Source organism: Leopardus geoffroyi, chromosome C2 (genome assembly GCF_018350155.1).
Source record: "Leopardus geoffroyi isolate Oge1 chromosome C2, O.geoffroyi_Oge1_pat1.0, whole genome shotgun sequence".
Lineage (NCBI taxonomy): Eukaryota > Metazoa > Chordata > Mammalia > Carnivora > Felidae > Leopardus > Leopardus geoffroyi.
The window spans coordinates 144,375,846-144,599,574 of NC_059333.1; the positions used below are offsets into that span (position 1 = coordinate 144,375,846).

General features: G+C 38.8%; 1 protein-coding gene across 1 annotated transcript; it reads left to right on the forward strand.

Annotated features, from left to right (window-relative positions):
* The first annotated feature begins 85,465 nt into the window (after positions 1 to 85,465).
* CMC1 (C-X9-C motif containing 1) lies at positions 85,466 to 223,074 on the forward strand. The gene is made up of 8 exons (XM_045501010.1): positions 85,466 to 85,622; positions 110,751 to 110,808; positions 134,758 to 134,886; positions 134,978 to 135,240; positions 161,974 to 162,063; positions 203,175 to 203,208; positions 219,861 to 219,951; positions 223,017 to 223,074. Exons 1-8 carry the CDS (start codon positions 85,466 to 85,468, stop codon positions 223,020 to 223,022), a joined length of 828 nt encoding a protein of 275 aa, XP_045356966.1. The 3' UTR covers positions 223,023 to 223,074.
* Positions 223,075 to 223,729: the final 655 nt, after the last annotated feature.

A 223,729-nucleotide genomic window follows, 5' to 3' on the forward strand; every position in this document is an offset into this window, starting at 1 on the left:
GGCTGGTAATAATGGACCTCCCAATATGCTGTATGAACCAGGTATTGCAAGGCACTCCAGCCTGAAGATGAGTTTCCTGTGAATGGGAAACAAACTGCATCCTTTCTTTCCCTAGGCTGTTCCCAACGAAAGGCCCCTCTTCACTGACTCTTCATTTAGTGTAATCCTGGTATTGAAGGCAGAAGGGAGTGTTAGGGTTGGGTAGAGCTTCTTCCCACCAGTCCACAGGGACTGGGAAGGCAATGTTGTGGCTCAGTGTTCTGCCCACTGGACACTATAGTGCCTCCTATCCTTGTGGAGTCAGACTTGTCAAACTTCAGAGGATCATTCCGTTCAAGGGCTGATGTAAATTAACCAGCTGTAGTGACAAATGCCGCCATCTAATAATGTTCTTCATTATTATATTCCAAGGCAAATATGTGCCTTTAGAAGGATTGGACTTTCCTCGAGAATTCACTCTTCCTGTATGTCAAGAACACCAGTAATGTAGAAGCATGATGGCAGCTACAATGGTGGGCTCACAAACGTTCTGTCGTGCTGCGTAATAAAATGGAATGCTTCAGCCTTGTTAATGCTGTTTGAATCTGTCACCTGTAAACTAGCAATGCATTGAGGTCAAAGAATTGGAAGAAATCAAAAACCAAAAGCCAAAAACAAACAAAGAAACAAACAAAACAACCAGTTAGTCAAATCTGAGACAAGTCCTTTGTCTCTGACCCAGAAGTCTTATATTGTCTCTCGGCGTGCATGAAATTGTGACAGGCTCATTAGCTTGAATAGGATAAAATCACAGACACTTCACAGTTCTTGGCAGAAATTTACTAGATACCTAGTTGTTGCCTGCTTAATATTAAAAAAATGAGCAAATTGAGCAGTTTTTTAATTTCACTAATTGTAAATTCTTTTTTTTTTTTTTTTTTTTTTTTACCTTCTCAAAGATCATATCCCCATTCCCAGCCAAGTATCTTGCCCAAGACTTAAGGAAACTCACTTTCTTGGTGATTGACTTGAATTTTCATAATTCTTGAACAGAAGTGTTAATGATGAACAAGTTTGACCTGCCAGAAATCCTCACTGAAAAACAGGAAATGATGGCAATGCTCAGATGTCTATTTCAGTGTTCACTGGTGGAGACTTCTTTTCTTTTCTAAAAGAACAAACCCCTGAGGGGTCTGAAGATGACTTAAAAAGTGCAAAAATAGCTTATTTTGAGATTAAGTGTACAATAGCTGCTATCTGAAATGAAATTCCTCTGAATTTCAGCTAACCTAAGTAGCTACTAAACATGAAAACCTGTTGGATTTCTCACCCATATTGTAGGTGTCACAGAGTGACGGCAGTGGGGACCGGACCCCACAAAAGTTTGAAATTCTAAATGAGTTGATTCTGCAAAATCTGTCATTTAAAAGTGCTGTCATTTATGAGGTAGAGACGAAAATTGACTTTTGAAGCTAATTGACCTCTTTTTTTGAGACTGTTCCAATGAACTTTTAGTTGTACACATGAGAGAAAGATTTCTGAAATCCAGGCATTAAGGAAGGGCAGATAACAAGGAGCTACACTTCTCTAGGAAATAATGTGAAACCCTACCCTTATGGTGGTCAGAATGCATCTCTGTAGATGGAATTTTAATAATTAATAAATCCATTATATTAATAAATATATTAGTTATTATTAATAAAAATCATTTTAGAGAAGTTTTAGATTTGTAGACAAATTAAGTATAAAGGGCAGTTTCCATATACCCTGCTCACTCCTCCCTGCAGTTCACCCTGTTACTAACATCTTGCATTACTGTGGTACCTTTGTCACAATTGATGAGCCAACATTAATACATTATTATTAACTAAAGTTGGTTCACATTAGGTTCACTCTTTCCATTGTACATTCTATGGATTTTGGCAAATGTAAAATGACATGTTTCTACCATCATTGTATCATAGGGAAGAGTTTTACTGTCCCCCACATTCCCTGTGCCTCACCTGTTCAGTTCGTCTCTCACTCTCTCCCTCCAAACTCTTGGTAACCACCCATCTTCTTACCATCTCCATATCTTTGCCTTTTAAAGAATGTCATCCAGTCAGTATCATTCAATAATATGTAACCTTTTCAGCTTGGCTTCTAATTTATCATTTTAATTTTTTGTTAGCTCATTTCTTTTATCACTAAATAATAATACTCCATTGTCTAGATGTACCACAGTTTGTTTACCCTCTTCTCATTGCTTTCATGTTGTGGCAATTATGAAGAATTTATGTGTGTTGTTGTAAGTTTTCAGTTCATTTGGGTAAGTACTAAGGAGCCGCGATTGCTGGAGCATCTGGTAAGAGCATACTTAATTTTTTAAGAAGCTGCCACACTATCTTCCAAGGTAGTTATACATTTTGCAACCTCACCAAATAGGTTGGGTTTTTTTGTTTTTTGTTTTTTTTTTAGGTATTGATTTAGACTTCCTTGTATCTATACTTTATCTCTGTGTGTGTGTGTGTGTGTGTGTGTGTGTGTGTTAAAATAGTTGTTTCCTGGGGTGCCTGGGTGGCTCAGTCAGTTAAGTGTCTGACTTTGGCTCAGGTCATGATCTCACGGTTTGTGAGTTCCAACCCCACCTCAGGCTCTGTGCTGACAGCTCAGAGCCTGGAGCCTGCTTCGGATTCTGTGACTCCTTCTGCCCCTCCCCCACTTGTGCTCTGTCTCTCTCTCAAAAAAATAAATAAATGTAAAAAAAATTGTTTTTAAATAAATAAAATAGTTGTTTCCAAAGGACTGCTAGCAGAGACCTCAAGATAGCTCAAAAGATACTGTGGTAGGCAGAATAATGCCCCTGGAAAGTGGCAAGATGTGTCAATATCTGTGCATACGCTATGTTACATGGTAAGGAGGAATCAAGGTTACATTTGGAATTAAGGTCGCTAATCAGCTGATCTTAAAATAAGGAGATTACCTGAATTATCCAGGTGGGCCTGGTGTAACCAGGGGCATCCTTTAAACATGGGTGAAGGAGGCAGAAGAAAGAGCTATAATGAGTGATGCATTGTGACAAAGACAGATGGCTTTGAAGATGAAACTGATCATCCCCTCTAGAACCTAGAACACCTTGACTTTAGCCCAGGGAGATCTGTTTTAGATTTCTAACCTCCAGAACTTTAAGATGATAATTTGTGTTGTTTTGAGCCCAGTGTGGTTATTTGCTACAACAATTATGGAAAACTATTACAGGTGTGTAACCTCATTGCCCCAAACTTGAGGAAAGATCTTGGAAAGGGACTAGGCTCGACTATTCATGGTCCACATGTAGTTCTAAGACTGAATGACTCGGAATTGAAAACCTATGTCTACACAAAATTTTGTACACAAGGTTCACAGTGGCATTTATTCATAATAATCAAAAATGTCTATTAACAAATGTCCGCTGATGAACAGATAAAGCGTACATGGTATATGGGTACAGTAGGATATTCTTCATCCACAAAAGGAATGAAGTACACATGCTTTTGCTACAACACAGATGAGCCTTAAAGACATTATGCTAAAGAGTCCAGGCACAAAACACCACATAGCGTGTGATTTCATTTATATGAAATGTGCAGAGCAGGCAAATCCATAGATATAGAAAGTAGATTAGTTATTGCCAGACGCTGAAGTCGAAGGAAAGAAATAGGGAGTATCTGCTAATGGGTACAGGATTTCTTTTGGGTGTGGCAAAACGTTCTAAAATTAGTGGCAATAATTGCCAAACTCTGAATATACTAGAAAACAGTAAAATATATATGTTAAATTAGTGAATTTTATGGTGTATGAAGTACATCCAATTATATCTCAATAAAGCTGTTAATAATAAAAAGATGGAGGGGGGCAGCGCCTGGGTGGCTCAGTCGGTTGAGCATTCAACTTCGGCTCAGGTCATGATCTCGCGGTTGGTGGGTTTGAGCCCCACGTCGGGCTCTGGGCTGACAGCTCAGAGGCTGGAGCCTGCTTCGGATTCTGTGTCTCCCTCTCTCTCTGCCCCTTCCCCGCTCATGCTCTGTCTCTCTCTCTCTGTCTCTCAATGAATAATTGTTAAAAAAAAAAAAATTTTTAAAAAGAAAGAAAAGGGCCTTTGCAGATGTAATTAAGCTAAGGCTCTTGAGATGTGGACATTATCCTGTATTTTCCAGGTGGACCCTAAATGACACAATGTGTGTCTGTATAGGAGAGGCTGTGACATTGTGATTTATAATAAGATATTTATATTTGGTTTTCATCTCATTCCTGACAGGGAGCTCCAAAACCCTAGTAATTCCCTGTGAAGAGAGCAATAAAGGTGTCTTTTGTTATGTTAACAAGTTGACTACCGGAAGGCCCTTAGGTAACCTGAGGATTGGGGGCTGGTGATCCGAGGGATGGGATCGAAAGTTCCCAATTTCCAGGGAGGGCAGAGGAGCTGGAGATTGACTTCGATCAAAAGAAGCCAATGAGTTATACCGATCATGTGTTTGTAATGAAGCTTCCCTAATAACCTAAAAGGACACTGTTTGAAGAGCTTCTGGGTTGGTGAACACTCGGAGACTCTGGGAATGTGCTCAGAACATGGAAGTCACGTGCCTCTTCACACATGCCTTGCCCTAGGTGTCTCTTCCGTCTGATTCTTCCTGTGTTCTAGCCTTTTACAATACACAGGTGATCTGGTGAGTAAAATATTTCTCTGCGTTCGGTGAGCTGCTGTAGCAAATTAATCAATTTGAGTCAGTCAGAAGCACAGGTGACAACCGGCCTTAAAATCAGCATCTGAAGTGGGAGGCGGGGGCAGGGATGGAAGTTTTGTAGGACTGAATCCTTAACCTGTGGGATCTGATGCTCCCTCCAGGTAGACAGTATCAGAATTGAGTTGAACTGGACAGCACTCTAGTATCAGAGAATCGCTTGGCGGCATGGAAAAGGAATACATACATCAAAACTGGGCTCAAAATCATCGAGGCTGGGAGATACCTGATGGAGGTCAGGAGGTTTTAATGTGACCATGGAGGCAGAGATCAGAGTAATACAATCTCAAGTCCAGGAATGCAGGCAGCAACCAGAAGCTGAAGAGGCAAGAAACAACCTTTCCCAGAGCCTCTGGAGGGAGTGATGCCCTGCTGACACCTTGCTTTCTGCTCAGTGATACTGATTTTGGACTTCTGGCCTCCAGAACTGTAAGAGAATACATTTCTGTTGTTTTAAATTACCAAGTTTGTAGTAATTTGTTACAGCAGCCACGGGAAACAAATATAACTACCATACTGGGTATGGTAAATGTGTTTCAGATCCTCACTTTGGGATAACTAAACTTGTCCCTTTAACACGGTCATGTGACCATGACTACTGGATTCAAGCGAAGCAAAGACATAAACAAAGAGGAACCTAATTGGGGCACCTGGGTGGTTCGGTCGGTTGGTTGAGCATCTGACTGCGGCTCAGGTCATGATCTTGCAGTTTGTGAGTTCAAGCCCCGTGTTGGGCTCTGTGCTGATAGCCTGCTCAGAGCCTGAAGCCTGCTTCAGATTCTGTGTCTCCCCCTCTCTCTGCCCCTCCTATGATCATGCTCTCTTTCTCTCTATAATAAATAAATGTTTTTTTTAAAAAAAAAAGAGGAACCTAATAGAGAAACAAAGTAGGAAAGTTTGGACCTGAAGACTCTGAGGACTGATAGAATCAAATAGCCATTCTTCACTGGATTCTCACAACATTATCCTCAAGACCTCAGAAAATTCTCATTAAAAGTGATGGTGATGTCTTTGCTAAAAATACAGTAGTCCTGGGGCTCCTGGGTGGCTCAGTAGGTTAAGCGTCCGACTTCAGCTCAGGTCATGATCTCCCAGCTTGTGAATTCAAGCCCTGTGTCAGGCTCTGTATTAACAACTCAGAACCTGGAGCCTGCTTCTGATTCTGTCTCCCTCTCTCTCTGTGTGTCTCCCTCTTTCTCTGCCCCTCCCCTGCTCATGCTCTGTCTTTACTGTCTCAAAAATAACCATTAAAAAAAAATGAATTAAATAAAAATGCAGTGGTCCGGGGGAGCACAGATGCCTGCAAGAAGCTGGCCTAAAATTGGCAAGAAGAGAACAGCGATAGGGTGGACCTTGGCTTGTGGTCCAGAGCAAGCCAGTTAGTTGATATGACAAATGACCACCATTTGGAATATATGGACATTTCTCAGGTATTCCTTGGGGGAAGGAAATACAATCAGCATCTGCATTTCCTGAGCTCAAGCAAACTGGAACTCAAACTAATGTGATCTGGTATTTAAAAAAAATTTTTTTAACGTTTATTTAGTTTTGAGACAGAGAGAGACAGAGCATGAATGGGGGAGGCTCAGAGAGAGAGGGAGACACAGAATCTGAAACAGGCTCCAGGCTCTGAGCGGTCAGCACAAAGCCCGATGCGGGGCTCGAACTCAGTGTGAGATCATGACTTGAGCCGAAATCGGAAGCTCAACCGACTGAGCCACCCAGGCGCCCCCTTTTTTTTGTTGTTGTTTTTTTAATCCGGTGGATTATCCTGCCTGGATTACTCCAAGATCCTCTTAAATGGTTCTCTGTTTCCATCCCTACCCCAAACAGTGGATCCTTTTAAAATATGTCCCATTAAGTCACTCTTCCGCTTAAACCTCCCTTCACCCCAATGGCTTCCCATCTTATGCAGGGTGGAGCCAAAGTCCTTGCTATCACCTATCAGGATCTTCTAACCAGGCAGCCCACTACTTCTCTGAGCTTCCTTCCTACTAAGCTCCTCTGTCATTCTGGTCGAATCACACAGGTCTACTTGCTATTCTTAAAACACAAGCATGATCTCACCTCCAGGCCTCTGCATTTCTCTTTCCTCTGAACAGAATGCTCCTCCAACTCCAGAGAATGGCAGGACTCCCTTCCTCATTTCGTCCATTCCTGCTTAAATGTCACTTTTCCAGTAAGGTCTTCCCTGAACATCCTAGGTAAAGGAGCAATAAAAACTCCTCCCAGCTCAGCATTCCCCATCCCTCCTAATGTGGCTTTATTTTTCTCCACACTGCTAATTACCATACGAAATGCATTTACTTGTGAATTTGTTCACTGGCTGACTCTCTCCACTAAAATGAAGATAAAGGCTTTGTTTTATCCACTGCTGTCTCCCCAGAGCTTAGAATGAAGTCTAGCACAGATTGGGCACTCAGGAAATATTTACTGAATGAATTAACCAATGAAAAGTAGTTTTAAAAATAGAGGATTTTGTTGAATATTAAAAGAAATTCAGCGGTAACTTGCCACAAGACTGTCTTTGTAGCTCAGTGATACCAAGGTACTTCCGTGGTGAGATCCTTAGGGTGTCGGCTATTTTCATAAAGGTTGTTGCTTCAAGGTTACAAAATGGTTGCTGTAGTTCTAAACATCACATTCTCTAACAAATATTTGCATTTATTCCCTCGTTCAGTCAGGAAGTAAATATGGTGAGGGACTAAGGACCAGGCATTGTTGTGAGCATAGGAACATAGCCATAAGCAAAACAGACGAAGTCCCTATTCTCATGAAGCTTCATTCTAATGTCAAAAGATTAAAAAAGAAAAGGGCTTTTTTATCCTTATCATTTTTAAACCATTTTTTAACGTTTATTTTTGAGAGAAAGAGAGAGAGTGAGCATGTGCATGAGGGAGGGAGGGGCGGGCAGAGAGAGAGGGAGAGAGAGAATCCCAAACAAGCTCCACACTGTCAGCACAGAGCCTAATACAGGGCTGGAACCCACACACTGTGAGATCATGACCTATTCTGAAATCAAGGATTGGATGCTTAACAACTGAGCCACCCAGATAGCCATATCCTTATCATTTGCAATCATGGAAAAAATCTTTCTTGAAAGTCACAAGATTTCTTATAACTCATGGGTCACAATATGTCACTAACTGCTTACAAGGGAGGCTAGGAAGGCAAGTTCCCAAAACTTCAGCCTCTACCATGACAGGAGGGTGTTGCTATAGGAAAGAAGAGGTGGGGGGGGATGGCTCCCGGGAGGAAGTGAAGGGTTCTGCCACAAACAGTTCTGAGCAAATGCAGTCATTCAATATCTGCTTTTCGATAAAGCGTTAAGGTTGAGAATGATTGCCCCATAGCTAAAATTTAATATTTATTTCCGAGGTATTGTTCCCTATGTTTCTGTCACTTCTTCTAACAGCTTTGAACATACGACAGCCCCAACATTCTAACAAACACGCTCTGGATATTTACCAAGAAATGCTGGATCGCTCCCAGGGCTAAGTGATGGCATTTAATTTTCTCACCCGGAAAGATCTGCAACTTGAGAAAAGACCATTTCTCCTCTTATTACCTATTGGTCGACCAGCAACCTTTAGGTCAAAACCGTGAATATATATTTTCTGTCAGCCTTCTTTGTGTGTACTTCGGGCACCAGGCCTGAGCTCAAAACTTCTTTTGTCCAGAGGAACCGCAAGATCAGCTCCAGACTCCCCACTTGGCTTCTCCGTGGGCAATAAGGCAGAGGTTTCATCACCGTTGTCCAAACGGCAAATGAGAAGTGATGGTTTGAGTCTAAGGTACCGTCTGGAAAACAAAAGAAAGAGGCAAAGCTTCTGACAGAGCTGTTCACACCTCCTCTGCACAGCTGGGAGACATTAGCTGGCTTTCCCCAGACTGGTCTGCTTTCTGGCACGGTGAGTGAAAAACCCTGAGAGCCTCCAAGGTAAGCTGGGTTTCTATCATACACATTTAGCAGCTAAATCACCAAAAGTCACTTTCAAATATTCATGCCAAGCTGCATCTTTGCCCAAGGTCAAGAGTTCAGCAGAACTTAACAGAAAGAGAATTGTGGGCAGGAGGCAAGTAATGGAAGAGAAAATATCGACGGATTCTTTTTGGTTTGGTTTTGTTTACGAGGGAATCTGTGCTCAGGGAAGAATCAAAGTTCTGTGATAAATACTGTGGGATATCTAGTAGAAGGATAGATATAAATAGTATTTCTATGTGGGTCACTTTTTACTCTTACTGCCCTAAGAGTGGATGGGAGAGAAGTTAGGAAGGCCAGAGGAGTGATGAGATTTGTGGGAACATTTGAAATGTATTAAGCAAATAACCCACATTTTACGATGCGTTTTTCACCACACTTGTAGTATTTAGTAGTCTGGTCTGCCTCTCCCAAAGGCTGTCAACTGATTTCATACAAAAGTTATACAGGAAATCTGTTTAAAACAAAATCTGCTTAGGGGAGCCTGGGTGGCTCAGTCGATTAAGCATCAGCTCAGGTCACGATCTCACAGTTCATGGGATCGAGCCCTGAGTCAGGCTGACAGCACAGAGCCTACTTAGGATTCTTGCTCTCCCTCTCTTTGCCCCTCCCCCTCACTCTCTCTCTCAAAATAAAGAAATAAACTTTAAAAAATCTGTTTAGAAGCAAGTATCTAGTCTCATTACAGCTTTTGTCAAAGCCATTTTGAATCAGATGCCTGAAACGTTTTTTTTATGGAGATTTTAAAATCTTGTGTTATTTGGATGGAGGCTGTGTAGAAAACCCACGATAGAGGAACCTCAGAATAGAAAAAGCTGGATTGTAGGCCCCGCAATGAGATTTAAAACGTGTCTTTTAATCATGGGCTCAAAGTTATGAAAAGTCCTATTTTTCCAGTCCTAAGTGATCTAATAACAGCTTTGGATTCCATAGACGTAGACCTGTTATCTATACTCTGCTTAAACCCAGAAGGAATTCTAGGTTGTTCTATGGGCTAGCTTATATGATTTTGACTTAGATATCAAATTTTAAATGCTTTTCTGAGTCTACATGGTGGTATCAGAATGGATTTTCATAGTGTCGATTCTAATTTAAAATAGCTTACAACTGGGCACCTGGGTGGCTCAGTTGATTGAGTGTCTGACTTCAGCTCAGGTCATCATCTCACGGTTTGTGAGTTCGAGCCCCACGTTGGGCTCTGTGCAGACAGCTCAAAGCCTGGACCTGTTTGAATTCTGTGTCTCCCTCTCTCTCTGTGCCTCCCCCACTCACGCTCTGTTTCTCTCTCAAAAATAAGTAAACGTTAAAAAAAAATTTTTTTAATGGCTTACAACAGGATTGTGTCTAGATATCTTCATTTATCACTTGTACCTAAGTAATTGAATTCTGCTCACAGAAACAATCTATATTGTTTCCTCCAACCCCAACACATATAAAAATTTTAAATGACCTGCACCCCACCCCCACCCTAGTTGATGATGTAATCTTACTATTACATTATAAGGATGGCTTTAAGAAGCACTAAAAATGGCTGGCAAATTGCCAATGTGAATAAAAAGAAAAAAAGAATTCTAGCTCAAAGAGCCATAGGTTTCTCATTTGGATCTGTGTTATCTGTATTTTCTAGAACTGGCAGGTCATACGTAGAACGGGGCTAGAAAGACTAAGGCAGTAGAGGCCAGCTTCACCCCACCCCCAACCATTGGTGGTGGTGGTGGTGGTTTTATTTATTGGACTTCCATATAAATTTCATTTAAAGAAAAGGATTTGATAAAATAAAATAAAATAAAATAAAATAAAATAAAATAAAATAAAATAAAATAAAATGTTAAAAGTCTGATCTAAAAGAAAAGAAGCAAACCAGGAACCATTGGAGATCTAACCTATGGAATTTGGAGGCTGTAATACATCCTTCAATTTTTTAAAGAATGTTGCCTATATTTAAAAATATGTCCTTTTACATAAAATCCAGATTTCTGGGTCCCTTGACAACTGGGGAGGACTGAAAACACTGGGGTCACATTTCTTTTTATTTTATTTTTTTAAGTGTATTTACTTATTTTGAGAGAGAGTGTGTGCACACAAGCACAAGCAGGGAGGGGCAGAGAAAGTGAGACAGAGAGAATTCCAAGCAGGTTCCACGCTGTCAGTGCAGAGCACAACACCAGGCTCGATCTCACGAACTGTGAGACCACGACCTGAGCTGAAATTAAGAGTTGGAGGCTTTACTGACTGAGCCACCCAGGAGCCCCTGGGGTCACATTCCCCTAGACAATAATTACTGCGGCTAAGGACTGGCTGCCTCCTTTAGAACATTACACATTTTCCAACTCACCATGTCCCCACGACTCTCTATTTTTTCTTTTATCCACCTGTATGTAGTCACACATTTATTTTACTTGCCTCACACCCGAGGGCAGTTTGGGTGGTGATCTCTGATGTACCTGTTTAACACCTGTGATATTGTGCTATAATAAGAAATATATATTTTGGTCTTTGTCAAGATTCCTGGCATCTAGTTCCTATAACCCTCATCATTTCCCAAGTGAGGGTATCTTTTGTTGTAATATTTAGTCTTTGTTCCCCATTTCTGAAATAGGTCCAGGGTGATAAAGGTGAAATGGAGGTCTTTTTTATTCGGAATAACCCTCCCCCCTTCAACTACACCTGAGTTTATGTTAATGGGGTGATTTTCTGAAAGCCCTCAGATGATGGCGTTGGGGGGGGGCGAGGGGGGGTTTGCAGGGGTGCTGGTCGTCAGGGAAACCAACCTGCTTTTAGAAGATGAGTAGTCCTACCTTCCCCAACCTGCCCTGGTCCTGGAAGGGAGGAGGGGGTGGGGGTTCAGTTAATCACCAATAGCCAAAGATTTAATCAGTCAAGCCTATGTAATGAAGCCTCCATTACAGCCCAAAAGGACAGTGTGTGGAGAGTTTCTAGGTGGTCGGACATGTGGGGGTGCTGGGAGAGTGGTGACTCAAGGAGGGCATGGAAGCTCTGGGCTGCTTCTCCCATGGCTGGCCCTGTGCATATCTTCTGTCTGGCTGTTCCTAAATTGTGTCATTTTGTAACAAGCTGGTAGTAGTAGGTAAACTGTTTTCCTGAGTTCTGTGAGCCACTCTGGCAAATGATTGAACCTGAGGACAGGGTTGTGGGAACCAACGATTTATAGCCAATCAGTCAAAAGCATAGGTAGCCTCGTGGACTTGTGATTGGCATCTGAAGTCCGAGCCGGCTTGAGGGTCTGAGCACTTAACCCGTGGGGTGCAGGTACCTAGTGTCATGATCGGAGTTAAACTGTAAGACACCCAGCTGGCATCTAAGAATTGCTTGGTGTGGGAAGAAAGCCCATACACTTCTTGACCGGAAGTGAAGTATTCTGCGAGTGTTCCGAGAGTACAGAGGACGGAGAAGCAGCGAATTTTTCCTTACAACACCAAACAACAGAAATCTCATAACTGTTACATTCTGGCAGGTTGCCCAAGATGTGCTCCTACTCAAAAGGAAGCTTCCTGAGTTAGCAGCCTTGACTTTTAAGGGACCGAAGTCTGTAGCTCCAAGCTAGGGTTCGTTTCAGCAGGTGGACAATTGGGCCAGCCTTACATCCTTTGTAGCAATTTGTGAGGAGGAGCTGGGTCTATCTGGGTGTAACCTCGCGTGGAACCAAGAGGACGTCACTTGGCTTATCACATACCTACGGATGAATGACTGCAAATCGGCATTTAAACAGCATCCCAGAGATATTCCCTTCCTCTACGGCACCCTTGGTCAGAATCATAGCTGAGATGAGGAATACAGGAGGGTTGTCTACAGAAGAGCTTTTCAAACTTGTTTTGACCATGACCCGCAGTAAGAAATGTACTGGGCCACATGTACATACAAACTCACACCCAAGTTTTATGTTATATCACTTGCCCTTACTAAATACAGATATCCTATTTTTTTATTTCATTTTATTATTTTTTTTAGTCATGATAAGTGTATTCTTTAATCCCCATCGCCTACTTTACCCATCCCTGCACCCTTCTCCCCTCTGGTAGCCATCAGTTTGTTCTCTATAGTTCAGAGTCTGTTTCCTTGTTTATCTCTCTCACGCTCTCCCTTTTTATTTTGTCCTTTGCTCATTTGTTTTGTTGCTTTTTTTTTTTAATATAACTTATTGTCTAATTGGCTAACACACAGTGTGTAAAGTGTGCTCTTGGTTTTGGGGTAGATTCCCATGGTTCATTGCTTACATATAACACCCAGCGCTCATCCCAACAAGTACCCTCCTCAATGCCCATCACCCACTTTCCCCTCTCCCCACCTTCCATCAACCCTCAGTTTGTTCTCTGTATTTAAGACTCTTTTATGGTTTGCCTCCCGCCGTCTCTGTTCGTAACTATTTTTTTCCCCTTCCCTTCCCCCCATGGTCTTCTGTTAAGTTTCTCAAGATCCACATATGAGTGAAAACATAGGTATCTGTCTTTCTCTGACTGACTTGTTTCACTTAGCATAATACCTTCCAGTTCCATCCACGTTGCTGCAAATGGCATGATTTCATTCTTTCTCATTGCCAAGTATTCCATTGTCTATATAAACCACATTGTCTTTATCCATTCATCAGTTGATTTAGGCTCTTTCCATCATTTGGCTATTATTGAAAGTGCTGCTATAAACATTGCAGTACATGTGCCCCTATGCATCAGCATGCCTGTATCCTTTGGATAAATTCTTAGTAGTGCTATTGCTGGGTCATAGGGTAGTTCTATTTTTAATTTTTTGAGGAAACTCCACACTGTTTTCCAGAGTGGCTGCGCCAGTTTGCATTCCCACCAACAGTGCAAAAGGGTTCCCATTTTTCCACATCCTTGCCAGCATCTGTCGTTTCCTGAGTTGTTAATTTCAGCCACTCTGACTGGTGTGAGGTGGTATCTCAGTGTGGTTTTGATTTGTATTTACCTGATGATGAGTGATGAGCATCTTTTCATGTGTCTGTTGGCCATCTGGATATCTTCTTTGGAAAAGTGCCTATTCATGTCTTCTCACCATTTCTTCACTGGATTATTTGTTTTTCAGGTGTTGAGTTTGGTGAGTTCTTTATAGATTTTTGATACTAACCCTTTATCTGATATGTCATTTGCAAATATCTTCTCCCATTCCGTTGGTTGCCTTTTAGTTTTGTTGATTGTTTCCTTTGCAGTGCAGAAGCTTTCTAGCTTCATGAGGTCCCATAGTTCATTTTTGCTTTTAATTCCCTAGCCTTTGGAGATGTGTCAAGCAAGAAATTGCTGCCACTGAGGTCAAAGAGGTTGTTGCCTCCTTTCTCCTCTAGGGTTTTGATGGTTTCCTGTCTCACATTCAGGTCCTTGATCCATTTTGAGTCTATTTTTGTGAATGGTGTAAGAAAGTGGTCTGGTTTCATCCTTCTGCATTTTGCTGTCCAGTTCTCCCAGCACCATTTGCTAAAGAGACTCTCTTTTTTCCATTAGATTCTCTTTCCTGCTTTGTCAAAGATTAGTTGGCCATATATTTGTGGGTCCAATTCTGGGTTATCTATTCTATTCCAATTGTCTATGTGTCTGTTTTTGTGCCAATCCTATACTGTCTTGATGGTTACAGCTTTGTAGTAGAGGCTAAAGTTTGGGATTGTGATGCCTCCCACTTTGTTTTTCTTTTTCAATATTACTTTGGCTACTTGGGGTCTTATCTGGCTCCATACAAATTTTAGAATTGTTTGTTCTAGCTCTGAGAAGAATGCCGGTGCAATTTTGATTGGGATTCCATTGAAAGTGTAGATTGTTTTGTGTAGTATTGACATTTTAACAATATTTATTCTTCCAATCCCTGAGCATGGAATATTTTTCCATTTCTTTGTGTCTTCTTCAATTTCCTTCATGAGTTTTTTTTTTTTTTTTTTATAGTTTTTAGCATGATCTTTTACATCTTTGGTTAAGTTTATTCCTAGGTATTTTATGGTTCTTGGTGCAATTGTAAATGGGATCAATTCCTTGATATCTCATTCTGTTGCTTCATTATTGGTGTGCAGAAATGCAACTGATTTCTGTACATTGATTTTGTACCCTGTGACTTTGCTGAATTCATGTATCAGTTCTAGCAGCCTTTTGGTGGAGTCTTTTGTGTTTTCCATGTAGAGTATCATGTTGTCTGCAAAAAGTGAAAGTTTGACTTCTTTGTCAACTTGGATGCGTTTATTTCATTCTGTTGTCTGATTGCTGATGCTAAGACTTCCAACACTATATTAAACACCAGTGGTGAGAGTGGACATCACCGTCGTGTTCCTTATCTCAGGGGGGGAAAGCTCTCAGTTTTTCCCCATGGAGGATGATATTAGCTGTGGGCTTTTCATATATGTCTTTTGTGATGTTTAGGTATGTTCCTTCTGTCCTGACTTTATTGAGGGTTCTTATTAAGAGAGGATGCTGTATTTTGTCAAATGCTTTCTCTACATCTATTGACAGTATCATATGGTTTTTATCCTTTTTTCTATTAATATGATGTATCACATTGATTGATTTGCGAATATTGAACCAGCCCTGCAGCCCAGGAATGAATGCCACTTGATCATGATGAATAGTTCTTTTAGTATACTGTGGAATTCGATTTGCTAGTACCTTGTTGAGAATTTTTATATCCATATTCATCAGGGAGATTGGCCTATAATTCTCCTTTTTAGTGGGGTGTCTGTCTGGTGTGGGACTCAAGGTAATGTTGGCTTCATTGAATGGGTCTGGAAGCTTTCCTTCCCTTTATATTTCTTGGAACAGGTTACGAAGGATAGGTATTAACTCTGTTTTAAATGTCTGATAGAATTCCCCTGGGAAGCCATCTGACCCAAAACTCTCATTTGTTGGGAGATTTTTGATAACTGATTCAATTTCTTCACTAGTTATGGGTCTGGTCAAATTTTCTATTTCTTCCCATTTGAGTTTTGGTAGTGTGTAGATGTCCAGGAATTTGTCCATTTCTTCCAGGTTGTCCAGATTTTTGGCATATAATTTTTCATAGTATTCTCTGATAATTTTCTATAATTCTGAGGGATTGGATGTGATAAGGCCATTTTCATTTGTGATTTTATCTATTTCAGTCCTCTCTTCTTTTTTGAGAAGTCTGGCTAGGGAGACATCAATTTTGTTTATTTTTTCAAAAAAAAAGCTCTTAGTTTCATTGATCTGTTCTACTGTTTGTTGTTGTTGATGTTGTTGTTGTTTGGATTCTATATTGTTTATTTCTGCTCTCATCTTATTTGTCTTCTTCTGCTGGCCTTGGGATTTCTTTGCTGTTCTGTTTCTAGTTCCTTTAGGTATGCTGCTGGATTTTGTATTGGGGATTTTTCTTGTCTATTGAGATAGGCCTGGATTGCAATGTATTTTCCTCTTAGGACTGCCTTTGCTGCATCCCAAAGGGTTTGGACTGTCATGTTTTCATTTTCATTTGTTTTCATAAATTTTTTAATTTCTTCTTTAATTGCCTGGTTGACCTATTTATTCTTTAGTAGGATGTTCTTTAACCTCCATGCATTTGGAAGTTTTCCAAACTTTTTCCTGTGGTTGATTTCTAGTTTCATAGCATTGTGATCTAAAAATGTGCATGGTATGAAATCAATTTTTTTACATTTATTGAGGGCTATTTTCTGACCCAGTATGTGATCTATCTTGGAGAATATTCCATGTGCACTTGAGAAGAATGTGTATTCTGCTGCTTTAGGATGAAAAGTTCTGAATATGTCTGTCAAGTCCATCTGGTCCAGTGTATCATTCAGGGGCATTGTTTCTTTATTGATTTTCTGCCTGGGTGATCTGTCTATTGTTGTAAGTGGAGTATTAAAGCCCCCTGCAATTACCATATCGTCAATAAGATTGCTTAAGTTTGTGATTAATTGTTTTATATATTTAGGTTCTTTCAAATTGGGTGCATAAACATTTATAATTGTTAACTCTTCTTCATGGATAGACCCTGTAATTATGATATAATGCCCTTCTTCATTTCTAGTTACAGACTTTAGTTTAAAATCTAGTTTGTCTGAAATAAGTATGGCTACCCCAGCTTTCTTTTGACCTCCAGTAACATGATAGATGGTTCTTCATCCCCTCATTTTATCTGAAGGTGTCCTCACGTCTAAAATGGGTCTCTTGTAGATAGCAAATAGATGGGTCTTGTTTCTTTTATGCATTCTGATACCCTATGTCTTTTGATTGGAGCATTTAGTCCATTTACATTCAGTGTTATTGAAAGGTATGGATTTAGAGTTATTGTGTTATCTGTAGGTTTCATGCTTGTAGTGGTGTCTCTGGTACTTTGTGGTCTTTGCAACATTCCATTCACGGAGTCCCCCTTAGGATTTCTTGTAGGGTTTATTTAGTGGTGATGAACTCCTTCAGTTTTTGTTTAGGAAAAACTTTATCTTTCCCTCTATTCTGAATGACAGCCTAGCTGGATAAAGGGTTCTTGGCTGTATATTTTTTCTATTGAGCACATTGAATATTTCCTGCCACTCCCTTCTGGCCTGCCAAGTTTCAGTAAATGGGTCTGCTACTACCCTTGTGTATCTACTCTTGTAGGTTAAGGCCCATTTGTCCCTAGCTGCTTTCAGAATTCTCTATTTTTGTATTTTGCCAGTTTCACTATAAGTTGTGCAAAAGATCAATTCCTGTTATGTCTTAAGGGAGTTCTATGTGCCTCCTGGATTTCAATGTCTGTTTCCTTCCCCAGATTGTGGAAGTTCTCAGCTATGATTTGTTCAAATACACCTTCCACCCCTTTCTCTCTCTCTTCTTCTTCTGGAACTCCTGAAGATATGGAACGATATGGATATTATTATGTTGCATTGAATCACTTTATTCTCTAATTCTCCCCTTGTGGTCTAGAATTTTTTTTATCTCTCTTTCTCTCAGCTTTATCTTTTCCCAAAATTTTATCTTCTATTTCACTTATTCTCCCCTCTGCCTCTTCAATCCTTGCTGTCACCACCTCTAGTTTATTTTGCACCTCATTTACAACATTTTTTAATTCATCATGACTATTTTTTAGTTCCTCGATCTCTGCAGCAATAGATTCTCTGCTGTCATCTATGCTTTTTTCAAGCCCAGCGATTAATTTTATGACTATTATTCTAAATTCTTGTTCAGTTATATTGTTTATATCTGTTTTGATCAATTCTTTAGCTGTCATTTCTTCCTGGAATTTCTTTTGAGGAGAATTCTTCTGTTTCAGCATTTTGGCTAGTTTTCTGTCCCTTATGGGTTTTAAAAGCTTGTTATGTGTCCTATGAGCACTATTAAAGAGGGGTCATACACCATCCAGGGCCTGGACCTTCAGGAGGTGCTACTTGCTCTCTGTTACTAGGACTCTGGTTGCTTTATCTCCCTATTCATAGTGATGTGTTGGACCTTATGCCAGTTGTGCTTTGATTCGTTCATTGAAGTCGCCCTGGGAAAGAAAACAAACAAATAACAAACAACAAAAAACAAAAACACCAGCACCAAGAAAACAATGGGGTGGGAGCAGGGCTGATGGAAAAGGGGTTTTATCCCATAGAAAGAGAGAAATGACAGGGACAGGAGAAAGAAAAGAAAAGAAAATTGACCAGGCAGAGAAACTATACAGTTTAATCCAGAGAGAGGAAAATAAAGAAGGGGATATAAAACAGGCATAAAGAGAATAGATCAAATATGTCTGCTTAAACAAACGAACAACCAGAATAACCAGACTAGAAGGAGGGAAGAAAGAAGAAGGAAAAAAGGAAGGAAAAAAGAAAAAATATATATGTATATACACACATACATATAATAAGAATCGTCCAAAAATTAAATCAGGAAATGCAAAAACGCTGGGTGCCTTGGAAATGGTGGCAGTGCTGGTCTGGAGGAGGGGCTGTCTGGTTGGAGGGCATCAATCCTGCTCCAATAGATATGCAGTTGCCAGGCATGGAGGGGCGTGGTTTGGTGTAGGCGGGTCTTGCCTCCACTGTGGGCCTGCTGTCCATTCCCTGAAGCCCCACCTTGTTGGTGATGTGGAAAATAAAGGCGACACCCCAGTCTCTCCTCCATGGACCAGGTATCCCAAACCACTCCATTCAGTTCATCCTCACAGTGCTGTGGGAATGAACGTGGCAGTTTGTCCCGCTCTGCCGACTCCTGTGCCTCCCTGGTGCTCGGCTGGGATTTAAACCCTGATTTCTTAAAGGGTCCTGCTCTGTGTGCCCCAGTTCCGGGGAAGTGCCACTCCACACCACCGGTATATGGCCTCTGGCTGAGGGGCGCAGGCAGTCTTTGTCCTTTGAACGGTTATATACCTTCTTACCATAGCACTCCAGGGAGGGGATCGCTTTCTCTCATGCAGACTGCGCCTCTGAACTAGTTATCAAACCCGGGGCTGGCTCCCCTCCTCCCCAGGTGTGCGACCAGGGTAGCTGGCCCAAGTCCAGAGAAAGCCTTGCAGTTAGAGATTGGATCTTTCTCTGTCCTGGTCCATGGTTTTTGTCTTGTCCAGATACAGTCTTCCACTTCCACAGTCTCTTTTTCTTTTCCCTTTATCTCTCCACAGAAGAGAATTCTTCCCCTCTATGCCTATGCTGCCTTTTTATCTCTCCTAGTTCTCAATCATGCACCTATGGCTAGCCAGGTTGTCCCCGTGGGCCCCTGGAGAGTCTCTGTCACTCTGCAGCCCAGACCCTTGGAATTCAAAGTCTTTTGGCCTCAACACTGCTGTGTTTGAGGGACGAGAGAACTTTGGGTCCCCCAACTTCTCCACCATGTTGAACCTCTCCCGTTCCTTAAATTTTACATATGAGTGAGATCATATGGAATTTGTCTTGGGCTGGCTTGTTTTGCTCAACATAATACTCTCTAGCTGTATCCATGTTGTTGCATAATACTCTCTAGCTCTAGCCATGTTGCACATGGCAAGATTTCATTCTTTTTAATGGCTGAGTAATATTCTATTGTATATATATATACACATATAGAAAATATATATATATACATACAAATATATATATATATATATATATATATATATATATATATATACACATATATATATATACACACACACATATACCACATCTTCTTTATCCATTCATCTATTGATAGATGCTTGGGCTGTTTCCACAGTTTGGCTCTTGTAAATAATGTGCAATAAACGTAGGAGTGTATGTATCCCTTTGAATTAGTGTTCTTATATTTTTGGAGTTGCTCTATTTTTAATTTTGGGGGGAACCTCTGTACTGTTTTCCACAATAGCTGCACCAGTTTGCATTCTCACCAGCAGTGCAAGAAGGTTCTTTTTTTTTTTTTTCCATATCTACACCAACACTTGCTGTTTCTTGTATTGTTGATTTTAGCTATTCTGACAGGTGTCAGATGATATCTCATTGTAGTTTTGATTTGCATTTCCCTGGTGAAAAGTGATGATGAGTATCTTTTCATGTGCCTGTTGTCCATCCATATATATTCTTTGGAGAAATATCTGTTCATGTCTTCTGTCTATTTTTAAATTTGATTACTTGGTTTTTTTGGTGTTGAGTTGTATCAGTTATTTATATATTTTGGATACTAACCCTTTATCAAATATATTATTTGCAATTATCTTCTCCCATTCTGTGGGTTGTCTTGTAGTTTTGTTGATTGTCTCCTTCGCTGTGCAGAAACTTTTTGTTTTGATGTAGTCCCAGTAGTTAATTTTTGCTTTTATTTACCTTGCCTCTGGAGAAATATCTAGAAAATATTGCCACAGCTAATATCAGAGAAATTACTGCCTGTGCTCTCTTCATGGATTTTTATGGTTTCATGTCTCACATTTAAGTCTTTAATCCATTTATTTTTGTGTATGATGTAAGAAAGTGGTCCAGTTTCGTTCTTTTGCATGCAGCTGTCCAGTTTTTCCAACACCATTTGTTGTAGAGACTTTTTCCCATTGGATATTCATTCCTGTTTTGTTGAAGATTAATTGACCATGTAATTAAGAGTTTCTTTCTGGGTTTTCTATCCCATTCCATTGATCTATGTGTCTATTTTTATGTCAGTACCATACTGTTTTAATTACTATTGCTTTGTAATATAACTTGAAGTGCAGAAATGTGATACCTTCAGTTTTTTGTTTTTTGTTTTCTTTCTCAAGGTTGTTTTGGCTATTCAGGGTCTTCTGTGGTTCCATACAAATTTTAAGATTGTTTGTTCTTGTTCTGTGAAAAATGTTGTCGGTATTTTGATAGAGATTGAGTTAAATGTGTAGACTGCTTTGGGTAGTATAGACATTTTAATAATATTTGTTCTTCTAATCCATGAGCATGTAATGTCTGTCCATTGCTTTGTGTTGTCTTGAATTTCTTACATCAGTGTTTTATAGTTTTAGAGTACAGGTCTTTCACCTCTTTGGGTAGGTTTATTATTATTATTTGGGGTACAATTGTAAATGGGATTGTTTTCCTAATTTTTCTTTCTGCTGCTTCATTTTTGGTGCATGGAAATGCAACCAATTTCTATACATTGATTTCTGTGTCCTACAACTTTAGTGAATTCATTTATCAGTTTTAGTAGTTTTTTGGTGGAGTCTTTAGGGTTTTCCATATATAGTATCATGTCATCTACAAATAGAGTTTTACCTCTTCCTTACCAATTTGTATGCCTTTTATTTCTTTATGTTGTCTGATTGCTGTGGGCTGGCTCCCCCAGTACTATGATGAATAAGAGTTGTGAGAGTGGACATCCTTGTCTTGTTCCTACAGTCTATTTTCTATTCAAAGCTATTGTTTTGTTTTTTTTAAGAGCTGATCATAACCTACAATATTGATTTCACAACTCTTAACAGCTCATCAACTGTGATTTGAAAACCATGGCTTTAAGAGACATGCAGTTAAATTATCTCCTAGATTTCAAAAGTTTTCTTTCCATAATAGTTAAATCATAAGAAAATAACATGTTGTTTTAGCTCCTTATAGACCTGATTCAATAAATTGTGAACTACTATTTTTCCCTTGCCCTTCATCAAAGGCTGACATAAGGCCAAATGCATACATAGTGTCCTTTGAAGGTCAGTATTCCATATGTGTTCCTCTTGGAGTTCAAGACATAGTTTGGTACTGACTGGTATACAGTAATTATTATTATTATTTTTTAACGTTTATTTATTTTTGAGACAGAGAGAGACAAAGCATGAACGGGGGAGGGTCAGAGAGAGGGAGACACAGAATCTGAAACAGGCTCCAGGCTCTGAGCTGTCAGCACAGAGCCTGACGTGGGGCTCGAACTCACGGACCGCGAGATCATGACCTGAGCTGAAGTCGGCCGCTCAACCGACTGAGCCACCCAGACGCCCCCAGTAATTATTATTGAATAGCATTTTTTATTTCCCATTTTTCCACAACTGTTATGAAATTTAAAACTTTCGTATACGTGTTTTGTAGCTTTTCTTAACCTGGATTTTCTAGATTGATTATGTCTTCTTCCATCTCCGCAAGCTCACTGTCTTTGTCTTCACCAGTTCTCTAAATTACAGTAGTTACTAATCACTCTGCCACCTGCCTCTCATTTTCATTCTTATTTCACACTGCTGTGGACTGATTTTTTCCAAAGATGATGTTCTAAAATACAATGACAGTCATTCGCATGCTTCAAATCTTTCCACAATCCCCTTTAGGGTCACCTCTAAGAGATTTGGCCAGCACACAAAGATTTTTCTGGAAACCAGGTTAGGTAAATATGCCTATGTAATATTAAAATTTAATTAAATGGCTCCAAGTTAATTTGGAATTTTGCTCCAAATTGCTCCATTAAAATGCTCCAAAAAACATTCATATAAAAAGGAAAATATCTAAAGAGCTAATAAAGAGTAAATAGCTCTAGACTACTGACTGTGATTATTTAGTATTTTTTAGTCTCCACATATGGAAGCATAAAAAATGATATTTATATACCTAGGAATTCTCTGACTTATTAAATAAAAGAAAAAGGGCCAAATTTGACCCTCTGCCACAGGCTTACCTGCTCATGGACAGCATTTTAAAATTTCTGTCTCGAATACCTTTACATGGACATGTGCTGACTAGTTCACTACTCCCTGCTGTCCTAAACATAAGCCATCACATTCATTTCAGCCACCTGAAAGACCCCTCTAGCTTTAGAATGTATAAGTCTTGTCAAAAGTTAAAATGTCCAGGAGAAGTGGTCAAATGGGGTCCTTCTCATCATAATCTATTTTGTCTTCCAAGTACTAGTTTTGTTTCGGCTTTTTGTATCCTTTCCAGGTTTGATTCTAAAAGTGCCTCAAATCCCAAGGAGAAAAGAACTATCTTCCTACCAGTCTAAACAAACAAATAGACAATAAACAAACAAACAAACAAACCTTAGGTAAAATATTGAGAATGACATCCCCGATTAGGTGGCATTTAAGCTGAGACTTGACAGATAAGGAGGAGCAAGCTATACAAAGAGCCATACATAGAATATTCTAAGAGAAGTGACAAGTGCAAAGAGCCTGAGGCAGGAAAACACTTGGTGTGTGAGGCCAATATGACTGAGGCTTATAAGAAAGAGCAAGAACTGTTATGACATTGAAAACTTTGCCAGGGTTTGGAACATGAAGTACCCGAAGACTGTAGTAAGGAGTCTGGATTTTATTTAACTTGCAGTAGGAACTCTTGAAGCTATTTGAGTAGGGGAGTGATGTTGTATGATTCCAGTTTGACCTACTCTGCCAAGAATGAATTATAGGGGAGCTAATAAAGGAAGATGGGAGAACTACCTGTAAGCTACTGCAGCATTACAAGGTGAGAGATGATGGTGGCTTAAACCAGGTCAGTGGTGGAGGTGGAAAAAGTGGATGCACCTGACGTAAGTTTGGGAGGATACATTGACAGGAATTGCTGATTAACTGGGTGTGAAGGTTCTGTAAAAGGAGAACTCATGGATGACTCTTGGGTTGCAGGTATTATTAACTGGTGGATGATAGTACCATTTACTGTGGAAAGAATGAGGTCATGTGGCATTGAATGGGAGAAGGAAGAGCCATGACTCATTCTGGGCACATGCAGTTTGAAATCTGGAATAGGATTCAGAGAAGTTCTAGGCTGGACACATAGATTAGCATTGGCTAAAAATTCAAGCCTTAGAGAGTGTGGAAGAAAAGGAGGAATCCAATCTAAGATCAATCCTAGAGAATCCAATCCAAGGAGGAATCCAATCCAAGATCAATCCTAGAGAAGTTCTAGGCTGGACACAGAGATTAGCATTGGCTAAAAATTCAAGCCTTAGAGAGTGTGGATAGAGAAGAAAGGGAGGAATCCAATCCGAGATCAGTGATACTCCAAGAATAGAAGCTGGAATATAGCAGAAAGAGCTGGCAAAATAAAGTACTGAGAAGGAGCAGCTCGAAAGGAAGTATGAACACAAGGATGTGATATCACCAAAGCCATCTAGGAAGGAACTGTCAATCTTGTTGAATGATACTGAAAAGACAAATAAGGTGAGATTAGAAAATCAGCCATCAGGTTGTGCAACCCTCAGGTCATTGGTGACCTGAACAGAACAGTTTTAGTGAATGGTGGAATGGAAGCCAAATGGAGAGAAATTGAAGAACACATGTGAGGGGGAAAAATGTTGATGGCATGTGTGAGCCTCTCAATAAGAAGCTTTGCATATCAGCTTTGAGTTCCTTGGATAGCTTAAAGCATCCTGAAAATACAAATTTGGGGTACACGGTTTCACTGTTTACCTTACCTTTAGAATCCCTTTCAATTTGAAGACGTCAGCCTTTCCCTTGGTGCAGTCACTGTTAATGTTTTTCATCCAGCTATTCTTTTCAAAAGACAGTTTCGCGACTTGGCTGTGATCATTCTGCTTGTCAGTGTGCTTCAGGGCCTGAGGTTATCTCAAGATGGTGTGTTGGAGTCAGTACAAGTTTCATTTATTTAAAATTTGGACTTGGTAAAAGAGTCTCTTGAGATCTAACACCTCCCTCCCCTGCCAGGCTTGGGGAGAGGAAACAAATCCTACATGGAAAATATCATTTACACCATTCTAACACATTCAGAACACTCTTACCAAATCCTAACGAAGGGAGAGAGAGTATGCACACTCAATAGAGAAGTTCATAAAATGAGAAACGTACGGTCATTTTAAGAATACATAATTTAATAAGGAAGTTGTGAGAGAGCTGCTGACCCAACGTTCATTTTTCACTTGAAGAGATATCAATATTTAGAATTTTAAGATCTAAAAATAAGATGAATTTTGTACCTCTGAACAAGAAAAAAGTGCTATTATTTTGAACCCTTCAGTATCTAAGCAACTAGTTTCTTCTTTGATAATAATGGATTGCATCTCATTACAATCAGAGTTGGAATGGTTAGACTTTTACTATCCTCATTTTAGAAATTCTGAATATAGCCAGAACATTGCAATTTAGCTCAATCAGAAATTAAATCCATTTTAAACCAAGAGAAGGACCTTGTATCTTGAGCTTCTAATTGTTGTACTATAGAATCACAGAAGCTTCAATGAAGAGTAATCCTAGATTTATCTGATGTAAGTTCCTACCTAAAAAACGGGGATCGTACAAATTCTGCTTTTATTAATGGTGGATTCACTACGCACAGAGCCAGTACCATTTTGAAGCAGATCTAATAGAAAGTTACTATGATTTGGGGGCATGTCGGTGGCTCAGTGAGTTAAGCCACTGACCCTTGATCTCAGCTCGGGTCATGATCTCAGGGTCATGAGATCAAGCCCCAAGTTGGGCTCCTTGCTGAGGGTGGAGCTATTTAAAACAAAAATGTTTTCTCTTCAAGGCAAATAATAGTAACAAATAGTTGTTACCATTTTTGAATATTTACAATATGTGCCTGTGAAAATTATTTTATGTGTTTCATCTCCTGGTATGTTTACATTTATGCTCTGAGGTGGTCATGGCCAACTCTGTGAGCACCATCTCTCTTGCGTGCTCTCCTGCCATAGATGATGGCAAAGCAAATGCTTTCTGTCTTCATCTCTCTTGCAGCCAAGAGTTGCTGTAGAATTCAGTTTTGGCCAAGGAAACATGGAAGAAAATCTGCTAGGGGGTTTCTGGGAAAAACTTTTCCTCCCTTTTAAAGGGAGGGGCATGTTTGGACGGTTTTGCTTTCTCCCATTTCCCTGCTCGCTCTCACTGCTGCCAGATTTTGAACTTGAAATTGTGAGGGTAACGTGTCTGGAACCACTGCTGCCATTTTTCAACAATAGAGGGAAGGTCAAGAAAACCACAGAGAACCTGGAACCCTCACCCCACAGAGCCATTAAACTAACCCTAGAACCACCCACCTCTAGACATCTCAATAAGTAAATAAGTGATGTCTTTACGGACTGAGCCAAGATTAGCTGGCTTTTCAGTCACCAGAAGCTCCCATCATCCTGACGGAGTGGGCAATGTTATTATTCTCCTCTCACGTAGGAGGAACAGACGTAGAAAAAGTAAAATAATAACCTAAGGTTGCACAGAGGACAAAGGGCAGAACTGGGACTCAAACTTGTATCCCCAGAACAAAAATGAAATGCCCACCAGTTTCCTGAATTGGGTTTCATGTTATGAAACGTGTTTTTTCAGATTCTTTGTTATGCTGACTAGTCACATGTTGTCATAACTTGTTTTTTCATTGTTTTTCCTATGAGACCCTCACAGCCAAGTGCTGTCACTCCAAACTCTGACTAAAGCAGAGGGTGAAAGAACATTAACTATCTCATTCTGTGCACACACGTGAACACAGGCAGAAGTTCCAGGAGCTTTTTACCAGTCTTATGACCCTCATGTTGACTCATGGTAAGATTTATTGTTTCCCTAATTTCCCTCTAACTTTAAGAACTAGAATATTGAAAAGAGTTGTTGGAGAAGCATGTCCTTTAGACGGTTGCCTTCATACATACCTATGTGATGATGCATAATGCTTTTATCCCCAGCTTTACTGAGATATAATTGACATTCGATGTAAAAGTTTAAGGTGATGATTTGATATGTGTATGTATTGCAGAATGATTGCCATAATAAGATTAGTTAACATCGCCATCATGTCACATAATTACCGCTTCTTTATTGTGGTGACAATAATACATTTTGCATATGTATATATATATATAATATTCATATATGTTTTATATGTAATGGACATATACAGTGGATATTTATATATATTTAATATACATATATAAAATGGATATATATATATATCACATTTCCATTATCCATTCATCTCCCCATGCAAATTAGAATCTCTCATATACTTGAAGACATTCAGATATAAGGATTCCTAAATCTCACTTTACTGTTCAAGTGTTTCAGATCATTATGATTATCATTAACTGTACCAATAAACTATAAGTTGCACAAGAACAGAGACTTTTTGTTCCAATGCATCTTAGTATAGTTCCTGGCACATATTAGGTACTCAGCAAGTATCGGTTGAATGTGAATGAGTATTAAGAAATTCTTCCTTCCATTTAAAGTTCGTAGTGTTATTTTCCCGTGCTCATTGCACAGTGGAGACCCCAAAAGCAATGGCCTAAGGTACAGATGCCTTGCAAATCCCAGGTTGGAGGATGCGTCTGTCTATACATTTAATTAACTCTCTCTTTAATCAATTACCTGAATAAGGTTTAATATTAGTCTGTACACAACTGATGACACTATTTACCATGACACTCGGTCCAACCACTTATTTTGGACTCTCTAACTGATGATCTGCCCAGAGTGCATGGTTGGTTGTCATATAGAGGATAGAATTGAGAGCTATGTTGAGAGCCAGGGACCAGGCTGAATGAATAAATGAACGAATGAATTAAATCAACATTTATTGCAGTTACAATTTCTCCTTGATCACTCAGTCTTATCTCCTTTCACAGGAGAGGATAGGAGGATTGTTTCTAACCAAACTTTTGATGTTTCCCCAATACTCAATTCTCTTTTACATGTTCTCATATCAATTCCCACTGTTTTCAAAGGTATTAAAATTAATCTTTAAGGTCTAGATTTTCTTTGTTTCCTGTACCAACACATATGACCACTCTTCCTTATCTAATCTTAAAGAATTTCAATATGTCTCCATGAGTGCCTAACTGGCCTGAGATTAACCAAGGATCAATTCTTTATATCAGATTTCAGAACAGTCGGTGAATGTGAACCCACTTATTCATTATTATTTTAATGAACTCTCACCACTTTTGTTTAATAATCCTCCTTCTTCTCTCATGGGGAGCCTACCTAGTTTGGGGCTCACTGACTGCAATGATTAGAAATCCTTTAGCCTAAACGTCTAAAGAAGGCTAAAATTAGCATGTCTACAAATCATAGAGTTACCAAAAGAACTTGTCAAAACTAAAACCAGGAGGAGATCCAGGAAATAATGATTTTATAAAGAGTGTTAGTAGTATTTGAATTATGTTCTCTTCACTGGTAAAGATGATGTCAAATAAGAAGAGCTATGAGTGTCTCTGAGAACACACTTAGATATATTTTATTGCTCTGAATTTAATGTAATAGAACATTGTAGCATTTGGGAGTTATCTTCATGAATGACATTTAAAACCTGGTTTGCCTCCCCAGTGGAAGGAAAAATGTGTTCTACTAACCTACTAGAATTACCCAGAGTTTGAAGCTACATAAGTGAAGTCTTAAGTTAATAAAAACACAGGTTAACTATGGAAACGGAATGATACCGCATCATTGTTAGACTATTACTGGCATTATTTATCTTTAATACATTTTAGGAATTAAACATCTAAAAAGAAGACAACTATTGCATGCTTTGAAGTTGGTGTTAAACTTCCAGTGTGACATAGGTGAAGAGGTTTGTCATCAAATCCACCACTCCCTGACAGGCAATACATCTAATGAAGTATCTGCAGAACATTATTTATTAGAATGATTTCTAACACTCTACCTAGGTTGCCAGAAGTACCTAGGCTAATAGAAGATCCTATGTCACTCCCAAAGATAAAAACCAAAATCAGGCATTGCCACAGGAGTGAAATTAATTGCCAGTGAGGTAGGAAAATGACGATATTCTATTAAGCTTGAGCATGAGACATTAGAGACAAGTAAAACGTGAGGAATGAATTGGTAATAGTACAGTTGAACAACATGGAGTCTGACCAGCATGGATCCACTTATATGTAGATTCTTTTCAACAAATATACAGTATTTTAAATGTATTTCCTCTTCCTCATGATTTTCTTAATAATATTTTCTTTGATCTAACTTAATTTTTGAGTATATAATACATATAACATACAAAATATGTGTTAATCAACACATATTTACTCATGATTTTCTTAATAGTTTCTTTGATCTAACTTTATTTTTATGTATATAATACATATAACATACAAAATATGCTAATCAACTGTTTATATTATTAATAATGCTTCAGGTCAACAGTAACCTTCTAATAGTTAAGTTGTTGAAGAGTCAAAAGTTATACACCTATTTTTGTCTGTGTGTGGGGGGCCAAAACCTGTTATCCCCACATTATTCAAGCATCAACTATACTGTGAATTTATTCCCAGTATCTTAAATAGTGCCAAGTTCCAGGGACAACGTGTCCATTTCTCAAATACAGTTCTTAAATATTCTTGGTGGGAGTAGAAATTGATGTACCTTCTTTGGAGGACAGTTCAGCCAAATTCTCCTCAATTAAAAATGTATATTCCTTTTGACTGAGCAATTTCATTTTTAGTGGTCTGTGAAACATACATAATCCACATGTTTCTACAATTGCATATGCCTAATTTATAAAAACTAAAGGTTGAAAACACCATAAATGCCTATCAAAAAAGGATGAGTTAAATAAATTATGATACATTCACACAGTAGAATGCTACACGTTTTTAAAAAGTCTTAGTTGAAATAAAACAGTCTTTAAAATGTATTAAGTGAATTAAGTAAAATACATAACTTTCCCCCCCTCTCTTTTATATGTACTGAATTTCCCTGGAAGGAGACATACAAACAAGTAACTGCAGCTGCTTCTAGAAAGGGTAACTAAAGGACCAGGGAACAGAGGAGGAAAGAAGAACTGTATTTCACTACACAAGAGTTTAGAATTGTAACACATCTATGTATTGCTAATTTTTAGAACTAATTTAAAAAATTTTTAAATTGCCATATTCACCATATCTATGACTTGTATCAATGAAAATCATGTATTTCATATTATAGTTGTCTCAGCTATCTGGGAATTATGAAGCTCAGCATCATCAGAAAGCATAGTTATTAAATGAGATACTAGATCTTGTTATTTATTCATGAATAAATAAGCATACATATAACTATCGTAAATTGGCTTTGTTAACTATATTTTAATATAATTATTTCCTTTGTAATGCTATACCTTTCGTTGTATTCATTTAGAAGTATTATTCTGAGAGAGGTCCATAGGCATGTGTAGAGTTCCAAAAGGGCCAGCGGAACAAAAAAGATGAAGAATCCCTGAACAGATACCACATTTGCTGAAAGGAGGGTAACTAAGCTTCACCCCTCCGCCCCAGAAAACCCTGGAGAAGCTGAATAGCTAGAGGAAAGCTTGGAACCTAAAGAACAAAGGATAGGGAGCAGGGTAGAGGGTGGCCAGCCATGCAGCCATGGGCGAGCTATTTTACCTTCTGGTCTTGCTTCCCCCCCCCATACTGCACAAGAAGAGTCACCACAAGCCTGGTAGGCATTTGGAGATCAACATCCACAAAAGAAGCCCAAGTGTCTGGTTTGGGCATATCGAGGCATCAAAACTTGCTGGAGTATGGACAGATTCAGAGCTAGGGTATCCACTTCTTCTCCTCCTCTAAACCACCAGAGTCAGTGGATTATAATCCTAGGCCCATCCATGGTCAACTGTCATTCTCTGATGCCTGGAGTGCTGTGCCCTGGGACCCATTTCTCCCCTCTGCCTACTCTCACCAGTAGGGGCACCAACCATGACCTGGCCTACACACCCACATGATGCTAGTAGATGTTGCCAAAACCCTCCGGGGAACAAACCCTCACAGGCCAAAATATCTAGGCTCTTGAGGAACACAATCACTATAGGAAATAGATACACTGAGCGTATGAAGCAAATTCATGTGATCAATGGATCTATAATTTAAAGAAAGCATAATATACATAAAGAGATAAAGGAAGGTTTTATTAATTTTATATAGGCTACTATAGAGTTGAAATCCCAGTAGGTAGCGAAGGCATGGCTACTATCAAGGGAAACAAGTTGGTCAGTAATTTGCTGTAAGTTCATGATGAAAACTAAAATATTAGTAAAGTTACTACTAGTTCTCAGAAGGGCTTGGCGTAGCAACAAACACATAAAGTTAGAATCAATCCTGAAGGGCCTTGAGAAAAATAAGGTTTGGTAAAGGGGGAAATTAAGACATTCAAGGCAAACAGAAATATAGATGAAAACATAAAGGCAGAACTGAAACAAACGCAGACTTGAAAAAAGCAAATAGATTCATCCGGCTTGAGCTAATGAAGTATTAAGAAGAGTAAGGAGAAAAGAGAAAATCGACGTAGGCTGTTGAATAAAATATTAAGAAATTCACATTTTATATGCTAGACAGAAGGAAGCCACCAGGCTTCCAGTCTTACACAGGTAATTGAAAGATTTCCATTTTACTTTGATTTGGAGGAGGAAAAATACCTTAAAATCACACTCTCAGTCTTTCTTTTTAAATTTGCCCTCATTAATAACTTGACATCTTCTATAATATTCAAGTCTTGAGACATTACCAATTCTCCAATGAAAGACCTGGTAGGAAATACAGGTGTTTCAAGATTTCTGTGATAACATATTTGGATTTTTGTTATTCTTCTTAATAAATGTCAGTTTCCAGAAAAATCATCCTGAAAAAGAGTGCTTTTAGAATTTTTACATAATCATTGACATACTAAAATGTCATGGTCAAGATGTTAGGCTTGACTAGTATTAATGCATTTTTGAAACTGAACATGAAAAATGTATTCTTTGTCAGCCATTTAGATTATTTTCTCTGCTTGCTGAATAATTTCAGGAGTCTTCATTGTGAATTCTGAGGGTAAGATTAAAAATGTGGTTATGGTTGCCTTTTTTCTTATGGTTGCTTTTTAAAAGGCACAGTTGTATTATATCAATGAAAACTACATATTTTATGATATCTTCTAATCACCACACAATAAAAAGACCCAAATACTTACTCATTACTTTCCTTCATTCATTTTGTAGCATAACCTATAGCCATACATTTTATACTGTGGTATTTCTGAGATTTGAGTCCTAAAGTTTCAGTTATCTGTTTGTTTGCTTGCTTATTTTCTAAACTGGGAATTTGATAAGAATTGGATGTTAAATAACTCAAGATCATTTTCTTGGAATAGGTTTTGTTTCATATAGGCCAGACAAATAACTTAGATATCAAGGAGTGCTGAAAGGCTTCCAACAAAAATATGGCAGTCTCTTCTTAATGCCCCTCTCCCCAGTTCCTCACTCCTGTGCCCAGAGTAAATCATTTTCAGCTTGTTGTCGTTGTCTCCTCTGGAATTTATATCAATATTTTAAAATAATGTATACAGCCTTTTTCTCTTGATTCTGTGTAGCAACCAGAGTCTCCGTTGACAAGATCAATGTCCTTCTAATTTCTGTTCCTTGCAATGTGACGTATCTCCAAGATCTTTTTCTGTCCCTAATGTTTTGACATTTCACAATCACATAGGTTCTCCTCATGCATCATTCTGGACTCATTTCCTCCGGTTTGGGGGAAAATATTCTTGTATTTCTCTCTCACCATTTTCTCTATTCTTCTCCCCCCCCCACCCCCCAGAATTCCTATTCATCACATATTGTCCCTCTATTTTTTTTTCTTCCTGATGTCATCTCTTTATTTTTGCTCAGTTTTGGGGGAGATTTCCTCATCTCTATCTTCCCAGTGCTTCCACTGAGTTTATCATATTTACTCTCATATTTTAAATCTCCCTCTCCATTTCTTTTAATGGTATGCTGTTCTTGTTTTATTTGTGCAATATTTCTCTTATCTCTCTCCTGTTTTCTTTGAGATTCTGTGTTTTGTATTTTCCTTTTTTTTCCCTGCCTATGTTTTCCCCTTGTTGCTTATTTCATTCTCTTTCTTTTATGTTGAAGTTCGTCCTCAAATCCCCAATTATCACTGGCTATTCTTCTGGGTTTAAGAATGAGGCACTAAGAAATCACCTTGCATCTGTCTGTGCAAGGATGAGGTTGTGTGCTAGTGGCTGTAATGCAGAGAAATGGAGACACCCACTGACTTTTTATTTGTAGACCCCCCCATGTCCATATCAGCATGTCTTTCCTCTGGACTTGTTTCTTTTCTCCAAGGAAGGAGTTTCTAGTCTCCTGTTTTAGAGATGAGGTAATGACAGGGGAGGATAAATAACCTGCTGCTCATCGTTCAGGATGTTCCTATTCTCTTGGTGACACTGTTTTCAGTATGCCACCTTCTTCCACTGTCTGCCCTCTATGCTTGGGGTCCCCAGTCCAGAATCTCTGGTTTGGTTAATCTGGAAAATAAACATCCAGCTTCCCACTTCAATAGAATAAGGGAAGTACTCTGGCCCTATAGGATAAAAGTGAAACTTTTTAGAAACTACCTCTGATTTCTAAGCCTCTCTCAGGTTCTGCAAAGCTCATCTGCTTGCTTATGGTTAGCACTGTTCACATGTGAACACACAGTCACTTGACCTTCCTCTCACCTGCTATGTCATCTATGATTTCTCTGTATTTTTCTATCTTCATATTCCATTTGACTTAAACATCTCCTAGTTTCATTAGTAATGGAATTTGTCTTTTGTTTCTTGTTCCTGTTATTGTTTGAGGATGATCTTTGAAGACACAAGGTCAAAATATACCTTTGTTAGGCAGCCTTGAGGTAAAAATCTCCTGGGCAGTGATCATTTTTGTGATATTAAGGACGCATAAGTTTTAGATCGGCACTGTCCAATAAAAACGTTGAGATGATGAGAATATTTTATTCTGGCATTGTTTGATATGGTGACTACTAGCCACAGGTGGATATTAAATACTGAAATGTGGCTAAGGAACTGAATTTTTTATTTTATTTAGTTTTAATTAATTTCAACCTTTAACATCTAACTGTGGCTAGTGGTTACTATATTGGACAGTGCATTTGTAGATAGTAAATAAGTTGAGAAGCCAAACAAAGGCTCCAAACCAGATAGATGGCCATTTCCAATCTGGCTACAGATTTAGTCTTTTCTCACTCATAAATAATTAATGCAATTCCCAAAGTACTATAGTCTATACTTCTATAGTATTGTGGAAATTATTTTGTGCTGGAAGTTATATGTGTCACCTATCGTATCTACAGAAAATGTCAAGAGTGCTCCAGTGAATATTCAATTATTTTTAAGAGATTTCAGGAGAAAAACTACCAGAAATGATTGACCACAAATGGTCCCCACCGCACTAAAGTATGAATGAACTCTCCTACTCTATGAATGTATTGGCTATGTGTTAATTAATTTTAAGTGAAGATTTGCTAAAAAATTAGTAGTTTGAGAATAGTTAATATTAAGTCCTTTTACAGCAATTATTCAAGAATCGTTTGTCCTCAGAGGTTCCTCTACATTCAATATCATAAGCATATCTAATTTATATACAGAAGGAATATTGTTTGTCATATATGTTTTAGCCAAGAGGCATATACCTAGAGCATCCTAGTTATCAGAATATAAAATTTGAAAAAGAAAAAAACAACACAGCTCCATATTAAGCCCAAATGAACAGACTATTTCTGTGGGTTCTAATTCTCAACTTAGTGAGTAGTGAGTTAGTTTCAGAAAATCATAAGCCATTAGAGTCCATATCCAGTCTGCTGAGTAACCCATGGTAGTTCCTGTGTCTGGAACCGAACTCCAAGGAAACATAAGTAAAAATTGAAAACCAGATTCTATTATTTCTATCAGATTTCTCCATGGGATAACAAAGGGTGACCAGTGGTGAGAGAGCTAACCCAGAAAAGCCTGCTTCCCCTGGGAAACCCAGACTTGCAGTTTGTTGACGAGTAAACTAGAATAATGTTAATCTGGGATTTCTATCAGATTGATAGTCCCACCCTTGGAAGAGCATGAACAATTACTTTTTTATTTATAGGAAAAACTGATCCTCTGATGAGATTGTATCCATGGAATATATTGTTCCTCAGTAAAAATTTCTAGTCACAGTTGAGTTATTTACAATGATTGTTTTGTTGTAAAGGTAAACAAAAACACCTAGAATCCTCTTCCACCATCAGTACCGGTAGTGTTTTGATATGAGCCTATGTAATGTTTGTATCAAAGATGAGAGGCTGAGTTTTTGTGAGTTTCTACAATTGGGAATATTACTGAATACCTGAAAATTTTAACGACTATTCAGTTGTGAAGAATAATAATTGGTTGGTCTAAATAAAGGTTTATGTCTAAATCCCAGCAAAATATGCCCTAAGCCTGGGTCCCTGTGCAGTGTATGTGATGTATAAATCAAACACACTTGTGAAACCCAAGTGTTCTCCGTGTACTGAAGGATACTAATGACTTTAATAAGAGTGAAACATTGTGCTTAAAGCAAACTGATTAACCTTGACAACAGAAGTGTAAACAAGAGTCTAATGAATATTAATTTTTTTTCTTTCCTGCATTAGCTGTAGCTGTTGACTGATTAGCTCTGACACCTACATGGTCAAATTAACAAGCACATTCGAAAGACATTTTCCATTGTTTCTAACATCAACAATACTTCTGAACTTTGGTAGGTTGTTAGTAGCAAATTGTCATCATTTTTGATAGAAATCTACTAGATTACCTTTAAAACAATCATATATATTAGCTGTAGAAGGTACATATTTTAGAATGGATGAATATGGTTCCAATAATTTATAATGGGATTTCAGAAGCTAAGCCAAAATCGAGTAGTGATTCCATTATTAGACTTACACATGAGCAGGATTACTTATCAGCAGCATTGATACAAGGTCAGGCTTGATGCATCCAGAGCTACCATATTGAACTAAGTGCCACTTCCCATTGTGCCCTTGCCATCTGTATGTAATGACATCAAAGGAGACAAGGCAGGAGCAGATGGCACCAATGGCATACAAGAGCAAAAGTCACACCCACAGCATGCTGCTGAGTAATGAAAGTGAGGTGACGCACAGGCAGAGAGCAGAAGGAAATTAAGAAAGGGTCATGGTGGTGCTATGGACTGCTTAGCTCCCACCATCATTACAAGAGCAGCATGCCCCACCCACTCCTGCCTCCTCCTAATGGAAAACGCTCTCCCACCACTCCCAGCATGTGCTTCTGGCAGGGGCTGTCATGTTTTTACAGGTTCCCAGTCTCCCTCACTGTAGTTGATTATCTCAGGAGGTCAGCACTTGACCTAGTCTAGACCCATTCTGCCCAGAATTTGAGCTAAGTCAAAAGAGGCATTCCTTCTCCAATGGTGGTGAGAAACAAGATGAAAATCTGAGAGCTGTCAGTAGTGATGTCTCCAGCTAAGAGGAGAAAAATAGTCTACAGTTAGAAAAAATGACAAAAACACCAACATGAAGTGGGGAGCAAAGACAGGAGATAGTTGTAGTTGGGTTTCAGAGGAGAAAAATCTCTGAAATGAAAGACAGATGGAACTCAGACATAACTACTTCTGTCTCTCCCTACTTATGCAGGTAACGGTGTAGACTTTTAAAGGCCACGGTAAAAACTGTAGTATCCGACGTTGGCAGCTACAGTCAAGACTGGCCAGAGCAGGACCTAGATCATTTGTTCCCCCTTTCCACACCTGTAAAAGAAGCCGGGCTGTTTTATCCTTGTAGCAAGTTAGGCACTTTTTCTACAATAAAGGAAACCATTTAGCTTATTTCTGACAATTTCTGCCCCTCCCCAAATTTCACTCCATTCAGAAAGCTTTATTCGGGACGCCTGAAGTATGTCCTTAATCCTTTTAAATCTAGCATAAACCAGCACACTATCATAAATTTATCCTTGGAGATCACAACTTTGGAATGTTTGGGTTGTCATGTGTATAATTGGGTGATTTCTGTAGAGGGAATTGGAATGGGGGAGAGAGACAATAGGCCAAGGGGACATTCATGCTGATTAAGTCGCTTTGTAGTGATGATACTATAATAATAATCTGTTAGATTCTTTTCTAAATACTTCACACATATTCATTTAATTCTGACAGCAACCCTAGGAAGTAACCACTATAATTAAACTATTTTATAGATGAGAAAACTGAGGCATGGGCAAATTAACTTACTCAAGGTCACCTGACTAACAATGAGCAGAATCCAGATGCTAACCAAGTAATCTAGGGTTTGTCTTTTTAATCAACATACTCTCTTATGTCTAATAAGAAGGACACGTTACTCATGTATTGATTGTGTTATTAAAACTGAACCTATAAAAATTTGGAATATTTTTATAAGTTGAGGAATGTATACACCAAAATATTAACAGTAGAAAGCAATTTTTAAATATTGGGGATAATTTTATTTTATTCATTTATTGTTTTATTATTGTTATTATTTAGTTTTTCCAAATGGGAAAAATACTTTACTTTTACATTAAAAAACCACTGGTTTTGAAGGTCATATATTTCCAACTATCCTGTGGGACTTCCCACACTATCACAGGAAACATTCTATAAAGCATACAGCAGCTCCCTTTCCAACTGGTGACGGTGTGGCTCTGTATTATAGTAATTGACTGCAAGAGTTAGATTTTACAGATATGTTGTGCATGTGTTTTCCCCCCACTCTGGCACAACATGCTGTTTGAGAAGGCATATGTTATACCAAGTAAATATGAGCCCGAGTATAATAATTGTGACTTGCAACTAATATCTACATGATACCAAAAGTGTAGGCCATGAGAATTTTCTCTTAGCATGATGAATACAGTATCTATAAATTTTGTCTGGGAAAACTCATGCCTAAGGAAGAGTAATATGTTTGGGGCACCTGAGTGGCTCAGTTGGTTGAACATCCGACTTCAGTTCAGGTCATGATTTCATGTTTGTAGGTTCAAGCCCCACATCGGATTCTGTGTTGACAGCTCAGAGCCTGGAGCCTGCTTTGGATTCTGTGTCTCCCTCTCTCTCTGCCCCTCCCCTGCTTGCACTCTGTCTCTCAAAAAATAAAATAAAACATGTTTAAAAATTTTAAAAAATATATGAAATGACAGCATGATACCATGAAAAGAACATGAAATTAAGACAGCAGGCTGAGAGTTGGGGAGATGTACTAGATCCCTTGACTGAGGACTTTAATCTCAGTTGTATCTTAAATGATGTGACCTTGTGCAACCCATTTAAGCTTTTTGGTCTTTGCTTTTCTTATAAATAGATGCCAAAGTTAAAATTATAATACTCCATGATTGCATGCTAATATAGTTGGTCATGTCTGTAGAACTCACTTGCGTATTCTTGATTCAAAGTGAAATTTCCTAATCATCCAAAAACTGAACTTTCCCATCTTTTGGACAGATGTATAACACTCCCTTGGGGAAACAGGCTGTGATAGCTATTTGGGTGTTTTCCTCTCTCTAAATAAAAGTTAAATATACACGTCTAACAAAAGCAGGGCTGGCTGGTGGGAGTAACCCAGGAGATGTGAGAGTCGCTGTCTTGTTATGAACAGCACAGTGGATGTCAGCTCTCAGCTCACATAGTGGAAGCAGCAGTTAATATTGATAGCTTCAAGTCAATGCTTTCTGACGTGGATTCTAGCAGAAAGGAAAACAGACGAGTATGAAAAGTTATTTCTGCCTGGAGATGGTTCATTTGGGAATGAGATGGCCTATATCTAAAAAAGTCTGTTTATCCCTCTAAACAGACCCCAAGTAAAAGGAATCCATCCTCAAAACTTATGGCAAGAGCAAATGGACACAAGGGAACTTTTGGGGGTGTTGGAAATGTTCTATTTCTTGATTGCAGCGGGGATTACGTGGCTGTATATATTTGTGAAGACATCAAGTCATACAAATTAAATTGAATGCATCTATCATATGCAAATTATACCTCATGGAGTTGAATCGAAGAAAAAAAATGTACACAGAGAGATTGTCCACACACTCAGAAAGATTTCTTCTCACTTCTTTGAGCTAAAGTTAAAAAATTCCAAAATACTTACTTTAAAATATGTTTGTCTTTCAACTCAGAAATCCCACTTAGATAAGTCATCATTGTAGAGAAGTACTAATTGATGAGAACTAAAATTTGTCTTCAAGGATGCCCACTGTTCACTGCAATTCATGCAGTTTATTATAGCAAACAAAAGGATACAAGGTAAATGTTTGACCTTGGGGGATGGCAGCCTGGTGATCCAGTTAAGTGTCTGAACTCTGACGCCAGGATGTTGGGTTCAAATCCTAACTCTGTGGCTTACTAGATGGAAATTTCTAGCAACTGTCTAAATCTCTCTTGCTTAGTTTTCCTATTTCTAAATTGAGGTTAATAATAATATTTACCTCATGGGGTTGTTATGAGGATTAAATAAGCTAATATTTGGAAAGTGCTTAAAACAGTGCCTGGCATAGAGTAAATGCTGAATATATAATCATGAGATGAGCAAAGTGTTTTGGTTCATATATTACAAAGGTGTAGCCAAACAAAATTCATTTTGATGCAACTTTTTCTACTAGATCTATGTTAACATAGTGATTTTATACTAAATAGATCTGAATTTTAATGATACAGATAACAAATTACTTCTGTAAGAGTAGTAACTTCAGATTTGTAGAACTTTGTTCCATAGCTTCTAAACACTGTCCTCTTGAGAACAGTATGTATAACATACTGTCTATTTTTAAGAAAGAATGAATATGAAAGCATGTGCTTTTTTTTAAGAAAAAAAGGAATATAAAGGTACATCTTTTTTTAAGAAAGAAGGAGTATAAAAGTACATAAAAGAAGGGATTAAACAGTTGCACTTTTAGCGGAAGAACAAGCCAAAAATAAATATAAATGGTTATCTATAATGATCAGGAGGGAACAAGGTGAAGAGGAAAGAAATGGAAGCTACACTTTTCTGGATCAATTAGTTATATAGTTTTACCTTTGGGCCCATGTAAATGTTTTATGTAACAGAAAACCAAATTAACCCAAATGTGACAGTTAATTTTAACTAACTACCTGGGTTAAGGGATGCCCAGATAGCTGGTAAACATTTCTGGGTGTATCTGTGAGGATATTTTTCGGAAGAGATTAGCATTTGAATTAGTGAACCCAGTAAAGCAGATGGCCTTCCCCAGTGTGGGCGGGCAGCATCCAATCCATTGAAGGCTTGCATAGAGCAGCAAATTTGGAGAAAGGTGCCTTTGCCCACTCTCCCAGCATCTGCTAAGACATCCATCCCCTCCTGCCCTCAGATTGCGGCACTCCTGGTTCACAGGTGTGTGCACTCACATCAGGATTCTCGGGAGCAGCTCTTAGTTCCCGGGCCTGTGGATTCAGACTGGATCATACCACTGGCTTTCCCAGTTCTCTTAGAGATGGCAGACTGTGGAGCTTCTCAGCCTCTATAACTGTGCAAGCCAATTCCTATAATAAATCTCTCATGGGATGCCAGGGTGGCTCAGTCGGTTGGGCATAGGACCCTTAGTTCCAGCTCAGGTCGTAAACTCATGGTTGATGGGATCAAGCCCTGCATTGGGTGGAGACTTCTTGGGTTTCTCTCTCTCCCTCTCTCTCTGCTCCGCCCTAGCTTGCCGGCTCCTGAGTATGCCTGCTCTCTCTCTCTCTCAAAATAAACAGATAAACTTAAAACAGATAAATCCCCTGGGGCACCTGGGTGGCTCATCGGTTAAGTCTCCAACTTTGGCTCAGGTCATGATCTCACGGTTCGTGGGTTCGAGCCCTGCGTCGGGCTCTGTGCTGACAGCTCAGAGCCTGGAGCCTGCTTCCGATTCTGTGTCTCCCTCTCTCTCTCTGCCCCTCCCCTGCTCACACTCTGTCTCTCTCTCTCTCTCAAAAATAAATAAATGTTAAAATTTTTTAAATAAATAATAAAAAATAAATCTCCTTTTATATACACCTCTCTATATCTGAATGGTTCTGCTTCTCTGGAGCACCTTGATTAATTTACCAAAATTTTAAAAATCCCTAAAAAATAAAAACAAAATGAAAGAAATGAACATAGTTGTAGGCTTATCCACCCAGATAAAAATCATTTTGATGACTTTAATTTTATACATATGACTTTATTAATGTATCAATTATATGTTGTATATTTAATTATATGGCTTAGTGTGATATACCCTAAAGAAAAGAAAAAAAAAAAACCTACAAGGAAATGAAGCTATTTGTTTTTTTGGGTTTTTTTCAAGCTATGTTTAATAATCATATTGATAGTAATAATAGTGGTATGGTTACTTTGAAATTATATGTTATAAGAATCAAAGAATTACATTTCATTAGAAACTAAGATTTGTAGCACATGAGAAAGGAGTTATCCCTATAAAATCAAATAAATAAAAATTATACATTTATGTTGGAAATATTAGTATGAAATCATGATTTATATTTTTCTTGAAAATAAATTTCTTAGTTCTGTCTTTTGAAAAGGCCTAGAAACAATAACCAGTCCTGCATCAATAAACACCCTTATTGCCCAGGTTGTGGTTTCTAAATACCATCTCACTAAAAGGAAACAGGGCTTGGGATACCATGGTGGCTCAGTTGGTTAAGTGTCCAACTGTTGATTTGGGCTCAGGTCATGATCTCATGGTTCATGAGTTCAAGTCCCACACTGGGCTCCACACTGACAGTGTGGAGCCTGCTTGGGATTCTCTCTCTCTGTCTGTCTCTCTCTCTCTCTCTCTCTCTCTCTCTGCCCCACCCAACTCATGCTGTCTCTCTCTCAAAAAATAAATACATAAACATTCAAAAAAAAAAAAAAAGGAAACAGGGTTTGTTGGAAAAGTGGCTGATTCCAGAAAGTGCAAAATGAGCCTTTTGTCATACCAGAAAGCAAGGAAGCTACCAAAGATATCAAAGAAAAGCCAAAAGTAAGGAGGAGCCAACTTGAAGTATTCCCTCCTTTGGGCAAAGATAAAATAATTTGTGCATTCAAAAAATATTATATTATTGTATTGAAGAAATAATACATTTTTTCAAAAAGTGTATTTTCAAAAATCCACAAATTTCCTAATAAATACACAAGATATTTTAAAAAATCAACCATTTATTCTATTTCTCTTTCATAAACTTTTGCTCTAAAATAACTAATGGAGAACTTTAAAACAATTGGACTAGGTTGACAACACATGAACCCATTCATCTCTCTTAACACCACCAAAAGAGAGACAACCAAACGTTCAATGCCTCCTAATTTAGTACAATCGAACTCAAGACCACCCATAATATTCTTGCAAAGATGATAAAACCAAATCTTATCAAGCCTCTAGGTCTAATTATCAGTTTATTGAAAAGCCATGGTCTAGAATAACATGTTACTCATGACTAACCAATAAATCCAAGAAGTGGGAAATTCTACATGACAAATGACCCAGTTTCTTTAATAAATAAATAGCAACCAAAAAAAAAAAAAAGGTGAAACAATCTATAAATAAATGAAACTTAAGAGATATATCAACCTACTCCACATGTGGCTCTGGTTCCTCCTTCGTTTGAACAACAAAGGAAAACCACTATCAAATAAAGATGACAAGATAACTGGAGATATTTAAAGCATTACTAGATATTTAATGATATTGAAAAGTCATTGTTATTTTAGGCATTATAATAGTAATTAAGCCTGTGCTTTTAGAAAGTTTTTATCAATTTATTTATTTATTTGGAAAGAGAGAGCACCTGTGCAATTAGGGGGGAGCAGAGGGAGAGGGACAGCGACAATCTTAAGCTGGCTCCACACCTGACATGGACCCTGACGTGGGGCTCAATCTCACGACTGTGAGATCATGACCTGAGCCAAAATCAAGAGTTAGATGTTTAACCGACAGAGCTACCCAGGTGACCCAAAAGTTCTCTTTCAAAGATACAGTTTGAAGTAGGTATGGGTGAAATTAAAGGATGCTGGAAATTTGGTTCAAAATAATCCAATTTGTGGGCAAAGGGTAAAAAGTACGTGGGGTTAAAAATGAAACCAGTTAGGCCATGTGATGATGACTGTAGAAGCTGAATGATGTGTTCAGGGAGATTATTATACTGGTCTCTATTTTCATAGGTGTCTGAAATATCTGTAATGAAAAGTACCGCCTTCTCCTGATTCCTGATGTCATTTTTGGATTCCTTGTTCAGGATATTTGTAATTAAATTGTGGGCTGAGGCTTCTTACAGTTGAATCAAAGTGAGATATGGGAGTGGGGTGGTAGTTGGGAAGCCACAGGTACATTAAACCTAAAACTCTCCTGGCTTCCGAGGAATAATATATTACTATAGAATTACATGTGTCCTCGCTTTTGTTTGACTTCAAATGAAGCTGTACGTCTTCACTTTGCTTCCACTGGATGATAGTACGGGATGAATATCAAACGTAATTAAAACATAGCAGAGCACAAGGAGAGACACTGTCAGCAGCCACTGAATACGGTGCTGCTCTTCCTCCAGAAAAAACTGTGCCACAGGCAGCTGCACAGATGCGGCGTTTAAGTCAAAGGAGTTTTTACAGGAGGGAAGCAATTTCACAAGACGGAGTAACTCTATTCGTCTCCCAGCCCTTTATTACCTGGACTATTCATAGAGTCTCTTACCTGTTTTCCTTGCCTCCAGATCGTCCCTCTCTAATACTTATCTTCCCAAAACTTGCCTGGCGCAGACCCCGTTCTTGGCTACTCAGGTCTGGCACAGTCTGTTCGAGTGGATCTAATTCTTTATCCCGGCGTTCAAAGCCTCCCACCGTCTGGCTCCAACCTTTGTTTCCCACCCTAACTCCAGCTACTTTCTTTCCTTCATTCAGAGCCCCAGGCAAATAAGTTACTTATTGTTTCCTTAACACAACCAAACCCCTCATTGAGAGTTGCCACCTAGTTATGTAGCTGCTGCTTTCCATTTGCTTCCCCCCACCTCTGCCTCCAGTTAATCTGAAAGGTCATTAGAAATACATTTAAAAACAAAAAAAACAAAAATCTCCCAATCCTTTGTCGCTCCCTATTTTGACGTCTGTCATTGGCCTTTCAAAGTCTTGTAGATACATATTCAACTCTCCTCAAATTCCAACACCATTTGTCCGTCTCTTTCTACTAATATCAGTTTCTTCCTGTCTTCTTCCCCTGCTAATTCCTTTTTTTCTAGCCAAGTGACAGTCTCATCTGTACTTGCCAGATCCATACATTCTTTACCTTTTGTGATAATTATTTGTCAAATGCATGTCTCCCCCCAATTAAACCATGAACTCTGTATGACAGGGACCACATTTGTCTTTTTCACATTTTAATTCCAGGGCCTGGAGCAAAGAGACAAAGCAAACATTTCTAATTAATAAATAAATACAGCAAATCTCTCCTACCTTCACTGTATGCAGTAGTAATTACCCAATATTAGGTATCCAACATTAATCTTGTGTTCTCTCATATTAGTGCGCCCTCCGCTCTTGGCCAGAAATCATTTCTTTCTTTCCTTTTCTCATTAGAAAATATTTCTTAAGTCCAAAGTTCCCTTACACAAATTTTTCTTCAGAGTACGCATGAACTCTAACAATCCTAAAAAACCCGAGGGGGTATCAGCTTTTGTTTAGACAGTCACATCAAGGCTCCAAGATAGGAAAATTGTAAAACAGAGAAATGTTGGGGGAAACATGAAATTTGATCCTAGAAATGATATGTGTATCAAGTAGGTATTGGCAAACCGCCGCCCAGGGTCCAAGTCTAACCTACAGACTATTTTTGTAAAGTTTTTTGGAATGCAGCCACACCCATTCACTTACAAATTGTTTGTGGCTGCTTTTGCACCACAAGGAGACAATTAAGTAGCCATTAAGTGACACACTGTGGGGCCCACTCAGCCTAAAATGTTTACTACCTGTCCCTTTATGGAAGCGGGTTTGATGAGCCCTGTTATGAAAGATTGGTTTTTTGGAGGATAGAGCGCCAAGGGATTGTAATGGGACCCCACCGGGAAGACAGACATCTCTAGGAAACACAGCTAGAGCTAGACAGTGAACACTTTGCAACATGTAGTGAATCTCCAGGTAAGAAGGGGGGGGGGAAACCCCCCAAGCTGAAGGTGCCATGGCACAAGGTGAAGCTTGCACGCCTAGAGGAAAACAGTTGATTACTAGAACACAGCAACCACAACAGAGATGCTCTGTTTGCAGTTTGAGTGAACTTGTGAAGCCAGTATCCAAAGGAAATGATTCCAAACCCCGGTGTGCTGTACCTGAATTAATTGTCTGAGTTTGTCTTTGATGTTAAACTAGGGTTTTGTGGTGATACGGTGGTGGATGCTTCGAGCCACAATGGAAGTGTGAGACCCGGGGATATTAGGAAGTGGTGAGTAGAGAATGAGATGTCTGGCAGGGCACACAGCTGGGTGCCTTTGGGCAAATTACATCACCAACAACTTTGGGCCTCCATTCCCTTCCCCTTCATGGGAGGTGGGGGATAATAATGTATGAAGGCTTAAATAAGAAAATGTGTGTGCAAGTGTTTGGCATAATCAACGAAACCCATCTCTGATCAGGCTGAATGGAATACTATAGAATCTACCATGAAGGGTTTTGTCACAATCGTGGATATTGGCGGAGTGCGCTCTCCACAAATAATGGTGATTATTCTTACAGTAAAAGCACATTGAGGGGAGCCTGGGTGGCTCAGTGGGTTAAGCATCCAGCTTCGGCTCAGGTCACCATCTCATGACTCACGAGTTCGAGTTCCGAATTGGGCTCTGTGCTGACAGCTCGGAGCCTGGAGCCTGCTTCAGATTCCGTGTCTCCCTCCCTCTCTGTCCCTCCCCCACTTGTGCTGTCTCTCTCTCTCTCTCTCTCTCTCTCTCTCACTCTCTCTCTCTCTCTCTCTCTCAAAAATAAATAAACATTTAAAACAATTGTTTTTAAAAAGCACATTTAAATGGTCATATGGGGTTGCTTTTCCTCAACTAGCTGTAGGGACAAAGGCAGGTGGTTACCCAGAGTTATGTCACAGAGACGACACCACGTTTTTTTTGTGTTTTTTTGGTTTTTAGTACTAATTTCCATGGTAGCTTTTCTGTGAAACTGCACTAGTGTCTCTGATGCAACTATCATTTGTATGGCTCCTCAATGACCTGGAATTACTGTCAGATTCTCTCCTGATCCCCAAAGTCCCATAAGAAAATACTGTCCCGTGGAATTAGACAGCAGGTAGCATTACCTGCTCCACTGTCTTTCCTACTCTTCCTTTAAGATAGTTTACGATCTGGTCTGTTTGACCAAGGTCTTCCCTAGAAGACCCAGGAATTGTGCTTATATGGCATTTTTCTTTGCCCGTCAATAGGGAGCGTGCTTTCATTTGCTCATTGAGGGCCTACTATGTGCCCGATGTTCTTCCAGGATTTGTGTGCACAGTAGTGAATGTTAGTACTTCTTAAGGTAACATTAGATGCCGTAATGAATAAAACTCCAAGTTCCATCGGTTTAAAGTTACGAATGTGTATTTCTGGCTTGTGTAAAATCCAATATGTGGATTGCTCCACCTAGTGATTCAGGAACCGCGTGGTGGAGTATCTGCCGTCGTTTAGACACGGCTGCCACAAAAGTACGGAGTTAGCAGATGAGGCGTAAGAGGGCATAGACGATGGTCCAGGGACTTGATGGGCCAGGGCGGGAAGAGGTAGACCTCCCTTCCATCCACATTCCATTGGCTAGTACTCTGTCACGTGACCTCGCCTGGATGCAGGGATGCTGAGCAATGGTGTCTGACTAGAAACCTGTTCGTAATGACAATTCTGTGCTATTAAAGCATACAATTTAGCCAGAAGGCTGGCCATCCTGCCACACTTCCTTGTAAAGGTGAGACACCAGGAACAATTATGTGCCTAAATAGTTGGGTGAGATCCGAGTTCTGCAAAAGCATTTCGTCCAAGGGGACACGTAAAGTTCACATTTTCTATCATGTAAGAGCTCACTGGGAAATTTTATTAAGCTACGTTGAACCCTCTGAACATAACCCACAGATGCTTTCACACCAAAAGTAGAAAAGGGCAGGTATGCGCAAAAGAAAGATTAATATGGCACAGTTTTTTGTTTGTTTGTTTGGCTTTTCAGCATAACTATTTTACCCCCTTTATTAGATCAGTCATTTTCTCAAACTTTTCCTTCTTAAATTTGCTACTATAATCTTAAAGAATGAATAAATAAACAATCTCTGTTGGAGACTTGCTTGGTGAACATCTGTCATGGTGTTTAATTATATGTTAACAGCAACCATTAAAAACTGCATTAATAACATTTGCAGTCTTGAACTGTTCATCGTGCGATTGTGTGGATCATGAAGTTTTTGCCAGGGAAAATACCCCCAGAAGTTTCCAACTATCACAGGAACTCTGGGTCCTAATTAAGCAATCAGACTCGACAAAGTGTGTATTAATGTAAGATCACATACCTCGGGGCATTGAAAAGCTGAAGTCTGTTCTCTGAAAGTCAGTTACAATTGGTAGTGTATCATAGTTTCACTTCAAGTGTCCTAAATTGTATCTGAAAGTATCTCCAGATTTAAGGAGAGAGAGAAAGTTTTAATCCCTCCACTGTGGGTCCCTCAGTCTGAAAGGCATTTACTTTTAAGTTTAGGCATAACTATATTGTGTAATGGTTCTGTCTGTTTTTACCTAAAATTACAAGTGTGGTAATTATTTCTTGGATGGTCCCTCTTACATCATATTACATAGGTTATGTTACTTCTCAGCTACAATGATGAACAACAAAAAGGCATCATATTTAGAAGAGAACCCTGCATTCAATGAGGGCAATGTGTCTCAGCAGGAGCCACAGTCAGTTTGCCTTAAGGGTCTTTTGCAAATTTATGGGGCATGTTCGGTTGTCCCAATTGTTGGAAGGCATTACCACTGGCACTTAGTGGGCAATAGCCAGAAGGATGCTAGAACAACCCATGATGTGCAGAAAAGTCCCGTGTGATGAAGAATTGTCCAGCAGTCAGCACAGGTTAGCATCATGCCAGATATTCATGAAGATGATATATCCTCATTACCCGAGCCCAGAACCCAACTCTCTTTTATGTATTAACATATATTATACTTTGCACAATTTTTAGGTTCACGGACAGGTCTAGAAATGTAACTGTCATGTAAATCAATGGAAGTTTGTCCTTTGTTTTTTTCACAATTTGACAAAAAGATATGAACCATTTTTTAAAAATCATGTTCCTAATTATAGTCCTGGTTATGATATTTGAAACACCAGTTTTTAGACAGTCAGCATTTTGTCTCTCCCATTTGTGTGGACTCTATTAAAGTAATCATGTGACTACTTTTTATGTTTTCTTGTATAGTTATGTCTGAACTTTCTTAATTGTTTCATTATAAACTACTTTCCTTTTCCCTCTCTTTTACTTCTAGGTAGGGATTTCTTTAAATCTATGAATATCAGAATACTCACAAAATCTTTGCAACATTGAGTTTAAGAGGATTGAGAAGCACTGTTTGGGACAGATAAGGTTTTTTCTGGATTGCAATGAGATCATAATTATAATGATGGCTACCATTGTTTGATGCTTACCATATACCAGACAGTGTATAATCACTCATGATGAACCTCTTAGGTGCTATTTTTGTCTCTATTTTGCAAGTGAGACAATTGAGCATGGAGAGGTTAAGTGATTTGGCCAATACATTTAGTAAATAATAGAGCATCTGGGGCACCTGGGTGGCTCAGTCAATTAAGCGTTGGACTTTGGTTCAGATCATGATCTCACAGTTTGTGAGTTTGAGTCCCACATCAGGCTCTCTGCTGTTGGCATGGAGCCCACTTTGGATCCTCTGTCCCCTTCTCTCTCTGCCCCTCCCCTGCTTGCTCTCTCTCTCTCTCAATAAACTTTTTAAAAATGGGAAAAAAATAATAGAGCATCATTTGAACTCAAGTCTGTCTGACGTCAAAGCCAGGGTGCTTGATTGCCCAGTTAATCTAGAAAATTCTAGATTATTCTAGATAATTCTAGAAAACTCTAGTTTGCCCACCAATCTAGAGAAGATTGCTGCCTTGTCTGGAGAGGAACAACCAAAAGTAGATAATAGCTGTGTGTCTGATCTATCATTGTTTCCAATACAGCAAAACTAGTCTGTTAATGTCAGGATATGAGAGAGAGTACCTAAAACAGTGCTTCCCAAACTTTAATGTGCACGCTCATCTAAGGATCTTATGAAAAAGCAGATTCCTATTCAATAGGTCGCTATTGGTCTATAGACCACTTTTTATGAAACAAAGACCTGAAAATAAGTTTCAAATATCAATACACTATAAGTATAGAAAATTGTTAATTTCTGTACAATTGGAATAGTAGAAAAGTGCAAATAGCAAAAAATAGGTAACATCTTCAACTTTTCCATAGTACAAAAAATCTGCATTACTATTATGTAAAAGGAAAATATAAGACAATAGTAGAACAATAAACAGGTTAGTGAATATAACATAGAACTGGTAATGACAACTAGGAAAATCACCAAAACTCCAAAATATAATAAACCCCAGAAATGAGTAGATATTTTACAAAGAAAAATATAAGTGATCTAATATTAAACTTAGATAATATAATAGCATATATATTGACATTATAAATTATATCAACTGATTATATATAAAGATATTAGGGGTGCCTGGGTGGCTGAGTCGGTTAGGCGTCCAACTTCGTCTCAGGTCATGACCTCAGTTAGGGTTCGTGAGTTCGGGTCCCATGCTGGGCTCTGTGCTGACAGCTTGGAGCCTGGATCCTGCTTTAATTCTGTGTGTGTGTGTCTCTTTCTCTGCCCCTCTCCCACTCACACACACACACATTCTCTCTCTCTCTCAAGAATAAAAAATCAAGGGGCGCCTGGGTGGCACAGTCGGTTAAGCGTCCGACTTCAGCCAGGTCATGATCTCGCGGTCCGTGAGTTCGAGCCCCGCGTCGGGCTCTGGGTTGATGGCTCAGAGCCTGGAGCCTGTTTCCGATTCTGTGTCTCCCAATCTCTCTCTGCCCCTCCCCCGTTCATGCTCTGTCTCTCTCTGTCCCAAAAATAAATAAACGTTGAAAAAAAAAATTAAATAAAAAGAATAAAAAATCATTGGGGCGCCTGGGTGGCGCAGTCGGTTAAGCGTCCGACTTCAGCCAGGTCACGATCTCGCGGTCCGTGAGTTCGAGCCCCGGGTCGGGCTCTGGGCTGATGGCTCAGAGCCTGGAGCCTGTTTCTGATTCTGTGTCTCCCTCCCTCCTTCATGCTCTGTCTCTCTCTGTCCCAAAAATAAATAAACGTTGAAAAAAAAAAATTAAAAAAAAAATAATAAAAATAAAAAATCATTAAAAAAATTCTTAAAAGTAAAGATATTAAACAAAATTTATTGGAAAAATCATATTAAAACCAGTAATTTGCTATATGTTTGCTCCCAGTATAGTAGCTAAAACATTTATATTTTAATTAGAATGTGGAAAAACGTACATTGATATACTTCTGGTTACAGTATAAACAAAGGTGATTATTTTATAGGATAATCAGGCAACTTTTATTAAAAACCATGAAAATGTTCATACTCTGGAACCAAAACTCATCTTAGGCTAGGCTCTTTAGAGTACCAAAGGATTTACCCTGAAAAAACAATACAACAAAGAAAAAGGTTTAGAGCTTTTCTGGTCTAGAGCTCAATTCAGTTTAGCAGATGCTAACAGAGAGCCTGCTGTGGGAGACAGTGTTGTAGGTGCCCAGGGTACATAGGGGAGTGAAAAGATAAGGATCTATCTATGCCTACCAGGGGTGACCAGACAATAAATAACAATTTCAACAATTTCAAACAATTTCATTCAACAATTTATAGTGTGTTAGAATGCTATTGGTGCTACAGGAAAAAAAATGCAGAGGAGGGCAACGAGGATCAGCATTTAGGGTACTAGAACAGGCGGGAATCATGTTGGGTTTCTATCAAGTGCAACATGGAACCATGGTAGAGTCCTGAGCAAAGGAGTAGTAATAGTGATAATATTGAGAAAATAAAGACAGCCTCTCACATTCAACAGCAGGAGAAGAGTGGAAGACTTTGAATTTAATAAACTCCATGGAAGAATATAAAGTCTTTACTTACAGCAAGGTATAAAATAAAAGATAAAAAGCATCATTTTTGTATTAAACTCATGGGACATGGAAAAGATAAAGCCAAAGTGATTATAATTTTCATCCCCATATTACAGTGAGAGATGATTGATGAGCAAAAAAGAAGAAAGTAAACTTTCAAATATATAGAATGTGTGTATTTACCTGACCAAGTGGCAAAAAAAGGGGGGGGGGGAATCTTTAGACCAACCAATTAAGTCCTCCATATATAATACAGCACTATATTTATGTGGCAGCATAATATCAAGGTTACCATGACATACATTCCTATATTCTTCTTTACATAAACTGAAGGTAGATACATTCAGGTCAAATACACAACAAAATTAAATCCTTTTTAAGGTCATAAGAGTTCCTTCCAGCTTGGACTTTTTTTCACCCTTATATTTTATAGAGGTAGGTAATTTAAGGTCCTTCTAACTCTAAAAATCTATGACTCTTTGGTATTTTTGTAATTAATTTAGGCTGAAGCCTCTGACCTCTATTGCGTCAGTGCCCAGGGTAAGGCTCAGATGTATCGGGGAGGACAGAAAGAAGAGCTACATAGAATTAACAAACTTCAAACATGTCTGCTTATTCTCCTTCCTATTGTAAAAATAAAAATGCAACAGAAGTCTCCAAGGTCAAAATCTCCTGTATTCAGCTCTTCTCCGTGAACGACTTCTTCATATCCTCATGCAAGACCTTTGACCCCTAAGAAGCCAGCAGCATTGGTAATTATGTCTCAAAAACAACTCTTTATATGGTATCCACTCTATAATGGATTCAGAGACATGAATAAAACATCTTAATTCTCAAGTATTTCTTTTTAAATTAATTTTTGAAAGAAAAATATCCTGTAAAGAAAGGAGGTGTTTTTTTTTGAGGCTCTTGCATAGAAGGATATAGTTTTCATGGCCTATCTTGTTAAAAATGTTCTAGTACCCATCTGATGCACACTTATTTATGGATTTTAGACTAAAAGCTCTTTTTTGCCAGTTTTCTTCACAAGCACTTATCTCGACATCCTCATTAGGTGATTTTTCTCTTTTCTTTTTTGTGGAGGCCTAGCCATGGCCTTGCTACTCTCTTTTGTTCCATGCTGCAAAAGGAATGGTTTTAAAGCCTCCCTCTCCACCAGTCCCACCTTTTTTTTTTCTTTGTAATTAGCCTTATTTGAGGACCAGGGAAGCAAAAGACTGGAAAGAAATACAAAAACTGTTGAACAAAAGATACGATGTGCTTTACCCCAACCATATGCTGTATAGCTCATGTACAACCTGGGTCAGATGACTCGTATATATGCCTTTAAAATGAAAAGAGAAAGAAGAAAGAAAGAAGAAGAAAAAGCAGTGACTTACACAGCAGCTGCATTGGTATAAACAGGCTGGGAGTAAATGTCACAGAGGAAGGAGAATAATACATTTTACCTTTGTTGCAAAAGTAATTCGCTTCAAAACCAAGCAACACGATGAAGCTTCTTACCTGATAACAGTGCTGACGGACAGTCATTTGAAATATCTTAATATTAATTTGCTTTAATTGGGACGAGAGAAACACTTCTTTTTTGCAAACTCTAAGTGTGCTTTGTCATTTGAGTCACAGGCAAGTGGAATTGCTCGGCTACTTCCTTTGGTTTTGATGCAGTAATGATTAATGAAATATTTTTTTTTCTGCCTTCTGTTTTCTTAAATCATTCGTTAAAAACTTATGTCTAAATAAAGGGCCAATGGATTTATGTTAGCCGTGTCTCTAGAAGTCAAATTCTATCTTTCGGAAGACTAAAATTCATTGGACCTGTTAATCCTCAAACACAAACAAACAAAAACGACTCCTCAGCAACCACCCAACCAACCAACAGAAAGGGTGTTCGTAGCAATAAAATTCCATGAGAATGACCACCAAGGGCAGGCTGAATGGGACATGTGTTACAAAGTATGAAGACTGAGGGTTCCAAAGTGTGGTTGTCAAGAACCAACCTGTCTTCCTCCCCTCTACCCCGTAGAGTAAACATTTTAAGGTTAGCAGATTGTAGGTAGGCTCTGTTTGTTGTTTGTGTTTTGTTTGTTTGTATTGTTTCCATTAGGCAGGTATCAATGATCCAACAGGAAACATAGAGCATACTCTAACCGGCTAATTTAAGGAGAGTTCAGTAAATAGTGTATTTATAAAGGTGTGAAAGGGGGTTAGAAAAACCAGCAAGGTGCAATATTGGTAGCCATTACCACCCCTCAGCCTCAAGGGGCAAAAAGAAGGAATCATTATCAAACTCTACAGAGGAGGCTATACAAAATGAACTATGGCGTTTTGAAGAGACTTGTAGCCAACCCACAATGACCTGGCCGTGCAGAAGTTAGAGGAACAAATACTCAACCCTTCCCACTTCCTGCCCTCTGATTTTCTGCAGATGCTTCCCATTAGCTAAACCCAGCAAAGGGCAAGGGAAGCTGGTGATGCCATCCTACAGATCAGCCTCCCCAGACACAGGACAGGTGAACGGGGAATCAGCAGGGGCAAATAGAAGCTATCTGTTTAAGTCCCAAGTAAGTACCTCTTTCTCTCCCCACTTTTTACTGTAGATACAAGCATCTGTTCCCCTTAAGTTTTCTTTTCCTTTTATGTAAAATCAGTTTAATGGAGTTCCTTGAGGAAACAATTCTAAACAGCAAAGTTAGTCTTCTTAATTATGTTAGCAGATCTCAAAGAGCTGAAAATATCTTTAAAAAATGTTGATGCCCCCCTATTTACCCACCACCAAATAGAAATTAATGATACGGTCATTTCATTCAAAAAATATTTATTGAATACTTACCAAGTACATGCTAAGGCACCGTCTAAGAAGCATGGAGTGCCCAAAGGTAAATCAAATAAGGATCCCATCATTAGCACATATCTCTGGATTCCTTGCTTCCCTTTCTGATTTCTTCTATTGTGACTACTCAGCCACAAGATGGAGCATATGGCCCAGGCCTGCCAATCAACATGTTCCTTTCTTCTGGCTAGTGTGATAGGTTCAGGACGGATAAATTCTCTAAGATAGATATGTGGGACTTTTTTTGCCACATGTATTAAGAAAGAATTGCTCTTTCAAAATGAATTGCTCAGTAAATAGATGTAAAATATGTCTGTGAGAAGGATAAGGCCAGAGTGAAATAAACAAAGCTGAGGAGGGAAAGGAACGGAGCCTCTGGATCCAGCCGTGCCTGACGCCTATCAGATTTGTCAGGGTTCAGAGACAATAAATTATCTGATTTTGCTTACATTGTGACTTTATCTCTTACAAGGAGATGAATCTCGACTAACGCAGTATCCTCAAGAATGTTACATGTAATAGGGGAGATAGGTACACAATTAAAACGCAAAACACCAAGTTACAAATGGCATTTCAAAAGATAAAGAGCTTGCAGAAGCTAGGTTTACTTATGGAAGTAATTATTTGAATAATCAATGAAATTAAGATGCCATTTGAACTGGGCCCTAAATCATAGGTAAAATACGAATGTACTGATCTTTGGGGGGTGCGGGCATAGAGGAGGCAGATGTGGTATTTGTGTTTTTGCATTTCACAAAGAGAGGCGAATAATAAAATGAAAACCATGTTACAATTTATTCCTAGTGAGCACACAAACATTTTTGAAAAATGTATGTGACTCCAAGAACATAGAGAAAATTATTTAATACCTCTTAACTTTTGATAGTAGGACTATGAATCATTTGTTTTTGTTTTTGTTTTTTTCACATTTCTATTTTTCAAGTTGTATTTTGGTACTAAGGAAAAAATACAATTTTGAAACAACGAAGAGAAAATGCCAAATCTATTAAAAAGGGAGAGGGCAGTCACAGTTAATGTCAAGTTTTTAAAATGTTAATACTCAGGGGCACCTGGGTGGCTCAGTTGGTTAAGCATCCAGCTTCCACTCAGGTCATGATCTCATGGCTCCTGAGTTTGAGCCCCGCCTTGGGCTCTGTTCTGACAGCTCAGAGCCTGGAGCCTGCTTCAGATTCTGTGTCTCCCTCTCTCTCTGCCCCTCCCCTGCTCTCTCTCTCTCTCTCTCAAAAACAAATACACATTAAAAAAAATTAAACGTTAATACTCAAGTCCATTTAGTTTTGAATTGTTCTAAGGTTAAAGATGCATTTATTGGTCAGCTGTTCTTAAAAGCATGCCCACAAATTCAAGGGTAGAATTAGCTGAGGACATTACAACTCCAGACTTCAAACCACTTACTGTTTTTACAGGTTACCCAAGATCAATATCTGTGTCAAAGAACTTGTTATAACACTTTTCTGTCACTCTAGGAAACCGGATTTTAGTATATCATTTTATGAAAGAGAGTAAAAAACTTAACCAAGATAATTACATGAACCTAATCAAACCATCAAAACCTTGAAAATTCAAGCAGATTATTTAAGTGGTAGAGCTGCATCAAAACCTAAAGAGAGTTTGAGCATTTCCTTTAAATGAGGGACAAGATTTTACTTGTTTAAAACCGAACACTGCTGGGACGCCTGGGTGGTTCAGTTGGTTGAGCAACCGACTTTTGATTTTGGCTCAGGTCATGATCCTAGGGTTGTGGGATCAAACCCCATGTCAGTCCCTGTGCTGAACGTGGAGTCTGTTTGAGATTCTCTCTCTCTCTCTCTCTCTCTCTCTCTCTCTCTCTCTCCCCCCCTCTCCCCCTCTCCCTCTCTATTTCTCTCTCTCTTTCCCCCTCTGCTCACCTCCCCCTCCCCCCCCCCCGCCCCGTCTCTCAAATTAAAAAAAAAAACAAAACCTGAACACTGCTAACTGTGAACATGCTAGTCTCCATCCTCTGGAATCTATCCACTCCTCTGGAATTCTCCATCTGTCCGGCTGGGCCCCATATTAAAATTTGAGTAATTCCCTAATGTGAAGTCACCAGGTTTTAAAAATAATGCAGGCAGGCTTGTGTTTGCCAGTATTTTCTCACCTTCAAATGTTGGCCTCAAGCGCTCTGTCCCCATAGAACATTCTCCACACCCCTGCCTATCGCAATTCCCCTGCAGTCCTAATTCAACCCATTCGTTTATATGTCCACTGTTTATCACCCCCTTTTCTGTGCTGGATATGGGTAGGTCGTGGGGTCAGTGGTGAGCAAAACACCTGCCGCTGTCATGAAACACAGTCTGTGGAGAGGAAGGCCAATTAAAATCGGGTTCTTGGGGATGGTTTCTATGTAGCGGTGCATCTCTACTGTCTGTGAGCCAAGACCTGTTATTTTTCATTCCCCATCAACCATTGATTGATACATGGTCCTACTGTGCATGATTTGTGTGTAGTTTGTATTGTGAGTTGGGTAATACTTGAGCCTCATGTTCCATGAGATGAGTCTACCCATCCCCTGCTTGGATGCCCTACAATAAAAAAGTTTCTATACCCTCAAAAAAAAAAAAAAAAAAAAAAAAGCAAAAAGCAATCTAACAAAGTAAAATCAAAAAGTTTTATGAAATTAATTAACATATTATAAAGACTACACCCAGTTTGGACTCAGGAGAAGTCTCTTGTGTTGCTCCTGAAAAATATAGAAAAGGTCTCCACTCTCTCTCAAATGCATTAGATATCATTATTTTATCATTATCCCAAATGGATTAAGATCAGAATTTCAATTACCAATCTTGGCATCCTTCCTCCCCAACCAGCTTTAATCTTCTCAGCGGATTTTCCCCCCTCTAGTTCTACGTAGTATTCATTAGTTTTTACATGGCTGGGAGGTATGGGAAAGAAGGCAGATAAGGAACTGGGATTGTCATCATATAAAATTTAAGACAATTTTATGTGACATCACACAAATGCTCTCTCAGGTTAACTTTCATATTTACTGTTAACTTCAGATTTTAATTATCCATGAATCTAAATGAAATATATGGTGCGTGTTGTCCTCTTTAAAAAATTCTAAGTATGCACTATTAACTTAGGTGTATATAAACCAACTCTTTAACGAATAGAATTTCTCATCTCAAAATTTTGGCGTGAGCTAAACAGTTTGTTAACTTCAGTATACCGTTAAGAAAAACTCATGACGTAGGGGCGCCTGGGTGGCGCAGTCGGTTAAGCGTCCGACTTCAGCCAGGTCGCGATCTTGCGGTCCGTGAGTTCGAGCCCCGCGTCGGGCTCTGGGCTGATGGCTCAGAGCCTGGAGCCTGTTTCCAATTCTGTGTCTCCCTCTCTCTCTGCCCCTCCCCCGTTCATGCTCTGTCTCTCTCTGTCCCAAAAATAAATAAACGTTGAAGAAAAAAAAAAAAAAAATTAAAAAAAAAAAAAAAGAAAAACTCATGACGTTAAGAAACGTGATACTGTATAAGTAAAAAAATAAAGGGAAAAAAAGGGTTTGTCCAGAAACAAACCCAGGTTACATACAGGAAATTAATAATATTTGATTTTTTTTATTTTTGTTTTTTAATGTAATTAATTAATTTATTGATTTTTAAGTGGGCTCCACGCCCAGTGTGGAGCCCAACATGGGGCTCAAACTCACAACCCTGAGATCAAGACCTGAGCTGAGATCACAAGTCAGATACTCAACCAACTGAGCCACCCCAGTGCTGCGTCGTTTTATTTTTTATTTTTATTTTTCCACATCTATTTTCACATTTGTAAAATTTTAATTCCAATATAACTAACATACAATGTTATATTAGTTTCAGATGTACAATATAGCAATTCAACAATTCTATACATTACTCAGTGCTCATCGTGTTAGGTGTACTCTTAGTTTCCTTCACCTATTTTAACCACCTACCGACCCACCTCCCGTCTGGTAACCAAAACGTGTTCTGTATAGTTAAGAGGCTGTTTTTTGGTTCGTCGGTTTTTTTCCTCGTTCATTGATTGTGTATCTTAAGTTCCACAGATGAGTGATATCATATGGTCTTTGTCTTTCTCTGACTGACTTAGCATTTCACTTAGCATTATGCCCTCGAGATCCATCCATGTTGTTGCAAATGGCAAGATTGTATTCTTTTCGATGGTTGAGTAATATTCCATTATATATGTTAATATGTTAATAATATATAATATATATATATACACCACTTCTTTATCCATTCATCTATCCTTGGGCACTTGGGTTGCTTCCATATTGGGGCTATTGTAAATAGTGCTGCAATAAACATATGGGGTGAATATATCCTTTCATATTAGTGTTTTCATATTCTTTGTGTAAATACTCAGTGGTAGACTTACTGGATCATATGGTAGTTCGATTTTTAACTTTTTGAGAAACTTTCATACTGTGTTTCAAAGTGGCTGCACCAGTTTCCATTCCCACCAACAGTGCATGAGGGTTCCTTTTTTTCCACATCTGCACCAACACTTGTTGTTTCTTGTCTTTTTTATTTTAGTCATTCTGACAGGTGTGCTTTTGATTTGTATTTGCCTGTTTATAAGTGATGCTGAGCATCTTTTCATATCTATTGGCCACCTGTGTCTTATTTGAAGAAATATCTGTTCATGTCTAGTGCCCATTTTTAATTGGGTTTTGATATTTTGGTGTTGGGTTGTATTAACTTCTTTATATATTTTGGATACGAATTCTTTATTGGATATGTCATTTGCAAATATCTTTTAGTTTTGTTGGTTGTTTCCTTTGTTGTCCAGAAGCTTTTTATTTTGATGTAGTCCCAATAGTTTTGTTTTTTTTTTCAATATATGAAGTTTATTGTCAAATTGGTTTCCATACAACACCCAGTGCTCATCCCAAAAGGTGCCCTCCTCGATACCCATCACCCACCCTTCCCACCCTCCCACCCCCCATCAACCCTCAGTTTGTTCTCAGTTTTTAAGAGTCTCTTATGCTTTGGCTCTCTCTCACTCTCACCTCTCTTTTTTCTTTCCTTCCCCTCCCCCATGGGTTTCTGTTAAGTTTCTCAGGATCCGCATGAGAGTGAAAACATGGTATCTGTCTTTCTCTGTATGGCTTATTTCACTTAGCATCACACTCTCCAGTTCCATCCACGTTGCTACAAAAGGCCATATTTCATTCTTTCTCATTGCCACGTAGTACTCCATTGTGTATATAAACCACAATTTCTTTATCCATTCATCAGTTGATGGACATTTAGGCTCTTTCCATAATTTGGCTATTGATGAGAGTGCTGCTATGAACATTGGGGTACAAGTGCCCCTATGCATCAGTACTCCTGTATCCCTTGGGTAAATTCCTAGCAGTGCTATTGCTGGGTCATAGGGTAGGTCTATTTTTAATCTTTTGAGGAACCTCCACACTGTTTTCCAGAATGGCTGCACCAATTTGCATTCCCACCAACAGTGCAAGAGGGTTCCCGTTTCTCCACATCCTCTCCAGCATCTATAGTCTCCTGATTTGTTCATTGTGGCCACTCTGACTGGCTTGAGGTGATATCTGAGTGTGGTTTTGATTTGTATTTCCCTGATGAGGAGCGACGTTGAGCATCTTTTCATGTGCCTGTTGGCCATCCGGATGTCTTCTTTAGAGAAGTGTCTATTCATGTTATCTGCCCATTTCTTCACTGGGTTATTTGTTTTTCGGGGGTGGAGTTTGGTGAGCTCTTTATAGATTTTGCATACTAGCCCTTTGTCCGATATGTCATTTGCAAATATCTTTTCCCATTCCGTTGGTTGCCTTTTAGTTTTGTTGGTTGTTTCCTTTGCTGTGCAGAAGCTTTTTATCTTCATAAGGTCCCAGTAATTCACTTTTGCTTTTAGTTCACTTGCCTTTGGGGATGTGTCGAGTAAGAGATTGCTACGGCTGAGGTCAGAGAGGTCTTTTCCTGCTTTCTCCTCTAAGGTTTTGATGGTTTCCTGTCTCACATTCAGGTCCTTTATCCATTTTGAGTTTATTTTTGTGAATGGTGTGAGAAAGTGGTCTAGTTTCAACCTTCTGCATGTTGCTGTCCAGTTCTCCCAGCACCATTTGTTAAAGAGACTGTCTTTTTTCCATTGGATGTTCTTTCCTGCTTTGTCAAAGATGAGTTGGCCATACGTTTGTGGGTCTAGTTCTGGGGTTTCTGTTCTATTCCATTGGTCTATGTGTCTGTTTTTGTGCCAATACCATGCTGTCTTGATGATGACAGCTTTGTAGTAGAGGCTAAAGTCTGGGATTGTGATGCCTCCTGCTTTGGTCTTCTTCCTCAAAATTACTTTGGCTATTCGGGGCCTTTTGTGGTTCCATATGAATTTTAGGATTGCTTGTTCTAGTTTCGAGAAGAATGCTGGTGCAATTTTGATTGGGATTGCATTGAATGTGTAGATAGCTTTGGGTAGTATTGACATTTTGACAATATTTATTCTTCCAATCCATGAGCACGGAATGTTTTTCCATTTCTTTATATCTTCTTCAATTTCCTTCATAAGCTTTCTATGGTTTTCAGCATTCAGATCTTTTACATCTTTGGTTAGATTTATTCCTAGGTATTTTATGCTTCTTGGTGCAATTGTGAATGGGATCAGTTTCTTTATTTGTCTTTCTGTTGCTTCATTATTAGTGTATAAGAATGTAACTGATTTCTGTACATTGATTTTGTATCCTGCGACTTTGCTAAATTCATGTATCAGTTCTAGCAGACTTTTGGTGGAGTCTATCGGATTTTCCATGTATAATATCATGTCATCTGCAAAAAGTGAAAGCTTAACTTCATCTTTGCCAATTTTGATGCCTTTGATTTCCTTTTGTTGTCTGATTGCTGATGCTAGAACTTCCAACACTATGTTAAACAACAGTAGTGAGAGTGGACATCCCTGTCGTGTTCCTGATCTCAGGGAAAAAGCGCTCAGTTTTTCCCCATTGAGGATATGTTAGCTGTGGGCTTATCATAAATGGCTTTTATGATCTTTAAGTATGTTCCTTCTATCCCGACTTTCTCGAGGGTTTTTATTAAGAAACGTTGCTGAATTCTGTCAAAGGCCTTTTCCGCATCGATTGACAGGATCATATGGTTCTTATCTTTTCTTTTATTAATGTGATGTATCACGTTGATTGATTTGCGAATGTTGAACCAGGCCTGCATCCCAGGAATGAATCCCCCTTGATCATGGTGAATAATTCTTTCTATATGCTGTTGAATTTGATTTGCTAGTGTCTTACTGAGAATTTTTGCATCCATATTCATCAGGGATATTGGCCTGTAGTTCTCTTTTTTTACTGGGTCTCTGTCTGGTTTAGGAATCAAAGTAATACTGGCTTCATAGAATGAGTCTGGAAGTTTTCCTTCCCTTTCTATTTTTTGGAATAGCTTGAGAAGGATAGGTATTATCTCTGCTTTAAACATCTGGTAGAACTCCCCTGGGAAGCCATCTAGTCCTGGACTCTTATTTGTTGGGAGATTTTTGATGACTGATTCAATTTCTTCGCTGGTTATGGGTCTGTTCAAGCTTTCTGTTTCCTCCTGATTGAGTTTTGGAAGTGTGTGGGTGTTTAGGAATTTGTCCATTTCTTCCAGGTTGTCCAGTTTGTTGGCATATAATTGTTCATAGTATTCCCTGATAATTGCTTGTATCTCTGAGGGATTGGTTGTAATAATTTCATTTTCATTCATGATTTTATCTGTTTGGGTCATCTCCCTTTTCTTTTTGAGAAGCCTGGCTAGAGGTTTATCAATTTTGTTTATTTTTTCAAAAAACCAACTCTTGGTTTCGTTGATCTGCTCTACAGTTTTTTTAGATTATATATTGTTTATTTCTGCTCTGATCTTTATTATTTCTCTTCTTCTGCTGGGTTTAGGCTGCCTTTGCTGTTCTTCTTCTAGTTCCTTTAGGTGTGCTGTTAGATTTTGTATTTGGGATTTTTCTTGTTTCTTGAGATAGGCCTGGATTGCAATGTATTTTCCTCTCAGGACTGCCTTCGCTGCATCCCAAAGTGTTTGGATTGTTGTATTTTCATTTTTGTTTGTTTCCATATATTTTTAAATTTCTTCTGTAATTGCCTGGTTGACCCACTCATTCTTTAGTAGGGTGTTCTTTAACCTCCATGCTTTTGGAGGTTTTCCAGACTTTTTCCTGTGGTTGATTTCAAGCTTCATAGCATTGTGGTCTGAAAGTATGCATGGTATGATTTCAATTCTTGTATACTTATGAAGAGCTGTTTTGTGACCCAGTATGTGATATATCTTGGAGAATGTTCCATGTGCACTCGAGAAGAAAGTATATTCTGTTGCTTTGGGATGCAGAGTTCTAAATATATCTGTCAAGTCCATCTGATCCAATGTATCATTCAGGGCCCTTGTTTCTTTATTGACCGCGTGTCTAGATGATCTATCCATTTCTGTAAGTGGAGTGTTAAAGTCCCCTGCAATTACCACATTCTTATCAATAAGGTTGCTTATGTTTATGAGTAATTGTTTTATATATTTGGGGCTCTGGTATTCGGCACATAGACATTTATAATTGTTAGCTCTTCCTGATGGGTAGACCCTGTGATTATTATATAATGCCCTTCTTCATCTCTTGTTACAGTCTTTAATTTAAAGTCTAGTTTGTCTGATATAAGTATGGCTACTCCAGCTTTCTTTGGACTTCCAGTGGCATGATAAATAGTTCCCCATCCCCTCACTCTCAATCTGAAGGTGTCCTCAGGTCTAAAATGAGTCTCTTGTAGACAGCAAATAGATGGGTCTTGTTTTTTTATCCATTCTGATACCCTATGTCTTTTGGTTGGCGCATTTAGTCCATTTACATTCAGTGTTATTATAGAAAGTTATGGGTTTAGAGTCATTGTGATGTCCGTAGGTTTCATGCTTGTAGCGAGGTCTCTGGTACTTTGTCTCACAGGATCCCCCTTAGGATCTCTTGTAGGGCTGGTTTAGTGGTGACGAATTCCTTCAGTTTTCATTTGTTTGGGAAGACCTTTATCTCTTCTTCTATTCTAAATGACAGACTTGCTGGATAAAGGATTCTCGGCTGCATATTTTTTCTGTTCATCACATTGAAGATCTCCTGCCATTCCTTTCTGGCCTGCCAAGTTTCAGTAGAGAGATCGGTCACGAGTCTTATAGGTCTCCCTTTATACGTTAGAGCACGTTTATCTCTAGCTGCTTTCAGAATTTTCTCTTTATCCTTGTATTTTGCCAGTTACACTATGATATGTCGTGCAGAAGATTGATTCAAGTTATGTCTAAAGGGAGTTCTCTGTGCCTCTTGGATTTCAATGCCTTTTTCCTTCCCCAGATCTGGGAAGTTCTCAGCTATTATTTCTTCAAGTACACCTTCAGCCCCTTTCCCTCTCTCTTCCTCCTCTGGAATACCAATTACACGTATATTATTTCTCTTTAGTGCATCACTTAGTTCTCTAAATTTCCCCTCATACTCCTGGATTTTTTTTATCTCTCTTTTTCTCAGCTTCTTCTTTTTCCATAATTTTATCTTCTAGTTCACCTATTCTCTCCTCTCTCTTCAATCCGAGCCGTGGTTGTCTCCATTTTATTTTGCAGCTCATTAATAGCATGTTTTAGCTCCTCCTGGCTGTTCCTTAGTCCCTTGATCTCTGTAGCAATAGATTCTCTGCTGTCCTTTATACTGTTTTCAAGCCCAGCAATTAATTTTATGACTATTATTCTAAATTCACTTTCTGTTGTGTTGTTTAAATCATTTTTGATCAGTTCATTAGCTGTTGTTATTTCCTGGATGTTTTTCTGAGGGGAATTCTTCCGTTTCGTCATTTTGGATAGTCCCTGGAGTGGTGCGGGACTGCGGGGCACTTCCCCTGTGCTGTCTTGAATAACTTGTGTTGGTGGGTGGGCCGCAGTCCGACCTGATGTCTGCCCCCAGCCCACCGCTGGGGCCACAGTCAGACTGGTGTGTGCCTTCTCTTCTCCTCTCCTAGGGGCGGGATTCACTGTGGGGTGGCATAGCCCATCTGGGCTACTTGCACACTGCCAGGCTTGTGGTGCTGGGGATCTGGTGTATTAGCTGGGGTGGATCGGCAAGGTGCACAGGGGCAGGAGGGGCAGGCTCAGCTCGCTTTTCCTTCGGAGGTCCGCTTCGGGAGGGGTCCTGCGGCACCGGGAGGGAGTCAGACCCGCCGGAGGGATGGATCCGCAGAAGCACAGCGTTGGGTGTTTGCATGGTGCCAGCAAGTTCCCTGGTGGGAACCGGTTCCCTTTGGGATTTTGGCTGGGGGATGGGCAGGGGAGATGGCGCTGGCGAGTGCCTTTGTTCCCCACCAAACTGAGCTCTGTCGTCCGGGGCTCAGCAACTCTTCCTCCTGTCGTCCTCCAGCCCTCCCATTCTCCAAGCAGAGCTGTTAGCTTATAACCTTCCAGATGTCAAGTCCCGCTTGCTGTCCGAACACACTCCGTCCGGCCCCTCCGCTTTTGCAAGCCAGACTCGGGGCCTCTGCTTGGCCAGCAGGCTGCCCCTCCCCCCGGCTCCCTCCCGCCAGTCCGTGGAGCGCGCACTGCCTTGCTGCCCTTCCTACCCTCTTCCGTGGGCCTCTCGTCTGCACTTGGCTCCGGAGACTCCGTTCTGCTAATCCTCTGCCGGTTTTCTGGGTTATTTAGGCAGCTGTAGGTGGAATCTAAGTGATCAGCAGGACGCACGGTGAGCCCAGCGTCCTCATACGCCACCATCTTCCTGACAGGACTCTAGTCCCAATAGTTTAATTTTGTTTGTTTCCTTGCCTCAGGAGGCATATCTATTAAAATTTTGCTCTGGCTAATGTCAGAGAAATTATTACCTGTGCTTTCTTCTAGAACTTTTATGGTTTCAGGTCTCGCATTTAGTTCTTTAACCCATTTGGAGTCTCTATTTGTGTGTGGTGTAAGGAAGTGATTCCAGTTTCATTCTTTTACATGTTGCTGTCCAGTTTTCCCAACACCATTTGTTGAAGAGACTCTCTTTTTTCACATTGCCTCTTTGTGCTCTTTTACCAAAGATTAATTGACCATATAACTGTGGGTTCATTTATGCACTCTGTGTTCTGTTCTATTGCTCAATGTCTATTTTATGCCAGTACCATACTGTTTTGGGCACTATAGCTTTGTAGCATATCTTGAAATCTGGGATTGTGATACTTCCAGTTTTCTTTTTATTTTTCAGGATTTCTATGTCTATTCAGGATCTTTTGTGGTTCCATACCAATTTTAGTATTGTTTGATCTGTTCTGTGAAAAATGCTATTGGTATTATGATAGAAATTTCATCAAATCTGTAGATTGCTTTTGGTAGTATAGACATTTTAACAATATTTGTTCTTCTAATCCATTAACATGGAATATCTTTCTGTTTGTTTGTGTCATCTCCAATTTGATTCATCAATGTTTGTAGTTTTCAAAGTACAAGTCTTTTACCTACTTAAGATTATCCCTAGGAATTTTATTATTTTGGTGCAATTATAAATGGGACTGTTTTCTTAATGTCTTTCTGCTACTTCATTATTAGTGTATAGAAATGCAACAAATTTCTGTATAATGATTTTGTATCCTGCAACCTTACTGAATTCATTTATTGGTTCTCATAGTTGTGTGTGTGTGTGTAGTATTTAGGGTTTTCTGTATATAGTAACATGTCATCTACAAATACTGAAAGTTTTACTTCTTCCTTACTGACTTGGATGCCTGTAATTCTTTTTTCTTGTTGATTTGCTGCAGCTGGAACTTCCAGTACTATGTTAAATAAAAGTGGTAAGAGTAGACATCCTTATCTTGTTCCTCATCTTAGGGGAAAAGTTCAGTTTGTCCCCATTGCATATGAGGTTCACCATCGGTTTTGCATATATGGCCTTTATTATGTTGAGGTGTGTTCCCTCTAAGCCTACTTTGTTGAGAGTTGTTATCACAATGGATGTTGTACTTTGTGAAATGCCTTTATTGCATCTATTGAAATGATTATATGGTTTTTATCCTTTCTCTTGTTGATGTGATGTACCCTATTGATTGATTTGCAAATACTGAACCACTCCTGCATCCCAGGAATAAATCTCACTTGATCCTGGTGAATGATTTTTTTTAAATGTATTGTTGGATTTGGTTTGCTAATATTTTGCTGAGCACTTTGGCACCTACAGTCATCAGATATAATGGCTTGTATTTCTCTTTGTTAGTGGTGTCTTTGTCTGGTTTGTTTGAGTCCTTTCCCTTGTTTTTTTTTATGACTCTGGCTAAAAGTTTTTCAATTTTGTTGATCTTTTCAACAACATGGATGGATTTCAAGTGTATAATGCTAAGTGAAATAAGTCATTCAGAGAAAAACAAATACCATGTTTTCACTTACACGTGGAACTTAAGATACAAAACGAATGAATAAAGAAAAAAAGACAAAAAAATGTCTGTAAAACTATAGAGAGCAAATGGTGTTTACTAGGGGCAAGGTGGGTGGGGATGGTTGAAACAGGTGAAGGGTATTAAGAGTATACTTACTACAATGAACATCAAGTGATGTATACAATTGTTGAACACTATATTGTACACATGAAATTAATACAGCACTGTATGTTAACTATACTGGAATTAAGAAAAAAAAAGAAGCCATTCCTCATTTCATTGATCTTTTTTATTGCTCTTTTTAGTTTTGATTTCATTTATTACTGCTCTAATCTTTATTATTTCCTTCCTTTCCTTGTTTTAGGTTTTCTTTGTTTTCTAGCTCCTTTACATGTAAGGTTAGTTTTTTCTTTTGTCTTGTCTTGTTTTTTGGTGTGGGTTTTTGTTTTTTTTGTTTTTTTTTTTTTGTTTATTGGTTTTGGGGTAGGTTTTTGTGGTTTTTTTTTTTTTTGCATTTTTTCTTCTTTAGGTAAGACTATATTACTATAAACTTGCCTCCTAGAACAGCTTTTGTTGCATCTCAACGATTTTGGAAGCTGTTTTTCATTTTCATTTGTCTCAATGTATTTTTTTATTTCCTCTTTGATTTATTGGTAGACCCATTCATTATTTCATAGCATTTTATTTAACCTCTATGTATTTGTGGTCTTTCCATATATTTTCTTGTAGTTGATTTCTAGCTTCATAGCATTGTTGTTGGAAAAGATGTGTGGTATGACTTAAATAATTTTAAATTTGTTGAGACTTGTTTTATGGCCTAATATATAATCTTTTCTGAAGAACATTCCATATGCACTTGACAAGAATGTGTATTCTACTGTTTGAGGATAGAAAATTCTGAATATATCTGTTAAATCCATCTGTTCCAATGTGTCATTCAAAGCTATTGTTTCCGTGTTGATGTTCTGTTTAAATAATCTATCCATCAATACAAGGGGGACATTAAAATCCCCTACTGTTATTGTATTATTATCAATTACTTCCTTTATGTTTGCTATTAGCTGCCTTCTGTATTCGGATACTCCCATGTTGAGTGCATAAATATTTACAGTTGCTATCTTCTTGTTGGATTGTCCCTTTTATGATTATATAGTGTCCTTATTTATCTCTTTTTACAGTCTTGGTTTTAAAGTCTATTTTGTCCCATAGAAATATTGCTACCCTGGCTTTCTTTTCACTTCCATTTGCATGATAAATGCTTTTCCATCACTTAATTTTCAATCTGTATATGTCTAAGTCTAAAATGAAACTTGAAGGCAGCATATAGATTGCCTTTTTTTTTTATCCATCCCATCACCCTATGTTTTGATTGAGCATTTAGTCCATTTACATTCAAAGTAATTATTTATAAGTATGTACTTATTGCCATTTTGTTACTTGTTTTATAGTTGTTTTTGCAGTTCTTCTCTTTCCTTTCTTCTCCTGCTCTCTTGTCTCATTTCTATAGTGATATACATGGATTCCTTTCTTTATATTGTTTGCATATCTAATACTGGGTTTTGATTTGTGGTTACCATTAGGTTTATAAATAACATCTTATGCACATAGCAGTCCATATTAAGGTGATTGTCTCTTAAATTTGAACCTATTCTAAAAGCACTAAATTTTTACTTCTCTCTCGCCTCCCATGTTTTAAGTGTATGGTGTCATACTTTACATCCTTTTATTTTGTGAATCTCTTGACTAATATATATAATGCATGGTATGACTTCAACCATTTTAAATTTGTTGAGACTTGTTCTGTGGCCTGATATGCAATTTGATATATATATACACACACATATATATATGTGTGTATATATATGTATATATATGTATATATATACTCCACTGTTACTGTATATATATATATATATATATATATATATATATATATATATATGTGTGTGTGTGTGTGTGTGTATGTGTGTGTGTGTATATATGTATATATACAAACAGATTTATAAAAACATAAAATATGGTCATGCTTATGGTCCTCACTTTCCATTCAGAGTCCCCTTTAACATTCCTTATAGAGCTGATTTAGCAGTCATGAATGATAGCCTTTCTGAATATAGTATGCTTGCAGGGTGTTGTGTTTTGTTTTGTTTTTTCAGTGCTTTGAATATATCCTGCCACTCCTTTCTGGCCTGCAAAGTTTCTGCTGAAAATAAGTTGCTAGACTTATGGGGTCTATTTTTTCTTGCTGCTTTTAACATTCTCTTTATTATTACTTTTTGCCATTTTAGTTACTATGTGTCTTGGTGTGGACCTCCTTGGGTTGATTTTGTTGGGGGCTCTCTGTGCCTCCTGGATCTGGATTTCTGTTTCCTTCCCCAGATTTGACAAGTTTTCAGCTATTATTTCTTCAAATGCATTTTCTACCCCCCTTCCCTTCCTCTTCTCCTTCTGGGATATCTATAATGCAAATATTATTATGCTTGATGGAGTCACTGAGTTCCCTTATTCCATTTTTATTTTTATTATTTCTTTCTCTCTTCTTTTTAGGTTGATTGCTTCCCATTACTCTGTCCTCGAGGTTGCTGATCCAGTCTTCTGTTTCCTCTAATCTATTTATTCCCTCTGGTGTATTTTTAATTTCAGTTATTGAATTCATCATCTCTGATTGGCTCTTTTTTATATTTTCTCTTTATTGAGAGTGTCACTGAGGTCTTCCATTCTTCTCTCATGTGTGAATATCCTTATGACAATTACTTTCAATTCTCTATCAGGCATATTACTTATCTCCATCTGATTAGCTCTCTTTTTATGATATTGTCCTGTTCTTTCATTTGACACATATTCCTTTATCTCCTCATTTTGTCTAACTCTCTGTTTCTGTGTGTTAGGAAAGTCAACTACATCTGTTCTTGAATGAGTGGCCTTATGAAGAAGAGGTTCTGTAGTGCCCTGCAGTTCACCGTTCCCTGTTCACCAGAACCTGGTGCTTCAGGGGTGTCTTCTATGTTTATTAAGTGTCCTAGTGTTGTGACCAATCCATGTTTGCTTTCCGTCTAGTCATCTGCATTGGCTCTCTCTGCCTGTTGTGGGCAGGGTTTGGTCCCTGTGTTGTTAGTGGGCCAGTCTGGGGCCCCTTGGGCTTGAGTTAAGTCAGACCAGGTACTTGCAGTAGCATCGGACTGCAGGGTGATTTTCCTGTGTTGTAGCCTAAAAAGTTTTTGTCCGTGGGCAGGATGCAGTCAGACCAGACCAGATATCTGACCCCTGCCCACTGCTGGGACCACAGTCAAATTGGTGTGGGTGGTTATCTTCCCTTCTTATCAGGGCAAGAGTTAATTGGAGTGATACTGGTGCCTGTTGGGGCTGCTTGCACACCGCCATATTTGTGACACCACTTTGGATGTACTCCTGGCAAGGGCTTGTTGGAGGGGGAAGGTCTGCGGAAAATATGGGGGCAGGACACATGGTGCTAGCAAGGTCCTTGCGAGTCTGCTGTGGGATGGGACCTGCAGCTGCCTGAGAAAATTCCTGCCCAGTCCAGGCTGTGAGGGGCAAGTCTGCAGAAAGGCACAGGGTCAGGGCATGCTATTAGCAAGCCAGGTGGGCAGTATTAGTCTCCACTGTTACTGGCAGATGTCTGTGTATCTTGACTTGGGATCATGGGAAGGAAATGGTGCCAACCAGTTCTTTTGTTTTTGGAGAAGTCTCCCAAATATCCCCACCCCTCCAGCACATGCTCTGAGATTAGTAAACAAATCTCCCTCCCATATACTCCATTTTTCAAATTGTGTTTCTATGCTATATCTCAGTGGGGTTGTTTGTTATGCTGGCTCTTTAAAAGCAGTGACTCAGTTTCCTATTGCCCTCAGGCTCTCCCAGAGCTGAGCCTGCTAATTTTTAAATTTCCAGGTATTAAGCCCCTCTGATTATAAGAACTCATGAAATTTGGCCCCTCTGGTTTTCAAAACCAAATGTTATGGGAATTTATCTTCCCAGTGCAGATCCCCTTGCCTGGGGTACCTGGTGTGGGACCTGCTCCTCTTCCCCCTTTGTACCCCCTGCTTCTCCTCCTTCCCACAGACAGTCTCATGGTCAGTTTGGCTCCTGACCATGTCTCTGGCCTTCCTTCCCTCTTTATTGTGGCCTCTTCTTGTCATTTTCTGGATTGTTTACACTGATACAGGTGTTATCTATGTGTTATCTGTGGGAAGAGGTAAGCCTAGGATCATCCTGCTCCACCTTCTTCCGGTAAACTTAATGGCATTTAAAATCGTCAAGGAAAGGGAAAACTATTCAATAACTAGTTTTTGTGTTTTTTTTTTTTAACGTTTATTTATTTTTGAGAGAGAGAGAGATAGAGCATGAATGGGGGAGGGTCAGAGAGAGAGGGAGACACAGAATCCGAAACTAGGCTCCAGGTTCTGAGCGGTCAGCACAGAGCCTGATGCGGGGCTCGAACTCATGACCGCGAGATCATGACCTGAGCTGAAGTCGGCCGCTTAACCGACTGAGCCACCCAGGCGCCCCTCAATAACTAGTTTTAAGACAATTGGCTATCTACCTGGAAAAAATATTATGTCATTTCACACCACCCACAAGAAAAAATTCTAGGTAAATTAATCTATTTGTCAACTTAAATCTATTTTATCTGTGTTTGTTATAGAAGACAATGTAGTAAATAGTTTTGTAATCTCACTATAAGGAAGATAATTGTAAAGTTTGCCAAGAAATATAGAAAACATGAAGAAAAATTTGTAAGACCGGACAACATGCAATTTCATTACCTTTGTAAACTGAAAATTATCATAAACAAAGGTATGTAGTTTGAATAAATAGATTAGAAGAAAATATTCTGAACACTTAGCTCAGATGAAGGGCTAACATGTTTAATACCTAAATGGTTCTTACAAATCAAGAATGAGAAAAGCAAACAATCCACTTAAAAATTGTCCCAGAAGAGGTAAAAGTAGATGTTAAAATCATAGTCAGACACTAATAAAGAAATACTCAGTAAATAACAATGAAATATAGTGGCAAATTAGAAGATTGATTGCAAAGTGTTAACAAGAATGTAAAGAAATAGGCAATGTAATTCATGTTGGTGAAAACGTAAACTGATATAGCCTTTATGAAAGGATATTACAACAGTATCAATATGCTAAATCCTTGTATTCTATGACCCAACAATCTTACCAAGGGAAAGCCTATCCTATAGAAATACTGACATGAGTGTACACACGTATATATAAAAGAATGATTATTAAACTTTGTTTAAAATAGCAAAAAGTCAGGGGCATCTGGGTGGCTCAGTTGGTTAAGCATCAGACTTGGGCTCAGGTCATGATCTTGTGGTTGGTGCATTCGAATCTTGCATTGGGCTCTGTGCTGACCGTGCAGAGCCTGCTTGGGGTTCTCTCTCTTGGCCCCTCCCCCACTCACTCTCACTTTCTCTCAAAATAAATAAATTGGTTAATTAACAAAAAGGTTAGGGGCACCTGGGTGGCTCAGTCGGTTAAGCATTCAACTTGGGTTCATTCAACTCATGTGGTTTGTGAGTTTGAGGCCTGCATCGGTCTCTGGGCTGACAGCTCAGAGCCTGGAGCCTGCTTCAAAACTCTCTCTCTCTCTCTCTCTGTCCCTCCCCTGCTCGTTCTCTCTTTCTCTCTCTGTTTCTCTCTCAAAAATAAATAAAAATATTTTTAAATTAAAAAATTTTTTTAAATAGCAAAAAGTTTGGGGCACCTGGGTGACTCGGTCAGTTAAGTGTCTGACTTTGGCTCAGGTCATGATCTCACGGTTTGTGAGTTCAAGCCCCGCGTCGGGCTCTGTGCTGACACCTCAGAGCCTGGAGCCTGCTTCAATTCTGCCTCCATCTCTCTCTCTCTTCCCCTTCCCTCTCTCGCTCTCTCGCTCTCTCTCTCTCTCTCTCAAAAGTAAATAAACATTAAGAAAAGAAAAAAATTTTAAATAGCAAAAAGTTTATACTAATCCATAGTTATTTAAAGAGTACTAGAAAAATAAATTCTAGTATTTCAGTTGTCTAATACTGTATAACAAACCACTCCAAAACATATAGTTTAACAGAAACATAATTTATTATTTCTCATGATTCTGTGGGGTGGGAATACAGGTATGGTATTGACTAGTGGTCAATCATGTGCTACAACAGCTGGTTACTTGTCTAGGTTGGAAGTTCCAAAAGGCATCACTCATGTCAAGTGCCTCGGTGCGCCTCACATGGCCTCTCTCTCTTCACATGGCTAGTTTGGTTCTCCACACAGGATGGTGCTGTCATCATAGTCAGACTTCTTACATGGCAGATGGTTTTCAGGAGACAGCATCCCAAGAGGACAAGCCCCCTTGTGGTAGCACCTATCAAGCTTTTGCTACCCATTTGTTCAAATCAAGTCATACAGCCAAGCTCAGTGTCAGTGTGGGAGGGAACTGCCCAAAGTCGTGGGCACCAGAAAATGGGCTCCTTTAGGTACCACCAATGCATCAGTCTCCAAAACATGCAATAGAAAATAACACAGCCATTTTAAAAAAGAAATGAGTCATTTTTACATTTCTTGGTGGACAGAAAAATGTCAAGTTTGTATTTTAAGAGAAAAGAGTGAGTTATAGAACAGTATTGTTTTCTTTCATGTGATAAATATGTGTGCAGACATATATGTATTTATGTATGTATATATATGTACACACACACACACACACACACTGATAGATAAGTAAAGAGAAGACACATTTGAAGGGATATACTCATATACACTCTAAGCTATTATCAATGGCGATTACTGGGAATTAGGATTAGAATGGAAAAGTTTTGGAGTTTTTTTTTTAATTATTGTTTGGTTTGGAATATAATTTTTATTTTCTCTTTTATATTCTTTAAATGTTTTACAACTAATATGTGTTACTTCTATAGATTTTCAAATAGAAAAATATCCAGAAATGTCCTTTAGTTCACTGTGCAGACCTAGAAGTAGTTAAACTAAACCACTTGTAGCCTGCTAAAAGCAGTGTGCTAAGGAAGGGTGACAGGTAAGAAAAATAGCACAAGGACATGAATTGTGGCAGGGCAACTTATAATAACTTTTTAAACAGCTTTAAAGCATGAAGAATTGCTTTCATAATTCCTTCCTTCTCTAAATGTGACTTGTCCTAGGCAAAATGCAAGTGCGATTTGGGTAGTAATTAAAATTTAATATGCTTGGGGGCACCTGGGTGGTTCAGTTGGTTAGGTGTCCGACTCTTGATTTCGGCTCAGGTCATGATCTCATGGTTCGTGAGTTTGAGCCCCACATCAGACTCTGTGCTGATGTCGTGGAGCGTGCTTGGGATTCTCTCTCTCCTTCTCTCTGCCCCTCTCCTGCTCACATGCTCTCTTTCTCTCTCAAAATAAATAAATAAAACTTAAAAATATAAAATTAAATTAAATTAAATTAAAATAAATAAAATAAAATAAAATTTAATATGTTTTGCCAAAAAATAATCTACCTAATGGGTTTTTATTTTTTTATTTTTTTGAGAGAGAGAGTGCACACATGTGTGTGCATGAGGGAGTGAGGCGGGGGGTGGGAGTAAGAGAGGAAGGGAGAGAATCCTAAACTGGCCCCATACCCAGCATGGAGCCTGATGTGGGATGATGAGATCCTGTCCTGAGCTGAAATCAAGAGTCTGACGCTTAACTGAATGAGCCACCCACATGCCCCATTAATGGATTTCTTTTTTGAGAGAGAGAGAGAGAGAGAGAGAGAGAGAGAGAGAGGGCACGCACTCATGAGCAAGTGAGGGAGGGACAGAGAGAGAGGGAGAGAGAGAGAGAGAGAGAATCCCAAGCAAGCTCCACACTGTCAGTGCAGAGCCGGGTGCGGGGCTCAAACACACAAACCATGAGATCATGACCTGAGCTGAAGTTAGATGCTTAACCGACTAAACCACCCAGGTGCGCCCCCCACCAGCTAAAGGATTTTTAATTTCTCCGTTTCTATTGACTGAAGAGTTAGCAGAATGGGATAACGATAACTGATGATCATAATAACAGCGCATAATACATGTCAAACCCTGTTATTTGTATTAAGTACATGACCTACACAAGTCTATAAATTGTCTACTACTGTAATCTGCATTTTGCAATCAAGCAAACTGACACTTAGTCTAGGTCATATAACAAGGAGAGGCTGAGATTTAATCTCAGGGAGTCCTGATCCAGAGCTTTTGGTATACTGCACCTCCATGGGAATGATGATGGATGGTCTCTGTGTATGCACAAACATCCTCAAAGAATTAGCAGCTCTATCCCTAATACAAATAAGTAAAAGCAATAACTAAAATTTTTCACCATTTAAAACCTATTCCCCATTATCATTTGGGGTACAGAGTGCTGAGGTTAAGTGTACATTTATGCCAGTGATCTTGATTTTGGCATCACACCAATTCAGAGGTAGTTAGGGCACGTAGCTTACTTCTAGCACCACACATCAGTCTCTCTGTGCCATAAGAATTCTCTGTGGCAGGCAGAATCTGATCTCCCAGTACTCTAATGCTGAAATTAGAGAGCTCAAACAACAGCTGATTGCACACCATGAGATCCACTAAAATCTGACAGCAGGTGTATTCACCAATTTTGACCATAATGATGGCAATAAGGAGACTTTCTGTTAAAGGGACAAGAGAGCGGATATCTGGCACCAAGCACTGGAAAAAGGCAAGACAATTTTAAACAAGTACCACATGTGGTGACTCATTAGATGTTGAAAGCTAATAAGAGCCTGAAGATTTTTAGCTTAGCACTGATGCTGTGGACAGCAGGATATCCTAACATCTAGAAATTGAGAATGAATCAGGAGGTGGTGATAAATCCTGTGCTGATGCCTGGTGTGTGGAACTGTTATATTTTTAGGATAAAGGCAAGGATGTAAAAATCGAAGAGAGTGCCAGAGTGAAGCAAATATATTGAGAGACCTGCACGTTTGTGCGTTCATTCATTCATGGGCCAAGTATGACAACATGTGGGTAGCATCTTAGGTTTCAGAATACAGAAATCAACAAGAGAGACATGGCATCTTCCTGATGGAGGTGATGATCTAACAGAAGGAAAATAACTAACCAGATAAAGGTTATAAAGTGTGAGCGGTGTCGGAATACTAGAGATCCATGATACGATGAGGACCACATTCTAGACAAGTGAAGAAATTCCAGTGGACGTGCAGGTCTGGGACAAGGAGAAGGAAGAATGCACAGGGAGGAGAGTCCCATAAGTTGAGACCTGAGCACAGAAGGTCAGAGGTGGTGGGAGCTGGGGGTGACTAGTGAGCGTGGAGAGGTAGAGAGGGGACAGATGTGCCCCTATTCTTACAGTGTGGCTATTCTTACAGACATGAAAGTTATTCTAATAGCCATATTTTTTAAAAAGAGCCAGCTAACCAAAATTTATATTTTGAGAAACTGCTATGTACCACACAGTGAGCAAGATAAAGTCCTTGCCCTCAAAGAGCTTATCTAATAGCAGAGAGATTCAGACACTAAACCCATAAAAGAATAAATAGAAATAAATATCCACCAAATGCTAGGAAAAAGATAAAATAGGGTGCTGTGGGAGGGAATGAGTGAAGAGGCAGGGGACACTTTAATTCTAGTGGACAAGAATGACCACTTTTAAAGAGGGGAAATATTTGAATTGAGGTTTGAACCATGAGAAAGGAAGAGGCATGTGAAGGTCTGGGGAAAGCATTTCAGTCAGAAGGACAGCAAACACCTACAGGCAGAAACTAGCAGGTATGTGTTCAAGGCTCAGAAACTAGGCCAGTGTGGCTAAAGAGAGGAAGTGAAGGGAGGTTTAAAATATACTGTGTCAGAGAGATAAGCAGAGGACAGATCAGGGAGAACCTTGAAGGAAGAGTTTGACCCTAGATAACCCCAGTTACGCCCTTTAACCCAATTATCAATAATTAACTAATGATTCTCTCTTTTACCCTCTAAAGTTTATCGGGTATGGCAAATTGCTTAGATTTGGTTCAGGTGAAAGCCACTGGGAACTTTCAAGCAAGGGAATGACATGATCTTTTTTTTTTTTACTTTATATATTTATTTTGAGAGAGAGAGAGAGCAAGCATTGGAGGGGCAGAGAGAGAGGACAAGAGAGAATCCCAAGCAGACTCTGTTCTGTCAGCACGAGCCCAATGTGGGCTTGATCCTGCAACTGCGAGATCATTACCTGAGCTGAAACCAAGAGTTGGTCGGTCACCTAACCGACTGAGCCACTGAGGCGCCCTGGGAATGACATGACCTTATTCATGCCTTTTCAAAGTTGCTTGGCTGCAATTTAAACAAATTCTGTAAGGGGGAACAGATAAGGGTGAGAGCCCGATCAGGAGACCTCACATTTCCATTCATTCTGTTTAAGGCCCTGATAGGCAAAAAAACTGGGGTTTCTCACAGTTCTCCAGAATCATGGAATTTGGTAAGAATCTTAGAGTTTACTTTGTCTATAGGTCTTATACTATGTAACAATGCAATCTTACAATAGTAGATGCTTACAACTGGCTTTAACAAAACTTTTAAAGTTTTAGAAAGAAGGGTTTTAAAGAGAAGACTACCATTGAACAAAGAGGCAAAGGACTTAGAATAAAAACAGTCTTTGGAGCAAGACAGAATCATATAGGAGTCCTCACTCTTTTTTTTTTTAATTTTTTTAATATTTATTTATTTATTATTTTTTTTTATGTTTATTTATTTTTTTTGAGACAGAGAGAGACTGAGCATGAACAGGGGAGGGTCAGAGAGAGAGGGAGACACAGAATCTGAAGCAGGCTCCAGGCTCTGAGCTGTCAGCACAGAGCCCGAGGCGGGGCTCGAACTCACGAACCGTGAGATCATGACCTGAGCCAAAGTCGGACGCTTAACCAACTGAGACACCCAGGCACCCCTTAATTTATTTATTTTTGAGAGAAAGAGACAGAGCATGAACAGGAGAGGGTCAGAGAGAGAGGGAGACACAGAATCGGAAGCAAGCTCCAGGCTCCAAGCTGTCAGCACAGAGCCCGACGTGGGGTTCAAACTCAAGTGATGAGACCAAGACCTGAGCTGAAATCCAACGCTTAACTGACTGAGCCTCCTAGGTGCCCCTAGGAGTCCTCACTTTTTATGAGCTTTGTGATCTTTGGCAAATTACTTAACTTCTCTGAGCCTTTCATTTGCCATTTGCAAAATAGAAATAATAATGACCAGGGCTCCTGGGTGGCTCAACTGACTGAGTCTCCAACTTTTAATTTCAGCTCAGGTCATGATCTCCATGGCGCTCCACATGGGGCTCCCTGCTGACTGCAGAGCCTGCTTGGGATTCTCTTTCTCTTCCTCTGTCTCTCTTCCCTTCCTCAACTCATGCTGTCTCTCTCTCAAAATAAATAACATAACATAACATAACATAACATAACATAACATAACATAACACAACATAACAAAAAAATGACCACCTGGCTGCCTTTAAGAATTAAAAATAAGATATGTAAAGCACTGACTGATGCAGAGTATTTCAATATTATAAAAAGAAAGTATGCAATAAAGCTTCTTTAATGTCATTTCAAAAATGCCAATCCTGCCTCACAAAGTGATTTTCAAATTATTGTTGACATCACTTTTTCCAGTTCACGTTGAAACTGGAACAACACATTCTCTCCCCAAGGTAATGCACACATGACATTTTGCAAACACTTATTGGATGGGCACTCTAAAACAATTTTTGCAAAACTGTTGAAGGGCTCCTTATAAAATAAACTGAGCTGGCAATTTTAGAACTATAATTCCATCTAAACCTCACCCTCGGTATCCCAACTTTCTTGGCAAGGTAACTTGAATCTTTCTCTGCTTCTCACATCCCTTCTCTACCTCTAGTCTAACTGACCAGTAAGCAAATGTATAGGTTATAAGTGACTATCAGACACATAAGAGGCAAGTAGTATACAGTTTCATAATAAAAAAGAAAAAAATTATTGAAAGTCTCCAGTAATCATGGCAGCAATGTTTTTCCTAGAGTGATTTTTGTCCTGATAAATCTGGGCAGGTCTAACTGTTCCTGAAATATATATTCACATTGTCTCCTCCACTCCTGCAGCCAGGATAAGATGACCCAAATCTTTGTGATTTACTACTGGTGCTAAGAGACCAGAACCACAAACACTCATCCACATCTAAAGGGACAACCTTTCTCAGAAATCTTGACTAGTAATTATACTAAAAGGAAGTCTTCATAAAAATATCGCAACATGATATTAGTTTTTTAGAGCTGACATAACAAAGTGCCGCAAACTGAGTGGCTTAAAGAACAAAAAGTTACTGTCTCACAGTTCTGGAGACTATAAGTCCAAGATCAAGGTGTGGGCAGTGTTGTTTCCTTCTGAAGGCTGTGAGAGAGAACTTGTTCCATGCATCTCACCTACCTCCTGGCAGTTTCCTGGCATTCTTTGGCTTCTGGATGCATCTCCCCGATCTTTGTCTTCATGTTTATGTGGCATTCTCATGGTATGCATATCTGTCCCTTCACAAGATACTCTTTTTGCAAGCATATCAGTCCTACTAGAAAAGAGGTTCACCCTACTCTAGTATGACATCACCTTAACTTAAGAAATCATATCAAAAACGACCCTATTTCCAAGTAAGTTTACATTTTGAGGTACTGGGGATTAAGACTTAAATATATAAATTTTGGGGACACAAAATTCAACCCATCACAACACAGAAGTGTATCCTCTTTATTTTATAATTATTTATAATCCACCCAGAAAAATATTTTATTTGAACTTTTAATTTAAAAAAAAAAGGTGAAAAGGGAACTTCCTTAGCTAAAGAGTATCTACAAAAGAATCTATTGCTAATATCATACCTAGTGGTAAAAAACTTGAAGTTTTCTCACTAAGATCAACTACAAGACAAGGACTTCCCCTCTCACCACTCCTTTTCAACACTGTACTAGAAGTTCTAGCCAATGCAATAAGACAATAAAATAAAATGAGAGATATACAGATTGGGAAGGAAGAAATATAACTATCTTTGTTTGCACATGACATGATTGTCTATATAGAAAATCCAAAGGAGCTGAGAAACTCTTGGAACTAATAAGTGAATACAGCAAGATTGCAGGATACAAAGTTAATATGCAAAAGTGAAACACTTTCCTATATACCAGCAATGAACAAGTGGGATTTGAAATTAAAAACACAATACCATTTACATTAGCACTCCTCAAAATGAAATACTCAGGTATAATTTTAACAAAATACATAGAAGACCTATACGAAGAAAATGATAAAACTCTGATGAATGAATCTAAAGAAAAATAAATGGAGGAATATTTCATGTTCATGAATAGGAAAACTAAATATGTTAAGATATCAGTTGCTAACCAAATTGATCTACAGACTCAATGCAATACCAGCCAAAATCCCAGCCATTTATTTTGTGGATATCAACAAATGGATTTTAAAGTTTACATGGAGAGGCAAAAAATCCAACAGAGCCGACATGATATTAAAGGGGAAAAAGTTGGAGGACGAACCCTACTCAACTTCAAGACCTACTGTAAATCTGTAGTAACCAAGACAGTGTGGTATTGATAGAAGAGTAAACAAATAGAACAATGGAACAGAATAGAGAGCCCAGAAATAGACCTATATAAATATAGTCAATTGATCTTTGACAAAGGGACAAAGACAATATCATGGGGCAAAGATAAGTCTTTTCACCAAATGGTTTTGGGACAACTGGACACCCACATGCAAAAAGAGAAAGAGAAAGAGAAAGAGAAAGAGAAAGAGAAAGAGAAAGAGAAAGAAAGAAAGAAAGAAAGAAAGAAAGAAAGAAAGAAAGAAAGGAAAGAAGGAAGGAAGAAGAAAGAGGAAGAGAGAGGAAGGAAGCAAGGGAGGGAGGGAGGAAGAGAATCTAGATAGAGACCTTACACTTGTCACAAAAATTAACTCAACATAGATAAAGTAAAATGCAAAAGTATAAAACTCCTGAAAGATAACATAAGGGAAAACCTAGATGACCTTGTGTATCACAATGACTTTTGAGATACAACACCAAAGACAAAATTTAAAAAAATTGATAAGGTGGACTTCATTAAAATTAAAACGTGCTACTTGGTAAAAGATACTGGCAATAGAATGAGAAGGCAAGAAGACAGACTGGAAGAAAATATTTGCAAAAGACATATCCAAAATACAAAGAACTGTTAAAACTCAACAGTAAAACAACAACAACAACAACAACAACAACAACAACAACAACAACAAAATTTTTTTTAATGGCACAAAGACCTTAACAGATACCTCACCAAAGAAGATATAGAGATAACAAATAAGTATATGAAAAGATGTTATATGTCATCAGCTAGATGCAAATGAAAATAATGAGATACTACCACACACATATTAGACTGGGAAAAATCCAGAACACTGGCAACACCAAATGCTGGTGAGGATGTGAAGCAACAGGAACTCCCATTCATTGCTGGTAGAAATGCAAAATGGTATATAGCCACTTTGGAAGACATTTTGGTGAGTTTCTTACAAAACCAAGCGTGCTCTTGCCGTACAATCAAGTAGTCATACTCCTTGGTAGTTACCCAAAATAGTTGAAAACTTAGATACACACAAAAACCAGTGAATGGATATTTATAGCAGCATAATTCATAATCACCAAAATGTGGAAGCAACCAAAATGTCTTTTAATAAATGAACTGTGATACATCTAGATATTGGAATATTATTCAGCAATTTAAAAAAATGATCTACCAGATTATGAAAAGATATGGAAAAACCATAAATGTTTATTACTATGTGAAAAAATATGACAGGGGCGCCTGGGTGGCGCAGTCGGTTAAGTGTCCGACTTCAGCCAGGTCACGATCTCGCGGTCCGTGAGTTCGAGCCCCGCGTCGGGCTCTGGGCTGATGGCTCGGAGCCTGGAGCCTGTTTCCGATTCTGTGTCTCCCTCTCTCTCTGCCCCTCCCCCGTTCATGCTCTGTCTCTCTCTGTCCCCAAAATAAACGTTGAAAAAAAAAAATTAAAAAAAAAAAAATATATGACAAAGGTATAGTGTGATTCCAACTATATGACATTCTGGAAAAGACAAAATTATGGAGACAGTAAAAATATCAGATTGCCAAGGGCTAAGTTGGGGGTAGGAGATGAATAGAGGATTTTTTTTTTGGCAAGTGAAAGTACTCTGTTACTATAATAATGGATACATGTTATTATATATTTGTCCAAACCCATAGAATGTACAACAGAAATAATGAACCATAATGTGAACCATAATGTATATTATGGAACTTGGGTGGTTATGACGTATCAATGTGGGTCATCAATTGTAACAAATTTACCACTCTGAGAGGGATTCTGATCCCAGGAGAGTCTATGCATACATGGGTCTGGTGTATCTGGGAAATCTCTGCATCTTCCCCTAAATGTTTTTGCAAACATTAAGCTGCTCTAAAAGAAGGTGGGTTGTTTTTTTAAGTGACTTTTTAAAAGATCTTAGAGCTACATAATTCATTCCTATTTAAAAAGATATTTCCTCTGAAAATATTATGCCTTGTTAAAAAAATATACGGCATTATAAAAAGTAACTTAACATAGAAAAAAAAATCTGAAGCAGACTTCCCCACAGGCCTACCCCTGCCACTGCTGGTTTCCAAGTTGACATTTGAGTCTCAAGGGTAATCAAGAACATGGAATTCATTCTGAAAATCTCTTCTGCTCGGTTGGAACAACTGTGCTTATAAGGCACATGGTATGATGAAGATTACATTTATTTTAAATTAGTCTGGGGACGGCATTGTTGTTCTAAAAGTCTGAAGGTGGACTCACAAATTTAAATAGTTCGTGTTAGTAGCACAGCCTGCTGTTTGCTGTAGCAGATGCTGTCAGTGCTCCGCCCATATCCTGTAGGATTTGTCTTACCAAAAGCACCTGTGACTCTGTGCCAGAGGAGAGTTGGGTAGCAGGCTGGAAGTGCTGCGGGGGTTAATACAACTGGGAGGAACCCTAAGCCAATGGCAGATGGCAGTTGTCAGACAAATGGGACAACTTGGTTGGGATAACTCTGAGAAGTGTCTACACTGACTCCCAGGATTCCCCTGCTGAATTAATCTTTAGTTGCCCATTCTTGTAACTTGATTTATAGTGTACCCTTTATTAGCTAGCTTCCTTCCTTCTCTTACTTTCCTACTTCCCTTATGTTTCCTAGTTTCGTCTCCTAAACACACAACTTACACATTGTTTTAGGATCTGCTTCTAGGGTAACCCAAACTAAGACCATTATCTTCTCAATAGCTATTGCCTTCTTCCTTGTTAACATGACTTCAGTTTTCCTGAAGTTCCCACCCCCCTCCCTGGCATCATGGGCTGGCTCATATCACCCCAAGAAAGGGATCCTAACTAGTCTAGATCAATTATGGCATTCTTGTTCTAGCGTGAGCAGTTAGCTCAGATATGACCAATAAGACATGATAGAGAGTCAGCTAGAGGACTTTAGAGACAAAGGAAAAGCCAGCTTATTTTCAGCCCCTGAATTTTTTCATGTCTAGGTGAGATGCTGGAACTGGTATAGTCATCTTACAACAATGAGAGGAAATATTGGAAGGAAGAGTCAACACAAAGAGGGCAGAGCCACAAGAACTCCCAAGAAGCAGAGTCAGAGTCCTAATTATATTCTATCTGGAGTTGCTTTGTCTTTGGAATTCATGCTATGTGAAATAATTCCTTTTGTTTAAAGCAGTTGAGTCAGGATTTTTGTTACTATAGGTAGAAATCATCTAATTAATAAATTTTCTTGACGGCAGAAAAAACAAAACATAGTCCCTAGAATGCTAAGAGAATACATATGGCCACTGAAACAGGAATCAAATACCAAAAGGAGTCAAACGGACATCAGCAGAAACAATTCAGGGGCAGGCAAAGGGGATGTGGAATCATATTCACCAAGCAATGATGGCACACAAAGCTAGAATGTACAAACCAGATAAGTAGGGCACCAAGAGTAGATAATCATCCAAGCTGTCTCCTTCCTTCCTTCCTCCCTTCCTTCCTTCCCTCCTTCCTTCCCTCATTCTTTCCCTCCTTCCCTCCTTCCCTCCTTCCTTCCTTCCTTCCCTCCTTCCTTCCCTCATTCTTTCCCTCCTTCCCTCCTTCCCTCCTTCCTTCCTTCCTTCTTTCCTTCCATTGTCATCATTGAGCACATACTCTATTCCAGACACTTCTAGGAATTGAGCATTTAGTGGTGAACAGGACGGACGTGGCCATAGCCCTTGGGAAGCTTGCATCCTAGAGAATCACTGGCAAGTTAGAGGATAGGAATACATTTTGGAGAAAAAGGAAGGAAAGTGGGCACATGTGTGGGCCCAGGTAAAACTCTGTCAAGGCAGCTGGATGCTCCATATGCTGCTTTCCCACCATATGTAGCTATTTCCACTCCAGGCCTCAAAGGAGCCAAGAATGACTTCAGACTTGAGACATCATCAGTGACTAAGGCACCCCCAAACAAAGGAAACTCTTCATAAGCCCCAATGGAAGTCCTGTAAACTGGGAAACATTGTTAAAATGGCCCTCTGGGAGATAAAAGTCCCCTTTATCATAAATATGCCATGAGATGGAGACTGGTACTTGGCAAATGATTTTTTTCCTCACGTAAGGAATGACCTAAGTTTGGGGATACCAGGTAAGATCAACCAAAAAGTTACCTGGAAATCTGTGTTGATTGGTCCTTGCTCAGCAGGGAGAAATGCTGTGATATCTTCATGGGCACAAAAAGGATGATAGCCACTCAGACACACATTTGTGATAGCGTAATTGCAGGAAAACATGGAAGAAGGGAAGTCTTAACTCCTTTTTATCCCCATGGGATAAATTATTCTAGAACTAAAAGAAAAACAGGGCCAAAAATTAAAACTGTACTTGTTTCTCTTCTTGGAATTTCTGCCATAAAAAATGTGAATCTTGGGGGCGCCTAGATGGCTCAGTTGGTTAAGCACCTGACTCTTGGTTTCGTCTCAGGCCATGATCTCAGGACTCGTGGGTTTGAGCCTCGCATTGGGCTCTGCACTGGCAGCACCGAGCCTGCTTAGGATTCTCTCCCTCCCTCTACCTCTCTGCCCCTCCCCCACTCTCTCTCTCTCAAAAAAAAACTTTATAAAAAAACCTGAATCTTGAAGATGGCAGGTACCCATTCCTTGGCGTAGAGTTATAAACTGACCTCAAAATCTTAAATGTTAAGTGCAACATTATTTACACAATTTGAATGTAGATTATGCTTTCTTAGTTATGAGTCTCTGAGATTTACTAAAATGTTTTACTGAATGTTTACCATTTGTACATTAAATCTGATAACACCTTTTTTTTTTGCACTGTCTTGCAGATGGCTCTGTTACCTATTCTGCTTTGTATGTGCTATGCTTTGTTTTCAAACATACCAAAAATATCCACACGTACACATTTGTTCTCTCTTTTCAAGGTAAAATGGCTGGTAATTATGTTATAAAAATATATGATTGTTGCCAAAAATGTGTGGTTTTTGTGCATTTTATGGAAGCATAAAGACTACCTTTGATTCATTTATTTATTTATTCATTCAACTAATATTCGTAGACCCCAATTGCATGCTTGATGCTAGAATACTGGACTAGAAGTTAGATTTGTCATTGTAAGTCTGTTTGTAGAAACTGTTTCCACCGTTGCCTTAGAACTAGTTATCCATGAATTATTAGTATCAAAGTCTAAATAATAAATCACTATCAGATGGCAAACAGGAAGAAGTCAAAAAAACAGAAGAGCTTTGGTAAGATGTGAGAAAAGCAGAGTCAGAGCAAGGCCAGATTCAGATACTAAAATTCACAGAACTGAAGATACAAGATTTTAAAAAATGATCGGGAGAGACTCTGAAGACCATGGGAAAACCTGAGAGGCCAATAGGCACAGAAGCTTTCAAAAAAGAAGGAAAGCGTACTTTAGTCAGTGTTTGGTTGGTATGAGCAAATTTAATTGACAGAAAACCATATCGAAAACTATGAGTCTCATTCTTTGGTCCCAACTGGCACTTGGAAGGCGCATCTGGTACCACCAACAGAGCACTATTTTCGACTACCTGAGACTTCATCACTTCCTCACAGAAAACCAATCCCTCTATAATCACTCCTTATGTTTTTTTCCTCCCAAGTTTCAGTTGATGTCTAATTATGAAGGCAGAATTCCAATACTGTATCGTAAGTGGTGCAATACGGATTTATCCTGCCGTACCAACCTGTAGAGCATCCTCTTCGATCATGACTAGTAAGTCATTTACGCTACCTAAACATCCCTATCTTCTAAGCTGCAAAGAACACATCATCAAAGTCAACAAGTTGGAAGAAGGCAGACTGGAGGACAGCAAGTTACAAACTAGGAGAAGCCCCCATACATGCAGAAATCTTGATGGGAGAGGTAAGACGGTTGGCAGGCTAATGCTCAAAAAGCACTGGAATCTAAAGAGCAAACTCTGATCAGTGGTATACATTCAGAAATTTAGCTTTATCATTTTTCTCAGAATTAATCAGTCCCTAGAAACTGAATAAATTAACTACATCCAAACAGATGGAAATATATATGAGTGGGCCAGTTAGTTGTTTGTGATCAAAATCCTTATGTCAGCTTTCCCAAGCACAAGGGACTTACAAAACTCATCTGGAATTTTCTTGGAGATCATAGACCTAGAATAACAAAAGTTGGGGTGCCTGGGTGACTCAGTCACTTAAGCGTCCAACTTCAGCTCAGGTCATGATCTCATAGTTGCTGAGTTTGAGCCCCACATCGGGCTCTGTGCTGACAGCTCAGAGCCTGGAGCCTGCTTCGGATTCTGTGTCTCCTCTCTCTGTCCCTTCCCCATTTGCACTCTGTCTCTCTCTCTCTCTCTCCTCTCTCTCTCTCTCAAAAATAAATAAACATTTTAAAAGTTTGTAAAAAGAATAACAAGAGTTGAAGAACCTTAAATGGTCTTTTATCCACGAAGTAGTGGACTTACTCTTCTAAATGTCTTCTAAATGCTCATGCCAGGCAGGTGGGCTGTGGGGCTCTGAACACGGCATCATTTCCAGAACGTAAGCTCTGAGAATCAGGAATGAGCACTGGAACGTAGCAGAGTTGACCCAGAGTCTATTGTATAAAGCAAGTAGAGAGAGAAGGATGTGAGTTATTCAGGATCCCAAGAGTCCAAAGGAAAATCATGGCTGAAGCAAAGGGGGAAGTTAAGGTTCAAGCAGAAAGGAGGTGAGGTCCAGAGAGAGTCTTGGGATGTGGAGTTATAGTCAAAGACCTTTATCTGGGGCACTTACGGGCCTCAACAATAAATGGAGACAGGTCTGTCAAGGGCTGATCTCTCTGAACCAAGTGGTTCAGATTCATGACAGAATTCACTGGAGTGCCACTGACTGGAAACTTTTGTGCTCCTACAGTCTACTGGATAAACACTGACAGAGTTACCTCTTGCTTTTCTGAACTTGAAAATGACCACCTTTCTCTATGCAAACTATGAATCTTTAACTAAACTACTAATCTTTGATTAATCTTTAATTAAATGTTAATGGCAAGACTGAACTACCAAAAGCAAGGTCTGACAAGTCATTTGGTCGCTCTTCCTATGCATTCCATATATAGGAGAAAACAAATCGTATAATTGTTTAGTATTATATTTCCTTAGGAATTTTGAAGATAGTGGATTAAACCCAATACAGCAAGCACAATGATCATCTCTGTTTGATACTCTCTGCTCGCCCCTCAACATCCATTCTAACATAATCTGCCCTGCTCTGAGCTACAGAAAGCCATCTTTTTTGGATACATCAACCAGTTTGATGGCTTCTTTTTTTTTAGTTTTTATTTTAATTCTAGTTAGTTAACAGTGTTATATTAATTTCAGGTGTACAATATAGTGATTCAACACTTCCATACATCACCCATTGCTCATCTGACAAGTCCACTCCTTAATCCCCATCACCTGTTTCACCCATCCTGCCACCACCTCCCTACAGGTACCCGTCAGATTGTTCTCTATAGCTAAAGAGTCTGTTTATTGGTCTCTCTCTATTTTTTTCCTTTGTTTGTTTTGTTTCTTAACATAAGTTTCTTTACATATGATAAAATATTACGGCATTTGCCTTTCCCTGACTGACTTATTTTGCCTAGCATTATACTCTCTAGCTCCATTCATGTCATTGCAAATGGCAAGATTTCATTCTTTATCCATTCATCAGTCCATGGACACTTGGGTTGCTTCCGTGTCTTGTCTGTTGTGAATAATGCTGCTATAAACACCGGGATGCATGTATCCCTTTGAATTAGTATTCTTGAATTTTTTACATAAATCCCCAGTAGTGCCACTATTGGATCATAAGATAGTTCTATTTTTAACTTTTTGGGGAACCTCCATCCTGCTTTCCACAGTGGCTGCACCAGTTTGCATTCCTACCAAGAGTGCACAAATGTTCCTTTTTCTCAACATCCTCACCAACACCTACTGTTTCTTGTGTTGTTGATTTTAGCCATTCTGACAGGTGTAAGGTGATATCTCGTTGTAGTTTTGATTTGCATTTCCCTGATGATAACTGATGATGAGCATCTCTTCATGTATATGTCAGCCATCTGGATATCTTCTTTTGAGAAATACCTGTTCATGTCTTCTGGCATTTTTTAATTGGATTATTTGGGTTTTGGGTGTTGGGTTGTATCAGTTCTTTATATGTTTTGGATACTAGCCCTTTATCAGATATGTCATTTACAAATATCTTCTCCCATTTCACAGGTTGTCGTCGTTAAGCTTTGTTAATTATTTCCATTTCTGTGCATAAGCTTTTTATTTTGATGTACTCCCAACAGTTTATTTTTGCTTTTGTTTCCCTTGCTTCTGGAGATATATCTGGAAAACTCTTGCAATGGCGAGCATCAGAGAGGTTACTGCCTATGTTCTCTTCCAGGATTTTTATAGTTTTATGTCTCACATTTTGGTCTTTAATCCATTTTGAGTTTATTTTTGTGTATGGTATTAGAAAGTGGTCCAGTTTCATTCTTTTGCATACTGTCCAGTTTTCCCAACACCATTTTTTGAAGACACTGTCTTTTTCCCATTGGATATTCTTTCTTGCTCTGTCAAAGATTAATTCACCATACAGTTGTAGGTTTATTTCTGGGCTCTCTATTCTGTTCTATTGATCTGTGTCTATTTTTTGTGCCAATACCATATCGTTTTGATTACTACCACTTGAAGCCCAGAATTGTAATACCTCCAGCTTTTCTTCCCTTTATCAAGATTGCTTTGGCTATTCGGGTCTGTGGTGGTTCCATATAAATTTTAGAATTCTTAGGGGACCTGGGTGGCTCAGTCAGTTAAGTATCCAACTCTTGATTTGGGCTCAGGTCTATTGGTTTTTTGTTTTTTGTTTTTTTGTTTTTTTTTTTAGTTTCTATATCATTTTTTCCTGCTCTAATCTTTATTATTTTCTTCCTTCTCCTGGTTTTAGGTTTTGTTTACTGTTCTTACACCTAAAGGAGCTAGAAAAAGAACTTCTAGCTCCTTTAGGTGTAAGGTTAGATTATTTGGGATTTCTCTTGCTTCTTGAGGTAGACCTGTATTGCTCTAAAATTCCCTCTTAGAACCACTTTTACTGTACCCCAGATGTTTGGAGAGTTGTGTTTTCATTTTCATTTGCTTCCGTGTACTTTTTAGTTTCTTTTTTTATTTCCTGGTTGACACATTAATTGTCTAGTAGCATGTTATTTAACATCCATGTATTTGTGGTCTTTCCATATTGTTTGTTTGGTTGACTTCTAATTTCATAGCATTGCACTCAGAAAAGATGCATGGTTTGATTTTGAATTTCTTGAATTTGTTGAGACTTGTTTTGTGGGCTAAAAGTAATCTGTTCTGGAGAATGCCCTGTGTGCACTTGAAAAGAATGTGTATTCTGCTATTTTAGGATGAAATGCTCTGAATGTATGTGTTAAATCCATCTGGTACAGGGTGTCATACAAAGCCATTGTTTCCTTGTTGATTTTCTGTTTAGATGGCCTGTCCATTGATGTCAGCGGGATGTTAATGTCCCCTACTATTATTGTATTATCAATTAGTTCCTTTGTGTTTATTATTAACTGTTTTATGTATTTGGGTGTTCTTGTGTTGGTTGTATAAATATTTACAACTGTTATGTCTTCTTGTTGGATTATCCCCTTTATTATTACATAGTGTCCATCTTTGTCTCTTGTTACAGTCTTTATTTTAAAGCCTATTTTGTCTGATAAAAGTATTGCTGTTTCAGCTTTTTTTTTTTTTTTTTTTTTTTTTTTTTTGACATCCAGTTGCATGATAGATGTTTCTCCATCCTCTCACTTTCAACCAGCAGGTGTCTTTAGGTCTAAAATGGGACTCTTGTAAGCAACACATAGATGGGTCTTATTTCTTTATCTATTCTATCACCCTATGTGTTTTGCTTAGTCCATTTACATTCAAAATAATTATTGATAGATATGTATGTATTGTCATTTTATTACTTGTGTTGTGGTTGTTTCTGAAGATTTTCTCTGATCTTTTCTTGTCTTTCATGTTTTGCTGATTTTCTTTAGTGATATATTTGGATTTCTTTCTCTTTATTCTTTGCATATTTGTTGGTGGATTTTGATATATGGTTAGTTACCATTAGCTTTGTATATAAGCTTTTCTGCATAGCAGTCTATATGAAGTTGATGGTCATTCAAGTTCAAATCCTTTGTTTTCTCCTGTCCTTGCCACATTTTAGGTATATGTTATTATAATTTACATCTTGTTTTTGTAAGTTGCTTGACAGATTTTTTTGCAGAAACATTCATTTATACTGTTTTTTGTGTTTCCTACTTCCGTACTGTCACTTTTGTCTCTCCTTTTCTCTGCAAGTGTCCCCTTTAATATTTCCTGTAGAGTTGGTTTAGTGGTCACAAATTCCTTTAGCTTTTGTTTGCCTGAGAAACTCTATACCTCTTCTGTTCTGAGTGACAGCCTTGCCGTATAGAGTATTCTTGTCTACAGATTTTTCTCATTCAGCACTTTGAATATATCATGCAACTCTCTTCTGGCTTGCAAAGTTTCTGTTGAAAAATCTCCTGCTAGCCTTATGGGTTTTCCTCTGTAAGTTAATGACTTCTTTTGTCTTGCTGCTTTAAAAAACATTTTTTTTTTCCATCTCAGTATATTTTGCAAATTTAATTACAATATGTCTTGGTGTTGGTCTGCTTTTGTTGATTCTGTTCAGACTTTTCTGTGCCTCCTGGAGCTGGATATCTGTTTCCTTCCTCAGATTTGGGGAGTTTTCAGCTATTATTTCTTCAAATGCATTTTCTACCCCCTTTCTCTCTCTTCTTTTTCTGGGACTCCTCCAATATGAATGTTATTACATTAGATGGAGTCACTGAGTTTCCTAAGTCTATTTTATTTTGCATAATTTTTTTTCTTTCTTTTTATTCAGCTTGATACTTTTCAGGTCACTAATTTGTTCCTGTGCTTCTTCCATCCCGCTGTTTACTCCATCAGGTGTGTATCTCATTTCATTTATGGTGCCCTTTATCTCTGCTATGCTATTCCTTATCTCTATGATAAGGGTGTCATCATGCCTCCCAGTTTTTCTCAAGTCCAGTGAGTATCCTTAAGATCATTGCTTTAAATTCTCTATCAGGCATGTTACTTACATCTATTTTGATTTGATCTCTGACTGTGGCCTTGTCCTGCTCTTTCATTTGAGATAAACTTATCTCCTTTTTTCTCTGCCTCTCTGTACCTGTTCTGTGTCTTAAGAAAGTCATCTGTGTCTTCTGCTCTTAAAAGTACTGACTTTGTGCAGAAGAGGTCACGGAGTGCCCTGCAGTTCAGGGTCTCCTGTTCACCAGAACCTGGCACTTCAGGAGAGTATCTTATTGTGTTGTTTATGCCTTGCTGTTGTGTCTCAGTCACTTTTCCTTTCAGTTCAGTCATCTGCACTGATTCTCTGCCTGTTGTGGTTTTTGCTTGCTCTCTGTGGTGTTATCAGGACACAATCAGGGCAGCCCTGGGGGGGGGGTGGTATGCCCACTGGAGACATTGGGAACAGGGTGATGATGATAGCCAAATTTGAACTGGGCCTTTAGTCCTATGTGTGATCCCCTGAAGCACTGCGGTAGCTGGAGGATGGATGCCAGGGTGGCCATGGGCGTGCAGCTGTGCACAGTGCAATGAATCAGCATGTGGTGGAAGCTGTGCACCCTCCCCTCAGGACTTTAACAAAATTGCCCCGAGCCCAGGCCTGAGGCTAGCAGGCTTGGAGTGGGTGAGTCCTTAGGAGAGCTCGCGGGCATGGTGCATTGCTAGCGGGTTAGCAAGTGTCCGTGCAGCCCTACCTCCTGCAGGTGTCTCTGTGCTTATGCTTGAGGATAGGGGAGTAAAATGGCACCTGCCAGCTCGCTCATTTTCAGAGAAGTCCTCCCAACAAACTCTGAAATCAGTATGAACGATTTGCTGTTGTTTCTCAATATTATTTTGAGATTCATTCACATTGCTGTATGTAGCTATAATTCATTCATGTTTTATTACACCTGAAGTTAGTTATCCACTCTCCTGTCTGTGTCTGTTTAGATTATCTTTGGGGTTTGTTATGAAAAAATTTGCTTCACACAGGGACAAGAATTTCTCAACTCTAGAGTATATAGCTAGGAGTGGAATTGCTGGATTGTAGGATATGTTAATCTTTGCCTTTTATCAGATAATACCTAGCTCTTTCCTAAAATGTTTTTGCCAAATTGTGCTCTCATAAGGAATGTATAAGACGTCTTGTTATTCTATGTCTTGCCCATAAGACTGACTTAACATATTTACGTTATTCTTTATTTTCCCTGCCGTGACTGAGAATAGGAGCAAAAAGTAAATTACATCAGTTATAGAAAACAAAGACAGCTGTATGTTTTTGTTCACTAATTCACTTATTCAACAAATACTGAAAACTTGCTTCATATTAGACACTATTCTAGGCACTGTGGATACATCAGTATACAAAACAAATTTCCTGACCTCATGGAACTGATATCATATAAGAAGGAGACAGACAATAAATGAGAAAAATAAGTAAAATATGTAACATGCTGGAAACTGATATATATAGTGATGGAAAAAAACTACACAATGAGGGAAGACAGGGTATGTTGGAGTGAAAAGGGGGTACAATTTTAAATTGGATGTTGGAAGAAGTCCTTTCTGAGAAGAGGACATCTGTGTAGAGCCTACAAGGAGGTAAAGGAGGAGCAATGAATAGTCTGGGAAAACAGCAAGTGCAACAGCCCAGAAGTGGGAGCACATCTGTTATGCTCACAGAAGAGCAAAGTGGGAAGTATGTGTGGCTGAGTGAGGACAAGAGTAATGGGGTTAAAATCAGTAAAAGAAAGATGAATCAAGTAAGGCATTTAGGTCATTTAAAGGACATTGACTTTTATTCTATGTGATACAGAAAGTCCTTGGATAGTTTTGAGCAGAGTGTGACATGACATGTATTTTAAGTGGATCATTGGCTTCTGGGTTGTGGATAGACTATAGGAGACTTGGAAACAGGGGAACACATTGGAAATGAAAGCAATAATTCAGTAGATTGATAACATAATATAACAGATGTTATTGGTTAGAACCTGGATAATAATGCTAAGGTGAGGAGATTTCAAAATTGAGCACAGTTTGCTGATGGACTGGATGTCAGAGGTGGAGAAAGTTGTCAAGGATGATTCCAACACTGTTGGCTTAAGCAACCATAAGGGCAGAGATGCCATTAATTAAACCATAAAAGGATGCAAATAGGACAGGTTTGGGGGTGTTGGTCAGAACTGACTTCTGAAGATGTTAAGTTTGAGATGTCCATTAGACATTCATGCAGATATGTTAAATGTACAGTTGTTTATATGAAAATGGAATAGGGTTTCTCCATATCAGCACCATTGACATTTGGGACTGGATAATTCTTTGTTGTGGGGAGATGTTCTGTGCATTGTTAGATGTTTAGCAGCATCCCTGGTTGCTACACACTAGATGCAAGTAGCACCCATTCCCCCAGTTGTGACAATCAAAATATAGCTAGTCATTGCTAAATATCCCTTAGGGTCGGAGTAGGGGTCATAATTGTCCTGGGGTAAGAACCACTAGAATGGAAAAGTCTGGGCTGAAAATATAAATTGGGAATCATGAGTACCCAGATTGAGGTCATTCGACCAGTTGATATCATCAAAGGGCAGATAAAAAGAGAAGAGGTCCAAGGGCTGAGATTGGGGTGAGGGCTTTCAAAATATGGAAGTCAAGGAGATAAGGAGGAACTGGAAAAGGTTCAGCAAAAGAAACACATAAGGAACATCAATTAGATGGGCAGAAAACTAAGAGAATGTGATGTTCCAGTGGGAAAAAAAGTTTATCATAAAAGGAGGGAGTATACAACTGTGTCAGATACTGTTGATAAATAAAATAAGGGCTGAGAATTGATAATTGAGTTTATTATCATGAAAGTTATTGATGGCCTTGTCATTATCTATTTTTTGTAAAGACTAGGGCAAAAATACATTTCTAATTGATTCCAGAAATAATGGAAGAAAAAGAATTATAAGCATTGAGTACCAAATGATATTTTTCAATGAGCCTGCTATAAAAGGAAAGAGAGACATCAGGAATCAAGTAGAAGAAGAAGTGGACACAGTGGGGAGGAAGGCAGAGGATGTTTTTATAATGATGCAAAAATAAATCCAGTTCAGAGGGAAACTTTGATGATGCATAAGACAGGGGAAAAAAAACCTTAGAGTGGTATCCTTGGGTAAGCAAGAGGGAATTGATCACAACATTTGAGTCATGATATGTACATTTCAATACATTTCATTGATGCCAAGATTTTGTTAAGTTTGAGATACACACAGTAGACACCCATATCCTCTTGACACTTTCTGTCCTGTGCTTGCCTACAGTTTCCACTGAGAGCACACCATGAGGGCTTTCTCTGACTGGAAGAGCAGATTTGGTTCTCAGATACTGACGCTTCCTCCTCCAAGCAGTCGTTAGCCAATGACAGATGCGAGTTGGAGTATAAGTACCCCAGGGTCTTCACCCTTGGTGAGCAGGCAGCTCTAAGTACGTTGCTATGCCATCTCCTCCAGGTCTCTGGGAGAACTGGATCCCAGTTGCCCTTGGCATTAACCTGCTTCTTAGCTCACCCCATACTGTCTGCTTTCTTTCTCTGTCTCGCTTGTCCACACTCCTACAGTGCTCGTGCCTCCTGGAGTCACATCCTAAATAAGCTATTATACTCAAATCCTTATCTCAGTGTCCACTCTGGGGAAACCCAACTCAAGATGGTGTAAATTCAAATAACTTTGAGTAAGCTGTACCACCTAGTTACTAGAATACAACACTCCTTACAGGTTGCGTGGAAAAGTTGTCATTCCAGACCAACTTCAAACAATGTCTATATGCCTTAGCAGACTCAACCCATTATATTAAATTACTGAGTGGAGTATTTATCCTGACAAAAATGGCCCCATATCTGTGCCCGAGTGTCATTCTTGGTCACATCAGCATGACAGCACTAAGTGTTTAGCTTGAATAAGTGGCTCCCTGTCCTTTGATAATACACCACACTTCCGGCATTCTGCTTGCTATGATTTTCAGCTCCATCAGGGGAAGCCTAAGACATCTCAGAATTCCCAGAGATTTTCAAACTGTGCTTCATTTGTTCTTTTATGCACTCAATCTGCCTTGTCCATTTGAACTAGATTCACCAGGGAATACAACTAGGTAGCCACTTTGTTTGTCTTTTCTTTTTGTACTCTCTAGCCTGCCATTTCATTTTTAATCTGAATTGTTGTGTAGCTTCCTCATCCCCCATTCACCTCGTCTCACTCATCTTTCATTCGAAACCTCATGGGGTTGGGAAACCATAACATTGCTCTTTCTCTTAACACCAGAAGATTTGATTTTGCACAGTTAGGTATAGTAGCTAATATTTATGTAGTGCTTTATATGTTTCCGAGAGACTATTGTAAGTGATTCCATGAATTTTTTTATACCAACTCTGTGTAGCAGGTACGATTATTATCTCCATTTTGTGAGATTAAGTTATTGTGAATTTCTATTGGCACATTTTGAATTCCACAACACTTCAGGGTTAGAAACAACGATGAAAGTCCCTGTAGGTGATCTTTTCTTGATAGATAGATTTTTTTCTTGATAAATAAAGATGGTTGCCAGTACTCCCATGATAATTATATACCCAAACCTTTGAAATAGTCTACAGGTTCTATGCACTGAATTATGTCCTCCCCAAATTCATATGTCGAAGTGCTAATCCCCAATGTTAGGGGATTGGGAATTATTTAGGTTTAGGTGACATCATGAGGGTAGAGCTCTCATGATGGGGTTAGTTCCCCTATAAGAAGATACCAGATAGCTTGTTCTTGCCATCTCTCTGCATGTGAGAACACAGCAAGAAGACGGCTGTCTGCAAACCAGGGAGACCATTCTCACCAGGAGCCAAATTGGCCAGCACCTTGATCTCAGCTCCCCAGTCTCCAGTGCTATGAGAAATAAACGTGTTATTTAAGGCACCCAGTCAATGGTTTTTGTTCGGATAGCCTGGGCCGACTAAAACAACAGGTTTCTGCAGGGCCCAGCCCTGGCCTCTCTCTTTAGGCCAATGTCACATTATTGTGCTCCCTTTACTCTGACACTAGTCACAGAAGCTTCATCCTGTATTTCCAATGCAACATGTCCCTCTATTTCAGCACTTTAATAAATCCTGTTTCCAATGTCTTGTACTATGTGGTAGACAAAATAACGGCCCCCCAAAGATGTCCATGTCCTAATGCCCCAAACCTGTGAGTATGCTACTCTACATGACAAGGCCACATTGCAAATGTGATTAAGTTAAGGATCATGAGAAGGGAAGATTATCTTGGATTACCCATGTGGGTCGATGTAATCAAATGGGAGGGAAGAAATTTGGAATCAGAGGGAAGGAGATATGACCACAGAAACAGAGCTCAGAGAGATGCCATCACTAAAAGAGGGCCATGAGTCAAGGCATGTGGCAGTCTCTAGAATCAACAAAAGGCAATCTTTTCCTTAAGCAGATTTTGTCCTAGAAAGCGAAGGAATTCCTTCAGAAGGAATGAAGCCGTGCTGACCCATTCTAGACTTCTGGACTCCAGAATTATGAGATAATAAATTATGTTTATTTATTCCTGCAATTGTTCGTGGTAATGCGTTAAAGCAGCAAGAAGAAACTTCCCTCTTCATTTTAACTCATTTATCCTTCAGATTTTGATTCAAATATCACTTTGTCAGGGGAAAGAATATCACTTCCCTTCCACTTTGACTGCAAACACATCCAAATAAGATGCCCCTGTCCCATTTTTACAGCATGCTATACTTTTACTCTGAGACCCTTAACATTGTTAGGTAATTTGATTAATAACTGTGTAAACCCCAGCATTAGAACTTCCATGAGGGCAGGGCCTGTGCTGTCTTTTCTTACCATTATATTTCTAGCGTCTCATACTGTAATATCACAAGCACTCATTAAATGGTTGCTTAATGAACAAATAAATAAATGAAGTAATTAATATAGGGTATGAAAATGATTTGCTAGCTCTAAAAGGGACGTAGAAATATTGTTGTTATAATTTCAACTGAGATGAAAATCAATGAAAATCAATGCTCTCTATTAGAGGTATCCTAATAGTCTAGGGAGCATTACTCCTATATTAAAAGGGCATCAGAAATTTATAATCAGAAATAGTTGCTGCTTAATGAGAAGCTGGAAACTCTCTCCTACTTTCTGTCCTATTTCCATTCTCCTCTAAGTTATAGCTCTTCATTGTTTCCGTCAGTTCAAATATATGAAATTGCTTTTATAACTCTATTAGTCAAGATAATTCTTGCTGTGGTGTGGTAACAAACCTCCAAATCTCAGTGGTTTCGTATACAGATAAACTGACTTCTTATTCCAGGGGCGCCTGGGTGGCTCAGTTGGTTAAGTGTCCGACTTCAGCTCAGGTCATGATCTTGGTTTGTGAGTTCAAGCCCTGCGTTGGGCTCTGTGCTGACAGCTTGGAGCCTGGAGCCTGCTTCGGATTCGGTGTCTCCCTCTCTCTCTGCCTCTCCCATGCTCATGCTCTGTCTCTCTCTGTCTCTCAATAATAAATAAACGTTAAAAAAGATTTTTTTTAATGACTTCTTGCTCTTGCAAAGTCTGCAGATGGTCGGCAGAGTTGACTTCCATCTGGCGATTCAAGAATTCAGGCTCCCTTCATCTCGTGATGTCACCATTTCAACCTGTAGCTTCCAAGGCTTTTGTGTCATGACAAAGCATGAAGAACTCATAGTCTTTAACTACCTGTGTCCTTGGTATCACTTCCACTCATGAGCCATTGATCTCAACTTGTTGCCTGGGTCCAACGCAACTACAAGAATGTCTTGAAAATGTAAGGGGCATGGGCAATATTTGGTGTATTGTCCACAATGGCTATAAATGTTGTTCGGGGCAATGTTTCACTGCTTATTAGTTATATAAATAAATTGAAATGTTGCTTCCCAAATAATATTTTAATGCATTTAAAAGTTCCAGCTCTTCAAAGTATTGTCCATAATGGCTATAAATGTTGTTTGGGGCAACGTTTCATTGCTTATAAGTTATAAGTAAATTGAAATATTTCTTCCCAAATAATATTTTAATGCACTTAAAAGTTCCAGCTCTTTAAAGAAGTGGTGCAGTGATGTATTTTGTAAAGAATCTTTTGTGATGAATCACTTCAAATAGGTCTCTTTTTATGTTGGCTTTCCTTAAAGTGGTATAATCATTAATGTGCTACAGCTGGCTCATACTGGCTCAGAAAGCTGATTTGGCAGATCTCTTCTAATTCCCAAGTTCATGTTAGGTAGCTTGAATTTTGCCACAGTGGGATTATCTACACTACAGAATCAGCAAATACTACAAATTAGGACTTTTCTTCATTTTTCAAAGAGCCGGTTGTTAAACATTTACAAGTACACCATTGTATATGCTGGTAGTTAAAATGATTATTTGGTTCTAGGGGTGCCTGGCTGCCTCAGTCGGTTAAGCATTCAACTTTAGCCCGGGTCATGATCTCATGGTCTGTGGGTTTGAGCCCCGCGTAGGGCTCTATGCTGACAGCTCGTAGCCTGGAGCCTGCTTCCGATTTTGTGTGTCTCTCTCTTTCGGTCCCTCCCCTGCTTGTGCTCTCTCTCTGTCTCTCAAAAGTAAATAAATAAACATTAAAAAAACATTTAACAATTATTTGGTCCTAGAAATCGGATTGTTGCATAGTACTAAAATGATTGAGTTCTCAAATTTTAAAGCCCAGTTATGTTTTTGTGCCTATGTGTCTGTGCGCACACACATTTGCATGGGCTGATGGTTTGCAGTGTAGTGTAGTAATAGGCTCCAGAAGAAGGGTTAGGAAGCCAAAGGTCTATTCCAGATTCTGACACAATCATTCATGAGTCCTTAGCCAAAATGCTCAATCTCTCTCAGACACAGTTTTTTAAATATAAAGTAAGGAAATTGTACCAGCTGATCTCCTGTCTTGTCCTAATATTTAGGATGCAAGTCCCAGGCTGAGTTAAGCTGTAATCATCATACTCTGCATTAAGATTGAAGCTATCTAAAAACACCTAATTGTTTCAGGGGCCGAATATTGTCATTTATTCCTAGATGATTCTGTTAGGGTTTGTGTTTGCTCTGTAACAAGTGTGTGGGTATAGCACAAAAATATGTAGGAAAGAATGGCTCTCTGTTACTGTAAATTAAGCGAAAGATTTGCATCACAAGGGATTCACATTATAAGCTCTGTCCTCCCTGTGGACTAATCTATACAACTGAAGCATTTTCTTTCCTTTTAGATCACACTTTTACATCGGCTTCTATTCCAATTATCTACTGCTACTCCAATCACTGTTAAACTCATGACTTAAAACATAAACTACTTTACTACATTTCACAAATTTCTGGGTCAGGAATTCAGATACACATGGGATCCACTAGGGTTGCCAGAAAGTATTCAGCTGGCAGCTAGGCTCATCTAGAAAATGCAAGGAATCTTTTTTTAATAGACTGGTGCCTTCACAGGAATAGCTGGAGGGCTAGGCTCACTTTGGCTCCCCTCTTACTCTCTAGCAAGATAGTCAGACTGCCACGTGGTGACTCAGGGTTCACAGAAACCAAAGCTGAAACTGCCAGTCCTCTAAAACTCTAGGTCAAAACTGCCCTGGTTATCACTGGTGGCATACTCTACTCATCAAAGCAGTCACAGACCTGTCCAGATTCAGTAGGAACAGGGTCAAATAATTTGTGGCCACTTTTCATCTATAAAATCAAGACATGTCTTAAATGCCACCAGAACTTCTTGAAGACCCTCTGTAATCTTCTTCTTCCCTAAATACACAACTGCCACGACTAACAGCAGAGAGATCGACTACCACTATGCTATGCCTTGCTTCTCTAGATAAACCTTGCAATGTATAACACAGTCTTGATATCTAATAGCTGTACAAAAATATGTTAATTGTAACAGGACAATTAAAAATGTTCTCTGAGCGCCTGGATGGCTCAGTCAGTTGAGTGTCCAACTCTTGATTTCGGCTCAGGTCATGATCCCAGGGTTATGGGATGGAGCCCACATTGGGCTTTGTGCTGAGCATGGAGACTGCTTGAGATTCTCTCTCTCTCTCTCTCTCTCTCTCTCTCTCTCTCTCTGCCTCTCACCCCTGTCATGATCTCTCTCTCCCAAAAATAAAATAAAATAATTTAAATTAAGAAAATAAGATAAAATAAAAATAAAAATGTTCGCTGTCTACAAAATTACGTAGGTTATGGTTAGAATATTAGTCAAGGTTCTCCAGAGAAACAGGACTAATAGGATGTGTGTATATGTGTACAGATGTAAGATATATATGTATATGTATGTGTATAACTGTGAGATATATATATGTGCATATATGTATAAAGATATATATATATAAGACTATATTATATATATACATATAGGATATATATTATATATGTGTGTATATATATGTATAAGATATATAGATATATATACATACATACACATATAAAATATACATATACATATACATATGTCCTATTGGTTCTGTTTCTCTGGAGAACTTTGACTAATATACTAGTCATAAGATCTATCTTAGGGCTATCTTATGTATCTCATATATATGTATATAAATAAATATATGTGTATATGAAGACATTTATTATAAGATATTGGCTCATGAAATTATGGAGGCTGAGAAGTCCCACTGTCTGCCATCTTTAAGCTGGACACCCAGGAATGCTGATGGCATGGTTTGAAGGCTTGCAAATTATAATAAATTCTATAGCGTTCTTCACCTGTCAGATTGATAAAAAATTTCAAAACTGGACAATGTTATTAGCAATAATGTGAAGGAATAAGCATTGCTGGTATAACTGAAGTTGGTACAGTTTGCAGGCCAATTCAGTGGCATTTATTATTTATTAAATATTTATTTATTAAACAAAAATTAATGTTTATTATTTATTAAACAAAAATCTACATACCATCTATGACCCAGTAATTTCACTTCTCACTAACTTCCCTTGTTCTGAACAAAATGAAACATTTTGATATTGTCAGAATTATTGATAAAGTCACACATTTTACTATATTTTTATTATCAGTTAAATAAAATGCTCAGGTTACTACCCATGACTTACAAATTTTGGCACGCAGGTATCATTTTTTTTTCATGTTTATTTTGTGGGGAGAGAGTGCATGAGCAGGGGAGAGGAAGAGAGACGGTCAGGGGATCCAAAGCAGGCTCTGTGTTGACAACAGGGAACCCGATGTAGAGCTTGAACTCGACCGCTGTGAGATCATAACCTGAGCCGAAGATGAATGCTCAACCAACTGAGCCACTCAGGGGCCCCAGGCAGGTATCATTTTTAATGTATTCATAAATTGACATGTTTTGTACAATTACATAAGGAACCACATTTAAAGTTACAAAGATTAGGTAGCATTATGTTTAAGCATGAAAAAAACCAGAAACAACCTAAATGGCCTCCAATAGTGGAGGTGCTAAACAAAATGTACAAGAGGCTTAGTTAAAAGAGTGGGATAGATTTACATGTATTAACATGGGATGATCACCAGGACAAATTGTTGAGTAAAGAAGAACACGGTGGAACCTTACATACAATAGAAAACTACTTAAGTTAAACAAATACACACAAAAACAGTACTGTACAATGTTATGATTCTGTAAATAATGTTATATAAATGCACAGAATAAGGTCTGGAAGGACATTTGCAAAGCTGCTAACAGTGGTGATGGGTGGGAGAGGTATTGAGTGTGGGGGCAGAAATCAAAGCAAAGATCAAAGGGATTTTAGCCTCTCTGTAATATTTTAATCTCTATGAATACAATATATTATTTGTAAAAACATAAATAATTGTTACAATCCGTCACAAAATTTTTTGTTTCAAAATTTTGAAGCTGGTAGATTACTGCCAGTAACAAGATGAGGTATGTGTTTCAGGGGACAAAATAAACTTTAGACCATTGCTTGTAGTATCACTTCATTTGCGTAAAAAGAGAAAGATCGTTATCTAGATATATGTTGCATTTAAGTGGCAAATAGATGAAATAGAAAGATTCCCACCAACTGTTAAGAAGGTAACTGTGTAGGAAGGGAGTTAAGGGGAGAGGCAGAGGAGGCAGGGGGGAAACTCACTTTTTATATGCTTCTGTGTGGGGCGCCTGGGTGGCTCAGTCGGTTAAGTGTCTGACTTCAGCTCAGGTCATGATCTCATGGTTTGTGAGTTGAGCCCCGTATCGGGCTCTGTGCTGACAGCTCACAGCCTGGAGCCTGCTTCAGATTCTGGGTCTCCTTCTCTCTCTGCCCCTCCCCCACTAGGGCTGCGTCTCTCTCTGTCTCTCAAAAATAAATAAATGTATATAAAAAAAATATGCTTCTGTCTGGTTTTAATTTTTATAATGGGCATGTACTACTCTTTTGTTTAAAAACTCTAATTAAAACAGTTAATTCAGGGGTGACCAACATGGCTAGTTATAAAACATCCAGAATTTCACACCTAAACAATAGATTATTTCCAGGCCTCATTTTGTTTAAAAGATGGAAGCGTTTGTATCTAAGGCACTGACTTGAAGTTCATGGGTTCAGTCAATAGATAACAGCCTCCATGGGTTACATGCACACTGATTGGCCTTCTTCATTAGGAATATAGGAAATAGGCATATGGCATGATTCATCTCTAAGGGTTGGGGGAAATGCTATAAGAGGGACACATTGCACTTCATTCTCATTATTGGTTTGTAACTCTCTAGGCAAGGATGTGAAAGCTGAATACTCTAATCCCAACCAAATTATAAAGCATATACCAGAAGAGACCGCACTAACCATTCAATCAGTTTTTTATTAACATAGGCACAAAGGGATAAATGTATAAACTGACACTGTTACTGTCCCACCCCTTTGTGCCCCAAAAAAAAAGAAAAGAGAAAGGTTTTACAAAAAGCGTCTGTTTTGATGGTATCAAACATGGTAGGAAGAACCTCTTCCTTTTAGTCGTTTCCTGTTTGTCAGTTTTCTATCTAGGTGTCAGGTTTAAATTTGGAACATGCAATATGCAGTGAATTTTTCTCAAGCAAAGGAAGAAAAAAAAGAGAAGAAACAAAACTTCAGATAGCCCATCTGAAAACAAAATATATTTAACATATAAAGTAATGTTACTTTATGACATTAAAAAGCCACTGTGCTATAAATGGAGTTAATTTGCATAATGCCAATCAGTGCCATAAATAAATATGGCTCTAATTGCTTATGAATTGTTCGACTGTGATTTGAAGCTTGGCGTGGGAAATGTTGACGTTAAAAGATTTTGAAATAAAATTGATGATGAAAAGTGTTAGCTTCCAAAATCGGGATAAGTCAAAAGTGAAACATCAAGAGCAAAATGAATGTGAGACTCTGCAAAGGGGATGATGCAAACTGAGAGACTCTTCTAATATAAAACAAGGAATACAGAGTGCTGATTAAATCATATCATTGTTATGAGGATTCCTTGACACAAAAACCAAGTTCCCGCTTAGCTAATACACGGAGAAGGAGGAGAGGAAATCACTGTTAAGCCCCTTAATGATTGACCCGAGGAATAGTGAAAGAGAATTCAGTGCAAGTGTGTATCTACCTAAACAGTAGGTGGACAGCCACACGTGGATTTTCCAATACAGTGCCTATTGATTTAGTTTTAATTGTGATCGAAGTGACACCATAAAAATGCACAAACCTTAAGTGCATAGCACAATTAATTTTTACATATGTATGTATCCATATACCATCACCCAGACCAAGATAAAAAATATTCCATTACCTTAGATTTTCTCAAGCCTTTTTCCAGTCAATTCCTCTTCTCTTTAGAGATAGCCAACCGCTCCTTTAACCCTTATGATTGTAGCTTAGTTGGCATGTTCTTGAACTTAATATAAATGGAATCATACAGTATGTAGTCTTTTGTGTCTGGCTTCTTTTTATTGTTGAATGACATTGCATTGTTCCCATTTTGAGATTGTAATGAATGCAGCTACTGTGATCATTCTTTAAAAGTCTTATGGCACACCATAGGTGGTCGAGTACAGTTCCCATTGATTATAGGACCTGTGAATTAATGAGAAAGGTTTCTCGGCCTGTAACAGTGAAACAGAGATTGGATGGCCATAATAGACAGTCCCATCCAAAAAGGCAAGGAACAGGAAGTACATAGCAATCATAGGCCCATAGCAATTCTGAAATCCACTCAGGCACATGGCACCACTTTAATCCATTGATTAGGGTCCAGTTCTGCTCCCTGTGAATGGATTATTCTTGGCTCCTGGCTTGGACCTGTGGGTGCTTGACTCCTTCCTCCAAACCATCACTTCTCATCTATAGAAAAAGTGCCTGTGTTTGCAGCAAGATAGCTCTCATAGCCTGCTTCCTGCTCAAGTTAATTTTGTACTATCGCTGTGTCTTGGGTTGCAAGCTGTTTTGATTCCTTCAACAGCTTTCTGAGTTTCATATCAATTTATAATAAACTCCAATAAACAAACCTGCACCCACGTTTCCTTCTTTCTTTTTTTTTTTATTTTTGAGAGAGAGAGAGAGAAAGCGAGTGAGCACGAGTGGGGGAGGGGCAGAGAGAGGGGGAGACATAGAATCTGAAGCAGGCTCCAAGCTCTGAGCTGTCTGCAGAGAGCCCGATGCGAGGCTTGAACTCAAGACCCAAGCCAAAGTTGACATTTAACTGACTGAGCCACCCAGGCGTCCCTTAAATTTCTTTCTGAGATAAGTTCTTCTATACATGAGCCATGTTTAAGGCTGCTGTAGAATAACACCCTCAAAATTCTTGAAAGCTTTATCATTTAACTGAGACAATCTATAAAAGTCTACCCTTAAATGTTCTGAAATCCTAATAAAGGGTCTTAAAGCTATATAGATGAGAGGATATGCTCTACTAATGACTCTGGACTTGATCTTGCCATTTATTACTTTGAAAATCTTTTCCTGGGGCACACTGGACTGGGGATAGAAAACAGTTTTATTTTCAAGCCCAGCAAGTTCTGGGTTTATAATTCTTCTGTATTTGCCTCAAAACCTGATAGTTTCTTCTTCATTTCCTCTCTCTTTCTTCTTCTAAGTTATCATAATCAGTAGATAGAAGTCAGCTGGCACTTTCTGCACTCTGCCTGGAAATCTCCACAGCCAAGCCCATGAATTCCTTAAGTAGTACCCTTTTTGATTTTCCACGTCTCTAGAGACAGCAGTTTTGGCAAACTGTGCCACTACATGGCAAGCTCCCTTTCTTCCTCATCTCCAAATAACACTTTCCTCAATGTCATAGGAGCCCTCAGCAGCGGCCTCTTGAAGCTCTTTGAGATTATACTTACAGTATTATTGAGGTCCTGCCAGCATCCACCCAATCCCAAAGCCAATGTCACATACTTAAGATTTTGGTGGTGAAGCACCTCCTTTCCAAGTACCATTTGCTGCACAAGAACTCGCACCAAAATGTAATGGCTTCAAACAATAATGACTCTTTTTAAGGTTGTTGTTTTTTTTTTAATGTTTCTTTATTTTTGAGACAGAGAGACAGTGCGAGTAGGGGAGAGGCAGAGAGAGAGAAGGAGAGACACACAGAATCCGAAGCAGGCTCCAGGCTCCTAGCTGTCAGCACAGAGGCCAATGCAGGGCTCGAACTCATGAAATGTGAGATCATGACCTGAGTCAAAGTCGGATGCTCAACCGACTGAGTCACCCAGGTGCCCCCTTACAATAGCAATTTAATGATACTTCATTATTTTGTGGGTCTGGAATTTGGGCAAGGCTCAATGGAGTGATTTTTCTGCCCCATGTGACATTGATTGAGGCCACTCAGTGGTTTTCAGCTGTGGCAAAAGAGTTGGTGTGGAGAATCCAAGACAGCCTCCCCACATGTCTGAAGAACTTTGGTGTGGATGGCTGGAAATCTGGGCTTAACTGGATGGCCTGTACATGGTTCAAGTCTCTAGATGGCTCTGGGATGTGTCAGAATTATTCAGAGAACATACTCAAAGACAGGGATGAAGAGGGGATGTACGTCACCCACAGGGCCTTCTCTGGCTTAGACTACTCCAAAGAATGGGAGAAGTCATCTATTTCATGCCCCAGAGAAACGTTGTTTCAGATCCAGCTGTTAATTTAAAAGGAACTTCACAGTTATTGTATTTTTGCCCCAGATCAAATGGCCTATAGATAATGAGGCCAGCCAATGTATGGTTCCAAGGAGCACATTTTTAAATGTGTGTGGTGCTCTTATGGAAATATGCTCTCTTTTTGAAGCTGGTCAAAGCATTCAAAATCTTAAACTTCAGATTTGAGGTTTCCAGGGAAAGATGTCTTAGTTTCTTAGACTCCAAGCTCCCCTCCTCTTTCTTTTAAAAAAAAAAAAAAAATTTTTTTAACGTTTATTCACCTTTGAGAGACAGAGAGAGACAGAGCATGAGCGGGGAAGGGGCAGAGAGAGGGAGACACAGAATCTGAAGCAGGCTCCGGGCTCTGAGCTGTCAGCACAGAGCCCAACATGGGGCTTGAACCAACGAACTGCGAGATCATGACCTGAGCCTAAGTCGGACGCTCAGCCGACCGAGCCACCCAGGCACCTCTACTCCCCTTCTCTTTCAATCCATTTGTGTTTGTTCTCTTTTAGGTCAGCAGTTGGGCAAAGCTGAAGGGTTAAAATATACACATGAGGACATGGCATTCTTCTTCAGGAGGCATGCCCAATGAAGGTGAAGTTTACTTTTCTGGAATCTTTTGTAAGAACAAGTCTCTGTCCTGATGACATTTCACCATCTTCTTTTCAACTCCTTTTCTCTTAACTGTTGCTGTTCCAAGATTGAAAAGTCACCAGTGAAGCTGCTAAGCCTAAATTTTCTCAGGAAGTTTCTGGTTAACCCAGGCCTTCGAGGAAAATAAAACATAAGCTTGAGAACTAAAGTGTCCTCGATCTAAGTGGGACTATGGTGATAAGTGATGCCCATTCTCATTCATTAAACGGAGAGTGTATTAGCATGGGGTTGGGAATGTAGATTACAGAAGAGTAACTAAATATGAATTGACAGGACTGGTAAGAAATATTGGAATGTTATGCCAGTTTGTCTAACAAGCCAATGGCATTTGGTTTTTATCTCATTTTCTTGCTACCAAAACCCTTGGCCTTTGCCTCTCTGGTGTCATACCCAGACCAAGAAAGAAGAAGCAATTTGGGGCCATATATGTATAATAGGAGGCACTTTAAAAACAAGGTTGTGGGGGCGCCTGGGTGGCGCAGTCGGTTGAACGTCCGACTTCAGCCAGGTCACGATCTCGCGGTCCGTGAGTTCGAGTCCCGCGTCAGGCTCTGGGCTGATGGCTCGGAGCCTGGAGCCTGTTTCCGATTCTGTGTCTCCCTCTCTCTCTGCCTCTCCCCTGTTCATGCTCTGTCTCTCTCTGTCCCAAAAATAAATAAACGTTGAAAAAATAAATAAATAAATAAATAAATAAACAAGGTTGTGGCTCAGAGGTCTGCAAGTTTGTCTGAGTCCATACAGAACCACACCTGGGAGAATACCTTCACCCACGTATCTGAAGAAAGAAGAAAGCAGAAAGCTTATGAGTTGGAACATTTTTGTTCCTTTTCGGTCCTGGGTTTACATCATAGAGAAGATTTTTAGGATATTAATGATCAATTGCATCACATTAGCATAAGATCAAAGCTAATACAGATCTAGGACTGAGGAATTATTACCTTTCATGATGGATCAAAATTTGAGCATATCTTTACCTCAAAACAGAATGCAGTTACAGATAAACTTCTATCCCTTACTCTCTCTTTTCAGTCACAATACCCTACCCATCAAAGCTCAACTCACTGCGAGAGAAAAATCGGTCTCCAAAGAAGTGGTAAACCAGGTTCGAGATGAACAGACTTCATTAGGCTCAGGGAGCAGCAAACCAAAAGCCAGATGGAGACTTTATTGCTATTATAACTATAATAATAGTTACTATTATTATTACCATTATTATTTGGGCTTCCTAGAGTGCTCAGAAGGCTCAATGTATTTACTTAACCTTTCAGAAGACCAAGTCTAAAATGTCTGTCTTTGTCCTAATGGAATGACAGCTGTTAAAATCTGATAGAGTTCTGTTCCCTTTCTAATTTCATGAGAGACTGATTCATTTGTAAAATGCCTTCACTCATTCATTTATAACTGAAGACAGGCACTAATCCACTCAGGAAATAAATCTGGTTATGCGTGGGAGATCAATTGTTTTATGAAGTAAAATTAAAAGTGTAAAGACAGTGAACATTTTAAAGGTATGTCAATTGAAAGTACTCCTTGAACTCATTTGACCAAGTATTTTTTTTCCCCGTTTCTGAAATCACACCTGTGTTAAGACATACACTCTCTTCCTCTATCTGGTAAGCACAAGGTGTGGGAACTTGTGCAATAGATAATTAATCTCTATTGCTATCTATAGTTTCATAGTTAACACTGTCTTAGCAGAAGTGTGAAAACACATTCACACCTTTGAAAATGGATGATTAACTAATCAAATGACAATATGAATGTTAGACAGAATTACAGAAATGACTGCAAGGCAGAGCTATTTATGATTATAACATTCTATTTAATTTTTAAGGGTGGATTGTTCAGTGTAATCTGTGCTCCTCAAACATCCAAGCAGATTCTCAACTTTTTAATTGCATGAGTCCTCAAAAAAGAGAGAAGAAAATTTCATATTTTCCCCTAATTAAGCAATTTTTAATATGAGAAGTTAAGAAGGAAAAGAGAGATATACTTCAAGACCGTCCGCAAAGAAGAGCCAAGAAAGGAGAATCACATTTGAGTGAAGAGTTATTTTTTTACTCTGGATACTGTCATTTCCATTTAAAATGCAGACTAATCTGAATAATTAAATAGCTGGTCTATCGCAGCACATTCTCTTTTGATAGTCTGATACATAAAAACCCAAAGTGGGAGGTAGGCCCCATCTTCATTATTTTGTTAATTTTCTGAGCTTACTTGTGTGTTCTTTTCAAGAAATGACAATTGGGAAAAGGCAGAGACACTGTGGAAGAATGCAGATCTAATTACTAGAACTTTAAAACCAGTATTCTGTGTACATTGTATTTAAAGCCTTTAGATAAAAATATTTACTCGTATTGGGGCACCTGGGTGGCTCAGTTGGCTAAGTGTCCAACTCTTGATTTTGGCTTAGGTCATAATCTCACAGTTCATTACTTCGAACCCCACATCAGGCTTCGCGCTGACAGCATGAGTCTTGCTGGGGATTCTGTCTCCCTCTTTCTCTGCCCCTCCCCTGCTTGCTCCCTATCTCTCTCAGAATAAATAAAAATAAACTTTAAACAGTGTGTGTAAAAATATTTACCCATATTTATATTTTCAAAATCAAACTGTATATTTGTATATCATATATATATATATATATATATATATATATATATATATATTTGCATATCACTTACTGCTTTATAGTGTGGTGTTTTTCAAGACATGTTAACTCCTCTGGCATCTTGTGAGATCTGGCTATATGCTTGATTCATTATCCCACCCCAGATTAGGCCAGTGCTTTATACTGAATAGACATCCCTGTCTATTGAATCAAGGCTAAATAGTAAAGGATGAGGCAAAAGTTGTTATAAAGTTGCATTTTCCAGGAAAAACTTAATTATTTAAAGCATAAAGCACATGATTTTTCAATTCATAAATTGGCCACACATTTTTTCATTACATATAAAAATGTTTTCTACTAACTAGCAATTTTACTTATCACCACCAAATGAATACACTGTCAGCTGTTCAACCTTGTAGTTGTATTGCCCCACCTTGAATGTGGGTGTGGGTATAGGTGTATGCATACATCTGTTCTCCCCCTCCATATTGGCTTCTGTCTCCATTTCTTTACTGAAACCATTCTGGAAAAGGTCTTTCCCATCTTCCTTTACCTTGCCTTTCTGTAACATTTGCTAGCACTGAATAATCCTTTCTTTCTGAAACATTGCCTTCTCTTGTTTTCCATGCCATCACATGGTCCCAATTTTCCTCCTACATCTCTTCTTAGGAGGTCTCATTTACTCTTGCAGATTCAGTTACTATGTATATATTCTTATGCTCATGGAGTTTAAACCTGTAGCCCAAGTATCTCTCCTCACCTTCAATTCCATATTAGTGTATGAAAGTACACATACAAACACACCACACACATCTGTGCATGCACACACACACACACACACACACACACACACACACAGGGCATCACTTTCTGTCCCACACCTGCTCCTTTACTATGCTTCCCTCTCTCAGTAACATCAGTTACCCAGGTAGGAACCTGGGTGTCATCCTTCCCCCTTCCTCTCATACCTCCACATCTAATCTCTCAGCATATCCTACTCATTCTACCTCCCAAATGTTTCTCAGATTCATCTACTTCTATTGATCACCATTGCCCTACCCAGTCCGGGCAACCATTATCCTGCCTTATGTACTGCAACATCACACTAGCTAGACTTCTTATCTCCAGTTTTGCCCCACTTCTGTTCCTTTTCATACGTACTCAAACAGATTTTCTACAATGATTGTTAAACTGTTTTGCTTACAAACCTCCTATGGAAAATTTGAAAAATATGTGTACTTTCTTACACATTTTTAAGTTCACATAAAATCATTTTACTATAAGGTTAGCTGATTACAAAGGATGGGATATCCAGTATGATGTAACACTGATACAAAAAACAAATAAGTAAAACAGCTGTGTTCTCTTTCAAATAGATCCAAATGTATCTAAATGATAAGATTTGATATCTATCATCCTTTTAGAAAATATATGAACAAGTACTTCTCTAACAACTAGAAATGTCAAGGCTTTATTTTTTTCTTGTAAACTTGTATTTCCATTACATTTTTTCCCACAGGTTTCATCCTAAAGAATATTGTTCAGTCCTGGTTGATTGTCCTATCACACTGCAAAAAGTATGCGTATACATAAATGTTTAGAAATTTCCTGTGACCATAAGGCTGTATTATTATGTTCTTACAGATGATTGAGTTACTGTTATAATTATGTTACAAAATAACTGATGAAAACAACAGAAATATATTACATGTCTAGAAAAATACTTATTACATATGAAAGTAAAATTTTATAAGAAAACCATCTCTTAATGAGATAAATCTTTTTTCTATTAGTTTATGTGTATATGAATAAACATTACATATTTCTGGAATGATAAAGCATTCAGAATAAATTCTATGCCCATTTTTTCACCTTATAGATAAAATTTTTGATAAGCTTTGATTCCATATGTGGGCCAGGGAGAAATGTTATAGCAATGACAGTCATGTGTTTAAATTCTTTTCAAGTAATATGCCAAAAAACACATGATATATTATTAAAGTTTTTTACATTGATATATCAGTTGATAACATTGTTAGGTCCTCTTTATCCTATAAAAATCACACAATTGGATACCGCTTAACTTGTGAAAGAATGTTTTACCAGTTGTTAGAGATATTTTCTTGGCCAATGTCTGAGAAGTATACCAAAAAAGCTTTAACAAAACTTATCAGGAGTTCTCCTGAGGACTCACATACTCCAAGCCCATCAGCCTCAGCCATGGGCTTAGGGAAAATTTTGTCAAATCTGCATACATGCAGGATGCACCCAGTTTCCAGGTACCCCGTAGCCACCATGTGCCTGGCCAAGCCACCACATCACACCCAGGCAGTTACTTCCAGCCACCGTCACATGCTATGCTCAGCCTTGTGCCCCCGGCTACCTTGAACCACTTTGGAAGATCAAGCATAGGACTATTAGCCCAGTGCAAATTTTGCTAACACCGCTGCCCTGTTCCCAGGTTCTCATGACCCTTCAAAGCTGGCCTGACTGGGTCTCACTAACACCACAGAGTAAGCAAAGGCCACAATAGGCAGAGAGTCAGTGCAGATAAGTGAACCAAAAGGAAAGGTGATTCAGTCACAACAGCAAGACATAAACAACACATATGGGGTACTCTCCTCAAGTGCCAGGTCTTGGTGAACAGGGGATACTGTACTGCAGGGCACTCCAGGACATCCTCTTCAGAACGTCGCTACTTTCAAGAGCAGAAGACACAGATGACTTTATTAACATACAGAAACAGACACAGAGAAGCTGACAGAATGAGGAGACAGAGAAATTTATCCCAAATGAAAGAATAGGACAAGGCCACAGCCAGAGATCAAAGCAAAATAGATTTTAATAGAGCATTTAAAGCAATGATCATAAGGATATTCACAGGACTTGAGAAAAGATTGGAAGACATAGTGACACCCTTAACAGAAAGAAAAGAATAATATAGAAGAGATAAAGGGCACAATAAATGAAATGAGAAACACACTTGATGGAATGAAAAACAGGATGGAAGAAGCACAGGAACACATTAGTGACCTGGAAGACAGAGTAGTGAAAAGTAATCTAGCTGAATTAGAAAGAGAGAAAAAAATTATACAGAATGAAAATAAACTTAGGGAAGTCAGTGACTCCATCAAATGTAATAACATTCATATTGTAGTATCCCAGAATAATAAGAGAAGTCGGGGGTCAGAAAACTTATTTGAAGAAATGATAGTTTAAAACTTCCCTAATCCAGGGAATGAAACAGATATTCAGATCCAGGATACACAGAGAATCCCAAGCAGAATGAACGAAAGCACACCAAATAGAACTACCCTATGACCCAGCAATTGTACTACTAGGTATTTATTCAAAAGGATATAAAAATACAGATTTGAAGGGGCACATGCACCCCAATGTTTATAGCAATACTACCAATAACAGTCAAATTATGGAAAGAGCCCAGATGCACACACACACACACACACACACACACACACACACACACACACAGTGGAATATTACTCAGCCATAAAAAAACAATGAAATCTTGCCATTTGCAATGACATGGATGGAACCAGAATACGTTCCGCTAAGTGAAATAAGTCAGTCAGAGAAAGACAAATACCATATGATTTCATTTGTATGTGGAATTTAAGAAAAAAAACAGATGATCATAGGGGAAGGGAGGGAAAAGTAAAATAAGATAAAAACAGAGAGGGAGGCAAACCATAAGAGACTCTTAACTATAGAACACAAACTGAAGGTAGCTAGAGGGAAGGTAGGTGGGGGGGATGGGCATTAAAGAGGGCACTTGCTGCCATGAGCACTGGGTGTTACATGTAAGTGATGAATCACTAAATTCTACTCCTGAAACCAATTTTTTAAAAAAGAGAACCAACACTAAGACATAATGTAATTAAACTTGCAAAATATAGTGACACACAAAAAAAGTGTAAAAACAGAAAAAGAAAAGAAATCATTAACCTACAAGGGAAAACCCACAAGGCTAATAGATTTTTCAACAGAAACTTTCCAAGACAGAAGGGAGTGCCGTGATATATTCATGATATATTCAAAGTGCTGAATGAGAAAAATCTGCAGGCAACTCTAGTGGAGTTCATGACTACTGAACCATCTCTGCAAGAAATATTAAAAGGGACTCTGAGGGGCAAGGAGGAACAAAAATTAATAGTTTAGAATAGGACACTCAAAAGCAGTATGAATGAATATTTCTGTAAAAAAATCAGTCATGCACCTCTCAAAAACAAGATATAAAATATGATGACATATAACTAAAATGTGGGAAGGACAGGAGAAAAGAATGAGTTCAAATTGAATGACCATCAATTTATTTTTTATTTTTAAAATATTAATACTTATGTTCTTTTATTTTATTTTTTCATATGAAATTTATTGTCAAATTGATTTCCATAAAACACCCAACAAGTGCTCATCCCAACAAGTGCCCTCCTCAATGCCCGTCACCCACTTTCCCCTCTCCCCACCCTCCATCAACCCTCAGTTTATTCTCAGTTTTTAAGAGTCTCTTGTGGTTTGCCTCCCTCCCTAACTTTTTTTTCCCTTCCCCTCCCCCATGGTCTTCTGTTAAGTTTCTCAGGATCCACATAAGAGTGAAAACATATGGTATCTGTTTCTTTTCTGTATGATTTATTTCATTTAACATAACACTCTTCAGTTCCATCCACATTGCTACAAAAGGCCATATTTCATTCTTTCTCATTGCCGAGTAGTATTCCATTGTATATATAAACCACAACTTCTTTACCCATTCATCAGTTGATGGATATTTAGGCTCTTTCCATAACTTTGGCAATTGTTGAAAGCGCTGCTATAAACATTGGGGTACAAGTGCCCCTATGCATCAGCACTGCTGTATCCCTTGGGTAAATTCCTAGCAGTGCTATTGCTGGGTCATAGGGTAGGTCTATTTTTAATTTTTTTTTTTAACGTTTATTTATTTTTGAGACAGAGAGAGACAGAGCATGAATGGGGGAGGGTCAGAGAGAGAGGGAGACACAGAATCTGAAACAGGCTCCAGGCTCTGAGCGGTCAGCACAGAGCCTGACGCGGGACTTGAACTCACGGACCGCGAGATCATGACCTGAGCCGAAGTCGGACGCTTAACCGACTGAGCCACCCAGGCGCCCCTATTTTTAATTTTTTGAGGAACTTCCACACTGTTTTCCAGAGCGGCTACACCAGTTTGCATTCCCACCAATAGTGCGAGAGGGTTCCTATTTCTCCACATCCTCTCCAGCATCTATAGTCTCCTGATTTGTTCATTTTAGCCACTCTGACGGCATGAGGTGGTATCTCAGTGTGGTTTTGATTTGTATTTCCCTGATAAGGAGTGACCTTGAGCATCTTTTCGTGTGCCTATTGGCCATCTGAGTGTCTTCTTTAAAGAAGTGTCTATTCATGTCTTCTGCCCATTTCTTCACTGGATTATTTGTTTTTTGGGTGTGGAGGTTGGTGAGTTCTTTATAGATTTTGGATACTAGCCCTTTGTCTGATATGTCATTTGCAAATATCTTTTTCCATTCTGTCGGTTGCCTTTTAGTTTTGTGATTGTTTCCTTTGCAGTGCAGAAGCTTTTTATCTTCATGAGGTCCCAATAGTTCATTTTTGCTTTTAATTCCCTTGCCTTTGGAGACGGGTCAAGTAAGAAATGCTGCGGCTGAGGAAATGACCATCAATTTAATATAGACTGCTATATGCAGAAGATGTTATATACAGACCTAATGGTAATCATATTTCAAAACCACTAATAAATATGCAAAGAATAAAGAGAAAGAAATCCAAATGTATCAGAAAAGAAAATTAGCACAACACAAAAGAAAGACAAGAAAGGATCAGAGAAAATCTTCAGAAACAATCACAAAACAAGTAATAAAATGACAATACATGCATATCTGTCAATAATTACTTTGGATGTAGATGGACTAATCAAAAGACATAGGGTGACAAAATGGATAAAGAAATAGGAACCATCTGTATGTTAACTACAGGAGACCCATTTGACACCTAAAGACACCTGCAGATTGATGTCAAAAGAAAGCCAGAGTAACAATACTTCTATCAGACTAAATAGACTTTATAACAAAGACTGTAACAAGAGGCAAAGAAGGACACTATATAATAATAAAGGAGATAATCCAGCAAGCTATAACAACTATAATTATGCACTCAACATAAGACCTGTAGTAATCAAAACAGTATGGTGCTGGCACAAAAATAAACACATAGGTCAATGGAACAGAATAGAAAACCCAGAAATGAACCCACCTGTATATGATCAGTTAATCTTCAACAAAGCAGGAAAGAAGGTTAAGAAAACTGGACAGCATCATACAAAAGAAAGAAACCAGACCACTTTATTTTTTTTTAATTTTTTAATGTTTGTTACTTTTTGAGAGAGAGCCAGAAAGACAGAGTGTGAACAGGGGAGGGGCAGAGAGAGAGGGAGACACAGAATCCAAAGCTGGCTCCGGGCTCTGAGCTGTCAGCACAGACCCCGACTTGAGCCTCAAATTCGTGAATTGTGAGATCATGACCTGAGCCGAAGCTGGACGCTTCACCGACTGAGCCACCCAGACACCCCAAAAGGGACAAAATTATTAAGTAAGAGCTAGCATTATTCCTGCATCTCCACTCTGCTCTATGCCTAACTTCAAAACATTCTAACAATCTGTCTCTGGTTTCATGTTTTGCACTTAAAACTATTTTTAAACAAGGGGAAATCTCAAATCTACAAGCAGATTTACTATGTCTTGAGAAATGAAGACTTCACCAATAGCAGTATTGTGATTTGTCTACATTTTTGGAGCTCCTGAATAACCCACCAGAGCGAGATTCAGAATGGGTGAGGGGAAGGTCTCTTTTTTTGTAAAGAGGAAGGCCAGGTGTAAGATACATGAAGGAAAAGAACGCTGCGTGATGCCTTCACTGCAAGTGTGTGCTTTCTTAAGGAGATCCTCTTTCAGAAAGAGTATAAAAGGAAGTGGAGGAACGGAACATTGATTATTTAAAACTGTTCATGCCTGTGACCCCTTGAGCCACAGTGAATGAGCCTACCCTGTTTGAAGTCTTTTGTTCTAAAATGTAATCTCGTATCACTTCACTGTTTAACCTTTAAATGTCCTCTCCTTGCTCTTTAAGTGTCCTCTCCTTGCTCCTTGACCAATGCTAACCCCGTTAACATTACCTGTAAGGTGAAGGGGCCTGTATCTACAACCTCACGTCTTACAGTTTTTCTTAGGCCTCAGTCAGACTGAACTTCCTTAGGTTTTTAAAACCTATCAAGATTTCTTTCCTTCAGAGTTTTTGCATATGCTTTCCTCAATCTGGAACATTGTTCTCTTCCCACTCCTGTTTTTTAGTCTGAATACTCCTATCGATCTCACATTCTAAATTTTTTCTTTAATGTTTATTTAATTTTGAGAGAGAGAGTGAGACAGAGCATAAGCAGGGGAGGGGCAAGGAGAGAGGGAGTCACAGAATCCGAAGCGGGCTCCAGGTTCAGAGTTGTCAGCACAGAATCCAACATGGGGCTCGAACTCACGAACTGCGAGATCATGACCTGAGGTGAAGTCAAACGCTTAACCGACTGAGCCACCCAGGTGCCCCTGATCTCACATTCTAAATGTCGGTCCCTCTAAGAAGACTTTCTGGACTTCTGACCTTCAGCTCCACTCCAACCACGGCTAGATTAGGTATCCCTCTTATGCCCAATCTCCATAAAGCTCAACCCACTTCTCAACATTATTATAATAATTAATAACTACTTTGTAGACATAGCGTCTTGAGGTCCAATGCATGATCAACACCTATGTCAAATGCCTAGCCTGTAGTAATTCAAGAGTGGGAATAGATTTTCAACGGACATGAGAGAATGCACAAATTCAAATAAATCTTGTCCTTCAAAGTGGTTACTTTAGCCAACTCTCAGGTTATGCTATTACTCAAAAACAATGAAAACTTTCTCTATTTCAGCTGTAATGTTCCTGGAAAAGCCTCTCAAGAAATCTGGGCTCTAGGTTGGACTTAGGCATGGATTCATTTTCCATCAAGCAAGTCAGTGAAGACCTACTTATTCTTCTACTTGGAAGTCCTGTCACTTCTTGCCACTGTTCTCCTTTAGTGAATTCAGGGGCCAAACTTACGAATGGGCTATGAACAGAGACTGAGATGCCTCGTTTGTACAATGAGATAGTTTAGTGGGCAACATAGTTCTCCATTTGTAAATTAATCAGGTATCTTATTTCTTTTTCTTTTTTTTTTCAATCATTTGAATTTGAATCCTTGATAATCTTATCAAAATGATAAGAAAAGTTGACAAACCTTTATCAGCTCTTTGTTTATTATCTAACTGGTCTGGTAAGAAGTCTGATGTTAAAGAGAAGGTAAACACTAAAATGAAATTGAAGCATTTATTTATTTATTTATTTATTTAATTTATTTGTTTAATTTGAGAGCAAGCATGCACACAAGCAGAGGAAAGGGTAGAGGAGGAGAGTGGGAGAGAGAGAAGGAGAGAGAGAATCTTAAGCATGCTCGAGGCTCAGCGGGGCTTGATTCCATGACCTTGGGATCATGACTTGAGCCAAAATCAACAGTCTGACACTCAGCCAACTGAGCCACCCAGGCGCCCCTTAGATTACTGTGGATTTCATATACATATAAAAAAATTAGGTTTAATTGTTCCCATTTAAAACAAGTAACTAGTGATGTCATATCTTAAGAAATTTGACTAATTTGCCATGGAAAACTGATCTTGGAATTATCTGATGCTTTTCATCAATATGTCACATTAGTGTGTTTCTGTATTTTTTAAACCCCCCACATGTTCAATAAATGATTATAGTCATCTTTTAAGACATGTAAGAAAGACAGGTAAGAATTAAAAGTACAAAACCTGCTAAAAAGAAGGAGAATAACAGATGTACAGGGACCTGGGATGAGATAATTTATGAAGCTTAGCAATTAAATACTGCAAGTTTCTTGGCAGCTAAGATATGATGGGAAATTCACTGGCTAACTCAGTTCTGGGTCTAATAAAAGAATGTTTCCTAGATAGACTGTTTCCATTCCCATCAAGTAGCAGACAAAATAAAACACAAATGTTACACAGCTATCAATATTTTTTAATATTTTCTGAGTCATTGGCACAGTATTAATATATAGAGCTTCAGGTGAATAGGAAGTTTGGGTCATAGGATTCATTGTATCCTGTTATTCTCTTAGACACAGCCAAATAAATGAATGCAAGTTTATTTGCTTCTTAATCAATAGATTAAAATCATAGTATCTAATTATTAATAGTTCTCAGTGAGCAAATCATTAATTAATAGAATGAACTAAAATAAAGAACATCTTTTAAAATGACATTCAGTAAATATGACCTTTCTTTTACCTTTCTCATCTATTAAATCTGATGATAGGTATAGAGGGTACCTAATATATTGTCTATTTAAAATACTTAATAATAAAAAAATTTTAATTTCTAAAGTGATGAAAAATCCAAACATTGAAGGATCTATTTCCTTTTATGATCTTTATATTAATTAAGAGAACACTTGGGTAATTTGCTAGTTCTCAGCGTATAGATTATAGCAGGGTGACAAAAAATGCTTTTTAGAAGCAACTTCTAGAATCCTAGTGCCACTTTATATTTGTGGAATCAGTTGTGTCTCTAAAGTAGGGGTCTGTAATCATGAGGAGGTGTTCTGGACAGAAAATAAAGTATCTCAGGAAGGTTTTAGGTCCCTTTTACCCTCCCTTTAAAGAGTTACACCTATCTGAAATCTCCTATAAATGGAATGAAATGGGGCCCCAGAGGAGTTGTGATAACTGGGAAGGAGCGGGATTATAAAGTCAGGGTAGGCCAGACGTGGGCCCAGGAGGCCTGGAAGTTTGGAAATTAGCCTGTGAAAAATCTGGTGTCATTGAAGAATTTTCAGTAAGCAATGCCATGATGAGTTAGTAAGGGCTGTTAAAAGGCGTAATCTACCTGAAGTGCACAGAATGAATTGTCGAGAAGAAAGTCTGCAGGTCGGAAGTAGCTGGCGGCCTACAAAAATAGTCCAGGAGGGAAAGGATGTGGGTCTGAAGAAAGATGTTTACTGTCAGGAAGGAAAGATCTATGGTATTACGGAAGGTTACACAACATGATTTAGGTTTACAGAGTGAAATGCAGAACTGATTCAAACATGATTGAAATGATAAGCATGGACTGAGTTCTGAGAATATCGAGACGTATGGATGACAGAATGTAAGTCTTTTCTAATATGCTTAGTTTGAGGTATGGATATGATGTCAGCATTATTCAGCAGAGAGCTGAAGATGCAAACCTGAAAGCTGAGAAATTGGAACTCAAGTACTATTTGGGAAACTTCCATATAAACTGCAACAGTTGCCTCTCCAAAAATGGATTAATTCTCAAGAGAAAGGCCACAGAGAAGGCCATAGATCTCAAGATCAAGCATAATGGAAAAGGCAAGGATTTAAAAATGGAAGAGGGTTGGGGGCACCTGGGTGGCTCAGTCAGGTCAGCGTCCAACTTCGGCTTAGGTCATGATCTCACGGTTCATGAGTTTGAGCCCCGCGTCAGACTCTGTGCTGACAGCTCAGAGCCTGGACCCTGCTTCGGATTCTGTGTCTCCTTCCCTCTCCGCCCCTCCCCAGCTTGCACTCTGTCTCTCTCTCTTTCTCAAAAAATAAACATTAAAAAAATATTTTTTAATAAATAAATAAAAATGGAAGAGGGTTAATCAGAGAGCAAAAAAAAGGCGAGAAGGCATGGGGAGAAGTAGGTGAATAGAGTTTCAATCTGGTTCAGAGAAAAGGGCATTCGAAAAGGACAGATGGAGGTGGGGGTTGGGGGTGGAGGTCACAGAAAATCAGAAAAATGAGGGCTGTGGTTGGATCCCAATACATCCAGCTTCCAAATCCATTTGCAGAAGCAGCAATTTTAATGATTTCCTATTTGTCTCAACTCTTGACAATAAATCTCTTGGTGAATGTGATCCTGTTTTGCATAGTGGAAAATGCATATTCCCCAGGGCACTGAGATTTTCCACCTCCAATAGCTTTCTAGAATACCAGATGTGTCTGACTGGGTACTTCATGTGCTCCAACAATTCTTCTCAAGAACATTCCAAGGAGTAGTAAACTCTACTTGACCAGAAAATATAACTGTTTATGACCATTTGTATTTCCTGTAAGTAAGCCCGTGGATGCCTAAGTTATTTCTGGGAATCACAGATTGTGGTGCTCTTATGGGACATCTAACATTTATTGACCACCAACTGTGTGCCATGTATTGGCTAGCATTTCCATAATTATTCCTTTATTTAACATTGACAATAATACTGCAAGTTGGGCATTATTAAGAATTATTGTTCCTCATTTTTTTTTTACTATTATGCCAAGATTGTTTTATTCCCCTTGTAGTAGAAAGAAATATCTCTATACCTTTAAAACTGAGAAAAGGATCCATTCTTGGAAATAAGAGATCAAAGAATCAAAATTAGAAACATTTTAACCCTAGAGAATAATATTTATCAGGCTATATATCACCTATTCTTCTTGTTTGATATGAGTAATTATTTGAAATTACCTATTATTGGGAATTTCATCTAGTAAAGATAAAATCAAACTTCTTATATAAATGAGAAATGCCATAATTTCTAAGACTAAAGAGTTTTTTACAAAGTCAATTTATTTTGCTCAAGTACAATTAAAACTATTAATTTGAAATTCGACATAGTAGCTTAGCTATTATCTCTTGCATCTGGTTTACCAGAAGTTGACAGTGGCTTCTTTTTTGTTTTTAACCTATTAGCTTATCTGAGAAATGTATTATCATTTATACTTAAGCCCAACCTATAAAGTAGAAATAATCTACAAATCTGAGGTGTATTTCACCCTGAAAGTAAACAGGGTATGAAATTTTTCATGGCTGTTAATTTGTATAATTGGAATACTATGTACTTCCAGTATAATTAATGAAGAGTTAGGTTATTCGTATCTTCTGAAAATCCAGCTTATTTTGCCCTCGTAATGATAAATTGAAGAGGCTGTCATTAGCAATATTTCACAGGTGGGTTGTGATTGAAAAAAAATGTTTTATTATTTATTTATTTTGGGGAGAGTGCAAGGTGGGGAGGGGCTGAGAGAAAGGGACAGAGGATCTGAAGTAGGCTGTGCACTGGCAGGCTGACAGCAGTGAGCCTGATGTTGGGCTCAAAATCACGAACCACGAGATCGTGACCTGAGCTGAAGTCGGATGCTTACCCGACTGAGCCACCCAGGAATTTTTTTTCTTTCTTTTCCAGTTCAGCATTTTCCCCCTTTTATGATTTCAGAGTGAATCATAAGTAGTTTGAAGCAGAAATATAGTAGATGATGCAATACCCTTTGTCACCTGCGAGCCCTGAGTCAAAGAATGAATAGAAGAATGAATTGAAGGATGGTTGAATAATGAATCATGGGCAGTGGAAAAGGGTTGACAGGTGGGCACTAGGGAAAAGGGAAGGCAAGGAGGGAGGTTCAACCAGGAGTCTTTCTCCAGATCCTAGTGACTGCAGGTGTATGGGCCATTAGTCTAGTGATTACAGACAGTTTCAAATTCAGGAACCAGTGAGCCAAATCACATGAAGCAAAATATACTATCCTGGCAGGAGGTAGAGGCCGGGGAGGCTAGTGAGCAGAGAGCTAGAGAACCCAGTCTGAACCTCAAGAAGTAAATGTGTAAGCCCAAGAGAATGCCAGAGGGTGCCAGACAAGAATGTGATCAGCAAAGCCTGGATTGGAGGTCAGCTACATAGACAAATTGAAGGTAAGATCTAATGAATAAGGAAAGCCATGCACAGTGGCTGAGAGAAGTTGAAATGCTCCCCTGTAGGGTGTCGGATCCTAATAGAATGAAAGGGAACTTACAGGATGTCAGAGTTACTATATATCTCATAAATGGCTTAAGCCTTTTATGAATAATTAAACTGAACTACCTTAAACACAAACTCAACATATACCAAGCAGCTATTCTTGGCAGACACTGTGTGAATCATCAGGAATATAAAAGTGAGACACGTCCCCTGTACCGCCCAAACCCATAGCGAAGGAGAAAGTCTTGAAAAACAATAAAAATAAAGCAGTAATATAAAACAGAGATATGAACACAGTGTGGAATCATCATTAAAATACTCTGAGAGAGTAAGGGAAGGCTGCCCAGAAAAGGAGCATGTGAGCTGGGTAAGAAATAGGCTTTGCCAGCCACGAAGGCACGAAGTATGACAGTGCTTGGTGTTCCAGACATGGTGAAAATGTATGGGTAGAATGTAAGATCTATGGGAGTCAGAAGGAGGGGATGCAGAAGGATAAGAAGGAGAGGGATAAGCAAACGGGGGCCAGATAGAGGCAAAAGTGGTGGTTAGCCTTATCTGTAGGACAGAGGTTCTCCAAAGGTAGTCCCGGATTCAGTTTCATTGGCATCACCTGTGAACAGGTTAGACATGCAAATTCTCAGGTCTATCCCCAATCATACAGCATCAGAAGCTGGGGAAGCAGGGTTTGAAGGGACAGAAATCTGTGTTTTAACGACTTTTCCAGGTGATTCTGACGTACAATGAAGTTTTAGAACCTTTCTGCCTCAGGAAGAAATGAGACTAAGCAAGGGAATGATAAGGTCCTATTTTCTTCTCAGGGTGAAAACTAGCCCAAATATGGAGGACGAACCAGATTAATGGCTGAAGACCATAACTATTGCAGAATACAAGGAAGAGAAGCTGAAAGCCAAATATTTTTAATGAGAAAATATGGGGCAGATTTGATACAGTGGTTAAGTTTCTTCATGGTCTGGCAGCAATTTGGAATGGCTTATTAGGGGAGGACCCAATAACCCTAATGTTGAAGTACTACATCTATTTTTTTTTAAGTGTGTTTATTTTGAGAGAGAGACAGTGGGGGAGGGGCAGAGAAAGGGAGCGAGAGAATCCCAAGCAGGCTCCACACCATCTGTGCGAACCCCCGTGCAAGGCTCAAACTCGTGAACCATGAGATCACGACCTGAGCCAAAGTCTGACACTTAACCAACAGAGCCACCCGGGAGCCCTACTGGTGTCTATTTTTTAAGTTTCTCATATTGTTCATTCAACATTTTTCAGGTTTTTTCTTATTTCTTACATAATTGGACACAAATGGCAGCATTATTTCCATAACAGGAGCAGAGAAGGCAGAAGGAGAGAGCCACAGTACTGCCTAGGGTAGGCTCCCCTAAACCTGTGTGTCTTTATAATAAACCCTGGAAATCTTTCCATTATGGACTGAATCATGTCTCCCCCCAAATTCATATTAAGCCCTAATCCCCACTGTGATTGGAGGTAGTAAAGGTTAAACGAGGTCATAAAGGTGGGCCTTAATCTGATAGGACTGGTGCCCTTAGATGTGGAAGAGACACCAGAGATGTGTGTGTGTGTGTGTGTGTGTGTGTGTGCGTGCGTGCACATGTGTGAACCCAGAGAAAAGGCCATGTGAGGACACAGCGAGAAGGTGTCCCTACAAGCCAGGAAGAGAGATTTCACCAGTAACCAATCCTAATACCCCCTTGATCTTGGACTTCCAGTCTCCAGAACTGTGAGAATATAAATTTCTTTTGTCTAAGCCACTCAGGCTGTGGTATTTTGTTTTGGCAGCCTGAGCTAAGACACTTTCATAGTGGAAAGAGTATGGCCTCTGGAACCAAACAGATGTGGACTTATATCCCAGCCCTAGCATTTATTAGCTAAATTTTGTGCCTCACTTTCTTCACTGTAAAATATAGACAAAGAAGATAATATCCCCTCCTCTAGTCATTTATTTCTTCAGTCAATTTATTTATTGAGTGCTTAACTCTAAGTATATACTCAACAAAAAATTGCTATGCTCTAAGGCTGCAATAGTGATTAAAAAACAGACACGGTCCTTTACTTCCTGGAGCTTATGATATAGAGAGAGACATATAATAATGAATGCATCTCACAAATTCATGTTAATTTGTAATTATAATTATGGCCATTATAATTATGATTAGTGCTACATGCTAAAGAGACATGCCTCACTCAAGGCCATGCCCCTTTCTAGGATGGCCATCTACCAGTGCTTGGTCAATGCGGGGCTATGAAGCCTAGCCCCCTTGCCTCAACTCAGGACAAGTTCAGAAAGGTCATCCAGCTTCAGAACTTGGCCAAGTCCTTGTTAGGACTACACCACAGCTCATCTCATTCTTCTACCTAATCCTGTTTCCTTCTCTTCTCTCCCAAAAGTCTTGACCACCAAAGCACTTTCTAGCAAAAATTCTGTGTGCTAATGTCCACCTCAGCATCCGCTTCCCTCGGATCTAACATACGATGCAGGATAGTGTGGAATAAATATAAACATGCTCTGCAACCAAGGATGGGAAGTCAAGAATCATTCTTTAGTTGAACCTGGGGAGTGGGATATGGGCCCCCATAGCCCATCCCTCATCTGTCCGCTCCCAAACTAGGAGCCAGCAGGCACAGAACCGGGATGGACAGGGCAAGCGACACTGCTCATTGTCCTGACACACACCAATCAGAGACGTTGTCTTGAGCCTTCTGTGAGGTCAGTGCTCGAGTATGCTGAGACATGGCCTCATACAGGAAGAAATGAAACATTAGTTGTACTTTCATGTTACTTATCCAAAGTTTAAGAGTCAGTTGAAAATGAAAAGACTATGTCACAATCACAGAATTAGGCAGGGAGATGGACAGGACAAACAGCCTGGAAATAGATCCAAGATCAGAAAAAAACTTAAAAGGAAAAGGTAGGTTATTCAGTAAATACTTCTCGGAAAACAGTGTCCGAAGAATTGGTTAGTTATTTGGAGAAAAAGATAGATATTTATGTCTCATCATAATAAAATGAAATAAAGAGGAAGAAAAGAAAATAACTGTAAAATAGCAATCTATTTATTTAAAGAAATAGAAAATAAAAAATATAGAAAATAGAATGGGTTATCTCTCACCAAGAATTAAATAATGGGATAAATAACCAAAAAAAAAAAAATACTGCATATGTATGTGAGTCTGTCAAATTATGATTCATAAAAATAAAAGGAAAACAACAATGACAATAAATAAATAATAAGTGCCACAAGGCTTCATATAAAAAAAGCAATAGACAAATCAGTAAGAAAAATGGTAGTGGTTTAGTTTAAAATGGGAAAGAATATGGATAAACAATTCATAGAAGGAAAATAAGGCTATTAAAAATACATGCAAAATATTTATCACTACTAATAAAAATTAGTGAGTTGTAACAAAATGCCTGTTTGCATCAATTTAGCAAATATCTTTAAAGTGACTTTACTTGGTGATCTGTCCACAGCAATTAGCACAATAATTCCACCTCTAGGAATTCTCCTTCAGACATAAACAGAGCTAGAGATGAAAACTTTATTTTTAGAATATTCACTTCAGTGTTAACCTTAAAAGAAAAACTAGAAGCAGCCTAAAACTTCAACAATAGATAAACAGTGAAATAAAGTGTGGTAGCTAGACACAGGTGACAATAGGAAAAGAACAAATAGCGAGCTGGGGTAATCCTGGAGACAGTAGGATTTTGTGTGTGTATGTGCCTGGATTTTTATGTATTCTCAAAGGCACGTGGCATACTTAGGCAGAAATTGATTAGCTATCGACTGGGAGAGGGTAATAAACATTTACAAGGCACCCGATATGTTAAGGATGTAAATTCTGGATCAGATTGCCATATGCTCCCATCCAGTTCTGTTGCTTGTATGATTGTATTCTATGGGCAATGAGGGAACCATTATTAGGGCTTTGAATGAATTTGGACCATGTCTTTGAGTAGCAAAGAGCAGGAACCAATTTGAAACAGTTTAAACAAAAAGTCAGAAGCAATGAATAAGTGCTCTTTTCGCCTAGGTAACGTGCAAGTGGATGGTCTTTGAATATTATCCCAAGGAACAGGAGGGAGGGTCAGGGAAGAGTGAAGCAGGGGAGGAAGGAAAGGTAATACGTGCATGTTTTAATGAGTGTCCCATTTCACAGGTGACTGGTTAGATCCCATGAGGCTGTTGGAGGGGTCTGATAAAATGTGCTGCAGGGGGCACCTGGGTGGCTCAGTCAGTTGAGCGTCCGACTTCGGCTCAGGTCATGATCTCACAGTCTGTGAGTTTGAGCCCCGCGTCGAGCTCTGTGCTGACAGCTCAGGGCCTGGAGCCTGCTTCAGATTCTGGGTCTCCTTCTGTCTCTGCCCCTCCCCAGCTTGCACTCTGGCTCACTTTCTCTCAAAAATAAATAAACATTGTTTTTAAATGTGCTTCAGAACTGAAGCAGGAATAAAAAGTGGGACACATTTATCCGTTGGATTCCATTCACTATTGATCAAGATGACCGCACAGGCATTAACTTCCCCTACACTTCTGAGTTGTAGACGTGTGACGGCTCAGAGGATCCTCATGGGTGTTTCATGCAGTAGTGTCAAAAAAGCAAGTGAGAGGTACAAGGTAATACCAGCTTATGTTCAGGTATTTGAAGGCTTACAGAGAACTAGTGGCCACATGCAAGAATTGGGGCTGAGAAGATTTGCAGTCATGTATAAGACATGTCCTACATATAAGTCTTTGGTAGCTCAAAGATCCAAGACCCAGAAAGGCAGACACAGAAATGAATCTCAGAGCAGCTACAACCTGAGTTTCAAACCCTGTATGGATGTTGTCAATCTTGAATCTCTGTACCTTTTTGGTTAGGCATCACCTTTCCTTTTTCCTTAGCGATAACTTTCTCTACATGGCAGAAAACTAGTCTCTTAGTGGCTTCTACATTTTGCATTTTAAAATTCCACCCTCAGGAGACGAACTGGTATCCTTAGATCCACAGCTAATATTTTCTAGGCAAAACTCTACTGGTCTGTTCTAGGTCATGTATTCATTCTTGGACAAATGAATACGGTTAAAGAGAGATGTCATGTAAGAACATGAAGACATTGGCAGAAACCAATCTAATAAAATGAATTAGGGGAGGAACAGTGTCCAAAAGAAGAACAGGATGCCAAGCTGACAATGCCATAAATGTGCGTCTTGTGTTCTAAGTGAGGGGGGTGTCTTGACCAGAAAATATATCTTAAAGCATGTAAAACCTGAAAGTTATCTTTAGCCAAAGATCAGAAATGGCAAAATGGAGGCTGAATTAAGGTAGAGGTTAGGGACAGGGAAGAGATGGAAGTGATGTTAAGGAGTAATAATCAGTGGGTCATGTAACCCATATTAGTTTCACATGGTGCCCCTATATTCTCCAGTAACAGGAGCTTACTACCTTGCCAGATGCCAAGTCCTCTGAGAGGTGCTACAGTGATGCAGAAGATACAGTCCCTCCCCTCAAAGGGCAGTCACGTGGCTTAGCAACAGCAATACCTCATTTCTATAGGAAGCCTTTCATCCATACCTTGGGATCCCTGGCTCCATGACGGAGAACTTAGTTAATGAAATAGATCTGTATAAGCACTCTTCTTTACTGAAGGTCAAGGCCTTAACTTTTGGGAGCTCTTCATTTGGACTTACTGCTTCATGTCCTATTGATCAATATACCAGGATCAATGATATAGGATTGTTTTGTCTGAGCGCACCACTAGGGAGAAAGCATCGAAACTTGATAGCAATTCTCAACACTTGATTTTTATGTCCTTGGATGTTGTCTGTGTGGTCCCAACTAATAGTGGCCAATCTAGCTATTTCAACCATATTTGTGGTACATGATGATTAACCTATGCCTATTCTATACAGCAAAATGCTATCGACTAAGACTCCATTTGTCTTTCTCTTATTGAATAATTTTTAAGAAGTTACTTCAAATATAAGCATTAATGTTCATGTTTATGTTTGTCTTCTGAAAGTCAAATTAATTTCACCCTCTGGGTTCCCGCATCATCTTCTAACATGTTGGACTGTAATTATTTGTTCGTGTGTTTGTCTTACACCTCCTGTACTCTGAGTTCCTTAAGGGCAAGGACTTCATCTTACTTGTTCATTCCAGGACGCAGCACAGTGCCTGGCGCATGGAAGGTTCTCCGTCTTGGGGGAGGAGTGGGTAATAAATTCAGGAAGTTTGTCCTCTGACAGATCAATAGTGCAGAAACATCTGGAATGAGTTGTTAGTTTTCACTAACTTTATTTTCTCTAAATAAGCAAAAGATCCTTGAGATGTTTTCAGTGCAGCTGGCCATCTAACCAGAATGTCATTGTCATTTCAGACACACTGTACAATGAAAAGCACTTCTGTTTTTGTTTGTCAACTTTGCCAGCTCCTGTGAGAAATTCTACAAAGGATCATGGTACCTGCACAAGACAAGGTAAGAGAAATCCAATATAACTCATGTCATAGTCTTATCATTATCTTTATTATCATTTTTTTTTTTAGCATTTTTTAGGAATAGAAGTCTGCAACCCTAGAAAAAATTGTGGTCTGCTTAAAGGAGGCCACCCAGAAAATAATTCACAGTAAAAACAAAACATAAAACATAAAAAAACCTTCCACAGAGGTGAGAGGTGATTTTTTTTTCACACTTTTTTTTTCTCACCTGATAAGTGATAGGGCACACTGTTAAATCTCCTTTGTTCATTTGAAGGGTGTTCACATAATACTGATTTAAACATATTGTTACCCAGATTTCAGCCTTGAAGGCAGAGTAGCTCTGAAGTACTACATCAAAAAACCCCTGAATATAGTGCAATAGTTCAAAAGAACTGAATTCTAAAAATAAAAGATAATCATCACAGCGACAATAGCTAGAATCTAGCAATGGCCTACTGTGTGCTAGAAACCGCTATCACTGTTTGTTACAGGTTTTCTTTAATGCTCAAATAAATTAGGCGGGGATGGTGTGACTGAGGACACTGAGGCTCAGAGGGAGAAACGATTTACCAAATCTAAATTAGAAGTGGGAAAGCAGATATGTAGATACATTCAACCATGTGAATGAGTCTCACAGCTATTGAGTTGAGCAAAAGACACCAGATATGGTAGATTACACTGCCCTGTTACTTTCATATAAGTTCAAAAACAGACAAAACTAATCAATTCTCATAGAAGTCAGGAGGTAGTTATTTTTTTTTTTTTTCAACGTTTATTTATTTTTGGGACAGAGAGAGGCAGAGCATTAACGGGGGAGGGGCAGAGAGAGAGGGAGACACAGAATCGGAAACAGGCTCCAGGCTCTGAGCCATCAGCCCAGAGCCCAACGCGGGGCTCGAACTCACAGACCGCGAGATCGTGACCTGGCTGAAGTCGGACGCTTAACTGACTGCGCCACCCAGGCGCCCCAGAGGAGGTAGTTATTTTTATGCGGGGCTTCACTAGGAGGAGGTATCAAGGAACCTTCTGGATGACTAGAAATGCTCTAGGTCTTGACACAGGTGTGGTACAAAAGTGTATCCATACATGAAAATTTTTTCAGCTGCACAAAGATTTGTTTCCTTTTCTGTATATAAATTATATCTCAATAAAAAAGTTATGAACTATAGAAACGATCCCTGAAAGTATAACTTTTTTCAATAAAAAAGTTAAAAAGTAAAAGAAGGCAAGAGGAATTAGAATTTAGCTCTGTTTGGTTCCAAAGTCCCTCTCTTTCCACTACACACTCTTTTTTTTTTTTTTTTTTTTTAAGTTTATGTATTTATTGAGAGAGAGAGAGAGAAAGAGAGAACAAGCAGAGGAGGAGCAGAGAGAGAAAATCCCAAGCAGGCTCTGCACTGGGAGTGCAGAGCCCTATGTGGGGCTCCAATTCACAAACTGTGAGATCATGACTTGAGCTGAAATCAACAGTCAGACGCTTGACCGACTGAGCCACCCAGGCGCCCCAACTATACATTCTTTCTGAAATCAGTTTTAAGTTTCTATGTTCAATACAGAATCTTATCTGTTTTACTGGGATAGTGCATCGAAAATTCTCCACAGATACTTTATAAACTATTGCTATAGGTTCATACAGTGGAAAATGCACAGTACAAGCAGAAACCTTTTGGTTGTGAAAAGATGATGTATTAAACGGGGAGACTAGTCCGTCAAAGGCTTCATGAACTTTATTAAAGGAAAGGGTTTGGATTTTATGTATATGAGGAACCACTGAGGGATTTTACATAAGAAATTTTATGATCATATTTGCTGTTGTGGATGAAATGAGTTAGAAAGAATGGATAGCAGGAGAATCAGCCTAGGACCAGAGACAAGTTAGGAGACTGTTGGAAACATCCCTGCAAAACGGGTAGATCTTAGACTAAGAGTTACAACAGTACTGTTGGCAGATGAAATAAAGATATGTTAAAGAGCCAGGTGGAGTTAGTGGAATGAGCCATAGCAAAGCAGAACCTATTCAGCCACCAGGAAGTCAGGGACAAAGTATATTGTTCTGGGGAGAGGCTAAAGTTAGGCAAGTTGTCAGGGCTCTAGCCAAGTGATTTGGGATTCCAGGAAATGTTCTGGTCCTTGTAAAGAACTAGACTGTGTCCCCCCAAAATTTATATGCTGAAGTCCTGAGCCAAGTACCTGAGAATATGACTGTATTTGGAGATAGGGTCTTTATAAAGGCAATTAATTAAAAATGATGTCATCAAGGTAGGCCCTAATCCAATATGATTGGTCTCCTTATTTTATTTTTTTTCAACGTTTATTTTTTATTTTTGGGACAGAGAGAGACAGAGCATGAACGGGGGAGGGGCAGAGAGAGAGGGAGACACAGAATCGGAAACAGGCTCCAGGCTCTGAGCCATCAGCCCAGAGCCTGATGCGGGGCTCGAACTCACGGACCGCGAGATCGTGACCTGGCTGAAGTCGGACGCTTAACCGACTGCGCCACCCAGGCGCCCCGGTCTCCTTATTTTATAAAAAGGAAATTTGGACACAGAAACGCACATCCAGAAGACTACGCGAAGTGACAAAGAGAAAATGGCCACCTGTAAGCCAAGAAAAGTAGCCTCAGAAGAAACCAAACCTACAGATAACTTGATCTTGGACTTCCAGACTCCAATCGTGAGAAAATCCGTGGTTTAAGCCAACCATTCTGTGGTACTTTGTAATGGCGGCCCTACCAAACGAATAGAAGTACCAATCTGGACCTGTGCCTATTGAAAAAGGAGAAGGCACAGGCCCTGGGGGCTGGGAGCTAAATCATGCAGCTCAGTAAGCAGACAAGGCCACCAGGAACCCTCGGATAGTGATCTTCCAGCCAAGAAGTTGGCTAGCCATTTCAAACTTCTGGTACTGGTAGGGATGGGGCTTCTAACATTCCTCCAAATGTAATTCTCATTGGCTCAAAGACAGGGCAGAAGAAAGCAATAGGTGAAATCTTTAATTCTGATTTGGGGCAGAGTTGGAAGCAAGCAGGGGTTATCTCAACCTTTATTGTAACTAATAGGTATCCACATAGAGCTAAAAATTATGCTAGATCTAGTTAGAATTGAGGCCATAAACAATTAAGATATTTGTTTGTACCTGTGAGTTCCTTAGATGTTAGACTAAGAGATATGTATGTGTGTGTGTGTGTGTGCTTATGTCTAGTCTACATACTAAGCCCCTCACTTCTCTGCTTTCACATGCTCTGCCATGGATCAAATATTCCCTCGGGTCATTGAAGTTTCCTCCTAACTGGTCTCTCCGTCTCAGTATTGGCTCCCCAGTAATGAGGATCAAGAGCAGATCATTTGAGGCATGAATGGGTGCATGGCCATGATTTTCTCATTTGTCTGTGTACATTTTCCAAGGAACGGAATCGCCTAGCAGTCCTTCTTGACTCCTTGTTCTATTCTTCCAGGTCGATTATGAAGAATGGATTTTTCCTTCCCAGTTACATTCATTCACATCCATTCTGTCTTTTACATAGCCACATAGACTAGTTCACGCTCTTTTCAGATCCTGCCTGAACTATTACAAAAGCTCCTTACTGTTCTGCTTACCCCCTGCGTCTCTCGTCACCACTTGTATCTATCTATCCTATGCAAAATCGACTTTAAAACACATCACTTTGACAAAAGGCCATTTTTCTACTTGTCAACCTTCAACAGCCCCTGACCGGTTACAGCTTCAAACACGCCTCAGCCTAATGTTTAAGGCTTTGAGCATCTGGCTTTTCTAACATTTTCAGTCGCATTCGTAAGTATCCTAGCTTCCCAAATCCTCAACGAATGGCGTCAGACATTGCCCTCCAACATGACTGTCACACAGCCCTGGGCTTCCTACCCCTATGCTTTTGCTTTTGCATGTATGTTTTATATCTTGCCTTCTGTCTTTTCCATGCTTCATTTGTCCCTCAAGAACACCTCAAATCTCAGACATTTTTGCTTATTTTTCTCCTAGTGTGACATACATTCTTCTCTGCTGACTCATGCTAGCCATCTTTCAAGGCCAACCATAATTTCTACTTCATCTTTTAAGTCCTTCCTAGCCACTCTGGCATTCAGTCCTTTGTGAAAAGCTACTGTGCGGCCATTAGGTAAGAGATACTGTCTGAGCCCTAGAGATCATGCTTGGCTGATACAGATTTCCTCATTTCTAGGACAGTGTGCTCTCCTCCCCTTTATGTTCTTATTTCAGCTATTGTTCAAAGAACTATCCATATCTTAGGGGTCCCTGGGTGGCTCAGTTAGTTGAGTGTCCAACTTCGGCTCAGGTCACGATCTGGCAGTTTGTGAGTTTGAGCCCCACGTTGGGCTCTGTGCTGACAACTCAGAGTCTGGAGCCTGCTTCAGATTCTGTGTCTCCCTCTCTCTCTGCTCCTCTCTCACTTCTACTTGGTCTCTCTCTTTCCCTCTCAGAAAGAAAGAAACATTAAAAAAATTTTTTTTTAAATAATGTGCTATCTTAGGAAATTTGTTTTGAATTACCAATTACAGTTCTATGATTTAGTTTTTAATACATGAGTTATCTTTCCCAGGTACTTTATAGAGACTTTGCCCCCCAATGATCTAATTTCATAGATCAAGGAGATCTATGAGACAGGAGAGGGGCACGCTGTTATGTACCAGGCAATGAGATGCTAGTGCTTCTCATAGTGTGAGATGTCTAACAGTCCATTTTATGGGACACACAAAACCCACGATTTTACAGATATTATTGCATAGGATAAAGCTGAAGTAGATAGTGCCCATCTGAGTTTGTTTTTTCAGTGAGTTACTTTAAATAAAAATATTAAATAATAAAGCTTCAAGCAATACTCAGTTATGGCAAAGGCCATCAAGTGGGTTTTCAGCGACTGAAACAGTGTGAAATGATAACACATTTATTCCTCACAACGTCTATACAAATTAGAAACTAAAGTCCAAAGAAACGCTGGAATTCATTCAAGTCACAGATCTACTAGGTGGTGATGCAGGATTCCGGTAGAGGTACTTAGGTCTCTGACTAAAGCTCTCCCTGACATCCTCTTGCATATATAGGACAATTGAGTGTAATTACCCAAGTATGAAGGTCTGGCTTGTGTCTTCATACCCCACCTCATCTCCTTAAAAAGATTTATTTTCTAAACTAAATCTTCCATCTCCAGAAAAAGAAAAGGGGCATCAGAATGAATTTGGTATGCTTCAAAACCCATTTATAAAACACACAAGAAAACAGACCTGCTTTCCTGCCTGGCTGAGTGAAACATTAATTCTTCACCTTGGCACCTCAACCTACAGCTGTAATAAGGGCCGTTATGCCCAAATAGGCCCTTAAACGGAAGACCTGCTGGGCAGAGACCCACTTTCCCAACCCGGCTCGACTGTGGCTGCTTTTTCTGCCAACTGACCAGGCTGAAGCAGCAGCAGGGGAGGAGGGACTGCAGGTAGGTGGGGAGGGGATCATTTTGAAAGCTCTAAATCCCTCCCAGGGAAGAAGCAGCTGCTCCTTGTTTTTCTAACATCTGTCCCATCTGTCCCCGGCCGCACCTCACCCTTTGGAGGCTCGAACTAGCTGACCATGGATGTGACAAGGAAGCATTTCTGAAGGCCGGTTGGTGAGCGGAAATGAGCATAACCGCCACCAGAAAGTTTCTTTTATCGAGAAGAGGGCAGTTGGGGCTCTTCTGGAGTATAGCTGTCACCTTCCTTCATTTTTCTGAAAAACATACGGCTTTAACTGGCAGAATCGGGATTTGTAACATCACCCAAGTCAGGCTGTACGCCCTAAGGACAATATGTCCTAGAGCCCAATTTTTTATTTTCCCCTCCAGGGAAGCCACAGGCTGCTGATTTGTGGGACAAATAATGATACTGTACGAACTATACCACCTCTATAGAACAAGCTGTTCATATCTTGCACGTGTGGAGTTTATGACGTTTAACAGCGTGTTGCTTGTATTTGACTCCCCTGCCAACACGATTCTTCTCGAGAATAGGGCCCTTATTTTTATTTAGGTATTTACCCCTCGTATTCAGAACCGTGGCTGGAACCTGGCAGGCATGAAATAGAAATTTATGAATGAACGAACGTTAACGAAGATAAAATAAACAGGGTGATTCATTCCGTCTTCCGAAGACGGGAGCGGAGGGAAGGGTTTGGCCGTGAACTTAGTCGCCACGGGAGGCGCAGTCCCAAAGGCCAGCAGCTTCGGCTCGGGTCTCCGCAGACCCGGGTCTGCAAGCGGGCGCTAGCACTCCGCCCCAAGCGAGGCCCCGAGCCTCTGAGACAGCCCGCCCCCAAGGCACACAAGGCCACGCCCCCTTCCCAGTCATTCCCTGGGCAAAGTCCGTTCCAGGCTTCGGGGTGGGGCCAGAAGGGCGCAGGCGCAATGCGCAGCGGAAGTAGCGACTCGGGAAATTAGAAGGAAGGAAAGGGGCCTGCCGGCCGGGCTCCGCAAAGGGCACTGCGCTCCTCCTCCGAGGCTTCCTCCACCTCAGGGAAGCTCCGGGCGGCCGCACGTGCCTCCCTGCCCAGGCTCCTCCCCTTCCCTCCCCCTGCCCGGGAGCGGCCGCGGGCTGCTTTCCTCTCCTCCAGCCGAGATGGCGCTCGACCCCGCAGGTACGGGGGCGGGACGCGGGGGTTGCTGAGGAGTCCGGGCTCGGGTCCCTAACTGTGGTCCTGCGGCTGGGGGCCGGTCTGGGAAAGGTGCCGAGCGCTGAGGTTGCACCGCTTCCGCAGACGGCTGCTCACGCCCGCCCGGCTGGCCGCTTTAGGGTTTCTGGCGGCCCCAGCGTCTTTCCTGCAGTCTTGGGTCATCGGCTCGCTCCTTGGGGTTAGGGTTAGGTGAAAGGCATTGGGTTTGTTGTCCAAGCGGTCGTCCATTTATGTCTTACAAACATTTCCTTCTTAACGCGGCTGGTCTCATCTTTTTCGTCCCTCTGGGGGGTGGGGGGGGTACTGACTCCTTTAAGTATCTGTAAGATAACTTAAAAACAACAATCCAAAGGACCCATCATTGTGGCAGGGGTCAGTTTCTTTAGAAAGGATCCCCAGGGTCTCGATCAGTTAGTGCTTCCAGCCCCCTTCTATAAGAGGCAGTAGTTTCCCTCGAATTCCCGTCCTTAAAGAAGCTCACCTGCGCTGCCTTTGCTTTAAGCTGTTTGTGTTACAGAAGCTCACGTACGGTATCTTTGTAGGCTATTCATGTAAGTATAGAGGACTTCGTTTTTGAAGGGGTGGTGATTGGTCTAGTCCACGCCCTTCGTTTTATGAATAGGAAAACTATTCATAAGGCGTTGGGAGGAGTAATGGCTTCAAACGTTTGGAGATTCAGAAATGGAAAACTCATTTGGTGGCTCTCAAGAAGAGCGGAAAATATCTGTAGCCAACAAATAATACATTTTTTGAACGCTTTATTATCAAGCTAAGTATTCTCAATTATCCAGCAATAGTATGTGATATTGTAGACCATTTTATGGATTATAAAACTGAGGCGGAGAGAGATTAGGGACTAATCTAATTTAAAGCATAAAAATTTCTGGAACACTTCACAAGCACACCAATTTTGGGCCAGGTGATTGGAACAAACTTTATGAGGCCGTTAATAATTGATCTAGCCTTTAAATATATTTTTTTCCCAATGATTATTTATTTTTGGGACAGAGAGAGACAGAGCATGAACGGGGGAGGGGCAGAGAGAGAGGGAGACACAGAATCGGAAACAGGCTCCAGGCTCTGAGCCATCAGCCCAGAGCCTGACGCGGGGCTCGAGCTCACGGACCGCGAGATCGTGACCTGGCTGAAGTCGGTCGCTTAACCGACTGCGCCACCCAGGCGCCCCTGATCTAGCCTTTAAAGGATAATTTCCAGCGGTTGGACTTGGAGAGGAGGCGGCAGAATGAACAAATGTATAGGTGGTAAAATATCACTGTGTGATATTTAGTTGCAGAGTGTAAATGAGGGGTAAGAAAAATTAGGTTGGAAAGTAGATTGACGCCTATTACAGTGCTAGTGCATCTGAGCTGAAAGTGACATTCAAAGTAATCTACAAATGAGGAAACAGACTCAGAGAGGTCAAAGGCTTTCATATGTCTATATTCTGAGTTTAGATACATGAAATTTAGAAAAAAGTCTCACTTGCTGTTTCCACTTTCTTACTGTCCAGTTACTCTTAACCCACTCAATCTTGTGGTGTGCCCACGTCCACACTGCTAATTGCTGGTAGAGCCCAAGCTGGAGTAGAGTCCTGGTAATTTCATTTCCGGGTCCATGCTATAGACCGTGCCTCTGATGAAAACAAAAACGGGAGTGCCCATTATATGTCACAAGCATACAATGGTAGAAGAAAGAAGACAGCCCACCCCTGAACCCCCATATATACTTTGCCAGATTATGATCAACATGAAGAAAATAAGCAGTATCACGTGGTAGGTGGTGAAAAGAGGACTGACCTCAGAGTAGGCAGTGAAGAGCTCTATGAGGAAGTGTCCTTTGAATTGGAATCTGAAGGACAAGAGGAGGTAGTTATGTGAAGAGGTAGGGAAAGAGTATGCTGGGCAGTCAGAAGCAGCAAATGCTTAAAATGTTTGGAATGAGGGCCAGAGCGTGGAGGAGGTTCACAAGGAAGGATGTTGGGGAAGTAGGCTGGAGCTAGATGCTGCAGGACCTGGAAGGCCCTGATAAGAAAGCGTTTGGACTTTTCCTGATGTTATCAAAAGTCTTTGGAGGCTTGCATTCATTCATTCATTTAATGTTTGTTTATTTTGAAAGCGAGATTGCACGTGAGTGGGGGAGGGGCAGAGAGACGGAGAGAGAGAATCCCAAGCAGGCTCTACTCTGTGAACATGGAGCCCATCGTGGGGCTCAACTGACTGAGCCACCCAGGCACCCCTCGGAAGCCTCTGGAGGCTTTTACAGAGCACAGTGACAGGGCTGGCTCCCCTGCTCCCTCAGTGGAGTGTGCAACGCTTGATCTCAGGATTGTGAGTTTGAGCCCCATGTTGGGTATAGAGATTACTTTAAATTAAAAAAAGAAATGAGGGCAGTGGCACAATAGAAATGATGTCTTTACTATTCTGGCTGCAGTGGTAGCATGCAGTGTGGAGGAGTCCTGAGTGGAAGCAGGGAGACAGGTTAAGAGATGGTGGCAGTGGTCCAGGCTAGGTATGTTAGTGTCTTGGTCTGGAGTGGGATTAGAAAAGCTGGAAAGAGATAGAAAGCTTCAGTAGATGTTTTGGAGGACTAATTGACAGGACCTGCTGTTGCGTTGAATGAAGGCGGTGAGGCAAAGGGAGGCATTAGGGATAATTAGCAGGTTTTTTACTTTAGCAACTGGGTGGCTGGTTGTGGTCAAAGCTAACAGTATGATCATTGGAAACTTGTTAAGCAGAGATGGAAGCAAGATTGGAATGGGAAACAAGAAAGTGGAGTCAGCAAGTAGGAAGTTTTGAAATATTCTTGTCGGTGTAAATTCCAGAATACAAATGTACTGAAGCCAGCTTTTTGTTTAAGTTCATTTGTGTTTGGTTCCTGGATTGAAGCATAGATTTACATTTTGCTATTTCTCTTGCTTTTTATACAGTGGCATGTGCCCACACTGAGGAGATGTGTTTCTGAGTAGATGAGGTGATAGGTCAATTGAGGTGAATATGGCCAAGTCTGTTTTCCCACTGATTTATGTTAGGTTTTAAAATTTTTTATGTTTGTTTATTTTTGAGAGAGAGAGACGGAGAGGCAGAGAGAGGGGGAGACCCAGAATCTGAAGCAGGCTCCAGATCTGAGCTGTCAGCACAGAGCCCAACGCGGGGCTCGAACTCACCGCGAGATCATGACCTGAGCTGAAGTTGGCCGCTTAACTGCCTGAGCCACTCAGGTGCCCCTGTGTTAGATTTTTAAAAATATTTTTTTAAGTTTTAAATTTGAATTACAGTATAGCTGACATAGTGGTATTTAGTTTCAGGTGCACAATATAGTGATTCAACAATTCTATGCACCACTCAGTGTTCACCGTGACAGGTGTACTTGTGATCCCCTTCACCTATTTCACCCACCCCCCACCCACCTCCACTGTGGTAGCCACCAGTTTCTCTGTAGTTAAGAGTCTGTTTCTTGGTTTGTCTCTCTCTTTTATTTTTATTTTTTCATTTGTTTGTTTTTTTAGTCTTAAATTCCACATATGAGTGAAAACATATGGTATTTGTCTTTCCCTGACGGACATATTTGCTTAGCATTATACTTTCTGGCTCCATGCCTGTTGTTCCAAAGGGCAAGATGTCATTCTTTTTTATGGCTGAATAAGATTCACACATCATATATACACACACATGGGAATATTATATGTGTGTGTGTGTGTGTGTGTGTGTATGTGTTTATGTATATACACACACACCCCACATCATCTTCATCCTCTCATCTATTGATGAACACTAGGCTACTTCCATAATTTGGCTGTTGTAAATAATGCTGCTATAAGCACAGGGGTTCATGTATCCCTTGAATTAATGTTTGTGAATTTTTTAGCTAACTACCCAATATGATTGTTGGATCATAGGGTAGTTCTGTTTTTAACTTTTTGAGGAAACTCCATACTGTTTCCCACAGTGGCCACAGTTTGCATTCCCCAGCGTTCCTTTTTGTCCGCGTCTTCACCAACACTTGTGGTTTCTTGTGTTTTTGATTTTAGCCATTCTGACAGCATGAGGTGGTATCTCATTGTAGTTTTGATTTGCATTTCCCTGATGATGAATGATGTTGGGCATCTTTTCATGTGTCTGTTGGCTATCTGGATGTCTTCTTTGGAAAAATGTTCCTCGTCCCTTTTTTAAATTGGAATATTTGTTTTTTGGGTGTTGAGTTGTATCAGTTCCTTATATATTTTGGATACTAACTCTTTATCAAATGTGTCATTTGCAAATATCTTCTGCCATTCTGTAGGTTGCCTTCACTGGTTTATGTTAGATTTTTCAAGATCTTCATACAGGTTTGATCTTCATTTGGCAACAGCCTTTAACTAACTTCGTAGGGTCCACTTTTCTCAAGAAACTCTGAACCCAGCAGTGAAATGCAGGCTACATACTTATATGTAGTTTTATTTATATTATTTTCCTTATTGTTAATGTAGAGGTAATAAAGGCATGCTTTGTAAGTCTCTCAGCCGTACTTCGTTAGATTCATTATTTTCTCTTACTATTTGGATGCAGAGAGAAAAAGCTGGAGGGGGTCCACAACACCCAAGAAAAGTGGCTGAGGAGGTTAAATTTTTAAAAACTACTAGTGTGTGGGTTGCGCTCCCAGATGTTCAGATTTAATTTGCTAAGCCTCTGACATTTTAAAATAGTCCATAGGCAGTTCTAATATGCAAACAGTAGAGGAGAAATCGCTGTTCTGAACTCTTCCACTTTATTGACTTAGTCTTTAGCTTTGTTTTCTTATCAGTCTGATCTTCCTGTTTCCAGAGGAAATTATCCCTACTCTTTAGCCGTGAATGGTATCGATGGCTTGGTAATGGTGGTTAGTTTACGACAGGCCATACGCTGTCATCTTTGGGGTTATCTTTTCCACCGGTCAGAAACTATTTCCGTTTTTATTCAGCAAAATTCTAGACATTAACCTCCTCTCATAACAAGTTTTAAAAGGGCCTGGTAATGGAAAGTCAAGCCTAGGGCTGTACTAAAGAACACCCAGTTGTTTCTTTGCTGTTCCCAGATTCCAGATACATTTTCCCACATGACTGTATTCCCAGATCACAAACTCCAGAAACCTGGGCCTAATACTTTTGATTATTTTCTCTAATAACTATAAGGGCTTCCTTTCTTTTTTTGTTGTTGTTCTTGTATGGTTCCCTCTTTTAGGGGGTAGGTAGTTTCCCTTCCCTTGTCCGTTAGTGTGGATTCATTCTCTACTTTTGCATGATGGAGCGATAGCAGCAGAGAGAAGTTTCCTTAATCGTGTGTGTGCCACTTTATTGGTGTTTTCCAGAAATCTAATAAGGGGAGGAAGATGGGACAGTTGTAGGGCTCAGGGAGTAGAAAGTGGGATCAGCAATTTCATGATATTCCATGAGTAGAATTTGAAGGTGTATCTTGGGAGGATGTCAGGGCAGCTCTTAGAGTGTTTGGATTGCAGGGGTTCTTTTAGTGGTTCCTATGGGGATGTAGGTAGATTAGCTTTAGGAAATTCTTACTTTTTAAGTGAGACACCTAAACAGATTTAAAGAATCTTTTCTGAGAACACTGTGATTCATACGTAAAAGGTTATGTAGTTGATTAGAAAATTTTTGATTTGATTATTGCTTCTGTGTCTGGATAGTATCAATTATGTTGGTATTTCAGAGATAAAAGTATGTTTAACTTAAAAATTTTATGTGTTTCTTTTTTTTTTTAGTTGATTTACTTTGAGAAAGACAGAGACAGCCTGAGTGGGGGAGGGACAGAGAGCGAGGGAGAGAGAATCTCAAGCAGGGTCAGTGCTGCCAGTGCCGAGCCTGACACAGGCTCAAACCCACCAAACTGCAAGCTCATGACCTGAGCCAAAACCAAGAGTCAGATGCTTAACCGACTGAGCCACCCAGGCTCCCCTCACTTGTAAATTCTGTATATTTCTAAACTCAGAGTATACTTGTGATGAGAGTTGTACATCATGAATCAGGAAATGTTTTGTAAACGAGTTCAAGGAATTTGAATTTTATCCTGAGAACAGTGGGAAGATACTCCAAATTTTTAGGCAAGTAGAACATGCTTTCATTTTTTGTTTACCTGACTTTTCATTAGATCCAGGTTATGTGTTCTCAGCAGAATACTGTAGAAGTGGTATCGTGTCTTTCTCGTGATATCACATCTGGAGGTATATGACATCTTTCTGTCTCTCTCATAGATTATACTAAGTTTGATCAGTCGGGGGCTTGTCCCATTGCTTTGCTTTGTTTTTCCTCTCTTGTAATTAATAAGTAATTTGTGGAGAGTACAATCTAATTTAAGACTATGCAGATATCTATTCCTCATGGAAATGTCCCTTTTGATATAGTATCCATTGATGATTTTTGCTTGTTTCAGTCTTTCCTTAACGGTTGCAGAATGGTGATTTTCTGCCTCCAGCATTTTCTCCACATTGTTTGATCAGTTGGTTGTTGCTCTTTTGCTGTAAGCAAGAGACCACTTTGTTTCTTGTTCATTTATTTATAGATTCATTATAGGTGTGGACTCATGAATTCCTATTTTTCCAGGGGTTTATAATTTACTGTATGTAATTATTGTGGTGCTTACATTTTCCCAGATTTGGCCAGTGAGAGAGTTCCTTTAAACTAGCTTCTGGGCCCTTGTGATATGTTCCCATCCTGTTTTTGAGCATTTTCTCTTTTTCTCACACAAAGTATTTCTGGTTCATCTCTTACCTATTCTGGCCCATCCATAGAATTAGTCATTTCTTTGACAAACCCTGGTTCCTTTGTTTGGTCATGACATCAGAGAACAAGGTCTGGGTACCATTGGATGTTTTACATGCAAATGATTTGTTAATGGAGTGCTGTTAGAAAAAAACCTGTAAGGGACCAAGGGAACAGGACAGGGAAGAGGAGGAAGCTCAGCAAGGATGTGGTTTCAGGGAAGGCCTGTCGCAACCTGATCAGTTCTGGTGTACCACAAAGCGCAGGGCCTGTCCCACTTTGGAGGCCAGGGTGCTGGGCTTTTGTGCCATGTGGCAGTCCTTGCCCATGGGAGGAGACTGGGAGAGGGGCCACAGGAGGGAAAGCTGCCATGCCCGAGGGCCATCCTGAGAAGGTTGCAGGTGTGAAGGCTTCAACATTCTCTGTCCTAAAAACCATTTATCTGAAGCCACTAGGAACCTTTGTTCAGGTAGTGAGAGTTCAGATAGTGGTAGGTCAGGTAGGAAGGGGTACTTGCACAAATATGTAAGTACACACAAGTGTGTGCTCTGAGTCCAGGTGTGAAGTATCATGGGGCTGTGGTAATGACATTGGCCTGAGCTATACCTAACATACGCCAAACTGTGCTTTGTGTTTTTCCCTCCAGGCCATTTGACATGCTGTTCCTTCTTAGAATTTTCCCTCTCTTACATCCCCAAATCTGTCTAGTTTTTGTTCATTTTTCACACGTCACTTTATTTATTAAACAAAATTGTTTTAAGTTGTACTTACTTTAAGAGGGAGAGAAAGTGCATGAGCACGCAGGAATGGGGGAGGGACAGAAAGAGGAGGAGGAGGAGGAGGAGAATCCCAGGCAGGCTCTGCACAGTCAGTGTGGAACTCAATGTGAGGCTGGAACTTAGGAACTTTGAGATCATGACCTGAGCCAAAATCAAGAGTTGGCCGCTTAACCAACTGAGCCACCCAGGTGCCCCCACACCTTATTGTAGAATCATTTGCATGATTCCACAGTCTTTCAAGAAACAATTTTAAAAATATTTGAAATTTCTAAAAACTACCAAACTATCAAATAATCTGGGTATAGAGTTTCCATTCTAGGTCCAGAGGTTTTTCCTTGAGAAGTAAAGTGAAACCTACAGGTATGATTTGTCTGTATGTATCAAATAATTTGAGAGATGAAGAAAAATGTCAGGTGGAGAATGACAGTATTTAACTGTAGTAAACAGTAAATGTTTTTCATATGATTTCACGTCTTTAGGTTTACTGGAGACTAGATGATTAGAAAAGATAAACTAGTTAATTACATCTAGACAGCGAGAGATTGCCCACCAATCCTGGGAGAAGCACCCAGTTGAATTTGGGAATGAGTAAGGATGCCTTCTTGTTTTAGACTTTGTCATTAACCTCAGGCCCTATTCTGAGTGGCATAATCTCAGGTTTGAGGATGCTGGGGTAAGGAGAGAAGGGTTTCTCAGATAACTGCTAAAGCTTCTTAAGCCTCAAACCTGTATGATTGTAAATACTTGGCAGTTGGTCTCAAGGGGTTCTTTCACCACAGGAGAATAACTTTCAAGTTTATGTTCCCAGTGACTGGATTAGTATCCTTATTGTAGAATCCTCTAAGTTTATGGACGTCAAAAAAATGCAAGAAATATTACCTTCTGCTTGATATAAGTGGATCAATCTGTGCCAAATAAGAACATTGATTCCCAAATTAACCTTCTCCCCCCACCAGCCCTGATTATATTTTAGCATTTTTATTTATATTTCCAAGATTTTATTTACATTCAATACTACACATAGGATAGTATTGGTTTCAGGAGTAGAATGTAGTGATTTATCACTTATATCCAACAACCAGTGCTCACCCCAAGTGCCTTCCTTAATGCCCAGCCCCCATGTAGCCCACCTCTCACCCACCTCCCCTCCAGTAGTTCTGTTTGTTCTCTGTAGTTGAGAGTCTCTTATGGTTTGCCTCCCACTATTTATCTTATTTTACTTTTCCTTCCCTTCCCTTATGTTCACCTGTTCTTATTTTAATATTTTTAAGTAAAGAGATTGAGGGAAAAACAATTTAAGAACATGGTATTTAATATCCTGCATTGTATTTTTGCTGAGAAACTTAGTTTTTTTTACGGATCAAAGGATATATTAATTAAGCATGTTGAAATGTAGAGTTTTGAATGTTTATGTTGGCTGCTGCATAAGGAACCTAGCCTGTTTTACTCATCTCTGTGTATACAGCCCCTAGCATGGTGACTGATGCCTAGTAGGTGCCTAATAAATATTTGTTAACAGAATGAATATTAATTATCAGATATTGAAACTCTCATAATCGTGTCATTTTTTAAACAGTTTGCATGTTTACCATGTGCCAGCCATTAGAGGGAATTATAGAGGTGAGTTAGATATGGTCTCGAACCCCATCAAATTTAAGTTTCATGCAGCTTTCTTGCTCTAGCTACATATTGGAATCATTTGTGGAGCTTTTAAAAATACCAATGCCTGGGTTTATCCCAGCATTTCTGATTTAACTGGTCTGGGTGGTACCCAGGCATCAGAATTTTTAAAGCACTCTCAGGTGGTTTGTTAGATGCAGCTAAAATTGAGAACTTCTGGTACCAAAATCTGTCTTAAATCTGTTCGGCCTAGTATAACAGCATACATAGCACAGACTGAGCGACTTAAACAACAGAAATTTATTTTAACACAGTTCCGGAGGCCGGGAAGTCCGAGCTCAAGGTGCTGGCCGATTTGCTTGCTGGTTCTTCTTCCTACAAGGCCACCTGTCGGATTAGGGCCTTGTGCATATGATCTCTTTTGACACTTAATTGCCTCTTGAAATACAGTCACATTAGGGTTTAGAGCTTCAGTATGATTGGGGTGGGGAAAGTGGGACAGAATTCAGTCCATGGCGACCACCAATCTGTCGGGAGAAGAAGGTTGCACAGATGGTGTGACGTTGTATGTTAAATCCGGATGTGATGAGAGCCAGAGCATTGGTGCACACAAAATCTTGGGCTTACAGAAGGAGAGAGCACTTTCAGGTGCTGGGGTCAGGCAGAACTTTGGGAGGGAATAAGTATTGAGTTTGGTTTTTTTTTTTTTTTTTAATTTTTTTTTTCAACGTTTATTTATTTTTGGGACAGAGAGAGACAGAGCATGAACGGGGGAGGGGCAGAGAGAGAGGGAGACACAGAATCGGAAACAGGCTCCAGGCTCTGAGCCATCAGCCCAGAGCCCGACGCGGGGCTCGAACGCACGGACCGCGAGATCGTGACCTGGCTGAAGTCGGACGCTTAACCGACTGCGCCACCCAGGCGCCCCTGAGTTTGGTTTTAAATAGGAAGACCTTGCTAAGAAAATAAGAGGTAGAAGATGGAAAATAAAGGCAGAAGACTGAGCTGGAGTTTGATTTGCTGTGTAATGTTGCAAGGTGGCTTTGAGCTTTCTGAGCCTCTGCTCAGAAGTACCTTCTCCTGCCTGTGGTGACATTTGTAAAACAACTCCTACCGCTTCTTCCTTCCTTCTGCAAATATTTATTGTGCCTCTTCTGGGCACCCTATACACATAAGCTGCTTTTTTTTTTTTTAGGCAAGGAGGATAATGTAACCATCAGGATGGCAGAATGAAGATTTAAATTGTTGAAATTTTAAGTTGAAATTGTGATGGCTGCTAAGACTTGGAAATTGCCGGTAGCTGCTTGAAAAGGTGGGCAGAGTAGGTTTGGATATGGAAATAAGCACTGGGAACATGGCATGAACAACGGCATCTTTAAAGGTAGAACCTTGTGGGATAGCTGCAAGAGGAGTGGGAGCAGATCTTACCTTGGAAGCGTTCATCCTTTTCCTAGGATTATTGCCATTTTTCAGAATATTTTTGAGACTCCTTTAGGGTTTGCTTTCAGCCTGTACAGTCCCTTCATCTCAGCATCGTCATTTAGGGGAAATTTATTGTTTAGAAGAGACCTGGTATTTCAGCCAAGGTTGTTAGCCAGAGGAAATCATCCTGGGAAATGCTCCTCCCCAAAAGAAGTTGTACTGTGGGACTTGTTTTCCCGTTAACGCACACTGGCTCTGAAGGCCACGCCAAGAAGTATGAGTGGCATGAGCAAAATTTGAATCTTTGAAGTAAGTGAATAACCTGTGGATGTAAAACTAATCCCCCCACTCTGTTACAAAGTGGCACAGGGTTTTTGTTCTGTTTTGTTTTTGTAGAAATGTTATGAAGTATTATAAGATGAAAAAGAAATGGTGGAGTAGAGTGGCCAGAGGCACTGAGGAGCGGTCATAGATTTGAGGATAGTCTACCATGTTCTAGATGTCCATCAGAAAAATCGGGTGTGAATTGCTGAGAAAGCACAGGCGTCCTGACATTTCTTCATTTCTCAAATACCGACTCCTGTCTCCCACAACACTGCTGGTTTTCTACTAGGAAATCAGGAAAAGATAGTCTTGGAGTTTTACCGAAGTTTTACCGTAAATGTGAAACCTTCTCATTCACGAAATTATGGCCACCATGGACATTGCAGCATGCTGCTAAAATTGGCATGTCTTCCTGCGTAAGTTGATTTCCTGCTTTGGTATACTTTTAATTGGTTGTCCCCTTTTGGCCTCGTCATGGGTTAAAGTAATGTGGGTGGAAGAGGAAGTTTTCACACCTAGCAATCTGCAGAATCTGAGGTCCAAGAAATAGGTGCTTTTGGGAAGTGGGCACATCTAGTGTGAACTAGGTGGTTGTTACCAGTGAAAGCTGATAGGACAAAGTAGTTCAAATGAAGCATACTGTTGTGAGGGATAGGTGGTATTTGACCCAGAAGCCAGACAGAAACAGGCACATCTCTCTCGTTGATATGCTTTCCATGTTTTGTTTAAGGGTGAGCTTATAGGACGTTAGATTGTTACCGATTGAGCTAATACATGATGTTTACTTTCTTTGAAGACATTTTTTTTTTTCCAGCCAACTGACAAATGGCTCCGTGTGTGTGTGTGTGTGTGTGTGTGTGTGTGTGTTTTCTAAATAATTTTCTACATGGTAGGAAGCAGAGGATCACCATTCCGTTTACCTTTTTGATCAGTAAATCTAAAGAGTGAATTTTTTATTTTTGCTTGTGCTTCTGAAGTTCCTGAAACGCCCTTACTGTGTAAGGGTTGTTTCACCCTTAACTTCAGAAACTCAGACAACCTTGTTTGTTGGAATCCCCTTAAAAAGGCCATCACCCCATGTGTGTGGTGCGTCGAGGAAGGGAATTCAGGACCTGGGCTACGTGATCTTGGCATTGCCAGTTTATCACACTTGGGCCGTTTCACCTCTGGGAGCCTCCACTCCTTTATCTGCAAACTGGAATAAAGCACTTCACCTGGGAGGGCTGTTAAGTAGGCTGCAGAGCATTGATCACCCTCACCTGGAGGTTTCATAGCCGGAGGCAGGCGGGAATATTGTGGGGAAGGAAATCTCTCCCATCACTGACTTTCCTTTTCCAGTTTCGTTTTGTCTGTTCACGTTTGGCTTGGAGGAAAGAATGTGAAAGGAACACTGATCTTGGCTGTCTTAATTTTCTCTGAGTACCTCTGCCCCTCACCCCCCTTCCTCATTTTATTATAGCAAGAAGGAACCAACAAGCTGGCAAGACCATGGAAATCTGATCCCTATTTTTGGGCTGGCGAGGAGAACTGGAGTCCCCCTGTCTTCCTGGTGGGAAGCCCTTCTTGGAAATGTAGCAGTTGAGAACTCTGGTCTTTGTGTAGTGTTCATGTTAGTATCTGCCCTGGGGCACTTGGATTTCAAGCTCTTGGTAGCTAGTAAAGAAGAGGAATCTAAAGATAGAAACTGTTGCTAATGAGAACACTGTTGCTTATTTACTGCAAGCATTTTTCTTGTTTTTCCTCCAGAGTAACAGTAGTGTGGAAAGGTCTTCAGGAGCAAATAAATAGAACTGGAAAGTTAGAAAAAAAAAAAAGTGGCATTATCTAAACAAGAATCAAATTAGTTAAATTAGAACATTTTCACTATTGAAAAGTCATACCTTGCCCTTCAGGTGTCACTTCTTTCCAGTCAAAGATTCTGTAATATTCTGATTTGCCTCACTGTTATCTTTGTGGATTCATAGCAAGTGTTGTTGTCAGTAGACTTCTAATCTACTACTGCCATACTGCAAGAACACGTGAGCCCCAAAGCAAAATCTGAGCTAACAAATTCAGCCAGTGAAAAAGGTGAAAATTGACTTTCAGGTGATGATAGAATGTTGAGAAGTTAGAGCTTTGGAAATTTTCCCTGGTGGTATTATCCTGATTCTTTATCTCAGTATAAATTCATATGACTATATATAGTAGCAAACTCTTAAAATTTGATTTTTTTTCAGACTCTTCTACAAATGTATAACATATATGCATCATCACATTGACTTTGAGAGAATTGCTCTGTAATTTTATGAATAAAAAGTACCATCTTTACAGTGTTTGTGGTGTTGAAGATAGCTTTGTAATACGTATAAAACCATAATTAATATACTCAGTGGTTGATATGCTACCAAGTGGGAAAATCTTTAGCAGAATTTATAGATTTTTAAGCCTGTTATTTCTGATTTAACACCAGGAGTTTGGAAAATCTAAATCAGTTCTCATGTGATTCTAGAATTGTTTTTTTGCCCTAGGAGGTTTTAGAGGAATGAGAGAAGTTTTTGAGAGGAATCAGAAGTTTTTGCAAGCCATTTAAAAACCATGTTTAAATAGGAATTGTAACCTAGAATTCATTATATAGGCAAATTTCTATTGTAATTTCTTATGGAAAAATGGTTTAATATTACACAGCTGTGTCTGTATTTAAGGAAGTGATTAAAAAATTGGTGCTTTTGTTATCTAAGACCACTGCAAAATTTACAGAGCGAAAGGTAGATTCATTAAGACACATTATTAGTAAGTTGTATAGATTAAAGCTATGTGAGCGAAAGGAAGAGGTAACATTTCAAAATTGATTTTATAAAATTGGTCAGTATATCACAATATTTCTTCTACTTCATTCAGTAATTATCGTGTTAATCACTGATGCCTCATATGATGTATGCTGCAGACCAGGAGAAAAGAAGTATGTGGAGATAGCCCCCAGTTTTATTATTTCCCTTCAAGGAGAGATCAGCTTTCCACTCTGCGGGATGTCTCACAGGCATCTGAAATTCACCATGTCCACAGCTGAATTCCTCTCCCCCCTGGTGTTTCCTTTTGTGTTCCCTGTGTCAGTGAGTGGTCACAGCGATTTCACCAGGAGCCAGAAAACTGGGAACCTTCTCTGAATCCTCTTTATTTAGTCCCTATAAGCCCTGGGCATCTTGTAGGATCTCCCTCGAAACTGTCCTTTTTCGCTCCATCCATACTTACAGTGCCTTTTATAAGCTCACTGTTCTTTTTCTCATCTTAAACAGTAGCTCTGGCAAAGCTAAGGAGAAAGAGAAGGCTTAAATAGGCCAGATTTCAGCAAAGCATGATCTGGGCAAAATCTGGTAAGGCCTGTAAACTGAGTGGTTAGTAACATTTTCAAAGGGTTGTTTAAAAAAAAAAAAAAAAAAAAGAACATACGTGGTAAAGATGGTCTGTAGCCTGCAAAGCTTGAAGTATTCACGGTCTGGTCCTTAACTAGAAATAGTTTGTTGAGCTCTGGCGTAAGCAGTGAAAACTGGGAAACAAGTATAGGTATGGTAAAGAGGGAAAGTATCATGTGAATATCTTCCTATCATTATTTTGAGTATTTAGATGAAATGGATAGTTTCCTTGAGAAATAGAAATTTATTAAAACTGCAACTGACTTAAATAAAAAGCTCTTAGGACATGGAATCAGTAGTTAAAGCTCTCTTTGTGTCTGTCTCTCTCCCACGTACTCCAAGACCTAGGCCCTAATAGTTGGTGTACCACCAGAGACCATAGGGCTATTGTGTGTATGTTCACATACACACATACACATATGTATATGGCCACATACTGGCTCATGTAACTGGGGGGGCTAGTTGGGCAAGTCTGAAACGCGTAGGGCACACCAGGCTATCAGAACAGCGTTGGAAGTCTTGGTTCTGAGCTGAAGCTATAGTTCCCAGATGGAATTCTGTTCTTAAGGCTTTTCAACTGATTGTATCAGGCCCACCCACGTTATCTAGGATAATCTCCTTTGCTTAAAGTCAACTGATTATAGACTTTAATCACATCTGCAAAGTACCTTCCCAGCAATGCCTGGATTAGTTTGAATAACTGGAGACTGTAGCCTTGCCAAGTGGAATCATAAAACTGACTGTCACAGGTGGTTTCTATCAGACTTAAAAGAAACTGATAATGGGGTGCCTGGGTGGCTCAGTTGGTTAAGCCTCTGGCTCTTGATTTCTTTGGCTCAGGTCATGATCTCACGGGTCATGAGATTGAGCCCCACATTGTGTGGGACTCTGCTCTGACAGCAGAGAGCCTGCTTGGAACTCTCTCCCTTTCTCTCTGCCATCCCCTGCTTGTGCTTGCTTGCTCTCAAAAGAAAGAAAGAACGAACGAATTGATAATAGTCTTTATTTTATACGGTGTTCCAGAGAAAATGAAGGAAAGGAAAGGTCCCTAGTTTATTGTTTAAATAATGTAACTGAGATACCAGAGCAATACAGAGGAAAATCATAGGCAAATCTCAACACGAAGATGATTATATAATTCTAAATAAAATTTGAACATCCAAGACAGATGTGCTGTTAATTTCTGCTTACCATTTTTCTAAAGGACAGAGCCAGAAAAGAAGAGCTGCAGAGCTGTCCCTGTGATTGTGTACATAGAAATTGGAAGAGACAATTGACAAGTTATTAGAACTAATGAGAGTTAAGTAAGACTGTGTTGGGTTGTAAGAACAATATAAAAAATTCAGGTGAACCTATATAACAGCAGTAAATAATTACATGTTGCTTATGAAAAGGTTACCTTTACCAGTATAAGTAAATCTAATAAAAGATCAACAGTGTCTTTAAGGAGAGAACTATAAAACTTTTTGTCTACTTAATTTCTGATAGTTGTGTGTTAAAATCACACAAAGTTGTGATAGTTGTGTGTTAAAATCATGAGAACAGATTTTTAAAAATGTTTTACAGCTAATCTATTCTAGATTGAGGTAAAATGTACAGTGAAATTTATAGATTGTGAGTTTTGTTAAATGTATACAACCCAATCAGGACATCCGCAAAATAATATCCTTCTCAACTCCCATAGATAACCAGTGTTCTGTTTATCACCATAGATTTTTTTCATGTTCTTGAATCATGTGGTAGGTACTTTTGCACCTGGCTTCTTGTTCTCAACAGAGTTTTTGAGATTCACCCACATTGAGTATATCAGTAGTTAATTCTTTTGCATTGATAAATAATATTCAGTTGGGCACTTAGGTTGTTTCCAATTTTGGGCTATTATGAATGCTTCCATAAACAGACTTGCACAAGTCATTTTCTGGAAACATGTTGTCATTTGGGTTGGGTGAATGAATACCTAAGAGTGGAAAGTAGGAAAGTAGGTTGGGTGTATGTTTCACTATAACTTACGCGGTTTTCCAAAGAATTTATCTTTTCACACTCTTACCAGCAATATATGAAAGTTCCAGTAGCTCCACATTCTAATATTTGGTGTTGTATTTTTAATTTTAGTCATCCTCGTGGGTATGAAATAGTATTATGGGGTTCCTTTGTATTTTCTCCATGACTAATGATTTTAAACAAACACCTGTTCATTTACTTATTTACTGTTTGTCTATATTGTTTTCAAAGAGTCCATTCAAACCTTTTGTCCCTTTTGTACTGGGTGGTTTGTATTTTTGTAATTGATATGTAGGAGTTATTTATATATGCTAAATTCAAGTCCTTGTCAAATCTCTCTCTATAGATCTGTGTCTCTGTCTGTCTATATACTGTGAACATTTTCTTCTGGTTTGTGGCTTGTCTTTTAATTTTCTTCACGGTGTTTTTTTTGATGAACAGCAGATTTTATATTTGATGAAATCAAATTTATCCTTTTTCCCTTTGTGTCTTTAAAATATTTTTGTCTGCTCCGAGGAGTTGAAGTTTTTTGTTTTTGAGTTTTTGTTTGTTTGTTTGGTTGGCTTAATAGTTTTAGTTTTTATATTTAGGTTTGTGATCTGTGGCAAATCAACTTTTTTTGGGTATTGTGAAGTAGGAGGTCAGATGGTTCAGACTGATCCTCTCCCCTCAATGTTTCTCTAGGTGTCTTTGTCACCATTTGTTGAAAATGCTTTTATTTTTTCATTAAGTAGCCTTGGTGAATTTGTCAAAATAAAGTGACTGTATAAATGTGGAAGCATTTCTGGACTCTATTACATTAATCTATTTGTTTATCCAAATTCTCTCCAGTACTACACCACTTTGATTGCCCTAGCTTTGTAGTAAGACTTGAAATCAGGGAGTGGAAGTCATCCAAATTTGTTCTTCTGTTTTAATATTGTTTTGGTTATTCTCACTCCTTTTGCCTTATACATTTTTAAGGTTTTTTAAAAATTATAACTTTAGGGGTGCCTGGGTGCTTCAGTCAGTTGAGCATCCAACTTGGGCTCAGGGCATAATCTCACTGTTGGTGGGTTTGAGACCCACATCGGGCTCTGTGTTGACAGCTCAGAGCCTGGAGCCTGCTTGGGATTCTGTGTCTCCTTCTCTCTCTGCCCCTCCCCTGCTTGTACTCTTGTCTCACTCTGTCTCTCAAAAATAAATGTAAAAAGAAAATTTAAAAAAATAACATTATTTTATTTTGAAATAATTTATCAAGCTGTGAAAGGTGACATTTTTCATGTAGTTTTTCTCCAGCTTTTCCTAATGCTATTTTCTCTCATAACTATAGTACAGGTCTTCACTGAGTATGATGCTGCCTTCAGAAGAGCAAAAATTGGTATTGGAGGGAGAAAATAATCTTGTTGTTTTAATGTACTGTTATGCATGCAGTGTACCTGTGGTATTAACATTTCACGGGGAGCATTAGCGATAAGAAAGGTCTAAAAAGGGCTCTTAGAATGAAAAAGTTGGGACACACAGCCATAATTAATTGTGCCTAAGAAACCCAGGAATTGACATTAGTATGCTAACTCAGGTACATATCTTAGTTGAACTATACCAAATTTTACATGTTGTGTGTGTGTAGTTCTATGACATTTTATTACATATGAAGACGAAAGCAACCATGATCGCAATCAGCATACAGAACTGTTCTGTCACCACAAAGGAAACCCCTCATGTTTCCTTCTAATAGTCATACTGCCTCCTCCACTCGTTCCTGGCAACCAATGATCTGTTTTCCATCACTCTAATTTGTCAATTTAAGTGGAATCATGTAATACGTAGCCCTTTGAGGTGGTCTTTTTTTCATTCAACATAATACCCTTGGGATCCATTCAAATTGCTGCTGCTGTTGCATGTTAGTAGTTCTTTGTTTTATTGCTGAGTAATATTCCATTATGTTGATGAACTGGTATTCATTCACCCATTGAAGGACTTTTGGGTTAATTCCAAGTTTTGGCTATTACAAGTAAAGCCTCAGTGAACATGTGTATACAGGTTTTTGTGTGAACATCTTTTCATTTCTCTGGGCTGAATCCTGAGGGGTGTGCTGGGTCATATGGTAAATACATGTTTAACTTTATAAGAAACTACCTGATTATCTTTCAGAATGGCTGTGCAATTTAATGTTCCCACAGCAATGTATGAGAGATCCGGTTACTCTGCATCCTTGTTAGCACTTGATGGTATTATTATTATTATTATTATTATTATTATTATTTTAGCCATCTTAATAGGTCTTTAATGATAACTTTTGTAACCTTAATTTGGATTTCCATAATGACTAATGATGTTGAGCATCTCTTCATATGCTTATTTGCCATACTTATATCTCCTATCTAGTGGTTGTTCAAGTCTTTTGCCCATTTCTAAGTGGATTGTTTTCTTACTGTTGGAGTTTACAGAAATCTTTATATATTTTGAATACAAGTCCTTTTTTAGATATGAGATTTGCAAATAATTTTTCCCGTATGTGGCTTGTTTTTATCTTTCTAAAAGCAGTGTTTGTGGAGTGAAAGTTTTTAATTTGGATGAAGTAGAATTTATTCTTTTTCTCTTTTCTGAATCATGAGTTTGTGTCATATATAACTCTTTGATTAACTCTGGGTCATGAAGATTTTCTTCTGTAGTTTCTTATAGTTTTTTCCTTTAACTTTTTATTTTGAAACAATTACAGACTCACAGGAAGTTACAAAAAAAAAATACTATATAGAGTCCTACACGCCCTTCATGCTACTTCTCACAATGCCTCTTGTATAATGGTAGTATAATATCAAAAGCAGGAAATTGAAGCCGGTACAATACTATTAACTGGACTATATACCTTTTCAATTTTCACCAGTTTTTATCTATATATACAATGTGTGTATATAGTTCTATGCAATTTTATTCTGTATTCCTGTTCCTATAAGGAAAGCATTCAGTGTTTTACCATTAAGTGTGATGTTAGTTATAGGGTTTTTGTAGGCACTCTATTAGGTTCCTTTCTGTTCCTAGTTTATTGAAAGTTTTGTTTGTTTTTAATGAATGGTATTGAATTTATTAAATGTTTTTTTCTGCTTCAATTGACGTGATTCATACATTTTTCTTCTTTTCGACTATTAATCATATTGGTTGATTTTCGGATAGTGAACCAGCTTCATATCTTTGGAATAAACCCAACTTGATATGATGTATTTTTATTTTTCTGTATTCCTGGATTTGATTTACTAATATTTTGTTGAGAATTTTGAGTCTATATTCATGAGGACTATTGGTCTGTGTTTTATGTTTTTAATATTGCCTTTGCTTTTGATATCAGAGCAGTGCTGGTCTCATAAAATGTGCTAGGAAGAGACTAGAAATGGTGTTATTCTTTAAATATTTCATAGACTTTGTCAACGAGGACATTTGGGCCAGTTTTCTTTTTTTTCCCCCCTAAAAAAACCAAAAACCTGAAACTCTTCAGTAATGATTGTATCATTAGTTTCCCTGTTGTCAATTTTACTGATTTCTGCTCCTATTTTTATTTATTTGCTTGTTTTAGGTTCTTTTTGATCTTTCTCTAGTTTTGTCAGATAGAAATGTAGAATGTTGGTTTGAGACTTTTTTTTTTTTAAGTTTATTTATTTATTTTGAGAATGAGAACATGAGGTGGGGAGGAGCAGAGAGAGAGAGATTGGGAGAGAGAGAGAATTCAAAGCAGGCTCCTTGCTGTCAGAGCAGAGCCCAAGACAGGGCTCCATCTCACAAACCGAACTGTGAGATCATGACCTGAGCTGAAATCAAGGGTCCGATGCTCAACTGACCGAGCCAGTGACTGAGCCACCCAGGTGCCCCAAGAGACTTTCTTTTTTAATATGAGCATTTATTGCTATAGATTGCCTACAAGCACTGCTTTAGCTTTTAGTAAGTTTTGTTTTTATTTCCATTCAGGTCATTGTATTATTCTACTCTCCTTGATACTTCTTCAATCTAGGAATTCTTTAGAAGAGTGGTGTTTAATTTCCAACTGTTAGGAAATTTTTCCTGCTACTTTCTGTTCTTGGTATCTAGTTGATTCCATTATGGTCAGAGAAAATGCTTTCAATTTGTTGATATTCCACTTGATTTATCTATAATGGTTTTTAATTTTTTTTTTTTTTTTTAGTGGTTGTAAAGATTATAGTGTATGTGTATAGTTTATCACAGTCCGTTAGCATGAACATTTTATCATGTAAGTGGAATATAGGTAATCTTGCTACCCCCAAAGTTTACTTTACCCTCTCCCCTTTATGGTATAGTCATTTAAAAAAAATTTTTTTTTTTAATTTTATATTTGAGAGAGAGAGAGAGAGAGGGAGAGAGACAGAGAGTGAGCAGGGGAGGGGCATAAAGATGGAAACAGAATCTGAAGTAGGCTCCAGGCCCCACGCTGTCAGCACAGAGCCTGATGCAGGGCTTGAACCCATGAACTGTGAGATCATGAGCATCCTAGTCTTGATTTTGGCTCAGGTCATGATCTCATGGTTCCTGATATCAAGCCCCTGTGTTGGGCTCCCCACTGACAGTAGGAAGCCTGCCTGGGATTCTGTCTTCCTCTCTGTCTCTGCCCCTCCCCCACTAGCACTCTCTCCTTCTCTCTCTCAAAATAAATAAACATTAAAAAAGAATATTTAAAACTCAAGGAAAGAATAGTTTCTGTTGCCTTTTCTTTGTTCCTGTTGTTCTGAGTTTCCTTTTGTTACCATATCCTTCCTGTCTGAATAACTTCCTTTAGCCATTGTTTGAGAATAGGTCTGCTGGCAAGAAATTACCTTAGCTTCTCTTCATCTCAGTTGTCTTTATTTCATCTTCAATCCTAAAAAAAAAATCCTTTGTCCTTTGAATCTTTGTTCTATATGTCTCTCCGATGCTTTGAAGATTTTTCTTTGCCTTTCATTTTCAGAAGTTTTATTATGATGTGTTTCTTTAGGTTTTTAACTGTTTTTCTTGAATTAATAGGTTTATGTCTTTTGCCTCATTTAAAAAAATTTTTTTTAATATTTATTTTTAAGAGAGAGAGAGAGAGAGAGAGATGGAGCATGAGCAAGGGAGGGGCAGAGAGAGAGGGAAGCAGAGAATCTGAACCAGGCTGCATGCTGTCAGCACAGGGCCCGATGTGGGGCCGGAACTCACAAACCTTGAGATCATGACTTAAGCCAAGGACAGATGCTTAATCTGCCATCAGGCACCCCTCTTTTGCCTCATTTGGAAAGGTTTCAGCCATTATTTTTTCAAGTATTTTTTTAGCTCTGCATTCTTTTTTGTTTTTTTCTCAGACTCTGGTAAAATAAGTGATAGACTTTTTTTTTTTTTTTTTTTAATTTCTTTTATTCTTTGTCCTGCAGGTCCCTGAGCCTTATTTAGCTCATTTTTTAAAAAGCTTTATTTTATTTTGTCATCTCCATTTGAATTTTGTATATTAATCTTATATCTGGAAACCTTATTAGTTCTATAGCTTTTTTGTAGACTCTATTGGATTTTCTAGATAGATGATCTTTTATTTTTCTTACTCTATTAGACTGTCTAGAATGTCAAGTATAATGCTGAGTAGAAGTGTCAAGAGCAGACTTCTTTATCTTGTTCCATATCTTAGGGGGAAAACATCTGCAAGTGGGTTTTTTTCTATAGATGTTATTTATCATGTTCAGGAAGTTTCCTTCTGTTGCTACTTTACTGAGAGATTTTATTAGGAATGGATGTTAGATTTTTGTCAGATGTATGTTATGTGTCTGTTGCGATAACCGTATGTTTTTCCTTTTTTAGCTTTTTAATCTGATGAATTACATTTATCAATTTTTGAATGTTAAGTCAGTCTTGCAGTCCTGGAATAGACTTCATTTAGTCATGAAGTATTATCCTTTTTTATACTATTGGATTTTAAATTGCCACTCTTTTTTTTTTTTTTTTTAAGATTTTTACATCTATGCTTATGATGGGATATTATAGATTTCTTTAATGTCTTTGCCTGGTTTTGGTATCCGGATAATGCTGGCCTCAGCAATTTTTTTAAGAGTGTATGGAATTGGTATTGTTTCTTTTTTAAATGTTTGGTCAAATTCATGTGCAGCTATCTATGTCTGGAATTATTTTTTGGGAGAAGGCTTTTTTTTTTTTTTTTTTTTTCAACGTTTATTTTATTTATTTTTGGGACAGAGAGAGACAGAGCATGAACGGGGGAGGGGCAGAGAGAGAGGGAGACACAGAATCGGAAACAAGCTCCAGGCTCTGAGCCATCAGCCCAGAGCCCGACGCGGGGCTCGAACTCCCGGACCGCGAGATCGTGACCTGGCTGAAGTCGGACGCTCAACCGACTGTGCCACCCAGGCGCCCCTGGGAGAAGGCTTTTAACTACAGATTCAATTTCCTTTTTTTTTTTTTTAATGTTTATTTATTTATTGAAAGAGAGAGGGAGAGAGAAAGAGCAAGCCAGGGAGGGGCAGAGAGAGAGAGAGTGGGAGAGAAAAATCCAAGTAGGCTCTGCACTGTCAGCATAGTGAAAATGAAAGAAGGTTTTCCTTGCCTAAAAATTTGTAGCATCTTCCCATTTTCCTCAGGATAAAATTCAAACGCAGGGCTTGAACCCATGAACCGTGAGATCATGACCTGAGCTAAAACCAAGAATCCGATGCTTAAGGAGCTGAGCCACCCAGACGGCCTGATTCATTTTTTTAAAATAGATACAGGGCTGGAGTGGTTCTCTATCTATGTCTTCTTGAGTTAGCTTTGGTTGTTTGTGCTGTTAATTTTATTGGCTTACATTTAAAGATTATTTGAGTACATTATCATTTAAAAATCATTGTTTTAGAGTTTATTTCAAGAGAGAGAGCCTGCTCCTGTGCACATGCAAGTGGGGGAGGGGCCGAGAGACGGGGGAGAGAGAGAATCCCAAGCGGGCTCCACAGTGTCAATGCAGAGCCTGACATGGGGCTCGATGCCACGGACCATGAGATCATGACCTGAGCCAAAATCGAGTCAGATGCTCAACTGACTGAGCCACCCAAGCGCCCCCAAAATGTGTGTCATTTTTAATGTTTGTGATAGCTGTCTTTTCTTGGCTAGTGGTTTATCAATTTTAATAATCTTCTCAAAGCACCAGCTTTGGTTTCATTGCTCTTCTGTATCATTTTGTTTATTTTCTATTTTATTTGTTTTGGCTTTGATCTTTATTATTTATTTTCTTTTGTTTGCTTTGTGTTTAGTTTGTTCTTTTTCTGGTTTCTCAAGGTGGAAGCTTAAGTCGTTGATTTAAGACCATTCTTCTTTTCCAATGTAGACTTGTAGTGCTACAGATTTTCCTCTCAGTACTAACTGTCTCACACAAATTATGATATATTTTCACTTTCATTTATTTCAAAATAGTTTATTTCCCTTTTGATTGCTTCTTAGCTGCATGGGTTATTTAAAAGTGTGTTATTTGGCGGTGGGGGGAGCGCCTGGGTGGCTCCGTCAGCTGACCGTCTGACTTTGGCTCAGGTTGTGACCTTGCAATTAGTGAGTGTGAGTGCTGTGTAGGGCTCTGTGCTGACAGCTCAGAGCCTGGAGCCTGCTTTGGATTCTGTGTCTCCCTCTCTCTCTCTCTCCGTCCCCCGCTCATGCTCTGTCTCTCTCTCTCTCTCAAAAATAAATAAACATTAAAAAAATTTTTTTAAAGTGTGTTACTTGGTTTCCTAATATTTGGAGATTATTAAGACATCCTTCTGTTACTGATTTCTAACTTAATTACGTTGGTGTTGGGGAACATACTTTGTAGGACTTGAATTCTTTTAATTTATTGAGATATTTTTCATGGTCTAGACTATGGTTTATCTTGGTTAATATTCAGCTCTTATTAAGTGGAATATTCTATAAATGGGTCAAATTAATTGATATGGTTCAGATACTTTGTAGTTTTAACATGTAAATATAAATTCATGTTTTATATTACATTTGTGCATCATGAGTTCATTTTTATTTTACCTGAGGATATTCTCTCTTCTTGTGGCAGATTTTGTTTCACCAAGGTCACAACATTGGGCGCTTGGGTGGCTCAGTTGGTTAAGTGTCCAACTTCAGGTCATAATCTCTAATCTCGTGGTTTGTGGGTTTGTGCCCTGCATCAGGCTCTGCACGGACAATGCAGAGCCTGCTTGGAATTCTCTCTCTCTGCCCCCGTCCTGTGCTCGCTTGCGCTCCTTCTCCTCTCTCTCCCTCTTTCTCTCTCTCTCAAAATAAACAAACTTAAAAAAAACACAATTAAAAAAAAAGGTCACAACATTATCTTGCATTCCTCATGCTCTTCTGTAATGTGGCCTTGCAAGAAAGAATGGCGACCTAATTTCCCTGTGCTTGGGTATAGCCTGTCCTTGGCGACCCGATCAATGTAGTACCTAGCGTAGAAATGATAATGATGCTTCATGGCTTCTGTGACAGGGTCAGAAAGGTTAAACCTACAGCTTTCACTTGGTTTTCCTGAAACACTTACTCTCTAGACAATTCCTTTTCACATTCCTACCTCTCCTGACCTACCTGTTACTGTGCCAAGCCAAACCGAATGGAGAGGCCTTGTGTAGGTGCTGTAGTTTACAGTCCTCACTGGGCCTGTTCGTCAGCCAGTTCAGCCCAGATGTCAAATACACAAGTGAAGAAAGAGGTCCTCTTCGAAGTAGGTCTTCCAGACTCAGCTTTTGCAGCTGTTGAAGTCAATACCAGTCATTTGACTCTTCCTAGATGAGGTCCCAGATACTGTGAGGCAGAGGGGAGTCAGTTCTGCTTTTCCTTTCCAAATTACTAACCTGTAGGATCTCTCTCTATAACAAAATGTTTGTTCTATAGCACTATGTTTGATTGGTGGCCTATCAGACAACAATACCCTTCTTTTCAGTAGGGTATGCGAGAGGTAAATGTTTCAGTCCCTTCATACCTGAACTTCACTCTTAATTGGTTTTGGGATTCTTGGTTATAAAATAATGCAGTCTCAGAACTTTGAGGTTACTTCTCCGTTGTCTTCATGCATCCATGGCTTGCGAGTGAAACATGATGTAAATCTGATGCTCATTCCACGGTGAGGGTAGTGTTTTCTCCCTTTTGAAGCTTTTCGGATTTTTGAGCTTCAGACATTTCAAAGTGCACATAGGTAATCTCTGATCCATTTCTGTCTGAGGACTCACATCTGTTTATTTACCTCAGTATATTTACTTACTCTAAAATCTTTTTTTTTCTTTTTTTACTCTTTTCTCAAGATTTGGATTCTTATTGATTCATTACAGTTGGTTTCTCCCTTTCCTTTCACTGTGTTGTCCATCAAATTTAGGTGATCCTCGGCTGTTTTATTGTTGTTTTTGTTTGCTTTTTGACATGCCCTTTTACACTGTCTGCAGATTCTCTATCAGTTCGTAGCTGCCTGCATCCAGAGATTGTTGGGAATTGCATAGTACCAGGGAAAGTGGGAGGGGTTCCTGGTCTTCCTAGGTGTCGCTAGATACTGGGAAATTTTCTGATCCTTTGGGGATAGATACATGTATTTACTTCTTTTACCCATGGGTCTGGAGGCAGCAGAAGAGGTGATCCATTTGCTCCTACTGAGGTATTTCAACCGATTATGCTTTGGTTTTCTTCAGGGAAGTCTCTTGCTGCCCATGTTTGCTGCTTCGGTGCATGGAGCAGTACCTACTTTTGGCATCAGTTTTTTTCCCTCGGAAAAACCTGTGGGTATATGATTACCTCCTTTAATCTGATCTCATCTGCCTTTTGTCTTTCAAAGAGATTCCTGATCATTTTGATTTTTCCGATGACACCGGCCCAAGCTACATCGGAGTAGCTTTTTTTTTTTCAGGACTCTCTATGAATTTAAGACACTGGTAGGACCCTGGAGCAGGTGTTCTGTCTACCATTTTAGTCTAATTGTGGTAGTTTTGTTTAAAATGCACAAAAATCTCATATGCTGTTTTTATGTGCACGTGTAGTTCTACTTTTTCTTCTTCTGACGGTTCTTTCTTTCTTAGGCTACTCTTATTACCAGGTTGAGAATCTCTTAATCTTGGATCTCTTCATCTATCCTTGGATCTCACTATTGATAAAAATTCTCTTTTTGTGGATTGTATTAAAAAGCAAAATTATACTGTTTTAGTTTATGACTTTAATTTTGACAAGATTGCGTGGAATATGTTATCAAATAAAGTGTTACAATATAGCTTGCAGAAATTTTTAGAAAGACACTATGTCCCACATTTTTTTCTGTTGTGTGTAAGAAATATTTAGAATCATTTTTAGTGACGAAAATAGCCACAATTTTATGAGGTTTTAAGAGTCAGTTTTTAGTATGTTTGTATAGGCTTTTATTTTGAATAAACCAGAGTGCTTATTTCTTCCCTAAACTGGTGATTTAATTGAAACTTCACTATATTAAAGAAAGATGTTTTTTTTTTTTTTCCAGAGCAGCATCTCAGACATGTCGAAAAGGATGTTTTGATCCCTAAAATAATGAGAGAGAAAGCCCGAGAGAGATGTTCTGAACAAGTTCAAGGTAAGATTCAAATATTCATATAAAGATCAAATACATTTTTTATAATATGATCTGAATTTAATCCTTAGCCTTAGAGTCAAATAGTCAATGAATTAATATGTATGAATTGTTTCTCACCCTTTCACTGAGATACCAATATTTCAGCTTTCAGAACTTCCAGACGGTGTTCAATTCATTTACAATTTAAAAATATTCTCCCAAATTACTAAGAAAAAATATTTTTTCCCAGAAGTACAGTTGTATGTAGAGAAAAACTTGGTATGAGTATTTTAGAGAAACAAGTTATTCTGGCGATTTTGATAGGGAAAGAAGAAACATCAAATGTAACATGTACCTGTTTTTTCTTCATCAACATATTCACACAGACATATATATTCTAAGATGATTTTCTTTGAGGTCATTGTCTATTATTGAATTGTTAATGGAATCCCAGTAGTACTTACAATGAGGCCGGGTTTTTTTTGTTTTTGTTTTTATTTTTACTTCTCTGTATTTTACATCTCTGAGTGAAAGATATTTCTGTAAATGCATGCACTAGGCACCCACACGCACATATTTTCTTTGGAAAATGTTTCTTAACGTGAATTATTCCTGTATTCTATAAATGTAGAGCTAATTGTTGATTAATATATAACATTTAGTGAAAAAATGTAAACGGAGCAGCAGAAGGTGAAAAATGAGACCACAAATGGTGGGTAATTAGAAAAGCAGACGCAGTATTACTGCAGAAATGCCCTTTTAAGAAATTCTACCTCATGGAATGGCCATCTAAAAGTTCTGCTGATGTAGACTGTTTTTCTGGCTGCGGAGCCACTTTTCCCTGTAGTCTGTTCCTCCTTGAGGGACCTCAGTGATTCTTTGTGAGGACGATGGGCTGCAGTTCCATAGCAAGTTTCTCGACAGGAGAGCCGGGCTCTGTCAACTGTGTTTCAGGACTGTGTCAACAACGTTTGGATGCTGGGAACATTTCTGTCCCTTTGATGCTCTTCTTTGACAATGACCTTTGGAATCGATGGGAGCAGTGAAAGAGTAATTTCTCAGAGCGGACCTTGTGTGATGATCATTTCTGTTTCTTAAATGACTTCCTATGACCTATTCCAGTTTGAGAGCCGTTCATAAATTAGATTTAAATTAAATCCATCCATAAATAAGTATATTATCAATAAGTTGATAGTATCATTCTGCGATACTAGCTTTGCTTTCACCATGAATTAGTTGTTTAATCAGAGCACCTCCCTTCCACCCACACCCCCAGGTGTCAGGAGAAATTAACCCATTGCCGCCTGCAGACAGGGTTTGGTGCCATGCTGGCATTGGCAGGTGTCATGCTGATCATCTCAAGAGGTAATCCTCCACTTGCCTCACAACTTAAAAAATAACTAACTAAATATCCTGACTCAGGTGAGGGAGGAAAAAAATTAACAATGTGTAATGAAGTTACAGGGTTAACTTGTCACTACTAGGAAAATTTACTCATTACTGATAATTGGTCCAAAGTGATGAATATGAGCTATATTTATGGTGTTTTTAACACATTACTCTGATATCTAGAATGAAATAAACCTAGCTAATTCAATTATAGATTGAGGTTTTACTCACATGGTTCAGATGAAAATGCAGAATAATTAGAGTTTGGGTTTCAGAACTGCCTTTGCTTACTCTTAGTCAATGTAACTGTGTGTTTGGTTTTTGAAATGAAGGAAAGAGAGTATAACTTTAAAATATTTATTAGTTTGTGTTGCACAACTACTATCATAATGGTACAGAAAAATTTTTACTCTTCACTTTTTAAATATTTAGATTCTAGTTTACAGATATGGTAAAATTGGTTTCAGGTGTAGAATTTAGTGATTCATCACTTCTTTATCAAAAGTTAAGTTTTTCAGGCATTGCCTTGGTTAAGCTTTTGTTTTTTTTAAATATGCTTAAAATCTTCAGAAGACTGAAAGCATCTTAAAATTTGAGGTCTGCTTGGGTTACTTCAATGCATTTGTGTCTAGGAGAACATGTTTTAACTATTGGTTTTTGAATATTTGAATATTTTATAGATAATCGTATATTGATTTTTTTTTTTTTTAGGCCATGTGGTCCAAAACAGAGTTAGAGAATCTAAAACTGATTATTTTATAAATAATCTTTAGTATTCTTCCTGCCTAACCATGTGATTTAGTAAAGAACATACACTGGTATCATATGCTTAAGTAGTAGCAGAACAGCTGCATTTGAACTGAACAATAAGATGTAATTTAGAATCAGGACACTTCCCTTGTAGTTTATTTACTGTTTAGGCCTTTGCTTTATTAAATACTTATAGGATTTTATATAAAAGCATTATGTGTGCTAATTGTATAGTTCTTGGATAAAGATATAGGAATTTTAATAAGTGATCTGACTTTCTGCTAAGTGCCTGAAACCTGATTATGTAGGAAAGCTTTTCTGTTTTTTTTTGCATGTCATTTCAACCCAGCTGATCATAAGAATTGGGTCAGACTGCCAGCAACTTAGGTTTGTGAAGGGAATGGAACAGCTTTTCCAGGGACAAAGAGAAATGAAATCACTTTCAATGAAAGAAAGATGCCTCATTATAGTCACCAACAGCAGTTATTGACAGCTACACTTCCTATTAACAAGGAGCATTTAACTAAGAGTTTGGCTGTTGGATCTTTGGACTTGATCTAATTTGCTAGCATTAATTAGTTTCTTTTGAGCACAGACACTTGGTGCTCACAGCTATAGATTTGGAGGGCTAATTAGGATAGAAAATTGAACAGAATGGGGTAAGGCATTAACCTTCAACCATTACCAGCTGGGACACTGATAAAGACCACAGAGTCCAAATGCTCCCTATTGATGTGACGAGTACCCTAATGAATATCAATTTCAGCCAGGTTGCTATATTCTTACTAGTTCTCTCTTCATTATAATTTTTAACCAGTTTCCATGATACCTTCATTATCTATATATACACTATTGGTTTTTACTATACACTGATTTAGTCTGAGTTGCACATTTCATCTTATGCTTAAACAGAATTAAAGTTTGTCTTAAGTAGCAGATCGCATTTCGAATGTTTCATTGTTACATACCTTAATACTTCTGAAATTTAACTTTTATTTACAATTACGTAATCCTTATTCTACAGTGGATTTCTATAAAGTCGCAGTAACTTTACGATTTCAAAATAGTGAAAACTATAACCTGAAACAAGAAAAATCTCAGCTTTTGGGTGACAGTTAAGCAGTGTTTGTGTTAAACTGGTGTCAACATGACAATCTTTGTCTTTATAAAATAGGCTTTTTTGTGTTCTTTCTGAAAAGAAAAGTAGTACTCCTCACGTTTTCTTTTGGAATTTCACTTTGATTTGATGAGTAAAGGTAGCTTGACCTAGAGATTAGATGTAGCATTGAAAATCCTGATCTTGTTATTACATAAACTTTGACAAGATCATAAACTGTTGGTAGGACATGTATCAACAGAAAAGCAAGTGATCAACTGATTTGGATAGAAAATGAAACTTCGTAATATTCTTCTTTTGCCAGTGATATTGACGGTGAATAGAGCTGCTGACGTAAATTACCAAAGTGCATTTGTAGACGTTAGCACAATGATCACTGACTATGTTGGGAATGGAACTTAAGGAAAATTCTAGAATGTCCTGTCTCTCAGTATCCCCACTTCCCAAAAGCCAAAACAGAAATTGTCTTCCATCAAGTGTGATGGCGGAATCATTGCTTTTCTTGGATCTGGGAGTTACCAACGTGTGGTGTTTTAAAAGGAAGATGCTTTGATGACCTCTGGAGGCTACTTCCACCCCGTGACTTTTTCCATGTGTTTGACTCTTTGCTAATTTAATGACTTATATTTTCTATGTTAGTAATTTAATGATTTCTATTTTCTATGTTAGTAATAATCACTTGTCATATGTTGTATGTAATATATAGTTTGTCATATATATACTATAGATCATATGTATATATTAGTCAAGTATGCATTCTAATGTTATAGTTTCTCTTCTGGAAATAGTCCATGAGAGGTAGAGTCCCTGAATTGCTGTTTTGTAAAAATTCATTGTTTTGTTGCTTTTTTTGAATTGTATAGTTGGCATTTGATATAAAGTTTCCATGTTTGATAATGAATTTTGCTTTAAATATAATAACACTTTTTTGGTTGTTATTGCTATGACACTTCAAGACCAAAAAAGTACTCTTGGGATGTACTGGGGTGGCCTGTACAGGGATGTACAGGGGTGGCCTGGATCGGTCTTTAACCTAGGTGTATCCTCCTGCCCACTAACTCCTTTCAGCCTTTGGGTCTTCTTTTACCTTATTTTAATGTTTCTTTTGTATCAGTGTCTTCTGCAGTCTTTTTGATCTTCTGGCCAAGAGGTTGGGTTAGTTTTTTTTTTTTTTTGTTTTTTTTTTTTTTTTAATATTCATTCATTCATCCATCCATTCATTCTTGAGAGAGAGAGAGAGGGAGGGAGGGAGGGGCAGAGAGAGGGAGGGAGAAGGAATACCAAGCATGCTCCTCACTGTCAGTGCAGAGCCCTGAGTGGGGCTCAAAGTCACAAATGGTGAGATTCTGACCTGAGCCAGAATCAAGAGGTGGACACTTAATCTTCTGAGCCACCCAGGTGCCCCAGGTGGGGTTACGTCTAAAGAAATTATATAAAGCATAAGGAAGCATGGATTGTTCACTTCTTTGAAACATTCCAGGGCAGTAGTGAACACAGAAGCTTGAAAAACTGCCTGACTTCTGTCAGTCACATGCAATTAAATATGTCACATTTTGCTGAATCCCAAAGAATGTGAGCTGACGATAAAATCAAATTAAGAATACTTTGGATATTCTTTAGGATGTCTACAGGCAGAAAACTACCAAAACATTTGTAAAACAAATTGGAGGGCTGTAGACTGCAGATGGTCAAAGTAATCAATCTATCCAACTGTGTTACTCGAACCTGCCAAAAACTTTTCCTTTGTTTGAATGGTGCTATTATTGCCACATATATTTTTGCCATTTAGTAGTTCACCAATGTTGACGAACGCTGAAGTGGAAATGCAGCTATTTTGGATAGACTAGGAGGGTAGTATATAAAATCTCCAAACATGATTCATATCTGTTATGTATAAGGTTATGCTATGTACTCTAAGAAATATAGAGCAGTAAGGTACAGCTCTACAGAGAATATATAGAAAAATATGTAGAAATACAGAGCATTAAGTTACAGCTCTACGGAGAAGAACTCTGCACCTGCAACTGTGGCAGGGATCTCCACAACCCCTGCTGGGTTTGGTGATTTGCTAAGAGGACTCACAGGACTCATCACGTACTCATACTCATGGCTAAGATTTATTACAGGCAAAGGACACAAGCAAAACCAGCAAAGGAGAAAGGCACATGAGATGAGGTTCGGAAGAAACCAGGCTCAAGCTTCCAAGAGTCCTCTCCCCAATAGAGTCGCTCAGGATGTGCTTAATTCCTCCAGTGTTGAACTATGACAGCATGTGTGAAATGTTGTCCAGCAGGGAAACCCATTAGAAACAGAGTTTTTATGAGGAGTTTGTCACATGGGCATCCTTTGGTTAGCATTACCAAAATTTCAGACTCCCAGAAGGAAAGCAGGTGTTCAGCATAAACCATATGGTTTGCACAAACAGTTTAGACACGGTGAGCCACTCTTAGCAATTAGGGAATGGTGGGAACACTCCCAAAATCCAAGTTGTCAGGCACCGGCTACAGGCCAACCGTACAAACAGGCTTTTCTGAGGATGGCAGCGTCAGTCCCACCATGTTTCCCCCCTGTCTGCCATGGACGTAATACAAATTAATTGCCAATAAGTATCTGTGTATGCCTATCAGGCCTGCTGTCATGACATTCGCTGCATGTAATAGACCTATATCTGACAAATACAGCTGAATTGTCTTTAAAACAACTGAGCAAAGTATGTAGCGGTCGTTACTCATTGATTTAGTGGTTCTCAGTTACATTTGTTAATTCATGCCTGTATTGTAGGACTTAATGGCTTATTATGACTGTCTTGTTTCTGAATAACAAGGCAATTGTGTAATAAAATTATAATTGTACATAAATAGTCTTGAATAAATTGGCTAGTTTTCTTCTCACAGAGAAAAGTGCAATCTGTTTTAGAAGTAAGTTAAATCTTTTTTAAAAATGTTCATTTTGAGAGAGAGTGAGAGCAGGGGAGGGACAGAGAGAGAGGGAGAGAGAGAATCCCAGGAAGGTTCTGCACTGTCAGCACAGAGCCCATCTCGGGGCTTGATCCCACAAACCGTGAGGTCATTACCTGAGCCGAGAAACCAAGAGTAGGACACTTAACCAACTGAGCCACCCAGGAGCCTTGAAGTAAGGTAAACCTTTAAATGCTAAATCTTTAAATGACTGAATTAGCTGGGAATTTTGTCGGGGCAGATGAATTTAATATTTTAAACAACTAATTTATGCAACTTATTTTTGAAGGTTTAAGTGTGAAAAGTGTACATTTGAACACAAAAGCAAAGAATTACATAACTTGAAACTTAGAAATATCATTACAGTGAATAAATATTAATACAAAATATAAGCTAACTATTCTGCCGTTACTTCATTAGCAAGTTTTTATTATATTCCTGGTTTCCTATACCTTGCCTTTCAGTGGTTTTGCTATAAGAATTTTAAATATTTCACTTTAAGAGAAATTATACTCAGATTTTTGGAGTACCATTCAATTAAACAGATACAGAAATTTTAATCTGAGGTCCATAAACAAGTTTATCTGGGATCATATTTTAATATATTGGTTTCTCCAATGTGTTTATATTTGACAATACTGTTTGCAAATATTTTAGTGTCAGTCAATGATTGTATCACTAAAATATGTTTTTATAAGCAAAAACAGACTTTTCACGTTCCTTTAAACAGTTGAATGGAACCTGAGGGTTATATGGAACATAAGTCATTCAAAAAGGTTTAGTGAGTATTTCCTAGCCACCATTATGTGAACAGTGAATAAAGCAGACAAAAATTTTTACCGTTATGGACCTTACATTTCAACGGAGGGAGATAAATATTGTAGGTTATTATAAGTAAATACAAGTGATGTGGAGAAAACTAAAGTTGAGTGAGGGCCGTGTGGAGCACTAGTGCTAGAATGGGGCAGCAGTTTTTAGTAGGTGGGCAACGTAGGTCTCACCGAGGGACGTTTGCACAAAATTTGTGATAGGTGACCGAGTGAGATGTGCAGGTGTCTCTGGGAAGAGTGATGTGAACAGCACTTGCAGACATTGAAGGACTAGACAGAGCTGGCATGTTTGAGGACCACCTGAAAGATCACTGTGGTGAGGTGGAATGAGTGAGGAGGAGAGGGAAAAGTGAGGGGTTCAGCAGGGTGATTGGGGGCAGAATAAAGTACCGAGGACTTACAGGTACTAGGGAGAGAAATGGAAAACTCGGATGGCTTAGAGCAGTGGAGAGAGACAGGGTCTGATTTACTGTTTAATAGCAACTGCTCTGTTAAGTATAAATGCAGTAGGGACAAGGGCAGAATCAGGAACGCCAGTTTAAGAATGCGATTGTGATAATCCAAGAGGCAAATGATGGTGGATTAAAAGGGTGGCAGCAGTGGAGATGATGAGATTGCACATCCCAGGCACCTGGGTGGCTCAGTCAGTTAAGTGTCCAACTCTTGATTTCAGCTCAGGTCATGATCTCACGGTTCATGAGATCAAGCCCTGCTTTGGGATCTGTGCTGACAGCACAGACCCTGTTAGGGATTCTCTTTCTCTCTCCCTCCCTCTCTCTGCCCCTCCCCCACTTGTGTGCTCTTTCTCTCTCCAAATAAACCTTAAAAAATAGAATGAGCACATCCAAGATATAATTTGAAGATAAGAGGCCACAAGGAAAGACATAACTACTCCCTATTATTGTCCTGAACAAGTAAAAGGATGAAATTGTAGTTAGCAGAGATGAGGAAGAATGTGTGTAGAGAAATATTATTATTTTAGTTCAGTTTTTAGTGATTGATATATTAAGAGTTTAGTTTTGGACAGGTTAACTCTTGAGATGTCTATTAGGCATGTAAGTTTGAAACCGTTGTATTGAACAGTAGTAAAAATTAATCATTCTTTTAAAGGGAAACAAAGGAGTAGAATGTTTATCCAACTGCAGTGGTTCTGGTATTTTTCCAATATTTTTATGTAAATAGTGCAAGTTCTCCTAGTGTACATTTGGCACACAATTTTAACTTGAACGATGCTAGATTAAAAGCTAACGTTTTTATTTCTTGGTTTTCCTTTAAGATTCCACATAGACCACTTCCCTTCCAGAGCAAATCATAATTGCGCTGATTTGTTAATTTAACAAACTATGCTTCAGTACTAGTGGGGAAAATAATGGTGCTAAGTACTGAGGGGAATATGAGGTTATGGTCTCCTACCACAATGAAGAGATTAAGTTACCTATTCAGTATCGTAGGAGTTGTTAATATGTCCTAGTTGATATTAGAATCCAGGCATCTTAATTCCCAGCTTAGTGCTGGAATTAACATACCATTTAATTGTCAGACATTGCAAATATAGTTTATGCTGACTTTAATCAGTTGGAAGTGGCTGCCTCGCATACTATGAAGGGGATCAATCAAAAACAGCGTCAGGTGCCTGGGTGGCACAGTCATTTAAACATCCAACTCTTGATTTCGGATCAGGTCATGACTTCATGGTTGTGGTATTGAGCCCTGCATCAAGGCTCCACGCTGGACTTGAAGCCTGCTTGACATTCTCCCCCTCTCCCCTTCTCCCCCAATCCCCGCTTCTTCCCCTTCCTCTGCTGCCCCCCCCCCCCCCCACTCACTCTCCATCTCTCTCTCTCTGTGTCTCTAAAATTTTTAAAAATATCATGTACCTGGTATAATTCGAATACCATTATAAATATATGTTGAAAAAAAAAATACATCCAAAATGTAGTAAGTATCTGGAAACATGGGATAAAGAAGGTGGATAATAGGTTTCTTTTCCTCTGCATAGCTTTTTCATATTCTTCAAAATGAAAACATAAGCTTTTTTGTATCTTGCATGCACAAATAACAAGTTTGTAGCTTGATGAATTATTGTGACATTTAGTAAACATATATGTGTAGCCAGAATTAAAGTCAGGAAATAGAAATTACCAGAAACCAGCCTTCTTTGGGCCCTCTTTTAATCGCTCTCCCTTTTCTCCTTTGCTAAAATCAACCACATTTTGCCTGAGAACTACATAGATTAATTTGCCTTTGTTTTGATTTAAATGAACCATACAGTGTGTGATCTTTGGTGTCTAGCTTTGTTTACTCAACATTGTATTGTTAGATTCATCCATGTTTTTGTAAGTAGTAATGGTTCCTTCATTTTCATTGCTATATAGTACCATTATATGGATGTGCTATGATTTATAAATGGGATTTCTGGGTCATACAATGTATATAATGTCAATTTCAGCAGAAAATGTTAAACAGACTTCCAGATGACTGGAAGTATACCTGATGTTTAAAAAAAACAGCCATAAAAGGGTATGAGAGTAAAAAGAAGGAATGCTGGGTAATTTTTATTTTTATAGAATGGATTTTTAAAAAAATTCTCCATAATGAACATGTAGTTTTTTAAAAAAAACTTTAAAGAATCAGATGTTATATTTAATAATACAAAACTTTAAATATAAAAAATAAAATCTTTTTATGTTCATACACTACAAACATAATAGAAAGTTCACAGATTAGGAAAATATGTTTGTAATATGTGTAACAAAGGTTTGCTATCCTTAATTTATAGACTTCTTACCTGTAAGGAATTGGTGAACATCCAATTTAAAAAATAAGCAGAGCACAAAAAGGTTTTTTTTGGACAAATTAAATTTTATTATTATTTTTTAAGTTTATTCTGCGAGAGAAAACATGAGTCAGGGAGGGGCAGAGAGAGAGAGAGAGAGAGAGGGAGAGAGAGAGAATCCCAAGCAGGCTCCACACTGTCAGCATGGTGCCTGACACGGGGCTCAAACCCACAAACCACGAGATCATGACCTAAGCCGAACTTGGACACTTCACTGACTGAGCCACTCAGGTGCCCTGACAAATTACATATTATTAAACAAGAAAAATAGTTGCTTTTACTTTCAGTGAGTGCATTGCAAAACACACCCTACAGTACTATATGTAACCTGTAAACTTGATATGATTTAAAAGTCCGTAACAGAAGTTTAGCTTCTGGCATGGCCTAGTAGCTGTTATTGCACATGTGTTTCTGCAGAAAACAACTATAAACTATGAACAAAATATAAAAACAACTATATGAAGACATTGGAGAGTAGACAAGAAAGCAAGTGGAAATCGGAGAGGAATCACAGTGAAGGAAGGGAATAGTACCGGGTGGGTCTCCACCCTGTAGGGTGGTTACAACTCTGACCAAATAAGCAAACAAACTAAAACCCTCTAGTCTTACTGGTCTGAAGGATCAAAAACAGGGTTTGGTGTAACTACTTAGAAAACTTGGTATTTGTGCGTGATGGTGTAAGAGGAGGGGAAGGGATAAATCCCAGCAAGTTGAGAGCTAGAGAAGGTGAGCCTCATGGTGTATAAACTCTGTGTATGTCTCTAGCTCAATCTTAAATTACATGTGGAGCAAATTCCAAGCCACTCGGTTAAGGGTAAATAATGACTATACCTTGCAGGGGACTTCAGGTTCCACAGTTTGAGATCAGCAAATAAAATTGACTGTTTAAATGAAAAAGGAAAAAAAAAAATTTTTTTCCCCCAAAAAGGAACAGAATCTAGGACACCTGGGTGGCTCAGTCAATTGAGTGATTTTCCACTCAGGTCATGATCTCACAGTTCGTGGGTTTGAGCCCTCCTCGGGCTCAGTGCTGACAGTTTGCTCAGAGCCTGGAGCCTGCGTTGGATTCTGTGTCTCCTTCTCTCTCAACCCCTCCCCCACTTGTGCTCTGTCTCTCAAAAAGAAATAAGTGTAAACAAAAAATTAAAAAGAAAACAGAATCCAAACATTTTACATACGTGATAGAATGCCAAATTATTCCATGTGCACAGAAACAAGAAAACATGATATATTCTCAAAAGCAATCAACAGAGGCTAACTTGAAGATAACTAAGAAGTTGGAATCAGAGAAGAATGTTAAATCAGTTATTGGAATTGCTTAAGAATGTAAAGGAAAGTATACTTGCAATGAATAAAAAGAGTAAATCTTAACAGAGAATTCAAAATAATAATAAAAAAGGCCAAAATCAAAATTTTACAACTGAAAAATACAGTGTCTGATGTAAGAACTTCAGAATGGAAATGGCGGGAATCATGACTCTAAAGATAGATCAACTGAAATACAAAAGGCAAGGAAAAGAGGAGAGATGCCTGGGTGGCTCAGTTGGTTAAGCATCTGACTCTTGATTTCAGCTCAGGTCATTGATCTCCCAGTGAGTTTGAGCCCTGCATCAGGCTCTGCACTGACAGTGTGGAGCCTGCTCAGAACTTTCGTTCTCCCTCTCTCTTTGCCCATCCCACACACACACACACACTCTCTCTCTCTCTCCCTCCCTCCCTCTCTCTCTCTTTCTCTCTCTCTCTCTCAAGTTAAATAAACATTAAAAAAAAATAGGGATGCCTGGGTAGCTCAATCAGTTAAGCATCTGACTTCGGCTCGGGTTATGATCTCACAGTTTGTGGGTTTGAGCTCCGTGTTGGGCTCTGTGCTAACTAACAGCTCAGAGCCTGGAGCCTGCTTCGGATTCTGTGTCTCCCTCTTTCTCCCTCTGCCCCTACCTCATTTGCACTCTTTTGTTTCTCTCTCAAAAATATAAATAAGCATTTAAAAAAATTTTTAAATAATAAACAAAAAATGATTTAAAAAGATGAATGGAATCTCAGTGATCTGCAGAACGGTATACTGAGGACCTTTATATAATGGGAATTGCATACTCAGCATAATAGCTACAGTTAAAACACTGAAAATACTAACCACATACCTGCCCACCATGACCCAACAGCTTTACTCAGGAGAAACGAATCATTTCAACACAAGTTTTCATTTCTGTATAATAATACTTACGGTGGTTTATTTATAAGTGCCAAAAATGGAAAATAGCCAAGTATTTCTTAAAAGGAGAAAGGATAGTCCAGTTGTGGCATACACAATGGAATGCTGTTCAGCAATACAGTTGAACAAACTATTATTATATACTACACAGATGAATCTCAAAACTATTATTCTGAGTGAAATATAAAAAAAGTATAAAAGCACATACTTTTAAAAATATGTTCTAGAATAGACACCATTGATACTGTGTTCTAGGATAGGCTAAACTAATCCAAACTGCACCATTAGGTAGGAGTGGGACTGATTGGAAAGGAACTTTGAAGGAACTTACTGGAGTGATTTTTAATGTTCTGTATTTTGTTGGTTTGTGATGCGAAGGTATATTCTTTGTTTCATTGAGTTCTATACTTAAGGTTTATTTCCTTGGGGCGCCTGGGTGGCTCAGTCAGTGAGTGACTTCAGCTCAGGTCATGGTTCATGGGTTCAGGCCCCACGTCAGGCTCTGTGCTGCCAGCTCAGAGCCTGGAGCCTGCTTCAGATTCTGTGTCTCCCTCTCTCTCTGCCCCTCCCCTGCTTACTCTCTGTCTCTCTCTCAAAAATAAACATTAAAAACATGTTTAAAGAAAGATTTATTTCCTTGTTTATAAAAGTTTTCTAATAAGAAAAAAGTAAACAAGTATAGAATTCTAATCCTGTCCATGATAAAAGTATCTGTGGGTAAGAAAACACATGTAGTGTATAATGTTGAGGTTTTGGAGAAGCAGGTATTTACGCTGCTGGCTAGGAATACAGATCAGCGCGGTGTCATGAAAAGGGTTAATGGATTTTTTTCTTTTAAGTTTTTATTTTAATTCCAATTAGTTAACATACAGTGTTATATTATTTTCAGGTGTATGGTGGAGTTACTCACACTTCCATATACCAGCCTGTACATGACAAGTGAGCTCCTTAATCCCCATCACCTACTGAACCTATCCCCACCAACCTCCCCTCTGGTAACAGTTTGTTCTCTTTAGTTAAGAGTCTGTTTCTTGGTTTGTCTCTCTCCCCACCCCCACCTTTGCTCATTGGTTTTGTTTTTTTTAATTACACATATGTGTGAAACCATATGGTATTTGTCATTCTCTGGCTGACTTATTTCAGTTAGCATAATACTCTCTAACTCCTTCCACGTCATTGCAAATGGCAAGATTTCATTCTTTTTTATGACTGAATAATATTCCATTGTATATATCACATCTTTTTCAATTCATCAATCCACAGACACTTGGGCTGCTTCCATAGTTCCCCTGTTGCAAACAATGCTGCAGTAAACAAAGGGGTGTTTGTATCCCTTTGAAATTTGTGTGTGTGTGTGTGTGTGTGTGTGTGTGTGTGTTCTTTGGGTAAATTCCCAGTAGTGCAATTGCTGGATCATAAGGTTGTTCTGTTTCTAAGTTTTTGAGGAATTTCGTAGTGTTTTCCACAGTGGCTGCACCAGTTTGCATTCCCACCAACAGCGCATAAGTGTTTCTTTTTCTCCATATCCTCACCAACACCTGTTGTTTCTTGTGTTTTTTTATTTTAGCTGTTCTGACAGATGTGAGATGATATCTCATTATAGTTTTGATTTGCATTTTCCAGATGGTAAGTGATGATGAACATCTTTTTATGTGTCTGTTGGCCATCTAAATGTCTTCTCTGGAGAGATGTTTTGTACATGTCTTTGGTCCATTTCTAAATTGGATTATTTGGTTTTTAGATGTTGAGTTTTATAAGTTCTTTATATATTTTAGATACTAACCCTTAGCAGATATGTCTTTTGTGAGTATCGTTTCTGATTCAGTAGGTTGTCTTAGTTTTATTGATTGTTCCATCACTGTGCTGAAACTTTTTTTGATGTAGTCCCAATAGTTCATTTTTGCTTTTGTTTCCCTTGTCTCAGGAGACTTATCTAGAAGACAGTTGCTATGGCCAATGTCAAAGAGGTTACTACTGCCTGTGTTCTTTTCTAGGATTTTTATGATTTCAGTTTTCACATTTAGGTCTTTAATCCATTTTGAGTTTAATTAATGAATTAATTTATTTTTGAGAGAGAGAGAGAGAGAGAGTGGGGGGAGGGGTGCGGAGAATCCTAAGCAGGCTCCGTGCCCAGTGTGAAGCCTGACGAAGCGATTCATCCCATGACACTGAGATCATAACCTGAGCCAAAAGCAAGAGTTGGGCAATTAACCCACTGGACCAGTGAGATCATACCCTGAGCCAAAAGCAAAGGTCAGGTGATTGACTGGGCCAACCAGGTGCCCCCTTTTTAATTTATTTTTGTGTATGGTGTAAGAAAATGGTCCACTTTATTCTTTTGCATGTTGCTGTCCAGTTTTCCCAAACACCATTTGTTGAAGAGACTGTCCTTTTTCCAACGGATCCTGCTTTGTCGAAGATTAATTGGTCGTATAGTTGTGGGTTTATTTCTAGGTTTTCTGTTCTCTTGGTCTCTATGTCTGTTTTTGTGCCAGTATCATTTTTGTGTCACTTTGTAATATAACTTGAAGTCTTTAATTGTGATGCCTCCAGCTTTTCTTTTCTTTCTCAAGATTGCTTTGACTATTTGGGGTCTTCTGTGGTACTCTACAAATTTTAGGATTCTTGGTTCCAGTTCTGTGAAAAATGCAGTTGGTATTTTGATAGGTATTGCATTAAATACGTAGATTGTTTTGGGTAGTATAGACATTTTAACAATATTTGTTCTTCCAATCCATGAGCATGGAATATTTCTCCATTTCTTTGTGTTCTTTTCAGTTTCTTTCATCAGTGTTTTAGTGTTCAGAGTAAAGATCTTTCACCTCTTTGGTTAAGATTATTCCTAATTATTATTGGGTACAATAATAATTGTATCCTTTCTGCTGCTTTATTGATATATAGAAATGCTAGAGATTTCTGTACATTGATTTTGTGTCCTGTGATTTTACTGAATTTGTTTATCAGTTCTGGCAGTCTTTTGGTGGAGTGTGGTGGGTTTTCTCTACAAGGTACCATGTGATCTGCAAATAGTGGAAGTTTTACTTCTAACTGATTTGGATGCCTTTATTTTGTTGTCTGTTTGCTGTGGCTAGGACTTGGAGTACTATGTTAAATAGAAGTGGTAACTTTGTTCTGCTCCTGATCTTAGGGGAGAAGCTTTCAGTTTTTTTTCCATTGAAGTTGTTAGCTGTGCGTTTTTCATAAATGACCTTTTATTATGGTGTAGTATGTTCAGTCTAAGCCTATTTTGTTGGGTTTTTTTTTTTTTATCATGATTGGATATTGTCCTTTGTCAAATCTTTTTCTGCTCTATTGAAATGATCATATGGTTCTTATTCTTTCTTTTATTGATATGATGTACCCTGTTGATTGATTTGCAAATATAGAGCCACCCTTGCAACACAGGAATAAATCCCACTTCATCATGGTGAATATTTTTAATGTATTGTTGGATTCAGTTTGCTAGTATTTTATTGAGAATTTTTGCATCTATGTTCATCAGGGATATTGGCCTGTAGTTCTCTTTTTCAGTGGTGTCTTTGGTTTTGGTAGCAGGATAATACTGGCCTTGTAGAATGAATTTTGAAGTTTTCCTTTCTTTTCTATATTTTGTAATACTTTGAGAAGAATGGATTTTAACTCTTCTTTAAATGTTTGGTAGAATTTGCCTGTGAAGCCATCTGGTCCTGGGCTTTTGTGTGTTCGGAGTTTTTTGATTAGTGATTCAGTTTCTTTGCTGATTATTGGTCTGTTCAAATTTTCTACTTCTTTTGGTTTCATTTTTGGTAGTTTATATGTTTCCAGGAATTTATCCATTTCTTCTAAGTAGTCCAATTTGTTGGCATATGCGTTTTCACAATATTCTCTTACAAATGTTTGTATTTCTGTGTTTACAAATACAAAATCATTTATAATTTTATGTATTTGAGTCCTTTTCTCTGTTTTTCTTAATAAGTCTGTTTAGAGGTTTATCAGTTTTATTGATTTGGGTTTTTTTTGAAGAAACAGCTCCTGGTTTCATTGATCTGTTCTATTTTTTAAAATTTGTGTATCATTTATTTCTGCTCTAATCTTTATTATTTCCTTTCTTCTTCTGGTTTTAGGTTTTGTTTATTTTCTAGCTCCTCTGGGTGTAAGGTTAGGTTGTTTATTTGAGATATTTCTTGCTTCTTGGTGTAGGCCTGTATTGCTATAAATTTCCCTCTTAGAGCTGCTTTTGCAGCATCCCAACAGTTTTGGACTGTTCTGTTTTCATTTGCTTACATGTACTTTCTTTATTTCCTGGTTGATACATTCATTGTTTAGTAGCATGTTATTTAACCTCTATGTATTTGTGGTCTTTCCAGACTTTTTCTTGTGGTTGACTTTTAGTTTCATAGCATTGTGCTCAAAAAAGATGCATGGTTTGATTTTGAGTTTCTCGAATTTGTTGAGAATGGTAACCACATATCATTTGTTTGTTTTTGTTTTGTGGACTCGAATTTGTTGAGATTTGTTTTGTGGACTAATATGTGGTCTGTTTTGGAAGATGTCCAACGTGCACTTGGAAAGAATGTATATTACATTGTTTTAGGATGGAATGTTCTGAATATATCTGTTAAATCCATGTGTTCCATTGTGTCATTCACCTTATTGGTATTCCTGGTTGATACTATGTTTAGTTGATCTGTCCATTAATATAAGTGGGTGTTCAAGTCCCCTACTCTTATTATATTATTATCGATACTTTCTTTTATGTTTATTAACTGTTTTATGTATTTGGGTGCTTCTGTGTTGGGCGCACACATATTTACAATTATATTTTCTTGTTGGATTGTCCTCTTTATTATTATAAAGTGTCCTTCTTTTGTCTCTTGTTACAGTCTTTGTTTTAAAGTCTATTTTGTCCAATATAAGTATTGCTACCCTGGCTTTCTTTTGACATCCATTTGCATGCTAGATGTTTATCTGTCCCTTCACTTTTAATCGGCAGGTGTCTTTAGGTCTGAAATGAGTCTCTTGTAGGCAGCATTCAGATGGGTCTTGTTTTTGTATCCAATATGACACCCTATGCCTTTTGATTGGAACATTTATTTACATTCAAAGCAATTTTGGATAGATATGTGTTTATTGTCATTTTATTATCTAACTTGTGGTTGTTTCTGAAGATTTTCTCTGATCCTTTCTTGTCTTTCTCTCATGTTTTGCTGATTTGCTTTAGTGATATATTTGGATTTCTTTCTCTTTATTCTTTGCATATTTATTAGTGGTTTTTGATATGTGGTTACCATTAGGTTTGTATATAACCTCTTCTACAGCAGTCTATCAAGTTGATGGTCATTTCACTTTGAACCCATTCTTTTCTCTTTTCCCCACATTTTAGGCATATGTTATTATATTTTATATTCTGTTTTTGTGAATGTTTGACTGATTTTTTACAGAAATACTCATTTTTACTGCTTTTGTGTTTCCTACCTTTATGTTCATTTTTGATATCTCCTTTCCATTTACAGAGTCCCTTTCATATTTCTTGCAGGGCTGGCTTAGTGGTCATGAACTCCTTTAGTTTTTGTGTGTCTGGGAAACTTTTCCTCTCCTATTCTGAATGATAGCCTTGCGGCATAGTTACTTGGCTATAGATTTTTCTCATTCAGCACTTTGAATATATTATGCGACTCCCTCTAGCTTGCAAAGTTTCTGTCGAAAAATCTGATAGCCTTATAGGTTTTCCCTTAAAAGTTAGTGTTTTTCTTTTGTCTTGATGCTCTAAAAATTTTTTCTTTATTACTATATTTTGTCAATTTAATGATAATATGTCCTGATACAGATCTGCTTTTGTTGATTTTGATGGGCGTTCTCTGTGCTTCCTGGAACTGGATATCTGATTCTTTCCCCACATTAGGAAAGTTTCTACCTGTTATTTCTTCAAATAAATGTTCTGCCCTCTTTTCTCTCTTCTTCTCTGGCACTCCTATAATCTGAGTATTATTATGTTCGATGGAATCCCTGAATTCCCCAAGTCTAGTCACATTTTGCATAATTCTTTTTCCTCTCTTTTGTTCAGTTTGGTTAATGTCCATTACTCTGTCTTCTAGGTGACTAATTTGTTTCTCTGCTTTTTCCATCTTACTTTCCAGGCTAGCAAGCATCTTTCTCATTTCATTTATTGAGCCCTTTATCTCTGCTGTGTTGTTCCTTATCACTGTGTTAAGGGTCTCACTCTTATCTTCCATTTTTTTCTCAAGTCCAGTGAGTATCCTTATGATCATTGCTTTAAATTCTCTATTAGGCATGTTACTTGTATCTGTCTTGCTTAGATCTCTGGCTGTGGCCTTGTCATGTTCTTTTATTTGGGATAAATTTCTCTGTCTCATTTTGCCTGCCTCTTTGTATTTGTTTCTCTGTTAAGAAAGTCAGCTGTGTCTTTCTATCTTGAATGTAGTGACTTTGTGCGGAAGAGATCCTTGAGTGCCTTGCAGTGCAGTGTCCCCTGTTCTCCAGAACCTGGCACTTCAGGAAAATACCCCCTGTGTATTGCTTATGCCCTGCTGTTGTAGTCACTCTTCCTTTCAGTGGAACGAATGGAGGCAGAAGGTCGTTGCCTGTGTGGGCTATGCTTGCTCTCAATGTTTTTAGTGGGACCCAGGCAGGCAAGCTCTTAGGGGGTGTGCCTGCTGGGGTATTTGACAACTGGATGGTGGTGTTAGTAAAATTTGCTCTGGACCACTAGTCCTGTGCCTGATCTACAAAAATGCTGCTGCCCTTGGTGTGAGGCTAGGTGGGGCATGAGATGATGGCTGGCTATGGCTGGGCCCAATGTGCTTTGGTAGCTGGGGGTGCGTGTTTGGGTGCTGTGGGCAGCAGTAGCTATGCATCTGGTGGTGGATGTGGTACACATATGCCAACAAAATTTGTCCTGAGCCCAGGACCAATGCTAGCGGGCTTTGAGTGGGCAAGTCCTCAGGAGAGCCTGGGGGGCATGGCACACTGCTAGCGGTCTAGGTAGCAGGTGCCTGCAGCCCCACCTCCCGTACATGCCCCTGTGTTATGCTGGCGAGTGGGGGGAGGAATGGTGCCTGCCAGCTCCCTCATTTTAGGAGGAGTCCCTGCCTGCCCCCACCCCCCTGAAGTCAGTATTAATAGATCTGTCTCCTGTTTGCCACCATGGTTTGTAAACTGAACTTTTTATGTTGCTTCTCTGCTCAGGCTGCTGTTTCTTTTCTTTTTCTTTTTTTTTTAAGTATTTTTTTTTATCATGAATCACAATATGACAAGGATAAGCAGGTTTTTTAAACGTTTACTTATTTATTTTGAGAGAGAGAGAGGGTGTATGTGTGCCCACAGTGGGGATGGGGCAGAGAGAAGGGAGAAGAGAGAATCCCAAGCAGGCTCTGTGCTACAGTGCGGGGGGGCTCAGTCTCATGAACTGTGAGATCATGACCTGATCGGAGTCAAAGAGTCAGATGCTTAGCCAACTGAGCCCCTCAGGTAGGTCCCCCTTGATTCCTGCCTTGAAGGGCAGTGACCCACCTATCACTCTCCCTCCAGGCTTGCCCCGTGCTGAGTCAGCTGATTTCTAAAGCTCCAGGCTTCAAGTCCCACTTTTTTTTTTTTTTTTTTTTTTTTTAATAAACTCACCGAATTTAGCCCCTTTGGCTTTTAAAACCAAACATGGGAGTTAGTCTTTCCTGCATGAGCTCCCAGGTGCAAGGGCCGGTTTCTTTGCCCTCTCCACGTCCACAGATTTCTCCCTCCTGCAGATAACCACCTCCACCTTTCTGACCTTCTAACCTTTCAGATACAGCTTCTGCTCTGTGTTTAGTTGTGGAGTCTGTTCTGCCAGACTTCCCACTGCTTTCTGGTTTATTGACTGGAATGTGGATGATGTGTAGTTGTAAATGTGAGACTGGGTGAGCTCAGGTCTTCCTGCTCCACTATCTTCCCAAGCTCCTCCAGCTTATGAGTATTTTTTTCTAACAAAAATTCATAAATATGGCTATTGCTTAACCTAGCATTTCCAGCGGTAGCAATGTCTCTTAAGGAAATGATCAGAGATGTTCAATAAAATACACATCGTATGTTCAGTACCACGTTATATGGAATGTGGAATATTGCCCAAACTTAGATGTCAACAGAGTCTGGTTGATTATATAAAATGTTATAGGACGCTGGGTGGCTCAGTCAGCGAAGTGTCTGATTTCGGCTCAGGTCGCAATCTCACGGCTCATGAGTTTGAGCCCTGTGTCCAGTTCTGTGCTGCAGCTCAGAGCCTGGAGCCTGCTTCAGATTCTGTATCTCCTTCTCTCTGTTCCTCCCCCACTCGCGCTCTCTTTCTCTCTCAAATATAAATAAACATTAAAAAAAAATCAGAAGAAAATGTTAAAGGAAATGATATGTATGCGTTTGCAGTCCTAATAAACCCATCGTTGCAGTGAGTCACTAGACACAATACGTTATTTTTATTCCGACGTTGGCAGTCTACAGTCTCCTGGCACAGTCTGGCCCAGTGCCTGTCTCTGTGTTTTACTGGAGCACAGCTCTGACCGTCACTTCAGTATTGCCTGTGACTGCTGTAGCAGAGTCGCTGGTTGCAGCAGAGACCGTATGGTTCACAAATCCTAAAATAGTTACCATATGACTCTTGCCTGAAAAATTTCCTGACCCTTGGTTTAATTACATGAGAAGACACAAGAAGGGCTATCCAAAACTAACCCATTCTGTAGACCTGGAGCACCTCCCACGAACCGAGCATTTCACACACACTACACTGTGTACATCAGTGTGACAGAAGCAGATTCAGCCCTTGTTCTTCCTGAGTTTAAGCAGGGGAGATGCTTATTTAATAAGCAGATTACTTAATAAGTACAAATAAGTATTCAAATTGAAGTTATGGCTGATTACTAATTATGACTAATAATTATGAAGAAAGAGGGCTATAAAGTAATGCTGGCAGAAGTTACTTCTAGGTGTTGGAAGTATTGGTGATTTAAAAACTTTTTTCTCAGGGCTGCTGGCTGGCTTAGATGATGGAGCATGTGACTTTTGATCTCAAGATTTTAAGTTTGGGTCCCGCACTAGGTGTAGAAATTACTTAAACATAAAGTCTTTAAAGAAGAATTTTTTAAAAGCTACACTTTTTCTTAAGTTTTCTAGAATTATTTTATATTTGGCAATTATTTCTTGATTGGATTTAGACCGAGAAGATTAAGAAGATAGGGGCGCCTAGGTGACTCAGTTGGTTGAGTGTCCGATTTTGGCTAAGGTCATGGTGTTGTGGTCCATGAGTTCAGGCCCTGCGTCCGGTTCTGTGCTGACAGCTCAGAGCCTGGAGCCTGCTTCGGATTCTGTGTCTCCCTCTCTGTCTGCCCCTCCCCTGCTTGCATTCTCTCTCTCTCTCTCTCAAAAATAAACATTAAAATTTTTTTAAATAAAAATAAAGATTAAGAAGATAACCAGACACTTGCTGAAACTTTTTTAAAACATTTTTTTTAAATACTGCTCTTAATTTACATAGTTCATGTTAGTAGCATTCTTCTTACATCTTTATTGACTGCCTTTCACATGTTCAACACTGTGAGAAGTGTTCTAGAGGCAGAGTAAGGAGACTTGGTTTTAAGAAATTTGTCTGGTTGGATGAGAGACAAACCAGCCATACATAAAATAGAATTACATCATATAAAGCAATTTATAATGAAATACCTGCATGTTAGTTTAGAAAAAAGAAAAGCCAGTGAATTCTGATTTAGTCAGGTGAGACTGAAAGAAGAACATGGGTTATGAAGTGGACCTTAAAGGGTGGCTGATGATTTGGGTGAGTCCAGGGATGCTGGAAAAGCCTTTTTCACCATAGATTCAGGATTGAAAGCCCTGAAGTAGTAGTGGGTATAGTGTGTCTATACAGCAGTAGGGAGATTGACCTTAGGAGACCGGCAGTGCGTTTGAGGGATAATGACAAGTAACAACTGGGGGTCAAGCCTGATTTCGGAGTGCCTTAAAAAACCTACAGCAGGAGTTTAGATTTGTTTTCCAGTAAGAAACCAGAAGCATCTGAAGTCCGCCCTTTCTTCCTCCCTGCCTTACTTTCTTCCCTCTCTCCTTTCTTCTTTCCTCCCTTCCCAGGAAGAGACTCGATACAAACACAGTTGAAAGAAGGTTAGTTCTGCAGTAGAACACAGGACATCCTGATAAATTTCCTTCCTAAAATCTGGCTTTCTGCATTCTTTTAAAACTAGAAGGTATGGTTCATTAAAGTGACAGGCAGTGACGCGTGTTTGCCAGAGCTAAAGGGACACCCCGTCTCAGGCTGCTGTAGCATAACCGCTGGCATTTATGAAAAGTGTCAGGCTACTGAGTGAGGATGACGATGAACTGCAGTGTGGCACTTCCACAGAGTTAACTGTGACATAGCTTTTTTTTCGTTTTTGCAGTTATCCTTAGGCACATGTTATTACCCTCTCTAGACTGATTTGTCACATTTTTAAAATACAACATTTTGAGTCCTCAGAGCTAAAGAAAAACCTTCTTTGATCCAAGAATGGTGAAATAGCTAAAGAGCAGCATGTTCTCTTAATTTAATGGCAGTTGATTTCTGCTGACCTAATTTGAAAGTTCATCTTGGGAGGCGGCTTCTTCCCCCCCCCCCCACCCCAATAGTTTTATTCTGCATTCTGATGTAATATTCATGCCCTTACCTTTAAAATGCATGAACAAATAATGTGTTTGCATTGAATTTTTTTAACCCTTTGATTGTGCACCATAACCCCAAAGCCAGTTGTAATGATAACCAAACTAAAAAATACAGCGCAAATTTAAGTCTGAATCCATACTATTAGATGTCTTTTTAATTCGAAATATCTCTATTAGCAAAGTTTGAGAAAATCTTAATTGGATTTATTAGGACATATTTATGTAAGAGTTTCAGGTCACCATGCACAAATTCAGCTTCCTCTGGACATTCTAAACTTTGCCATGTGCTTACTGTAAATTATTTCTCTAGTTCAACCCCATATTTACACCTCCCTAGTCAGTAACACTGCCAAAGAGCCAAGTATTACATAGAATTTAAGTAATGGGGAGAATCTTTAAATGTCATCTTTTTCAGTGTCCTTTCTGTAAGAGATTAGGTAATTGACTAACCTTAGTTCAAACCATGGGTTAATATCAAATACATGATTAGAACCCAGCTCTTCGTGCATTAACATTGTCTCACTCTTCGAATTGTCTTTCTAAGCCTATTGGATTCTTGAGCTCAGATAATTTCCTTTCTGATCTGGCTGTTCCGGACAAAAGCCCTTTATTGTGGTGGAAGATACCTTTATTGGACCAGTAGGAACAATTTTATTCCAACTCCGTGCAGATTAATGCAGTTAGACCCCTTGCCTACTTTTCTCATTCACTCACCTACACGGAGTAGATCATCCGAGAAGAGTCAAGACTGTATTTGGAAATTTGAAACTCTGTTTCTTTTTCTCTTTCTTTTTCTTTCCCTCCCCCCCCCCTCCTCCTCCTCCTCCTCCTTCTTCTTTTGCTGTTATATGATCTCATTTAATCCTCATGAAAGTTCAGATCATAGGACACTACCTCAAAACCTGTCTCAGCCACCTTCTGTCACCCTGGTGTGGAGGTAACAGAGTAAAGACCAGTTTCTCCATATGGCCTTGGCCATGTCATATGAAAGCTGAATTTGATAGAAAGCTCTCCCTGTCTTTACTACTGTTTATTCCTCTGTTCTTCTGCTTCTCCTTCCTATACTTTTATTCTCTTCTCTCCCTGCTTAATTTTCCGTTCGTCCCTTCTCAATTCTTCATTTGTTCATTTTTTATCATTTGATACCTCTTATTTTTTTTAAGTTTTTATGTAAATTCTGGTTTGTTAACACATAGTGTAATAACGGTTTCAGGAGTAGAATTGAGTGACCCATCACTTACATATAACAGCTATTGCTCATCACAAGTGCCCTCTTTAATACCCACTTTATTTATTTATTTATTTAAAAAAAATTTTTTTTTTTTTCAACGTTTATTCATTTTTGGGACAGAGAGAGACAGAGCATGAACGGGGGAGGGGCAGAGAGAGAGGGAGACACAGAATCGGAAACAGGCTCCAGGCTCTGAGCCATCAGCCCAGAGCCTGATGCGGGGCTCGAACTCACGGACCGCGAGATCGTGACCTGGCTGAAGTCGGACGCCTAACCGACTGCGCCACCCAGGCGCCCTTTAATACCCACTTTAAAAGGAGCTGGAGATTTCACTGAATCCTAGATTGTGTCAATACAGGGTAAAAACTTAAGATATGTTACATCCTGTTCTTTGCCCAATATATCTCCCAAAGATATGCCAGGCTCATAAAATTTAAACTTCTGAAACATTGAAAAATTCTGATCTTATTGAAGGTTTGACCTACCGCACTTTTTATGTACTAGTGTGAAAAAGGTATTTTTGTTTTTCTCTTATTTTGTCCTCGAGATGAGACCTTATGGTTGCCTTACATGTGGTTGAGTTTATTAAGGAATTCTAATTTCATTAGTACCCCATGATTTTCAGAGTGGATCTATTTACTCAGTACCTCACTGATAAAGGCTTCATGTAGTTTCTTCTGTATTATCTTTTTCTTTCACATCCTCCCTGATGAGATTCGAATTGTCATATTCTTATGGTAGAACCTCTGCCCTGCCTTTACAATTTTATCCTCTCACACTAGATCAGTAGTCCTCAACCTTTCCTATACATTAGGATTACCTGGGAATGTTAAAAATACCAGTGCACAGGCTACTCTCTACAAAGAAAGGTATTGGTTTTTGTGTTTGTGTTTTTTTTTTTTTTTTTTTTTTTTTCAGAGCTCCCAAGGTGATTTGAATGTGCAGGCAAGGTTGAGAAGGGATTGGCCAGACACAGAATTGCTCCTTAAAGTAGCACGTGGCAACAGGCCATGTGGATTTTACTTCTGTCTTCAGTTCATTCTGTGTATCTTAAAGTTACGTACTTCACCATCTAGAGCACTCTTCCATATGAACTATAAGCTTGTTGTTATTCTTGGTTGTGGGTATGTGTGTGTTTTCTATTTCTGAAACTTTATTTCTTTTACTTCCATCTTGGAAGTTGAGCCCCAAATTATCTGGGTCAGCCTTCAAATTCTTTTCTAGTGGGCCAAAGATTCTTAGGAAATGATGAACCCAAGGATGCTCTTGCAGTCTTAAACCTTGATTCCCTTTTTATCCTATCCTACTCCCTGTCCCTCTTTCCTGTTCTGAAAATTACTGACCTCATGGCACACAAACTTCACACTTCTCAGCAGCCTCTCTCTTCTCTGTATTCCATTAGTCCATACTTAATTTGGCATATTTCATATACAGATTCTAACCTACATGAACAGAGTTTGATTTGTGATCATTTTGGATCCGTGAGTCCACAGGATGTCATGTGAATAATTACAAGTAATTGCACATGTGAATAGTTTAGAAAGTTAGTGAAGAAAATTATTGTGACATGGAGAAAAGGTCTTTAACCAGCAAGTGCATGTATCCTGTGCCTTCAGGAGGATGCTGGTTCTGGCGCTGAGCCACTGGTGACATACCCTGGTGGGGAGGAAGGCCTTGTGTGGTTGCACATTTACAGTCAATAAGTCTTTATGGATTGAATTAAAATTTTGTTCCAGTTAACAAGTACATATTATAAAGTAAATATACAAGTCTGAGAGTTGATTGTTTAAAAACCTTTTTGGATTAAAAACAACAACAACAACATGTGTAGGGGGGTGCCTGGGTGGCTCAGTTGGTTAAGTGTCCACTCTTGCTTTCAGCTTAGGTCATGATCTCACAGTTCATGAGATGAAACCAGAGTCTGCACTGACAGTGCAGACCTCTCTCTCTGCCCCTTCCCTGCTCAGTTTCTTTCTCTTTCTCATAACGTAACGTAAAATAAAATAAAATAAAATAAAATAAAATAAAATAAAATAAAATAATATTTAAAAAGGGTGGCTCTGTTGGTTAAGTGTCTGATTTCGGCTTAGGTCATCATCTTATGGTTTGTGAGTTCAAGCCCTGCATCGGGCTCTGTGCTGACAGCTTGGAGCCTGGAGCCTGCTTTGGATTTTGTGTCTCCCTCTTTCTCTGCTCCTCCCCCACTAGTACTCCGTGTCTGTCTCTCTCAAAAATAAATATTAAAAATTTTGTTTAAATAAAGTAATAAAACAAAGTAAAAAACCACACATAACTAATCAAATTATCAAGTTGCTTTTGTAATCCCATGTGTCATGCAAGTAAATGCCCAGCTCATTCTGTTGTGTTAATCTGCTGGTATATACATATTAGACTTGTGTATGCCTAATTTAAGCCGTTTCACTAAAAGTTAAATATAGCATTGTTGCATTATACAGGTTAGTGGCCTTGCTAGCTAGTATTCTTTCACAGTGATATATTAACTCCTTTTTTTTTTTTTTTTTTTTTTCTTTTTTGGTACATCAATGTTGTGAGTGGGCCTCTTTGAATGTCAGCACTTGTACCTCATGATAAGGAATTAGCTTAGAAGGGCAGTTAGGAAACCTCGTCACATTTTTGACCCTGAGGGAAAACTGATTTTCTTATAGTGGGTTATATTGGGTAGTTTATATAGGGTTAATTGTTATTGAGATTAAGTTCTTCACCTTCTTTTCCTATAAATTTTAACGCGCCCTTTAATGAATGTAAAGTTATGCAAAGCATTTTTTATTAAACAGACTTGTTAAGTACGGCTTTCCTATCTGTTACTTCGTCCTAACGGGAGTGCTGATATTCTGATACTCGTTTATGATCTGTGCTATTCAGGATTATGCCTCTAAGAATATACCATATTCTTCATCTTTGAATTATCACTGTTAAAGAATACACTCAATAATGCTATTTTTGTATTAGTGGGTGGAATATCTTTGGTTTCTTCTTTCCATTTACCTTTTGTTTTAAAGAAGTTCCAAGGTATAAGGAAAGAGGTCATGGTATCCGCCGTAAAGCAGTTAGGAACTGAAGTGTATTAAGAAGTAAAAATTGAAGCTCAGTTGCCCTCTAGGGGTTCAGTTTTAACACAGCACATGCAGAAATCATTTAATGAGATCTTTTGGGGGAGGGGTAGATCTGCTGACTAGAAGAGTTCTGTTTTTTGTTTTCTGTTAGAGTGTGCCCAGTCAATGGCAGGCCGATTTTAACTGTTTTTTGCAAATGAGAACATTCTGAGTTTGTAACCTACTGATAATTAAACATTCTTGTTTCTTTTGGTTTTAAAGTCAGAGCACCTATGCCGTAATAACGCAACCACCATCAACATATTTTCAAGAATAATTTGGTGACCAATCTACAGATTGTTTTCTAACACTCTTATCTCTCCTCAGTGTTGCCTCGATAACACTTCAGGTCGGCTCCCTCCCTTTTCTGTCCAAACCTAATAAAGACATCAGTGAAATGGTGTGATCGTGAATCTTTCTGCTTTCATGATCATGAAATTTTTTCCTTTTGGTTTCAGCACCTTTGATCGGCATCTTTGTCTGGATGGGAAGAGTACTTCTGGTTAGAAACACCCTGGTTATTGCCTCTCTAGTCTAAACAGTACCCGGCTTGGAATTGCTTGAGTTTCCAATGGATTTTTGTTGGAATCTGTCTCTGGTGCAAAGTGCCCTACTTTGTAATTGTACAGTTAGACTTGCTGTTTGGTAAGAGGGAACAGTTTGTTGTTGTTGTTGTTGTTGAAAACGTTGACTAATCTTGGACTTGAATAAGTGGTAAATACGGAGTTTATTTTGTGTGCATTTATTTAATATTTGACGTTTTGAATATTTAAGCACATTTCTATATCAAATATGAAAATTCACATGGTGATTGATATATTTTCAAAAGATTATGTGTATTGTGTGTGTATGTTTTAATAATGCTCTTTTATTCCCTTTAAAGGATGGTGTAAAACTTTATTTCTTTTAATATACAGCATTGTTTCCTCTCATTATATTGAGCTTTTTCCTTTTTTATTCTCATGGCCATGGAAAAACCTCAGTTATTAATTGTCAGAACCTATTTTTGTACCATTAATTTGTCATTTTATTTTTATATTTCAGGTTTTATCTATTTTAATATCAAATATACCATTAGATGTTGATATGTATATGTGTATATATATGTTAAAATATTAAACTGTCTATGGTATGGATTTAGTAGCAGTTATTAGCTAGTAAATTAGCTAGGCTCATTAGCTCCCTAATTTTCTTAGCACTAGTCATATTTCAAATGCTCAATAGTCAAGTGTGGCTTGTTGCTTTCACATTGGATAATGCAGATTATTGTTTCATTTCCATTATTGCAGAAAGTTCTTCTGGGCGGCACTGGTATAGACCTATGAGTCATCTTCTTCAGTGTATGTCTTAAAATATCTGAAGATACTGGTAGTCTCCTATGTAAAATGAATTGAAACATGAAAACATTTTATGTCTTTATAATTTTCTTTTATCAGAAGAATATTTTGGAAATAACTTTAATTGAAACTGATCTCATATGAACTAATGTTACCTTTTTGTTTATCTTAAAGGTCAGCCTATATTTTCTGATTATGAACTAAGTGATATCAAATGTTTTAATAAAAAATTATATATTTTGGGGACACCTGGGTGGCTCAGTGAGTTGAGCATCCGGCTCTTGATTTTGACTCAGGTCATGATCTCACAGTTCGTGAGATCGAGCCCCATGTTGAACGCTGCGTGGACAGTGCGGATCCGGCTTGGGATTCTCTCTCTGCCTCTCCCCTGCTCACATGCTCACTCGTGCGCTCTTTCTCTCTCAAAAATAAATAAACTTAAAAAATTATATATTTTTGGAATGTGTAAATACATCTACTTTATCTCCATCTTGTGGTAGAAATACATGGAAGTCCTGTTCTTAGGAGTCTAGTGAAGCCATATTCATCTTTACATTGATTTATCATGCTCTTTCCCATCACTGTAAATGTAACATTAAATGTTGAGGGTTTATTAATAAAGTTTTAGGTCTTATTCAATGAGTCAACTAACGTAATTTTAGATTTTATAATTACAGTGAAGGGCAAAAACCATAATTACAACTGTCATTCTGAATGTGTTGGAATATCAAAACAAGGGATGTAAATACTTTAATCATAGTTGAGAGGAAGAACAAATAAATATTTAGCTGCTTACTTGCAAAAGTACTTGTGTCTTGTTAAAGAGGATTTTGATGAATGTATTTCTATGGTAAATCTATGAAGTTTCATAAACTCTTTCTTACTGAAACAATTAAAATAATTTTCAATTTCATCGTTTCTAGTGTTTAAACGTGCTCATTGCCCTTTGGTGGATGATTGTAACTGGAAAATTATTTTTGGAGGTAAAGGAGCATTAAAACACTTTGTAAGCTGCAGCATTCTTTGTTTTTTTTTTTTAATCAATTAATTTTTTAATTTACATCCAAGTTAGTTAGCATATGGTGCAATAATGATTTCAGGAGTAGATGACTTAATGCCCCTTACCCGATTTAGCCCATCCCTCCCTCTCACAACCCCTCCAGCAATGCTCTGTTTGTTCTCAATATTTAAGAGTCCCTTGTGTTTTCTCCCCTCCCTGTTTTTACGTTATTTTTGTTTCCCTTCTCTTATGTTAATCTGTTTTGTATCTTAAATTCCTCATATGAGTGAAGTCATAGGATACTTGTCTTTCTCTAATTTCGCTTAGCGTGATACCCTCTACTTTCATCCACATAGTTGTGAATGGTTGTAAGCTGTAGCATTCTATATACATGCATAAAATTCTCTTTTTAAAATACCTAATATGAGGGGCACCTGGGTGGCTCAGTCAGTTAAATGCCTGAGTCTTGGTTTAGGCTCAGGTTATGATCTCACGGCTCCTGGTTCCTGAGATTAAACCCCGTGTCTGCACTGACAGCATGGAGCCTGCATGGGATTCTGTCTCTCCCTCTGTCCCTCCTCTGCTTGCTCTCACTCTCTTTCTCTGTCACTCAAAATAAATAACATTTAAAAAATAAAAATCAAATACCCAATATGAAATATTTGATTGGGAAGACCACATCAAAGTTTTAAAAACATATTTCAAATAAGATTTATTTGTATCACCCTTTCATTTTATTTTTAATTAAAACATTTCAGGGCACCTGGGTGGCTCAGTCAGTTAAGCGTCAACTCTTGATTTCGGCTCAGCTCATGATCTCACGGTCCTGAGATTGAGCCTTGCATCAGAATTTGAGCTGAACGTGGGGCCGCTTGAGGTTCTCTCTCTCCCTCTCCCTTTGCCCTTCCCTGCTTGTGCTTGCACATATGTGCTGTCTCTCTCTCTCTCTCTCTCTCTCTCTCTCTCGAAATTAAATAAAAAATAAAAATAAAATTCAAAATGTTTTAAATTTTTTCAACTAAATATATTTAATATTTAAAACTTCCTATTCTTTTAGGTTGTCTTTAAATTTATGAGTTAAGACTAATCAAATTTACACAGCAGTATTAATTTAGAGTTAAGTTCCTATATAGAAAAATCTGAATGCTCTAGAAATTCTGAAAAAAATGTAGTAACTTTCAAGATGTTAGGAAAAACTTTATGTAGCAGGTAGGCTTTATGTTTTGTTTTATGTTTTATTTTACATTTTAGCTAGGTTAGATTTATATAGCTTTTTAAAAATTCAAATCTGCGTATCTGAGTATTGGGGATGAAATAGCCTATAAATTGTTAACATCTCAATACCCGTCTGTTTAGAAGATATCCCAAATAGGAGTTAAAAACATGAAAGCTGAATATAGCACAACGAATCGGTGGGACAGCAAGCAGATTCACCTAATTATGTAAGACTAGTTACAGTTGAGGTCATGTGTTGGTGCTTCTTGAAAGCCAAGCAAAGAAGTCTAAACTTGATGCAATAGAAAACAGGGATTTTTCATGTAGCAAAGATTTTTATTTCAGGGAAATTCTGTGATCTGGAAACTTAGCATCAGATGGAGCCTTTGAGAGTAATTAGTCCCAGTTCAGGAATCTTTACAATAATATGTGAAATTTTCCATTTTCAGTACCTCTATCCCAATTCACGCTTTCAGTAGTTACTTTCTCCTGCATGATATTGTTAATTTTTTAGAAAAATAGCATCAGTATTTTAATATAAATTATAAATACTCCATTTATATAATGTAAGGAATATAAAAAAGATGAAACCCCCCCTCCAAAACTTTACCCTAAATCTCAACATTCCCCGATACAGGTATCTCTCTGTGAATGTATGCAGCATGGATTACATAAAAGGTGCTATTTTTTTCAAGTTGAATTTAGCAAAACAAAACTGAGCTAGACTAAAAGAGTTACTGAAGTTCAGGTAAATTTTCTTGATTAAAAACTATATTATGTCTAAATGTGCCTCAAATCTCAAGAAAAAATATTATCTAGAGCCATTAATCTTGAATCACTGTTATGTCTTAAACTTCATATAATAGTTTGGGGCAGTATTGATTGATTCCTTGGTTTGAAAGTGTAATTATATTTCCCCACATCTTGCTTTTTAGGTTCCTTTTTTTGTACGTTGTATTTTTATATCGTTGACATTTAATACTACTTATATTCTTTTCTGTAATCGTAAATTCAGTGCTAACCACCTCTTCTCCCTCTCTTATTTCTTTGTTTTGATTCACTGCTTGATTGGCTAGATTTCATTGTCAAATAGTTTAAGAAGAATCTTTGGGTTTTAGAATCCTAGATATCTATCATGTTTGGAAATGACTGCTTGTTGCCATATACAGGTATAAAATTGTTAGGTCATATTTTTTTTCCCTTAGAAATTTGTACACATTGCATTAGTATTTAAGGCGTTGAATGTTGCTCTTGGGATTCTGGGTCCACCCTGATTTTCATCCACCTTACAACCACCCTACCATAGGGGTTTTGATTGGTCTTGGATAGAGAAAAATTCTTTTTTTTTTTTTTAATTTTTGTAATGTTTGTTTATTTTTGAGAGAAAGAGAGCGTGAGCAGGCAAGGGGCAGAGAGAGGGAGACACAGAATCTGAAGCAGGCTCCAGGCTCTGAGCTGTCAGCACAGAGCCCCATGCGGGGGCTCAAACTCATGGACCATGAGATCATGACCTGAGCGGAAGTGAGCCTCTTAACTGACTGAGCCACCCAGGTACCCCAAGAAAAATTCTTTTTCTATTCTTGAGTTAGGTCACTTAACTAGACTGTATCTTAGGTGTTTATTCTTTATCAGTGCTTTTTGGAATATACTGTGTCTTTTTGATTTGCAGATTCAGTTCTTTGTGTCAGAAAACCTTTATTAAATTATCATGTAAAATATTATTTTCTTTTTTGAATTCTCTACCTCAAAGATACCAATCATCCTTAGAACTTTGAAATAGGATTATCACTTGATGTTATTTGCTATGTAACAAATTACCCCAAAACTTTGTCGCTAAAAACAGCACATATTTATTGCCTCACAATTTTGTGGGCCAGGAATCTAACATGACTTAGCAGGGTCCTCTGCTTTGGTCTCTCACAAAGCTGCAGTCAGCGAGTTGGCTCAGGGTCTGCACTCTCATCCGAAGCCTCAACTGGGGAAGCTTATTCAGTGGATGTTGGCCACATCCAGTTCTCTCAGGGGGTGTTGTGCTAACAGTCTCCGTTCCTTGTTGACTGTTGTCCAGAAGCCACCTCTCTGTTCCTTACCACATGAGCCTCTCCCTCATGGTAATTTTTGTCATTAAAGCACGCAAGCTGGGAAGGCAGAGGAGCATTTGCTACCAGCACAGAAGTCATGCTCTTATGTCACCTAACCATGGCAATGACATCCCATTCTTCACCTTGCCTGGTTCTTTAATCAGAGGGAAACCACTAGGTTTAGCCTGCTCTCAAGAGAAGTGGCTTAGTTTATTCTAGGACATGGATACCAGGAAGCTGGGATCATTTGAGACCATCTTTGAAACTGCCTACCACATATTGATTTTCTGGTTTTACATTAGCTTTTAAAATTTTTTCTCTATATTTACTGTGGTTATCTAAAGTCATTCTTATAAAATCTCTCACTTAAATTTCAGCTGTGTGTAGTTGATTCTTTATGTATTTCTAATATATTGACACTGTTACAGATTTGTTTAGGTCTTTAATTTAGATTTTTACCTCTTAAATTTCCCTCTATTTTATCAACTATTCCCAAAGTCTAGCTTTCTTGAATTTATATTTTATTAAGTTCTCATATAGTGTGACATTGGAGATGAATCTTTTTTCCTTAGGGGGTGTTTGCAGAGTTGCCCTGCTGTTTCTCTGAAAAATTGTGGGTGAATTCTCTTTAACACTCCTGCCACCTTTCTCTAATATGTTTGTGTTCCCTTGTGGTATAGTGTGAGGGCTGAGGTGTTCTTCTGTGTACTTTCCTGAAGCCTGGAGGGAGGGGGAGAAGGAGCAGTGCAGTGTTTTTGTTAAATAGCCTTCAGGAATGTTTCTTTTCTTCCTGTGGGGTTACTTTTGGGTTATCCTATCTATTAAGCATGGAGCCTTGAAAAATGGCATACTCTGGGCTTTTCTACACCCTGCTGAGATCCTATGAAGGTGGGTAGAGGCTTTTATTCTAAGAGTTTTTGTTATGTTTTGTTTTGTTTTTACTTTTGTCTAGGATTCATACTTATGCCCTCAGTCTGCTGCTCTCAAGAATAAGGAATGCTATTAGTGGAGATTCTCAGGACTTTATAACTCATTTTTTTTTCTTCCAGTGTGTTCTAAGGGGTGAAAATGGGACTAGGGGCCATGCCATGCCGAGCCTTGCCATGCTGAGTTTGCCAGAGTGCTTTCTTTACTATTTTGAAGTTTATGGCACGAGACTGTACCTCTTTCCTTCTATTGTGGCAGCTGACCAATTTTTCCTCTTTTGAAACTCCTTTTGTTTATCTTACTGAAGAAGAGTTTATGAGCTTGTGGTATCCTGTGTTTTTTGCCCAGAACTATCCTCAATATCTGTTGCCTGAATTGTTTCATTAGCATATAGACTAGCTTTCCCTATCTAGAAATTTGTTTTTCTTCATTTCCCCTAACTTTACCCCAAGTGCTGCTAGGTAAAACTTTCTGAAGTATACAGTTTAGTTCATGTCATTCTCCACTGCCTATAGGAATCAAGTCTAAACTCTTATATGTAAGGCCTTCCAAGATTTTATTTAGGCTGACTTTACTAATCATAGTCTCATTTCCGTTTTGGAGCCTCATTTCTGGCTAACTTGAAAATTTTTCTATTTTGCCACGCACACCCTGGGTAGATTTCCAAGATGTGGTTAGTACATAACATGGTGTATACAGTTGACTCTTGAAGAGTATGGGGGTTTGGGACGCTGACCTCCTCTCCTCTCCCCCCTACATGGCTGACAATCCATGTATAACTTTAGACTCTGGTATCTTAACTATTAATTGCCTACTGTTGACCAGAGCCTTACCGATAACATAAACAGTCAATTAACACTTATTTTGTATGTTATATATTATATGCTGTGTCCTTAAAGTAAGTTAGAGAAAAAGAAAATGTTAAGAAAATTATAAGAGAAAATAGATTTTACAGTACTGTACTGTATTGAAAAAAATCCACGTATAAGTGGACCCATATAGTTTAAACCCATGTTGTTCCAGGATCAACTGTATATACACTGTGGATTTTATTTCTTTCAATATCCTGATCATCTTTCTGTAGGAACATGCTTATTTGTCAAGATCCATCTAAATATATGGTCCCCCGAGAAGAGCACAATTATCTGTGAGCATGGGCAACTGGGGCGCTAATACTGGGTTTAGGTGTTCTATCTTGTTTCATGTTGTTTGGATGGCATTGAGCTTATGTGTCATTCTATTCTAAAATTGGAATTCTTTTTTTTTTTTTTTAACCCACATATATTTGCATTTATCCCTGAGAAATTTCACCTTTAAAGTGTTTTTTTGGCCTTGTTGTCCATGATGTTGAGATTGTTTTGAATCTCAAGTCGACCCTCTCTTCAATCAATATATGCTGATCTAATGCCATTGGTGTGAGTCTCTCATATTAACAGGAACTTGGGGAACATTCTATTTATGGGGGATGGCTGCATGGAGGAGGAGGTATGAAAGGAAGGGGATGCTTTTCCTTTGATTAAGCTACCAGTAGAGGGCTTGTTTCAGGGAGATGCCAGTGAAAATGAAAAGCAGCACTTGGTTACTGGAAAGATGACCCCTGAAGAAGAGTATGACGATGCCAAATGTTTGACTTTAGTGATTTGCACAAAGCAGTGGCCTGGACGCATTAAGTTTGAGGTCAGTGGGGGTGAGACATAGATAAGAAGATACCCAGCTTTTAACAAAAATTTGCTTTGTGTCTGAGATTTCTAATATATGGTATTACAAACAGTTTTAAAGCAAAACATATGCCTTGTAAAAATACTCTTTTTCTAACTCAAAAACCCTTTAGTCCTATAGAGTTTGTGTTAATTTCCTTTCTAAGACCTTGTGTAATTTGGATGTGTGATGAAATTTGAACTGTATGGGTTTCAAATAAGGGAAGAGGATATTTGTTATTTTTTTGAAGAACGCATTTTAATTGGGTAAACTAAATGTGAAGTTAGTGACTTCTTTTTAAAAAAGGCCTTTAAAATATTAATGCCCAGCTATGTAAGAAGTGCTTTCACAGGATCTCCTTGTCTACCATAACTTGCATGCCCTTTAGTAATACCTAATGCCAGTTCTGGGGTAATTACATTAATGAATTCCATCAAAAACAGTTACAGGACTGGCATTGCAATTATGAGACCCTGACTCATTTGTTGTGTGTACAAAACAGAGGCATGCTTCTTTTTTTTCCCCCCATTCATATGCAAAAATTCCTGTTGCTTTATTTTCTTACAGAATAGCTAGAAGTTGTAGCTTATGTGGTTAAGTAGCAAAATGTGGGGATAATATTTCCTTTTTGTCATATGAAATAACTCTCTTTCTTCTATAATGTAGGAGAAATAAAGTTTTACCAACCATTTCAGATGGATTTGAGGAAATTTTTCATAGGATTTTACTAAATAAGTAAGATAAAGTATTTGTATAGCTGTGTGGATATTGATAAATATCAGAAGTTAACTACTACTTGCATTTCATAAAGAGAAGGAAATATAACTCTCTAATTGTAAGTTAAAGCACGAATGGAAACTAACGTAGATAAGTAAAAGTCAACACAAAGTAATAATACCAGACATCCTAAATTTGCTCATGCTATTTCATTCTTGTGAATTGAGAAAATAACTTTCACCTAGGATGTGTTCACATTATTTTCCCCTCTTTCTCTTTAAGGAAATATGTCTGTGTTCTCTGACTAAAAACAATAGAGGACATAGGTGTAATAGGGCTACTTCTAGATGTGTCATTCCAAGACAGGGAGCTAATTATGGTAGGAGGCAGCCTTGGGTTAATTAACTAAACTTATTTCTTCTTTCTCTTGTAACCCAGGTAGAAGTTACAGGGACGCTTGACTTATGGTATGGATTTTTTAGAAAAACAAAAGAATCTGTAGATTCTAGAAGAGGTGGAGAATGCTGTTTTCACATTTTGCTGCCCTAGAAATATCTTTTGGTGAACAATGTTTTTTCGATAGATGCATTTTGATCTGAGCTCATTTTTGCTTTAAGATTTTAAATCACTTTTTGTGTCTTTCTTTTGTCTTTAGTCTTTATTTTCATTTTAGTGACATCTTAAGATTAAGCCCTGTCTGATTTCCACAAGGGCAACTTCATCAGTAGCCTGCCCCCTCCCCTTTGGCTGGTGGACTGGACACCTGTATTGTGCTTTGGAATCCAGTTCTTGAAATTTAGTTTTAGCCACAGTTATTATTTCTTCCGGTCTGTTTTCCTTCGAAGTATTTTTTTTTTTTTAATCTGTCGTGTATAGAATTAGAAGCTAAAGCATTTATATTATACTATCATTGGGTATATAAGTGATACTGATTCCTTCACCCCTTTTAAGTTTTTCCCCCAAATTCTCAGAGGGGCCTACCTTGAGGACCCTATGTCAAATGCAGCCCACTGTCTCCACCCTCCCATAATGTGCCTCACCTCTCTCTCCTTTTTCCCTGTAACCCTTAACCGTATTTGAACATACTATACAATATTATGTCTCTTTCTGTCTCTTCTGTTCACAGAGCTTCACAAGGGCAGAGATCTTGAGTTTGTTTTACTCATTTGTGCCAAGTGCCTAGAACAGGACTTGGGCAAATAGAAATATATTTATGTAGATATATAGGTTTATATAGATGAAATGCATAGTGTACATCGATATTTCCTATTTCATTTTTTAAAATGTTTATTTTTGAGGGGTGCCTAGGTGGCTCAGTCGGTTAAGCGTCCGACTTTGGCTCAGGTCATGATCTCGTGGTTTGTGGGTTTGAGTCCCACGTCAGGCTCTGTGCTGACAGCTCAGAGCCTGGAGCCTGCTTCACATTCTGTTTGTCTGTCTGTCTGTCTCTCTCTGCTCCTCCCCTGCTCCCGCTCTGTCTCTTTCACAAATAAATAAACATTAAAAAAATTAAAATGTTTATTTTTGAGAGAGAGAGAGGGAGAGAGAGAATGCATACGTGCGTGAGTTGGGAAGGGGCAGAGAGAGAGGGAGACACAGAATCCGAAGCAGGCTCCAGGCTCTGAGCTGTCAGCACAGAGCCTGATGCGGCTCTTGCACTCATGAACTGTGAAATCATGACCTGAGCCCAAATCAGAGGCTCAACTGACTGAGCCACCCAGGTGCCTCTCATTTTTAAAAATAAATACTGTTTGCAGTATTCCTGGTTCACTAAAACTGCAGACTACCGTTTGCATTGTGCAAAAGATAAACCTAAAAAAAATCTTAGGGTTTTCTTTTTGTCTTATGTGACTGTTTGGAAATCTCTTATTTTCAGATTGGTCTTTCTTTTTTTTTTTTTTTTTTTTTTAATTTTTTTTTTTTTTCAACGTTTATTTATTTTTGGGACAGAGAGAGACAGAGCATGAACGGGGGAGGGGCAGAGAGAGAGGGAGACACAGAATCGGAAACAGGCTCCAGGCTCTGAGCCATCAGCCCAGAGCCTGACGCGGGGTTCGAACTCCCGGACCGCGAGATTGTGACCTGGCTGAAGTCGGACGCTTAACCGACTGCGCCATTGGTCTTTCAGGGCACCGGCAACATTATTTTTCAAGTTTCTGTATCCATTCGCTGCTATTATGAGATACTGTTTGTATGGATCAATTATTGGGATAAAATAATTTTGGATAAAGCTATGGATACATGATTTAGTAAACATGAGCTTAATTGGTAATGTATGCAGTTTCTTTAAACTGTGTTTTGAGTCCATTTCTCTTTGAAGGAGGAAGGGCTCTTTTGCCGTACGTGGGAGCAAGTGGTGGTCGGGAGACAGCAGCGGAGCTGCGGTGGAGTTCAGGGCAACCATAACATTTATTTCGAGATCTGAATAAAACCCTGGACCAAGTGGATTGGGAACAGATTGTTAGAAATCTGAATTCCTTTCTCCCCCAGCTGTGATAAGACTTAACAAGCCAGGATTTATGCATATATTCAGTTAACAAGAATGTGACAGATATCCTCCCGTGAAAAATGTAATGCTGAGGCTCCTTAAACAGTTGGTCGGTTACCCTTGTAGCCATGTAATATTTTATACTAAAACCAGAAGACCTAGGAAGTAACTTTGTTTGACATAAAAAAAAAAAAAATGATGATTCTCTAGTTTTAAAGTTTGCATATTTTGAGAAAGCTTAATGTCAGCAAAGCAGCTGCTGTTTGAATTTACTTTGTAAAACACTGAATTATTCATTTCCATAAACAAAACTTCCTTAGTAATTATTTAGCATTAATTTATTTCTCTTTATCTCAATCAACCCTGTTGACATTCTATTTTAAAATTAAAAATATTCTCTGTGGAATCTAACAAATAGGACCTCGTGACAGCTACTTTCTCTACTTTTTTCTCATGACGGAAAATTTCCAAATCCTTTTTTTATTTTTATACTTTAAATATTTTATATTTTACTTTTATTATCTCAGTGAAAGTTACTAGTAAATATAGAACAAAGGTAAAATTCTTATTTGGCAGCATCTTTTAAATAGCTTAAGACCAACCTCCATGTTGTTGACCTGTTAGATTTTGCCATAATGCTTTTTGCATGAGTCTAATTAATCGCTCTTATATTGGATTCTGGGAATGTAAAAATTATCAGATGTATTTTAATGAATTTTTCATTTTATCCTTTGTACTCACAGATTGCTTAATAGACTACTTTTGGGGGGGGGGAATAGAGATTGCTGTTTTACATTTCTTGGAATTCTGCTATCTTCACGATAGTTGGAGTAGTCCTTTAAATTTTGTGCTGCCTTTCAAGTAGGCTGACTGTGAAATGAGTCCTTTCACTACCTTCGAACTGGTATTATTAGCCATTGCGCATGCCCTCTTTAGCCAGTTAGTCCGTTACCGTCATGTGATATTTGTGGTCGTTTTTTTCGTAATTGCGGTTTTGTTTTGTATTGTTTAACATTTGAAGTGTGTCATTGCTTTGCGGAGCCACTGGACACTTTTGAAGGCAGCAAACTTTGTTAGTTTACCGAGTGTCTGGTAATTTAGTATACCAACAAAAGAAACCCCTTTATTTTATAACGTAGCATCCATCAAAGGGAACACTCTTATCTCAAGTGCTTCTTGGAGCATTAATTTACAGAGAAGGCTTAGCCTGAAGGAACTGTAAACTGTCAGTTAAGGGCCCATTTTGATTCCTTGTAGTTGGTTCCTGAAGGGAAGTAAACGTGCTAAGTCTATCATGACCAAGATGGCTTTTCATGACACCGTGGAAAGGATGAGGCCTGGAGAGTTAGAGACTGGAGAGTCTGCCTTTAATTCCTCGCCTCTAGGGCTGCAGTTATTTAGAATAATTATGAAGCAATGGCTGTAGTAGTTGTTGGGTGATAGTAGTTTTTGAAGGGATAGCCACATGTACATAATTATTCTAGTGAAGTGTTCAAGAAAGCCTTTCAAGTCTATGACACAGACCATCAGCTTTCAACCAGGAGCCATTGTGCAGACATATTTTGTTTTTCCTCTGTGCAGTGTCTTTGAAAACAAAGTTGGCTAAACTATTGAAAATTACAACATTTTACATAAAACAAAAATTCCAGCCTAAAAAAAGGTATAAATCCTCAGATCTGGTAATGATGTTTCCATTCCTGCAAGGAAGATCGTTCTACTGTACCTTTAAACAGGGGGGCATGTGCATTGGTTCATTATAGTCTTTCCGCTTGTATTGTTACTTTCTCTCTCTCTCTCTCTCTCCCTTTCTCTTTGTCTCTGTCTCTGTCTCTCTCTCTCTATATATATAATGTTTACCAATATTTGTGTGTGTGTGTATACACACACACACACACATGTGTATATATATATGTGTGTGTGTGTGTGTGTGTATATATATATATATATATATATATATATATATATATTCTTTGTATATATACATAATAAATATTTCTCCAAAAATGTGTTTCGGTCATAAGAAAATCAAACTGAAATGTCTGTGTGGTTCAACAAAAATAGAACCTAGTCTTTCATGAAAACAAAGAATATCCTTTTGTGTATAACATGCAAATGGCCCAACTTCCAAGTTGCATCCATGCGTGCAAGTTGTACAGGCAGCCCAGCATCAGATTCTGTTTCTTCGGAGAGATTCCTATCTTAACATAAAATCTAAATTTTAACGTTTTATTTTATTTTTTTTTTTGAGACAGAGAGAGACAGAGCATGAACGGGGGAGGGTCAGAGAGAGGGAGACACAGAATCTGAAACAGGCTCCAGGCTCTGAGCTGTCAGCACAGAGCCCGACGCGGGGCTCGAACTCACGGACCGTGAGATCATGACCTGAGCCGAAGTCGGCCGCTTAACCGACTGAGCCACCCAGGCGCCCCCATAAAATCTAAATTTTAATGCCCTTAGCTATGGTCTCTAACTTCTGTGGCTGTTTCGCATAGGGTATGAATTTTGGAAGTTTTTATTTCCAGACTAATTTGCATAACTTTTGGTTCTTCATGTTCTTTTCTACGAATAGATATATCTAAGACACCTGAAAAGGTACATCTAAGGTAGGTAACATCTATGCGTTATTTAGTAGTAGTAATAACCCATTTTGTGAGGTTTGAGAATAATGTATGTGAAATATATTTTTTACATAAATATATCTTCATATATAAAGTATTTTATAAAAGTATTTTATATGTGACATATACATAGTATATATTAAATATCTAATGCACAATGGCACACACTAAGCATTCTCTAAATTGTAGTAGTTTCAATTCTAACAGTACATTAACTGTGATTTTGCTTTGCTTCAGTGTATTTGAAATTTGAAAAATTTTCTGTCATTTTCCTCTGAGTTACCGAGTTTGCTAACAAGCAAAACAATACTTTGTATTCAGTTACTCCAACAAATAATTTGACTTTACTCTTCTCCATCTTAAATTTGAAGTGACATTAAGGAAGAAAGAGGAGGAAAACCTATTATTCTCTTCAGGAGTAAGAGTTACAAATATGTAAGCATTTGGTTCTGTTAGGATTCACTAATTTTTACCCTGTCTAGCAAGAATGGGTCAGTATGTCTTTTTTCTGGAAAAGTCATGTTTGGTTGTCTTTAGGTAGGTGCGCATGTTTTTTGGAGATCACCGTGGTAGAAAGAGTTTGATTTTAAAAGAACTGTGTCTGCCCATCTTACAAATATCTGTACCTGAAATAAGACTCTTCTCTCAGAGTGATCAGTCTTTAATAAAAACATGTTCCTAACTACTTGAGCTGATAAATAGTGAGGTTTGTTTTAAAGAAGTCAAGTTTACTTTATGTCAATTTTCTATTTGCCCTGTATAAGATATATTTAATTACTTTATTCCATCTCTGTGTTCAAATTAATCAGATTCTGCTACATATCGGTGCTCAAATTAGAATAATTCTTTAATCAACTGTGTTATCCATGCCATGGTAGACTAGAATAGAAAAGCTACTCTTGGCATATTGAAGATGCGTGCATTTTATTTTCTATTGTAATTTAAAAGTAAAATCAGAAATATTGATTTCTACTTGACTGGAGAGATGATTTAGTTTGAATATCAGTCTGATCTTAATCAGGTGAGAATTAATTGAGTTGGAGGTATTAGATATTCAGTGATGTTAACTGAACCATGATCAATCTAGAGAGAAGCTTTCTTTTGTACTATGTTAGAATTATCAAATAGCTCATGCACTACGATGTGAAATAATCTTTTCATGTTCATCATCCTACCTTCTTGTCTCATTAAATGCACCACTAAATTCATTCTGTACACAAACTAATTTTTAAAGTAGCAAGCTAATAATAAATCACAATTTAATAGAAAATTAAAAGCATAATAATTTTGTCATAAAACGCTATCGTTGTCAGAATTTTATCCTGTTCTGTTTTCTGGTGCCTAAGGTTAAAGCCAAGCAATTAAACTTCTGCTTTCCAAGTATACCTGGGACCTAAAACAGAACAAAACAAAACAAAAACCTTAGTTTTACTTTTTTTTAATGTTCAACATTGCAAGAATAAAGTGAGCAATACAGAATTATTTTAATGTATATTTCTAGAAATAAAATTGGAATCTGTAGCATTACATTGGTCTGAAATGTGGCATGGGCTTTTCATTTATTTTAAGAGTGTGATAACAATATCATAAGTGTTGTGAAAATATAAATGGTGAGATAACACCTCCATAGGACTTACTCTTAAGTAGTAACATTGTAAAGTCTTTAAATAAACTGCAGCCAGAACTGAAAGGATCGATTTGCCTTGTTGACTAGGGATACTATACTTATTAAATGTCTAATTAAATTTAGCATAATATGTCTTTTATTCTCTTTTTTTTTCTTCTTCTTAAAACTGAGAATTTGGACCTATTTATGAGTAAGGTAGCACGTGTTATTGTCAGATTTCTTTCATTTTGGCAGTTTTTGTGACTGTGTCAAATTACAAGAAAGCCAATAGTGTGACTTTTGATAGTGTCATTTTACCTTGGAACGGTGCTTTTTGTTTGGCATCGGTATAATGGGAATAGGAAGATCTATGTAGCTATTTGGTGAAAAGGAATGTCCAAATTTGTATTTGAGAACAACTCACATTTAATGAAATTAAGGCCTATGTGCAGAAATATCCCCAGAGTGTGAGGAACGGATGTTCTCAGTGATACACAGAAGGGTCGCCGCTAAGTTGTTGCTGAGCAGAGTTCAGGGAAAAGCACTTGCTTCAGAAGGAAGTTGCACGAATTGTAGTTTTTCATGCTGCTCAGCAAAGCTGCTCATCAAAGCCGAAGCTGGACTCCACTCCTCCACCCAAAGCTATTGCTTGCTTGCTTGCTTGCTTTTTTTAAATCACATTTTGGAAGGTTGACCCATGTGTAGACTACCTAAACACGGTACAGATGTGTTTCTTTATTTCTTGGCCCCCCGATCCCCGCTTTTCCTCCTCTGAAGCAACCACGATGACCAGTTTCTTACTTGCTACTCCACAGCCATTTTGTGTCTGTGTAAACATCTGTCTATAATATAGATACATACACATGCGCACGTACACAAATGTGTGTGGATTCTAAACAGAAATGGTCACACGCTCTACCGTGTGGTGCTGCACCTTAGCTGTTTTTCATTTTCAGTTCTAGAGATCATTCCCTATCAGTGTACTTTCTTTTAGTGGCTACATAGTACTTCACAGAACAGTGTTTCTGCTTTGGTTGTTGATGTGACTGTATTCGAGGAAAAGAAAGCTGATAAGTGGCTTTCACTGGTGTCAAAGGCTATTTTTTGCTTGGGTAAAAATATTTTTGGCTTTAGCTAAGAGAAGACCAGAGTGGGGAATGGCTAGTGATGTGTCATTCTTGTAATGACTCCCTACAAAGGATTTTTGTTATATATTTATATACATACTTACTTTTGTTAAGAAAGACATAGCCATAGTTATTTTCATATTTGAAGTGCCTACTGTGTTAGAATTTGAAAAACCTACCGTCCTTACAGATGTTGTCTTATAAGGGAGGCGCCGAGCTCTTTTAGATCCGTTTCGGAGCAAAGCAAGGTGTTAAAAACATGAATAAATTTGAGAAACCAGAAGATTATGAGGAGCGTGACCGCGTTTTGTCAGTAATCTGGAAATGATGTCCAATAAGGAGGAGGGAACAGCTTTCACACTGGCTCTGAACCAGGCCAAGGGAACAACAGGGATGTTATTTCCTGTAGTATTGGATGAGGAAGCGGCATTAGATTTACTGGTTTTTCCCCCAGGCTATAAATCCTTCCCCCAACACGCCACACACCTGCAACACGCATGCAACACGCACACGCGCAGGAGCTGGCTACCTTGGGAGATAAGACTTTGTTGTCACAGTGTTTAAACAGAGAGATGGATTAACAAGGATCTTCTGCATCGAGTAAGAGTTCAGATTAAGTGGCCCGTGAAGTCCTCCCCACTCTGACCGTTTCAGTCCCAGAAGTTTGGAACAAGGCAGCTCATCCTTCCGTGGACCCTCCATGAATTGTGGTAAATGCCACTGGTGGCTCATATTCCTCCCCCCAGAGGAGGCTGTAAAACCTCTAGCAAAAATGAAAAAGCACGGGAGGTTAGTCTGTTGCCTGTATAGCTTGCGTTATTAAAAGCATTTGATCCTACTTTTGTGTGGTCCTGCTTCTCCTTAGGGGAGGGAGAGGGCAGAGCGTCCACCAGGAGATGGCAAGGGAGCCTAGAAGGACCCGTGTTCAGAGGCGGGCCGCTTGGTTAGCCGCTTTGACCAGTGCCTGTTAATGCTGGTCTTTTAACGTTGGAGGCTGTGAGGGAGCAAAGAGGAAACGTGTAACAAAAATGTATGGTACAAACCAAGCTCATTCGCCTCTCTTTCCCTTGCTTTGTCACCTAAAGCCTCCACCTCTGCTGTTATTCACGATCGTGGATTCTGCGATCTGGGGAGACTTAAAGCACCTCTTACATGCAGTCTTTTTACAAAGGTGGGGTGGTTTGATGCTTTCCTCAGCAACACTAGGCTATGCTAATGTCTACCTTTCAAATTCTGGTAGCGCTTAAACTCTGAAACACCGAGTTTAGCATTTCATGAGGTTCCCTTCGGAGAAGCCACTTTCTAACGTGAAAAATCCTCATTTTAAATATTTATATTTTATAGGAATCCTAGAAAACGGGTGGGGCCAGAGAGCGAGGAAGGTATCTGATGTTACCTTATTTCAGGTGATTGCTAAGGAGCATAAAACCGAGCAGCAAGCTGCACTGTATTTGTTCGTGTGGTGATGATGGGGTGTGCTGGGCCACCTGTCACCCAGGTCTCAGTTGTGACCTCATGTGAGCTGACTGGCTTGGGTTTAATCTGTTTTGTGACCGTGGAAATTTCAGCCAGGTGTGGAGATCTTTCCTGTGTTCTTATCATGGAAGGAGTAAGTGGGATTTGACAGTAGTTACGGGTATTTTTCTGGAATTAGTAAAGGCCTGGTCCAAGCTCTATCCAAGCTCTGTGCCAAGCTCTATGATCTCGGAAATGTGACATCAACGTAAAGGTCAGTTTCCTCATCTGGTAAATGAACATAAGAATAGTTCAAGTGAGCTAATATTTCAAGTGAGCTAATAAGTGTGCTTGGCATAGCTTCTGGTACGTAATAAATAACCAGTGTATTTCAGTTGCCATTATCATTTTATTCTTATTGCTGTTATTAACACCTTTAAATACCTTGGAAAAAATTAGGAAGGTACATGGGAAAATGGGAAAACAAAACAGACGGCTTCCTGAAATCAGTTTCTTCTAGTGGAGAAATGAGTTAAGAACCATTTTACGTATCTATTTATTTATTACTTACTTATTTTTTACAACTTTATACATAATTTATTTTTTAGTTTTAATTTAAACAATTTTAATTCCGGTGTAGACAACACATGGTGTTCTATTGATGTCATGGGTACAATACAGTGAAGCAACAGTTCTGTACATTGCTCGGAGCTTGTCAAGATAAGTGTACTCTTAATGCCCTTCACTTGTTTTGCACCCCCCGCCGATAACCATCAGTCTGTTCTCTAGAGTTAAAATCTGTTTTTTTTGGTTTGTCTCATTTTACCTTTGATAATTTGTTTCTTAAATTCCACATCCAAGCAAATTCATATGGTATTTTTCTTTCTCTGAACTTTTTTGTTCTATATTATTTGTATAACATTATAATCTATAGCATATACTCTCTAGATTCATCCATGCTGTTGCAAATGGCAAGATTTCATTCTTTTTTGTGGCTGAATAATATTCCTCTGTGTGTGTGTGTACACACACCACATCTTCTTTATCCGTTTAGTTATCCACAGGCACTTGGGCTGCTTCCATAATTTGGTTATTGTACATCATGCTGTAGTAAGCATAGGGGGCATGTATCCCTTCCGATTAGTGTTTATGTAGTTTTTGGGTAAACACCCAGTAGTACAACCAATGGATCATATGGTCTTTCTGTTTTTAATCTTCGAAGGAACCTCCATACTGTTTTCTACAGTGCCTGCACCAGTTTGCATTCCTACCAGCAGTGCACGAGGGTTCCTTTTTGTCCACATCCTTGTCAACATGTTGTTTCTTTAGTTTTTGATTTTAGCCATTCTGACAGGTGTCAGTGACATCTCATTGTAGTTTTGATTTGCATTTTCCTGATGATGAGTAATGCCGAGTATCTTTTCTTGTGTCTTGTGGCTATCTGTATGTCTTCTTTGGAGAAATGTCTGTTCGTGTCTTCTGCCCATTTTTTAAATCAGATTATTTGGGTTTTGTTGGTGTTGAGTTGTAGAAGTTCTTTATATATTTTGGATACTAACCCTTTATTGGATAGGTCATTTGCAAATATCATTTCCCATTCAGTAGGTTGTCTTTTAGTTTTGTTGATTGTTTCCTTTCCTGTGCAGAAGCTTTTTATTTTGATATAGTCTCAGTAGTTTATTTTTGCTTTTATTTCCCTTGCCTCAGGAGGCATATCCAGAAAAACATAGCTACAACCAGTGTGAGAGAAATTACTGCCTGTGCTCTCTTCTAGGATTTTTATGGTTTCAGGTCTTTAATCCATTTTGAGTTTATTTTTGTGTATGGTGTAAGAAAGTGGTTCATTTTCATTCTTTTGCATCTTGCTGTACAGTTTTTCTGACACCATTTGTGGAAGAGACTGTCGTTTTCCTATTGCATATTCTTTCCAGCTTTGTCAAAGGTTAATTGACCACATGAGTGTGGGTTTCTTTCTGGGCTCTCTATTCTGTTCCTTTGGTCTGTATGTTTATTTTTATGCCAGAGCCATACTGTTTTGATTACTACGGCTTTGCAGTATAAATTGAAATCTGGGATTGTGGCACATAGTTTTGTTTTCTTTTTCAAGATTGCTTTGGTTGTTTGGGGCCTTTTGTGGTTTCATACAAATTTTAGGATTGTGTGAAAAATGTTGTTGGTATTTTCACAGAGATTGTGTAAAATCTGTAGATGGCTTTGGGTAGTAAAGACATTTTAACAATGTTTGTTTTCCCAATCTGTGAGCATAGGATGTCTTTCCATTTGTTTCTGTCTTCAATTTCTTTCATCAGTGTTTTACAGCTTTCAGGGTTTATAGTTTTTGGTGCAGATGCAAATGGGATTGTTTTCTTATTTGCTCTGTTAGCTCCTTCATTATTAGTGTATAGAAATGCAACAGACTTCTTTAAATTGATTTTGTATCCTGTGACCTTGCTGAACTCAGTTACCAGTAAGATTTTGGGGGGAGTATTAAGGGTTTTCTATATACAGTATCATGTCATCTGCAAATAGTGAATGTTTTACTTCTTCCATACTGATTTGGATGCCTTTTATTCCTTTTTCTTTTCTGATTGCTGCAGATAGGACTTCCAGTACTATGTCGAATAACAATGGTGAGAGTGGACATCCTTGTCTTGTTCCTGATCTTAGGGGAGAAGCTGTCAGTTTTGCACCGTTAAATAAGATGTTAGCTTGGGACGCCTGGGTGGCTCAGTCAGTTAAGTGTCCAACTTTGGCTCAGGTCGTGATCTCATGGTTTGTGAGTTTGAGCCCTGTGTCAGGCTGTGTGCTGACAGCAGGCACCTGGAGCCTGCTTCCGATTCCCCCTCTCTCTGCCCCAACCCCACTTGTGCTCTGTTTTTCTCTCTCAAAAATAAACATTAAAAAATGTATATATATTAGCTGTAGGTTTTTCATATATGGCCTTTATAATATTGAGGTATATTTCCTCTAAATCTACTTTGTTGAGAGTTGTCATGAATGAATGTTGTACTTTGCCAGATGCTTTTTTCTGCATCTATTGATGATCATATGGTTTTTATCCTTTCTCCTATTGATGTGAGGTATCACATTGATTGATTGGCAAATATTGAGCCACCCTTACATCTCAGGAATAAATCCCACTTGATCCTGGTGAGTGATTTTTTAAATGTATTGTTGTATTCAGTTTACTAATATTTTGTTGAGCATTTTTGCGTCTATGTTCATCAGAGGTATTGGCCTGTAGTTCCCTTTTTTTGGGTAGTGTCTTTATCTGGTTTTGATATCAGGGTGATGCTGGACTCACAGAATGAATTTGGAAGCTTTCTTTCCTTTTCCATTTTTTGTAATAGTTTGAGAAGAATAGGTATTAACTCTTCTTTAAATGTTTGGTAAAATTTACCCATAAAGCTGTATGGTCCTGGGCTTTTGTTTATTGGGAGTTTTTTGATTAGTGATTCCATTTCGTTACTGGTAGTCAGTCTGTTCAAATTTTCTATTTCTTCCTTGTAGGTTATAGATGACTAGGAATTTTTCTATTTCTTCTAGGTTGTCCAGTTTGTTGCCATATAATTTTTCATAATACTGTCTTATTTGTATTTCTGTGGTATTGGTTGTTATTTCTTCTCTTTTCTGATTTCATTTGAGTATTTTTCTTTAAGTTTATTAATTTCAAGAGAGCACGCAGGTGGGGAAGGGGCAGAGAGAGAGGTGGTGGGGAGAGAGAGAATCCCACGTAGACTCTGCAACACCAGCACAGAGCCGAGTGCGTGGCTCAAACCCATGAACTACGAGATCATGACCTGAGTTGAAGTCAGACACTTAACTGACTGAGCCACCCAGGTGCCCCAGTGCTCTCTCTCTCTCTCTCTCTCTCTCTTTTTTTTTTTTTTTGATGAATCTGGCTGAAGTTTTATCAGTTCTTTTCAAAGAACCACCTCCTGGTTTCATTGATCTGTTCTATTGTTTGTTTTAGTTTCTATTTCATTTATTTGTGTTCTAATCTTTATTATATCTTTCCTTCTACTGGTTTTGGATTTTGTTCTTTTTCTAGCTCCTTGAGATGTATTAACAAGTTATTTTTCTTGCTTCTTGAGTTAGGCCCGTATGGCTACAAACTTCCCTCTTAGAACCACTTTTGCTGCATTTTAAAGATTTTGAACTGTTGGTTTTCATTTGTCTCCATACGTTTTTTTGAATTCTTCCTTGATTTCTAGGTTGACCCATTCATTGTTTAGTAACATGCAACTTAATCTCCATTTATCTCTACTCTTTTCAGATTGTTGCTTGAAGTTTGTTTCTAGTTTCATAGCATTGTAGTCAGAAGAGACGCATGGTATGACTTCAGTCTTTTTGGATTTGTTGAGACTTGTTTTGTGGCCTAATATTTGCTCTCTTCTGGAGAATATTCCATGTGCACTTGAGAAGAATGTGTATTCTGCTGTATTCTGAATACATCTGTTAGGCCTGTCTGGTCCAATGTTATTCAAAGCCACTGTTTCCTTGTTGATTTTCTGTTTGGATGATCTGTCCATTGAAGTAAGTGGGGCATTAAAGTCCCCTACTATTATTGTATTACTATTGATTAATTCCTTTATATTATTAACTTTTATGTATTTGGGTCTTCCCATGTTAAGTGCATGAATATTTACAATTGTTATATCTTCTTGTTGAATTGTCCCCTTTATGATTAATGTCCTTTTTAGTCTCTTATTACAATCTTTGTTTAATGTCCATTTTGTCTGATAGAAGTATTGCTACCCTAACTTCCTTTCACATCCATTTGCATAATAAATGCTTCTCTGTTTCTTCACCTTCAGTTTGCATGTGTCTTTAGATCTGAAATAAGTCTCTTGTAGGCAGCATATACATGGGTCTTGTTTTTTTATCCAGTCCATCACCCTTTGTCTTTGGAGCCTTTAGTCCATTTACATTCAAAGTAATTATTTATAGGTATGTGCTTATTGCTGTTTTGTTACTTATTTTATGGTTGTTTTTGTAGTTCTTTGTTCCATTCTTCCCTTGCTTTCTCACGGTTATTTGGCTTTCTTTAGTATTATATTTAGATTTCTTTCTCTTTATTTTTTGCCTAATACTGGTTTTTGATTTGGGGCTTGTGTATAACATCTTCTGCTATATGCTATATTAAGATGTATCTAACATCTTAACATATGCTATATTAAGTTTATGGTTGCTTGAGTTTGAACTCATTCTTCATACCTCTCCCCTCCACATTTAGGTAAATGGTTTCATACTTTACATCCTTTTATTTTGTGAGTCCCTTGACTGATTTTGACAGATACACACATTTTTACTGCTTTTGTGCTCTCTACTTTTCTTTTCCTTCTTTTTTAACTTTTTTTTTTTTTTTTTAGAGAGAGAGAATGAGCACATGAGCAAGGGAGAAGGACATAGGGAATGAGAATTGTAAGCAGGCTCCATGCTTAGTATGGAGCATGACATGGTGGGGCTCAATCCTACAACCGTGGCTTCATGATCTGAGCTGAAATCAAGAGTCCAATGCTCAACTAACTGAGCCACCCAGGTGCTTCTGTGCCCTCTACTTTTCTTATTCCTGCTTATGGTATTTCCTTTCCACTCAAGGAGTCCCCATTAACATTTCTTGTATGGCTGGTTTAGTGGTGATGAATTCCTGTAACTTTTGTTTGGGAAACTCTTTATCTCTCCTTCTATGCTGAATGATAGCTTTGCTGGCTAGAGTAATCTCGGCTGCAGGTTTTTTTTTCCTTTCAGCACTTTGAATATCATGGCACTCCCTTCTGGCCTGCAAAGTTTCTGCTAAAAAAAAAATAGCTGATAGCCTTATGGGGTTGCCTTTGTATGTAACTGTTTTGTTTTCTCTTGGTGCTTTTAAAATTCTCTCTTCATTACTGCTTCTTGCCACTTTAATTATTCTGTGTCTTGTTGCAGAATTCCTTGGGTCAGTTTTGTTGGGGGGGCACTCTGTGCGACCTCAACCTAGATTTGTTTCCTTCCCCATATTTGGGAAATTTTCAGCTATTACTTCTTCAAGTATATTTTCTGCCCCCTTTTCTTTCTCTTACCTTTCTGATATCCCTATAATGTGGATGTTACTATATTTGATGGTGTCACTGAATTCCCTAAGTCTCTTTTCATTCTGTTTTTTTTTTTTTTTCTCACAACCTGCTCAGCTTGATTGCTTTCCATTAGTCTGTCCTCTAGGTTACTGATTTATTCTTCTGCTTCCTTTAGTCTATGATTTATTCTTATTTTTAATTTCATTTATTGAGGTCTTCATCTCTGAATGATTCTTTTTTGTGTTTTCTGTCTCTTTGTTAAGGGTCTCACTGAGGTCTTCTTCTCTTTTCTCAAATCCAGTGAGTATTTTTATGATTTATTACTTTAAGTTCTCTATCAGCCATGTTACTTTTCTCCATTTCCCTTAGGTATCTTGCTGTGATTTTGTTCCTTCATTTGGGACATTTTCCTTTGTCCTCAGTGTGTCTAACTCTGTTTCTGTGTGTCAGGAAACTCAGCTATGTTTCCAGCTCTTGAAAGTAATGGCCTAATGAATAGGAGGTCCTGTAGCGCCCTGCAGTGCGGCATCCCCTGTTCACCACAACCTGGCACTTCAGGGGTGTCTCCTGTGTGTGTCGCGTGCACCCTGGGGTTATGGTTTGGCCCCTTTTCCTTCGGTTCATTTGTCTGCAGTAGCTCTCTTTGCCTGTTGTGGACAGGGTTTGGTCCCTGTGGTGTTCATGGGCCATTCGGGGGCCACCTTGGGCTTGAGTTGAGTCAGAACAGGCGTCTGTCAGAGATACAGTAGCACCAGCTGCAGGGTGCTTTCCCTGTGTTGCCCCTGAGAATCTTTTGGTGGGTGGGTGGGACCTGCAGTCAGACTCCTGCCTGCCCCCACCCCACTGCTGGAGTCGCATTCGGACTAGTGTGTGTGGTTATCTTCCCCTCTCCCCAGGACAGGAGTCCCTTTGGAGTGGTACTGGCCCCTGTCACAGCTGCTTACACAGTTGAAGCTTGTGGTGCTGCTTTGGATGGGTTCCGGCCAAGAGCTTTGGAGGGAGCAGCTCTGCAGAAGCTTGCTCTAGCGGGAGGGGGGATGGCGTGCACTAGTAGCGAGTTAGGTGGCCAGTGGTGTGCCAGGCTTGTTCTCACAGGTGGCCGTGTGTTTATTTTAGGCGGGGGGGGGGGGGGGAGGGAAATGGTTCTACCAGTTCCTTTGTCCCTGGAGGAGTCCCCCAGCCATCTGTGTCCCTCCAGGACAGGCTCCGAGATGAGTGACATAACTCTCCCTTCTCTATGCCCCAATTTTCAAACTTCTGCTTCCATGCTGCATCTCTAAGGGCTCTTTGTTGTACTGTCTCTTTAAGGATGAGGGACTCCGTTTTCTCTTGCCCTCTCAGCTCTCCCAGAGCTTGAACCTACTGATTTTTAATATTCCTGGTGTTAAGCTCTGCTAATTCTAAGAACTCATGAAATTTGGCCCCTTTGGTTTTCAAAGCCAAATGTTATGGGAGTTTTTCTTTCCCATGTGGGATCCCCAGTGTAAGAGTTTGTTTCTTTTCCCTTCCCATAACCCTGGCATCCCTCCCTCCAATGGACAGTCCCACAAGTCCATTTAGTTCCTGACTGTGTCTTCACGCTTCCTACCCTCTTTGAGGTGGGCTCTTCTCTACACTTCAGTGTGGGGTTTGTTCTGCCAGTCTTGGGGACATTTTCTGGGTCTTTTATACTGATGTGAATGTTATCTAGTTGTATCCGTGGGACAACATGAGCTTCGAATCTTTCTATTCTACAGTCCTCCCCAGAACATCTCCAGGAACCATTGTAGACCCTGGACAGGGTCATATGTGTCATTTATGTGTCATTGTCCTTTGGCTTTCCATAAGTAGAAGTCATCTCTGTTCCAAGTGTTACATACTAAATGCTTTTTGTTGGAATCACATCTTATTGCCATTAATTTATATTCTAATAAATAGAGATAATAAATCTTGAGTATTCCCCTTAAGCTTTTTAATTTCTTTTAAATAGTAGATTTTTGCAAATATCTTCTCCCATTCAATAGGTTGCCTTCTCATTCTGTTCATGGTCTCCTTTGCTGTGCAAAAGCTTTTTATTTTGATGTAGTCCCAATAGTTTATTTTTGCTTTTGTCTCCCTTGCCTCAGGAGAGATATCTAAAAACATGTTGCCAAGGCTGATGTCAAAGAGATTACTGCTGATGTTTTCTTCTAGAAGTTCTATGGTTTGAGGCCTCACATTGAGGTCTTTAGTCATCCATTTTGAGTTTATTTTTGTGTATGATGTAAGAAAGTGGTCCAGTTTCATCCTTTTGCATGTAGCTGTCCAGTCTTGCCAGCATCATTTGTTGAAGAGACTGTCTTTTTCCCATTGCATATTCTTGCCTCTTTTGTCAAAGATTAATTGACCGTATAAGTGTGGATTTATTTCTGGGCTCTCTGTTCTGTTTAATTCATCTATGTTTTTCTGCCCATACCATAGTGTTTTGATTATTAAAGCTTTATAGCATATCTTTAAACCTGGAATTGTGATCTAGCTTTGTTCTTCTTTCTCAAGATTGCTTTGTTCAGGTTCTTTTGTGGTTCTGTATCAGTATTAAGGTTATTTGTTCTCATTCTGTGAAAAATGCTGTTGGTATTTTGGTAGGGTTTTCATGAAATCTGTAGGTTGCTTTGTGTAGTATGGGTATTATAACAATATTTGTTCTTCCAATTCATGAGCATGGGATATCTTTCCATTCGTTTGTGTCGTCTTCAGTTTCTTTCATCAGTGTTTTATGATTTTCAGGTTACAAGCCTTTCACCTGCTTGGTTAAGTTTATTCCTAAAAGTTTGTTCTTTTTGGTGCAGTTGTAAGTGGGATTCTTTTAATTTCTCTTTCTGTTAAATCATTATCAGTGGATAGAAACCCAGCCAATTTCTATGTGTTAGTTTTGTATCCTGCAAGTTTACTGAATCAGTTTATTAATTCTAACAGTTTTTTGGTGGAGAATTTAGGGTCTTCTATATATAACATCATGTCATCTGCAAATAGTGACCATTTTATTCTTCCTTCCTGATTTGGATGCCTTTTATTTCTTTTTCTTGTCTGATTACTACAGCTAGGACTTCCAGTACAGTGTTGAATAAAAGCGGTGAGACTGGACATCCTTGTCTTCTTCCTGATGGTAGAGGAAAAGCTCTTAGTTTTTCACCATTGAGTATGATGCTAGCCATGGGTTTCTCATGTGTCACCTTAGTATGTTGAGGTGCGATCCCTCTGAACCTACTTTGTTGAGAGGTTTTATTATAAACAGATGTTGCATTTTGTCAGATGCTTTTTCTGCATCTGTTGAGATGATCATATGGTTTTTAATCCCTTTGTCTTGTTAATGTGATGTATCACATTGATTGATTTGTGAGTAATGACCCACTCTTGTATCTTTGGAATAAATCTCACTTGATTGTAGTGCATTTTTAAATGTATTGTTGAAATTGGTTTACTTATATATTTTTTTTTTCAGGATTTTTGCATCTATGTTCATCAGAGATATTGGCCCGTAGTTTTCCTTTTTTGTAGTGTTTTTTCTCTGGTTTTGGCATCAGGGTAATACTGGTTTTGTATCATGAATTTACAAGTTTTCCTTCCTCTTCTATTTTTTGGAATAGTTTGAGAAGAATAGATATCATGTTCTTGACATTCTTTTTTAATATTTATTTTTAAGAGAGACACAGAGTGTCTCTGAGTGGGGGAGTGGCAGTGAGGGAGAGAGGGAGACACAGAATCTGAAGCAAGTTCCAGGCTCTGAACTGTCAGCACAGAGCCCAATGTGGGGCTTGAACTCATGAACCACCAGATTATGACCTGAGCCGAAGTCGGACGCTGAATTGACTGAGCCACCCAGGCACCCCATGTTCTTGACATTTTTAAGACAAAAGTCTGGAATGTTATCTTTAAAAGTACCTTTCTTTAAATTTTGAAATAACTTTTTTAGCATCTCTCTGTTCTTACTGTTTACGGATTTTCATTTGTATTTCCTACAGATGTACTTAAATGAAATTTTATTTTGATAATCTTTACTGGTAATTAATGTTAAATTATATATAGGCATACAAACTTTGTAACATTTAGCATAACACTGAAAGACAAAGAATTTAAATTGTCTTAGAGTACCATTCAGTTAGCAGGATTAGCAACATCATTATTATATGAGTGTATGCTAATACGGTATGAAAGAAAGATCCTCATTAAAATCTTGTTGCCAAACAAGTGACAAAAACCTCACAAACAGCTTGAGGCTTTAGGCCAGTCACAGTTATTCCTGAAGAGATTTGGACAAGTGTGAAAATATATAGACTGTGTCTTTATTGTGGTCAGAACACATAAATGGTATCTTGCATCAATTCCTTACCAAGAACATTTTTATTCATATTAGGGAAAATGCATCTGAAAACAATACAGTGTCTAAGTATTCTGTTTTGAATCTATCAAATGTAAAAGTATTGGGTCTGTTATAACCCAGAAAGTGGGCTTTTTAATAGCCATTGTGTTTGTGTTTTCCAGAAAAGGAGGGTTTTGATCAGCTAGTGTATTTTCATTAGGCAAATTCAGGATGCTAATGATCTTTCTTCTAGACATTATCTAGAAGCATGAACTGTTCTGGTCTAGTGCCTTTATACCAAGGTTGGGTGATGCAGAGGAATAAGCTCATGGTTCTTCACCATGGAGCATGGCAATTCCCTTCAAGAATCCCTTACCCAGATTTAGTCACTTCTGGGTTAACTTTATGTACATACATTCCCTTTGAGGATTTCCCAGGTCTTAGTTCTTACCTGGAATCATAACCGTTACTTATAGAAAGGTAGATCTTAGTATCATAATGTGAGTAGAGAATTTACATGCAGGGATGCTAATAATGACATTCCAGAGTGGAAGTTAATGGACTTTTTGATAGCCACGTAGCCACCCCTCAGGTTCACCACTAATAATGAGCTGCTTGTGAGTCTGATCTGCCTTTTGAGTTGTAGGGAGTCTTTAGTCAGAGAGCACAAAGGAAATTCCCTTGGTCTGATGTGGCTCATGAGCTCAGCTCATGTGCACAGAGAGGAACAAGAATATTTGCAGTTGAAATCAACAAGATACCTGGCTGGGTTCAGGAGCCAGAAGGCCACCGGTGGGATTGCCAAGGGTAGAGAACAAGCAGCTAAAGGAAGCTAATCCTGTGTGTCTTTGATGTGGAGTGTCACTGCGTGTCACCCACAGTTTCGTGGGATCGCACACATGAAACTATTTGAATTAAAGTCATTTCCTGCATCTGTTGTCATTGTTCCTATCCTGCCACATATCCTTCGGAGTGTGCTGTGACGTTTCGCGTAGATACAAATGTCTGTGCTCTGGGACTCTTATCCCAGCACAGCCCCTCTCGTGAGTTTTTTATACATTTCATAAATCTCAGTTATTTCCAGTTTGCTTGCGGCTTGAAAATATTTTATTACATATTATGTGTCTTCATGGAGACCCCTGAATTACCTGCTTGCTTTGAGATCATTATAAATTCTGTTCTTTAGGAACTAGGAGGGTAAGGCATAGCTCAAGAGAAGAGAGCATTCTTGTTAACTTTGCATTAAAGGGGTTATAAAAGATACTCAGAAAACACTGGTTTACCTACAGCTTCTTTGTGAGGATGATCTCGTATTTACGTCTGACATGGTTGGTTACTTGCAGCAGGTTGGAGATGGCAGAGCTCAAACTAGAGCAGCCGGGGGACAGGAGGAAGGACCAGGAGAGTTAGGAGTAGCTGCGGCATGGCACGTGGTCCTGTGGCAGGAGTGAGGTCGGGCCGAGTCCGACCCAAAGCAAACTGGATTATGGCACCAGGCTCTTCTGGGTTGGCAGTGCTGAGAGGGCAGGATACCACGGAACCAGTACAATCTAAAAGGCAAACTACTAGAATGGAAATTTGACAGAAAGCCGTTTGAGTTTTCAGGGTGTCTAAGAGTTGCCTTGGGAATGGAGTGGGAGTTCTGTCATCAGAGATCAAGGCACCGTGGCAGCTTTGTCTTAAAGGGGGTGCCTTGACGCCATCGAAGACACGCGAAACTAGACGCCAGATGCCCGTGTCTGGAAACGGCTTCCCTTTTACTCTCCTTACTCATTTCTTGTGAAAGATCCCCTATTTCTGTTAGAAATCTCCCTTATTCTCTGCGTCCCTTCTCTCTCCATGACGCCTCCTCAGAGGTCCTCTCTCCCCCCTTTCAGAGTTCCTTCTTTATTCCTGCAGAGTTAAGGGCACTCGTCCGGTTCTGCCTTTTATTCAAGTGTGTGTCTTTTGTGGAGGGTGTGCCGTGTGCCAGGCACAATCTAGGTAATGGATGTTAAGTGGATGAATATTTTAGAGCTGTTGAAAATTGTGTTGATGTAACTGCAGGCTGTTTTGTTCTTTCCACATTTTTTCAGATTTTACCAAATGTTGCAAGGACTCTGGAATCCTTATGGTAGTAAAATGCCGAAAAGAAAATTCTGCATTGAAAGAATGTCTAACTGCTCAGTAAGTCATCACCCCATTGTTTATGCTTCTCTGTGTGTAACGTATGTAGTAGGTAAGAGTGTGTTATTTAACTCATTACATGTAATAGGTCCTTTACTAGCCCCATCACATCTTTGGTATTGTTAGCTGAGTCTGAGATTTCAGTTTGTTACATACTAAGCAACATATTTATGAAAGGTCTTGTCAAGTTATGTGTCAACATTGTATCTGATTAAACATATGAGATCCGCGAACAAAAATACAGGATTTTTCACATGACTTACCATATTCCTTTTCGTGAACAGTTGATGTATAGAATATATTACAGATGGGTTTATATTTGTCTCCTCTAATGAAAATGTACTGAATTAGATGATTTGTCGGCCTGGTGATTTGGGGGATTAATATAATTTAATTCCTAGGAAAGTTGCACTACATCAAATGAAGGATACAAAGGTAAATTTTGATTTTTGAGATTAATCGATTTAAAAATAAGTCTTAAATACGTTCACTGACGTTTAGTTGAATATTAAAGGAAAACTTGGCAAGTTCTTTGCATGCAAGTGCTTTCTGCCGTATCTCCCCACACATTTCATTATCTACATTATTCACAGACAGTATTGCAGAATACTTTCGTATTGTTCATTGATAGCTGTGAGGTCGTGGTTTTGGTTATCCCTTATATTTTCTTCTCTAACTGTGCTCCTCTAGCCTGTGAAACATATAGGTCAGCATGGTTTGATACTTCCTTATTAGGGAATTAGATAAAAAGTAGTGATTATCTGAATCAATTATTTCTTTTTAATGTTTATTTATTTTGAGAGAGAGGAAGAATGTGGGGGGTGGGGGCACAGAGAATCCCAAGCAGGCTCTGCACCATCAGTTCAGAGCTCGATGTGGGGTTCGAACTCCCAAACTGCGAGGTCATGCCCAGATGGGACGCTTAATGGACTGAGCCACCCAGGTGCCCCTGTTTTCATTGATAGCAAATAATGTACACAGAAATGTAAAATTTATAAACTTAAAAAAAAAAGTCTGTAGGTAGGAGACTTGGGAAGTTAAACTAATGCCCGCATTTATAGACGAGGAAACACACCCTTATTTAGGGGCCAGGACCTGCACTAAGCACTTCATCACAGAGGGGTAAGAGTTCCTTCTACGACTTACTTCTCTTCCAGTTTTGTTCCTCATGCTCCTGAGAGATGCGTGACGGATCGATGAACTGGTTAAACTTCTTTGTGACTGGATTTGTTGAATGCTTTTTTTATATATTAAAGAATTTTTACACCTCAGTTTGTCGTAATAACTTGTTCTTAATTTGCCATATTATCCCTCTCTCCCAGATGGGCATCACTAGAGCAGAGGGGCAGGAGCGCGGGCTGTGGAGAGGGCAGTGGGGCTGACCTTCTGGACCAGCCAGAGCTTAGCTAGTGGTACAGCCCTGGGCAGGTTCCTCATAGAAGACAGTGCAGTGATTGTGAGGAACTGTATGTAAATTCACTACAACAGTGCCTGGCACATAGTGGGGAGTCAATCAGTGGTAGCTCCTTTTTTTATTGTATTTGTTAGCTTTTGTTATCTGAATATTAGTTATTTAAATATCCTTCCTTTTACCCCCTGGAAATAGGAAAAAATAAGAGGTTCTAGTCTGTTCTGGGGAAGGGGCTGGGAGGGGTTGGAGGAGGCTGCATCTCTTTAGAAGAGAGAAAAGCAGTGAAGGAAACAAAAGAGGGTTATGACATTTGCTAAATGGAGTAAAGGATTTTACTTGACCTCAATTTTCAACACACTGTGTTTCTTCATCTTTGAATAAGAAAGTGCTCTGCTTTATTTACTGTTGACATTCCACGAAATGAAGGTAACCAACCACCGCCCTCTCTCCTCTCCTTGTAGCGACATCTTGAAACATAAGTGGTTGCTTTTATTTCTACCCGCGTCTTCATTCATGCTTCAGTAAACTGCTGTTTGACTTCTGCCCCCTTCCACTGAGACTGCTTCTCCTAAAGGTTCCAGTGGATTCATGGTAGCCAGATCCAGTGAATAGCGTTTCAGTCCTTTTTCTTTCACTTGACCTCCCTCTGCAGAAGCCCCTTAAAATTCTCTTCTACCTGGCTTCTCTTATGCTCTGTACTGTTCCCCCAACATCTCTTACTTCTTCTCATCCTTATCTTCTTGAACTGAATCCTTTAGAAAGTGGGCTCCCGGTTCTCCTCTCATGCTTAGGTCTGCAAAAGCTGTTTGGACCCATGAATTTGGTTACTTCCTTAGGTCATGACATTTCTTTGCTACTTTCTTCAGATCCAAAACTGAACTCACCTCCTTTTCCTTCTACATCGTGTGTCTAGAGTTTAGAATTTTCCTTGTCTCCTAACTCTAAATGGTTATTTCCTGTTGATTTTATTTCCTAAATCTCCCCCAGATCCATTTCGTCCTTTTCATCACAACTGCTCCTCCTTTAGCTTAGGGCCCTCCCTCATCATCCTTGGCTAGATTAGTTGAATAGTTTACTTACCTTACAGGCATCCTGCCTCTAACCTTGCTGCCCCCTTTTGGCCTGTCACATGCTGTCAGAGTGATCGAAGACACAAAGCTGATCTTCAAGTTCTTCTGTTAATAGTGGCCCATTGCCTTCAGGATAGACTTCAACTTCTTGGTATGGCATAAAATGACCTTCGTGATGCGGCCTTTGCCCAGTCTGGCTTCATCCCAGGCCCTTTCTCTTATGTGCATAATCTGCTGCAAGGACACTAATTTACTTGCAGTTCTTCGTGCATCAGGTTTTCCTCATCTTTGCGCTCTGGCACAGCACTTTGTATGCTTGTTGCACAGCCTTTACTCATGTGCTCCGAACACCATGGCCTTCTGAGGATGGGTACTGTGCTTCTCATTGCTCTGTCCCGGGATGGTGCCTTTCAAAAATGAACTAGTTTGATAACCTAATGTTTACACTGTATTTATGACCATTTCTTAAAATCTATTACGAAAGATTATACCTGATGAAATGTCTGAATATTATTTAAAGTAAGCTTACATTAAATGCTTGTGAAACTTCATTTTAAAAGGAGATATTCATTTCCTTCTTTTAGTTATAATGATCCAGCCTTTTATGAAGAATGCAAAATGGAATACCTGAAGGAAAGGGAAGAATTCAGAAAAACTGGAATTCCTACCAAGAAAAGGCTACAGAAGCTTCCCACAAGCATGTAGGCAAATATTCAGCGATACTCAAGAGCTCTGATATTCATGGAAATCATTATCACCTGAACTAATGGACTCAAGGAAGTGTTTGCTTTATCCTAAATGATGGAAATATTATCTGAAATAAAGATTTTTTTTTTAAATTTCAAAGTTAAATTTATCAAATGGGATGGGAGGAGTAAATAATGAACTGGGATATGGTCTGCCTGGTCATTATGGATTTTTTTGTAAGCTTTTCCACTATTACAGTTATCTAACAGTGATAATCTAACAGTGATTCTTAGGGTTCTGTATAGACTTGATATTACTCCCTTCCAGTGGCTAATCACAGAGACCAGAAGTAACCAAAGGAAAGCAGGAGCTGTCAACGGTGTTAATAACGAGGCGGTATAGCAGAATAGTTACGAACCAGAATCCTTCCTGGTTATGTCACTTACTAGTTATTCAACCAGGGAAGTAATTCTCATTGTGAGGGTTACTGAAGGTAAGTAGAGTATGCAGGACAGTGCCAGGGTTATTGTTAGTAGTAGTAGTAAAGGATTATTTGGAAACATATTTTACTTAATATCTGATGGAAAATTTCCTAAAATTGAATTATTAT

Bases quoted from the DNA above. Each gene is read 5' to 3' on its own strand.
- CMC1 (XM_045501010.1), top strand. From the start codon at position 85,466: ATGACTAGTAAGTCATTTACGCTACCTAAACATCCCTATCTTCTAAGC. The intron at 135,241-161,973 runs GTACGGGGGCGG...TTTTTTTTCCAG, and splicing joins GATGGCGCTCGACCCCGCAG to AGCAGCATCTCAGACATGTC. The intron at 162,064-203,174 runs GTAAGATTCAAA...TTCTACGAATAG, and splicing joins ATGTTCTGAACAAGTTCAAG to ATATATCTAAGACACCTGAA.